Below are 288,358 nucleotides of genomic sequence, written 5' to 3'. Positions count from 1 at the left end.
TCTTGTTTAGAGTTGTTACAGGCTGACTCAAGAGGCAATTGTGAGCTATTTATCCCAAAATGAGTCCTTTTTGACCATGTTTTACTGAGCTAAGGTTTTTCTAGAGTAGCAGCTATGGCAGCCATCCCTAAATTGTTCAAATCACAGTCAGTGGAGGACATGTTTTTCCATCCTGTTTCTCACACTTTGGTCCAAACTTGTCAGGTATAATGGCTCGGTTTTTGCTTGGAACTCAGTATTCCTGAATCCTCAAGTGCCTTCTCCTGTGGCTTTTGGCCCAAAATTCAACGTAGTCTCCTGGTAAATTAGGCTGAGTGGTGTAGAGTTGGAACATTACAGCCAGAAGATACAAGCAGGCCTGACAGCCGCTAGGCCTCTTTCCCTCATCCTCACTTCAGCCTTCTAGATTTTATCACACTGAGGATAAACTCAAGGAAATACTCTCCTAGGAAAAGAAGAGGAGAGAGAGGATTTCTCCTAAAGGCCTAGGGTAGAGCTGATCAAGTCACCCACTGGAGTCTTCCCAGCCCAGGAACATCTCCAGACCCATCTTAGCACCATGCCCAGCCATGCAGAAAGGAGAGAGAAACTATGCTTGAATATCCTGAGGGAGAAGGAACAAAAGAGGTTCTGTCCTGGGAAGCAAGAACAGTTCAGCCTCTTTGTAGCTAGAGGAAAGCTCCGCCTGTGAAGCCAGGACCTAATAAATGTCCTGGGGCCTACCCCCTGGCCCCCAGCTTCCCAATGCTCCTCATGAGTGGCAGAGCAGAGGGGATAGACAGGCGCCTGAGGTCTCTACATGGAGGCCACAAGCCTGAGGAGCCCAGGATCTGCTCTTGGGAACAAGGCTGCTGATTGGCTTCCCCAGGCCTCCCCCTTAAGTTGTTCAGAGGAGCAGTTCTGAAGCCCCTGTTTGGGGTCATTTTCCCAGCACCTTATACAGCAAATAACCTTGAGGCAATAGTTTCCAACACCGGGTTTTCAAGGTAGCCTATGGTTGTCCAAAGTCTCCCAAACTTTTATTTCTATATCTGTCCCCCCCACGGGGCTGCAAATACCTAGAGGAGTAGAGCAGTTTCCTTTTTTCTTTTTTTCTGTATCCCTACTGCCCAGTGTATACGCCCGAACATAAAAAAAAGCTTAATAAATGTGGAACACAGACATAAGTGAATGTATTTGTCTACAGTGCCGCAGGTTCCCAAGTTACCCATATGGCTCACTTCTTGGGTCTCTGAATACCTCGCTCCTTCCAGCCCCTGCCACGTGGCAGCCTAGGACCTACCGTCTCAGCCTCTCACTGGGCACCAGTCAGATCCTGACCTCATGGCATGACCCCCGGATATTAGTGAAGCTATACGGAAATTTGCTCCTGGTCCTAAACATTAAATTGTACAAAATATTGGTCCTTTACTTGTTTTCAAGAGAAATACAAATTTTAAATATATAAATAAAATCATGGCCTTGGTATGTGTAGTTCAGTACTTTGAGCTCTTCAGAGATGGGATCCTATAAAAATTTCACAAGTAGTCTCCTTCAAAGAAGTGAGAGAGACCGTTACATGATGGATGACTCTGAGAGATGCTAAAGTAATTCTCTGAAATTTTTCTGAAGTTTTTCTATGAGCCTCAAAATCAGCAGAATCTCACCTTCTCTTTGCATGAAACAGCAGACTCTAACCATCAAAAGGGTTGCAGTCATTTCAGAAGTGGAAATAAATAACCCTCTCCTATCAGCTGTCTTCTTTTTGTTTCACACACACATCAGTGAACTAGTCTTTACTGAACACCTGTTATGTGCATGTGATATTTCTCTGTACCCACAATTCAGCACTTAGCTCATATTATCTCCCAGACAAAATTAAATTCTTTGAGAAGACCTGAATTTTTCTCCTAGTTCTTTCTAACTCTCCAAAGCTCAAGTCTAGCCCTGAATAGTCATACAATACAAGCTGATGACTTCTGAGTCTTTCCTGAGCCTTAGAATAAGAGAGCACCAATTTCCCGACTGACAATTTACCCACAAAATTACAAAATCAGAGGATATTAATCACACATACTTGCATGTGCTATTAAAACATCTCTGTGATGTCAGGTTTACCACAAGCAGTCAAATTATACAAAACCTTTATAAATTAAGTCAGGAAAAGCAGAACAAGGCCAGCCTCCTATCCAAATGCCAGGGACACAGTTCAAGGTCTAGAGTGGGAGACACAAAAAATAATAATAATCTTAAAACAATGTAGCAAGGGCTATTAAACACGCCAATGTTCATAGCAGCACTATTTACAATAGTCAAGACATGGAAGCAACCTAAATGTCCATCAACCGAGGCATGAATAAAGAAGATGTGGTACATGTATACCATGGAATATTACTCAGCCACAAAAAAGAACAAAATAATGCCATTTGCAGCAACATGGATGGACCTAGAGATTATCATACTAAGTGAAGCAAGTCAGACAGGGAAAGACAAATATCATATGGTATTGCTTATATATGGAATCAAAAAAAAAAAGATACAAATGAACTTATTTTCAAAACAGAGACTCACAGACATAGAAAACAAACTTACGGTTACCAAAGGGGAAAGGAGGTGAGGGATAAATTAGGAATTTGGGAGTAACATATACACACTACTACATATAAAATGGATAACCAACAAGGACCTACTGTATAGCACAGGGAACTCTACTCAATATTCTGTGATAACCTATATGAGAAAAGAATCTGAATATATATATATATATATATATATATATATATATATATAACTGAATCACTTTGCTGTATACCTGAAACTAACACAACATTGTAAATCAACTATACTTCAATAAAAAATTAATTTTAAAAAAAAGGCTATTAAAGAGGTATGCACAAGAGCTATGAGAGGTCAAAAGCGAGAGACTCCTGGATCCTGAACGAGATGAGGGAGGCTTCATGGAGGAGTTGACGCCTGAGCTGGGTGCTGGAATATACGTCAGCACTTAGAGGCAAGATGTGGGGAGAAGGCGACAGATGTCAGGCACAGGAGTGTGGGCGCTCTTCCGGGAATGGAAGATGTTCTGAGCAGCTAGAGCAGGGAGCGTGGTGAGAGGGGAGGGCGTCCAAGTTTTGGAAAGCATCCTATAGCCAATAGGAAGGGGAGCCTGTGGGTGTTTAAGACAAGATGTCGTGTAACCAGATTTGGGGTCTAGAAAACTATGTCTGGAAGACCTGGAGAGAATGAATTGAGGAGGAAAGAAAATGATGAAGGAAAGGGGCAGACACAGCTCTCTCCCTTCCTTCCTCCAGAAGATGTGCAAATCATTCCCACGGGTGTCACACTGTTACCGGGAAGCAGCTCTGGTTCATTCTGGGAGAGTCAGACCCTACTTGTAAAGTCTGCATTTCAACACCCACCCCATGGAACTTGATTTAGGACAACTGACACTGCAGAAATAATTGTCCCATTTCCATCCCAGCCGTTATTTGTGCACCAAACATTCTAAAACAAAATATGATGGCTCCATTGACAAATATCCTGTGTTGAGTTCTCCAGTTTCTCAGCACCCCAAAGTTCCAATATCTCCCTTGATTGTTTTAAAATGACAGTTTCCTTAGCAGCTACTCTCATATTATCTGACAAGAATTTGTTAACTCCTTTCAATGCCAGAAAAGATACCCAAGGGCATTTGTCTCTGATCCTATAAACTGTGGCAACAGAGTTGGGGTTCAATTTTTGTAGCTCTGGGGAGGCATCAAGCCTGTATTGGAGTAGATGAACTACAGTGACCAAACTGTTCTCTTGAAATGAATTTCAGCAGAGCTAGAACTCTGCTCCTTATTCCCTTCTGGAGCCCTGAAATTGCTTCCTTATCTTTTACCTTTCTTCTTTCCCCCAGGAAGAATGATTAAGTTGATCTGCAGTTTCTCCTTACTCCCTAAAGAAAGACCAATTGCTCCAAAGGTGTTTTGAACTCTTTCTTATTTTAAATGCTGTCTCCCTGTGAAGCCAAAATAGACCCACCTGTCTTTCAGTTTAAGCCCTTGGGAGGAAAAAAGTGAGTCAGAATCAAGTCTTTTTGGAAAAAGGACTGCTGAGTTTTCTACTCATTTGGGCTGGAAAACAAGAGAAGATCTCCAGTCCGACAATGAGAATACACACAAGAAAGCAGGGTGTCCCCTTGTCTCAGCATCAGGCGCCCCTGTGCTGGAGGTGGGCTCAGCAGACCCATCAGGCCTGCTGTCATTTCTGGTCTTCTTGTCTGTCTTGCCCTCCACATGTCAAGCAGGGTCTGAGTCTAACTCATCTCTGCGTTGGCGCTGCCTGTCACAGTGGATGGTGTACCATCATAAGGATAACTTCAATTCAACAAGACCCTGCTCCATCCTGGGCACTGGGCCAGCTGCTTCAGGAACATACGGAGGTGCTGAATTTACTCAACATTCCCATTTTACATATGGAAAGGATATGATCCCCATTTCACATATGGAAAACTGAAGCTCACAAGGTTTATTCAACTTACTCAAAGTTACATACCCAGGAAGTGTCAGCAAAGATTTGAGCTCACTCCTTATAACTCCGAACCCACGCCCTTTCCACTCACCATGCTACCTCCAAAGGGATGAACTGGTTGCTATTTGAGGGCTTCCATTTTGAGCTAATTCTCCAAAGCCCGAGTACTGTGTGTGGACTGATTCACTTGACATAATTATGTTTTAAAGCAAATGTCCATAAGCAAATTCAAACTTCCATTTGACTTGCACTATAAAATTTTAAAATATATATATTTTTATTGGAAAAAAGTACCCTGTAAGACCAAGGTGGAAACTTTTTAGCACAGCAACTGTAACAGACTCCTAGCACATGTTACTCAAACGATGAGCCTCAGACCAGCAGTAGCAGCTGGGAGCTTTTTAAAAGTGCAGAATCTCAGGGTCCACAATATTGGATCAGAGTCTACATTTTAATAAAATTAGGTGATTGGTACGTGCATTGCCATTTTAGAGGCACTGACCTAGCCTTCTTAAACCTTCATAGCATGTTCCCCAATTACCCGCTATGTTATTTATCTCACCATCCCCGCTCCTCTCCCAGACTCCAGACAGTCTTTCCATACATAGGATTTCCGTGACTTCACCCTCACCCACTGATATGAGTAGATTACATGGCATCATGCCCATGGTAGGTCTCCCTAAGGATGATTGACGAATGAATACTTACAACCAAACTCAGAACCACAATCTAGCCACGATGTACTTCAGTAAACTGGTTTCCACAAATTGAATCAGTAATTTAATCCAGTGGTTCTGAACCCTGGGCTCACATTAGAACCACATGGGGAACTTTCAGAAAACACTGACACCCAGGTTCCACCTAAGCCCAATTAAATCAGACTCTAACGTGCAATAGAGTCGAGAGCTTGGCCTGGCTTGTCAAATATAGTGTCCTGTGCCTAGTAAACACTCAATAAGTGCCTGTTGAATGAATGAATCCATTAAAGTTGAAATCCCATGATTTACCCATAGTGATATTCAAACTCACTGAGCATCCAGAGTTTTTATTCAAGTCACTTATCCAACTGGAATTTTGCTTTCCCTAACGTAATCACAAAACTAATCCTCTTGTTTCTTACTAGAATATTGTGCATCTAAATTAGCAACTCTGGATTTCCAGGCATTATGCTTACAAGCAATTCATGACAGTGACTACTCCACAATAGCAGTAGGAAGTGAGGACAGACACAAGCCGGGATGGGCGTGCTCAGGTAGGATTCTAGTTAGAGCTGCATTTGGGGTTTGAAAGCCTCTGAGCACCCTGTAAAATAGTGTGGCAGCTTCATGCATTTTCTGCCTGTGGAGTATGGTAGGCTGATTGCATTGATGGCCCAATTAAGGCTTTCTGGGTCTCCATGCTCCCTGCAATGTGATTTATGGCTCCTCCCATCACAATCTGGAGTTTCTTCCCCACTTCCTGCATCTGAGCTTTGACTAATAGAACACAACAGATGTGATGGTGCCCTTGTTCCAAGCCTGGTCTGCAGGAGGCCTTGCACATTCCCACTCTTTTCTTTTGAAACCTTCTATGACCATGTGAACAAACTGGGCTAGCCTGCTGGAGGATGAGACCACATGGAGGAGAACCGGTTATTCCAACAAAGCCTACAAAAGCCCAGCCAAGATCAGCAGAGCTGCATGCCCATCCCACAGCTGGCTGAAGTCACATTTGTCAGCCAGGCTAAGACCAGAAGGATCATCCAGCTGATGGGCAGACCATCGGCAATAAGAAATGCTTTTTTTTTTTTTTTAACATCTTTACTGGAGTATAATTAATTTAAAATGTGTTAGTTTCTGCTGTATAACAAAGTGAATCAGCTATATGTATACATATATCCCCATATCCCCTCCCTCTAGCATCTCCCTCCCACCCTCCCTATCCCACCCTTCTAGGTGGTCACAAAGCACTAAGCTGATCTCCCTGTGCTATGTAGCTGCTTCCCACTAGCTATCTATTTTATATTCAGCAGTGTATATATGTCAGTGCTACTCTCTCACTTCGTCCCAGCTTACCCTTCCCCCTCCCCATGTCCTCAAGTCTATTCTCTAAGTCTGTGTCTTTGTTCCTGTCCTGCCCCTAGGTTCATCAGAACCATTTTTTTTTTTTTTAGATTCCATATATATGTGTTAGCATATGGTATTTGGTTTTTTTTTTTTTTTCTGACTTACTTCACTCCGTATGACAGACTCTAGGTCCATCTACCTCACCACAAATAGCTCAGTTTTGTTTCTTTTTATGGCTAAGTAATATTCCATTGTATACATGTGCCACATCTTCTTTATCCATTCATCTGTCGATGGACACTTAGGTTGCTTCCATGTCCTGGCTATTGTAAATCGTGCTGCAATGAATATTGTGGTACATGACTCTTTTTGAATTATGGTTTTCTCAGGGTATATGTCCAGTAGTGGGATTGCTGAGTCATATGGTAGTTCTATTTTTAGTTTTTTAAGGAACCTCCATACTGTTCTCCATAGTGGCTGTATCAATTTACATTCCCACCAGCAGTGCAGGAGGGTTCCCTTTTCTCCACACCCTCCCCAGCATTTATTGTGTGTAGATTTTTTGATGATGGCCATTCTGACCGGTGTGAGGTGATACCTCATTGTAGTTTTCATTTGTATTTCTATAATGTTAGTGATGCTTATTGTTTTAAGCTAATTTGGGGGTAGTTTGTTATGCAGCAATAGCCAACTGAGGCAAGGCAAGTGAGTGATGGGGCTGTTTCTTTAAGATCAGAATGGTTTAACTTGGTAATGGAGGCTGTTGGGCTGCACCCCACACACCTACAAGGCCTGCACTTGCCCAGCTTCAAGACCGAAGAGACCAGAGTCAGCAATAGAGACATTAATGGTTGAACGGATGGGGGAGCTTACATGTCTGAAGTGAGGTCCTGGAGCGACACGTCACCATGTGCAGCAGATTGCGTGCAGGACGTGGCGGCAGGCTTTGCTCCAGGGAGGGAAGGGGAAACTACCAGTTACAGGGGAACTGACGTCAGGTGGGCTCATTAGTTATCAGGGAAACCAGCAGGGGGCACACCCCTCATCACCCCTTTGATAAGAATAATCACTAGCTGGGGCCTGAGGCAAGTACATAGGAAGGTCAGTCTTGTGCGTGGGGTGTAGGTGAAGCAGGCACTGGTCAGGCAGGGGATGTACAGAGAGCAAGAGAACGGCCATCTTGAGTGGCCTGTCCATACAGAGGCTAAATGTCATCTTCCTGGTTCCACATCAGAATAAAATCTATCTCTATAAAAACTAGCAGTTTCTTATTTCTTCTCCCAAGAAACATTAGTATTATGAATGCATAAATGCTCTGTTTACCAGTTAATATATATACTTTTTTCCTTATTACCCTGCCAGCTGAGCGCAAAGCAATGAACATCAAGTCTGTCCTGTTAATAACCACATGTCATATTAACTACTGAGTTGAATTAACTTTGGTGCTCTGCTCGGTTTTCAGTCAATACAACAGGCCGAGCACAAAGACTGCATCAACACCTTCACGGTGCTTTTCAAAGAAGTCGACTCTGCCCAGCTCATATGCAAGTAATGAGAAGGATTTCACCCTACTAAGCAGAGGCCATAAGCCCACAGTTCTTCCCTCAGGGAAGAACCAGACAGCTATTCCAGTTCTGAGCAGAATCCCAGGGGTTCTTCCCTGGAACACTTTGTAGACTCCCCAGAGCACACAACAGCTCTTTGATCTTCTTTGGTAGAGACTCTTGTTTTATGAGTTAATATTATTTGCCATTTATTGAATTTTAACAATGTGCTGAGCACATTCAGGGAGCAAGGACTGGGGGCAAATCCTGACCAGAATGCTTGTCATATTACCAAGGCGAGCTTTCAAGTAATGTTATCTTCCCAGAATTCAGAAGGAATAGAACAGAAACACCTTTGCAGTTGAGTAATGGCTCCAGTACATGGTCCCTGGTAAACAGAGATATACGAAGATGTGAACTAGAAGTTTTAGTTGAGGCACCAGAACTAAAATTGCCACATTCTAAAGTGGATGTGAGACAGTCGTGTGTAGGATTTACATTCAAGGTGATCAGAGTTCATTCATGTGACTCTGACCTTTGAACCACTCTCATATCTCACACCCAGGCTTCTCTCACATAAAATGATAAGGGTTAGAATTAGGAGAAACATTTATGAGAGACCTATTGGTATGCTGAGCCCAGATACTTCTTCAGGGGTCTCTGGCTTCAAGCCTAAGGAAAGGGGCCACAGCAAGAACACTTGGAGAGTCTGACATCTGGTATGGCTGCTTCGGTGGCACAGCAGAGGATGAGGGTGTGTCAGGCACTACAAGGCCACCTGAGCACATTGTTGAGGACTAGATGCAGGTCACCCTTGTGAGGCCCTCTTAGATGCTCTCTCAGGTGGCTGCCTAAAGGGGCAGCAAGATGCCAGAAGTACCACCCGATGCCTGGGGCTGAGCAAGAAGAAGCAGCAAACCACACTGGGAGCATTGCCCTCTCTAAGAGAAAGTGCAGGTGAGAGATCACCAGCCGTTGGGACGAGCAGAAGCAGGTGGGGATGGCAGGTCTCTGAAGAACCTACGAAAGTGCAAATGAGGAAACGAGTCCACTTTAAACACCTGCTAGACTCGAGGACAAAATGCCAGCTCCTGATGGTGTTAGTCAAGCTCCAACTTTCCTGGCCTCTTCTCTTCTCCCACTTGTGCTGCTACCCTGGAGGGTCAGAAATTGAGGTTAGCAAGATGGACAAGGGCAAAATATAGTGTCAGGGAAAGTAAAAAAGCAGCCCAAAGCAAGGGCAAGGCTTCAGTGCGTCTTGGTAGAGGAAAATAACTGGAATGTATTCTCACAGTCCTGGAGGCCCGAAGTCCAAAATCAGTTTCACTGGGTCGAAATTGAGGTGTCTGCTGGCAAGGCCACGCTCCCTCTGGAGAGTCTATGAGAGGGTCAGTCCCACTTCTCGCAGCTTCTGGTGGCCGCCAGCATTCCTTGTCTCGGGGCTGCATCACTCCAATCTCTGCCTCTGTGGTCACATCACCCTCTCCTCTTCTGTCCGTGTAATAAAACTTCCCTTGGTTTCCCTCTTATAAGGATACGTGTGATGGATTTAGGGCTCACCTTGATTATCCAAGATAATCTCTCACCTCAATATCCTTAATTTAATCACATCTTTTGTCCTATAAGTTATAATTCACCCTTTTACCATATAGGGTAGCATTCGCAGAGTCCAGGGATTAGAATGTCGAGGGAAGTGTTAAGGAAATTAAAGAAGGTGTTTAAGGTGGGGTTAACACCTAATGAATAACCTGAGGCATAGAGAGGTTAAGGAACTTTCCTAAGGTCACATAAGCTAAATACCAGGTAAGTCAGGTCTTGAAGAAGTTAAGCCTCCTGACTTCTAGTCAAAAGCTTTGCCTCCTATCATATGCTCTGACCAATGGCACTGGAATCCTTCGCATGCTATATCTATTTTCAAGTATTCCTCAATCATCCTGTAATAGTTTCCTCAAAAAAAAAAAAATCTCCATTTGGAGGCTTCTAGGAAAACATGAAAGAAAGGAGATTCCTTCAAATTCAGTTCACTGGAGTTCTCATGCATTTCTACTCCAGCATTGTTGAGAGACCCCCAGGCCAAAAAAATAAAATATGGGATTTCTTTTCTGGGAGGAGAAGAGCTGGAGACATAATAAAACACCACCAAACAGAGTCCATGGAGTCTAACTGTGCAGAGAGTATTCAGTGAGCGCCTATTTCCAGCAGAACCTTGTCCAATCATCTACTGCAAAACTGCAGAGGGGACGGGCCAGCAGGCGGCTGTTTCCAGCCTTCCCTGTTATGTAAATGTAGGCAAGGGAGTGCTCATTAGGGGTCCTTGTGCCTTGGATGTGTGACTTGTAGCCCAGACTGAAAGCAGCAGAGAGGACTGGCCCAGTGCTGGTGAAGGGTGAGGACGATCATCAACATTTGGAGATGTCACCAAAGCACCCGCTCGCTGAACCTGTACAGGGCAGAACCTTTCCACCTGTGTGTCTCCACAAGCCCTGTGTTAACATGGAACCACGCTCCAGGGAGGTGTAACACAGCAACCCATCAGAGGTGACACAGGAATCCAAGAGCCCGAGAAAATGGAACATAGGCATCAGCAAGTTCGTGTCGGGAGAGGGGCTGGAGTGGAAAAGGGGGGGGGGGTGCACCAGGGAGCTGTGAGGTGAGGGTTGGCTCCTGGAGGCCACCTCTCTGGAGACTAGGAGACAGTGTGAGAAAATGGATGGACTGAGGTGGAACAAATTCACAGAATGTTGCAGGGATTAGTGCCCCAAAACAAGAGTGGGAAGCTTAATTTCCTTGACAGTTTTACATAGGGTGACAGTAAAGGAAAGCCAAAGACTGTTTAAATAACTTGAAAAGCTCTTGTCTTAGACATCATGAGATCTTTGCAAACTGCGCTCATTTTAAAATCAATGGCTGTCAACATGCTAAATGCTAAAAATATATCCATTCCCCCTTCTTCATCTTATAGACATGAAAATATTGAAGTGATAAGGGTGTTTCCACCTCTGCCACCCACTTAGTGTCAATTCAAAGGTGAAACTGTTATAATTAGTCCTTTTCAAATGATCTTGACTTTCTTCTATCGTCTTCCAAATTCAGGAATACAAAATCTGTTGAAAGGGAACTTGCTACTCTCAAAAAAACTTGTCTTGTCATCTAATTATATCCTTGAGTTGAGCAAATCTTTGTTGCTTTTCTCTTCTTGAAATCAGAAAAATCACTCCTTCCCTTCCTGGGGTGCAGATGGGGGTAGTTACTCTTCCTGGATTTTCCACTCAACCCTGATCTCTGAGGTCTCCAGACTGACTCTCTAACAAAAAAGGGAAATCTTTTCTTTTATTGATTTTGTACAGCTTAACACAACACTGGAAGCAGACACAGGGGACCTGACCCTCACACACAGCCAAAAATGTTTGACAATAGCAGTAGAAAACATCTGAGCTGACTTGGACCAGTGACAGCTCTCACCTCATTCCTAAGCTCACTCTTTTTATAGTAGCTACAAAATTCTGCTCATTGGGCCCACTGGTCCCTTTGCTGATCTGTCCTGTGTTACCCTATTTTCCACGTCAGTTTCCAGCGTAAAGTCAATGATAGCCAACCTTATAGCCTTTGCAGGTCAGAATGATGTTACCTTTCAACAGGCACATTGGGATTTTGCTGCGGACACTTCAGGCAGAAAACAAACCTTGCTTAGCATTTTAGCCCACCTCTGGATCATAAATGGCAAAGAGGATCCTATCTGTTTGTCAACACTGATTGAAATGACTTTAGAGCCATGCTGGGAAGGATTCTGAGGCTATAAACTGGCTCAGTGGGAAAGAATGCTGTGATCACTTAGCAAGGGCCTGGCAGCACCCAGAGCTATTGATTTGCCAATCCTGTTCAAGATGGAGCCATCTTAAAATCAACATCACCTGATGAAGTGTATACTGGTCTCGTACGTGGGCTTCTGGATGCTCGAACCAGACCTGTGGTTGACTTCTGTGATTTCAGACAATATCTTTGCTTCACTTCCTCCTGCAGGAACACATTCTGTTGACAGTAATCCCTCTCAGAGGTGCTTGAAGATGAATGGGCTAATTTAAAAGTACTTAGGGCTCTTTGAAGGAAAAGCACTATATAAATCCCAAGCAATTGTACTGTTATTGTCTGGGTTACCTATATAAAGAAACAAGTCTCTTAGGTCATTGGACTTCTTTGACTGGATTTCAGTCTGTGAGGTACTAAAAAAAAAAATTGCTATTATATGTGGCTAAGACAAATTGACCAACAAGAATACTATATGGGTTGGAAAGCTGTTACATTTCTTTACACTAACAATGAAATATCAGAAAGATAAAGTAAAAAAAAAAAATTCCTGTTTGAAATCATTTCAAAATAAATACATAAATAAAATACCTATGAATAAATTTAACCAAGGAGGTGAAAGACCTAATCACTAAGAACTAAAGAACAATGTTCAGACTTCCCTGGTGGTCCAGTGGGTAAGACTCCATGCTCCCAGTCCAGGGGGCCTGGGTTTAATCCCTGGTTGGGGAACTAGATCCCACATGCATGCTGCAACTAAGAAGTCCACATGCCGCAACTAAGAAGTCTGCATGCCGCAACTAAGAAGCCAGCGTGCTGCAACTAAGAAGCCCACGTGCTGCAACTAAGACCTACTGTGGCCAAAATAAATAAATAATAAATAAATAAATAAATATTTTTTTAAAAGATAGAAAGAACATTGTTAAAGGAAACTGAAGATAATACAAAGAAATGGGAAAATATCCCATGCTCTTGAATTGGAAGACTTAATAATGTTAAAATGATCATACTACCCAAAGCAATCTAAGATTTAATGTAATCCTTATCAAAATACCCAGGACATCTTTCACAGAACTAGAACAAATAATTCTAAAATGTATATGGAACCACAAATGACCCAGAATACCAAAAGAAATCCTGAGGAAAAAGAACAGAGCTGGAGGCATAACCTTTCCAGACTTCAGACTATAAAACAAAACTATAGGAATCAAAATAGTGTGGTATTGGCACAAAAATAGACATATAGATTAATGGAACAGAATAGAGAGCCCAGAAATAAACCCACACACCTATAGTCAATTAATTTTGACAAAGGAGGCAAGAATATACAGTGGATAAAAGACAATCTCTTCAACAAGTGGTATTGGGAAAGCTGGACAGTTACATGTAAATCAGTGAAATTAGAACACTCCCTTACACTATATACAAAAATAAACTCAAAATGATTTAAAGACCTAAATATAAGACATGACACCATAAAACTCCTAGAAGAAAACATAGGCAAAACATTCTCTGACATAAATTGTAGAAATATTTTCTTAGATCAGGCTCCCATGGCAAAAGAAATAAAAGCAAAAATAGACAAATGGGACCTAATTAAACATAAAAGCTTTTGCACAGCAAAGGAAACCATCAACAAAATGAAAAAACAACCTAAGGAATGGGAGAAAATATTTGCAAATGATGCAAATGACACAAATGACAAAAGGTTAATTTCCAAAATATATATACTCATACAACTCAAAATCAAAAAAACAAACAACCCAATCAAACAATGGGCAAAAGACCTGAATAGACATTTTTCCAAAGGGGACACGCAGATTACCAACAGGCACATGAAAAGATGCTCAATATCGTTAATTGTCAAAGAAATGCAAATCAAAGCCACAGTGATTTATCACCTCACACCTGTCAGAATGGCTATCATCAGAAAGAACACAAATAACAAATGTTGGATAGAATGTGGAGAAAAGAATGTGTACACTGTTGTTGGAACTGTAATTTGGTGCAGCCACTACAGAAAACAGTATGGAGGTTCCTTAAAAAACTAAAAATAGAACTACCATATGATCCAGTGATCCCACTCCTGGGAAAAGATGAAAACTCTAATTTGAAAAGATACATGCACCCCAATGTTCATAACAGCACTATTCACAGTAGCCAAGACATGGAAGCAATCTAAACAAACACAGTATAGTAAATCAACTATACTTCAATTAAAAAAAGAATACTATATAGATTAGATCCATAATTGGAGAGTTTGACATGCTCTGTTAACATCATCTGGTCAAACCTCCGGCATTTTGACTAAGAGAACACAGTAATGGTGAATGTGATCCTCTCAAGAACAAGCTGGAGAGGGCCTCTTACTTTCATGCTATGAGGCTAGTGGAGCCTGGAACTCCCCTGCATGCCCCACTGGACCATCATGCTGGTGCTCATCATTATTGTTTCAGCCACCTGATTTAGCCCTGCATTCAAGGAGCAGGGTCAACGGACTCACCAAAAAGTAATCCCATGGCTCAGCAGTAGTCCATAGGTTCAAAGCAGCAGATATGGGGACTTCTGTAGCTGGCACCCTGGATGTGAAGCAAGTATTTGCAATGGCCTAAAACATGTATGTGTCACGGGCATTGGGGAGAGTAAGAAATAAGGACAAATCTGTCTTTAAAATGCTGTTATACACCCAGTGACAACAGTGGAAAGAGAACAGACACACTGCAGAGTTGGCTGGATAATGATGAGAACCCGTAATTAAGGAGATGAAACCCAGGCTCTGGTCCTTGCTCTGCTCTCCACTGGCTGGGCAGCCTGGGATGCGTCACTCTACCTCTTCGTTCCCTCATTGGTATAGGAAGAACTTGGACTAGATGATCTTAAATGTTCTTGCAATTTGAACTTTCTGTGAATCCATGATTCTAGTTTTAGTTACTAGGCAAGGTGAGAAGCCCCATGAGCATGTCCTTCTGGAATCCACATGAAACCTTTCCACCCCCAAGGGATTCAGCCATAGTAGTTGGGCATTTCTAGATGTGAGGGCCACCAGGGGAAGAAAATATCAACGCAGCTTCCTTCAGGAGGCTGGGGACTGTGTTGTCCTCTCTCCCAACACTGGAACCAGTAAAGCAGGAGGGCAAAGCCATCTAGATGCTGTCAAGGATGAGGGTGAACAAGTGGGCCAACCTTTGCACCTTCCGATGGGACCACAACCCAAAGAGACCCAAGATACAAAGAGTTTTTTGAACGTAAAATTAAAAATTGGGTGAGCAAGTCACCAGAGCCACTTGGAGGTGAGACGACCCCTCTGCATACACTTTCTGTTAGTCAAAAGGAATTAAACAGTGGGAGTTCCCCTGACCAGTCCCCCAGTGGACTTCCACTCTCAAGGCCTGAGCTTCAGAAGCGGGAGGGCAGCCTCTCCTCTGTAAGTGAGCAGAGGCACTCTTGCCCTCTGCAGGGGACGGTATGGGCAGGGAAACAGATGTCACGAACCAGAGACCAGGGAAGATTTCTTTCCGAGGCAACGATCCCCTTTGTCCCCTCTTGGGGTCAGACGCTGGCCCTGGAAGTCAGCAGTAGATCTGGCATTGCACAGATTCCGCTCCTGATAAACAATGGTTTAAATAAATTGAAATATGACTTAATTACACTTCTATGTAGCACTTCAGCCTGAGCGACTCCAAAAAGGGAAGCAACTGTCGTGCATAAACCCTACTAAAAGCCCAAGTCAGCTGCCCTACTTTGAACTCTAGAGAGCTGTCGTGGCTCGTCACCATTCTTTCCCATTCTGAAGAGCTCTCCTGAATTTTGTTTTCAGTCAAGAACTGAAGCCCTTTCTAATTGCTTCAGCATATAGATTTTTTTAAAATTCTGTTTCAAATGTTTTCACTTCTGATTTTGAAACAATATTCCCCATGATCTTCCAAAGGGCTTTCACCTAATAACATGACCACACATGGATATGGTGCTTTATGGTTCAAAGTGTGCTTCCCAACGGGCTGTCTCATACGACACTCAGAAGAGTAGACCCTCCTCCACTGTCCCATATTACAATGCAGAACCCGCCTCTCTGAGGGCTGGTGACCCAGCGCAGCCCAGCTTGGTGCTTATTTTGCTCTAAGGTTACCTTTGTAGCACTTTAACCCTCTTCCTGTCCCCTGAGGAAATCCTGGCATGGCTTTGCCAAAAAGTCCCATAACCAGCATGAATTTATACTTATTTCTGGGAGCTACAGGCTGAGAAGGAAAAGCTGTGTTCATGATCAATTTCCCTTTTGAAACTTGAATAAACCTGATACAAACTCATGATAATAACATGGGCTTGACTGGCCAAACACATGACTGTAATTGTTTTCTGAAGGAGGATTTTTAAAAAGCATGAGTCAGCATAAGTTCTTGAAACTTCTGCTCTGTATCTTGGCTGGACCAGCTCAAACCAACCTCCAGGCATCAGTTCCGCTATTCAGTCTTCTGCTCTCTTTCAACTCCCAACACTCCAAGAAGTGGAGGCTCTTCCTGCCCACTGAGCCTCCACAGAGGCTTTCCCATATTTCATCAAAATCTGAAAAAGAGCTGAATTAATCTGCTGTTGGCCTCTTGATGTGAACATGCTGCTTACCTTCATACCTCCCCTGAGTGTTTTTTATAAACTTTTTTCTAATATTGAATAAAAGGAAGAGTTTTTTCTGTTGTTAATAACATTTTAAGCATTGGAAGTAGTTGGAGTATTTGGAGGGGTTAGGAGAAGGGACAAAGAAGTTTCCCAGGCCCCAGGAGGTGTTTCTTGTCTGAGAAAGGCATCTCAGTACACACATTCTGACTCTGACCCAGGGTTGAATGGTGCCCAGTTTTGGATGATACCCAGCAAAAACAACATGAAGTCACCCCAGTTATTAAGATGACTGACTTTACTGTCCCATTTTTCAAATTTTGCCTTTGCCTGAACTGCAGGAATTCTTGATGTGTAAATGTACATGTATGTGTGTGGAGTGTTGCATGTGCGTGTGTGCATATGTGTGTGAGTACACATGGGCATGGAGATGGAAAATTTTGCAATGTAAAAAGCTTAAGCTAAATTGTTGTTGGGAATAATAATTACTTACAGGTGAAGAACCTGAGCGGCAAGGAAGGGGACGGGGCATTTTTGAGCCTTGAGAACAAGTCCCTGTGAAATGAGAGATGGGTCACCCATCCACACCCCCCAAAGCTGTTTGCAGCCCACTGACTCCTGGCCCCCTGCCCTTTAAGCTCAGTGTTTCTCAGAATCTCACCAACATACTTTAGTCTTTTTCATATGGGTCACAACTGGGGTAGAGTGTTATTCTATTTGCAGATTAGAAATTATAATAGATTAGAAAATTATAGGTTTACTGAGTTAGCTTACTCTTCCACGGTCCATAAGGAAGGACCAAGGAATGTGTTCAGACCTTGTGAACACTTGTTCAGGCTTCTTTTCTACCCTACACCTCATTCTAGGCCCTGTGTGATGAGTTTTTTAATGTGCCGACTTGGCCGGGCTATAGTCCCAGTTATTCAATCAAACATTAATCTAGGTGTTGCTGTGAAGGTATTTTGCAAATGCAGTTGAAGTCTCTAATAAATTGACTTTGGTTAGGGAGATGATCCTGAAGAATCTGGGTGGGCCTGAGCAATCAGTTGAAAGGCCTTCAAAGCAGAGCTGAGACTTTCCCTAAAAGAGAAGAGAGCTTCCTTCTGTGAATTCCAGCTTGTGATCTTGGAATCCTGGATCCTGCCCTATGGGTTGCAGACTTGCTTTGCCAGCTCCAATTGCAGAGGCCAATTCCTTGTATTAAATAAGTAGATAGATGGATAGGTAGGTGATAGATAGATAGACAGACAGACATAGATAGATACAGATATAGATATATGGAAAAACATACAGATATATAAATATATAGATATAGATCTCCTACTGGTTCTGCTTCTCTAATAGATATTTGGTACCAGGAATGAAGTATGAACACATGAAGATATGGTTAAACCCTGACTAATATACCCAGGTCTCTCTAACGTCCATGACTGTGAAACTTGAAGCAAAGCAAAGCAAAAACAAAAGTGATAATTAGGAGAAGAAAATAGCCTCATTGTCAACCTTCCCTGGGCTTTAAAGCAAGGTTGGGGGTGATTTATATAAAAGCTAAGTGACATTGTAAAGAGAAAGCAAAACAAATCCTTCAGCTACTTTTTCTAAGCCTCTAAAACCTAAAAATGTAAATTGCCCTTCCCCCAGAAAAAAAGGCCTGCCTTCATTAAAATGCCAGTAAATTCCATAATAAGCTGAATCCTAACCAGTGGAATCATTCCTCAACTGAAGGAAGAGACATAGTCTCCATCTGGAAGTCTCTGCCATCTGGCAGATGAATATCTGATGACGAAGTGCCCTGGCTTCATGCACATGCCTTTCCCACTTTAACTCCATCTCTAAAGCCCTCCTGCCATGAGGTGTCAGCCAAGACTCTGGTGTATGTTTTCCTGGTTCTGCCTCTCCATTCCCACAAAGATGACGAAATCCATGGTCCTGGAAGGTCATTCACCAACAAGTTTTTATTGACACCTACTCTCTCCAGGCTCTTCTCTGGGTGCTGAAGATAAGTTATTGTCCTTGAGAGCTTGCTTTGTGGTTGGAGAAATAATTTTTTTGTTTACTTTTATATATTTTTTACTTTATTCCCTTATTTTACTTGAATATATGAATAGGTTAGTAAGTAATTAACTTGGGGATCTAGTAAGGGTTATGATGAAAATGAAGTTGGGTCATGGGGTGGAAGTGGTGACGGGGCGAGAGAGCACCAGGCAGGCTCCCTAAGGAGCTAAGACCTGGAGGATGAGGTGGAAGGAACCAAGCAGAGCTCTGGAGTGTGGAAGACTGTGAAAGCAGCCACAAAAGCTAATGCGGTGCTAGCAAACAAGATGCAGTGGTTTGGAAAGTACGTGCACATCAGGTTCACTCTCTTGCTGCTCCAGAAACCCTGTGACTGCCAGCATGTGAAGACGCCCAGGCCAGCTAAATAAAGTGGTTGTTGTTTTAAACCATTAAGTTGTGGGGTGTTTGTTACATAGCAAATGCTCACTGATACATGGAGGCCCTCACTTGTTACATTTGAGATGGGGTCGAGGGAATTTTATAAAGTCCGCCTTCTCGCTCAGCATTCAGCTTTATCCACACCTCCATGAGCGCCTCCTCTTAGTCCTGACTCACTCTTGGAGGTAGCTCTCAATGGGTGGCTGATGTTTCTGTGTGTCTCGCAAGCAGAGGCACTGACTGACTTTGTTCCAGAATATCTTTTCAAGGATTTTTGTTTAGTGAACAGCCTTGGGAGACAGAGATAGTGTGACACTTTGGAGCACAGGGTAAGCATGCTTACTCTGTAAAAGATGCGAGTTCCTTAAGCTCCGAGGTCCTTTCCTATATGTGCACATCACCTTGTCCTGTTCGCATCACCTGGTAAGAATTGGGGCTTGGGGAAGGGGGTACAAGAAATCGCCAATATTCTGGCCACTGCTAATGCTGTGAGTAATAAAGTCCTTTGTTTCTCACTCAGGAGTTTCCAGTCTCTGCCGGCATCCATGAAACTGTGGCAGGACAACTCGTTAAATTGCAAGAGGGCAAAATCTTAGACCGTTCATATTTCCTGACACTAATTAATCAAAACTCCCGTAAAACTATCAGCCAAACTCACGTAGGGGGTGCTTCTGAGTGTCTGTAAAGGTACATTTCTCTGCAAATTACCCTGAAAACACATTAAATCATTAAAGAAAAAGGAAATGGTGGGCTAGATACAGATATACTAGAAACACAGAGCTTTAAAGGCAAAAGAAAAATATAGCTTGTCTCTCCACTTCCTGCTTTCTCTTTCCACCCACGCCCCCAGCACACAGCGAAAAGGAAGCTGACCCGAGCTGTATTATGCACGAACTCCATCACAGGGGCACATGGAGTCAGAAACCAGTGAAGCCAGAAAACGTTTTAAGTCTTTATTATAAGAACCTAAGAAAAACAATCATAGTTCTCACTCCACTGGCTACTTACACAGAATTTTCATGCATCCTAGCATCTTAACACAATTCAAATCTCCATTCTCAGAGCAAGAGAGACATATATTTATTCCTAACCCCATTCTCCTCAGTTCAGCGTTTCTACCAGGAATCTGTGTCTATCCATTTAACGCATTCTCAGGTTTGTCAGGTAAGTCATTGCTCTTAGACTAGAATGCTGGTAGGGGAAGGCTGATGGAGGAAAGGTGCTGAGGCTCTCAGGAGAATCCACTTAGGGCATCAGTTAAATGCCTGCTGAGACGTCCTACAGAGGAGCAGTTACTGAATCAGACCAGAGTTGAGCACCTGAGCTGAGCTTCCAGAAAATGTCCTTGTCTCCTATCTTTGGGTAAATGTGTTTGCGAGCCAATAGCTTTTTCCCACAAGGCTCAGCCAGGACATAATCCACCCACAAGCTCCATCAGCCATAAGGTACTAATTCCTCTAAGTATATGCAGAATGGTGGTTTTCAACCTTGATTGCTCAATAGAAACTCCAAGGGAGCTTTTTAAAAAATACTGATTTCCGTAGGCCCACCCTAGGCCAATTAAGTTAGAATCTCAGGGGGAGCCAGGAATGAAAACCTTGTTAGAGCATGACAGTAAAGTATAGCTCTGGGCATATAAATATCAAACCAAATGCCTTTCTTCCCAATCCATCCCCTCTAGAGGGGGAATTAGTCAAGTTTTGAGATATTTATTTCTTTAGCCTGAATTGGAGATCAGAACTGTCATTCACTTGTTCATTCATTCAATAAACATTTGTTGATCACCTGGTAAATGTCATATACACCCTCAAGGAGTCGGAATCACAGGGGAAGACAGACAAGAGAGCCAGCAACTTCAGTGCCTCGGAGGGGAAGGCAGATGTTACAGAGCACAGCGGCGGGGCACCCACAGATCATGTGTCTTTCTTCTCCTGCCCATCTCAGTCCTTGGCCTCCTCGCCCTCACCCCTGAACCCCAATCCTGACGCACTTGTGATCGTGAGGTCCCGACTGTAAGGGGATTTTCATCACTCACAATCATCTACCCAAGCCAGACAGTGCTTTTAATAAATCTTGTGAGCACCTGAATAGCCTTTTCCTCTCTGATTCAAAACAGACATTTCCAGAAAGAACAGGAAAAAACAACTGACATTCCTAAACCCCAAGGTTACATGGAAATTCGGAAGTGACACATTGTCAGTGGGTTTCAAGCTAGAGAAAAGGCTGACGAAATGGGCCCCTGGCATCCTCTGCATGGAGGAAGCCAGTGCCCGTGGCAGAACCTTTTATGGAAAAATATCTGACCAGAGCAGAGCTGCCAGGGAGCACATACAAACCAGAGCTGGAGAAGACGAAGGCGCTCTCAGACCTACAAAATACGGGTGGGAGGGGGTGTTACTTGTTCTCAGCACACAGGGAGTAACTGTCTTACAGCCACATTATCAGAGAGTATAATCTGCCTTTTTTTTTTTTTTTTACATAGACTACCAAGCCTCCTCCACAAAATGAGCCAGACAGCCAGACTTCTTTTTTGGGAATGCTGAATCTTGTAGTGTACTTTTTAAAATTTTCTGGAATAAGTACTGCTATGTGTGCCCTTCATGCTGTGCTGTGATGAAGAGGAAAATTGGACTTGAACATCTGCTCCAGGACTTAATAGTTGAATATCTTAGGAAAGTAATTTCTCCAAATACTTACATCCCTGGTCTGTTAGTTGGGGAAAATGATCAGAGGATTATTGCCGAGACTGAATGAAATAATACATGTAAAGCCCTTACTTCAGTGTCTGGCACACAGTAGGTATTCAGAAAGAGTAGCTCTCAGTGTCTCCACAATCCAAACCCACACTTGGAAGGAGACAAAGTACAGCAACTTTGAATTTCTGGTTTCCTGCAGCAGTGTCCTACATGTTTCTCCTTGCCTAATAAATAAAAAAGAAAAATCCTGCGTTTAATAAACAGTATCTCCCAGATCAGGCCCATGTGATGGGTACTGAGCAGATATGGGACAGTATCTGGAAGATGACACATCAGAATCCTGCTCTCACACACTGTGAGAGAGTAAAATGTCTGTAATATCCTGTTGCTGCTTATCTATGTAGACTCTTCCACATTATCCCTTTTAAGCCAACTTTTCAGAACACTCTGGTAGACAAATGGAGAAAAATATGACTTCCTCTCAAGTTAGAAAATGTTCCTTTATTTTATTTATTTATTTATATAATTTAGGTTTTTAAAAAAATTTTATTGGAGTACAATGTTGCGTTAGTTTCTGCTGTATAGCAAAGTAAATCAGCCATACATATACATATATCCTCTCTTTTTTGGATTTCCTTCCCATTTAGGTCACCACAGAGCACTGAGTAGAGTTCCCTGTGCTATACAGCAGCTTCTCATTAGTTATCTATTTTATACATAGTAGTGTATATATGTCAATCCCAATCTCCCAGTTCATCCCCCCCCCTTTCCCCCTTGGTGTCCATACATTTGTCCCCTATGTCTGTGTCTCTATTTCTGCTTTGCAAATAAGTTCATCTGTACCATTTTTCTAGATTCCACATATAAGCGATATTATACGATATTTGTTTTTCTCTTTCTGACTTACTTTACTCTGTATGACAGTCTCTAGATCCATCCATGTCTCTGCAAATGGCACAATTTTGTTCCTTTTACTGGTGAGTAATATTCCATTGTATACATGTACCACATCTTCTTTATCCATTCCTCTGTTGATGGACGTTTAGTTTGCTTCCATGTCCTGGATATTGTAAATAGTGCTGCAATGAACACTGGGGTGCATGTATCTTTTTGAATTATGGTTTTCTCTGGGTATATGCCCAGGAGTGGGATTGCTGGGTCATATGGTAGTTCTATTTTTAGTTTTTTAAGGAACCTCCATACTGTTCTCCATAGTGGTTGTATCAATTTACATTACCACCTACAGTGTATGAGGGTTCCCTTTTCTCCACACCCTCTCCAGCATTTATTGTTTATAGATTTTTTGATGATCGCCATTCTGACAGGTGTGAGGTGATAAATCATTCTGGCTTTGATTTGCATTTCTCTGATAATTAGTGATGTTGAACATCTTTTCATGTGTTTGTTCCTTTATTTCAATGTTCTTTTATTTAAAAATCCTTTTCCAGAGTCGGCCCGCCAGTGTGAACTGAAGGAAGAGAGCAGGGAGTGAGGTGATGATGAGGCTAAGGATTCTTGAAGAGCATCACACACAAGGAGAAGGGGCAGAGGCAGGCACCCAAATGGGGCACATCTGGGACCCAGGTTCTCTGGGCTCAGGAACAAGCTGAGGGGAGCCAGTGCCCAACTGCGGGAGTTTTAAGTGACACGTGCTCCATCGAGGCCCAGTATCCATTTCTTCAAATCTTCAGCTCCTCTTGGCTCCTCTTTGTGCAGAAGGACCAGCTCCAACCATTCATGTAGAGCCGCTCCCACAGGGACTTCCAACAGTTCACTGTGCGGCCAGAAATCAAGCTCTCATGGCCTCAGTTCCCAAGATAAATGGAGCCACTTGTACCTGTGGAGAGGCGTCGTGTGCAAGCAAAATTGGATTCGGGAAGCAACTTCTTGCCATCTTTCATCCACACCTTTTCTTCGGTACTGACTAAGGAATGGGTACAGTTAGACATTACTCTTTTTCCCGCCTTCTCTTAGTCCGTTGGCCACATCTCAAGCACTGAGCTAACTCTACATTTTCTTTTAAAAACAGGAGGCTACTCAGAAATATACATCACTTCAAAATGGCATGCAGACACTCAAGGAGTCTGCCGTCTTCTTGAGCCCCCGGAAGTGCAAACAAAAGGGAGACACTGAAGAGCAAAGAGACAGAAAGAATAAAAAGTCCTCATCTCTATCATAAGCAGGACCATCATAAGTGGTCAATTAATTTGAAGAAATCAAGGCTATAAGTCATGAAAACAGATACATTCTTATCATAAATGTGTTATTTTAGTTTAAAATATAGAAGTGCAGATCAATTCACCAAGGCCTTCCTACAGGGTGTGGGTCCATTCATTCAAACTTCCCATTGTCCTTCTTGCAAGAAACATTTCTAAGACGCATCACTCTGGTGGAGACTGCTGCCTCTTCACCCAAATCCATTCTCACCCTCTCTCTGATAAAGGATTCTAGCTCAGCATGTTTTTGCCCCAAAACCATACATTTCCCAGCCTCTCCTGTAGTTAGGCATCGTCATGTGACTGAGTTTTTGTCACTGGAGTGTTGGCAGAAGTGAGGGTGCCTCTTGTGACTGATGTCTTGGGATAAGGGTTGCGCCTCTTCAATGCTCTCTGTCCTCTTCTGATTCCAGAACCCATAACACAGTTTCTACCATTTAGGTACCAACAAGGCCTAGGGGGTCGGCAGAACAAAATGATGAAAATCCTGGATCCCTGAATGACTGCGCAGACCAACTCCCCTCCGAACTAGAATGATCAACTTGGATTACTACATAGGACAAAAACAAAAAAACAAGCAAATAAAATTCCATCTTCTTTAAGCCAACAAATTGTTGTGAGGCATATCTGTACAGCAGACTTGGTCCTTCCCTCACAATCTAATGATCTATGATATCCAGATTGAACTTGTTAATACAGACTAAAAAATTTTTTTAATTATATATATACATATACGAAACAATTGGGGGGTAAATCCATCACATTTTTTATGACTTTCACTCTGTTTTTTTATAGATGTCTCACCACATCTTACTTGAAACTTTTAAAGGTACTTGTTTTATCAAGTCTTTACAAAGCATTCAATTTAGTTTTCGTAGAAATAATTTTCTTCATTTTCACCCTCACATTTCATCCTTTTATAGTAATATGTAATTACATTCTTAGTTAGAAAACAACACAGCTGGTATATACACATTGCCGAGCACGCCGACCTCTGGTGTGTCAGTCAGCCGTTGCTTGGTTGCAAACCATCCTGAGGCTCACATTTCCACAGTCAGCAGTGGAGACTGGGCTCTGGGAGCTCCTTGTGTGTCAGCTGCCATCAGCTGGGCCACTCTGCTTCTGGGGGCTGACAGAATGTTGGCTGAGGTGAAGGGGACAGCCGGGCCATCAGCCAGCAGACCACCTGGGCTTGTTCAGTGGGCCACAGCGTACTTGTCACTTCTGCCACATTCTGTGGTTCAAAGCAAGTCCCAAGGCCAGCCACTGTTCAAGGGTAGGGGAAGAGACTCCACCCTCTTAGAGGAATTGCAAAGTCACATTGCAAAGGGGCATGGATACAAGGAGAGAGTGAGCTGTGAACATACTTCATAAATGGTTTCCACACCTGGTAAACATACCCTGGAGGGGTGGGAGTGGAAGCAAATGGACATAACTCAGGAGTGACCCTCCAGCCAAGAGGGTGCCAACGGGTGTCAAGCATGTCAGTCAGTATGATTTGTGGGAGAATGGAGATCCCCTGCTATTCTAGGAAAACTATGAAGTGGACACCCTTAAAGAGAGCTCCTGCTATTCCCAAAACCTGAGGAGCTTTTAGAGCAAGACAACCTACTTTTACCTTCCAAGTTCCAAACATCTGGGGGTAAGACTGACGTGGCAGAGAGAGTTGGATGGTGCTCACCAAACGCCCCCTGTGCATCCTCTTTCCTCACACTCCCTCACCTGCTGCAGTTCTACTGGGGCCATGTGCCTAGTTCTGGCTAATGAACTATGTCACTTCTGGGCTGAAACAGTAAAAGCCAATGTGCCTCCTCAATCCCTCTTTTCCCTTTTAGCAGCCACCTTGAAATCCACATGTACCAAACGGTGTAGCTACAAGATTAGGAAGGGCCACACAACCCAGAATGAACTTTACATGACTGAGTATTCACTGTGCTGTGTTACACCACTGAGATTTCAGGATTTATCTTATACCCTAACATATGCAAGTCTGTCCTGATTTATTCAAATGGTAATGTTAGGCTGAAAATGCACAAGGACTCTGGGGAGACCAAAATGATCTGTGAAGTGCATCCCATGCTCAAGAATCAGAAGTCAATGATTAGCAATGTACACTTCTTAAAATAGATTCCCAGGAACACAGAATTACTATAGTGTCAGGTTACTTATATTCCCAAAAAAGAAGTAGTTTTTTTTTTTTTTTAAAGACAGCTCTTTGATAAGCCCCAAGTACCAGGAAAAGATAACATGAAAGACCATTCTCTGTGTGCCAAATTCACCTCCAACTCTAGAGCTTCAGTGGGGGGTCGGAGGGCTCAGGTCCTATGGTAGGTGGAAGGGGCGCAGTGTGTCCATTTTTACTTTACTCTGAATAAATCCCATTGCTCAGGACCACTGGATACTGACTCAATTTATAGATCACCCCACCACTTCCCCAAAGGGAGGAATACGGAAGGGGCCTGGTCTCAAATCAATAGACTGGGAGTAGGAAAAATTCTAGATAACCACAGACCCTCCAAGTAGGAGCCTAACCTCATTCCAACCCCGTCCCCTGAAAGGCATGTTACTCTCACAACCAGAGCTCCCTGATTGTAAATGGGAAAGACCATGGTCAAACCCTAAACACAAAAGCTCCAGACACAGCGTTCTAAGGAGAGCTTCAGTAAGGCAGACAATTCACTTGAGTGTAAGTGGACTTTACCCCCTAGGACGCCTTTTTGTCTCTCTGTGAGTGGGGAGGATGAGTGTCAACTTCATTACCATGATAATTAGAATTGGAAAAAGCAGCAGATAAATGTGTCTGTCCATATTGTGTCATCATGATACAGCAATTACAAGTATTCTGAGACACTGAAACGAAACATGCATTTAGAAGCATTTGTAAGTTTTCAGGGGTTTGAGCATCTTCCTCAGACATATCACTTCAGATGACACTCCTCTAAATCTGTCATATCCCCGTAGCCTGGTAAATCTGGTGAGAATGGGGGAAGGATCAACTATAATGTATGCAGGTTAACAGAGAGCTGCACTTAAAGAAAAGGAAAGAGTTGAGGAGGCTTGGGGTGGCATGAAGGAGGACTAGGCAGAGAAGATAATAACAACTAAAGAGATGATGTAAATGATCCAATTCTCATACATTTAAAATCAACAATCTGGGTTCTTTTCTGACGCGAGGCACTAGAATTGGCACTAGAGCCCTGGTCACCTAACCTCACAGACTGCACCTGCATTCTCTGTAGATTAGAAGATATCCCAGTGTCCCTTCTCCCAGGGACAATAAGTGAAATATCTAACAACTGGTCCAGCACAGTCAGTAGTGAATAAAACACAAGCAAAAATCAATAAAGCACAGGCATGGACCAGTCTGAAGGCAGGACAGCCTCAACCCCCCAGGGAAGTCCTCAATCAGCTGCCACCCTCCACATACCTGGGCACCACACTGACGGCCCTTGTGCTGCCTCACCCAGCTGAAGCACATTCACTTTCCAAAAAATTTGTTTCACTCCACCAAAAGAGAAAAAATCAAAACCATCTTCTAAATTGAGAAGGAGATATGTCAGGTACATATTTTAACCTTCTGCATGGCCCCTGGCATATTCAGCTCTCTGGGGTACCTATTTTGGTGACTGAAGCAATAAGGATCTGGATGGCATTGAGGATCCTGAGAAGCTGGGGGACACTGTCAGATCCACTGTCCAAATCCTTCCCAGTCCTCACAGCCTGCTCTGGACACCACTTCAGTAAAATCTTCTCAGATACCTTGCCCAGAAGAAACCTCCCAGAGGACCTTCTCTGAAGTATTCTTATGACACTTATCCCATTCTGCCTTTTAAAAATGCCCTTCTCTCTCCTCTCAGACTTCAAACTCTGGGAAGGCAGGGCTCACACATGTTTTGTTTGTTTGTTTGTTTTTTAATTTTTGAATTTTATTTTATTTATTTTTTTATACAGCAGGTTCTTATTAGTCATCAGTGTTATACACATCAGTGTACACATGTCAATCCCAATCTCCCAATTCATCACACCATCACCACCCCCCCGCCGCTTTTCCCCCCTTGGTGTCCATACATTTGTTCTCTACATCTGTGTCTCTATTTCTGCCCTGCAAACTCACACATGTTTAATCGTTGGATCCCTCACAGGCTGAGGATGGCGAATACCTGACCAAACAAGTGAAGGAAGGGAGCACAAGCCCAACCCAGGGGAGAGGGAATGGAGGGGAAGCTGAGGTAGAAGAGATGCTGGGAGTGGGGGTGGGAAGGGCAGGGAGGAGATTCATGTTTAGGGGTCAGGGAGTAGACATGGACAGACTCGGTGATGCCCAAGGCACTAGTGGACAGGGTTGTGACCCTGCATTTGGGGGAGATGCTCCCCATTTTCCCTCCTGGGAAATCTGATAGCATGTGTTCCACTTTTTCGCACCTCCCATCCCCTTTCGCTTTGCTCTTTTCTACTGTAGGGTACCGTGATGTACATAGCATGACTACCATAGGTCAGCATCTTATAGGACACAAAATTAAACCAATAAGTTATTGGATACCTACTATGCAAGGCACTGTTATGGAACTAAAAGTCATGATGCTTATAGATCTTACTAATTGAGTGTGAAATGAAACGGAAATTTCCCAGTCAGGGAAACTATCAAGTTCATTCCACATAACACTCAGCAATGATTTGTCATCACTTCAATGAACTCTTTCCTGGCACAAGCACACCTGTTTGGGAGTAAAAGCTGTTACATACTCAGTGTTGATAGGAGCGTGGTGAAAATGCCATACTCATACACTGCTGGGGGCATTATCACCAGAAAAAAATATCCAGCAATATAACTTTTTGGCTATAAAAATATTCATGCATTTGACCACATAATTCCAATCCTGAGACTATGTCCTTTGGCAATAAATCAACAGAAGAAAAAAGTACATATTATAGCACCATATTCAATACCTTAAAACGGAAACAATTCAAATGTCAATAATAGGGAAATGATTTTATAACTTCATGGTTAGTTTAATCACAATGTATTATGTATCCATTAAAAGTGGGTATTTATGGGAAATTTGTAGATGTATAAAATATTTATAAATCATATTAAATGAGAAGAGCATACTTCAAAGTTTTTTGAGTACTACAGACATAACTGTGCAAAACTCTATGTGCATACGGAAAAGAACAAAAAGATAACACTCAAAAATAATGAAAAAGATAACCACGGGAATTCCTTGGCAGTCCAGTGGTTAGGACTCCGCGCTTTCACTGCTGTGGGCCTGGGTTCAATCCTGGTCAGGAAACTAAGATCCCACAAGCCACAGGGCGAGGCCAAAAAAAAAAAGAAAAAGAAAAAGATAACCAGATGTGTTAAGGCAGTGGATTATTTTTAACTTAATTCTATTAAAAGTAGGGGTGCTACTTGGCAGAGTTCCACAGGAATGGAAAGAGGGGAGAAGTGAGAAGGTCAGTGAAAGACTAAAGGGGGAAGAAAGACTTTAGCCCACCACAAAATTCACCAACAACATACTGACGTTCGCAGAGCTGCAATTTCTGTTTGGCATTGAGTGTTTCCAATAAGAATAATGATTCGATAATTTGTAATAAGAAAGCATGCTAATGAATGAAATCTACTTATTCAAAAAGAGACTTATTCATGAATTCTTTCCCCTTTCCAAATTACATGCATGCTTGACTATATTAGATATGTACGGAGGGGACAAAAGTAATTTGAACTTAATATAACAAAAATGTGGAGTGGGTGTCCTGGCTGTGACGCCACCATAAACCAGCTGTGTGGAGCTGACAACCCCTGGGTCGCCATTTCTCCACGTACAAAATAAAGGGGCCAAACTGCAACTCTGAGGGCCCCTGGGCTGTAACATCTCCTGAAACTGGGAAATCTCCCATCTCTGGGAACTTGATGTACTACACAGATACAGCTTTTCATTCAATTTAGCAATGTCCAGAGACTCCCGAATTAGGCAGGGAACCTGCCTTTAGGGGTTCTGACCACCCTGGGTTAGAGCTTATCACCACTCATAGTTCTTTATTTATCAAATTACACTTACATGGTGCTTATGCCCTGTTAGGCGCTATTGATGAGTACTAACTCATTTAATCTTTCCAGGTACTCTAGGAAATAGAAAATACTCCACACTCATTTTACAGATGAAGCAACTGAGGCATGAGAGGTTAATAATTTCTCAAGGTCACTCAGTCGGCAAGTAGCAGAGTTGGGTGTCAAGTCCAAACAGTCTAGCTCCAAAGTTCATACTCTTAACCATGAAGGGATGGATTTGGGAGGCTGTCTTCTGTTAATGTGACACCCACCACCCCCAACTCTCCAGCCAGGAGTTCGCAATTTCATAAGAGGAAAGGAAGGCTCAAATATAAAATTGCCAAGAGCATCCTGCCTAAGAATGTCTCAGAATACTCCAACCTTTATCCTTCACCTTGGTGTTAGATAAGACCTAATGGATCCTTGTGGACTAATTAGGTTTACCAACGCCTTCTGAAAGTCTGGCATTAAGAATAGACCACGTGGAATTTGGAATAAGAGGAAAGGGCAGATAAACAAGATCAAGTGCACTCCAGGGTGGGCCATCTCAGGACACATGCTTAAAATAATGAAACTGAGCATTCAAAAGCCAGCCCTGGTTCCACCCAGGTCCCTAAGTTTCCCCTACGATTCCCATTCCTTGGTGATCATTCCCTCTTCTGAACCCAGAGGGAGGAATTCAGCAAATACTTGTAATAAGAATGTGAACCATAGAATAATAGATTCAATGAAGATAGAATTTGGTAAAGTATCTGTTTTGCTCAATTTAGGCAATAGAATTGTCTTGAAAAATAATCTTTCCTTTTCTGTTTATAATAGCAAAACATGTTCATTACAGATATTTCAAATGATACAGAAAAATATATAAAGAAGAAAATAAATACCCACAATAGAACCACCCACTGTTAACCTTATGGTGCATATCTCTTGATCTTTTTTCTATGCATCTTTGTGTATTTTTGATATAATATTGGGATATAATTCGATAGCCTGCTTTTTTTCACTTAACAATATAGCATCAGCTGTAATGGCTATATGGAATTATATGTGAGTAGTAGGATTAAAAAATATGCAAAAACAAAACTGACAGTGGGTGCTTTTGCCTTCTAATATGAGAGGTTACATAATTTCTATCAGTGGAGAAAATTATATACTGTGTCATTCCATTTGGAGACTGGTTGGAGACCTAGAAAGTCAAATCTAATCATCCCAATCGTTCTGTGTTTCTAAAGAGCTTAAACCCAGAGTAGACAAATCCTTTGTGAGTGTTTGGATCTACAAGCAGAGGGCTAAAGTCATGGAGGGTGAAAGAGGTAGAGCAATATGATGGGGACCCGGAGTAATGGAACTTTTCAGGAGTCTACGATGATGCTAAATAACAGCAGCACCCACTCCCACCTCTAGTACAGGCTGCTGCACACCCAGATGCCCACCAGAGTGGGCTGAGGATAAACCAAGAAAAGAGGACAGGTGATGGGTCTGGGCTGCCTCGCAGTCTGTGAGACGAAAACTGACGTTGACAGAGCCAGAAGTCAGCACTGCAAATGCCTGTAAGAACTTGGCTCCTGGAAATTCATCAGAGTCCTAGAGAGGATATTGAATTTTCCACAGGCTGTCAGATAGAGAGCCTGAGCCAATTTCATTTCAATCTCAACAGATAGGGAAGCTCAGATGCCATGTAGCTATAGTGATGTCCCATAATTTATTTATTCAGTCTCCAACCATTGTTCATTTATATTGTTTATGTTTTTTCACTCTTACCAATGAAATGATAAACACTATAGCAGAGACTGCTAGCTAGTCACCAAATCCATGTCCTTCTCCTCTTCCTGAGCACAAAACTAGACTATACCTCCTAGCTTCCTGTGTAATTAGATGTGGCCATAAGACAGAGTTAGAGCCAACAGAAAGTAAATGGAGGTGATGTGCTATCTCTTGGCCAAGGCTTTTAAATAGTGGTGGACTTGATGTTTTCCCTTTCTCCTTCTGCCCACTAGATGCTAAAAATGACAAGGCTCTAGGGAATGATGAGGCCACAGATGGAAGGAGGCTGGATCCCTGAATTACTTCATGGAGGAGAGCCTTTTGCCAGCCAGGAATCCCACTTTGAACCGTTTCATGAGTGAGAAAAAGCCATTCTACCTTGTTTTGGCTTATCTGGAACCGCATTATTAGTTTGTCCTAGCTCTACAGACATCTTGAAACATCAGTGCTTGCACACCTATCTATACTAGTTAGGACTGTCACTAATTCGTGTTCAAGTTTGGAACATTTTAAGGCATTTGATAAACTATGGCCAAACCGAACCCAGAATTTTGCCTCTGATAATCATTTGAGGTCACTCCAATTCCTGTAACTGTACATAACAGTGTATAAAATGGTTTTCAACTCATCCCTTTATAGAGAAGTAAAAAATATTGGTTGAGAATGACTGCACCCTCCCTCTGTACCAAGCATACTATACACTTAGTTTACTACACACATTGAACCACAAAGAGCGACTTTCACTATTAACTGAGCCCAGCTCTTCATTAGAAACCTCTCAGCACCCTTAATCTACATGGCACATCTCCACCTCTTGTCTCCACCTCACACTGTTCTAATCCAGCACCATCTTGTCTGACCCAGATTGCCCACTGCTGGCTTCAGAGCCCTTGTTATACAGTCACAATTTTTGCTTGCTTGTTTGTTCAAAGTGAGTTTCCAAGTACTTTTAAGTGTTGTCTCTATATGAACTGCTTTCCAGAAAAGGGCCTTTTAGTGGAGTCTTGAAAGCAAAATCTGTATGTTTCAATACTTAGAAATCTCATTGAATCACCTACAGAACAATATAAGATGTGGCATATCCAACCCTGTACATGTAAAAAATGTATATTACAATGTATGACATATAATAAGGACTATAAAAGTAACATCTAACTTTCCTCAATTTTTGTTATTTTTCTCTTTTTTATGCTTAAAGTATTGACAATTAAGGGTTTATTTTTCAAGACTGATCCTCTGAAGGCTGACCTCCCAGAACTGGAGTTGCTCTTCTGCAAGGTCCCGAGGAAACAGGCTAAAGCTCACTACTTGAAGCAATATATTCTGGTCACGCACAAGATTTAGACTCCAGTTTCCCATCTCACCAGGATGGAGCTGACGTGGCTAATCCTGCCACGAGCGGGCCAAACATTCCAAAAGGCTTGGACATCAGCCCCTCTAGCTACCACATAGAGAAAGAGCCAGTGATTTCCTAGTTACGGAGCTTAAAAGCTCCACAGCCCAAGGGCTCCTCTCTGGAGTCTGGTGCCTGGTTCTGCCCCATCTTCTACCTAGATGGTCAAGAGTGGACAGACACGCCTTCAACTGCCCCATCTCTGTGGATTTCCCAGGAGAACACTGCTCCAAGAGATTTACCATGTGCTGCTGACCATTTGACTTTGTTTGCATGAAAAGCATATACTTGAATTTGCAGAAGTTAAGATATGGCTCTAACGTACTCGATTTCCTCTCTCACCTACTCTCCAATTTTGTCAATGTGGTGAATGACATTAATGGATGTTCTAGGGTTCAACCATCTTTGCGTTTTTAAGATAAACCAAACTAGATCATTAAAGCTCCACCTACATATATAAGTGTATATACATTATACATTGTTGGGTTTTCATTTCTGTCTGACTCTTCTGGATCCCAAGATTATACCAACTTTACAAGGTGAGTTGAGGAACATTTACTCTTTTCTATTCTCTTGAAGAGTCACTTCAAGATTAGAATTATGTTCCATGAATATGTGGTAGAATTTACCTATAACATAGGTGATTTGGGAGGATTGGTGATTTTTTACTTCTGATCCAATTTCTGTAAGGACGTGGTTTTTGCCAGGGCACTCCAGGAAGCCTTGGGTAACAAGTTCTGTGATCATCACTACCTGTTTCTGCATGTTTCCCTGTCAGAATGTAAGCTCCATGGGGAAGCAACTGTGTTGGTTTCATTGATCACGGGGTTTCCACCTCACAGTACCAGCGTGAAATATATGTGTTGAATTAATGCTTTGTTAAATAAAACATCAAGAAAATCTACTGAAAAGCTATTAGAAATACTAAAAATATTTAATAATATTAACAAAGTAGCAAGCTACAAAGTAATTATGTATAGCCCTCAAATATCAGTATTGACTAGTTTGAAAATATACTGGAATCAAAATTTCCACTCACATTAGCAACAGCAAAAGGTCTAGGAACAAAATTAAGATGAAATGTGCAGATATTAACAAAAGAAAACTAAAAACATGTTTGATGGACACAGAATATCTGAATAAATGAGGAGACGTACACATTCTGAAAGTGGAAGACTGTATCTTGTAAAGAGATCAGTGCTCTAAAAAATAAATCCATTAATTTACTTTCAAGCAAAGGAGGGGAAACAGAATACAAAGCCTTATGAGCTAAAACAGTATGATAACAGCATAAGGTTCAGTAAATGGATAAATGGAAAAAAGAGAAAGCTCAGTGTATATATATGATGATGGCAGTGACAGTGACAGCAAATACTTACACGTACTTACTATGCGCCAGCTACTGTTCTACATGTTTTATGTTTTTATCCTTAAAACAATGCTGAAAGGTAAAGTACTATTATTAACTTATCCCCATTTTTACAGATGGAAAAACTGAGGCCAAGAAAGTGGAATGGAGGAAGGGACAGGGTTAGTCTGTAGACTTGCATGTAATCTCTGTTTTATACATTGTGCTCATGTCCTCTACCCAGTCTAACATCCCAAAGTCAGCAGCCTCTTTGAGGTTGAAGCTCCCATCTCCTCAGCAAGGGTGGCCACCTGGGGCGGTGGAGGCCATTGGGAGGCCTGACTTTTTATGCAGACTTCCAAGCAATCCTGCTCTCAGTCCCCACACTCTTCTAGGACACGTGGTACCTCCAATTCCTAAGCCTTTCAGGGTTTCTACAACTTACTGGCCTCCTCCTATGCAGGCAGCCTGGGTTTCAATGCTCTTACCTTTGATCAATCTGTTAACATTTATCTTAATATTTTTCCACCTTTTAAATTCTTTGTGAAAGTCTCATCCACTGCTGTCTCTAGGATTAAGTTTGTAGATGTTGACTTTGTTGATTTCTTCAAATCAAAATTGAGTTTTAAGAGGTAGCCCAAGAAAACATTATTTTCAATGTACCATGTTCAACCAGAAGTCCACATATTAATTCACCCTAAGGAAATTATCAGTGAAGAACACAAAGATTTATGTCAAAGAATATTTATTGCTTCTTAATGTATAATGGCAAAAAATGAGGACGGTCAAAATAGCTAACAATAAAGGATTAATTAAAGAACTTAGGGGGCTCTGTGGTGACCAGGAAGCGGTGCCGTTCAGATCTCCTTCAGCAGACTACTCCACGGGGGAGAGTTGACTAGAAGCCTCCGGCTGCCATCCCTTTGGATCCACATCAGTGTTCATGCTGAGGTCACGCTTCTTCCCTGCTGCCCTCCCCCACCATTGACTAAACATGCGAGGGGCACCGGAGCCAGGCCGCTCTTGTCCAACGTGAGAACTGTGCGATGGGCAACCTCTGCCCAAGGGCTGGCTCCCCATCAGCCTAGGCAAGCCCTTCTCAGGACTGTGATGTTCTTCCTGGCCAACCCTTCCTCTTGGTCTCCTTTCACAGGTGTCACACTTGCACCATCCCCTGCCTATTCCCGCTCCCTCTCCTTTGTCCTTCACAGAGATTTCTCCCGACATGTTCCTTGTACAGTTAATCCTCTCCTGGCATCTGCTTCTTGGAGGACCTGAACTGACAGAATACCCATCCACCAAATATTAAGGCAGTTATCAAATATTATATTTATAAAAAATGTATAAAGATAGAAAAAATAGGATATAATGCTATCAAAAAATGCCAGTATTCTAAATGTATATACAAATGATCCTGGTTTTGTTTTTTTAAAACCACATAGAGTAAAAGTGGTGTGTGTGTGTACACAAAATCCTTCACACATACACATCACAACATTAAGAGTGTTTATTTCTGGGTGAATGGATTATGAGTTGCTGCTTCTTTACCTTTTTCTTTATTTTCCAATGTTTCAATAGTGAACGTTATTACATTGATAATCAGAAGCAAAGATAAAGTGCACACACACACACACACACACACACACTACTCATAAGGACCCTCAATCCCCCTGAGGCAGGATGCTGTCTGAAGGAGCACACTGCTGGCTTCATCTTCGTAGGTCAATGCACAGTAGGCAGGCACAGCTGAGCAGCAAGAAATACAGATTATAATGTCAGCACTCAACAGCTTCAAAAATGTGCTTGGCTGATTCCAGATGTTTTCAAAATCCAAACTGCATTTAGGAATCTTGATGGAGCATCAGAAGGAAATAAAACAGATGGAGAGTCAATCCTACCAAGTCAGTATTTACCCAAACTACTTTATTTTCCATTTTATTACTTAACTGGTAAGCAAGAGTGGTGTCTTCTCCTCCTTGAAGGACAGGCGACTTTCCTCCCAAGCTTGCAAAAGTGAGGTCAGGGGACACCCAGTTGGCACAGGGCACACGCACTGTCCTTCCACTTGGTCACCCTCAAACTTGCTGTTTGTCTCTCCAGCACAGAGCCAGCTCTGGGTTTGCTGTTCTTGAGGAACCCTTGTGAATCAACATGTCAGAACAATGTAACACACCACCACAAGAGTAAGAGCTAACACTCATCAGATGCCTACTTTGTGCCAGGTAATGTTCTGAACACTTTCCACACATTAAATAGCTCATTTAACCTTCACAAGAATCCTACTGGAAAAATACTAACACCACTCCTGTTTAACAGAGGAGGACGCAGAGGTGTAGAGAGGTGAAGCAACTCTGCCAGGACCACAGAGCCAGGGTGAGGTGGAGCTGGAGTTTGAACACAGGACATAACACAGGAGAAATAAGATGGAGAACAAAATGCAACTCAGGGGCACAGCCGCTGTCCTTGACAGAAATGAAAGTTGGACAATGCTAGATAAGCAGCAGGGGAAGTGCGATTCCCCTGGGGAGCAAATCTGGCAAAACAGACCAGAGGATATGGACTTAAAAAAGCAAGGGGGGAAGTCAAGCAAGGGCCACTATATATGCACTGAGAGACACACAGGTAAAGTGATGCAGACATGCATGAAGTGACAGAGCCAGGGGACACAGTGAACAAGTCCAAGAGGCCATTCTGTGGTGGAAAGGGTCATGGAGAGGAAGGGGGCGAGCATGTGAAGATCAGATCTAAGGGGTGTGAAATTAACAGGGAAATCAATGGCGGAGAGATGGGACTGTCAGCCAAGAGGAAGGAATGGAAACGCAGGGGTACAGATATGTCCACTCTGAAAAAGCAAGAGGCCAAGAAGAGGGAAGCACTGATTGAGAGGGAAGTGCGTCGTTTCCTTTTCACTGTTGTTTTAACCCTTACATGATGTCTTCCTCAGCTGCCCTGCCAAACAGTGAGAACAATGAACTCTTCCCCCAGGGCTTCCATGTTATAGGATGAGAAGGGAGCACGCCACTGGAGCCTTGAGTGAGGGTGGATGGTTGGTTTTCTGTACATACTTTGTGCTTTTAGGGATTCTTGCCAAGAATGAGGTGTGATTTCAGGTGAGTAGGTGCCATTTGAGAAGAGAATTCTCCTCCTGCCAAATTATTGTGGCTGTGAAATAAGATCACACATGTAAAGGACACATGCACAGGGCTTGACACTTAGTATGTCCTCAGTGAATAGTGGTCGTGAGCAGGGGGCATCTCTCTCTACTCAGAAACATTCAATGGCTCCCCTCTGTCAACAGGACACAAGTCCAGGTGCCCAACATGGCACTGAAAGCCTGTCGTTGGCGAGGCCCCTGCTTACATTTTTATAACCTTAACCACAGAATTGATTCACTACATTTACATCTTGGCAGCCTTAGTCTTACTCAGCAATGTCAAACAGCCAATGTAAGAGGATTTAAGAATTAAATGGCACGGGTCCCCTTCATCACAGAGCTTAGTCATGGATCACAGGAGCTTATCGGCGAACTCAGGTCCAGGTGGGCGAAGTGAGGGAACATCATGAGCTGCATCCTGAAATACTAGTCAAGTTTGCATGAGGCGTGATGCAATGCTGGGTCCCCACTGGAGAGCAGCTTTCTGTTCTGACAGCGGCAGAACAGGAGAGAGATTGGTGAGTTCAAGATCACAGGGAGAAGAGAGGAGAGCATATGTTGTATACTTCCAATTAGAAAAACAAAGCTGGAATATTGTGTTATAGGGTAGATGGCCACAAGTGGTCAGGCTTAAAAATAAGCGAACAGCAGTGGGGACAGGGCCCACTTGGCAAAGCCCAAGGAAACCTAGAGCAAATAAGAAGAAAACAGCTGCAGGCATTGTTCTCCAGGATAACGAAGACTAAAAGCCATGGGGGTCTATATTCCAGACACACAAATCTCAATTTTACCAATCATTCTTTGGCTCAGTGCAAAGAAGCTACTTTTCTTTTATTTGTCTTTTGCTGTTTTTGCCCTTCTCCTGGGAGTTTCCTCCCCTGTGCTCCGTCCCCATCCTGAAGATTCTATTCCCAGTTCCAAACACAGGCACAGGACGTAGGCTTGCCTGGCCATCAGGGCATCTCGTTCTTTTGGCCCCAGCGATTGGTTCAGAGTTGGGTCTGTGGCCCAACAAGAACTACTCAGATGCAATAAGACCTTTGTTGGGGCAGTAGGGGAAAAAGCACTTTTTCTGCTGGAATTTCCATAAGGAAGATGACATGTACCTGGAACTGCCCAGGAAGCCAACACTATGGAAAACAGAGCCAAAAAATAGCCAGAAACTGGGTCCACACAACGCTGGATCAAACTGCACCTGAAACCAATATATTCCAACAATGTCAACTAAGGGAGCCAATAAATTCCCACGTTTCTTAAGCCAGGTTGAATTGGGTTCCAGCCTCACAACTAATGGAGTCATAACTAATGAAGAAACAGAAGTTGAGGCTGAAATAAACTTATCTCTGCCAGAGAGGTGGGATGGTCCCTGGACACGGAGACACACTCTGCCTCCTGCACCTGCCCAGCATGCAAGAATCTTAACCAAAGGCTGCACCTCACCGGAGGGACAGCAAGTGTGAACTCCCAAAGACCCAACAGCTCTTAGCCCAGACCTGCAAGGAAAATAACCATCCTCCCTTGGATGCAGAGAGACCTCATGCAGGCAGCCAAGAGGGAAAGCCAGCTGTGGGAGACTCTCCAGTTTCTGCCCCATAATCTTCACCACAGCCAGCCCCTCTTGCCCACTGTCCTCAACTCAATCTGTCTTCGCCAGTGGCACTTGTCTCATTGCTGTCCCCTGACCACACCGTGTGTTCTCCTGACTCTACATGCCGGCTCCTCCACCTCCTCCTCTTCACCCACCTACCTTGCCCGTAATCCATGACCTGGCTCAAATCTTTGCAATTTTCTCTGGCCACAGCAACACACATTTGAACTCAGTTTCCTTATCCATAAAATAGGACAATAATCTTTTAGATATTTAGCTATTAAAATATAATAATGATAATTGTAATACTGTAATAGCCAACGTTTATGGAGCGTTTTAATATATGTCAGGCACTGCCCTAAGTGCTTTATTTACCTCATTTAACCTTTATGTACCTTTGTGGGAAAAAGCATTGTTTTTACACACATTTAGGCAACAAAGGCACAGGGAAGTTAAGTAATATGCACAGCGTCTTACAACTAGAAGGTGACAGAGCCATATTTCAAACCAGAGCAGTTTGCTGCCAGAGCCTTCATTCTTAACCACTACATTCACTGCTCTAAATGGTATTAAGATAATGTAAAAGCGTGGGATGCAGAAACATCAGAGTCCTGCCCAGACCACTTCCATCCCAAACTGAAAATCCCCTCAGAGAAGTTTAATTACAAGTGACAATGGCAAGATGCTTTTTTTCCAAATTAATATTTTATTACTTGACACCTAGGTATGAGGCCTAAGAAAGACTCTCTCTTCCCTTAAACCTCTATAGTCCTATCGCCCAAGCCCGAAGCAATGGTAACTGTGCCCCAGGGGCACTCGTGAGAAAAGGTGAACTAGGGCTGGATTAGGATCATTCGTCACTCAAACCAGGAACTAAACTAGGTTAACGAACATCCAGATTTGCCCTGACCAGTCCTGGTCCGTGTCTGTTGCCCTGGTGTAGATACTAATAAGTTCCCAAGCTTGGTGTGAACCATCAGTTAGTTGGTGACCCTAGGCCCACCTATGTGCCAACTAAGAGAGGGAGATCATCATAAACATCCTTTCCTTTCCTCCTATGACTACCTCTCAGATTCACGTTCCCGCTACTATATACCTTCCTGAAACCAGGGAGATGGCATTTCCACGCTCTGGTGGTAACTTCTGGAGCTTACCTTCAGAAGCTCTGAAATGGCTAAGAGCAGACATTAGCTCAGCAAGATAAAATCAAACTATGTTAGTGAGGTTGGGCTGCTATAGCAAAATGCCATAGACTGGGTGGCTTAAATAATAGACATTTATTTCTTATATCCTTGGAGGCTAGGAAGTCCCAGATCAAGGTGCTGGCAGATTGGGTTCCTGGTGAGAGACCTCCTCTGGCTTGTGGATAGCTGGCTTCTCACTGGGTCCTCACAAGACAGAGAGAGAAAGAAAGGGCTCTGGTGTCTCTTCTTTTTATAATGGCACTAATCGCATCATGGGGGCCCCACCTTCAACCTCATCTAAACCTAATCATCTCCTAAAGGACCCACCTCCAAATACCATCATGGGGGAGGAAGAGAGGGGGTTTATGGCTTCAACCCATGGATTTGGAGGGAACACAAGCATTCAGTCCCTAACAAACAAACCAAAAAACCTCACCCCAATTCCATTACCCGTCTCAAATAGTATTTAGCTGTGTCTCACTTCACTCAGGTCTCTGCTTGAATGTCACCGCACGAGGCAGCTTTCCATGACCAGCCTTTCTAAAAAACACTAAGCACTGCCAGCTTCAGTCTTCCCAGTCCTCACACACAGCTTAATCTTTCTTCTTAGCAACACTGCATGTGTGTGTGTATAAAATATCTTTGTCTTGCCTAGTGAAAATGTTCCATAAGAGCAGTCCCAAGGAGAAAGCTGTCTGGAATTTCGTGGCAGAAGCTATGCCAGCTACTCCTTTTCCCCACCACACAGCCCTTCCTCAGTGGGCGGTGAGGATAAACGTTTTCAAGCATGTGTGGTGTGTATAAACTGACATTCTCAAATCATCCATGGACTCACACAAAACTTGTTTTATTTGTGTAACAGTATATTCTTTCCTTAACCAGGGAGGCCCATTCCTACTCAGCATTGGGAAAATGAAATTTGCCCCAAACCAGTAAATTCAAACCACAGTGGCACTTTTTTAGTTACTACTAATTGAAAATGTAGTCCTTCTTGTGTAAATATTCAAATTCAGGTACTTTGTTACGACTGACTGTCCAGTTTAAAGGGCTTCCTCTGGTTAAACTCTAAGTTACCTGCCACCTCCTCTGGTTTAACTCTAAATCACCAGAAGGCCTCGCCCTGGCCCGTCACGGGGCAGCAGTGGCTGCTGGGGGAAGGTGAGGGTCATTTACATGACCAGCGGGCTCAGCTGCTCCGGCCTCACCCCACCTTCAGTGAGAGGCGGATACCAGCCTTGCTGCCAGAGTCACCAGAGCCTCACGGGAGACTTCTCCAAGCTCTGACCTTGGTGGGGGGGGGCGGAAATAGGCCAAGTGCCCCTCCCAGACACTCAACCTCTGCTTTCCAGGAAGCCCCCACTTCTCTTTCCTGCTTGGGGGCCAGTAGGGGCTGCAGCGGGGAGGGGACCAGGCAGCTTCGCTGGTCTGCTGTACGGTTTCCTCCACTCCTGCCCAGGGTGCACCATGCCTCGCCTTGTGCCTCACCTCATGATCTGGGGACCTTTGTTCTCTGCAGTCTGAGGGGGCTGGTGATGAATGAAGAACAGCAAGCGTCACAGCTTCACACTCCATCACAAGTAAGGCCACAAGAAAAAGACTTTCTATGTACAGCTCCACTCCCCACACCCAAGTGCTCTGTAACACGCAAAGCTCTACCCACCCATGAGGGAGTGTTGTGCCTGGTTCCAATCGTTCCTGATTTCCTCCTGCCTTGTTTTGATAACATTTTATCCTGGGGTGTTTGTTCTCTGCAGAGATGACAAGGCAGGAAGCATACGGATCCTGATTTATCCTCCACTGCACAGACGTTGGAGCTGAAAGCCCAGCTTCAAAGTTTTGCTCTGCCACCTGCTTGCTGTGTGACCTTGAGCAAATCACTCAACCGCTTGGACACAATGTCTTCTCTGTGGAGGGGGTAGTATCATGAAAAGTAAATAAGTTAGTAGGTGTAAAGCTTTAGGACCATTCCGGGCATGTAGTAAGTACTGGGCCATAGTTACTCAATGAACAAGGCTAGGCTCTGGAGGTCAGGGCTGCTGCTGTATCTGCAGAGCGTTCAAATGATTCAGCCAAACTGCATTATCTTCATGGCACCTCCTCTGCAGGCTGTCCCTGCATGCTCAAGTGGGATGGCATTAGTGGCCCTTAGCAGGAAGGGGGGCCCGGTGATCTCAGAAGAGATTGTCTGACTTGGGTCCTGGGATGTTGGCAGAATTGCTTTTCAAAAATTTGGCTTTGCAATTTTTAATTGCTCGATCTTGGTTTTTCTGGCCCAAAGAACAGAGCTTCCTACCCTCAGACCTCTCCTGAGAGAAGTCCTTAGCCTTGACAAGGAAGGCTACTTCACACATGCCAACATCTGCTTCCAGCAAACACAGGCAGGTCATTTGCATAAATCACGCAGACCTGGCAACTACGAAGGGGTGATGGGGTTACCCAGACAGGATTCTTTACCCGTTTGAAGTAATCACAGTTCTGATATCGTGCTCTTTTTGCCTTTTGCCTGGACAGCAGTGAAATGCAGAGAATCTTGGTGAGCAGAGACAAGCTGGGCAGCCGGAAGTGGGCAGCCTTCCAGGGCCCGGGTCCCGGCCGGCCACATGTACACTGCACCCCGTGGGCATGTGCACTGGCAAGGATGGCCTTAGAAGCTGCAGGAGGGAGCACCTCTCCCTTCGCCTGGAGGTTTTGGCTTACAGACCCATGAAGCACCAGTGTGGGCTCTGGCAGGTCTTTTTCTTTCAGACAAGCCAAGACCATGCAAATCCTAGAGAGAGAGAGAGACTGTGCCTGTGTGTGGGGATGCGGCACCGGGAGAGGCGGTGTACGCGTGGGAAGGCTGTGTGAAGGCCAGAGCAGGCCGAGTGTGAGAGGCTGCATGGCACAGGGAGGGGAGGAGGGATAGTGCCTGGTGAGTACGGGTGAGGAGGCCGGGGAGGGAGATGGCTGATGGATGGCTCGGGGGCCATGCAATGACGTGGTGAAGAGCATGGCCCGAGGTCAGGTGGCCCAGTTGATATCAGCGACCAGCCGTAGGACCCACGGCCTTTCTCAGCCTATTTTCATAAATGGAAAATGGAGGAAATAATACTCATATTGTGAGAATCATATTAAATAGTACCACCATCAAAATTATCTTTGTCATTGTTGTTTGCTGGATTATAATCATGAGTGCAGAGTGAAGGGAGGTATTCTTTGAGGACTAGGAGCACCTAGTGAGTGACTTTGAACCACTCTGACTCTGACTTTTATGTGATTTTTCAATGAAGGTAGAATCCCATATATTCATCTACAGTGAGAAGTACAACTTGAGAGGAGACCAGACCCTTGTGTTCCACCAGCACACCCTGTTTCTGAAGACGGGCCCCAGGGGGATAATGGCCCAGTTGAGTTACCCCAAGGCTCTCTCTCCCCTGGATTTTATGGCACTGACAACTCCCACCTCTAAGGAGTCTGATCTTCTGGTTTGACATGTTAGAATCACACTGGAAATTACACAGGGGGGGTGATATGTAATTTGATATAATTTAATGGTGTTAGACAATAGTGGTTAGGAACTCTGCATGTGAGAGTAAGACAAGGGAAGGGTAAGCAGAAAGGAAGGAGCAGGGAAGGGAAAGAGAGGCGTAGGAGAAATACCCAAAGGCTGAGTAGCCAGGAGCATGTAACTGCACAAGCTTTAAGCCACAGCCAGCCAGCAGCAGAGAATACAGTTCAATCAAGTGTCCAGTCGGCCCGTGGAGCCTCTGTGGCAAAATATTATATCTCTATTTTACACCACATGGGGTTTGCTTAAATGTCTTTTAGATGGTTTATTGTGGGAGAGGGCAACATTAATGAAAGAATAGGTATCGTATACATACTTCAGGACTCTGAAAGAAGTGTAGAAGGAAGTATGACTTGCTACTTTTTCTAACAAAAATGGAAATTTGTAATTTCTGTTAATAAAAAGGCTGCCACCACATGAAAAGATGCTCAACATCACTAATTATTAGAGAAATGCAAATCAAGACTACAATGAGGTATCACCTCACACCGGTCAGAATGACCATCATCAGAAACTCTGCAAACAATAAATGCTGGAGAAGGTGTGGAGAAAAGGGAACCCTCCTACACTGTTGGTGGGAATGTAAATTGGTAGAACGGTTATGGAGAACAGTGTGGAGGTTCCTTAAAAAACTAAAAATAGAACTACCATATGATCCAGCAATCCCACTCCTGGGCCTATATCTGGAGAAAACCATAATTTGAAGAGAAACATGCACTCCAATGCTCACTGCAGCACTATTTACAATAGCCAAGACACAGAAGCAACCTAAATGTCCATCAACAGAGGAATGGATAAAGAAGATGTGGTACATATATTCAATGGAATATTACTCAGCCATAAAAATGAATGAAGTAATGCCATTTGCAGCAACATGGATGGACCTAGAGATTATCATACTAAGTGAAGTAAGTCAGTCAGAGAAAGACAAATATCAATATGATATCACTTATATGTGGAATCTAAACAAATGATACAAATGAACTTATTTACAAAACAGAAACTGACTCATAGATCTAGAAATCAAACTTATGGTTACCAAAGGGGAAACATGGGGGGAAGCAATAAATTAGGGGATTGTGATTAACATATACACACTGCTATATATAAAATAGATAACTAATAAGGACCTACTGTATAGCACAAGGAACTCTATTCAATACTCTGTAATGGCCTATATGGGAAAGGAATCTAAAAAAGAGTGGATATATGTACATGTATAACTGATTCACTTTGCTGTACACCTGAAACTAACACAACATTGTAAGTCAACCATACTCCAATAGAAATTAAAAAAAAAAAAAAAATGCTGCCGCAGTGTTTTCTGTTCAGTGAGGTAGAGACCCCAGGATGGCCTGCCCAGGCCTGCATTACCAGACCCATAACTGAGAGGCTCTGGGTCAGTGAGCTGGGTCTGGTGGGACCTCAGGAGACTTTCTAGAGCTGGGAAAGCCTGGGAAGACTGTGGGCATCAACAGCCCTTGCAGTGAGCGTGCAGGCTGCCAAGTCCTCACTGGCTACAATGGAGAGTTTCCTCTAGACCCCCCTTGGTTGGGCCTGCGTCCCAGCTCACTCTGCTCTTCATGGTGGAAGCCTGGAGGGTACCGTGCTCGTCCCCCCTGCCCTAAACGGCAGCCCAGAGCATCTGTCTCACGTCCCTGCTGCCTAGTAAAGAAGGCTCCTCAAAGCCATTTGTGGCAACTGTCCAGCAGCTTCATCACTGCCTCCTAACCTGCTGCCTTCCTGCCCAGGTCTGCTCTCAGCCCCTCAGTCTTGATTTTGGCTCTTGCCTATAGCCCTTATCTAGCTGTCTGGACTTGGAGCTCCTGGGTAGGGTAAGAGCCTGAATCTGAGCACTCTCTCCAGACTCTGGATCTTCTGCCCTGGGCGTGCTGAAGAGAAGCCATGCTAGTTTCGGTTCTTGGAATGCAACTCTGTGCTCTGGGTCATGGAAGCGTGGCCGGGCTGCCCTAATTACAACTGCCGAGATTTATCCTATGCTTCTGTCTATGGAGGAAGAGATGCAGGTACTCCCAGAACAGAGAAATCTTTCCAAAAACTCTTGTCTGTCTTCTGATAATTTACTAAGCGGTTAGATCTTTCTTGCTAAAGAGAAAACAGCCAAGGGTTTTTAATGCCAAGCTTCCACATTTGTGGAGTTGTGTAGGAAGTACTGCTTCTAAGTGAAGCGAAGGTGGATGAATCTTATGAAGTCTAATCAAGTATATTTGATAAAGCCAGGACAGGAAACAGAACAGTTAAGAACTAGTGAGAAAGTGTCTCTGCTGTTCTTTGATGTTTATTCCTTTATGTATCTTTTTAAAATGCAGCACTTAGTAACGCTTACATAGCATAGCTGCTTTCCTTAGAGAAAAAAAGGTATTAATTGAAAATTTTACAATTCTGATTTGAATCTCATATATTAAAGTACATCTCTAAGTATTTATTCTAGTGGTTATAACCCTTTATGCATCAGAAATAACTAGGAAGCATATTAAAAATACAGATGTTGAAGCCTCATGCTCATAAATTCTGGACCCAGGCATTTGCTCTGTCAGCATATGTGATGTTTGAGAACCACCAGTGTAGTGCCTCTCAAGTTTTAAAGTGCATATGAATCATCTGGGACCTTGTTAAAAAATATCGATTCTGACTCAGTCGGTCTGGGGTGTGGTCTGAGATTCTAACAAGGTCCCAGTCTGAGTCTGATGCTGCTTGGTTCGTACATCACATTTTGACTAGAAGGCATGGACTATGGAACCAGGTGCAGCCACTCACCTGATGGCAGCTGGGCCCAAATTGGAGGCTAGGTATCTGAGAGAAAATAATCAGACTCCTCAGGATGGACTCTTGACACTAAGTCGTGGAATGATTAACAATGGACTTTACCTACATCATCTCAGTAAATCTGCACATAAACTACACAAGATCAGTATTATTATATATATATTTTTGGATGAGAAACCCAAGACTCAGAAAGTCATACAGCTAGTAAGTACATATATTGGTTCTCTATTGCTATTTTACAAATTACCACACACTTAGTGGCTTATAACACAACTTTATTATCTTTTGGTTCTAGAGTTCAGAAGCCCCAAAATCAAGGCATTGGCAGGGCTAGATTCCTTCTGGGGGCTCAAGGACAGAATCTATTTTCTTTCCTTTGCAGCTTCCGGAGGCCACCTGCATTCCTTGGCTCATGGTCCCTTCCTCCATCTTCAAAGTCAACAACATCTCCGACCTTTTTCCCTTCATCTCTAAGCACTGCTGGGAAAGCATCTCTGCTTTTAAGGACTCAGGTAGTTAGACTGAGCCCCTCTGAATGATACGGGACACTCTCCCACCTCAAGGTCTGTACCTTAATCAAACCTGTAGAGTCCCTTTTGCCATCCCAGTTTCCAGGGATTAGGGTACAGACATCTTTGGGGCCCATTATTCTGCCTACCATGGGGGGGAAAGCAAGATTTGGAGCCTGGAATCAAATTCAGATCTGATTCCAAAGTCCATGCTCCTTCCAGTACACAACTCAAAACAGCAGCTAAATTGAATGCCGTTGTTGTTATGTTTTCTGGAGGCCAAATGGAGAATGGAGCTTAAGTTTAGTGCAGCTGTAGGATGCCTGAATTCTATTATCATTTTTAATTGAACTCAATGGTGCCAAAGTAGATTTTATTTGCTGCAATTCATTTTGCATTCTCCTTAGTCTCATCAAAACAGGCCTGCTGTGCAAGTGCAGATTCACACAAACATCTAAGTGTGGTTCCTGGTTGTTATTTAACCTAACTAAAACATTAAGATGGAAACCAAGGAACATCTTTCAGATTTGGCAACAAATTATTTATACTTTCAAGCAACAATGTGGAAGCAAGATTAGTAAATGAACCTTGAGTATTTGACTGCCTTGCAGGGAGCTTGTGACTACTGAGGGGCTATGTTCACCACATCAAACTCCCCACCACCATAGCAGCAAGGTGCTCCTGTCTGCAGAGATTCAGCCTTAAACGGAGGCAAAACTCCTCCCACTCTTCGTGAGCGCATTCAGAACTAGGTTTTCTTTTTAAGAGCAGCAAGTTCATCCACGGAACTGGGGCTTCTAGTTATCAGAAACATTATCATCAGGACAATGGGAACAGAGAAATATTTAGTATGGGTTCTTTTAAATCCATCTATTAGGGGTTGAATTGTGTCCCCTCAAAAATGAATTGTTGAAGTTCTAACCCCCAGCACCTCAGAATATGGCCTTATTTGGAAATGGGGTCATTGCAGATGTAGTTAGTTGAGATGACTGCTGTCCTTATAAGAGGAAAGAGGCAGGGGGAGAAGGTGCCCATGTGACAAGAGGCAGAGACTGGAGTGATGCATCTATAAGCCAAGGAACGCCAAGGAGTCAGTAGACACCAGAAGAGGCAAGGAGGGATTCTCCCTTACAGGCTTCAGAAGGAACCAGCCCTGCCCACACCTCAGTTTTGGACTTCTAGCCTCCAGAATCATGAAAGAATAAATTTGTTGTTTTCAGCCACCCAGTTTGTGGTACTTTGTTACAGCAGCCCTAGGAAACTGACACACTTATCTTTAAGGATGTTGTTACAATTTATATTTCTCACTTTACAGAATGGATGTATTTCTGAAAAGGTAAATGAAAATACATCAAACAATGATTGGAACATGACTTGAACACTGGAGATGTAATCCCAGAGAATGATTTTGACTACAAGATGTTACTTAAATCACACCACAGAAATCTTGCCAAAACACCATTCATGGGGCTTCCCTGGTTGTGCAGTGGTTAAGAATCTGCCTGCCAATGCAGGGGACACGGGTTCAAGCCCTGGTCCAGGAAGATCCCACATGCTGCGGAGCAACTAAGCCCGTGCACCACAACTACTGAGCCCACGCACCTAGAGCCCATGTTCCGCAACAAGAGAAGCCACCACGATGAGAAGCCTGTGCACGGCAAGGAAGAGTAGCCCCTGCTCACTGCAACTAGAGAAAGCCGCACACAACAATGAAGACCCAACGCAGCCAAAAATAAATAAATTACTTAAAAACAAACAAAACCACCATTCATTATGAAGTTGAACTTAGCAAAACAGGCATTTCCTAGTCTGGTTTCAGGAAGTTCTAAAATGACATTATAGAGCATGGACACAGCTCAGCAGTGGCAGTAACAGTCAAATGAGAACCCACTCACTTGTAAAGCACCTACTATGCGCCAGGCACTGTGCTAGGTGCTTTTCAGACATATTTTTCCAGACTATTACTCCTCCCTTTTGTAAAACAAAAAACAAACAAACCTTTTCCTTTGGGTGTTGACCTCCTGCAAGGGTAGAAGCAGTGGAATGACTAATATAATCGAGTAGAAATCTCTGCCACGGTCCCATACTGACCCTTGTCATCACTGAAACTGCTCCTCCTTCCGAAGCAGTAACCTCAGTATCTCTGTCTCTCATTACCTCTGCCTGCCAGTCCTTCCAAGTTACTTATTAGCCACTCCTGCAACCACTGTTCTAACCCCATCAGGATCTGCAGTCCTTTGAACCTCCCATTTACTCTATCTTTTGCCTTCCCCTGTCTTTACTTCCTTTTCATTCATCTTAGAATTCATTGTCCATCATCTGGCTCCAAATCCTGCATCCTCTTCTAACAGCATCATCCGCTAAAACCCAACGCTGTGGCTACAGCTGAACAGAACAATACTGCTGGAGAAAGTCACACATAGCTGTTTACCACAAACATATGTTGCTTTTATAATGAGGAAAAAAATGTTATTAAAAAGCAATTGACCATGTAATTGGCTTGAAAGGTTTTTGCATTTTATCAGCTTTTCAACTGCTATCTCTAAATTATTTTAGAAACAAAATTGCTAGTCTTTTGAGTTTTCCTTCTCTGAATGCTCATCTATAGGTTATTTATTTATATATATATATATATAACCTATGGAAGGCCATATGGAGAGTACATTGGACTGTTTCGTCTCCAACATATGGCTTGGAAGTTTTCACTCCAGTCCTTACAGGAAAAACCTGGACAAACTGAAAATCAATGACTTTTCTTGGACTCATCAGAGAACTGAGTTTGCAGGGCAAACTGTCTCCCCAAAATGCTGAGAGACAGGCAAATCCAGAGTCACAGCCAAAAGCTACTTACTTGGAGCAGAAGTGCCAGAGCCGTAAACTGGTAGGATAAATTCTGGGGACCACAGTCTTAGGGGAAGCCCTTACTTTGGTGAGTATTACCTCCAGGAGCCCCACCAATTTCTCCTGGTGAAATCAGAGGAAGATTCACTCATGGCTCCGGCAGGTGGAGGGGAAGGATCATGCTTGTGAAATATACCCAGAGCTTTCTCCATAACAAAGGCCTAATCCCCAGGGAAAAGACTTTACCAGACCCTTGTCCTAAAGCATGGGAAAAGGGCATTCCTCTCACTCCAGCCCCTTCTCACCTTCGTGTCTTACCTCAGAAGGACGAGAGGCCTATCCAAGAAGAAACACGTGGGACTTCCCTGGCGGCGCAGTGGTTAAGAATCCGCCTGCCAATGCAGGGGACACGGGTTCGAGCCCTGGTCTGGGAAGATCCCACGTGCCGCGGAGCAACTAAGCCCATGCGCCTCAACTACTGAGCCTGTGCTCTAGAGCCCACGAGTCACAACTACTGAAGCCCACACACCTAGAGCCCGTGCTCCACAACAAGAGAAGCCACCGCAATGAGAAGCCCACTCACCGCAGCGAACAGTAGCCCCCACTCGCCGCAACTAAAGAAAGCCTGCACGCAGCAGCAAAGACCCAACACAGCCAAAATTTAATTAATTAATTATTAATTATTTTAAAAAAAGAAAAAGAAACACATGGTGGTCACAGGCCAGACACTCAAGCCCACTAAGACTTGAGATTTAATCATAAGATCAGAGGACATTCCCCTCCCACACACTTTTCCACCACACCAACAGGGCTCCAGTATAACGGTGGATTGCTGCTAAAAGAGATACCAGACACAGGTCCTCTCTGAGGAGAAGTACTTAGGGAAGCCCACAGTCAAAGAGGGGAAACAAAAACAAGAACCCTAGGACAATTTGAAACCTCTGGCACCAAGAGCTAACATTAAACATTAAACACAGCCTAACTCCTAGCCAGATTAGCACACCTGCTCACACTAGAAGATCATTTATCTCAGTTCCTATTACCCAACACAGCATGTCCAGCTTTCAACCAAAGATTAAAAGGCATGCTAAAAGGCAGATCAAGATCTGTGATCAAGCAAGAAATCAGAGATCTCGGGCAAGCATCAGAATGAGACTCATATATAACATAGATGTTAGAATTCTCAGACAGGGAATTTTAAATAGCTACCATTAGTATGTCATGGGCTGTAATGAAAAAGACAACATGCATGAAGAGATGGGTATTGTAAGCAGAGAGACAGAAATTCTAAGAAAGAATCAAAAGTAAATGCTAGAAGTCAAAAACATTGTAACAGAAATAAACCAAGAACTGACATCTAGGCATATCATATTTAATCTTCAGAAGAGCAAAGACAAGGAGAAAAATCTTGAAAGAAGTCAGAGAAGGGAGGGAAAACCATTTTACCTACAGAGGAACAAGGATAAGAACAACAGTGGGCTTCTTTTCAAAAACTATGCAAGGAAGAAGAAATACTAATCTAGAATCCTACATTCAGCAAAGGTGTCCTTCAAAAGTGAAGGATAAGTAAAGACCTTCTCAAGCAAACAAAAACTGAGAGAATTCATCATCAAAAGACCTACCCTGCAAAGAAACGTTAAAAGGGTTAGGATTAGGAAAATTAGATACATCAGAAATTTAGATCTACATGAAGAAAGGATGCTTATTGGAGAAGAAATAAATGAAGGTAAAATCAAACTTTTGTGGCTTTTTTAAATTCTTAATTGATCTGAAAGGTAACTGTTTAAAGTAACAGTAACACTGTATTGGGTGACTACAGCACATAGATGAGTGAAATGAGCGACAGCAACATGTAAGGAGTGGGATGGGAGAAGTGGGAACACTGCTATAAGGTACCTACACTAGACAGGAATACTGCCATTTGAAGGTGGACTTAGATTAGTAAAAATGTAAATTGTAAACCTAGGCAACCATTAACATTTTTTAAAAAGAGATATAACTGAAAGTACATTGGAAGAGGTGCTAGGGACCCAAGGCTGTAGGCCTCACCTTTCAGGGCCCATTTCCTCACCTGTGAACTGGTAAGGTTAGAATGGATCTTCTCTCTCTGATTCCCTTCCTGCTCTGAAATTCTTTAACTAAAAACATTAAAATAAAACAAAAAAAAATAAAAAAAAGCCTATCTTCTGCCTTTACATATATCTACAAGGAGGAGCCTTTTGAAAGGTATAAAAATAATCAATATCCTAATCTATTACTGCAGTAAGTTTAAGTTTGGGTTTCCATATTTCCATACTGTGAGTTGCCTTTAGCAGGCTTATCTAGTAAGGCTAATAAAATATTGGATTTGCTCACCTGGTTCAGCACTTCTCAATGCATTGTGTGTGAGTAAAGAACACACAAGGCTGAAGGAAAGGCCATTTCACAGTACTGATTTCACTGCCAGAGACAGCACAAGGCATATGCCTTTCAATCCAAAAAAGAAAGAAACCCAGCTGCGTTCCTTGACTAAACAGAACTCATAATTAGTTTGTGATTACCTCCTGAACTGTCAATAGACTTTCCTTTCCTGGCTGGCTGTCAATACGCTTCTGAGCTCAGAGTATACATTTATGAGCTACAACTTCGCTGTCAATCAAAAAGTTTTGCTCTTCGAGATTATTGCTTAAGTTGCAATGTTCATTAAAAAAGAAAGAAAAAAAAGTCACTTTAGGGCCAGCCCAGAGAGCACTGTGGAAATGACCTGCCCCTTCTGAAATGAGATACTGATCTTGCCTCAGGCTAAAGCTATTGAGAAAACAAACAGCTCACTTGCAGGTCTACTCACAGCTCACCTCCAGACTTACCTGCTTTAACCCCTTTCAATAAAAAACCCCAACAAGCAGACTTCTAGTCATAAGGCTAATTTCCAGCTTTAAAACATCATCCTAGTGGCAGACAGATATAAATGCTTTAAGCCTCACTGGACTCATAACCTGTTCTAGCAGTTACTTGCATTCTATTTTTGCCCTACCGGGAAATTAAAGTGGCATGAAAATCAATGCTTCACTTTGAAGGAAAAGAGGGCTGGATGACCAGACATCAATACTTTCCTTCTTGGATTAGACAGTTCTTCAAAGCACACTTGGCTAAATAACTTGCAACAGGCCCAAATGAGTTGGATGCAGGCATTAACTGGAACAAGGAACAAATCTTGCTTGTTAAAGATCTTTGGCTAACTGGAGACGCTATACTTGTTACAGTAAGAAAGGATTCAAGAGAAAATGTAGTCAATGACTCTCAGTTCTGAATTTTATCCAAGTGCTTCAGACCATAAGGAGTCTCCTAGGCCAGGAGTTCAACTGCCCAGAAGCAAAATCAGAGAAATTCAGACCAATAGCTACAGCTCTTTTCCAGGGTATTAGGGTATTCACCACAAGGGCTCAAAAGCTCAACTTCAGACAACTGCACGGGGCTATCATGGGACATGAGGTTCTGCATACTAACCTGGATGTGTTTGGGACAGAATGCAGTTTCTTCTTAAGAGGAAAAAGGTAACTTTGAACTGCCGTTTCAGATGTCACAGTCCTATGGAGGTACAGAGATCAGAGATTCACATTTAAGGAATGATTATTTTCTTTTCTCTCCCCATTTTGCCAGCTGATCCTAAACCACACTAAAAGAAAATGTTCTAAAGTGTGGCATGTTTCTGCCTTTTAAGCTCAGACCAAAAATGATAACGTATTTGTGAAGTGTTTAAAAAAAAACTATTTGTTGCATATTTGCATCTTTGCCAACCGTTTACAAATCCAAAAACAACAAAGAGAAAGGCAGTTGTTTGTCTTCATTTCTTCATTTTTAGGTGGCATGTGAGTTCAGGTTACATAGGTGTTCACAAAGATCTACATACTTTTTAAAAACACAAGGGGGCAGGGGAGATAGAGAGAGGGAAAGAGAAAGAGACGACTCTTGGCTGAGGTGTGCCATAACAATAATGGAGTTTATGAGACTTAGGAGGGTTGATGAAATGCGCACCAGGTTCAATCTACCTTTCCATAGCTTGGTCATTGACTTATCTAGGTTAAAATAAAATTGCAGAACTTGCTGTAAATGAAAAGGCAAGCTAGTAGAGGTTAAGAGTTCTAAGGCCAAAACAAAACAAAACAAACAAAAATACCACTGGAAATTTCTAGTACTGTAAGGTCTTTGAAAAATTATGGAGCGGCCTGGTGAGCACCACCTTATCCACTGTAGCATCATCAACAGAGAGACAACCTGACATTCTGTGCATCCTGATGTGACACCATGCAAGTACATTACCAATGGAGTCTTGTTGCCAAAAATGTTAACCTGAATCCAGTTACAAGAAAACAATTAGAACACTGCAGAGTAATGGAGATTCTACAAGACAGCTACCGTGGAGGGGTCTGGGCAAGATGGCGGAAGAGTAAGATGCGGAGATCACCTTCCTCCCCACAGATACATTAGAAATACATCTACACGTGGAACTGCTCCTACAGAACACCCACTGAACGCTGGCAGAAGACGTCAGACCTCCCAAAAGGCAAGAAACTCCCCACGTACTTGGGTAGGGCAAAAGAAAAAAGAAATAACAGAGACAAAAGAATAGGGACGGGACCTGAACCAGTGGGAGGGAGCTGTGAAGGAGGAAAGGTTTCCACACACTAGGAAGCCCCTTCGCGGGCGGAGACTGTGGGTGGCAGAGGGGGGAAGCTTTGGAGCCACAGAGGAGAGCGCAGCAACAGGGGTGCGGAGGGCAAAGCGGAGAGATTCCCGCATGGAGGAGCGGTGCTAAGCAGCACTCACCAGCCCGAGAGGCTTGTCTGCTCACCCGCCGGGGTGGGCGGGGGCTGGGAGCTGAGGCTCGGGCTTCGGTCGGATCCCAGGGAGAGGACTGGGGTTGGCGGCGTGAACACAGTCTGAAGGGGCTAGTGCACCACAGCTAGCCGGGAGGGAGTCCGGGAAAAAGTCTGCAGCTGCCGAAGAGGCAAGAGACTTTTTCTTGCCTCTTTGTTTCGCAGCGCGCAAAGAGAGGGGATTCAGAGCGCCGCCTAAACGAGCTCCAGAGACGGGCGCGAGCCATGGCTATCAGCGCGGACCCCAGAGACGGGCAGGAGATGCTAAGGCTGCTGCTGCCGCCACCAAGAAGCCTGTGTGCAAGCACAGGTCACTCTCCACACCGCCCCTCCCGGGAGCCGGTGCAGCCCGCCACGGCCAGGCTCCCGTGATCCAGGGAAAACTTCCCCGGGAGAACACACGGAGCGCCTCAGGCTGGTGCAACGTCACGTCGGCCTCTGCCGCCGCAGGCTCGCCCCACATCCGTACCCTTCCCTCCCTACCCCGCCTGAGTGAGCCAGAGCCCCTGAAGCAGCTGCTCCTTTAACCCCGTTCAGTCTAGGCGGGGAACAGACGCCCTCAGGCGACCTACACGCAGAGGCGGGTCGAAATCCAAAGCTGAACCCTGGGAGCTGTGCGAACAAAGAAGAGAAAGAGAAATCTCTCCCCGCAGCCTCAGAAGCAGCGGATTAAAGCTCCACAAACAACTTGATATACCTGCATCTGTTGAATACCTGAATAGACAACGAATCATCCCAAATTCAGGAGGTGGACTTTGGGAGCAGGATATATTAATTTTTCCCCTTTTCCTTTTTTTGTGAGTGTATATGTGTATGCTTCTGGGTGAGATTTTGTCTGTATAGCTTTGCTTTCACCATTTGTCCTAGGGTTCTGTCCGTCCGTTTTCTTTTTTTTTTTACTTAAAAAACATTTTTTTCTTAATAAGTGTTTTCTTAATAATTTTTTCCTTATTTTCTATTTTTAAAAATTCAAAAAAATTTTTTTCTTAATAAGTTTTAAAATATTTTTTATTTTAAAAAATTAAAAAATTTTTTTCTTAATAAATTTTTTTCTTAATAATTTTTTTCTTATTTTTTATTATAAAAATTAATAAATCTATTTAAAAATTTTTTTTTAAATTTTTTACTTAATAAATTTTTTCTTAATAATTTTTTTCTTATTTTTTATTATAATAGCTTTATTTTATTTTATTTTATTTTATTTTATCCTCTTTCTTTCTTTCTATTTTTTCTCCCTTTTATTCTGAGCCGTGTGGGTGAAAGGCGCTTGGTGCTCCAGCCAGGCATCAGGGCTGTGCCTCTGAGGTGGAAGACCCAACTTCAGGGCACTAGTCCACAAGAGACCTCCCAGCTCCACATAATATCAAATGGCAAAAATCCCTCAGAGATCTCCATCTCAACATCAAGACCCAGCTTCACTCAATGACCAGCAAGCTACAGGGCTGGACACCCTATGCCAAACAACTAGCAAGACAGGAACAAAGCCCCATCCATTAGCAGAGAGGCTGCCTAAAATCATAATAAGGCCACAGACACCCCAAAACACACCACCAGACGTGGACGTGCCCACCAGAAAGACAAGATCCAGCCTCATCCACCAGAACACAGGCAATAGTCCCCTCCACCAGGAAGCCTACACAACCCACTGAACCAACCTTAGCCACTGGGGACAGATACCAAAAACAACGGGAACTACGAACCTGCAGCCTGTGAAAAGGAGACCCCAAACACAGTAAGATAAGCAAAATGAGAAGACAGAAAAACACACAGCAGATGAAGAAGCAGGGTCAAAACACACCAGACCTAACAAATGAAGAGGAAATAGGCAGTCTACCTGAAAAAGAATTCAGAATAATGATAGTAAGGATGATCCAAAATCTTGGAAACAGAATAGACAAAATGCAAGAAACATTTAACAAGGATGTAGAAGAACTTAAGAGGAACCAAGCAACGATGAAAAACACAATAAATGAAATTAAAAATACTCTAGACAGGATCAATAGCAGAATAACTGAGGCAGAAGAACGGATAAGTGACCTGGAAGATAAAATGGTGGAAATAACTACTGCAGAGCAGAATAAAGAAAAAAGAATGAAAAGAACTGAGGACAGTCTCAGAGACCTCTGGGACAACATTAAACGCACCAACATTCGAATTATAGGGGTCCCAGAAGAAGAAGAGAAAAAGAAAGGGACTGAGAAAATATTTGAAGAGATTATAGTTGAAAACTTCCCCAATATGGGAAAGGAAATAGTTAATCAAGTCCTGGAAGCACAGAGAGTCCCATACAGGAAAAATCCAAGGAGAAACACGCCAAGACACATATTAATCAAACTATCAAAAATTAAATATAAAGAAAACATATTAAAAGCAGCAAGGGAAAAACAACAAATAACACACAAGGGAATCCCCATAAGGTTAACAGCTGATCCTTCAGCAGAAACTCTGCAAGCCAGAAGGGAGTGGCAGGATATACTTAAAGTGATGAAGGAGAAAAACCTACAACCAAGATTACTCTACCCAGCAAGGATCTCATTCAGATTCAACAGAGAAATTAAAACCTTGACAGACAAGCAAAAGCTGAGAGAGTTCAGCACCACCAAACCAGCTTTACAACAAATGCTAAAGGAACTTCTCTAGGCAAGAAACACAAGAGAAGGAAAACACCTACAATAACAAACTCAAAACATTTAAGAAAATGGGAATAGGAACATACATATCGATAATTACCTTAAATGTAAATGGATTACATGCTCCCACCAAAAGACACAGACTGGCTGAATGGATACAAAAACAAGACCCATGTATATGCTGTCTACAAGAGACCCACTTCAGACCTAGAGACACATACAGACTGAAAGTGAGGGGATGGAAAAAGATATTCCATGCAAATGGAAATCAAAAGAAAGCTGGAGTAGCAATTCTCATATCAGACAAAATAAACTTTAAAATAAAGACTATTACAAGAGACAAAGAAGGACACTATATAATGATCAAGGGATCGATCCAAGAGGAAGGTATAACAATTGTAAATATTTATGCACCCAACATAGGAGCACCTGAATACATAAGGCAAATACTAACAGCCATAAAAGGGGAAATCGACAGTAACACAATCATAGTAGGGGACTTTAACACCCCACTTTCACCAATGGACAGATCATCCAAAATGAAAATAAATAAGGAAACACAAGCTTTAAATGATACATTAAACAAGATGGACTTAATTGATATTTATAGGACATTCCACCCAAAAACAACAGAATACACATTTTTCTCAAGTGCTCATGGAACATTCTCCAGGATAGATCATAGCTTGGGTCACAAATCAAGCCTTGGTAAATTTAAGAAAATTGAAATCGTATCAAGTATCTTTTCCAACCACAATGCTATGAGACTAGATATCAATTACAGGAAAAGATCTGTAAAAAATACAAACACATGGAGGCTACACAATACATTACTTAATAACGAAGTGATCACTGAAGAAATCAAAGGAGAAATCAAAAAATACCTAGAAACAAATGACAATGGAGACACGACGACCCAAAACCTATGGGATGCAGCAAAAGCAGTTCTAAGAGGGAAGTTTATAGCAATACAAGCCTACATCAAGAAACAGGAAACATCTCGAATAAACAACCTAACCTTGCACCTAAAGCAATTAGAGAAAGAAGAACAAAAAAACCCCAAAGCTAGCAGAAGGAAAGAAATCATAAATATCAGATCAGAAATAAATGAAAAAGAAATGAAGGAGACAATAGCAAAGATCAATAAAACTAAAAGCTGGTTATTTGAGAAGATAAACAAAATTGATAAACCATTAGGCAGACTCAGCAAGAGAAAAAGGGCGAAGACTCAAATCAATAGAATTAGAAATAAAAAAGGAGAAGTAACCACTGACACTGCAGAAATACAAATGATCATGAGAGATTACTACAAGCAACTCTATGCCAATAAAATGGACAACCTGGAAGAAATGGACAGATTCTTAGAAATGCACAAACTGCCGAGACTGAACCAGGAAGAAATAGAAAATACGAACAGACCAATCACAAGCACTGAAATTGAAACTGTGATTAAAAATCTTCCAACAAACAAAAGTCCAGGACCAGATGGCTTCACAGGCAAATTCTATCGAATATTTAGAGAAGCGCTGGCACCTATTCTTCTCAAACTCTTCCAAAATATTGCAGAGGGAGGAACACTCCCCGACTCATTCTACGAGGCCACCATCACCCTGATACCAAAACCAGACAAAGATGTCACAAAGAAAGAAAACTACAGGCCAATATCACTGATGAACATAGATGCAAAAATCCTCAACAAAATACTAGCAAACAGAATCCAACAGCACATTAAAAGGATCATACACCATGATCAAGTGGGGTTTATTCCAGGAATGCAAGGATTCTTCAATATACGCAAATCAATCAACATGATACATCATATTAACAAATTGAAGGAGAAAAACCATATGATCATCTCAATAGATGCAGAGAAAGCTTTCGACAAAATTCAACACCCATTTATGATAAAAGCCCTGCAGAAAGTAGGCATAGAGGGAACTTTCCTCAACATAATAAAGGCCATATATGACAAACCCACAGCCAACATTGTCCTCAATGGTCCTCAACCATTTCCACTAAGATCAGGAACAAGACAAGGTTGCCCACTCTCACCACTATTATTCAACATAGTTTTGGAAGTGTTAGCCACAGCAATCAGAGAAGACAAAGAAATAAAAGGAATCCAAATCGGAAAAGAAGAAGTAAAGCTGTCACTGTTTGCAGATGACATGATACCATACATAGAGAATCCTAAAGATGCTACCAGAAAACTACTAGAGCTAATCAATGAATTTGGTAAAGTAGCAGGATACAAAATTAATGCACAGAAATCTCTTGCATTCCTATACACTAATGATGAAAAATCTGAAAGGGAAATTAAGAAAACACTCCCATTTACCATTGCAACAAAAAGAATAAAATATCTAGGAATAAACCTACCTAAGGAGACAAAAGACCTGTATGCAGAAAATTATAAGACACTGATGAAAGAAATTAAAGATGATACAAATAGATGGAGAGATATACCATGTTCTTGGATTGGAAAAATCAACATTGTGAAAATGACCCTACTACCCAAAGCAATCTACAGATTCAATACAATCCCTATCAAACTACCACTGGCATTTTTCACAGAACTAGAACAAAAAATTTCACAATATTTATGGAAACACAAAAGACCCCGAATAGCCAAAGCAATCTTGAGAACGAAAAATGGAGCTAGAGGAATCAGGCTCCCTGACTTCAGACTATATTACAAAGCTACAGTAATCAAGACAGTTTGGTACTGGCACAAAAACAGAAACATAGATCAATGGAACAGGATAGAAAGCCCAGAGATAAACCCACGCACATATGGTCACCTTATCTTTGATAAAGGAGGCAAGCATATACAGTGGAGAAAAGACAGCCTCTTCAATAAGTGGTGCTGGGAAAACTGGACAGGTACATGTAAAAGTATGAAATTAGAACGCTCCCTGACACCATACACAAAAATAAACTCAAAATGGATTAAAGACCTAAGTGTAAGGCCAGACACTATCAAACTCTTAGAGGAAAACATAGGCAGAACACTCTATGACATAAATCACAGCAAGATCCTTTTTGACCCATGTCTTAGAGAAATGGAAATAAAAACAAAAATAAACAAATGGGACCTAATGAAACTTACAAGCTTTTGCACAGCAAAGGAAACCATCAACAAGACCAAAAAACAACCTTCAGAATGGGAGAAAATATTTGCAAATGAAGCAACTGACAAAGGATTAATCGCCAAGATTTATAAGCAGCTCATGCAGCTCAATAACAAAAGAACAAACAACCCAATCGAAAAATGGGCAGAAGACCTAAATAGACATTTCTCCAAAGAAGATATACAGATTGCCAACAGACACGTGAAAGAATGCTCAACATCATTAATCATTAGAGAAATGCAAATCAAAACTACAATGAGATATCATCTCACACTGGTCAGAATGGCCATCATCAAAAAATCTAGAAACAATAAATGCTGGAGAGGGTGTGGAGAAAAGGGAACCCTCTTGCACTGTTGGTGGGAATGTAAATTGATACAGCCATTACGGAGAACAGTATGGAGGTTCCTTAAAAAACTACAAATAGAACTACCATACGACCCAGCAATCCCACTACTGGGCATATACCCTGAGAAAACCATAGGTCAAAAAGAGTCATGTACCAAAATGTTCTTGCAGCTCTATTTACAATAGCCAGGACATGGAAGCAACCTAAGTGTCCATCATCAGATGAATGGATAAAGAAGATGTGGCACATATATACAATGGAATATTACTCAGCCAGAAAAAAAAATGAAATGGAGGTATTTGTAGTGAGGTGGATGGAGTTAGAGTCTGTCATACAGAGTGAAGTAAGTCAGAAAGAGAAAAACAAATACAGTATGCTAACACATATATATGGAATCTAAGGGAAAAAAAAAAAAAGGTCATGAAGAACCTAGTGGCAAGACAGTAATAAAGACACAGACATACTAGAGAATGGACTTGAGGATATGGTGAGGGGGAGGGGTAAGATGTGACAGGGTGAGAGAGTGGCATGGACATATATACACTACCAAATGTAAAATAGATAGCTAGTGGGAAGCAGCTGCATAGCACAGGGAGATCAGCTCGGTGCTTTGTGACCACCTAGAGGGGTGGGATAGGGAGGGTGGGAGGGAGGGAGATGCAAGACGGAAGAGATATGGGAACATATGTATATGTATAACTGATTCACTTTGTTATAAAGCAGAAACTAACACACCATGGTAAAGCAATTATACTCCAATAAAGATGTTTAAAAATATATATATATATATATACAGAGAAATCAAAAGAATTGTACAGAGGGAAAAAAAAAAAAACAAAGACAGCTACCATGGATTCTTCAAAAAAGCATCAATGACATGAGAAAAGGACTATTCTAGAGTTAAAAACTAAACCACTAAATGCAATATATAAATGTTCAGTGGATTCCAGACCATAAAACAAAATGGGCGTGATATAAAATACATCTTTGAGGGCATTTGGGAAAATTGGAATACAAACTATTAGATATTATTGCATTAATTTTCTTCAGTATATAAGGGTATATTAGTGGATATGTAGAGAAATGCCAGTCTTAGAGGCATGGAAAGAGTAGATGTGGCAAAATGGAACAATTTGGTGAATCCAGATGAAGGGTATACTGCTGTTCGTTATACTATTTTTCTTTTCTTTCTGAATTTTTGAATTTTATTTTATTTATTTTTTTATACAGCAGCTACTTATTAGTCATCCATTTTATACACATCAGGGTATACACATCAATCCCAATCTCCCAATTCATCACACCACCCCCCCCGCCACTTTCCCCCCTTGGTGTCCATACGTTTGTTCTCTACACCTGTGTCTCAATTTCTGCCCTGCAAACCGGTTCATCTGTACCATTTTTCTAGGTCCCACATATATGCGTTAATATACGATATTTGTTTTTCTCATTCTGACTAACTTCACTCTGTGTGACATTCTCTAGAAGCATCCACGTCTCTACAAATGACCCAATTTCGTTCCTTTTTATGGCTGAGTAATATTCCATTGTATATATGTACCACAACTTCTTTATCCATTCGTCTGTTGATGGGCATTTAGGTTGTTTCCAAGACCTGCCTATTGTAAATAGTGCTGCAATGAACATTGGGGTGCATGTGTCTTTTTGAATTATGGTTTTCTCTGGGTATATGCCCAGTAGTGGGATTGCTGGGTCATATGGTAATTATATTTTTAGTTTTTTAAGGAATCTCCATACTGTTCTCCATAGTGGCTGTATCAATTTACATTCTCACCAACAGTGCAAGAGGGTTCCCTTTTCTCCACACCCTCTTCAGCATTTGTTGTTTGTAGATTTTCTGATGATGTCCATTCTAACTGGTGTGAGATGATACCGCATTGTAGTTTTGCTTTGCATTTCTCTAATAATTAGTGATGTGGAGCAGCTTTTCATGTGCTTCTTGGCCATCTGTATGTCTTCTTTGGAGAAATGTCTATGTAGGTCTTCTGTCCATTTTTGGATTGGGTTGTTTTTTTAATATTGAGCTGCATGAGCTGTTTATATATTTTGGAGATTAATCCTTTGTCCATTGATTTGTTTGTACATATTTTCTCCATTCTGAGGGTTGTCTTTTCATCTTGTTTATGGTTTCCTTTGTTGTGCAAAAGCTTTTAAGTTTCATTAGGTCCCATTTGTTTACTTTGTTTTTATTTCCATTACTCTAGGAGGTGGATCAAAAAAGATCTTGCTGTGATTTATGTCAAACAGTGTTCTTCCTGTTTTCCTCTAAGAGTTTTATAGTATCCAGTCTTACATTTAGGTCTCTAATGCATTTTGAGTTTATTTTTGTGTATAGTGTTAGGGAGTGTTCTAATTTCATTATTTTACATGTAGCTGTCCAGCTTTCCCAGAACCACTTATTAAAGAGACTGTCTTTTCTCCATTGTATATCCTTGCCTCCTTTGTCATAGATTAGTTGACCATAGGTGCGTGGGTTTATCTCTGGGTTTTCAATCTTGTTCCATTCATCTATATTTCTGTTTCTGTGCCAGTACCATATTGTTTTGATTACTGTAGCTTTGTAGTATAGTCTGAAGTCAGGGCATCTGATTCCTCCAGCTCCATTTTTTTCCCTCAAGATTGCTTTGCCTATTCGGGGTCTTCTGTGTCTCCATAGAAATTTTAAGATTTTTTATTCTAGTTCTGTAAAACATGCCATTGGTAATTTGATAGGGATTGCATTGAATCTGTAGATTGCTTTGGGCAGTATAGTAATTTTCACAATATTGATTCTTCCAATCCAAGAACATGGTATATCTCTCCATCTATTTGTATCATCTTTAATTTCTTTCATCAGTGTCTTATAGTTTTCAGCATACAGGTCTTTTGTCTCCCTAGGTAGGTTTATTCCTATGTATTTTATTCTTTTTGTTGCAGTGGTAAATGGGAGTGTTTCCTTAATTTCTCTTTCAGATATTTCATCATTAGCATATAGGAATGCAAGAGATTTCTGTGCATTAATTTTGTATCCTGCAACCTTACCAAATTCATTGATTAGCTCTAGTAGTTTTCTGGTGGCATCTTTAGGATTCTCTATGTATAGTATCATGTCATCTGCAAACAGTGACAGTTTGACTTCTTCTTTTCCAATTTGGATTCCTTTTATTTCTTTTTCTTCTCTGATTGCCAAGGCTAGGACTTCCAAAACTATGTTGAATAATAGTGGCGAGAGTGGACATCCTTGTCTTATTCCTGATCTTAGAGGAAATGCTTTCAGTTTTTCACCATTGAGAATGATGTTTGCTGTGGGTTTGTCATATATTGCCTTTGTTATGTTGAGGTAGGTTCCCTCTATGCCCACTTTCTGGAGAGTTTTTGTCATAAATGGGTGTTGAATTTTGTCAAAAGCTTTTTCTGCATCTATCGAGATGATCATATGCTTTTTCTTCTTCAGTTTGTTAATATGGTGTATCACACTGATTGATTTGCATATATTGAAGAATCTTTGCATCCCTGGGGTAAATCCCACTTGATCGTGGTGTATGATCCTTTTAATGTGTTGTTGGATTCTGTTTGCTAGTATTTTGTTGAGGATTTTTGCATCTATATTCATGAGTGATATTGGTCTGTAATTTTCTTTTTTTGTAGTATCTTTGTCTGGTTTTGGTATCAGGGTGGTGGTGGCCTCATAGAATGAGTTTGGGAGTGTTCCTTCCTCTGAAATTTTTTGGAAGAGTTTGAGAAGGATGGGTGTTAGCTCTTCTCTAAATGTTTGATAGAATTCACCTGTGAAGCCATCTGGTCCTGGACTTTTGTTTGTTGGGAGTTTTTTACTCACAGTTTCAATTCCAGTACTTGTGATTGGTCTGTTCATATTTTCTATTTCTTCCTGGTTCAGTCTTGGAAGATTATATACCTTTCTAAGAATTTGTCCATTTCTTCCAGTTTGCCCATTTTATTGGCATAGAGTTGCTGGAAGTAGACTCTTAGGATGCTTTGTATTTCTGCGGTGTCTCTTGTAACTTCTCCTTTTTAATTTCTGATTTTATTGATTTAGTCCTCTCTCTCTTTTTCTTGATGAGTCTGGCTAATGGTTTATCAATTTTGTTTATCTTCTCAAAGAACCAGATTTTAGTTTTATTGATCTTTGCTATTGTTTTCTTTGTTTCTATTTCATTTATTTCTGCTCTGATCTTTATGATTTCTTTCCTTCTGCTAACTTTGGGTTTTGTTTGTTCTTCTTTCTCTAGTTCCTTTAGGTGTAAGGTTAGATTGTTTATTTGAGATTTTTCTTGTGTCTTGAGGTAGGCTTGTATAGCTATAAACTTCCCTCTTAGAACTGCTTTTGCTGCATCCCATAGGTTTTGGGTCGTCGTGTTTTCATTGTCATTTTTCTCTAGGTAGTTTTTGATTTCCTCTTTGATGTCATCAGTGATCTCTGGTTACTCAGTAACGTATTGTTTAGCCTCCATGTGTTTGTGTTTTTAGGTTTTTTTCCCCTGTAATTGATTTCTAATCTCATAGCATTGTGGTCAGAAAAGATGCTTGATATGATTTCAATTTTCTTAAATTTACTGAGTCTTGATTTGTGACCCAAGGTGTGATCTATCCTGGAGAATGTTCCATGCACACTTGAGAAGAAAGTGTAATCTGCCGATTTTGGATGGAATGTCCTATAAATATCAATTAAATCTATCTGGTCTATTGTGTCATTTAAATCTCGTGTTTCCTTATTAATTTTCTGTCTGCATGATCTGTCCATTGATGTAAGTGAGGTGTTAAATTGCCCCCACTATTATTGTATTACTGTCGAGTTCCTCTTGTATAGCTGTTAGTATTTGCCTTATTTATTGAGGTGCTCCTATGTTGGGTGCATAGATATTTATAATTATTATATCTTCTTCTTGGATTGATCCCTTGATCATTATGTAGTGTCCTTCCTTGTCTCCTGTAACATTCTTTATTTTAAAGTCTATTTTATCTGATATGAATTTTGCTACTCCAGCTTTCTTTTGATTTCCATTTGCATGTAATATCTTTTTCCATCCCCTCACTTTCAGTCTGTATGTGTCCCTAGGTCTGAAGTGGGTCTCTTGTAGATAGCATATATATAGGTCTTGTTTTTGTATCCATTCAGCAAGCCTGTGTCTTTTGGATGGAGCATTTAATCCATTTACGTTTAAGGTAATTATCGATATGTATGTTCCTATTACAATATTCTTAATTGTTTTGGGTTTGTTTTTGTAGGTCCTTTTCTTCTCTTGTGTTTCCCACTTAGAGAAGTTCCTTTAGCATTTGTTGTAGAGCTGGTTTGGTGGTGCTGAATTCTCTTAGCTTTTGCTTGTCAGTAAAACTTTTGATTTCTCCATCAAATCTAAATGAGATCCTTGCCAGGTAGAGTAATCTTGGTTGTAGGTTCTTCCCTGTCGTCACTTTAAGTATATCATGCCACTCCCTTCTGTCTTGTAGAGTTTCTGCTGAGAAATCAGCTGTTAACCTTATGGGAGTTCCCTTGCATGTTATTTGTCGTTTTTCCCTTGCTGCTTTCAATAATTTTTCTTTAATTTTTGCCACTTTGATTACTATGTGTCTCGGTGTGTTTTTCCTTGGGTTTATCCTGTATGGGACTCTATGTACTTCCGGGACTTGGGTGGCTATTTCCTTTCCCACGTTAGGGAAGTTTTCAACTATAATCTCTTCAAATATTTTCTCTGGTCCTCTCTCTCTCTCTCTTTTCCTTCTGGGACCCCTATAATGCGAATGTTGTTGCGTTTAATGTCGTCCCAGAGTTCTCTTAGGCTGTCTCATTTCCTTTCATTCTTTTTTCTTTATTCTCTCCCACGACAGTGAATTCCACCATTCTGTCTTCCAGGTCACTTATCCGTTCTTCTGCCTCAGTTATTCTGCTATTGATTCCTTCTAGTGTAGTTTTCATTTCAGTTATTGTATTGTTCATCTGTGTTTGTTCTTTAATTCTTCTAGATCTTGGTTAAACATTTCTTGCATCCTCTCGATCTTTGCCTCCATTCTTTTTCTGAGGTCCTGGATCATCTTCACTATCATTATTCTGAATTCTTTTTCTGGAAGGTTGCCTATCGCCACTTCATTTAGTTGTTTTCTGGGGTTTTATTTTGTTCCTTCATCTGGTACATAGCCCTCTGCCTTTTCATCTTGTCTATCTTTCTGTGAATGTGTTTTTTGTTCCCCAGGCTGCAGGACTGTAGTTCTGCTTGCTTCTGCTGTCTGCCCTATGGTGGATGAGGCTATCTAAGAGGCTTGTGCAAGTTTCCTGATGGGAGGGACTGGTGGTGGGTAGAGCTGGCTGTTGCTCTGGTGGGCAGAGCTCAGTAAAACTTTAATCTGCTTGTCTGCTGATGGGTGGGGCTGGGTTCCCTCCCTGTTGGTTGTTTGGCCTGAGGCGACCCAACACTGAAGCCTACCCCGGCTCTTTGGTGGGGATAATGGCGGACTCTGGGAGGGCTCATGCCAAGGAGTACTTCCCAGAACTTCTGCTGCCAGTGTCCTTGTCCCCACGGTGAGCCACAGCCACCCCCTGCCTCTGCAGGAGACCCTCCAACACTATCAGGTAGGTCTGGTTCAGTCTCCTATTGGGTCGCTGCTCCTTCCCCTGGGTCCCAATGCACACACTACCTTGTGTGTGCCCTCCAAGAGAGGAGTCTCTGTTTCCCTCAGTCCTGTCGAAGTCCTATAATCAAATCCCACTAGCCTTCAAAGTCTGATTCTCTAGGAATTCCTCCTCCTGTTGCCGGACCCACAGTTTGGGAAGTCTGACATGGGGCTCAGAAACTTCACTCCAGTGGGTGGACTTCTGTTGTATAATGTTCTCCAGTTTGTGAGTAACCCACGCAGCAGTTATGGGATTTGATTTTACTGTGATTGCGCCCCTCCTACTGTCTCAGTGTGGCTTCTCCTTTGTCTTTGGATGTGGGGTATTTTTTTTGGTGAGTTCCAGTGTCTTCCTGTCGATGACTGTTCAGCAGTTAGTTGTGATCCCGGTGTTCTCGCAAGAGGGAATGACAGCGCGTCCTTATATACTATTCTTTCAATGCCCCTATAGTTTAAACTTTTTTTTTCCTAAAGTTGGAGGGAGGAGATACAATTTTTTGTGACATGCATCTCTTGCCTTCCTTTCATCAGCTCTCCATCAACTTTTAAATTGCTACTCACTTGAGATTTATAAGGAACGTAGAAATAGAACAGAAGACTATTAGTCTCAGTAGGTGAGCCTTATGTTTTAATTCATGGAATTAGGAACTGGTTGAAAGGTACAGAATTCTAACATTTTCAAAATGTCACTGATGATTTTATATGTCAGAGTAATTTCAAATAGCTGTGAGTCTGGTTACTTTTAAATAACCTTACCAAACTATGCCATTTGAGATCAATTTTTAAAGGGATATCAAATTATACAGTGCCAACATCATTCTCTTTTGTGAAAGATCTCCTTCCCCTGCACGACTGCTGCTCCTGAACGCACAATTCCATTAGAACCACTGTTTTCGTATATCATACTGGCAAGTGTGTTCCCACTGAATTGTAAATCTTCACAAGGTAAGTACACTGTTCTAACCCCAGAATTTAGCATATAACTATGGCATAAAACAGGAACTCGACAAACATTAGTTGAATAAAGGAATAGGTAAAATAAAGATCTAAGGTGAAGATTTTTCAAGGGAAACTAAAAACATGAATATCTGAAAATCTAATGATGTGGCTTCTCTAACATGACTGGTAGGAGAGAGGAAGGAGGGACCACATATAATAACAACTTTAAAATGTTAACTGTTCATCACATGGGCCTTTGTCAGAGGGTTAGGAGAAGTCTCTGGAGTATAAAATAAATAGAAAAGGAGCATGTGTAGGGAATGGAAATGATCATAACCTTGTATTAGGAAGCACAGTTCAACCAGAGGCCTGGCTGAGTTGTTTGTCCAAAACTGAATACATGTGCTATAAGGCTGAATTAATGAACAGAATTCTATAAATCAATAATTACATTTTATGTCTTAATTGAGCACTTAAAAATTCAATAATTTCTCTTTTTCTCTGAGCTATTTACAAAGCCTATTTTAAATTCTGAGCTTTAAAAAATGAACCAAACTATTCCCCTGAGATCTTTTTTACTTTTTTTGCAAGGTGGCTATCTGAGTAACATTTGCTATAATACTATAATGAAATCTGTCAGGAATTGGAAAGCTGAGTATTTTACCATAACTGAAAAATGGGAGCATGTATGTACATTTCTGAAAACACTAATGGAAATAGTGCCTCAAATGAAAATAATGAAGTTAACAAAAAGAAATTATTCTTCTTAGGCCAGTCTTGAGGACTGAGTAGTAATGATAAAGAAATAACATTAGGGGAAGGAGGCAAGATGGCGGAATAGAAGGACATAAGCTCATGCCTTCTTACAGAAGCACCAAAAGTACAACTAACTGCTGAACAACCACCAATGAAAAAACGCTGGAACCTACCAAAAAAGATACCCTATGTCTAAAGACAAAGAAGAAGCCACAACAAGGCAGTAGGAGTGGCAGAACTGCAATAAAATCAAATCCCATACACGCCAGGAGGGGAACCCACAAATTGGAAACTAATTATACCACAGAAGTTCTCCCACAGGAGTGAAAGTTCTGAGCCCCATGTGGGGCTCCCAAGCCTGGGGGTGTGGCAATAGAGGGAGGAGACCCCAGAGAGTCTGGCTATGAAGGCCAGTGGTTTGACTGCAGGATTTCTACAGGACTGGGGGAAACAGAAACTCCTCTCTTGGAGGGTGCACACAGGGTCTGGGGTGCACCAGAGCCCAGGGAAAAAAGCGGTGACCTCATAAGTGACTGGGTCAGACTTACCTGTTAGTGTTGGAGGGTCCCCTGCGAAGGCCGGGGAGGGGGGCGGCTCTGGCTCACTGTGGGGACAGGGACACTCGCGGTGGCGGCTCTGGCAACTGCTCATTGTCGAGGTCCCTCAAGGATGCTGCCTTCTTCCCGCCAAGACCTGGCCCCACCCAACGGCCTGTAGGCACCAGTGCTGGGACGCCTCAGGCCAAACAACCAACAGGGCGGGAACACAGCCCCACCCATCAGCAGAGAGGCTGTTGTTCAAAGTCTTCCTGAAAAAACAGCTGCCCCATAATAAACACACCCACAGACACTGCCCTGCTCACCAGTGGGATAAAACCCAGCTCCACCCATCAGTGGGTGGGTACCAGTCCTTCCCACCAGCAAACCTGCACAAGCCTCTTAGCCTCATCCACCAGGGGGCAGACAGCAGAAGACAGAAAAACTACAACCCTGCAGCCTGCAAAACGGAAACCACAATCACAGAAAGTTAGAAAAAATGAGACGGCAGAGAAATATGGTCCATATGAAGGAACAAGACAAAAACCCAGAAGAACTAAGTGAAGTGGAGATAGGCAATCTACCTGAAAAAGAATTCAGAGTAATGATAGTAAAGATGGTCCAAGATCTTGGGAAAAGAATGGAGGCACAGATCGAGAAGATACAAGAAATGTTTAACAAAGACCTAGAAGAACTAAAGAACAAACAGACAGAGATGAACAATACAATAACTGAAATGAAAAATACACTAGAAGAAATCAATAGCAAAATAACAGGCAGAAAAACGGATAAGTGACCTGGAAGACAGAATGGTGGATATCACTGCTATGGAACAGAATAAAGAAAAAAGAATGAAAAAAATGAGGACAGTTTAAGAGACCTCTGGGACAACATGAAACACACAAACATTCGCATTATAGGGGTTCCAGAAGGGAAGGAGAGAGAGAGAAAGGAACCGAGAAAATATTTTAAGAGATAATAGCTGAAAACTTTCCTAACATGGGAAAGGAAACAGTCATCCAAGTCCAGGAAGTGCGGAGTCCCAGACAGGATGAATGCAAGGAGGAATGTGCCAAGCCACATAGTAATCAAATTGACAAAAATTAAAGACAAAGAAAAAATATTGAAAGCAACAAGGGAAGAGCAACAAATAACATACAAGAGAACCGCATGAGGTTATCAGCTGATTTTTCAGCAGAAACTCTGCAGGCCAGAAGCAAGTGGCACAATATATTTAAAGTGATGAAAGGGAAGAAACTACAGCCAAGAATACTTTACCCAGCAAGGCTCTCATTCAGATTCGACCAAGAAATCAAAAGCTTTAAAGACAAGCAAAAGCTAAGAGAATTCAGCACCATCAGACTAGCTTTGCAAAAAATGCTAAAGGAAGTCCTCTAGGTGGAAACGGCCACAACTAGAAACAAGATAATTATGAACGGAAAAGCTCACCAGTAAAGGCAAACATATAGTAAAGGTAAGAAATCATCTGCACACATATATAAAATCAAAACCAGCAATTATGAGGAGAGTAAAAATGTAGGATATTGGAAACTCATTTGAAATTAAAAGACCAGCAACTTAAACCAATCTTGTTTATATACAGACTGCTATTATTGAAACCTCATATTATCTGCAAACCAAAAACCTGCAATAGATACACACACAAAAAAGAAAAAAGAATCCAAACACAACACTAAAGTTAGTCATCAAATCACAAGAGAACAAAACAGGAAGGGAAGAAAAAACACCTACAAAAACAAATCCAAAACAATTAACAAAATGGCAATAAGGACATCCATATCGATAATTACCTTAAATGTAAACAGATTAAATGCTCCAACCAAAAGACACAGACTGGCTAAATGGATACAAAAACAAGACCCATATATATGCTGTCTACAAGAGACCCACTTCAGACCAAGGGACACATACAGACTCAAAGTGAGAGGATGGAAAAAAGGTATTGCATGTAAATGGAAATCAAAGATAGCTGGAGTAGCAATACTCATATGAAATAAAATGGACTTTAAAATAAAGACTGTTACAAGAGACCAACAAGAACACTACATAATGATCAAGGGATCAATCCAAGAGGAAGATATAACAATTGTAACAATTGCACCCAACACAGGAGCACCTCAATATATAAGGCAAATGCTAACAGTCATAACAGGAGAAATCAACAGTAACACAATAGTGGGGGACTTTAAGACCCTACTTACATCAATGCACAGATCATCCAGACAGAAAATCAATAAGGACACACAGGCCTTAAATGACATAGTAGACCAGATGGACTTGATACTTACAGAGCATTCCATCCAAAATCAGCAGAATACACATTCTTCTCAAGTGCACATGAAACATTCTCCAGGACTGATCACATGCTGGGCCACAAAGCAAACCTCAGTAAATTTAAGAAAACTGAAATCATATTAAGCATCTTTTCTGACCACAACACTGTGAGATTAAAAATCAGCTACAAGAAAAAAAACTGTAAAAAACGCCAACACATGGAGGCTAAACAATATGCTACTAAATAACCAATGGATCACTGATGAAATCAAAAAAACACCTAGAGACAAATGAAAACGAAAGCATGACGATCCAAAACCTATGGGACCCAGCAAAAGCAGTTCTAAGAGGGAAGTTTACAGCAATACAATCTTACCTCAGGAAACAAGAAAAATCTCAAGTAAACAACCTAAGCTTACACCTAAAGCAACTAGAGAAAGAAGAATAAACAAAACCCAAAGTTAGTAGAAGGAAAGAAATCATAAATATCAGAGCAAAAATAAATGAAATGGAGACGAAAAAAACAATAGAAAAGATCAACAAAACTAAAAGCTGGTTCTTTGAAAAGATAAACAAAATTGACAAACCTTTAGCCAGACTCATCAAGAGGGAGATGGCTCAAATCAATAAAATTAGAAACGAAAAAGGTGAAGTCACAACGGACACCACAGAATAAGAGACTACTACAAGCAACTATATGCCAATAAAACGGACAACCTAGAAGAAATGGACAAATTCTTAGAAAGCTGCAATATCCCAAGACTGAACCAGGAAGAAAAAGAAAATATGAACAGACCAATCACAAGTACTGAAATTGAAACTGTGAATAAAAAACTCCCAACAAACAAAAGGCGAGGACCAGATGGCTTCACAGGCGCCCTCTATCAAATATTTAAAGAAGAGTTAACACCTATCCTTCAGAAACTGTTCCAGAAAATTGCAGCAGAAGGAACACCCCCAAACTCATTCTATGAGGCCACCATCATGCTGATAACAAAACCAGACAAAGACACCATAAAAAAAGAAAATTACAAGCCAGTATCATTGATGAATATAGATGCAAAAATCCTCAACAAAATACTAGCAATATGAATCCAACAATACATTAAAAGGATCATACACTATGATCAAGTGGGATTTATCCCAGGGATGCAAGGATTTTTCAATATCTGCAAATCAATCAGTGCAATACACCACATCAACAAATTGAAGAATAAAAACCATATGATCATCTCAATAGATGCAGAAAAAGCTTTTGACAAAATTCAGCACCCATTTATGGTAAAAAACTGAAAGCATTTCCTCTAAGATCAGAAACAAGAGAAGGATGTCCACTCTCACCACTATTATTCAACATAGTTTTGGAAGTCCTAGCCATGGCAGAGAAGAAAAAGAAATAAAGGAAATCCAAATTGGAAAAGAAGTAGTAAAACTGTCACTGTTTGCAGATGACATGATACTATACATAGAAAAATCCTAAAGATGCTACCAGAAAACTACTAGAGCTCATCAATGAATTCAGTAAAGTTGCACGACACAAAATTAACACACAGAAATCTGTTGCATTTCTATACAGTAACAAAAAAAGATCAGAAAGAGAAATTAAAGAAACAATCCCATTTACCATCACATCAAAAAGAATAAAATACCTAGGAATAAACTTACCTAAGGAGGCAAAAGATCTGTACTCTGAAAACGTTAAGACCCTGGTGAAAGAAATAAAAAATGACAAAAACTGATGGAAAGATATACCATGTTCTTGGATTGGAAGAATCAATATTGTCAAAATGACTATACTACCCAAGGCAATCTACAGCTTCAATGAAATTCCTATCAAATTACCAATGGCATTTTTCACACAACTAGAACAAAACAATCTTAAAATTTGTATGGAGATACAAAAGACCCCAAATGGCCAAAGCAATCTTAAGAAGAAAAACAGAGCTGGAAGAATCAGGCTCCCTGACTTCAGACTATACTACAAAGCTACAGTCATCAAAACAATATGGTACTGATACAAAAATAGAAATATATATCAATGGAACAGGATAGAAAGCCCAGAAATAAACCCACGCACCTATGGTCAATTAATCTACAACAAAGGAGGCAAGACTATACAATGGAGAAAAGACAGTCTCTTCAATAAATGGTGCTGGGAAAACTGAACAGCTACATGCAAAAAATAAAATTAGAAGAATCTTTAACACCATACACAAAAATAAACTCAAAATGGACTAAAGACCTAAATGTAAGGCTATACACTATGAAACTCTTAGAGGAAAACATAGGCAGAACACTCTCTGACATAAATCACAGCAAGATCCTTTCTGATCCACCTCCTAGAGTAATGAAAATAAAAACAAAAATAAACAAATGAGACCTAATTAAACTTAAAAGCTTTTGCACAGCAAAGGAAACCATAAACAAGACGAAAAGACAATCCTCAGAATGGGAGAAAATATTTGCAAATGAAGAAACTGACAAGGGAGTAATCTCCAAAATATACAAACAGCTCATGCAGGTCAGTATCAAAAAGACAAACAACCCAATCAAAAAGTGGGCACAAGACCTAAACAGACTCTTCTCCAAAGAAGACATACAGGTGGCCAAGAGGCACATGAAAAGATGCTCAACTTCACTAATTATTAAAGAAATGCAAATCAAAACTATGAGGTACTACCTCACACTGGTCAGAATGGTCATCATCAAATAATCTACACACAGTGAATGCTGGAGAGGGTGTGGAGAAAGCTGAACCCTCTTACACTGTTGGTGGGGATGTAAATTGATACAGCCACTATGGAGAACAGTATGGAGGTGTCTTAAAAAACTAAAAATAGAACTACCATATGAACCAGCAATCCCACTCCTGGGCATATACCCTGAGAAAACCATAATTCAAAAACAGTCATGTACCCCAATGTTCACTGCAGCACTATTTACAATAGCCAGGACATGGAAGCAACCTAAATGTCCATCAATAGAGGAATGGATAAAGATGTGGTACATATATACAATGGAATATTACTCACCCATAAAAAGGAACAAAACTGTGCCATTTGCAAAGATGTGGATGGACCTAGAACCTGTCATACAGAGTGAAGTAAGTCAGAAAGAGAAAAACAAATATCATACATTAACATATATATATGGAATTTAGGAAAATGGTACAGATGAACCTATCTGCAAAGCAGAAATAGAGACGCAGACGTAGAGAACAAATGTATGGACACCAAGGGGGGCGGGGCGGTGGGATGGATTGGGAGATTGGTATTGATGTATGTACACTACTATGTATGAAGTAGATGGCTGGGTGAGAGCCTACTGTATAACAAAGGGGAAAAAAAAGGTGTCATCTGTTTGCAGGACATATATTAAGTTAACCTTAAAAATGCATTCCAATATATATTAGGTGCAGACAAATACTGTTTGATTCCACTTATATGAGGTACCTAGAATAGTCACATTCACAGAGTCAGAAAGTACATTGGTAGATGCCAGGGGCCAGGGGGTGGGGTGGGCAGGGTGGGGAGGGAGAATGGGGAGTTCGTTTTTAATGGGGAGAGAGTTTCAGTTTAGGAAGGTGAAAAATTCAGGAGATGGATGATGGTGAGAGTTGCACAACAATGTGGATGTACTTAGTGCCACTGAACTGTACAGTTAAATACAGTTAAAATAGTATGTTTTATATTATGTGTCTTTTACCACAATAAAAAATCATTCAATAAAAAAAACCCAATCAAAAAATGGGCAGAAGACCTAAACAGACATTTCTCCAAAGAAGACATACAGATGGCCAAGAGGCACATGAAAAGATGCTCAACCTTGCTAATTATTAGAGAAATGCAACTCAAAACTACAATGAGGTATCACCTCACACCAGTCAGAATGACCATGATCAAAAACTCTACAAACAATAAATACTGGAGAGGATGTGGAGAAAAGGGAACCCTCCTACACTGTTGGTGGGAATGTAAATTGATACAGCCACTATGGGGAACAGTATGGAGGTGCCTTAACAAACTAAAAATAGAGCTGTCATATGATCCAGCAATCCCACCACTGGGCAAATATCCTGAGAAAAACATGGTTTGAAAGGATACATGCATCCCAATGTTCATTGCAGCACTATTTACATGGAAGCAACCTAAATGTCCATCAACAGATGAATGGATAAAGAAGATGTGGTACATAGATACAATGGAATATTACTCAGCCATTAAAAAGAATGAAATAATGCCATTTGCAGCAACATGGATGGACGTGGAGACTATCAGGTGATAGTCTCCAGTGAAGTAAGTCAGACAAAGACAAATATAATATGGTATTACTTATATGCGGAATCTTAAAAAAAATGATACAAATGAACTCATTTACAAAACAGAAACAGATTCACAGACTTATAGAACCAACTTATGGTTACCAGGGGGTAAGCGTGGAGGGGAAGGGACAGATTGGGAGTTTGGGATTGACATGTACACACTGCTATATTTGAAACAGATAACCAACAAGGACCTACTGTATAGCACAGGGAACTCTGCTCAATACTCTATAATAACCTAAATGGGAAAAGAATATGAAAAAGAATAGATACATGTATATGTATAACTGAATCACTTTGCTATACACCTGAAGCTAACACAACATTGTTAATCAACTCGACTCCAATACAAAATAAAAATTAAAAAAAAAAGAAATATCATATTAAAGAAGCTTCTGGTCTTTAAATGAAAAGAGAGACTGAAAGGGTAACTAGGATTTGCTACTTGAAGCACTGCCACCTGCTAGGACAGAGTTAACACCAGAGCATGAAAGAAAACTTCCCTTTAAAATTCACTGGGCAATTTTTATGAACTCATTTTTTGTGAGGCAGGAAAAATAATCAGGCAAGCAAAGGTGAGGTATCTTTGGAAAATTTAATTTGGACCATATTTTCTTTCTTTTGCTTAAAACATCAAATATTTCCATACGCTTTGGGTTCCACAACTTACAAAGGGCAGTGGGTTTCCTGCAGTTACATACTGTACCCAACTTTCTATAGAAAGATCAGACATTTTCCAACCTTGCTTTTGAGTATTTTCTTTAAAATGTTTTAAACGTTCCTTACAGTCAATGGCAAGTAAAACAAAGTAAGGCTTTATTTTCTCCTTTTTCCCCGTTTTTGGTACTGCATGTTAGAGGAATAAGGAAGGAAGACTTGTCACATCAGTGTCGGTACCCTGGGGATCGCTGCTGAGTCCTCCACGTGTACCCATATCTTCGAGGCCCTGATGTACCCCTGCACTGAGGAACCTGAGATGGGTAAGTGCTGAACAGCCTGTCACAGCCATTTCGCAGCACAGGGGGTCTGTGGCTGCTGGTTCCTGTCAGTGTTCACAGGGCTCCTGGTCTCCAGGGGTAACAAAGGAACTAGGATCAAATCACGACCAGAGGTCTCCCAGCTGGCACTGCAGTACCACAGGTTCACATCTGCGGGCCTTACAATGTGCATTTAAAGACTAAATGTAATTACTGAAAATAACACAAGAAAAAAATCCCATTACTAATTCCCATATCAAATTACTAGAATGAAAATAAAAGCATTTGTCTGATAAAACATGTTTTCTATGTCAGATGAAAGCAACTCCCTTGCAAGATAATCTCAGTTATGTATATTTGTCACTATTCATATTCTTTTGCCTGGTACACAAATTTCTGTAATTTCATCATCTGAACAGTTTTGCCATTTTTCAAACTTGTAGTCTCATTAACTTAAAAAAGGGATAAGGCAGCCAAATTTAACTAATTTTGGTTGCAGAAAAACATCTCAGACATTAGCCTTCTTCTTCTCAAGTGTTAAGAGCACATGATTAAAAGGTAACAGTTTCTTCTCTTAACAGGAAACTAAGCAGCTATTGTTGTCAAATCTATCTTTAGTAAACACAGGGCCCTCATAAATATAAAATTAAATTCTTTTGAGGAATAGTTTTGTGATTTTAGATATGCAGGATTTACATTTATTTGCTGAATTTTGTAGTAAAAAAACGTGTGGTCTTCCCATCTTTCTTTCAATACACAAGGGATTTCTCCATCGTCTCAGCAGGCTCTCACACACAGATGGCAGGCTGGTCATCTCAGCCACATGTCACGTGCTCTCAGAAGCCCTGCAAAAACTCCTGTAGCTGGGTGACGATCTCGGTGTCCACCGTTTCCATGAGGGACTGGAAGCCTTGCTCTCCCAGCAGCTCCTGCTGGGCCTTGAGCTTCTCGTAGATGAACTGCTGCAGTGACACGGTATGCACGGGGTCCTTCAGGGCCAGCTGCAGGACAGAGAGGAGCCACACTGTGTCACAGAGGCAAAACAAGTCCCTCTTACATGGGAGTGACTCAATTCTTTGTAATCTCTTTCACAGCAACAAAATTGTTTCTGCCTCCCTTCTTGCAAGGGATTCTAAAGGGAGCCTCATTGTGGAATAGTTTGTCAAAGAAAATTTCACTCAATTGGTCTAACCTCACTTCCCTAGGGCCTCTAAGCATAGTCATCTGATTAGCCGAATTTCTCAACAGTTCATCCATGTAAAGAATCAAAACCTGGTGGAAAGTATCCTAAAAGGAACATAACATGCCAAAGAGCACTTAAACACAATTGTCCAGGGTTCCTCACAGGAAGATCAGGTACTTTATTGTGGCAGCTTAGTGAGGCCCTCAGGACTGACAGAGGAAACACTGCCCTATCCTGGATTGCTATGCTACTTATATACATGTATATTCTTCTGGTTAAAAAAGAGAAAGAAAAATAATAAATAAAAATAGATTTTAACAACCCAAACACGTGCTCCTCCTCTCCCACTGGGATATTTGAAAAACAAAAGAAATATAATTAAATAAAAATAACCCATCCATCCACTTCCTAAAGATAACAATCACAACAGAGAACATTCTGGCCTTTTCTGTGCCTGTGGCATGCGCATACATACACATACATATATATACAATTAGTTCTGTTCTTTGCACTTATACTATCACACAAAAAATTCTACTCTAACACAGTTTAAGAATTCTAAATCAACTTATGTCATAATTTTTTTGTCATAGGCATGTTAAAGTAATCATGGTCTAGATTAAATACAATTTTAGCTATAATTTTGCTGAATAATCTTTCACAAACACTGTTCCATGTTACAATCTATACAGCCTTTCCTCTACATTTCAAATTATTTCTTGAGGATATCTACCACTATTTCAGAAGGATTACTAGATTAAAGTGCATAGACAATTTTATGACTCCTGATATATATTATCAGGTTGTTTTTCCTACGGTTTGTACCAACTTAAAAGGTATAAGAGTTTTCAGCTTGTGACACTGTTACCACTGGTATTATCAGTATTTAAATTCCTTAGAATCTAAGAATTGAAAAATAACACAACTTTGCTTTCAGCTATATATTGTTCTCATTATCAACAATGCTGAAAATGTGTAAGGCTTTAAGTAAAGTGCATGAGTTTCTGTGTGAGAAATTCTTCTCTTTCCTTTACTGAGACTCAATTCTATTCTACGCAGATGAAGTAGCTGAGTCAGATCTGCAGTTTGAACAATGTAAGTAGATTTTATTTTATTTATTTTATTTTTTAACATCTTTATTGGAGTATAATTGCTTTACAATGGTATGTTAGTTTCTGCTTTATAACAAAGTGAATCAGCTATACATATACATATATCCCCTAGATTTTAAAATAATGACCACAAATAGAAAATGTAACTGAGAGGTAGAGACATAGGAGGCATGAATGTGAAATTAAACCCCTTATGTGAACATTCCAGAGTTACAGGATAAATCCAAGGCAAGGGTAATTTCAATACTCATTCTCCTGGAAGATGGATAGGAGAAAGAACAGCAAGAAAAACTGCAGACACAAAGCCCTAAATTCACAAGTCTGAAGATATCATTCTACAAAATGCATAGAAATTGAAGATGAACATTTAAAAATATCTGCTCCCTTAAGCAACATGCAATAATGTTCAATATCATTTTAATTAGTAAGCAATAGACCTCTTACTAAAGAGGATGTGAACTTTGTTGAAATATAAGTCACTAAAACCACCTGCTACAATATGAGTGAAAAGAAGCTGAGCTTGAAGCTGATGTTCAACAAGTCACTCCCACTACTGAAACAAAGCTTAAGAGTGTGGTTTAAATGCTGTTTCAATTTGCTCTAAGAAACTGTAAACAGTTAACTTATCACATCTCCACTCTTTAATTTCCAACAGACTAATAAAAAGGAAAAGTATCCCCATACTAAATCCCACCAGCTATGGCATAACACAACATTGGTATATTTTTTTTAAAGTGTATTGATCAGTCATTAGAAGATTAAAAGTATTTCTCTGTTTTGTAGGAAGAGTTGTGGAGCGAAGAAGGAATTTTAAAAAACATACAGAATCTCCAATTACATACCTTATAAGATCTTAAAAAAAAAACCAAAACCACAATACTTTTAGTGAAAAAAACTACACGTTCACAAATAAATGTCTGTTTTGACTTCTGGCAGACATTCCTTAATCATGGTTATTAATACCTTCTTTTGAAGAAATATATAAAACAGATTGACCAAATGATTCCCTAGAGAAGAATTATCATTGCACATGCACTAAAAATCCAGATATCATTTCTTTGAATGCAATAATGCCTATAGTCACTAGAATTAGGAGACCCTGAAGTCACTAACAACATTTTCAAAACTATTACTTTTATGCAAATAATGTACCACCTAACATAATGAACTTAATTATCTGATTTAATGTGAAAAAATACAGAATGCCTAGCATGTTTACTAGGTGGTATGTTCTTGAGAAAATAATTAGTTTTCTAACATAATAAGTAAATTATAACCAGGAAGATGTTGGACATTATATATAAACAAACATAAGAAGACTCTAAAAGATGGAGAGAAGAAGGCAGCACAGCACCCAAGGAACAACATGGTGTTGAGTGCCCTTTCTTCTTGCCTCATAAATTCCAGATTTGGGGCTGAAGAAGCCAGCAACCTGGAAACACCAATGAGCACAGACAAAAAAAAGCTAAAACAAATAGCCTACTCTCTAGCCAAAGGACCAGGAAAGGGACCACAAAGCATGACAAAAAACTTTTAGACAATAATTGCTCTACTTCAGCCAAACACCACAGAATAAACTGTGGCCCCAGTCCCACTGAGCTATTAGAAGGATTCAACCCACCTCCCATGTCTGTAGAGGTCCTTGGGGATCTTGAACTCTCCCCTTCCTCACCCAGGGAGGTATCAGTGGAAGCTTAGTGGGGAACATGGCCTCTTCCCCTACCTGGCAGTAACAAAAGTGGTACGTTCACTTCTTCTGCCAGAGCAGTATCAGAAGAAGCCAGCTAAAACAGGTTTAAATAAGATGCAGAGTCTCATAACACAATACCAAAAATGCCCAGGTTTCAACAGAAATCACTCACAATACCAACCAAAAGGACAGGGCATGGGCAAGAGGGAAGTGGATTTAATTATAAAAGGGCAACTGAGAGGTCTTGTGCTGATAGAAATGTTCTATATCTTGGCTCATTAACGTCAATATTCTGGTTTTGAAGCCACAGTTACGCAAGATGTTATCACTGGAGGACATGGACAGCAACAGTTTATAAACCAGAGAGATCATTAATCTGGCAGCCTCAACCACCAAGAATACACCAGGAGGCAAGGAATTAACTTCTGAAGATGAATGACCAAAATAGTTTGACACCTATATGCCCAAATTTAAACAAAGTATTCATAGAAGAATCTTACAAAATCAAATTATTTATTCTTCTTTCCCACACATTTCTAACAGATGTGATTACCTTTGTTTAGGTGCAGATTTGCTTAGATACACAAATCTGAGGCGATAAATACCTGCTACAAGGAAAACAAAGGCAGCAATACTGAGGCTCAATTGACAATACGAAAATATTGGGGATAATGGGAAGAAACAGAAAACTATTAAAAAACAGATCCAGACTAGATGCAATGTGTGGTATTTTGGATTGAATCCTGCAACTAAGAGCATTAGTGGAAAACTGGTGAAATTTAAATAAAGTCTGGAGTTTAGTTAATACTAATATACCAAAGTTGGTTTCTTAACTTTGATAAATGTACAATACTAATGTAAGATGTTGATATTAGGGAAAACTGGGTGAAGGGTGCATGAGAACCCTCTGTACGACCTTTGCTACTTTTCTGTAAACCTAAAACTATTCCAAAATAACAAGGTTATCTATCTTTATGCCAGTACCATACTGTTTTAATTACTGTGGCTTTGTAATATATTTTGAAGTCGGGAAGTGTGATGCCGCCAGCTTTGTTCTTTTTCAAAACTGTTTTGGCTGGCTATTCAAGGTCTTTTATGGTTCCATATGAATTTCAGAAGTGCGTTTTTCATTTCTGTAAGAAATGCCATTGGGATTTTGATAGGAATTGCACTGAATTGGTAAATTGCTTTGGGTAGTATGGACATCTTAACAATATTAAGCCTTCCAATCCATGAACATGGATATCTATTTGTTTGTGTCTTTAATTTCTTTCATGAATGTTTCATAAGTTTTCAGTCTACAAGTCTTTCATTTCCTTAGTTAAGTTTATGCCTAAATGTTTTACTCTTTTTGATGCTATTGTAAATGGGCTTTCTTAATTTCCTTTTCAGCTAATTATTTGCATATAGAAAACACACCCGATTTTTGTACATTAATGTTTTATCCTGCAACTTTGCTGGATTCATTTATTAGTTCCAGCAGTTTTTTTAATGGTGTCGTCAGGGTTTTCTATATATAAGATCATGTCATCTGCAAGAGCGGACAATTTTACTTATACCATTTCAATTTGTATGCCTTTAATTTCTTTTCCTTGCCTAACTGTTGTGGCTAGGATTTCCAGTACTATGTTGAACATACAGAGCAATGGAAATGAATAGAGAGATCAGAAATAAATCCACACATATAGAGTTACCTATATATCTTCAATAATGGTGCCAAGAATGCACAGTGGGAAAAGGATACTCTCGTCAACAAACTGTGTTGGAAAACTGGATATCCATATGCAAAAGAATGAAACCCTCATCTTACACCACACATAAAAATCTACTCAAAATTAATTAAAGACTTAAACATAAGACCTCAAACTGTAAAACTCTAGAAGAAAACATAGGGGAAAAGATTCATGACAGTGGCCTTGGCAATGATTTCATGGATATGATATCATAACCAAAACACACATGCAACAAAAGCAAAAACAAACAAGGGAAACTATGTCAAACAAAACTTTAAAAAGTTATTTTAAAAAAAGGATTCAGACTAAAAAAGTACATACCTCTTGGCCATTTGGTTGGGGGACAAGCTGTCCTAGACACTTCAATTAGCTGACACAAATGTTCATTATATATACAGAATGTCTAAGCAGCAAGACTTGCAAGCTCACTTTCAAAATGAGAAAAACTGACAACCCTAAGCTTTGAATGACATCCAAAGCTGATTTTTCTCATGTTAACGGCATCAATAGATGCCACTAGAATACAGACTGCCAAGTTCTTGGTTTGTTCTCTTTCTGTTGCTTCCATATGCCTAACTCCCATTCTTGCCCTTCAAGAAAGCACATGATTATTTAAGAAATATTTCCTTTAAAATGGTTATGATAACATTAGGAACCTTATAACAGGTTTCAGTTATTAGCAGAAGATAACTAGCTAGAATTCCTGACTCCAGGGTTATACCTAATAAATGAAGTGCTAAATAACCTGACTTACTTCAAAAGTACATACATTGGATTTTAAAAAGCAAGTCCGGTATTCCCTGGTTCTGAAATTATTACTTGAAATTATGACTTGAAGAACAGTTCCGTATGGTTCTGTACAGTTCAGAATGGTTGAACTGTATATGAGGTCCTTCTGTTGGTAACTATATAGCCTTCTGACCTACAACAATTGACCCACAGGTGTTTAATCTTTAAAGCTGGTACAAGATTTTTAGCTCCTGTGGTGCTACTTACCAAGATGTACATTTCTTGTTCTTTGAGATTTTTATTCCTTAAAACTAAAATATATTTCACTGCATTAATCTTCAATTTCACCCAGCAGATATTCGGTAAAGTTGAATCTTTTATTTGTCTTAGGTTATGTGGCATACTGTGTAACTGCTGACTTTTCAAGTCTCCATACAACCTATGATAATTTTCAGAAATTATTTACTGTAACATTTTTTCATATGATGTTTTGCTAAAGAGAACGTTTCCTACCTTAGAAAAATACAGAAGATCTTTTAAAAAATAATATACTTTCTATGAAGCCTGGTAGATTATGTATAAACACATTTGCTACGCAACAGGCCAAAAATCTTAAAGAAAAATTTGCTTATAACAATGTGTAACCATGTGGTCTTCAAAAATTCCGTAGTTTGATGAAAATATCTTTTGCTTAAAATTATCTTCTGTTTTGACCTCTGATTGTTTCACCATAGGTAACTCAATTTCTAAAATATATCTAAAACGTCTAAATTTCTAGAATCTCTTAGGATATAAACTCTTTTAATTTGGTGGCTTAACAAAGAGCTTGAGGCCTGCAGATGCCAACCAGAACCCACCTCATTAATAGGGCTTGGCAATGCAAATTTAGTCACTAATTACACCAAGTGTGAAACACAAATTCCAAGGGAGCCACCTGAGATTTTTACTTTATTTTAAAATGTATTTTTATTTTAATCACTGTTGTGGCTGTTCCCTGAACTACAATTTCTATCTGATGAGCTTGTAAGTAAAGGAACTATTTACACTGCTACGTCTAGAAAGACTGGGACCCAGACTTAATGAGATAAAAATGACAGCACATGCCTATCTCAGTGACAAAAACTTAAATTTCAACTTAGTAATTAGCTTGTAACCTAGGTTTTCTGATACAATTATTATTCTCTCCACCAGTCCTAGACCATTACTACTTGGGTATTTTTACTCTAGTTTCAATTTTTTTTCAATTTTTTTCTAGTTATACCTTTCATTGTAGGGTGCATCAAATCTTTGTAAAGTAAGCTTAAGAGAAATGCAAAATTTAAACAATGAGCCAAAGTATTTATTTCAAGTCCAGCTCTGAGGAACAGAACATCTGCTTATTTCTTCACATTTGTCTCAGTATAGAATGTTCTTCATGAGAGCAATGAAATAGAAATCAAAATATTATATTTATATTTACTAAACTCCAAACACAAGCAAGGCATGTGCTAGGCACAGGCTAGGTCCTTCACCTATAGTATTTCATTTAAAACTCACAGTAAGGAATCCTAAGGAGGCAAGGGAGCCTTCAGCAATTTAACCAAAAATCCTTAAAGAACAGTGGTTCTCACCCTTGGCAGCACACTGGGAATCGTTTGTGAAACTTTTAAAAATGCTGACGTCTAAGTCTTACTTCTACAAATTCTGATTTAACTGGCTTCAGGCACCAGGATTTTTAAAAGCTCTCCAGGTAATTCTGATGCACATCTAAGTGTTACAGAAAAATTTGGAAAAACCAGCTTTAAGGACTAAGATCTCAAGTGAACCTAAAAAAAACTCTATATTTTTACATTCAGTAAAATAAAAGAATACAGGAAATAGACTAAATAAAACATATGAAACTTAATTCCCATTTACCACCATCTATTTCTAGAAACTCATCAGGGCTTCCTTTCTCTCTTAGTTTCAATGAGGCATTTTTAAATTCCTTTTGCTTTACTGTATGCATACTAGGCAATGTCACTGTCTTTCTTTTTTTTCTCATTGTCTGATTCCTCCACCATCCCAAAGTTTAATGCCTTTTGACGTTTAGTTTTTGACTCTAGAATTCACTATCCAGTGGTATGCTTGTGTTTAGTTTTAAAAAGTTATTCTTTTAACATGTTAAAAGCATATTATTATTCTATTCCTATTTCAATAGAAGCTTTGCCAGGGATAAATGGTGAATTTAATGCTAGATTCAATTTGCTAAGGGCAATTTATATTTTTGCATCTATTTTTATAAATCTAAAAATTTACTGTTTTTCTTTTTTCTGTTTCATTCTTCTCCTGACAATTCCCACAGCTTTCTAGGTTTTAGAATAGTTCAACTAGCACAGCATTACCTGTTCCTTAAATTTTGATACTACAAAAGGAAGGAAGAAAGAAAAGAATGAAGGAAAAAAGGGAGAAAGAAGGAGAAAAAAATGGGAGAGGGAGAGACGGAAAGCTGCTGCCAAAAGGATGTCATTAGAAAAATTAAATGCATTAAACTGCTTATTTTAATTGATAGTACATTCCAATGAAACCACTTGTAAAATAAGCATATAAACGTTACTGAGTACTGGGGGAGGGTGTTTTATTGTTCTTTTTTTTGAGGAGTGGGGAGGCAATTTAAAACATTTCTTCCATGGCTATTATACATCTATTTCTACCTGGTTCTAAGTTTTTTGTTTTCTGTGCTTTTTTTTTTTTTTTTTTTATTTACATTTTATTTAAAAATTGTCCATTCTGACAAGATTTTCCATTGATTAGCCAAGAGCTGCATGTATAACTCCTGAAGTTATATGTGTCCTTATCTCTAATATTGATATTTATATTCACTCCCCCACCCCTTGATTGTGGCTCACCAGAGTAGCAGCTCATGGAGGTCAGGTGGGCAATGGAGCTTTTTTTTAAGCTCAGGTCCATCTCACAGTGGGACCAGTAGGTTGCCCATCTTGTGGCTATTTCCCAGTTCCAGATTGTGTAACTGGAACACACATACTTAGCATCTGGAAGAATCCCCATATTGGGTTCTAGGTTTCCTAAGGTTGACTTTTTACTTTTTACTAACAACTTGAAATGAGTTTTGGGTTGATTTATTTTCATTCTTTCTTGTTTGATAATAAAATTACTTAAGGCTATGTATAATTTAGTTGTACCCACATGTTTTTATGCATAATAATCTCACTTGCAAGCTTCCTCTTTAAAATATCATTTTAAAAACATCATATGACCAATATTTTTCTCAACAATCGTTTAATTTCGGGTTTCACTTCATTGCAGTCTGAGAATATGACCTGTACTATTTCTACTCTAAAAAATTGGAGGTATTTTTGTAAGCCTTGAATATGCTCTTTTTTAAATGTTTTATGAACATTTAAAAAAATGTATGTTCTATTTATAGGGTAGAATATTTATTTTACAGCTACTAAATTAACTTTACTGATTATATTATTCAGATTTGTCACTACACAACCACTAGGAGATCCTCTTAGGTTCAACTTAACATACAGGATCACAAGACTACTATAGGCTATCCTTAACATCAGTTTACTCAAAAGGCCATGGGGATGACATGATATCGCAAAATGGAAATGTGTAGAAAGATAAATTTTGCACCAATAAAAATGTTATGATCATAGGTGTATTTTTAGAACCCTGTAAAAATATGCTGCCTTTTCAAATGACTGTTTTCATGTTTTATGAAAGCATTTCTACTATAAACCAATTTAACCAAATTAAAGACTATCTCCATTCAATTTCCAGCAACAGAGTTATCTCTTTACACTAAAAATAAATCAATTCTAATATATAACTAAATTAATAAATAAAAGGAAGATGCCCTCCTTCCAGTCATCTTAACATCAGAGTAAAATGACTATATAACAAAGTGTAATAGAATACTGAATTTAATAACATCAGTGTTATTAAATTAGATAACAACGGCCTGCTAGATATCTAAATATGTTACCACTTAGCAATGCCTCTGATTCTACTTCCTACTCAAAGATATTATTAATACTCATGTTTGTCCAATCTGTGACATAATATACTATAAAACCAAATATGTGCCATAATACATTGATCCAATTATATGTAGTTTCCAGGTGATACAGAGAATGGAAAAGATTTATAAACAGAAACAGTGAAGAAAACTCAGATGAGATTTTCTATTTGCCATCTAAATGCTATCTTTGGATATGCTCAGTTTTCTGAATATCATTTATTTCTGTGTGTAACCTTATTAGAGAGACTGAGAACATCAGAGTGAGCCATCTACAGGCAACACCAGCTCCCTTCTCTCTGCTTATTGCTCCAACTGCCCCTATGGTTCCAGGGAGTGAGATCACTGAGCAAATATTACGAGAATCTCCACTTTCCTGATAAAATGCTCTACAAGGTCAAGCTATCAGGTGAAGGATCGAAGTGTAAGTGCTATAAACAGGAAATTCCAAAAGAGAACTTTTAAAGCCAAGAACGTTTAATAAGGAGCCAGTCAGCGCCCTCAATCTATTTCAAAAACTGGGATTATCATTTATCAAATTGTAAACCATCAATAATTTATAAAAATGACAGAATATGACGGGAATGAAAACTTTCCATTCTGACCATCTGGTGATATAGCAAAATTGTTAGAGAATTTGCAGTATTCTAAGACCTGCATTAATTCACTATTTCTGTGAAGGGAAAAACTGTTCTATGGCTGTTTAACCTACATTTCCTGGAGTACCTGAAATGATCTCATACATGATTTAAATTACATTGTGTGTTTATTGTAGTAGGCATGCTTGGCACTAAACAAAGGAATAACTACACAGCAGTGCCTCCAGAACTGAATTATCTGTGGAAGTCAAGTGGAAAACTCAAAAAACAGCAACACTGTGATTAACAAAGATGTAACACTATGACAAGTCTTTAGAAAACAACACAATTCAAGCATTTCAAAATGTCTGTCCCACTATTACCTTTTAATGTTGGAGTTTATTTAAGTCTCGGAGAACCAAGCCTATCAACATTTGTTTACATAAAAACAGAGTAATCACAATCAGAATATCTACAATACCCATCGGATTTAAGACCATAAATGATCTTGTACCAGTCTCTGAGAATTACGCTTGTTCTTTATTCAAGGAATAAATTCATAGTGAAATGGAACAAGTAGAGTTTTAGGAGCAATTCATCAACACCTAGTTACCAAAGGCCAGATCTTTCCTGAAAAAAGTTCACCCAAATCTCCAGCTCATGTTAACTGCTGACTTACACGTTTAAGAAATGTGCTACCACTAGCATCTAATTCAATGAAAAGTTACTGAGAATCCATCTTGTACCATTCTACATCCACACCCTGTATGTAAAACACGTTTGGGGGGTGGGGTGGAGTTAAGGTAACAGGAAAATTAGTGGTGTGATAAATTTTTATATTAAATAGTAAAAAGCTGCTGCATCAAATGTCCTTTGGAATGAGGCAGCATTGTGTGTATGTGTGATGAAGGGAGGAGGTAAAGAGAGAAGATGGGGGAGGTGAAGAGGGTGCTGGCAGACAACAAAGAGAAGATATTGCTCTCAGGTATCCAGGTCAGAAGAAAGCTAGCTGGTTATGTGGTACATCCAATGGCATCGGTATTCACTGGGTGGAAGCAGTTAATCTGTAGTTAAATGAATGGCGTAGGAAATGAATGGAGTAGGAAAACACTGTCAAGTTCTCTTAGCAAGCATAACATTGCAAGCCTCTCCCCAACTGTATGGTTAAGCACAATCTCAAACCTTTTCTCGCCAAAAGTTTTCTGCTCTATTTTTTCATTTATTGAGAAATTTTTTAAAAAGCCATCAGATAGGGCTTCCCTGGTGGCGCAGTGGTTGAGAATCTGCCTGCCAATGCAGGGGATGCGTGTTCGAGCCCTGGTCTGGGAAGATCTCACATGCCACGGAGCAACTGGGCCCGTGAGCCACAATTACTGAGCCTGCGCGTCTGGAGCCTGTGCTCCGCAACAAAAGAGGCCACGATAGTGAGAGGCCCGCGCACCGCGATGAAGAGTGGCCCCCACTTGCCACAACTAGAGAAAGCCCTCGCACAGAAACAAAGACCCAACACAGCCATAAATAAATAAAAATAAAATAAATTAATTTAAAAAAAAACACAGTATCTATGAAGTGCAATAAAACAAGTCTGCCTGCATTTAAAAAAAAAAAAAAAGCCATCAGATGGTAAATTTCTTTTTAAATACATATACTGGGTTGGCCAAAAAGTTCGTTCGGCTTTTCCCAAACAAACTTCTTGGCCAACCCAATACATCTGGTCTACAATGAAAATAAATGAGAATAGGATTTACATGAGAAACACTGGCTTGATAACCAACTTAGTTAGAACATATAGGTATTCTGCAAAATAGCCAATAAGTGATTTTTTCCCCAAATAATTGAGTTTTACAACAACAACAAAAAAATGACAAAGTGAAAAGATCCCCTTTTATTTAGAGAAACTCTTGACAGGATGTATTACAGTTTTTTTGAGTAGAACACAATTTTGTTTATAAAAGACAAAACCGTTTATAACATGCACTTATAGCTGTTCAGTTAAAAGAAAATCTGTGTGGATTTTTGGTGCAGTGGGCCCCACGGGTGGCAGCCTGTCAGGGATGATGAAAGGTAAGGGTTAATGGAGAGGCTGCATTGTTAATAGTTCTGGAGTTTGTGGAAATGAACAAAGGAAACAAAGAAGAGAGCCTATAGTTTGACAATCAGTCACATTACATAACGGCCATTTTCTTAAAGAAAAAAACGAACATCTATAAAATTCGTATGTAAAGTATGCTAAGGAGTTATGAGACAAAGATCTATACAGATAACTTTAGTTCAAAGGAAAGAGAAGAAACAGTTATTAATAAGCAAGGCCTTCTACCCATGAAATGTGAATGTAACAATGAAAATGTGGACATAGTATTTCTGGAATTTAGGGTTTATACCCTAATTCACAAAATTCAAATGGTATCTGAAGTTTCATGGTCCACTGTCATTTATGCAGTCACAGCAGATGAATAAGCAAATTCATGGTAGAGTATGGTTGTACAACAATCTTCTACAACACAAATCTGACCAGGTCACTCCTTTGATGACAACTTTTTAACGGCTCCCTATTCCTACCAAATAAAATCCAAATTCCTAGCTTTCTATGGCTGCTGTAACAACCACAAATTTATTACCTTCTGGTTCTGTAGATTAGAAGGCCAGAACAGTCTTACTGGGCCAAAATCAAGGTGTGTCAGCAGGGCTGCCTCCCTTTCTGAAGGCTCCAGGGGAGAATCTGTTTTCTTGGCTCTTCCAGATCTAGAAGCTTTCTTCCTCCATCTTCAAAGCAATAGCAGGTCGAGTCTTTCTGACACTGCATCATTCTGACCCTCTCCCTTCTGCCTCCCTCTTCACTTTTTTTTTTTTTTAATTTTTTATTTATTTATTTATTTTTGGCTGTGTTGGGTCTTCGTTTCTGTGCGAGGGCTTTCTCTAGTTGCAGCAAGCGGGGGCCACTCTTCATTGCGGTGCGCGGGCCTCTCACTATCACGGCCTCTCTTGTTGCGGAGCACAGGCTCCAGACGCGCAGGCTCAGTAATTGTGGCTCACGGGCCTAGTTGCTCCGCGGCATGTGGGATCTTCCCAGACCAGGGCTCGAACCCACATCCCCTGCATTGGCAGGCAGATTCTCAACCACTGCGCCACCAGGGAAGCCCCCTCTTCACTTTTAAGGACTCTTGTGATTACATTTGGCCCACCTGGATAATCTCCCTTATGATCAGCTGATTAGCAACCTTAATTCCACTTTGCTGTGTAACAAAACATAGTCATAGATGATACAACATATTCACAGGCTCCAGGGACTAACTACGACATGGATATGCCTGAAGATGAAAGGGATTATTCTGCCTACCACACTTACCATATGGTATACCAGGCCCTCTACAACCCACCTTTTTTTTTGACACAGAGTAGGCAGCTAAATAAATGTCTGACATTCCTGCCACTACCCACAGTTCAGTGAAATAAAACAAAGAATTACTTGTCCTGAGTATTGCAGGATGTTTAGCAGCATCCTTGGCTTCTACCCACTAAATGCCAGTAGCACCTCTCTGGCCTTGTGACAATAAAAAATGTCTTTCAGACAATGCTGTAAGTCCCCTGGGGGGGGGGCAAAATTACACTCAGTTGAGAACCACTATTAAACAAGGATTTACTGTTTGTATGTAAAAGTAAATGTAAACCTACTTAATTCACACAATGACATAAAGCCATTTTGACTAGGGTTAAGAAAGGCATCAGTTTCTTCATTTCTTCCAGCTCAGTAAGAAAGTGTGGGGAAGAAATTAATTCTGGTTTAAGTTAAAAGAAAGTTACAGATAACACCTGGATAGTTTCTATAACAAAATCTTTCCTCTTTTATATCTGTTTTTATTTTAAAGTAATTTATTTCAAGGTGACAGTTCCTGAAAAATCCAATGACTTATTAATATGATCTTCACATAAATAAGTACAAAATTGTGCAAAGCTGTTTTAAATCATTTCACTTTGCTAGGGTTTATGTAAAAATGAATTAGAGTGGCTAGGATATAGTGAAATCCGTATCATTTAATTTGTAAATTCTTTAGTTAACAAATCCTCTTTCATCAGAAGTGATATTTTATTTGTGAACATATCACTTTATGCAGGAGAATTAAATCATTTTAATTGTTTTAAATTAATATAAAGGGACATGTTCTTTCTCATATTTTCTTCATTTGACTCTGAATCATGGTAGCACACCCTAGCTTTTGGTATAAGCTATGTCTTTATTCACATCACACAGTTAGGGTGAGACAACAAAGAAGCAATTGCTTACAATGCACTGCTCAAAAGAACTAGCTGGAGTATGTATATATATGTATGTATGTATGTATGTATTAGACTGATCTAAGGAATATTCTAAAAGGAAAATAAATCTGCAATTCTTAGCATCAAAATAGCCAGTCTTATGCCTCTGACTTTCAAACAATACAGTTTTTGCTGTTTTCCACCATAACTCTTTCCCACTTCAGACCAAGGTAATTAACAATTATTTAGTAAGTGTTCAGTTTACCTTAAAAGTTATATTATGGTGAATTTTCAAGTAAAATATCCTCAGAAACATCATTAATGAGTATTAAAACACATTGTTAGGCTACAGTAATTAAAATAGGCAGGGTTACAGACTACAATTTGGAGTTCTGAAATAAATCCGTGCAAATCTGGCAACGGAGAATCTGATTGATAAAGGTGGCATTTCAAAACAGTAAAGACAAGACAGGCTACTGATTAATTTTGTGACACAAGCCATATGTGTATGTATGTGCGTGTGTGTATTTATATATTTATTTACATATACATGTATATACAAAAAAAGCTGATGCTCTACTTCACTCCTTTATCAAAAAATTTCCAGTTAAAGATTTAAATGAAATAAGCCCATAAAAACACAAGAAATGATTTCTTAAGAGTGGGGTAGCCATTCCAATCACTCCATAAAACCATACACAACAAAATAAGAGTTCAAAAACAAAGTCAAAAACCAAAAAAATGCCGTCAAATTAAAGAGGTGAAAACAACTACCATGGAAAACTCAATATACAGTGATGATCTCTCAAAGAGCAGTGCAGATCTGGATTGATCATGTCCTCAGAAGACAGCACTTCATCTTTCAGAAAGAGGGTCAAATGAAGTGAAAAGCAAAAAAGCCTCACTGATAGCTGTGAGGGGAAATCTGAGAACTGAAGCAGAGACAATTTGCAAACTGTACCAGGACTCACAAAACAGAAAAACTATCCTAAACCATGACATGCAAAACAAGCAATCTAAACCCATACTATTTTACCACAGCTCATTTAGATCCACGTATTCCAAGACGAGAAAACTGACAACTGATCCGATGGTAACTGCATGAACTCGTGTTAAAGGTAAGACCAGTGACTGACCCAGCAAATTGACTAGCTTACAAATTCTGACCAATCCCTGACAAGACCATTCTGTAACTAAACTCCAGCTCCCTAAACCCTATAAAACTCTTCCTTGATTCATTCACTGTGACACATCCTATGGTTCTCCAATGTGTACATTCTCCCTTGTAGTAGCAAGCTAATAAACCTAACTTTGTTCCTAGTTTTAGATAGATATAGATAGATAATAGATAGGTAGATAGATAGATAGATAGAAACAAAGATGAGAATTAAGGGCTGATTTCTTTAATCTATAAACAGCTTGTTCAGGTTACTGACTGTCACCTAACAAACTAGTCCAAACTAGGTGGCATAAAATAACAACTATTTTTTAATGTTAATGGAGTCAGTGAAGCCATCTTGGAGTTGGAACCACCTGAAGAGTCACTCACTCATGTGTCTAGCAGTTAATGCTGGTAGTTCTCTGGGACTTCTGCTGGGGAAAAGAAGACCTATGTTCTCCTTGTGGATGCTTGGGTTTCCTTACAGCATGGCAGCTGGCTTCCAAAAATAAGTGTCCCTAGAGAACAAGGTGGAAGCTATAGCTAATTATCTAGACTCAGAAGTCATAAAGCACCAGCAAGCCTGACCAGTTTCAACAAAAGGAAATACAGGCCTAACATCTTAATGGGGAAGAATGTCAAAGTCACATTTTAAGAATAGCATACGGAATAGGAGATATTATTATGACCATTCTTGGGAAACATAATCTGTCAGAAAACTCTTATTTAAAAGCAAAAAAACAAACAAATAAAATTTCTAATAGAAAAATATAAACAAGTCATTCATCAAACAAAGGGATATAAATGAGCTACAAGCATCTGAAAAAGGCTCAGCCTCACTCATAATTAGAGAAAGTACATTAAACAACAAATTACTGCTTTCTAACTATCATATTGTCCAGGGTACAGAACAACTCATGTACCACCACTGGGCACATAAATTTAAATTGTTAGTTGTTTACCTTGAAGTGACGTGCTTACTTTCGAGAAAATGCATGCCTAATGCTCAAGTCTGAATGATCATGTTTACCTTTCAGCTGCTCTTCCACTTCCACATTCAAGTAGTGTTCATGAAAAAGGTTTAATTCAGTTCACAACTCAATCACAAAAGTACTTTTCCTCAAGACCAACCACTGTCAGAGAATATTCCCATTTTGACACAGAAAATATTTAAAAGATGAGCACTCAAGAGTGGAGATATATGAAAATTAGTAATTTGTACTATGTCATCAAAGACATTCTTAAATGAAACTGGCTTTAAAAACAAAAAACTAAGTGTATGGTAGTGGAGAATATGATGGCTGCTAGTATAGTTTGCTGTCACTGACCTTATTAATGCTGAAGTGCCAGCAGTTATACCCACCACTGGGTACCCAACATTGTTTTAGCACCACCAGTACCAATGTTCACACAATGAAAAGGGAAATAATATCTTAGTATTATTATGAAATCATTATGATGATAATGATGATGATGATGATGATGATGGTGATGAAACAGTAATACTGTTGAAAGGGTTTGGGGAACCCCTAGTTATCTGTGGGCTACACTTTGAGAACTGCTGCACAAGAGATGCATGGGATGGAGATCCATTCAATGGAATGTCATCGTGTGCAGCTATTAGAAGAAATAATGCAAATCTAAATTTATGTACAGGAAATATGCTCATGCATTTACTACATTTAAGAGGAATCAAGCAGCAAAATAGAATGTATAGTGTTTCTAATTTGTGAACTACATACAGATGTTTATATATGTAAACTAAATGTTTGGAAAGATACATATGCTAGTAAAGGTTGCCTTGGGGAAAGGGTATTCCACATCATACAATGATTTTGTGATTTTTTAAATTAGTATAGGCTACTTTTATAATTAAAAAAAAGTCTTCAAAATAGGAACTTCCTTACGTAAAACAATTCTTTGAAAAGGCTTCTTAAATTTCCCTTCCCTCAAAAGATAGGCTCCTTATAAAAACACAATTAGCATACTGATAATTTATTGAGAAAAAGAAAGAAGCAGAAGAGGAAAGCAGGAATAGAGTAGGAAAACCCATCAAGAAGACAGTCTAAAGTTCACTGGAATGTTACCTAAGTTCTCCCAAACCAGGTCATATTCTTCATCTAAAAATATGAAGACTTTATTTACATTGAGTCAATACCACCTTGCCAAAGTTTCCAAGTGAACAGTGGCAAATTACTGAACTCTTCCTGATTAAGGTTTTCAGTAACAATTCAAGTAAATAATGAATAATGAGGCTGCCTATTTTTTTAATACCCAAGAACAATACTGATGTCAGCAGGGAATTAATCTGAGATCTCAACTAAAAGCAAAAACTTAGAAGCCATCACTTTATTTAGTTCCAAGAGCATTTTCAATAGAATTTTCTTTTCTAGTGTCCTCTGATTACTATGATGTAGCCTACTGTGAAAAATCTTAACCTCTTGATCTCAGACTATTTTTTGATTAACATTTTAGCTCCGTCACAGGGAAAAACTGCTATCTCAGGAGGATGCCTGGTTATCAATTTGTGTCTTTATTACATCTCAGTTGGATTATTCAAGTCATTATTTCCTATCCTCTTGGATGGTTTAATGTTACTTGCAATTCCACAGTTTGTAAGAACTGAATTAACCACTGCAATAGCATATTTCAAGATATGGGGTAAGTTTAACATTGATTTTGAAGTCTCACTTGGTACAGAAAGTTTTGTTCAATCCAACTTTGAAATATTTAGTATTTTTTATATAGCTGGTCTTAGGTATATAAAAAATATACCTAGAGTAACCTTTTTTACGTTTTAGCATCACCTAGAAATGAAGATAAGGATATATTAACAGCAGTATAGCAGTCAGTCAAACTTATAGGTCGAATCTAAGCAAAGCATACATAAAAACAAGTAGATCCTCCCATTTTAAGAAACTGGCTTTGTAATAAGCTAATGGCATTGAATATTTTTAAAGAATATGTATGTATTATTTACCAACATACACAAGAAAATAGGTTCTGTAGGTAGATAAACATGCCAGCAGAGAAAATACTGATTATAAAGATCAATGCTTTGTACATGGTGAGCATTCAAAAATGCATATGGAATGAATACAAAAGAAAAATAGTTCATTTTGAAGATGCTACTCTATTGCCACTGTGTGGAGGTCAAGAGAAGCAGTTGTGTAACTGCAGCAGGTAGAATTATTTGGTACCTGACTAAGACTCAACAGAGAACTACTTTTAAGAGAATGGTGGACTGGGAGGATTTACACACAATTTTTATATATTGGGCCTTAAGAGAATCAGATTGGTGAAAATATGTTAAGTGACAAACAAAAATAAGTGACAGCAAGCAAGCAATATAAAAATTTAACCAGTACAACTGTTTTACTTGCAAAATCAGAAGCGATCATTTATAGTCACTATTTTTCAAACTGTTCTTTAATATTAAAGTTTAAGAATTGAGTTTTAAACCTTCCTAGGAGGCAGAGGAACAAAGACAAATTTTACCTATTTATAATGTTTTTTAAAATTAGATATCAATAGAAACATTCATAATGAACAATTTAGATCTGATTTTCTTGTTAACAAACCAGCTTCTGAATGGCTTTTTCCTATTATCTATCTACAGACTTTATAGATCACTATGTATCAAAGACTGAAGAAAAAAATGAAAACATCTCAGCAATTCTGAAGGGAAAAAAAAGAATCAGATGGCAGGCCATAGTAACAAATGTGAGTACTTCTATGTTAATGATTAAAAAGCATTCAAACCTATACTTCTATAGTTTCATTCAAGCAGTAGCATAAAAAATATCCAGTAGTATGATAAATGAGAAAAATCTGACAATTAGTATAATAGATTTTCAGGGGCCATCTATGATACTGTTATAGGTTACGTAAACAGCCTGTAAATATTTCATATTCTCATTGAATAAAGAAAAACCAGAAAATGGGACATCTTCCATTGTTACCAAAATAAAATTTGAAAACTTTACAAATTAAGCAGGGATTAAATAAAACAATTTTTATTTTCAGTAGTAAAAAGTTATATCAAAAGATTATTTTAGTAATGTGAAAATAGGAGAAACGATTTTTTTCTTTCAATACTTTAAAAATGCTGCTCTGCTACTGGCTTGCCTGCACTGTTTCCAATGACAAGTTTGCCACTGTCCTTATCTCTTTCCCTCTCTATATAATGTGTCTTTTTCCATTACGCTAGGAGGTGGATCCAAAAAGATATTGCTGTGTTTTATGTCAAAGAGTGTTCTGCCTATGTTTTCCTCTGGGAGTTTTATAGTATCCAGTCTTACATTTAGGTTTTTGATCCATTTTGAGTTTATTTTTGTGTGTGGTGTTGGAGAATGTTCTAATTTCATTCTTTCTTTTTTTTAAATGTATTAATTTTATTTATTAATTTTTGGCTGCACTGGGTCTTCGTTGCTGCATACAGGCTTTCTCTAGTTGTGGTGAGTGGGGGCTACTCTTCTTTGCAGTGCGGTGGCTTCTCTTGTTGCGGAGCATGGCCTCTAGGCGCATGGGCTTTAGTAGTTGTGGCACATGGGCTCAGTAGTTGTGGCTCGTAGGCTCTAGAGCACAGGCTCAGTAGTTGTGGCGCACGGACTTAGTTGCTCCACAGCATGTGGGATCTTCCCGGACCAGGGCTCAAACCTGTGTCCCCTGCATTGGCAGGTGGATTCTTAACCACTGTGCCACGAGGGGAGCCCCAATTTCATTCTTTTACACGTAGCTGTCCAGTTTTCCCAGGACCACTTATTGAAGAGACTGTCTTTCTCCATTGTATATTCTTGCCTCCTTTGTCATAGATTAATTAACCATAGGTGCGTGGGTTTATCTCTGGGCTTTCTATCCTGTTCCATTGATCTATATTTCTGTTTTTGTGGCAATGACATACTGTTTTTTGGGTTTTTTTTTTGCACTTTTCTTTTTTTTAAGTCTTAAATTTATTTATTTATTTATTTTTGGCTGTGTTGGGTCTTCGTTTCTGTGCGAGGGCTTTCTCTAGTTGCGGCGAGCGGGGGCCACTCTTCACAGCGATGCGCGGGCCTCTCACTATCGCGGCCTCTCCCGTTGCGGAGCACAGGCTCCAGACGCGCAGGCTCAGTAGTTGTGGTACACGGGCCCAGTTGCTCCGCGGCATATGGGATCCTCCCAGACCAGGGCTCAAACCCGTGTCCCCTGCATTGGCAGGCAGATTCTCAACCACTGCGCCACCAGGGAAGCCCAACATACTGTTTTGATTACTGTAGCTTTGTAGTATAGTCTGAAGTCAGGGAGCCTGATTCCCTCAGCTGTGTTTTTCTTTCTCAAGATTGCTTTAGCTATTAAGGGTCTTTTGTGTTTCCATACAAATTTAAAAATTTTTTGTTCTACTCTGTGAAAAATGCAATTGGTAATTTCATAGAAATTGCACTGAATCTGCAGATTGTCTTGGGTAGTATAGTCATTTTGACAATATTGATTCTTCCAATCCAAGAACACCGTAAATCTTTCCATTTGTTTGTGTCATTTTTTATTTCTTTCACCAGGGTCTTATAGTTTTCAGAGTACAGGTCCTTTGTCTCCTTAGGTAGGTCGGATTTTGCTTTTAAGCTTTGTTTGGCAGGATCAGAGCAATGCCTAATCTAGGGCTAATTTTGCTCCACTACTGAGGTAATACAATTCTGAGTCCTCTACCTAATACTCTGTGAATTCTGAGATTTCCACTCTGACATGAGGGACTACTATCTGCTCTGTGTCAGTTCTGAGTATTGTTCTCGTAACAATCCATTCTGGAGGTTCTTTCTCTGGACTTGGGTAACTTCTGCACTTGTATGTGCTAATCAGTACTCAGGTGAAGACTGAGAGGGGACCCAGTGAAGATCCCCAAAATTCTATGTCAGTAGCTTCCTCTTCTCTGGTAGCCTGAGCCACTCTGGTATCCTCAGATTTCCAGCTTCCTCTCCTCAAATCAGAGAGACCACTGGGCTCCCTAGGCCACTCCCTGGAAACTGAAGGCAGTAAGATGTGGCAATCAGCAGGCTCACAGTATTTGTTTTTTGTTTCTCAGGGATCATTATCTTTCGTATTCTGATCTCCAACATCTTTTTTAAAATGCAGGTGGTAAAGGCAGTCAAAACATACAGAAAAGTTGCTACATAAGTCTAGCAGAGGGCAAGATTATTTCTGTAACTGGGTATGGGTAGGAAAGGTGATCAGTGAGAAGAGAGTACCTCATGAGAAAAATGGTGAAAGAGTAAGCTGAGTGGAGAGAAGGAGGATAAAGGGGATACTCCAGATGGAAGGACTAGTATGAACTCCATAACAGAGACAAGAAAACATAGATATGAATGGAGATAAGTTATTTGGTTTAGGAGACAGTGTGGGGAAAAAGGAAGACAAGGCTCAAAAGGTTGGCTGGAATCATACTACAGAGGTCTGTTAAGATAAACAAGGAGTTAAATTCTTACTGCAGTGGTTCTCAACCCTGGTTGTACATCAAAATAATATGTGCCCCTTTAAAGAAATATGTATGCTTGATTCCCAGGCCCAGAAATGTAGTAGGTCTAAAGCAGGGAGGCAAAGGATATGGTTTGTCCAAAGTTAAAAACAGCAGAAAAACAAGGAAATCTAGGTTAAAAGCTGGGAAAGTGATTATGAAAACAAGGACGAATTATGGGGCTCCAGATAAAGGTACAAAACAGATTTACCAGGAGAAAAGGAATAGTTAGTAAGGAAGAAGAAGAGGTTGTGATGAGAGAGAAATGTCAGAGTTCAGGATTTTGGATGAGATCAGTTCCAAATTAGGATAAGTTCACGATTTAGCATGAGAAATAGAGTTGAAAAATGTAACAGAACTGGGCAAGCTGAGGAAAAGCAGAAAGCTCTAAATTCATAACCAGCGTGACATTTCATGCAAGTTGAATACTAAAGAGTATTTTCAACAATTGTATAATTTACCTTGTTATAGGGTAAGGATTCTCAAAAGGCAGTTCAGAAACCACCAATAATAAGATAATAGATAATAGATTAATCTCATATTATTTAAAATAAAAATGTCTTTTTAACATGCACTTCAAAATACTGATATTGAATTAAGAAGAAGACAGTACCTTATTAGTGACAATCAAATACAATTTTGTCTTTCTACTAGTTCTGCTGAGTTTTTTAGAGGTAAATGGGGACAGGCAAAAGAATAATCTTACTGGTTCTCAGTGATCAAAACTGTTCAGGCCTAGGGGCAGGACAGGAATAAAGATGTAGACATAGAGAGTGGACTTGAGGACACGGGGAGAGGGAAGGGTAAGCTGGGACGAAGTGAGAGAATGGCATGGACTTATATATACTACCAAATGTAAAATAGATAGCTAGTGGGAAGCAGCCGCATAGCACAGGGAGATCAGCTCGGTGCTTTGTGACCACCTAGAGGGGTGGAATGGGGAGGGTGGGAGGGAGACACAAGAGGGAGTAGATATGGGGATATATGTTTACGTATAGCTAATTCACTTTGTTATACAGCAGAAACTAACACACCATTGTAAAGCAATTATACTCCAATAAAGATATTTTTAAAATAAATAAATAAATATTATGTAACAACCTAAAAAAAAAAAAAAAAAACCTGTTCAGGGAGAGTTTACAATGTCCCACCCCAAACCACCACTATAGTGCACCCTGCTGACATTATATTTGAACTAAAAATTTATAAAACAACATTGTGGAATATTTGCAACTGATAATAAGGTAACTTTCCCTCCAGCAATGTATTCTATATTCCAAATGTAAGTAAAAGTCTGAGGAAAACTACTGTATTTCATAGTTAGGCAAATAAGTTTTCAGGGAGAGTTGATGAGAAGGAAGGAAGCTGAAGGGAGAGGGAGAAGAGGGAGGGAAACAGAGGCAGAAGTGGAGGAAGAGGCCGTCTATCTGCTCTCAGAAAGAGAAATATCAGGTACCTGTAGGCTATGATTTTCAGACAAGTTCCACTCCCACAATGCAGCACTTGGCCCTCCCTGACCCAGTGCTGTATTTGGCAATAGCAGCACAGGAGACAATACTCACTCGAAAGCAAAATGCAAGGCATGCTCAGGATTTATTATATTTGCCACAAGATTTAGGATCTGGTCATGAATTTATCAAATAAAATGCAACCCAACCTAACATATCATCAATTTGCTTAGCTGTGCTACAGCAAAAGCAGAAGACCATATGAATGATGTTTAGATAGACCTTTATTTGTGCTACTGCTTCTACTAGCACAAGTGAGTGAGAAGCTAGTGTAGTTTTAATAATGTTCAACTTATTTATACCCCATTATCAATTAAAGCATCTATTAAGTATGTATAAAACTAGATTATTATTTACAGAAACAGATTATCAAAATATTTCTAGGGCTTAAACTTTAACAGGAAAGCATGATCAATACAGCTTTACTTATTATATCAAATGTTTCATTAATAATGCTTTCTTAGCAGGTACCAAAGCATTGCCACAAGCATTAATATGCTCAAAAACTTAAATTTGAGAAGTTTCAATGTATAAATGCCTAGTATGTCACATTTCACAAAAAAAGAAATTATAAGGAACTTAGAATGCTAAGGTATTAGCTAAATTCTTTATAGAAGAGGTCATGGAATTACCATTCTACTACTGGAGTATACTGGACAGAGAGGAAACTTAGAAATGAAGTGAAACGCTTAAGCCACATTCAATCTTCTCAGAATTAGTTCCCCCCAAACAGACAGAACAGAGAAGAGCTGGATAAAAAAGCACACAATCAAAAGTCTGGACAGCTTAATAGCTTTCCTGAACAGAAATTTCATCCTTATTTAAGATGAAATATACAGAATTCTCATAAACGTATGGAAAATCATTTGGCACATTTGATATAATACTAATCATCTACCTTTCTGAATTATAATTACTGCTGCTTCACTCTACCAAAGCAGCTACTGAAATGAAGATGCCACGTTTTGGGACTACTTTAAGACAACAATGACAGTCAGTAAATTAGACTTTCAACTATGTAATCTTGGAATCAAGCAGCTACACTTTTGCTTCCGAGTAAATAAAAAATTTCATTTTAAAATGAAAAAACTCTTTGATGCTAGATTGGTTTTTCTTTTGAATAATAATTCATAATCATCTACCAGCAAACACTTCCGTTTGAAACTACAACCAAGACACATTTAGATAATTCTCAAAAAATTTCTAATGTTAAAGACATCACAGTACAAGAATGATGATATAATTACAGAAAGAAAGTACATAATTTATTCTTGTAACCCCAAAGATACAGTGAAACTAATTTTGTTTGTTTTTGAAAAGTTACTGAAAAATTAGCACTGTATTCATAATTATATTTATTAAAGGCTAAGATACATAATCTCAGCATTAATCATAAACACTGTGGTATTTATCAGCATAAGACTAAAAGCCTTATGGCTAAGGCACTGGAAATCTTAATAGAGATGACACTATAAATCTACATCAAATAGCTACTGTGACGACTAATTTCAAATAAAATCAGCCACTTTAAAAAATAAAAGTTGTTCTATAAATCAGTACTACCTAAAATAGAACAATAATGATAAAATAATGAGTTCTCAAATAAAATTTAGGATCACAAAACTGAATCAAAGAACTTTAAGGGTTATTTCGAAAACTATGTTCTTACACTGCTCTCTGAGACAGTACTGCACTTACCTTCAAAATAAAGTTAGAATTAAAATTACTACTCTATGATGTTACTAAGGATTCTATACGTAATGAAGAACAGACCTGGGTAGATCAATTTGCAAAGGGCAGATCTACCAGACTAACCGTGTTACTAAAGTGTACAAAAAGCTGATGTGAAAGAAAGCAGAATACCTATTATTCATTTATAAGTTCAGAACATTATTAAGAAAAACGTTACCGTATTTTTCTATAACACCAATGATATATTCAAGGCTTAAAAAAGTAGATGTGAAAGAGGGGGAAAGACAAATTGTTACATTCTACCAAAAGGTTACCATTATTCTAAGTGAAGAAAATACATTTTCCATGTATTTAGGATACTGCTTAGCAGTCTCATTTCATGGGAGAAATATTTCCAGAGGTACATTCACAATTGAAAACTTCACTAGGACACTAGATAGTGGGGAAAGAAAGGAATGGTATTAAGAGCTTTAAAAAAAAAAAATCAAATACTTATTTAGCTCATAGGCCTTGGAATTTGCTAATCCAATTTCCCCCTCATTTCTCAGATGAGGAAATGATTCTCAAGAGACAAGGTGACTTCCTCAAGGTCATCATTAACAACACAAACAGGACTAGAATTCAGGTTTTATGAACTCTTGGATATTGTCCTTTCCTCTACACTAGTGCTAGGGAAATGGCATCTAGCATAAAAACAAAGTAAAATGGATTAAACTCAAACACAGTTTAAAAGAAGGCTGTCAGAGCCGTGCTTAGCTATACACCTAGGATGAAGCCCTTGAGGATCAATGTGGGATAATTCAAGGAGTGAATATCATGAGTAGACTAATGACAGCCAACACCTACAAAGTAATTATTAGGTGTTCAGCATTATCTATCTCATGACCATTTTATATATTAATTTATTTATTCTATTTTTGAGGTAGAGAGTGCTGTTGTTCTCAACTGCGAATGAGGACAGAAAGTACAATGAAGTTAATAACTGGTGAGGTCAGGAGACTAGAGCAGATTCCAAGAGAAAAAGGAGAAAAAGTTTATTTAAGTAACTATTTTATATTCACGTGTCAAAGTATTTAAAAATTCATGATTATAAATAATTTTAGAGGTAAGATATTTTAGATGTTTCCTATTTTTTGTTCCTTTTTCTTATCAGACTCCTGTAGAGAGAGTTATGGTTTTCAAAACAATTTAGCAGTTAATTTAAAGGCATTCTTATAAAGGCTTGTAATGATTTCAAAATCATTTTAAGATCCATGAAATAGGGAATAAAGAAATTTCAATAAATCTCAAAACAGAAGAATTAGCATTACAATTTAAATAAGGTTTGAAGGTCACATGGTTCCTGTAAGTAAAGGAGTAAACCCTCTGCTAAGACAAGAAACAATTATTTCAGATCAAAAGTTAAACTCAACTTCCTGTACTATGAATGCAATTTATCTGTTTTAGTATTATACCCCAAATTTCAAAACTCAGTTATCTTACATTAATTCTGCAACAGGGTCAGGCGAATGGATGGATGGATGGATGGATGGATGGAAGGAAGGAAGGAAGGAAGAATGGACCACCACATATTTTGAAACCTCCAGAATATAATGACGATATATGGTTTTCCCAGATTTTAGAAGCTACTTTTGTAACTTACCATCTTTTTCCTCTTATCCTGTTCTGTGGGTGGCTCTTCATCTTCTGTTACTTTTGGTTCTTCAAGATGAGACATTAACATACAGCTGCAGTTTTTAAAAAAATGTTTTAAATAAATTAAAAAGTCTATAATATACTAAAAACAAACCTCAAAATACTGAGAACAATAATGCTTCTATGTACCAATATGTGAGGAATAGCTAGATAAATTAGATGTATAATTATAAAGTTTAATTATGAAAAGATATCTCACTTTTAAAAGGGTCACACCAAAGAAAACTTAGAGCATTTTGCTTCAGTATTTAGGTAATAAATTGTAAGAAATTTATTTATAGGCAACTTTTGAACCATAAATCACTTGACAAAGCAAGGTATACCTTTTATACCTTTCTAAAAAATAATACTTACAAACACTTAAAATTAATACTTCTTTTACCACTAATCTTCATATGTCTAATTATTTATGTTTCATAACAGTAACAGAAATTTAAATAGTAACATCATTAAAACACTATTAATTATGTAACAATCTACTTCGTGCTCCAAATTACATTACTATGCTATGAGGAACCTGTCCCTGATAGCACTTGTACCAGCAGGACAGTTATAAATCATTTTATTTTGATTATCTGCACTACTGCTCTTCACCATTAGCAGAAATAATAGAAATATAGCTTCCTATTCAGTCAACATTGGTTCCAGGGAGACAAGATATGAATATTGTCCAGTGAATCAAGCTGATAGAACAAATGTCACTGTTCCTAATTTAGAATAGAATTCAGTAATTTATCAGAGTCATAGGTTCTTAACCAATAAACTGTGGCAAAGAAAGCTTCGCTTCTCTTATGTTTTGTGGCAAGTACAGGAGAAGGACACTTCCTGACTCAGCTGTGTAAATAACTTTTGATTCAGGGTTTAAGACAAGCGCTGACACCAGAAACCTGATCAGGCTCACTCTTGCAGGGGACATGAATGTCCTTTTATCCTTAATCCCCCACCATTAAAAAAATAATTTCTGGAACAACTGTCTCTGATGAGTCAGTACACCTGGTGGGATCAAACAGTAAGAACCTTAAACTGGAAATCAGAAGCCCTGAAAAACAGCAAGAGCTCAATCTCTAACTCACTTCATGGCTTTAACCTCTTGGAACTGCAATGCTTTCGTCCACCATGATATACAGTTGACTCTTCAACAACATGGGTTTGAACTGCAGGGGTCCAGTTATATGCAGATTTTTTTCAATAGTAAATACTACAGTACTACACGATCCCTCATTGGTTGAATCCAAGGACGTGGAACCAGAGGAACTGTGGGTATGATGACCAACTATAAGGTATACTTGGGTTTTCAAATTCAAAGAGGGTGGGTGCCCCAATCCCCGAGTTGTTCAAGGTCAACTATAAAATGATATAGCACAACTAGCTGGCCAAGGAACTCTGGCACAAAGTTGGAAAATTATGACATTATTATCTCAACCCAAAAGGTATTTAATAAACTAAAACGTTTAGAAAAAGTCTAGATCCCAGTTTGTATTTTAGAACTGAATAATAAGATGGAGTTCCTTCACTTAAGCTATTTTAAGTCTGCTGCAGCCTTGAATTTTAACTGCAATAGATCTGGATCTCCATGGAAGTATGCTTTGTACTGCATCAAATCCCTTCACTACATTCCAAAATCTGTCAACTTACTTGTATAGTAAAAAACTCTCTGTTCTCCCTTCCCTAAGTTAAAAGATTTATCACACTAATAATAAAGTATATTCTGGATATAAATATACACACTTTTTCCCCAGAGAGCAGGATATTTTTACTTTGCAATTCTGCAAATTGCATTCATTTGGGTCTCTGAAAGGTAGAAAGTGGAAAAAAAAAAAAAATTGAATTGAAAAGCCCAAAGCTGAAATTCTCTCCTGCAAGAGAATCTCCAATTAAAAGTCAAATCTTGGGGACTTCCCTGGTGGTCCAATGGTTAAGAACCTGCCTTCCAAGGCAGGGGACACGGGTTCGATCCCTGGTCGGGGAACTAAGATCCAACCTGCCACGGGGCAACTAAGCCCTAGTGCCCATGCACCACAACTACTGAGCTGCGTGCTCTGGAGCCCAGGCACCACAACGAGAGAGGAGCCCACGTGCCGCAATGAAGCGCTCGCGTGCCGCAACTAAGACCCGACAAAAGCCATAAATAAATAAATACATACATACATACATACATAAATAGATGTCAAATCTCATTTTGTTGACAAAGATTAAAGATAGGGAATCATGTTTTACATAAAAAGCATGGTGAGAATTAACATAATTCTAGTAAGCTAAAATGTGTGCGCTGTGAATGTAGTAATAGTAATAAAATAATAACAACAACAGTTTAAAATAGGGACAATTAACATGTGACCATAGGCAGCCACCCTCACATCCTACTCTCGTCCACTGAATACATCCAGGCACTCTAGTCTGCTAACTCGGAATCTTTCCCAACAAGAAACTCCAACCAGCCAAACACAACCAACAGTGTTAGCATGCAACATGAAATCTTTTAAATTATTTCTGGTTTAAAGGTACACCTTTCATTTAATCTACACAAACCCACTTCTTAAGGTTTTAATAAAACTAGAACTGACATTATTCCATTGGTCTCTGCAGTGGACACTTAGGGTGCCTACATAATCGCCCTCCTTCCTAACACAGCCCTGAACTTGTCGGTTATCCTCCTCTTGCATGTCACCATATGCTTCAGAAAAAGCTGATCTGAGCCCCAGGTGCCAGTGGCTCAGTAAGCAATCATGGCAATCCTATTCCCTTAGTTAATGACTGCTTTCAACAGGAGCATGTTTAAGAAATTCTAGCCAATTAGACATGAAGGGAAGTCTGATGAAATGACTTCTAGAAAAGTGTCCTATGATGTTAAAAAGACATAAGGAAAAAGAAGATTACTTGCTGGCACTGGCATTGTCATGAACTGTAATGCCTAGAAGTACTTTCTGACGATTAGAGAAAGTAGCCTGCATATGAAGTTAATGTGTTGAGGGGATAGAGTAGAAAGAACCTGGTCTTTAAAGATATTGTGAGGTCACAAGTAGCTAATCCTAGAGCCTCTTACCTGCAGTTGTTTTGTTGTAAGGGATAACAAATTTTTTACTGTTAAAGACAGCTGACTCAGGGTTTCTCTTACTTGCAGCTGAAAAATCCTTTTAGTCCTTTATATAAATATCTTATCAAAAATTCATTTCTGGGCTCAGGCCAAGAAACAGTCTCCCTCTCTTGATACACCTACTTCCCTCTACATGAAAATAGGAACTAGGTAATTCCTAATGTTTCTCTTTGCCCTGGTAGTTAGCAAGATCAGGGCTGTTTTACATCTAGATGCCACATGTTTCGCCATTCAACCTTGTTTAAATTCCTTCAATCCTGTGTTAATAGTTTTCAGTCATAATGAGCATGAGCTTTTCTTATTCACTGCCTCAAATCCTTCTATGACCACTAGACTGAAAACAAGCAACTAACTAAAGGTTGTATATTAGCAGTATAGGCAAAGTGCCACAAAGGAACAGAGAAGGATGCAATGAATTCTTCCTGAGAATATGGAAAGGAATCTTAGAGGTAGGTATTTGCAAAGAAGGGCAAAGCTAAGGGTGTGACATGCCAAGAAGAAGAAATGTTGAGTCAAGCCATGTGTATAAAAGGAAATGGCACATTTGGGGAAGAAGGAAGAATCTAGGGAGGAAGAGACAAGGCTAATAATGTAAACTGAGGATCAGCAAAGAATACCGCCCCATCAACTTTATAAGAAACTGGGCTTTTAATTTTAAGAAATGGAGCAGAATGGATCAGAAGGGTAAAATGGGAGAGAGATGCCAAGGAGGTCACTGAGATCAACATAAGTTAGGATAATATACAGGGGATAATTTAGAGTCAAGGAACCAAGGCTGCTTCTGATATCCTCTATTCCATTCTGAAGAGCTATCTGGTGGGTTAATGTATCAAGTGAAGGGAGAAAAATGCTTATAAAAGCCTAAATTTTATTTTTGTTAAAAAAAAAAAAGCTATATCCTTGATGGCTGGTATGTTTTATACTCTCTAACTATAAAAAACACAATTTATGAGTCTTTTTCAAATAAATTTTAGTGGCTCTAAGCTTCCTGAAATGCTGGCTAAATCCTTTCTTCCTTATTACTTCCCAAATTTTGGCAATAGGTTGTCAATCTCACCTCCCTTTGTGCCTGAAAACAATGTATAATTTAAGGAAAAAAAGGGAAGCCACTCTAACCAAAGACAAGCAGAAGGCAAATTACAGGTGTCATTAATATATTTTCCTGGTCTAATAAAATAAGAACTCTACTAACTAAAATACAAACATATAAAGAAACTCATGCAAAAAGATGAAACTAGACCACACACCATACACAAAAATTAACTCAAAATGAATCAAAGACTTGAACATAAGACCTGAAACAATAAAACTCCTAGGAGAAAACATAAGTGGTTAGCTCCTTGACATTGATCTTGGTGATGATTTTTTGGATCTGCTCCAAAAGCAAAGGCAACAAAAACAAACAAGTGGGACTACATCAAACCAAAAGGAAATCATCAAAAAAATGAAAAGGCAACTTACTGGATGAGAGAAAATATTTGTAAATCATGTATTTGATAAGGGGTTAATATCCAAAATATATAAAAATAATTCAATTCAATACCCAAAAAATCAAACAATCTGATTAAAAAACAGGCAGAGAATCTGCACAGACGTTTTTCCAAATAAGACATACAGACAGCCAACAGACATATGAAAGATCTCAACATCACCAATCATTAGGGAGATGAAAATCAAAAACACAATGAGATATCACCTCACACCTGTTAGAATGGCTAGCCTCAAAAAGACAAGAGATAACAAATGTTGGCAAGGATTGTGGAGAAAAGGGAACCCTTGTGCATTATTGGTAGAAATGTAAATTGCTGCAGCCACTGTGGAAAATAGTACGGAGGCTCCTCCAAAAATCAAAAACAGGACTACTACATAAATCAGCAATTCCACTTTTGGGTATTTATCTGAAGAAAAACACTAATTCAAACAGATATATGCACCTCCCAGATCTGGGAGACCAGATAATGGTCTCCCAGTCAGTCTGTTGTGCTTACATCCAACATTTTCCTTTTACAAACCAAAACTTCCCTCATGGCTGAGTGTGGCATATTGAGTCAAAAGACCTTGGTTCTAGTCCTGACTCTTCCACTAATTTGCTGTGTCACTGCACTTTTCTGAGCTTCTGTAACCTATCTTTTAAATAATGAAACTACACTAGATAATTTCTAAACTTTATTTCTAACAACTTCCTGACTCTCATCGCTTCCAGTTAACACACTATGCCTTTTCTTTCTCTGACACTCTATTAAAGCACAATCTGGAATTCTACTGTTTTGTGTGCTTTGTTCAAAACATATATCGTTGTCTTTACACATTACTAGTGTTTTCATGGTGCTATTGTTAGACACACCCTCCCCCTAACCAAATTATATACTCCAAAGAAGACAGGGAACATTTGAATATAACCTAAATATTTCACAAGTAGTTGTAAACTTTGTCGCATATTATGTATGTAAGCACAATATTTATAGTCATGTGCTATAATCCCTACATTAACTTTTTAAAAATTGCCTACACACATAAAATGGTTTGTTATTTTGGGTTTGTAATCACAAAAGTTTGAGGTTTCCACGTCATCTGAACTCCTATGTTCCCGAAAGCTAAGTTACACACCAGAAACATTTTGTTTATACATGTTAAACATGTTATACATGTTTCAACTACATATATCTACTTTCCATATTTTTCAACAAAGTATGATTCGAATGGCAATCTTTCTCATTTGCTATAGATGGTTTTATAAAAAGCAAGGAAAATAGGCTAAGTACATTACTGAGAAGTCAAGCAGTATGGAATCTCATGAAGCCTTGCTTATCATTATATGAAACATGCCTTAAATTAATAGCAATATTAAGAAAGATATGATAATTCTATTATAAATAACAGGATATAATGATAAAAAATTTTTTCACATTAATAGTTATATAAATGTGAGATTATCAGCATTCCTGATAACATAATTTTAACTAATCTCCCAAAGAATACACAGTTGATGCTTGAACAACACGGATTTGAACATGTGTAGATTTTTTCAATAAATTCGTATTACAGTGCTACACATATTACAGTACTACACAACCTGTGGTTGGTTGAATCCATAAATGTGGAATCGCAGATACAGAGAGGGTCAACTGTAAAGTTATATGTGGAGTTTCAACTGTGCAGAGGGTTGGCGTCCCTAACCCCCACGTTGTTCAATAATCAACTGTAATTTTAACTACTCTCTTTTGGAAGTAGTCAAGTACCATATGACCCTCTAATATCTTAAAGGTGCCAGTGATGCTTCAACCAGTCAAATACAAATATAGGATGCTAATCCATTCCCCTTTCTCCATAACTCGCCTGAAGGGCAGGGGAACATTGTTAGTGGAAAAAAAGAACACACTATTCAAAATATCTTAAAAGAGAAATTTATATGTTAAAATACACTTGGAATTTTTTTAAAAACCTAATGTCAAATCATAAAATGATGATTAGACCAAAGAAGTCCAATTGAGAATTTCACTATAACAAAACTAAGCTTATCTCAAGATCAAACAATATTATAAGCAAAGTAACAAAAATATTTTTCTTTTATAAAGACAAAATTTAAAAGTTGCCATACCATGTTTATATGGTTATAGTAAACAAAAATAATGCAGGATATAATTAATTACTCCCCAAGTCAAAGTGCAATTAATTAAATGATCCACCTACTCTTTATAAGTTCCCGTTTCAGGATCTTCTGTCATAACATCATGTAGGCCCTCCACTGAGATGTTTATAATCCCACAGAATTTATCTTGGATAACACTAGAATAAAAGGAGAGCAAAACAGGTTAAAATGGAGTATTTCAACAGGTAATTCTTTTTTTTTCCTCTTAATTATCCTCTTGAACATGAAGAGAAATTTTAGTCTGAAAGTACAAAAGAAACTTTCAAAATGTATTTCTTAAATCAGAAATTGTATTTTGCATATTACATTAAAATTTTCTTTCACTAGATTACCAGTATGCTTAAATACTTAAGGTGGGTAGATCAGATGGGAAAGAGATGCTTTAATATTCTTTAATTTACTATAATAGTCTTGTGTTAATGTCATAACTAAAAGAATAAAGGTACAAAATTTTGAATATCAAGTCTCTACTCCTGAGGAAAAAGACAAGCAATAGACTGGGAAAAAATATCTGTAAAACATAAATCTGATGAAGAGCTTGGCGCTGAAAACTCAGATGACAACACAATTTAAAAATGGACAAAAATTTGAACAGATACTTCACCAAAGAAGATAATACAGATGGCATATGAGCACTTGAAAAAATGCTCAATATCATTCGTCATCAGAGAAATGCAAATTAAAACTGTAACGAAATTTTTTTTTTTTGGCCGCACCATTCGGCTTGCTCGGGATCTTGGTTCCCCGACCAGGGATTGAACCCAGGCCCTTGCAGTGAAAGTGCCAAGTTCTAACCACTGGACTGCCAGGGAATTCCCTGTAATGAGATTTTAATAAAAAGTAAAATTAAGAAGACTGACAATACCAAGTGCTGGCAAGGGTGAAAAACAACAGGACCTCTCATACATTGCCAGTAAGAATAAAAAATGACACATTCATTTTGGAAAACACATTGGCAGTTTTTATAAAGTTAACACTCCACACAACTAAGCAATCCCATTCCTGGGTATTTACCCAAGACCAAAACAAGTATTCTCAGATCTGTATGTAAATATTTATGGTAGTTTCACTGATAATCCAAAACTGCAAAGATCCTAATGTCTACCAACTAACAAAAGGATAAACTGTGGGACATTTATCCAATGGAATAATCAGCAATAAAAAGGAACAAACTACGGATACATGCAACAACCTGAATAAATCCCAAAAACATTACACTGAGAAAAACAAAAGATTCGAAAGGCTATATATTGTATGACTCCATTTATGTGACTTTCTGGAAAGGCAAAATTACTTAATCAGTGGTTGCCAGGCAAAGGGACACAAGGGAACTTTTGGGGGTGATGGTTATGTTCTGTATCTTGAGTGTGGAAGTGTTATACACTGTGTACATTTGCCAGAACTGTATGCTTAAAAGAGGTTTTACTGTATGTGAACTGTACCTTAATAAGCCTAACTTTTAAAAAGTAGAAGTATATAACCATTTACTGGCACACAAAATTATGCTAAAAATAATTGAATAAATTATAACTCATCTCCAGGGAACTAATAGTATCATTCCTGCAAGGGACATACTGTGTTTCTCATACTGCATTAACATGCATAATTAAGTTTTAAAATGTTCAGTAAAGTAGTTCCCAAAGTCAACACAGTTTGGGTCATGTTCCCACCTTTGTAAAGTCAAAACCTTTTGTCTGTACTTTCAAGTGTGATCAGGTTTTAGAGAACTAAATCACCAGATGGGCAAAATAACCAATAGTTGTTATCATTCTGTTACATTTTAATGTGTATGTAACAACCTATTGCAAGAGTATATATTTTTGATATCGCTATATATCCTTCGCATAAGAATTTTAAAAATCTCTCAAGAAAGAAACACACATACAGTCTGCCTTATTTGGTTTAGCGAGAAACACCTTAGAAAAAGGTACTGGAGCCAACAGGCACATCAAAAGCTGCTCAACATCGTAATTATTAGAGAAATACAAATCAAAGCTACAATAAGGTATCACCTCACATCAGTCAGAATGGCCATCATCAAAAAAGCTACAAACAATAAATGCTGGAGAGGGTGTGGAGAAAAGGGAACCCTCCTACACTGTTGGTGGGAATGTAAGTTGGTGCAACCACTATGGAGAGCAGTATGGAGGTTCCTTAAAAAACTAAAAACAGAGCTACCATATGACCCAGCAATCCCACTCCTGGGCATATAACCAGAAAAGATGAAAACTCTAATCCAAAAAAATATTTGCACCCTAATGTTCACAGCAACACTATTCACAATAGCCAAGACACAGAAACAACCTAAATGTTTCATCTGCAGTTGAATGGATAAAGAAGATGTGGTACATATATATACAATGGAATATTACTTAGCCATAAAAAAGAATGAAATAATGCTATTTGCAGCAACATGGATGGACCTGGAGACTGTCATACTATGTGAAGTAGGGTAAACAGAGAAAGACAAATATTACATGATATCACTTAATATGTGGAATCTAAAAAAATGATACAAAGGAACTTATTTACAAAGCAGAAATAGAGGGAATTCCCTGATGGCGCAGTGGTTAAGAATCCGCCTGCCAATGCAGGAGACACGGGTTCGAGCCCTGGTCTGGGAAGATCCCACATGCCACGGAGCAACCAAGCCTGTGCTCCACAACTACTGAGCCTGCGCTCTAGAGCCCGCGAGCCACAACTACTGAGCCTGTGCTCTAGAGCCCGCGAGCCACAACTACTGAGCCTGTGCTCTAGAGCCCGTGAGCCACAACTACTGAGCCTGCATGCCACAACTACTGAAGCCTGTGTGCCTAGGGCCCGTGCTCTGCAACAAAGAGAAGCCACCACAATGAGAAGCCCACGCACTGCAACGAGGAGTAGCCCCCACTCGCCACAACTAGCGAAAGCCCATGTGCAGCAACAAAGACCCAATGCAGCCAAAAATAAAAAATAAATAAAATTTTTTTAAAAATTAAAAAAAAAACCCCAGAAATAGACTCACAGACATAGAAAACAAACTTATGGGTACCAAAGGGGAAAGGGGGGTAAGGATAAATTAGGGATTTGGGATTAACAGATACACACGACTATATATAAAATAGATAAACAACAAGGACCTACTGTACAGCACAGGGAACTATATTCAATATCCTGTAATAACCTATAACGGAAAAGAATCTGAAAAAGAATATATATATATATATAAAACTGAATCACTTCGCTGTATACCTGAAACACTGTAAATTACCTATATGTCAAATTTTTAAAAGTCATATTAAAGAAAATGATTTTTAAAAAGCATTGGAAACCAAGATTGTGCACTAAAAGTTCAGCCACTCTCTCATTTCTCTAAGTGTTGGTCTTCTTGTCTGTAAAGTGAAGACTGGACTCGGGGATGGCAGATGCATGGCGGGGAATACAGCCGTTTTCCCTTCCCACTGCAGAGTAATTCGCCCCTAATCCATCATAGCAAGCTAAGGCAGGCAGGGCCTGACATTCCTTTTTAACAGAGCAGCATTCTGGATAGCTATCAACAACTGATCTCAATAGTTGAAAAAGACAAAAGCCCTGTATTCTATAGCTTCCAAGGCTCTTTACCAGGCCTTTACGTCAATATTATTTAGGGACAATCCACTCAGGCAGCTGCCTTCTCTGCTCAGATCACCTCCAAGATCAACCCCACACCTTCTAGGGCTAGAAATTTCCCAAGAAATCAATGGAATTTCTGAGTACTGTATATTTTCTCAAAAGAATGAATTTTCCTAACAGGTATCTGACAACCCACGTGTAACCATGTTCTACTATGTGTGTGAATGTTAATTATAAGGGAGTGTAGGGGAGAGAGAGATTTTAAAATGGTATAATTTGACAACCAGCTCATTTGTTTACAGGTTTTACTTCAAATTATCATATTGCTCAATGCTGGGGCTACCAGCATGGTCACACATGTTTCTGAGGAGATGGTAAGAAGTTATATCTTTGCCATAATTAGAAAATGATACAGTTCTACAGCACTGGGCCTCAATTCAGAGATGAACATTTACAGAATGAGCCTTGAAGGCTCAGAACAGATTGTGATAAACTGCAGCATGGATAAGGTAAACTTTTGACTGCACAATTCTTCCCAAAGGCAGTAACTTCACCCCTTTCTCATAAATGATCGGATTATTTAGACGACACTGCCAGAACCAGAACGAAGCTTGAAAAGTTCTGAGAGAAATCTAATAGGTTCAGGAACCTGAGGTTTACAGAAAGCCAAAAGATAGTATTAGTGAATGACTGACAAAAAGAAGTGTTAAAATCAAACTAAAGAAGATATAAGGATACTCACAGAAGCAGACTGGACACAGGCCAGAAGATATAGGTCCAACCTCTGCTCTACCTGCACATGCTAGTCAGGAAGAAAGACTATTGTCCCGGCCCATGCTTATTCAGGCTTGGAGGAGAAGTCAGTCATGTGATCACTGTGATTCACACTCCTTCTTCCCTCCCCTGCCTCCAGCTGAATTTCTAGCTCTACCAAGTGAGAGGCTTAGACAGATGACTGTCTTGTAGGGGTGAAGAAGGGAGGTGAGGCAACCTCAGTCAGTCATATTTTTCACTGAAATGTCACCCATGCTGCACAGAAAAGGACACAAGAGGCAGAGATCTAGCCTGGGGGAAAGCAGGGGGTGGGGGAAGGGGGGATTAATTCCAGTAGATGGGGCGGGGGGTGGGGGGGAACCATGCTTACCCTGGAGTACTTATTAAGTGCCAGAGGGGGTGAGGCTTGGACTGCAAGTTCAGAAAAGGGGAAAATGACTACGGCACAGGGTAGGAAGGTATGTAATCTGGCTTTGAATGAAAAGAGTTGACTCTAGAAAAGGAGACGGACTGAAGAAAAAGAGTGGAAAAGGAGATTCTACGCCACATTTTGGGATCAATAAAAGGAGAAGTTAAGCAAAAATTATCTTCAGAGTATTCAATTTCAAAAAGCACTCAGAAGGATGCAACTCAATTACCACTCATTAAGCAGTTTGGGAAAAGTACCCCAAAATAATACAGGTAACAAAAAGCTAAAAGAGGCTTGTACCTTCCTGGCATACAGAACAGATGTTTAAAGAAAACAAGCATTAGAAGTCATAAATTCTTTTCCTCCTATTTTAAGTATTAAAAAAATGTGTAAATGTTACATTTACGAAGAAGCCTTTAAAATAAAATTTTTATAGACAGTATTCTTTATGATTCTTTTTGAAGATTAAGCATTTGTTTCCCTTTTTATCCACACAATACTCTCAACTCTGTACTTTATAAATTAAGAATAAATCTTTTTTGTAATATACAATCTTTCTGAATTACATGCTTTAAAATGTAATTAGACATCTAAAATGGAAACAAAAGAGAGCTGGAAACCAGGAATGAAATAGCAATAGGTTTGGAGGAACAAAGGGAAGGAGAAAAGTCATTGTACTTTGATAATCTTATATACATTATTTCTTTAAATACACACAAGCCAGGAACTAGGTATTATACTGTTTTTGTTTTTTTATGAAAAAAGCTCAGTTTTTTCTTTTATGTGTATTACATACTGGAGTTACAAGTAATACTTTATTAGAATTCTCAGTGTATCATCTCCTAATAGTAGTCTTCTTGTGTACATCCATTCAAATCTGGTGTCTGGTGTAATGTGGGAGAAGTAAAGGTAGCCAGAGAAAACCATGTAATTTTAGATCTCACTCAACTCTTAATTCTCCAAAATCAGTGCTTACCATGAAGTGGCAGTTCACATTAACTAGGGCACGGCAATCTAGTATCCCTGAAACAGACAGCCAAACTCCATGCTAGTCTATACAACGGTCCCTCGATAACCATGGATGCTCAAGTCCCTTATACTATAAAATGGTGTAGTACGGTAGGCCCTCTGTATCCATGGATATGGAACCCACAGTTTTCTACAGCACGGTAGAAAAAACAACATTCAGGAGCTTAAAGAAAAAAAACAAAACACTGATTACTGATTATTCCAGCCAGAAGTTTATCTTGGTATACCCCCATGAGCAGACGTCAGAAGACTGGCTTACTGAGTATTAATAAGAGGTGGATTTATACCAGGATACCAATTAACTCACGAAGAAAGAAGTGATTAGAGTTAAGTGGTCATATTACCTAGGCCAATTCTTCCTGGTGTATAGGTCACCATGGTCAAGTTCATTCACTTTAGTCGACATTTTATGAGCTCACAAAACATGTTAGACATCCTGATAGGCCCTGGGGATAAAAAAGATGGCCACCTCAGGGAACTTAGAAACTAAAGGACAAAGAAATGAAGCAACAAAAGAGATGTTCCCTTTTTTTTTTTAAATCAGGTTATGATATCCTGAATAACTGACTGTCTCAATTTTACAGGTTTCTGACTTTTTGGGTTGGCCAAAAAGTTCCTTCAAGTTTTAAGTAAAAATAACAGACGCGTTGTTCATTTTCACCAAGAACTTTATGGAACAACGTATTCACTGTTTTGTTCCACTACCTTCTGCCAGTTTTCAGGCAACTTCATAATTCCATCTTCCCAAAACTTTTTATCTTTTTGAGCAAAGAACTGTTCCAGGTGCCTTTTACAGTCTTCCAGGGAATTGAAATTTTTTCCATTAAGAGGATTTTGTAAAGACCGAAATAAATGGAAATCTGGAAGTGCAATGTCTGGTGAATAAGATGGATGAATCAGAACTTTCCAGGCAAGCTGTAACAGTTTTTGCCTGGTCATCAAAGAAACATGCAGTCTTGCGTCATCCTGATGGAAGATTATGCATTTTCTGTTGACTAATTCCGATGCTTTTTGTCGACTGCTGCTTTCAGTTGGTCTAATTAGGAGTACTTGTTGGAATTGTTTTTGGCTTTCCAGAAGGAGCCCAAATTAGAGGACTCCCAATCCCACCATATATACAACATCACCTTCTTTGGATGAAGACTGGCCTTTGGTGTGGTTGGTGGTGGTTCATTTCACTTGCCCCACCATCTCTTCTGTTTCACGTTATTGTACAGTATCTACTTTTCATCACCTGTCACAATTTGTTTTAAAGGCGGAACTTTTTCATTACGTTTAAGTAGAGAATCGCATGTGGAAATACGGTCAAAAAGGTTTTTTTTGCTTGGAACCCAAACGTCAAAGCGATTCATATAACCAAGCTGGTACAAATGATTTTCAGTGCTTGATTTGGATATTTTGAGTATGTCGGCCATCTCCTGTGTGGTATAATGTTGATTGTTCTCAATTAATGTCTTGATTTGATCGCTATAAACTTCAACTGGACCATGGAGCATCATCCAGCGAGAAATCTCCAGCACGAAACTTGAGACTGGATCATTCTACCACCACTTGAGATCTTAGAATTTTCAAGTTAACTTATCCTTTATTTATTGCATTAGGATAGATGCTTCTCCTAAAGGAATCCCAAATTTGATATAAACTTATTTTCATTTCACAATGCTAAATGGGACCCAACTGATTCTATTCATTTCCTTATTATTGAGGGCTTCAAGGAGGCAAATGGGTGCCTTCTATTCTTTCTCCTTAATTTAAGAACTTCCAAGGGCTATCGAGAGCCTCAGCAAGCTCTACGAAAACCACCTTTCCAAAGTGGTATTGAACTATTCTTCCTTCCACCGCTTTCAGGCATTAAGTCATCACCTCCTGAATACAGAAGTTCCTGACTCCAATAACTGCTTACTCCCTTCCTGCTTCTCACAATGTTCTCCCTCCTTTTTTCTACTCAATGTATAATTCACATTTTCTTCACGAAGTCTTCCCTGACCACTCTTTACCTCACTGTAATTGAGCACTCTGCCCCTGGAATTTCCAATAGCATAAAACCTCTGCACTACTCATGTGGCGTGCCACTCATGTGGCACCTTTTTTATTACTTTCTTCTTATGTCCTTTAATTTTTCATGCCTGCATGCCCGCTCTCCCTAAGATGGTAAGTTACATGAAGCAGAGCCCATGTGTTACGTTTATTTCTTTATGTCCCTTAGGGTAACATTATGCATCATGTGAACACACAATAAATAATCATAGGAATTTATGATCCCCAAAGCTCGAAAACTGCCCTCCCTTGTTTTTTTTTTAAACAATATTATTTTTACTTATTTCTTTTTTAAATTACAAGTATAGGTAACTAAGTTGTAGATTACATATTACAATTGATTAGTCTACACCGGACATTAGGCAGAAAATAGAACAGAAGGTGGCTGTGTTGGAATCTACATCTGAAACATTCATCTTAGAAAATGCAAGGAAAGTTTAACATCAAGGATGAAAGGAGAGAATAAAAGTAAAACTGAAGGGCAAGAAGTATTAGTAATCTTCCTTTTTACCTATCACACTTTTCCTTTTCTTATTTTACATACTTGGTTGATACATTAATTTATTTGCATAGATCAGAGTTACAACTACGCTACAGAAAGAAGACCGGCCTCCTTAAACATCTGCTTGTTTTGTTCTTCAAGTATGTTGTAAGTGATGTACTATATATATATAGACACAAACATTAAATAAGTAGGTGAGAGCATTAAAAATTTTACTCAGTGGGTAAAGACTACCTGATCATTTAAAACAATTCCACATACTTTTTAGTAAACTTTTCTTTTTCAGTTAAATGCATGTGAGTAAAACTACAGCTCTTAATCTTGACTTAGTATTTCCTAAAGGTATGACATTTTCTGGGTATGTAGCAGCATCTGTAGAATAAGTGAACTGCAGAAACTTCACGCAGAGTGATTTTTCCTTGCTTTTGAAAACTATGTACTAAAGAAAAAAAAAATCCATCTTTCTTGTGTTTTTCACCCAACTTTAAAAATCATGCTGGCTTAAAATTATTTCTGTCCTTTTGTATCACTATGAACCCAGCCACAGGTGTTCAGAAAACAAAATGCCCCTAGAAAGATAGTGCAAAATTTTTAATCCCAAAGGCACAAATAAAAGAAATATTCTAATATTCATTTGGTTAGCCTAAACAATAAATATTAGGTTAAATGTGGACAGGACTCTAGTTTCTTTCCACTTATCCAATTTTTATTAGTATTTTTCTAGTAAGCATTTTACACTTCCAGTTTTTAGATTAACTGATCCATCACCATAGAGCCTGTGCCTTAAATAACTTCTCTGTAAGTGATGGATTTACACATTTACATCACATCTTCATTCCCTTGGGCCTTGGAGGAAAACAGGAATGCAGAAACATCAAATTTTCAGTTACTTTTTCTGAACAGTTTTATAATCGAAAATTGATGATTTAAGTTTTTCATAGTAGCAAGCCCAAGAAAGAAAGAAATCAGAACTTCAGTCACTTTAAAATTTTCTCTGCTCTAACCAGACAACAATTACACTATTCGTACACTGCACCTAATAATATCTGAACTCACTCACATCATTAAATCCTAAGTCAGAGGGTCAATGAAGTTAAGGTAATTTAAGAAAATAAGTTTTTAAGCACTAAGAGCCACAATCAAATAAAATATTCTGTAAATTATACTTTTCTGCTTATATTAACAATATTAAGCAAAGAACAGCAGTTTACTAAAAGAAAAAGGAAAACGAAAAAAGCCTTGATTTATCAGTCTTATTCCAGAATTCCTTCCACATCGGAAGTTATAGAAGTGGTGACATTTATACTAAAATCAGGTTTTCCCCCTATTTTCCAGGACCTAGGCTGGAAATACTTCTGTCACTTAAATGGAAACATACACCCTTTCTACACAGTTAATTCTCTTCGTGGTCATGGAAAAGTGTATGTATTAATAAATCTAGTTCCCCTGACAAATACTGGGCGAGGAAATAAAAGGATAAAAAGTTCATAATGGAAGTTCACTAAGTTATTTTAAAATTAAAGTTTACACAACAATTATCCTTACATATTATAAACCATTCCCCCAATTAACTTTTTTTTCTTTTTTGACTGCATAGAGGTGGGGGAAAAAAAGCAAGCCATTATCTTTAAGACAATAAGAAATAACTACAGTGATCTATGTATTGTGGGATGAGAAGAAACTGCCATATTATATGATTTTCAAGAGGAAGACTATGCTTTAAGAAACACTGCTCAGTGAAGATATACTAAGGTTCCATTAAAAAGAAGATGATCAATGACTGGCACAGAACTGTTTGGAAAAGACATTAGGCTGAAAAAATCCAATCAATGCTTATTTTCAAAGTTTACAGGAGTCATTTGACAAACTTTTTTTTTTTAAGTGATACAAAAGAATTTAATAGAGATTTAGTAATTATGGGGTTGGAGGCACGACCTCACCATTATAAATGGTGGACACTGTTGAAAACAGAGCTATACAAGTTATCACAAGGCAATCATGAACATATATCTTCTGGATAAATGAGAAAAAGCCAACTTAGTTAACGTTATTAAAGTTATATGAAAAGATACTTGTGGCTTAGAGTTAAATTTCTGGAGAAGTGCTGTATGCCACACTGCTCAGACCAAAATGAAGATAATGTGCTCTGGAAAACAGTGTTACGGGATCAGAAGGGAAGCCTGTGATGATGAGAACACTGATGTCAAAGATTTACATGAAGCATTTGAATAAAACTATCACGAAATAATGGGAAAAAAATCTCTCTATTTACATTATTTTAAAATATGTATGTGTAACTAAACTAACAATATAACAGGCATTTTGACTATTTTGTTACAGCTTTGTAAATACAACATATTCAAGCTGACCAAAAACCTTATGTAGATTTTTCTTACAGGGAAAATGAGTTAACTGCCTGCTATTTAGACCTGCCTCATTCAGGCACATTGCCAAATTCCTCCTAAATACTGCTAGCACTTGCAATGACCTCTCTGAGCTTTGGAACCCTATTACATCTACATCCTCGTCATCCACTCTTGGCAGTCTCACAAGCATCTCTAACTTAAGGTAGCCAACACCAAACTTTTGAGTGCCTTCCCAACAAAAACAAAGGAAAACAAGATAGAAAATCAAAATCAGGCTCTCTTCCAGTTGTCCTTATCTGACTACAGAGCAATTCTAAGCACCCAGTGACTCAGGCCAGAAACCTGGGATTCAGTTTTGACCTTCTCATTTACCCTTCCAAAACCCGATTTATCATCAAATTCTGTCACATTTATCTATGAAATTTTTCGACTTCTCTATATTCCTACTGTAAACAGTGTGCTACAAGTCAATTCTGTCTCAGTTTGAACTACTGCATAACTTCCCACATGGGGACGCTTCCACTCTTTGCTTCCCCTAAATCATTCTCTACACAGTGCTGTTCTGCAAAATCTGATCATGTCTCCCTTGCTTTAAAGTAAGGGTTTACGCATGCTAACACATATATATGGAATCTAAAAAAAAAAAAAAAAAGATGGTTCTGAAGAACCTAGGGGCAGGACAGGAATAAAGACGCAGACGTAGAGAATGGACTTGAGGACACGGGAAGGGGGAAGGGTAAGCTGGGACGAAGTGAGACAGTGGCACTGACATATATACACTACCAAATGTAAAATCGATAGCTACTGGGAAGCAGCTGCGTAGCACAGGAAGATCAGCTCCGTGCTTTGTGACCACCTAGAGGGGTGGGATAGGGAGGGTGGGAGGGAGACGCAAGAGGGAGGGGATATAGGGATATATGTATACATATAGCTGATTCACTTTGTTATACAGCAGAAACTAACACAACATTGTAAAGCAATTATACTCCAATGAAGATGTTAAAAAATTTTTAATAAATAAATAAAGTAAGTAAGAGTTTAACCTTTCAGTAACTTCCCATTACACATAAAAATCCAAACTCCTAATCATGGTTCACTCAACCCCATCTCACCTGGCTGCTGCCTACCTCTCTCTGACCTCACCTCACTTTTCATACTACTCTCCAGCTGTACCAGCCTTCTTTTTGACAAACACTTTCGTAGTTTGAGGACTTTCATGGAGGGATTCCATCTGCTAAGAATGCTACTGCCTGAATTTACCTGGTTAGTTGTAATTATAGTAGGAATAAAACTCCAGGAGGGCATGGTCCTTAATGGGAAAAAAACTCAGATTTTTCCTTCCCAAGTAGGGAGAAACCCTGTTCTTCCCTACTATGTTTCTCTTCTGTGAGTCTTCTTTACTCACAGCACACTTTACTTCTGGTCACCAAATGTGTGGAAGATTTTCCCAACATGCCATTCTGTGACACCCGCTGGATGACCTACAATTTAACTCAATTCTAACACTATCTCCCTGGAGATAGTGTCAGATCCCACAGGTTAAGGTCTCAGACCCACAAGACTGAGCCACCCCCCAAGTCCCTCAGATGCCAAAGGTTCCAATGACTCCTCCCTAGGTTCAACTGATTTGCCAGAGAAATCACAGAATTCAGGGAAACATGTTTACCAGTTTACTAAAATATATGATAAAGAATACAGATGAACAGCCAGATGAAGAGCTACAGAGGGCAAGGTCTGGGAGGGTCCTGAGCACAAGTGCTTTGGTCCCTGTGGAGTTGGGGCATATCACCCTTCCGATGTGGGTGTGTTCCCCCATCTGGAAGCTCCTTGAACACCCTACTATTGGGGTTTTATGGAGAATTCCTTACATACATACTCAATTATTAACTCCATTTCCAGCTCATCTCCCCTCTGTGGAAGATGGGGCTTGGAGCTGAAAATTCCAAGCCTCTAATCATGGCTCAGTCTCTCTGGTGACCTCAACCTAGGAGCCCACCCCAGAGTTGCCTCGTCAGAACAAAAGATGCTCCTAATGTTCTTATCACTTAGGAAATTACAAGGGTTTCAGGAGCTCTGTGCCAAGAATCAGGGGTAGAGACCAATACATATTTTCTTCTTTTATCTCAGAGGTCCCCATTCTAGAAGACAATGCCTTAGGAGGCTTTCATAGGTGAGAAGCAGATGATTTAAGAAAAGGGGTTCTGAAAGCCAAAACATGAGGAAACTGAACTAGAACATAAAAATTGTTGCTCCATGGGACCTCAAACAAAATACAAAGAAAATGTGAACTTATGTATTAAGAATAGAATTAAGGCTAGGAAGAGTATCAGAGAAGGTATCTGGCAAAAAGTGAGCTTTTCCAAAGCCAATATCCAAACTAAGGACAGGCAAGGGTTTACGCTCAGGTACTGGAAACTCAAGACATACGGGAAGACATGGAGATAAAAGGAAAGTATTGTATATTACAATTACACACTACTGACCATCAAAAAACTACTTCCCACTAAAATATAGTGCCCTCTACTATGTCACATGATGCCTCAAGAGTCAGGAACAATGAAACAAGGCACATTTGGACCAGCAGAACACATACTATCCACTCCTTTCATTCATGCTGCTTTCACCATATTTATCTTTTAACCCACAGGGCTTCTCACATTAAAGTATGCAGCCACAAGAGCCTACCAACTTCAGTAGAGTGATGACTAGAGATAGAGGGCACTTTTAAAAAACTATACTTGAGACAGTATAATACTGAAAACCATGGGCTCATCACCTTGTTAATATTGCTCCATAACTGTGAAATCATTAACTAGCTAGATAATAATTTGAGACAACTGATGCATATCCCTCCCCACTCACCTAAGGCCTTATCAGTAAGTCCAATAACAGAAAAGAAAAATAAAAGCTTTAATGAGAAATGAAATGGGCCTTCTCAGGAGAAAAGAAATTAAGTTACTATTCAGTAGGCGATGCATAAAAACAAAGTCTAACCGGCAAAGAGAACAACCTTCTCTTTGGTTTCACGTACCCTGTTCTCTTTCCTCTTAGTCCAGAGCAGCACAACATATTACAAGTCCATGCATACGTTTTCCAGTCTGGCCCAGTAACAGAAGACAAGCAAGGAGTGAGATCCTTCTAACAAGGAAGAACAAGAAGTACAATAGGATGTGGGGAAGTGAATGAGGGACCAACTTGGTAGGAAGACCTAACATCAAAGCTCATTTTCAGAACCTTGTAAAAGGTTTCCAGGCTTTCTTTTCCCATTTTGGCAAAGCTTAAAAACAAATATGGAAAATTTTACTGTTTTTGTTGTGCTGTGGGTAAGATAATGGAGTGAAAATGCCCTTATTACATGTGGGTCCCCCTCCACCTTAAAGCTTAAACACTTGGTTATTTCTATAATTCTTAAGTTCAAGAAATGTCCACATATATGTTATGTTTGAATGTTCTATTTCTTGACCTAAGTAGTGATTAAAACAGGTGTATTTACTTCTGTATGTGGTTTATAAATAAACAAGAGTTTTCTAAAATGTTGCCTGTAGTCTAAGGGCAAATATTTTCCAAAAACCTAACATCTGATTTCTCCCTCACCTGCCATGCCTCTGCCAATCACCAAGGCACCTTCCAAAGTAGCTCTAGAATCCATCCATCCTCTCTGCCACCACCCCAGTCCAGGGCTCCAGCGTCTCTCCCATGAATCAGTGATCACTCCATGGGAGATTCAGATTAATCCTGCTTCTAGTCTTGTTCCTTCCAGAAAGAGTGCACTTTCAGTTGGTATTTGCCAAATGCTAAATGTTTAAAAGAATCCTTGGGACTTCCCTGGTGGCTCAGTGGTTAAGAATCCGCCTGCCAATGCAGGGGACACGGGTTCAAGCCCTGGTCCGGGAAGATCCCACACACCACAGAGCAACTAAGCCCGTGCGCCACAACTACTGAGCCTGCACTCTAGAGCCCGCGAGCCACAACTGCTGAAGCCCACGTGCCTAGAGCCTGTGCTCTGCAACAAGAGAAGCCACTGCAATGAGAAGCCTGCGCACCACAATGAAGAGTAGCCCCTGCTCACCACAACTAGAGAAAGCCCCCATGCAGCAACGAAGACCCAGTGCAGCCAAAAATAAATAAATAAATAAATAAATAAATAAATAAATTTATTTAAAACAAAGAATCCTTGAATGTGTAGTCAAACAGCAGCATTTGGTTCCCTTAACAATGCTTAAAATCTTTCCATGGCTCCCTGCTGCCCTAGGGAAAAACATGAAATTACAACATCCTTCACCGTCTGATTTCTTTCTCTAGCTGCAAATCTCATAATACCACTCACAACTCCAGTTGGACTGAATTTTAGTTCCTGAAAAGCAGTATTCTATTTCTTCAACCCTCTACCTACTATTCAGCTCTCTTTCGCTGGGCTAATTTCTACTTATCCTTTGCAATCCAGTTTCAATGTCACTTTTCTCATAAAGCTATCTCTCACCTCCACATATGTTACTCAAGATAGTACCTTCAAGTGCAGTATTTATCATACTGTACAATAACCATGTGTGTCCTCCTCTACATTTTCAAGCTCTGCTGAGAATAGGAACCATGTCCATGCTATTCACAATTATAACCCTAGCACCCAGGCATCAGTATAGTATAAAATTAAAAGCATGGGCTCTGGAATCAGACAGACTTAAAAAGTGTCACAAGCTGTGAGAATTTGGGACAGTTTCTTAAACTCACTCTGCCTAAGTTTCCTTACCTGTAAAATGTAGATAGTACTACCTTATAAGGCTTTTTAAGGATTAAATGTTATATATGAAGTATTTAGCATAGTGCTTGGTACACAGAAACATTAGTTATTATTAATTACTTAATACAGTGCTTATCAAAGAAAATATTTGCTGAATGAATACAGTATTCACAAATTATTAAAAACATATATTTATTAATGCTAAGCTCATATAATTCATTATATATCCAAATAAAGTCTATAATTCTATAAGGATGCTTCAGTTTTATTCATGTCCATGACACTGAGGTTTTCTTATAGTCAATATTCAGTTGAATTATAAAGCAGAATGTTCAAAGAGAATGACCTGTGCCTCACTTTCAGGAACAATTTGTTTATGAAGTCGAATCTGCTCCAAACCAGGGCATTCTAGAGAATTTGGGGAAGTGTTACAGATTGAAGCTGTTACATTATACCTTGCTGACTGATAAAAGCTGTAGTATTCAAGTCTATTTTCCCCTGAGTTTTCTGGTGCCTTTAGTTTTTGTTTAAACTGAACAACTTTGTAGATCAAAAAAACGATTAAAACACAAGCTAAAATAAAAAAAGCTAGCAAAATGTCAAAAGCCTCATTCAACTTTTCAACTTCTTGTGTACAAATTAGAGATGTTTTCCCTGACACCGAAGCAGCATCAATCGGTAGAGCACTGTTTTTTTCCAAGTTCAAGTTAACAGGAGAAGTAAGCTGTATTTGCACAGGTAACACTGCAGTAGTCTCTAATGGATTACCAAAGGTATTCTCTTGAAAAAATCTACTGGCAGGTGAAGTACGAATTCGTTCCCAGAAAGTAACACTCTCAGTGTTTTCCAAATGTTTCCCATTTGTGGTTATTTTATGCCAGGCCATCATTAATGCAGTGGTCTTGTGATGAATATGAAGAGATTTTATAGCCCAAGCTCTGGATACATTTGTTGAAGATGTAACGCAATTTGTAAAGTCAGTCCATTTAATATAATGCAATGCTCTGCCACGCATGGATGGGGGATTCTGACAATAGATGTTTAGAGTAATGGCTGAAGATGCTAACCAGTCGCGAAGACCCAATAGTTTGCAGTTACATTCCCAAGGATTAGAATTTGCCTGAAGATGAGTCAATGAAGATAATGGCTTAAGGACCCTTGGATGTAAGTCTGTAAGATTATTAAATGACAGGTTAAGAATCTTCAAAGATGCTCCCATGTTTTCAAAGGTATCATTATCAATGCTGATTATTCTGTTTCTATCTAACTTAAGGTAAATTAAATTCTTTAACAAGCTAAATGTGTCAGAATTTAAATTTTCTAAATCATTATGACTTAAGATCAAATGTTTAAGATTACTAATTCCACTAAACCCATCCCTAGTAACATTTTTAATTCTTGATTTTTTCAGAAGGAGATACTCCAAGTTGACAAGTCCTTTAAATGCAAAGGGCTGTATTGCTTCAATATGGTTATGAGACAAAGAAAGTCTTTTAAGACTCTTAAGAACTTCAAAAGCATTTGATGGTACTTTTGTTAAATTATTACCTTCTAGATACAAACAATCCAGGTTTCCAAGGTGTTGAAAGCCTGAGTCTGATATCCTCAAAATTTTATTGTTTGATAAATCAAGTATCCGAAGAGCAATCATACCAACAAACGTACCACTCCCAAGGACAGTGAGGCGATTTCTTTGTAGATTTAAGTACTGAACTGAAACTAGATCATGAAATACTCCTCTTGCAACAAAAGATACTTGATTAGACTGTAAATATAAATTACGAAGGTTGGAAAGTCCCTCAAATATTCCAGGATCCAAGCGTTTTATAAAATTATTATTCAGATATAGAAAATATAGCTGCCTCAAATGAACAAAAGCTTTTGGATATACATACACAATGCTAGAATTATCCAAATACAACGCTACAAGAGAATGAAGTCCAGTTAATTCACTTTCATTTATATGAGATATATTATTTCCAGTCAGATATAGAAAAACTGTACTTTCAGGAAAATTCTTAGGAATGCTTGAAAGGCCTAAGTTACGGCAGTTAATTTGTCTCCCAGTGCAGAGCTGGCAAACAGACGAACATCCAAGTATCTCTTTATGGAATAATAACACAAGATAACAGGTAACAAGTAGAAACAGTCGTAGGCAAGGCAGAGAAAAACGTACTCCACACATAGCCCTGTTCTTGGTTTTTCTGTTCATATCAAAATTGGCTATAAAAAGAAAAGGTAAAACTTTAAATCATCAAAAAGTTCTTTAAATAAAAGTTTTATAATACTAGAAATTCTATACTCTATTTTATTTTATTAGGATCAGCCATAATACTAAATATCATAAATCATACTATGGTGATAGCATAAAACAGTAAGGCTGAAATACGTTCTAGAATTATTAGCACCTCCAGGCCATTAACCCACTGTTTGACAAAATGATAATTCAAATTTAATGAACTGCAAAATAAAATGTTTGCTAACTTAAAATATTACAACTGACTATAACTAAAGTGACAAATGATGATGCAGGGATAAAGATCTTTGGATATAATATGCCCCTTTATCAACTTAAAGTCTAATATCAATTAAACAACATTATAATTTAGGAATTATACACATTCAATACAGAACAATTAAGCTCCCTTTAAACTACAGGTTTTTACAAACCAAATTATTTTTTGTTTCAGCTAAAAGTTCATATTTAAATAAATAATCTTACCAAGAACAGGAAATTCATATTATTAACACTCAGCTGATTCAAGTAAAGGTTTTCTTTCTATATCTGAAGAGCGACATTTCTAAACTCCATTTCTTTTGTGGCACTGTTGACCTCCACCCCTCCACCTCTTTTTTTTTTTAAGTCACAATTTGCTCAGGAAACAGCACTCTTCACATTGGTTCCTCCACACTCAGTGTGTAAAACAGAGGTTGCCATGGATACAGGAAACTGAGAGACAGGAAATAATGTTATCTGTGTTTCAAAAGTATTGTTAAAAGGAAATCTCAGGAACTTATTTTTTCAGAATGCAGTTAACTTGAGTTTTCCTAACGCACAAACCTAAATATTTCATTTTAAAAGTAAGTATTTTTTAAACATGAAAATTTTAAATATTCAGAACGAACAAACTCCGTATACATCAACAACAAATAGCTATCGAATGGAAAAAGCAAGTTGAAATAAGATGTAAATAGAGTAATGTAACTTTTGTGAATTTTTTAAATGCATAGAATATTTATATTGTTTTGAATATACAGTAGAGACTTCAATTTTGCTTTATTCCTTAAAAATAAACAGGTAGCAAAAACAAGTAATTTAGAACAATGAACTTGACAGATGCTGTTCTTCTGTGCTCTTCTTTTTTAATTAAAAAAAATTGGTGCATATAAAGTATTGAATACGACCAATTAGTACCTTAATATATTAAGGTATATGCCTTGAGTTGTAGAATGATATCAGGTTGCATACCAAGTTACTGACAAAGGTTATCTTTGACAAGAAAAGTTGAGGAGAGTGAAAGAAGCCCTTTAATGACTTTTGACCATATATACATCTGAATTAACCTGAATTTTTTACAATAAAAATGTATCTGTGCATAATATAATATTTTAAAGGATTTAAAGAGTTGACTATAAACTGTATATATTATACATTGTTTAGTCATTAATTTTTCAAAAACCTGACTGCTTAGACTTTCTAATTCTGACATTTATTAATATTACTAATACCCTGACAATGCACTTAAAATATCAGTAATAATATATATAATTGTATACTATAACTCCCTTTTGATATTAAAGCAGCTTTATTTCACATCAAGACAACTACTTCAGATAATAATATAAATTATTTCCATATTAATATTTTGTATAACACCCAGCACTTTCTTTCAATTACAATAAAAAATCAGAGGTGCATACTAGATAACAGATCTTTATCAAAATGACTTACAAATCTCACAGCTATCCTTTGTGGCTGGCTATTGTAATTGCTATTTTATAAACACAGAAATTAGAAAACAACCAAAAAACCAAATGACAGAGAAATGACATAAATTAGAGGTAAAGATGAAACAAGAGCTAGGTTTTTCAAGTTCATTTTGTTTCATATTTTCAATAACATACAAAGCATAATGAGGTATGTTTCACAGATTTTTTTCAACTGTGTCATACAACTTAAAGAATTATGAGGGGGTTCAGGACACGGTACCCCAAAATATAGCACCTTGGCATACTGAATACTTTAAGCTGAAGGAGTCTGAGCATACAGCATGAGCAGGAATTTCTCTCTCTGACCTCTCCCACCCCCAGCCACACCCCCATACTCCCTGCCCTTGTCCCCTGAAACAAGTCATTAAACCCTCAAGTGAGAAGTGCCCTCCCTATAATGGGAGGAATCCTTATCTCCAAAGACAAGAGGTGTCAGAAGAATCCAAACAAATGGGACTTGTAAAATTTCCCCTGGTTTATTATACTTACCTCACACCCTTTACCATATCATATCTTTCCATGACTTGCCATTCTACATCAAACCCAGTGTAAAAACACACAAGTTTAACAGTTTCTTTGAGTCTTCATTTCCTTATGAAGACTCCCATGACATGTAAAACGTACATTAAATTTGTATGCTTTAATCCTGTTGTCTTGTCTTTCTCAGTTTAATTTTCAGACCCAGCCAGGGACCCTAAGAGAGTCAAGGAAAACTTTTTACTCTCGTACGGTCTAGAAAAAGTCAGAGAAATTGGTCCATCGAAATCAAAATAAAATTTAAAGAGGGTAAACTACAAGGTAACAAGATCAGAACATTCATTAATTAATTTTGTCCTCTGTTCTAGAAATATCCAAAGCAGACAAAAATATTTATTCTTACTAGATCTTGAAGTAAAGATCTGTTCATCTAGGAGTTGTTGCTCTTAGAGACAAGTGATCACTACTAAAGAAGACCGCAGAAATCAAAACCTGAAGAAAGCTGATGCAGGGAAAGAACCAGAGACCTCTTCATCTTTCTTGCTATGAGCACATCACGAATTAGTGGCAAAATTGCCCACTCAAGGTTTAGATAAGAACTCAAGTTTCCCAGCTTCCCACTGCACTTACCGGAGGGTACATTTCCCTGTGCTTTAAATACTTTCATTTCACAGTAATCTGTATTATTTAGGTAATTTTAAATCCTCTCATGAGCTTTAAGTTCTATAACATGTTTAATAAAATCTTCATATCTCTCCAATGCACAATAATTCTCCCCAATCTGAATTCTGACATTTTGAATTTGCTCTGGAATAATACATCAAAATGGTTCCTCATATCCCTTTTCTCATTCCTACTAATATTCATTAGAACTATTTCTGAACACTAAGCCTCCTAAGTAGGCATCCTCCCTTTTCTTTCCAGGAAACTGGCTCACTAAATTATTTCTCTCTCATTCTTATTGCTAAACCTTCTTTTGTACTACCTCTATCTTTAAATAATCTCATGCCTTAAGTTTCAACACATATCTATTTCCTTTCCATTCAGCAATTCCATCACAAGTACAAAAATACAAAAATAAGAGGAAAACTGTTCTATTACCATCTTTTACATATATGCCATCTGCATTATTTAGACATATAGCGTCTATGTATAAACCAATCAAGATGGGTTTACATCTAAAGAATGGTTTATAATAGCAGTTACTGATCTTACTATGGATCTTAAAAATTACTTATAGATCCTAAAATCAAAAGAATCAAAACTTGAAATGGGGTTTACAATAAAAATTAGTCCAGTAACAATAAAAAATATTATCATTTTGCTCAATGTAGGGGAAAATTTTAATGAGGAGCAGTATCTCAATACAGATTGCTTAACAGTTGCCAGGAAAAACAAAAAAAAAGTATCACACAGCAGCGAAATCGGACAACACCTTGACCAGAATTGACATGATTAATGAGAAGCAGGTAGACACCACATACTGCTAGATGTGATATTTCAAGAAGAACACATCGCTTATGTAATATTCCAAACAGGGATGATTAACCTGGATCTAATCATGAGGAAATATCAGACAAACCCCAAATGAGGAACATTCTGGGAGAGAGTAAGGGAGGAAGAAAGGGAGAGAAGGAGACAGAGTAGAATTGTATTTTTCAAAAATGTTAGTCATAAGTGAGAAAGACTCAGGAAATGACATTACAGTGTAAAAGAGACTACAAAGACACGACGACTAAAAGCTTAAGTATTTAGGAGCAAAAGGCCATGACTGATGCAATTTACGCAAATGGTTCAAAAATAAAGCACCATGTATGGTTGGTGTGTGTGTGTTGGTGCATGTGTGTAATGTCTGTATACACACACATAGAGACAGAGAGAATAAGAGACGGGAAGACAGAGAGAGGACACATGCTAACAAGTCCAGGCTGTCATGCTCATGGAATTTACTGAGAAAGTCATTAAAATGTACTAGAAGGACTTCCCTGGTGGTCCAGTGGTTAAGACTCCGCCTTCCAATGCAGGGGGTGCAGGTTCAATTCCTGGTCGGGGAACTAAGATCCTACATGCCCCACAGTGTGGCCCAAAAAAAAAAAAAAAAAAAGTGCTAGATACCCAAATGTCCTTCAATGGCTGAAGTGGTACATCCATACAATGGAATACTACTCAGCAATAAAATAAGAACATTCTAATAACATACACAATAGCTTGGATGGACTTAAAAGACATTATGTTTCAAAAGGATATATACTGCCTGATTCCATTTATATGACATTCTCAAAAAGACAAAATTATAGTGAAAGAGAACAGATCAGTGGTTGCCAGGAGTTAAGGGTCAAGGGGAGGATGACTTCCCTAAAGCATATAGCAAAAGGGAGTTTCCTCAGGTGATAAAATTGCTCCTTGTATTCTAATTGTGGTGATGTTTTCACAAATCTACATGTGTGAAAATTTATAGTAGTGTATACCCCCCCAAAAAAAGTCAAATTTACTCTGTCAATTAAATAAGTTTTTAAGTCCTTTTATTTTCAAATACAAATATAAATATTTGTGGGTAAAAAACAAAATACATATAAAAAACTGCTAGACAAACACTTGTTTGATTTACAATCATGACCAGTTTTACAAGGGAAAAACAAAGAGTACTTTGAATGGAGAACAGGGAACCCTCCTACACTGTTGGTGGGAATGTATATTGGTGCAGCCACTGTTGAGAACAGTATGGATGTTCCTTAAAAAACTAAAAATAGAGCTACCATATGATCCAGCAATCCCACTCCTGGGAAAAGATGAAAACTCTAATTTGAAAAGATACATGCACTCCAATGTTCATAACAGCACTATTCACAGTAGCCAAGACATGGAAGCAATCTAAGTGTACATCAACAGATGAATGGATAAAGAAGATGTGGGGTATGTGTGTGTAGTGTGTGTGTACACACACTACACACACACACACACACACAGAGAGACACACACACAACGGAATATTACTCAGCCGTAAAAAAGAATGAACTATTACCATTTGCAGCAACATGGATGGACCTAGAGATTATCATACTAAATGAAGTAAGTCAGACAGAGAAAGACAAGTATTATAAAGATATCACTTATATGTGGAATCTAAAAATGATAAAAATGAACTTATTCACAAAACAAACAGTCTCAAAGACACAGAAAACAAACTTATGAATACCAAAGGGGAAAGAGGGGGGCTGAGGGATAAATTAGGAGTATGGGATTAAATAGATACACCACTATATGTAAAATAGATAAATAACAAGGATTTACTGTATAGCACAGGGAACTATATTCAATATCTTGTAATAACCTATAATGGAAAAGAATTTGAAGCTGTACACCTGAAACTAACACAATATTGTAAATTAACTATAGTTCAATAAAAAAAAGAGAGAGTGCTTTGAAGGTACTGAAAAGCATGCCAATTTACAGAATTTGTCAAAATTCTTGTCAAAGAAGCTTAGCATAGTCCAAACACAGAGAGACTAGCCAGCAAGACTGGTGCAGAATGACTGAGTAGGTTGAGATAAGACTCAAGGAGTACGCCAAAATTTTGGCAGACCCTGTAGGACAAGTTACTCCGTGGAAGCCACTGAAGAGTTCTCAAGTAGGAGAGGGAAAAGATCACTTTTCCTTTTAAAAAAATGGTTCTGTCTTCTTCTCTGTGAAATACGACTTGGAGGAGATATGAGATCAGTTTATGAGACTAAAGCAGTAGTCCAGGAAGAAGAGTAAGATAGCTTATATAAAGATAGTGGAAGTGGAAATGGAGGCTATGGATCTGAGATACATTTATAGGTCTAGTCAACAGCTTTGGTGATGGATTAAACGTGGGAAGTTTCTGACAAGAGTAATTGGGTGTTCAGAAGTATCCAAGACCGAGAGGAGCATAGTGCATTGGTTATCTCACCTCCATCAAATATATCCAATTCAATACCATTACTGGGAGCCTACTATGTGTCAGGCATTGTGCTAGACTATAAGGATACTAAAGATAAACAAAATCTTGGTCCCTGATCTCAAGCAGCTCAAGATACCCTGAGAGAGAATAAATGTTCAATTGAGATACTCATTTTAACAGTATCCTTCCTGACCATGTAAGGTATTCTGTAAGCAAGTATCCTATGTTTAGTGTTAAACAGAGGGAAAAAAATGTGTACAACATTATCATCATCACAGGCAAAATTTATTTACTGAGCATATACTACTTCCCAGGCATTGCTCTAAGTATTTTAAACATATTAGCTCACTCAACATACAAAATAATCCAACAGTTTAGTTCCATTTTATAGATAAGGAAAGAGACAGAGACAGGTTAAGTACTTTGCTCAAGGTCACACAGTGAATTTTAAGAGCGAGAATTCACATCTACCCAGTGTGCCTCCAGAGTCTGGACCTTTAAGCCCTTCACTATATCTCAACACATGGGCCTAACTTCTAAAATGCCCAGGAGGTAAAATACAGAAAGTAGAAATAGACAAGTAATCCAAGATAAAAGATGCATGATTCAGTCAAAAAATTTCAAGGAGGCAGAAATCACTTTTAGACATAGAAACTGGAAAGAGTTTTGACAAATGAAAAACTGAGAGATAAATAAAGACATATCAAAGGATAGCAAATGATATCGTGAGCCAATAAAACTGTACCTTTAACTACCTCAAACTTTACCCTCTACCCTCTTTCTCCAGTTTCCCTTCAACCTACAGACTGAATTCCAAACATTTCTCTCTGGTCTATAATAGATAAGGGGGTTTAAGGGCCATCACTGAGGAATGTTAAGAGTAGCAAATACAAACTGAAGGTCAACTCTATACAATCACTTTGTAAAGAGTAGTCAACAAAAGCTTCTTCCTGGGTTGAAATACCTGCCAATTCCTGAAAAGCGAAATGGAGGCAACAACAATAATGAAAAGAATAATGAGTTAAGTGCTCGCATGTGTGCCCAAGGGATGTGCATGAAATAGGTGCAGGGAGATAAGAGTCTTTCCTCAAATGGTGGCATTGGTCACATCTGGACAGACTGAATGGGGGAAGAACTCACAGTAAATGAGGGAAAGCCTCAGGAAAGCCTAAGATGGTACCCTCACACACTTGGTCAAAATGACGCATGTAGTAACATTAATAGTGGTAGCAGCGTTACTTGATAGATAGTAGCAATGATTGATAGAGTAACACTCAATCATTTTGTAAGCAGCTTTTGGCAGGAAAGAGCTCTCTGCAGGAGGCCCCTTTTGTCACTTTAGCAGAGCTATATGGTCACTAACCTTAAACCTGGCACCCCCATGCTTTACTCATCTCCAGCCCTAGCACACCTTTCAAATCTTTTGATCACACAATACCCTGCTTAACCTGTTGGTTCTTTTCATAGATCAAAGAAGTAGAAATGAAGAATAAATAATTAACAGATGACCAGATCTCTTTCCCAGCTTCCCCTTCAGTAATCTTACCAGCAAACTGTGTGAACAAGATAGCATCTAAAGAAAGATCACAAGAAGCCGACAAGCTGGCAAGCAGGGAAAGATGGTGATGACTCTGACCCCGAATCTCAATGATTAACTGAGATTACTTCCCCTTTTTCTCTTTAAAAACTTTCATGGCCAAGCAGAAACTTCAGAGTTGGTTTTGGGACACAAGGCCGCCTTCCCCCCAGATTGCCAGCTTTCTGGTTAAAAGCAATGTTTTCCATTTCTACCAACACTTGCCTCTTGAGTATTGATTTTTGAGTGGTGAGCAGCCAGACCTGTTTGGTAACAATTTATTGAGCAGTCATATGCATTACACTTTAATAGGCATTAAATATACATTCTCCAATTTAACCTAATAATGACCCACAGGTACTAGTTTCAAATGCCTCACTGTTGAAAACTGAGGCCCGGAGAGGAAAAAGTGGTCCAATGTCACACAAATAGTAGGTAGAGCATGCATCTCAAGCTAAATTTAGCTTTCCTCTCCATCACACTGTGTCTTTTTCTCTCTGAGACTCTTAGAGTAAAAGCAGAAGCCCAAGGAAAAGAATCCCAAAAAGTAAGATGCTCCTCAAGCTATGAAAGTATTTACCTACACAGGAAAAATCAGAAAGTACACAGGATTCATGATAGAAAAAGTCGAAGGACTTTTTCTATTCCTTAGTTTTTACCCCCTTGTTGAAACTAGCTACTCTGTAAAAATTATGTTTCTATATTGCTTCAGGGCCTAGACCCAATCAATACCTCATTCTCAATCAGAATCTTCTCTTATTCTCATTAAACAGTTTAAGGTCCTGAAACTTCAAAGCAATCCTATTCACTCACAGTATTGCTTTCTTGGGTTATCTGTTTAAAAGAAGCTTAATGCCATACAATGGTTGGTGATTAGTTAACATTACCCATGGTCTATAAGATGACTGCCACATTATCAAAAGTTTGCCAGAAGCCCTTATCTAATTTGTAGACACAGTGCTGGTCCTAGATGTGAGGAGAGCATTAAGAGTGTAGTCCCAAAGTCACAAGCATTCAGAACTCTCCTAAGCAATTAGGACAGGAGACGGAAGACATAAGTTGTTGTTGTTCTAAGAAGCCAGGCTGCACTGAATAATAATGTGTAAACTGAATGCACAGCATGGTGCCCTGGCACATGATAGAAACTTCAAAAATATTGCTGAGGGGCTTCCCTGGTGGCGCAGTGGTTGAGAATCTGCCTGCCAATGCAGGGGACACGGGTTCGAGCCCTGGTCTGGGAAGATCCCATATGCCGCGGAGCAACTGGGCCCGTGAGCCACAGCTACTGAGCCTGCGCATCTGGAGCCTGTGCTCCGCAACAAGAGAGGCTGCAACAGTGAGAGGCCTGCACACCGCGATGAAGAGTGGCCCCCACTTGCCGCAACTAGAGAAAGCCCTCGCACAGAAACGAAGACCCAACACAGCCATAAATAAATAAATAAATAAATAAATTTAAAAACAGGAAGGATGAAGATTTAAAAAAAAAAAAAATATTGCTGAATGTTTGTTGTATCAGTATCCCAGGCTTGATATTAGAAAGGAAGGTAGGGGCACTTTAGTTCTGCTGTATGTTTCAAGGGTAAAGTGAATTTGTATTGGAAATGAAAACCAAAATGGACTCTTTCCATTCAAATTCTAAGGTGAGAGGATAGAAACACTTCAAAATACTTCCAAAACTACCGAACTTTTGGGCGGAGGGTGACACTGGGTTTACAAAGGATCTGCCAGAAGAACAAGTTGACGTTCGGCTTTAAAAAGAAAGTCTTATAAATGATTATAACCCTTCAATAAAAAAATCACCAAGCCCAGGAATTAATAATTTACCTCTTTCTTTCACAAAACTACTCAGTGAACATGCAATTATGGCACCAACTGTTCATCTTCCTAAACCATCTTGTCTACACCCTCCAGCTTCTGTTACCAAAAGATACATGTGCATAGCCTAATCAAAAAAATAAAAACATTAAAGGCTGCATTATAGAGGGGTTTTTCCCCAGTTAGACTGAAATGATTTGAACCAATAATTACTGCAAATTGCATTAGGTTAGATGCAAAGGAAAACGTTAATAATCCAAAGATTATTCTTTTGGAAATCTAAATGTATCTATCCCATTAGTAAAACATATATTCAAAAGGAGATGAGGAGCAGAACCTCAACAGCTGAGGTCCTGAATCCTCAAAGTACTCTTTTATGTGTTTCTATTTTCCCTACATAACAATGAGAGAAAGAGAAATAGTCATCATTCAATACACCCAAGGAGGATTATTCATTGCGTGGTCAACTCTGGCAAAATAAATATTCTAAACAACCTCCCCCCTTGACACCTCACTGCCCCTTTCCACAAATCAGTATATAATCAGATAATACTAGGATATATACTAGGTTCTAACTAGGTTAGAAATCAGTTCAAGCTAAATCTTCAGGGGAAAAAACAACAATAATAAGAGCAAACACCATAAAACAAAAACCCTAGACTATGCAAGGACTATGTCCGTTTTCCCCACAGTAATCTCACTATTTAGCATTCCACAGACATTCAGTAAGTATTTGATGGAAAAGAGGAGGGAGTGATCATTCACCTAAAGGGCAGAATAATCACTAAGGGTGCCTTCTGTCACTCTGATTCTGTACCTAGAATACTGTATGGCACACTGAAATAGCTCAGCCAAGGCTTGATCATCTTGCCTATCAAGTACACACAAAAAGTAAAGAATAAAATGCTTTCCATCAGTCCTCTCAGATTGGCTTCTCCTATCTCTTCTCCAGAGGGGACACAGGAGTTTGACACACATACACAGCATAGCTTTTCAGTGGCAACTTGACTTCCAATACCATCTCAACCTACTTACAGAAACCCACTTATAAAATCATACCTATACAATGTATAGGAATCTGTAGTTTGAAATTACCCATTGCTCTAATCTACTTTATTGAAAACAAAAGGTAATTCATAACTAATTCACTTTAGAAATAATGTCTCAAAATCTCTCATCTTTTAAAAAAATTATGGCACATAATATATGTAAACAAATGTGTTCACTAATGACTTTTCATTCCAAAATTAACCATCATTATCATGGAAACAACAAATGATGCAAAAGGGCTGTCAGTATTTACTGAATGTTTATTATTAAATGCCTTGGGAATTTCTTTAACTATACTTTGTATAACCTGTGCATGTATTTTTTTAACTGTAGCATTGTAGAACACTATAAATTGTTTATTATTCATTACAGTAAACTGATATTCCAAGAAACCAAGTGACTTCCCAAGTGTATGAACAAAAATTCAATTCCAAATCCCACAATCTCACACTCCCTCCTCTCTAAATTTATAAAACTATATTTAATGCTCAAATGACCAATTTAAATTTAAATGACACATACTTTTCAAAGTAATACATCTAAATTCATTCCACACCTTTTTTTTTTTGCAAAGGGTATTGAACAGTCAGATATAAAATAAATAAATATATATATATATATATATATGTATGTATGTATAAATACACGTGTGTGTGTGTGTGTGTGTGTGTGTGTGTGTGCGTGCGTGTGTAGGGTTGGCCAAAAACTTCGGGTTTTCCGTAGATCTTATAGAAAACCCAAATGAACTTTTTGGCCAACCTGATATATATATATTTATATGTTGACTTTAATAAACAGATTAAAAGTATGCCTAAAGTAGCCCCATTCGAAGAACTCCTAATTTGCAACAATACTACAAATCAGAGTATACATAAAAACACCCCTCTTAAAGGGCTGCTAAATGTGAACACCTTTTTATGGTGTGTTAATATGACAAAATTAAACAATGATCTATTTACCTCAAAAAGTGCACTTTTTAAAAGACTGACCAAAAAGTATGCTTTACTTCCAACTAGGACTGACAAATTGAGAGATCAAATTAGCTTAATTTTTCAGGCATAAACATTTCTGAACATTTAGATGTTCAGAAAAAAATGTTATTTAAGTGGGAGAAAAAATAACACACGATCACAGTGTAAATATTTATTAAATTCATTCAATTAACTTACTGTGCACCTACTATGTGTTAGTCATGGTGCTAAGAACAAGAGACAATTAATACTCAGTGTATTGATTATGCCTTTCTATTTTCTGTATGCTGATGCTTTGACAGATGGGACCTTGCTTAACCTGGAAAGACTGGCCCTCTTAGGGTTAGCCAATTCCGAGAGATAGAAAATGGCTGCATTTGAGCACATATTTCATACACAAACTAACTGATCCAGAGCCCTTACTCCAACTATCAAGCTCTTACACTCCATGCCACTATCTCCCTTCTCCTAACTAACCTAGGGCCAGGTACCAGACAACTCATGACAGTCCCTACACCCTGTAGCCTCCTAAAATTACTCGAACTTGCCAATCCTAAACCGGCTTACCCTTGCTTTCCCATCCCTTCCCACAGAAAGCGCAATAAAGGCTCTTGCCCACATTTCCCCCTCTCTCCCTCTGTCTCTTGACCAACCCTGGTGTTACCCCATGTGGTTCTGTGTGGTGTGGTATGCTCCTTCCTCTTGGGAACTGTGAGTAACAAACAGTTTCAATGGCAATTGTCCCTGATCTGTTGGCCTTGCCGTATCTGAAAAATATTAAAACCTACATTTTAAAGCACCCAGGGTCTACTATGGAGGCATTTGTATTTCGTAATGTTTATTGAAGAAATAAATGAATGAATAAGCCAAGAATGAATGCTGGCAGCAAACATGCAAGCAAACACTAGATCAAAAATTAAAGACCTGAATTCTAACATTTTCAGTATGTGATAAGTTGGGCAGCAGCAAATTTACAATGAGTAAATTATCCGTAACCGTATTGCTAGGTGAAAACTAGTAACTGCCTGATTCATCTCAGAGAATAAAACTGACTCTCCCTTGAAGGCCTTACTTTCCTAGGATTTATGCTCTATTCTCAGCCTAGCTCTCCAGCTTTATTGCTCTTACTCCCTTCGCTCTAATGGCTGCCACACTGGCCTTCTTTCAGTTTCCTGAAGGCGCCCTCACCCCTCCAGCTACAGAGCCTTTGCCCAGGTTGTTCTGCCTGTTTGGAATACTCATTCTCTCTCAACTCAATTAACTGGAGTTAATTTCTCTCAACGAACTAGAGTTAATTTCTCCTCTTCGTATCGCAGCAAACATTTCTTCAGGAAAGTCCTTCTGTACTGCATTAATGCCCTAATCGGGCAGCTGCACAGTATCCGTGTCAACTGTTATCATTTGTATTCTGTAGTTCTATAATTCTTTAACTCTGTCCTCTTCACTTGACTGTTACCCCGCAAATACAAAAACCACACTTATCCTCATACTGTTCCACTACTACTCATTAACATTAGGATATTAGAAAGCAAACAGGTAGCTGGAATGTAATTAAAATAAAGTAGTTTTATGCCTCATTGGTCAAAGTATTTAGAGAACATTCCTGGTAATGAAATAATCTTTCCGACGCTCCACCCCATGCTCTGAGGTCGATTAAGGTCTGCGCCTGCACCAGTGCTGGCTAGCAGGCTCACCAACCTGCAGGCGGGGGTTACCAGGCGTGGAGCCGGGAGCCAGTGGCAATGGGAAACCCAGTTACCAAAACTGACTCTAGATGAGAGAACCTAACAGACCAGTAACAATGGAAGAAATTGAGAAAGTTATCAAAAAGCTACCATCCCCCAAAATACCAGGCCCAGATGGTGTTACAGGTTAAAAAAACAAATCCTTCATGAAGAAAGATCTTAAGCAACATGATGAACTCAGAAGCTCATGAAAAGAGGCCACCAATCCTAATGTTTTAAAAACAAGATATATCACCTCATATTGCGAATGTTAGTGAAATGAAGCATTACTTGTGTGGATTCTGTGCAGCTTTCAACAATGTAGCAATCATTGGGCTTCCCTGGTGGTGCAGTGGTTAAGAATCCACCTGCCAATGCAGGGGACACGGGTTTGAGCCCTGGTCCGGGAGGATCCCACATGCCGCAGAGCAACTAAGCCTGTGCACCACAGCTGCTGAGCCTGTGCTCTAGAGCCCGCGTGCCACAACTACTGAGCCTGTGTGCTACAACTGCTGAAGCCCGCATGCCTAGAGCCTGTGCTCTGCAACAAGGGAGGCCACCGCAATGAGAAGCCCGCGCACCGCAACGAAGAGTGGCCCCCACTTGCCGCAACTAGAGAGGACCTGCGCACAGCAATGAAGACCCAATGCAGCCAATAAATAAACAAATAAATTTTTTAAAAAAACAATGTAGCAATTGCATTTCCCATTGGAAGGTCCTCTTTTGGCAAGAGCTGTATGAAATCAAAACCCAGGATGCAGTACTTCAGTTGAGAAGGGATGGATTTCGAAACTTGCACCATGGAATCCTTCCCCCATTAATGGAGAAGACAACAACACTAGCACTTATGTTTGGTCTGTATGAGGATTTATCTTGCCTTCTCCTTAAGCATATCAGTACTCCAGAGTTTGCAACCGGTAGGTAGCATGGCAGCAGTACTTGCAGGGATAACAGAAAGCAATTTTCATGCCACTGGAACGAGTTCAAACATTGCTTCAAGACCACAAGTATCATGACAAATTTACACCTGTCAGGCTTTCAAGGCACCAAAATGCCATGGAATTATAGAGTGTTATCAAGGCCTGGTGCCTGTTCTTTTCAGTAACAGATTCAGCAACGTCCTTTTTTTGGCCTTCGAGGCCCCATCAAGGAACATCTGCCTATGGCAATGACTCACAGTGCTCATCAGGTCAATGATATTATCTGTGGAGGTCTATAGGGTGCCATGTTGGAATCTTGTTTTTTCCAGTTAATACTGTAAAAACTTAAATGCAGTCTCAGATTGATGGTGAATTTCCATCTTTCCCCAGGGTTTTCCAAAAACTCTGGTTAAAACAGGACAGGAATCTGACAAATCTTTTCAGAGGTGCCCATCTCTTGTGGCATAACTGATGCAACTTATGAATTCCTGTTAAAGATTATATGAAAGAAATCAGTTAAGTGCCACTTATCAACTGAAGAGACCCAAGAGAAATGCAGTTTGGCCTCGTTCCTGATCGGCCAAATACAAGTTGGTGTCATAAATCCAGGGCACAATGAATTATGGGCAAAGCTGCTTTCCTTAAGCACCAACAAATTCAGAATAGACACTTTCAGTAGGAAAAAAGAATGTGGGGGGGAAAGCAAGAGAGAGGCTGGGGACGGGGATGAGTGAATAAGGACTGCTGAAGAGTACATGGTTCCTTCTGGAGGTGACGAAATGTTCTAAAACCGATTGTGATGATGGATGCACAACGCTATGGATATGCTAAAGAGTACTGAATTGTACACTTTAAATGGGTGAATTGTACGGTCTATGAATTACATCCTTATCAAGCTGTTACCACACACATACACACAAAAGATGTTTCTAAGACGTTTTTCTTGTGAAAGACGTAAAAAATTAAGAACTAATTTTTACTGTAGTAAAGCTACTAAAATATTAGGTTAAGAATTTACAGATAAAAGAAAATAATGTAAAATGCTAAATAAGAATACATGACCTAGGAGTAAAAGATGCATCCTAATTTTAAAGGATGAATATAAAATTCTGTCACATTAAATACTCACTTAGGAATGGTCAGTTTAAACCAAACATAATTCTGGTAAAACAACACATCCACAATTCAAAAATTCTAAACTGTCTTTTATTTAACTATATTTAAACTATAACAAAATACTACTCTTTGGAACCTGTTACCTTGATTCTACTAGCCTGTTTTAAAAGCTGTAAAATGACTTAGAAAATTATCTTAGAAAATTTATACAGAATAATAAATTTCCAAATGCTGATCATAATATATACTATTTTTGAGATAGAAGAGAACTGTGGAGAGGTACTAAGTGTCCAACCCAAACCTGTGTAGTATATCTGATACCAAGAGGACTTTATTATAAGGTAATTTCACCTGGAAAGCAAGCCATCATACCTAAAAACCCTGCTGCTTTGTCAACCTCTTTTGAATTATTCAACTAGCTTAAGTAAAATATTCCCCATTAGTGACTTCCTTAAATCTAAAAAAAAAAATCAAAAAATTCAAAATTCTTAAAATGCTTAATCTCAGAGAACTTACTCACATCTGAAATTCTTAGAACTGCATTATAAAAATGTCTTTTAAGTTAGATGATGAATTGCTATTTCAGACAACAGAGTCAAAGGAAAGTTTGATTATTCTCATTCTCATCTATGAAAGTTTTTGTATAATCTATGCCTTTGGAGGAAAACATTAAAAGAGTTATATGTAAATAATGTTATTTTCACATAAAAATTAGCAGAAGAAAATATTACTCCCTTTATGTATAAATAATATGGACCCTAAGAAAGGGAAAAAATTCAAACTTGAAATTATTCCAACTACAAAACAAAAAGGACACAAGACAGTTGTACTGCACAACTACAAAAAAAAAAAAAAAAGTACTGCACTATGTTCAGAAGGTGACCAAGAAGATATACTAAGAACGTCTGGAGAGGACATGGACAAAATCATGTATCCTTAAGTTTAAGTGACAATGCAGAATACTACAAAAGATCATCAAGCTGAAGGTGACATGCCTTTGACATATGTGGTTAACATATTTTTAATGAATTAATGAACAGATAAACAAATACTCAATATACTAAAAATGTCCTGAATTTAAATTAATGCTTGTACACGAGACTTAAGCTTTTAGAACTTTACAGTGCAGTAAAAGGACGGATGGATAAGAGAGAGAGAGGAAGAAAGGGATAAAATAAAAACAGCTAACCTCATCTATCCAGACAGTTTGACCTCAATATGTAAACTCATTTAATCTTTATAATACTCTCACTAGGAAGATACTATTAGTATCCTCATTTCAAAAACAAGGAACTTAGGCACAGGGAAGTTATTTGGCCATGGTCATTAGTGACTAGTGGCACTGGAATTTGAGTGTGGTCCTAAAGCCTACAGTCTTTAACAGATTTCTGAATCAGAAATAGTGGATCATGGTAAAAGATAGCTTAATACAATAGTTTCCCAAATGGTCATTTTTTAGATCAGTGATTCTAAACTGGAGGTGGGAGGTTCTACTGGCATCTAGTGGGTAGAGGCCACAGATGCTGCTAAATATGCTGCTATGACCAGCAGCCCCAATATGAAAAAATCATCTGGCCCCAAACCATCGATAGTACTGTGGTTGAGAAACTGTTTTAGAAAAGCGTTATTTCTGCATGTGAAAATCCATTATAATAAAGAAGAAGAAAATAACATTTCCCAAGGTAGCCTGATTCAAGATATCATTATCAATACATTATTCTCTAGACCTGCTTATTTCAGGCAAAGGAAATGTTACACTGCAAAGTCTAAAAGAAACACAGGAAGAGGAAATTACTATTATGTAGGAGGTTAACCAGGAAATATCACTGGGGATGTGGATGGGGGAAAAAATTTCCCCAAACTCCATCAACTATGTACCTATAAGTAGAAAAAGGTTATAATGGGAAATGATAAAACTGCTGACCCAAACGTCAACGTTACCTTCCACTAGAGCATGTGACTATAAATTTTCCTAAGTTATGTCATGGGTCACTGATAATGTGGCAAACTTTTAAGTTTTTTTGGTTGTTTTTCAGATGGTCACATTTTCTGTATCTATCAATGCTTCTTTAGTCATTAATCCATTAAGGACTATAAAGTTAAATCATTATTCTTTAAAATTCTATTACATTATTCAAGACTTTCTTGGTACTTAAAATGACATGAATTCACTACCGCCCAATAGATTTTTCAATACTTCATTTTAAAAACATAAATAAGATCTGATTTTCCCATTCACAAAGCTTTCTCTTCATAATTTTTACTTTCTTTTTTAAAATTTTTAAATTTATTTTTCTATTGAAGTATAATTTACAATGTTGTGTTAGTTTTTAGTGTATAGCAAAGTGATTATATACATATTTTTTCAGATTCTTTTCCATTATAGATTATTACATGATATTGAATATAATTCCCTGTGCCATAGTGTAAATCCCTGTTGCTTATTTTATATACAGTAGTGTGTATGTTAATCCCCAACTCCTAATTTACCCCCACCATAAGTTTGCTTTCTGTGTCTGTGAGTCTATTTCTGTTTTGTAAATAAGTTCATTTGTATTATTTTTTTAGATTCCACATATAAGTGATATCATGATATTTTTAAATTTGAAAATTTAATGCTTAAGAAAATTTCAAGCCTTAATAAAATTCTGTCCCTCAATTTATGCAGACTGACATGAGCTCCAGTCTAAGTATTCTTTTAGACTTATAGAAGCCTTTTTTATTTTCTTTACAGAACCCAACTATTTCCACAACTTAAGTATCAAAAATGTTTTTGAATCACACACATAAAATTAAATATTGAAGGCAACAGTATTATCATAAAAAGTATAACACAAATATGCTTTAGATACAATTAGGTATCTTTCTCACTTTTTAACCTGTGTCATTTCAAGTTTTCCCTCAATAATCTCAGTACTTTATGTTACAGAAAACTCTAACATGCTCTATTAACCTTAATACTTTTTTTCCATCCATTAATTTACTGAGAAAATGTTTACAGTGTTGACTACTGCCAAAGAACAGGTTCTTTAACGTTTCCATTTTAAAGGCCTGAATAAATCTCTAGTCAGTGTATTTCCACTAAGAGAAAGGGAAAGAGCAGTAAGTTAAAATGTTGGTAACTTCAATTTGGTTTCAAAAAATAAATAAGACGCCACTCAGCTTCACAGTGAGGAAATAATGTTGGTCTTCTGTACATCCACCTGGGAAGCAGCACACCTGGTAGTTCAAAGAGCAAGCTCTGGCATCAAGCTGCCCAAGGTCAAACTCTGCCCTGTGACGTGCCACTTGCCAGATCCTAGGCAAGTCATTTAACATTAAGTTATTTCTTTGCTCTATAAAAAGACAACCATGCCTCTAACTGCGGACCATTTAAAAATTAAATGAGATATAAATGTAAAGTACTTAGCAAAATATAATGCATATGGTAATGTAAGCATATAAGGTAGGGGGTCCCCAGAGAAAGAGAATCAGGTAAGAGAAGCCATTTTTGGCCTAAGTCATTCTGTGATCTAAGCCTGGCCACAATGCTTAACCTTGAGCAGGACTTGGTAATAATGATCTTAAGGGAACAAAAGAACAAACTGTTATCAAGCAAGAGAAGTAGCAAGAGCAAAGATAACAAATTAGTTGTAAAAACTCACAGTTCTGTTTCAATAGTAAAGACTAGCATGAAGCACTTTCTTGAGCAGTTCTGCAGAATTTAAACCTCCTAGGCACTCAACCTCCAGATCAACTGGAACGTAAGGGATGATGATGCTGACCTTCACTGACCCCCATGACTTCAATCAACCAAAACTTGGACTCTGTCAAACACCCAAGCACCTTCACGAATATGCATGTACCCTTAGCTTAAAACTTCCCAAATTTTGCTGTTCATGGAAACACTCCATTGGGAAAGATCCCCAGTGCTCTTCCTACTTGTTGCAAGTAATAAATCCTTCCCTCTCCCAGTCTTTGACTTGGTTCTACCTTTTGGCTCGACACCCACCAAGAGGCAAATCCGGTTTTTGGGTAACAGTAAGTGCTCAAAAATTATTATCTATTGTTATGGTGTTAGGACTAAACCGTTACCTGTGTTCTTAATCCAAATTACCATACCAGAAATAAATAATAAATTTTTTAGAAGAATTTCTAAAGCTAACTGCACTTACTTCACTAATTTATCACTAGGATAAATGTGCTCTAAAAATTCCCTAAGACAAAAAGATCTAATATATCATTCTTCTCACACAGTATCAAGTCTTAGAAGGCCTGCTTTTATGCCTTTAAAATTAAAAGTAGCCCAAAAAAAGCATATGATGCCAAACAAAGGCAGGGATAAAGGCAAAAAAAAAACAAAAACCAAGATACTCTTTGAAAAATGTCCAAAATCAAAGCATTTTGTATTTGCTTTTAGAAATGAGAATTTTAACAAAGTTTTACTGTAAAGTATATTATAATGACTTCATCTAAGTAAGGAGAAAACAATAACTTGTAAGCTTCTTTAGAGATAATCCAAAATAAATAACAACAAAATTATGTAACAAACTTTTAAATTACCAGGAGGATAATATATTTTATGAAGTGCTACTGACATTGAAATATTATATATTTAATATATTCATATAAAAAGAGGAACTAAAATAAGTCTAACAAAATCTGGTTATTTTAAAAAATGGGAATTCAGACAAAAATGAAATTGGTAAAATGAACATAACCAAGTTAAACGGCAGTGCCCACCACTCCACTCACATCTTTTTAGATCTAGACCAACACTTGCCACATCATTACCTACTGACAAAATTAGCATACATATGCATAAAACAGCACTGCCCAGCAACACACAGCAATACCAATGGCCAAAACAGTGCTAACATTTTGATGCTTTAACAAAACAAATTTTAAGAAAACATTTCCTCACCTATTATCAGATGGCAGAAGAGAAAGCAAAGCCAAAGCTGAAAGTTTTCTTCTTTCAGGCTGGGTAATATTGTCCATGCGATCAACCCACATTTCAATCATATTTCCCAAAAGCTGGTCCATCTGAAAAAAGACCACGAGGCATCTCAAATATGTGAAATGCTATTTACTTGTGGATAAGTACTGTTAAAGGCTAAAACCTCATAAGGAATGGCTAAACTTCAATTCCAGCAAACCAGAGAATTGGAATATAAGATTTTGGGGCAAGCCTTGAGCTGGAAAAAAATAATTTGAGCAAAACCAGAAAACGACTCTAATTAATCTTGAGAGCCAATTAACTCTGAGAGCCAAATAGACTTGTTCCACTCATCTAGGCTAAGGGTCCAGTTGTTTGGTCAAATACTAGTCTAGATGTTGCCGTGAAAGTATTTTGCAGATAAGATTACAATGAGTTGACTTTAAGTAAAGGAGATTACCCTAGATAATGTGGGTTAGGCTTCATTCAATCAGTTGAAAGCCTTAAGAGCAAAAACTAAGGTTTCCTAGAAAGAAGAAACCCTGCCTCAAGACTGTAACATAGAAATCCTGCCTGAGTTTTCATTTGCAGCCTGCTCTACAAAATTAGAAATTGCTAGCCCCTGCAATCATATGAGCCAATTCCTTAAAATCCACCCCCCTTCTCGCGTATGTGCGCCTCTACGTGTATATTCTCTCAATCTCTCTCTCTCTCTCCATATACACAGAACTGGTTCTATTTTTCTGAAAAACCCTACCTGATACAGTTAGAATCTATAAAGTAAAACAGGGCCAAGTGTACTCATCCTGTAGACTGAAAGTGGTTCCCAGGGTTTGCTTACAAACACCTGTACACTCCTCGCACCTTTTAAAGAATGCATTTAATATCAGAATCTGTACTTCATGGATTTTAGTAATGTAAGATCAACCTTGAATTCCCATACTTTCTTACTTTTGTGCTTCTACATTTTTTCCAAAAAATGCTTCAACACATTTTTTTTTCCAACACATTTTGAAAAATAATAAACAGTCAAGGAAACACTTATTAGTATAAGACAATTATTTATACCTGAGTTCCCCAAACTGTGTGCTGTGTCCCAAGATGCCACAGTAAACTCACAAAATATTTAAAATTATTCAGAGAAACCTAATGACATCCGTCAGATACTGCAAAAACTACTAGTTCAAGATAGTTCCCAGTTTTAACATTACACTCCTTTTGATGACTTCGTATCTTTCCAAAGTACTACCAAAAAATCAAGGTAGAACAGAAGATGAAAGTGGAGGTATCCAATATGATTCTAAGGTTTAAGAACTTGGGTGTTGCCCAATAGGCATACACATTCCATTAATCAGTAATTGTGGTTATTTAAGAATGAAATAAAGATATTATTCTTTACATTTTTGTGTATAATTTTCAATAGATACTAAGTTATTAGGACGTGAATACAAATTAATTTGTTTGGATCGAACTACTTAATAAAAGGAACAGTTAGCTATTTATATTTCTTTTAGCCTACAGGCATTGTGAAAATATTACTAACATATTAAGGGCACAATGAAGCAATACAGTCCAGTAACTGCTGATTTATACCATGTGTCTTCAATTTGTACTTAATTTGGCAACAAATGGCTCAGATACTTTACAGATTTAATGCAATTAATATCTAGTAAGCAAGATTTAAAAAACAAAGCATAACCATACAAAAGAAAATATCCAGTTATTAAAATTTAATATATACAACTAAAGCTATAGTAGTATATGTGGTTGAAATGAAGATGCAATCAGCAAAGACAGGTATCTCTATGGTCTAATTTTATTTACTTATAACTTACATTTATTTCCTCTATTATAAAAATATTTAACAACAGCACATAACAAAAAATAGAAACAACTGTAACACATGTTGATGACCATTTATAGCGAATCATAAAGCAAAAAAAGAATTCTGTAGTATTTCAGAGAACTAATTTCTAAAATCAAGGTATTTCTTAAGCAGCATGATAAAAAGATGATGAGATTTCTCTACCTTGATAATGTATGCCAAAATCTACCCTGGCGGATCATGCTGAAGATACCACGATTAAATAAATAGCTACGATAGAAAGACAGAATTTTATTTCTGACTGGTTCCATCATTTTTACAACTTCAAAGAATATGAGTTATAAATGTTGTCTATAAGAATTAAGTAATTTTATATAAGTATATTCCCTGTAGGAACAGAATATGTTTATGCAAATGGAGATCTTTTTTTATTTCTCTCTCCAAATGTTATCTTCTTAGTCTAACCTTCATACCAGTTGCTATTCAAGCAATAAAATGTCATTTTTACATAAAATTTCATGAAACATCATTCACTGTGTGGAAACAAAAAAGTACCTTCAATCTCTCTAGTATTAGAGAGATGTGTGCTGTTTCAAGTCAAACACTTAGGACTGATTAAGGAAAAAGTCTTATAATCAAAGTAGCAGGTCTTGAGGAAAGTCAGCTTCTTACCTTGTAGAACTGAAGTTACCAAAATGTTTCACTCCTCCCCCCAAATTTATAAAGTCTAAATTAAGGGATATTGCCAGAAAGAGTAAGACAACAATGTTTCTAGAAAATAAGGAAATACCTAAGGAATAGTTGAGTTCAGTCTTAATTTTGTAGAAAGATAAATAGATAATATTACTCCAATTACGCAGCTGCACACACCTTATTGCATCTTTATAAAAAAGTTATTTACCCTAGAAGCATACTGACATTGTGAAAACAATTTTAGCTTTGAACATACGCATTTGCTGGCTCCCTCTGAAATCCCACTAAAATGAGAGTAAAGAAATATAAAAAGCAAACAAATAACCCCCCAGGGTCTATAAAAGAGGAGAAACTACATGGGTAAAGATGGCTACGAGTTTTTGGAAGATGGCAGATGAATGAAAGAGTGGTAAGTAACTTGGCCAAACAGAAAAGCCTGGAACCAAACTGCCTGCCAGAGAAATAATAATCTAATGCAAACAGACTTGGTTCTCAGAACCTTGCAATCATCCGGCCACAAAGAAGACAGAGGTGAGGCACAGAGCTCAAAACAGGAAAACTAGCTGGGAATCTGTATAAAGGACAATTAGAACCTTCTAGATTGCTTTCCCCACTCCTAAAGGAGTCCAAAGATACAGTATCTGCAAAAATAAAATCCAAGAAGCTCCAACTCAAGGCATCAAGAACGGGGCAGGCAAGGTGAGAAACAAATTAAAATCAGATGACTTAAATGAGAATCAGGACGCTGAATGGCGAAACACCCTCATCCCAAAAGCCTGTTTTCCCATCCTGAATTCCACAGCACTGGTTTACACCAAGAGAGATGCTGTCCCTCAGAAGAAAGAGGAAGCCTAAAGAGAAAAAGGGCCTACAAATGCTGTCATTTTCTAGCAAATTTCCCTACAGCAAAAGTACCATTCTTCAATACCCTAAGGCTCTAAATTCTAAATTACGTTATCAGTCTAAAAAGTTTTCTTCATTCAATATAAAAAATGACTCTGAAAGACTCTGACTAGCAAATGCTTAGAGGTGGAACTGTTCTAATGGTGACTTCTGCAATGAACCCAACTTCTTTCCTAAAGATATTAAATCACTCTTAATTAACTTGGTTTTCTCTACTATCTGACAACTGTTTTCAAGTGTTTAGAAGAGGCAAACCTTTCTGCAAAATCCTTGCTTGCTTCAAAGCTATCTGGATTTACTGGAACTCATTTTCCTAGTCCTATTTAATTCTGATGTTCTTTAAAACTGTGCTCACAGTCAAAAGTAGCCATTTGAACTACAATAATATTTCATTCTCTTTCATTCCCGTAGTCTCTAGACTCAAACATGATGGCTTGACAATTTTTGGTCAAATTCTTTGTGAAAAACATTTTTTCTTCACATCGAAAAGTGAAAAAAGAAGTGTTCCATGAAAAGCCAGTGCTCTAAATACAGTGAGAGAAATAAGTCTGAACCTATAACATCTCTCTTTAATCCTTCATATTGTCAAAGGGTTGACGTAGTACCAGCACCAGCCACAGGTCATTATTTCTGTATATTTTGATGTTTAACCCAATGGAGGTGGTGGTCTACTCTCATGTATTTTTTTAAAAGTAAACCTAAGACATTTGCGATAACAGGGAAACAGGACATTTCAGAAAATTTTCCACATGACTTTTATTTATTTATTTATTTTTAAATTTAATTTTGATTTTATATTGGAGTATAGCTGATCGATCACATGATGACTCTTAAATGAACAGCACCTAAAGAACTGTTAGTCTGCCCTGGATTAGCAAAGCATATTATTTTGGGTAGAAAGATGGTGTTAAGCACAGGACAGCACAGAGGCAAATTTCCTTTAAGGTCTAATAACAAGTAAAGCTATGTTTTCAGATCTTCTCCATTCATGCAAATACATACTATGCTAGGTGACTCATTTCCAGATTCAAATCATGCTGCTACTAACAATCACTTGAGGTAAAATGAAAATTAAAATATTTAAAAATCAAAAAGTAACTATAAATTAAAAATTTTTAATATAATCTTTATTTTTTATACAAATTGGTATTTTAACACTGTCTATCAAGCTATGTAGCACAAATCGTTATCAAACCATTTTAATAATTTCTGCCTTTCCACCACATGAGGACTCAGTGAAAGGTCAGCAGGCTACAATGCAGGAAATGGCAGAATTCAACCACGCTGGCACCCTGATCTTGGACTTCCAAGCCTCCAGAACTTTCATCACCAACTGAGGTACGTACCCCTATATACAGATGAAGCCATGAAAAGAGAAATATGGTACATTTCCCCAACTCTACCATCTCCTAGCTTTGTGACCTTGGAGTTCACAGTCAAATGGAGAAGACAAGCAAGTAAGCAATTCTGTAATTCAATCTGCAAGACCACTCAGCTGACCTGTAGAAGAGGTACTGGAGGAAGCCCAATATTAGAGGTTATGGTAATATTCCAGTCACGAGAAAAGCACTTGGGCTGTGGCAGCAGCAATGGAGGTGAAAAGAAGATGGATTTAACATGGCTTACAAAAATACAGGGGATGAAGGAATAAGTTAAATGATACCAGGACAGGGCTCAAAGTTCTTTGGGATAACTGGCCCAGGCCCTTAAATAAACTAAGGCCACAGGAAAAAAGGATGGAGGTGGGAGAGCTGTTCTACAATAAAAGATGAGAAAACTTTTGAATAAATGAGAGAGAAATATACATTAAGCATAATGGACACACAAAAGAAGAAATGTCAGAGGACATTGAGTGCTCAAAGAAGACAGAAGACCTTGGTGTAAAGATACTGGGACTGGATGGTAAGGAAAAGGTCAGAGTTGGCCTCCCTTAAAGGAGTGACTGTGGCTGGAGATAAGCAGAGTCAGTGATTAAGTCTTAGAAAATGCTTATCGTTTACTAGGAAGTGAAACCCATGAGACCAAGAAGGAAATCAATGGGAAATTAACTTACAGTGTCCTGGAACCTAAAGAAGGGAAGAATTTCAAGGAATGTGTGAATGAGTGTGTCACCTAAAACCAAGAGGAAGTTACTGTGCCCTCCAATGAGGTTTATGTTATACAAATATAAAACACGTATGTAGTTACACACATATATACATAAATAAATACATATGTATACACATATATGTTTGCATGTTATAGGTTAATCTAGCTTGATTCATCTAAAAGACTTGTCTTTTTCTGGACTTCCCCGGTGGTCCAGTGGTAAAGAATCTGCCTTTCAATGCAGGGGACTCGGGTTCGATCCCCGGTCAGGGAACTAAGATCCCACATGCCATGAGGCAACTAAGCCCGCGCACCACAACTACTGAGCTTGCGCGCCTCAACGAGAGCCCGCGCACCTCAACGAGAGCCCGCGTGCCTCAACTACAGAGCCCACGTGCCACAACTAGAGAGAGAAAACCCACACACCACAACTAGAGAGAAGCCCGCACCACGATGAAAGATCCCGCAAGCGGCCTCAAAGAAGACCCCGCGTGCCGCAACTAAGACCCGACGCAGCCAAAAAAATAAATAAATAAAATAAAATAAACAAATAAAAGACTTGTCTTTTTTGCATTAAATTTCCTTGGTACATCTGTCAAAAATAAACCGACCATTAACGTGTGCACCTATTTTCCAACTCAATTCTGTTTCATTGACCTAAATGTTTATTTTCATGCTATCCCCCTTTCTTGGTTAGTATAGGTTTATAATAGGTCTTGAAATAGGATAGTATTATATATTCTTCAACTTTGTTCTTGTTTAAAGTAGGTTTGGCTATTCTAGGTCCATTATATTTCTATATAAATTTTAGAATTAGCCTGCCAATTTCTACCAAAAAAAAATAATAATAATTTTTAGGGAAAATTTTTATCTTAGCAATAATGAATCATCTAATCCATGAGCATACATATACATTTATTGAGATTTTTTTAATGTTCTCAGCAATGTTTAGTAGTTTTTACTGTACCTGTCTTACACACCTTTTGTTAAGTGTATCCTAAATATTTCTAGGTTTGAATGTTATTATAAATCGTGTTTTGAGAATTTCAGTTTCCAGTTGTTCACTGGTAGTGAAGAGAAATAAAATTGTTTTTTATATATTGACCAAGTAACCCATGACCTTAGTAAACTTAGTAGTAGTTTTACTGGAGATTGTAATATACAATCATGTTGTTTACAAAGTGAGTCAGTTTTACTTATTCCTTCCCAATCTGTATGCTTTTATTTGTCTTTTTTTTGCCTTGTTGCACTGGTAGGGCTCCCAGTATCATAATGAATGGAAGTACTGAAATATCAAATCTGTTAGAATTCTGCTCATTCTACTGCAAATATTTTGGATATTAAAGCTGAGAGATTTGTGATAGATACGTTCAATCACTTTTTTGTAATTGACCATACAAAAGAAAAAATTATGAAAGTGAAAGACATGAAAATTAAGAAATGTGAACTATCATTCAACCAAAACAAAGTATTAATTATAAGAAAAATTGTGCAATTATGTGACCGCCCCCCTTTCTGATGACAAATGAAAAATATATTGAATCTTTAGGTTCTTTCATTTACTGTATCCTAAACTTGGCTAATGATGGTTGTAAAGCTTAGCTCATTGAAAATGAAATAAAATTAAACCAATTAATATGACTTTTGGATAAACAAATATGACTTTTGGATGAAGTCTAAATATCTCTAAATATCCCAAACAGCATCTAGAAGGGCTAGAAAAGCTCTGAATAGAACTGCAGTTAGTTTAATAGAAGATGAGAGGTGATTCACGACTAGGAACATTAAGACAAATTACTACTTTTTGAGACTACAGGTTGCCTAGTGACTAATACTTAGGGAGGAAATTGTTGAAAATATTTGATGTCATCTTTTTATGTAAAATCTTGACTCAAACTAGAGCATTATTCAGCTAGTGTCAGCAGCATCAAATAAAGAATCATATTTACAATTTTTAAATATCAGCAAATGATTTAGGAATTACTGTTTCATGTGCATGTGTATAAAATAAATTGGTATCTTTTTCCTATGTTTTCTTCTGGAAGCTTTTATAGTTTTAGCTTTTTTGATCAATGATTCATTCCGAGTTAATTTTTTTGTGTCAAGTACTACTTTGAAGAAATGATCTGGTGATGTGCCCAAAACTATTTGTGGAAATGCTGACACATCTTTAGGATTTGACTACATCAAAGAGTAGTTTTGAACATCTCAGTTTTCATATATTGCAAGAAAACTATCAACATTTGCTTAATAGCATTAGTACATATGAGGGAGAAATGAAAAGAAAAAGTAAAACTGCAGGGTTAATATTCTTCCAATTTCATCATTCAATTCCTGATTTTCAGGTATATTATTTATGTTTCTCTGATGTTTATTCAATACGATAGTAAACATGAAATTTATTAAGAAAAGCTTTCTGATTTGTTTGATTTACATCCCTCATTGCATATGATTAAATTTAGTGACTTAGAACCAAATATGTGGAAAAGTTTTTTTTAGTTTTGACTGACACTATATACACCTTCTCCCTATAGAGACACTGGCAATGAGGTTTTCAGTTAAATATTTCTTACTGAAATATTTTTCTTAAACATCAAGTTTATTATTTCAAATATTCTTTCATCTAGTTATATGAGTTCAATAAACATCATTAAATATCTTCAAAGTCATGAATTTCTCATTTTAAGTAATCTATATAAATATTTCAAAAAGCCGTTTTCTCATTTCAGTAAATACATGTTAGCTAGCAGGTGAAAAACAAATTTAGAATATAATGATAGTCCCATAAATATTAATTTTTTGAAATTTCTATTAAATATTTCATGTCTTAAGATACTGTATTAAAACTGCATAGTTGATAGAATTTTTTAAATGCTGATGGTACTTTTCCAAATGTTTTTTTTCACTTTGACAGTGGAAAAACTTTATTATTTTGATCACTTTATTATCTAACATAAATTCATGATGTTCCCTTAATTTTTTTCCTCACTGACTGCTGCAAAAATTCTTTACTTTGCCAGAAACATTAATAGAACATGACTGACATTCTGATGAAATGTATTTAGAACCTTCAACTTCTAATGATACAATTCTTAAACACCTTTGCATCTAAAGTTTATATCATTAAGCAATAACAAATCACTATATTTTGCTGAAATAATAAAAATATTTTTCATTCCAGAAATAAAGATTACTTTTACTTTGCACCGAGTCCTACAGTTTCAAGAGGTTCCAGATTGTTCTAAATTCTTCAACATATCAGAAGATGTTCTACACTGCAATTTATTATTAACATAATTTCTTCATTGTACTCCTGAACATTCAAAAGATTTATTTACAAAACAGAAATGATAGGGACTTCCCTGGTGGTCCAGTGGTTAAGACTTCGCCTTCCAATGCAGGGGGTGTGGGTTCATCCCTGGTCAGGAAGCTAAGATCCCACATGCCTCGTGGCCAAAAAACCAAAACATAAAACAGAAGCAGTATTTTAACAAATTCAATAAAGACTTTAAAAATGGTCCACATCAAAAAAAAAAAATGATAAACTGCTTCATAGTAAAATTTATACTATTAATTATTTACAGCATTTATCAAGGTTATTATACTATTTTGTAGTTAGCAGGGACTTATTACAATATTTTTAAAATTTCAATTTTAAAAATCAAAGAGGAGGGAACACATCCTAACTCATTCTATGAGGTCAGCATTTCCTGGTAATAAAGCCCAACAAAGATAATACAAAAAAGAAAAGCTACAGATCAGTGTCTCTTACAAACACTAATACCAAAATCTTCAACAAAGTACTAGTAAACAGAATTCAGCAACATATTAAAAAGATTATACACCATAACCAAATGAGATTTATTCCAGGAATGGAAGGATGATTCAACATATGAAAATCAATCAAGATAACACACCACATTAACAGAATAAAGGATAAAAAACCCATGATCATCTCGATAAATATAGAAAAAGCATCTAACAAAATTCAATACCCTTTCATGATAAAAACAGTGAATAAATTAGGAATAGGGAGAAAATATCTCAACATAATAAACGCCATATATGAAAACCCATGATGAACATCAGACTGAATGACAAAAGACTGAGAAGATCTCATCCTTTAATATCAGGAACAAAACAAGGATGCCAAATTTCACCACTTCTATTTAACACAGTACTGGAAGTTCTAGCCAGAACAATTTGGCAAGCAAAAGAAATAAAATGCATCAAAACTGGGAAGGAAGAAACAAAATTATCTGTTTGCAGATCATATGTTCTTATATGTAGAAAGTCCCAAAGATTCCTCAAAAAAAACTGTTAGAATATATGAATTCAGCAAAGCAGCAGAATACAAAGTCAACAAAAATCAGTTGCACTTCTATACATGAGCAATGAACAATCTAAAAAAGAAATTACAAAAACAATTCCATTTTACTACCATCAAAAAGAATAAAATGCTTAGGAATTAATTTAACCAAGGAGGTGAAAGACTTGTATAATGAAAAATATAAAACACTCCTTATTAAGACATAAATAAATGGAAATACATCCCCTGTTCATGGATTGCAAGACTTAATATTAAGATGTCAATACTACTCAAAGCAATCTACAGTTTCAATGCAATCTCTGTCGAAATCCCAATGACACTTTTTGCAGAAATAGAAAAACCCATCCTAAAATTCATACAGAATCTCAAGGGACCCTGAATAGACAAAACCATCTCCAAAAATATGAAAAAAAGCCAGAGCATTCACACTTTTGGATTTCAACATGCCTTACAAAGCTTTAGTAATCAAAATTATGTGATAATCATACAAAGATAGACATATAGACCAATGGAACAGAATACAGAGCCCAGAAATAAACCCTTGCATATATGGTCAAATGACTTTTGACAAGAGTGCCAAGATCATTCAATGGGGAAAGGACACTCTTTTCAACAAATGGCACTGTAAAAATTGAATAACCACATGCAAAAGAATGAAGCTGGACCCGCATCTCATACCATATACAAAATTCAACTTAAAATGGGTCAAAGAGATAAATAACAAGGACATACTGTACAGCACAGGGCATTATAACCATTATCTTAATAATAACATTTAATGGAGTATAATCTGTAAAAAACAATGAATCAATATGCTGTACACCTGAAACTAATATAATATTGTAAACCAACTATATACTTCAATTGGAAAAAAAAAAGGGGGGGTCAAAGAACTAAAGGTAAGACCTAAAACTATAAAACTCTTAAACAAAAAAATAGTACAAAAGCTTCACTGCACTGAATTTGGCAGTGTTTTCTTGGATATGGCACCAAAGGCATAAGCAATAAAAGGAAAAAAGTAAGACATATTCAACTTCTTGAAAATTAAAAAATTTTGTGCATCAAAAGATACTATCAACATAGTAAAATGGCAACCCACAAAACTGGTGAAAATATTTATAAATCATATATCTGATAAGAGATTAACATACAGAATACATAATTAACCCTAAAACTCAACAACAGAAAAACGGATTCAAAAATGGGCAAAAGACTTAGACATTTCTCCAAATAAGATACACAAATGGGTAACGAACACATGAAAACACGCTCAACACCACTAATCATTAGGGAAATGCAAATCAAAATTACAATATGACCTCACACCCATTAAAGTGGACACTATCAAAAACAAAAACAAGGAAAGGATATGGAGAAACTGGAACCCTGTGCACTGTGGATGGGAATTTAAAGTGGTGGAGCTATGTGGAAAATAGTATGGTGGTTCCTCAAAAACTTAAAAATAGAATTACAACATGATCCAGCAATTCCCTTCTCGATATATACCCAAAAGAATTGAAAGCGGGTCACAAATAGATATCTGAGTACCCATGTTCATAGCAGCTTTATTCACTGTAGCTAAAATGTGGAAGCAACTCAAGTGTACACTGACTGATGAATGGATAAGTAGAGTGTGATAAATATATACCATGGAATATTATTCAGCCTTAAAAAGGAAGGAAATTCTGACATATCCTACAACACGATGAACTTTCAGGATATTATGCTAAGTGATATGTTAGTCACAAAAAGACAAATACAGTATGATTCCACTTATATGAGGTACTTAGAGTAAAATCACAGACATAGAAAGTAAAATGGTGTTTCCAGCGGCTACAGGGAGAGGGTAATGGGGAGTTATTCTTTAATGGATATAGAGGTTCAAGTTTTACAAGTCTGAAAGAGTTATGGAGAAGCATGGTGGTGATGATTGTACACTGTGAATATGTTTAGTACCACTGACCTGCACACTTAAAAATAGGTAAGATAGTAAATTTTATGCTATGTGTATTTTATCACAAGAAAAAAAATTGGACAAAAAAATTTAACAGAGTAGACAGCTTTTCTTTCTCTTCCCACAGCACGATGGACAAAACTCTAACATAGTATTTATAATACTATTACAAAATTGCCTGTTTAAGTACTCTCTCCCTTAAAAGAATACTATCGGCTTGTCAAACCAGGTGTCTCCAGTGTCTAGCGGAGAAGTGCCTACTGCAGGATGTATAGGAGGCAGCAGAATGTGGTAGCTGAGATATCAGCTCTGAAGTGAGGTTGCTGGGGTCTGCAAATCATTCCATCACTTACTAGCTTTGCAAAGTTGACCAAGTCACTAAATCTCTCCAAGCCTCAGATTTCTCAGATGTGAGATGGAAATAAAAATATTATTATCCATTGGGTTGTTGTGAGGAATTAAAATAATACATAAAATTTATATTGTTAAATATATTGTTACTATTAAAACCACTCAACAGATTTTGCTGAACTCAAGTGAATAAACTCTTTAAACTTTTAACATTATTCCATCACAGTTAAATTTAATGAAGCTAATGAAAAATCTGTCCTGCCTATTCATCAAAATAAAGTCTAGATTCTCTAATTAGGTTAGTCTAATTCTGGAAAAACTATATACATTCTATAGTTTGCACTTCCTTACTCTGGATTTTCGTTAAAAGTGGAAATGGTAATACTTATTTCAGCCACAAACCAAAAGATATCACAAACTGCCCCTCCATTCTAGAGATCAGTCAAGTACATTCCACCTTCTACATTTTATAAATCTTAACAGGTTAATGACTTAAGACATAAAAACCATATTTTAATATAATGTATGTAGTCTCAAGTAACCAACTCACTTAATAACCTATTCCATACTTACTCAGGTGGTTGGTTTCAGTTACAGTATATTTTTAATAAGCTTCTGCAGAAAAAGTCATTTCCCACAATAATGATGACAGAAACTCATTGCATGGCATTAAGAACAAGTTCATTAAGGAAATGAAACAAAGGTAGTACATGATTATATGTAAAGTATTCCTGTTTCATTTTATGTATGAGTTAACAAAAACTGCAACCATAACAAATCAAAATTCTATCCTATGGCTAAGCAGAATAAAATTGCCTATTTTGAGAGAGAACAAAATTTAAGTTTCAACTGCCATTCACAGGTTTCTTTCTCCTTCTCCCAAATTATAGTATCAATACAACTTATTAAAGATTTAAAATAACAAAAATATTTATTTCAAAATCATCTGTTTGTTGAAAGTAATTCCATGAATGACTCAACTATGTACTATTTCATTTCGTATTCTTGAACATAATAAAATTTAATTCAGGGAAATAAATAAATAAAGTTTAAATACTACAAGACTTTTATAGACTCATTATTTCACGAAATTATTTCCAATCTTTATTTGGATAAAGACCTCCTTCAATTTAAGTAAATTGATTCTTACCTCCTGATTAAATTTATGTGCCATCTCATTAAGTAGTGAGGAAAAGAAACTAGTGTTTTGTAGCAGGACTCGACCCATAACGCCGAGATACGTTGACATCACTACAGGATACCTCTGTACAATTAAAATACAGCATATGTAAAACTGTGTTATGGTACAAGTATAAACAATTATAAACAATCATTGACAAAGTAACAATCAACAGGGATATGAAATAACAATATTCTTCTTTGCACTGCTTCTTTAGAATGAACACCAATATTGCCTGAGTTCTAACTAAATATATACGTCATACAAAGTAATATATATGTATTATGTACATATTTATATGGATTATATATGTGAAGAAGAAATAATTTTCCAATGAATAAGGAAAATAATTAAAATAGAACCCTAGAATCCAATACTAACTTTAGAAGCTTAAGAAAAATCTTACCTCCCCTTCTATAATACCTCTGAAAACACAGGGTAGAATTGGTTGAAACATTTGCGGGCTTAATACTGGGTTCACTTTAAGGGCATTTTCCACAACCTAAAAACCAAAATGACACATTGGTAATGCTTAATAATGCAAGTCACTGCTTTATGCAAAACACAGGTAAAGAAAACAATGTATTGAATATCACATATATACAAGTACATGAAGTATTCAATATTCTAGACACACTTTTATAAGATAATCCATTAAAAATTACAATTCGATTTTAAGTATGTAATACTTAGACACAGTTATACATCTTACATAGAATTATAATTAATCCCATTTTGATAACAGATATGTTGTTAATGTACTTCTTATCTTTGCATTTTAAATAAACAACCCTTATAAAATGTTAATGTCTGTTTAATGTTTTATAATGTTTAATGTTTATTGTCTTACTGAGGCAATAAAAGGCACTTCAAAAGTATTTTAATAGTGAAAAGGGAAATCAGTAACAACTATACTCACTATCCAAAAATAAGTCTACATTTAAATTTATCCATAAATTGGATGGAAAAGGGCATGTTGCATATATACTACATATTTACTAAACGAGAAATAATCTTATTTTATTTATAATACAATCATACAGATTATTAACCATGCACATTGATTGTTACAGATGAAAATTTGAAACATAAATTACTTTTATCTGAGTGAGATGGGCTCCCTCTGTAACAAAGACAGGTAGCATGAAATTCAAACTGGGGTGGGATTTGTTTGTTTGTTCGTTCCAGGGTTTGGGGCGGGGGGCGGAGTGAGGAAGGCAGTGGTCAGAAAGCAGCAGTGAGGACCAACAAGAAATGTCCATACTTCTAGCCCCACTGCTTGCGGGGTAAGAATGAAAGCAGACACCATTTGAGAGGGTTGTGGGCAAGTACCAGTCTCAAGGCAGAGCCAGGTTTCCCTTAAAACATCCAGCAATGTTTCTCAAGACTGACTGTTGGCATTCTGAGTGGGACAAGTGTTTACTGTGCAGGACTATTCCACTTATCAAGGGGTTTTTAGCATCTCTGATCTCTGTTCATTATGTGCCAATGGCATGCTCCCAACACAGCAACAATCAAATACACCTCGTGCATTGCAAAACATTCTCAAGGTAAGCAAACAGTACAATGAATGACAACATCCTCTAATTTTGTGCAAGAAGTAAAAGGAATGTGCAAAGAAAAGTCTAAAAATACAAAAACTTTTACTGTGGGCCGAACACTATGCTATCTAATAAGAAATACAGGATAAAAGATATCACAGTTCCTGATTAAAAGCAACAGGAGATGATGAGATTCAGAACATGATTAAATCTGACCTCAATAAGGTTTACTTTGTCAAAAAATTAGATTTGGAATAAAGAGGGGGAAGGTGTAGATAAGCTACCCAGAGGCAGATGTCACCAGACATTTTATCTACGAATAGAAAGTAAGGCCATCTGCTGATTGTTAGACACACTATAACTTCATTCCCTCCTAAAACCCCACTAAACTTATATAAAAAGATTTTAAAGGGAGGGGGAATAATTTTAAAAGGAATGAGAGATGAATATTGGAAGGTCCAAAGAAGAAATTCAAGAGGTAACTGACTTATCAGATGAGAGAAACCTGAAATCTAAGGTTGCAATAGAGAAAGCTGAGAGCAACTCGCTGCACATCAGATGTATCTTCTCCCTACCTCTCCCCACCAAAAACCACAAGAATTAGCAGAGCCATACATCTTTGGAAAGCAGGGTAAAGGTAAAGCTAAAAATAAGACAGGTTGGAAGTCTACTTAAGAAACAGATTGCCAGATATTCCCTAATCTGCATATTTGGGCAACTGACCTTCCCCCACCCCAGGAGAAGACAGTGTATTTTCTTTAAAGGGTCTAAAAGAGAGACTTTCCAGACTAAAAGGGCCCAGGAGTGCCTGGTACTATTAATTTAAAAATCCCTAAATCAAGGTACGTCACTGTAAAATTTCAGAACACTAGGAAAAAGAAAAAGAAGCTACAAGCTTGGGGAGGGGGAGCAAGGTGGGGGAGTCAGCATGGCTCTGAAAGAGACTTCTTCAAGAAAATTAAAGTAATAAAATCCTTATGGGTCAATGTGTCTGAACATATTGAACAGAGACAAGTGGCAGAGAACTCAGTGCACTTAAAAAATAACACTAAAAAAATTATTAACTCCAAAGATTACAGAAGTTTGTGCAGAAAAGGAAAAGTAATCACATACTTAAGATTCTGACTTTTAAAATGTAAATTCACTGAAACGTACCATTCAATACAATCCAGCTGTCATTATGCATTTTCTCTCTATATAAAGGTACAGTGTGTAAAGGGTTCACTTATTTCAGAACTAAAATGGAGTCTTTGTATTCAAAAAGGTTAGGAACCATAGAAACGATGAGATCCGTTCTGAAAAATTATGCAGGAAAATGCCACTATCAGACTTGGAGGCAAGGACTGTGGATCAGAATCAAGAGAAAATCAGAAAGCAGAGCTGATCAGATATAAAAAACCAATTGAACAGCTGACCAAAGGTGAAGAAGTCTGGGATTACTCCTAGTTTTCACGTTTGGTCAATGGGTACAATCGTGATGCCATTAATAATAGTGAGGCTTCACTTTAGACATGGTGAACTTGAGAAACCTGTGGGAAAATCTGTATGGAATGGTCTTATTTCCACACACATAACACTCTATACAGTCCACTTTCTAGGGAAGGTATTGCAGTTGGGACCTAAAAGTCAGAGTTCAAATTATGACTATTTCCATAATGAAGAAGGTTCCTTCATAATGATCAGAATCCTACCAAACATTTTGATCAGCAGCACTGCTTTCACTTCTAAACAAGATTTTGAAAAATGCATCTAATGATTTCAGTGGTAGTAAACAATTTTGTATATTTTAAGTGAAATGCACGTATAGCCAGATGGCCAAACATGTCTAAGAAGGAAATAACACTAAAGACAACTAAAGCAATAACAGGTAGTTTATTAAAAGGTAATTTACAGATATTGAGAGAATTTATATCATAACTTACTCTTCTTGGGGGGAATCATTATGTTCTCAGGGATTTTAACATGTTTGATATGTTTTAATCCACTTAGTTTAGTTTTGTTTTGATGCTCAAACTGTCCCATTATTAGGCAGTGGGAGCTCCTTCAAGTTGACTCTTGCATCCTTTTGACAAAATCCCACCTTCTCTTCCTTCCGGCACAAGGAGAGGTCCCCAGTTTATGTTGTGTCTCTCTTGCCCGAGCTCTGGAGTCAACCAGCAGGACACAGTATTTACAGACCATAATCTAGGTTCTGAGGTGCTCATTGCCACTGGATTGACACTGCTTCTAGGTCTTTGCTTACACAGATTTAGGAAATTTATTTTTCTCTTCCTGAGAAGTACATACCAATAATTCACCAAATTCAATTTAAGACTATAGCATTTTATATAACTTCTTTAATAGTTCCATCCTTCTTCCCTTATATTGAAAAATCCCAGATTCTAATAACCTTAACTTATTTGCTTCTAACTGCTATGTACAAAAATGTCCACATATGTACATATGGGTTTCAAAATAATAATACCGATATTACTGATAACAATAACAATACTGAAAGCAATTTATAATTTCCTTATGTTTCTTTTTGTTCTAATGTTATATCTCACCAGGGAGGTACATGTAAAATACTATGTTACTTGAAATATTCTCAGATGACTTATGCCACCAACATAATAATAGTTAGATTCAAATGTTTCCTTTCTTTTATGTTTAGAACTGCTTTTACTTTATTATTTTAAATCATGTGAAACATCTCTATGGCTTCAAACCCTAAAGTACAAAACATACATCCTGAAAGATCTAGCTTGCATTCTCTGTCCCTCTTTCCCCTACATAACTACTTTTCTTAATTTGGTTTATTTTTCCATTGTTATCTATGCTGCACTCTTTAAATACAAGAAAACTCTAGACACTGTTCCTTGCTTAACTCTAAAACTGTATACAGAGGTCATCTTCATTCCTTTCTAAGGCTGCACAGTACTCCTCTGTGTGGCTGAATAAGTTGCAGTACCGCCTATCATCCAATCACCTATTACTAATTATTTTTATCAGCATTTTGCTATTACAAATAGAACTTCTTAACTTTACTTTCATTCCACCCCCTTTCTGAATATACCTGAAATAGTTTAGAAACAGACTATGTTTTTATAATATAATCCCTGTGAAAAATGTAGGCTTTTAGTTTGTGCCTTACACTCAAACAATTTTTTTGATTTAGGCTTACATTGCATACAAAGTGGTTAAGACCACGGATGCTTAAGTCAGAATGCCTATGTTTATAACATGGCTCCAATACTTACTAGTTGTGTGACCTTGGACAAGGTATTTATCGCTTTGTGATTTAATTTCTCATCTGTAAAAATGGGGAAAAGAACAGTACCACTGTCACAGGTTTATGTGAGGATTAAATGAACTCTATGCTATGTGCTTAGAAATGTGTATCATATAGTAAATGCTAGTATTAGCTATAATTATTACAGAATAAATTATACCTTAAAAATATGCGTGCCATCTTAAATAAGGCTTATCACAGTGAATAAAACCAACATGGCTCACTACTGCTTAATAAGACCATGATAAAAAAGATGATTTGTAAACTCAAATTGGTATGTATACGTATGGATAAATTTCAAATTAAAAAAAAATGTTAAATTTGAGTATTTTTAGAATATAATTGTATTCATCTAGATAACTTGTTCCGAGTCACAGAGCACAATAAAGCCTATTTTTGCTCTGAAGGCAGGCATACTTATCTCTCTATCCAATTTTCATAACATTGTAATTTTCTGCTTCAAAGAACAAAGAAGTTGCTTCCAGATACTGTCAGAAATTAGTATAACAGTGACACTTAGTCAAAAATATATTAAAAATGTTATACTGCATACTATATTAAGAAACAGTATCTGAGAGGTATTAAAAAATGGAAAAAAAATGAGCCAATATTAAAAACTATTATAACTTTATTGGAACTCTGAGAATAGGAAAATGCCAAAAATGTTGAGAGTTCTCTCAGCTTTCAAGTACAAGCATAAAAGTACCATTATCCTAAAATATTCTTTTATATAAAAAAAACACAAATAATTTATTCATGATAATTAGTATATTTCTAGTATTTAACATCCATTTAATAAACAATAAAATTCAGTTTCTGGGATTTCAAATCAAATACAGAGGTTTAGCTACAGCAATGTTATATAAAAATACAGTCTTAAACACATGTTATATAATTCAAGTATTTATATCCTATTTATGACCCCCTGGCTAGCATACTTAGAGAGAAACTGGTTTAATGTGTAACGCATGTTAAATGTTACAAATATTTCAATGTATATTTGGATGGTAACTGATTTGTGCTGAATCATTCAATCAAAAAATATTAGGCACAACTGGGGGACAAATAATGACATTACCTTCTCTCAGTTCAAGGAAAAAGGAGAAGCAAATAGACTTCTTTCTAGTAAAATTGTAAGGGTAGTGTTGTACATTATATACATTTGGAATTTTCCATAATAAAATTTTTAGAAGAGCATGTTATTTTGAAAAGAAAGAAAGAATTTAAAACAATTATTTTTAAAAAGCCAGCTGAGATAACATGATTCTGGAAAAAGAGTAAAACTCTATCGCTGTGCAAATCATCTACTTAAGTTATAAAAAATTTAACTAATGTATTATTTGAAATAAACATTTATTTACAAGAGATGGTCAAAGGAAGAGTTCCCTGGTGGCCTGTTTTCCCCCAAAGGGAGATTAAATAATTAGACAACTATATAATTAGATTAAAATAGCCAACACTTGTATTAGCTGATTACATGTTAGGCAATGTTACAAGTGCTTTATACATATAAGGCCATGTAATCCTCACCACAACCTGAGGAAGTACGTAACATTTTTATCCCCATTTTACAGATGGAAAGCGAGGAACAGAGATTAACTGGTTCACCTCACACAGCTGTGAAGTAGCAGGGTTAATATTCTAACCCTAGCAGTTTTGCTTAAGTCACCTGCTAAGTTACACTAGGTCTAATTATTTTGTAAGAATATAATTTAAAACAAATAGTAAAAGAAAATAAATATTCTCCTTAGGACATATCCTAAAAACTTGCCTCATTTTTCAAATAAATTTCACAATCCCATTCCATATGACTCAGAAAAAGTTGTCTTTCAATAATTACTTTACTAATAATATTGCAGAAAAGCAGGAGGAAATAAGCACTTTCAATTCAAATTTTTTCTGGTAGGTGTTTATAAACATAAGAAACAACCTTTTTTCATCACTTAGAATTTATAGATTATAATTTGTCACAGGGATTTCAGATAATATATAGTTACAGATTATTAAAAATCATAATAGTACAACACCTTATATAATAAATAAGAGAATTTAAGTCCAAAATGTACTCAAGAATGTATAAGTAACAGAGCTGGGTGTACAAAACCAAGGCACAGGTCAAGGAGAGAATAACATTCCAAATGCAGTTATTATTTACTAAACTTAGGATCATGGAAAAGCTTACAGTCTAGTAAAGGAGAAAAAGATAAAACACACACACATTGAAAAATCTACAAAGGCAACATCAAAATGACATGACAATTTTCTCTCAAATTTCTATCACTCCCACATTGCCAATCAGTTATTCCTCAAACAGAATTAAGTCCAAAGTATCAATTCCTTATATCCCTACTTTCAGAGAAGAAATTATCACCAAGGCAAAAGATGAAGCTGAGATTCTGTAAGACAGATGGAAGTTCCTCAACATAATTATATATTGCCACTATATCAGTTTGGTAAGGGCATAAATGCAATAAAAATTCACAAAAACAGTTTAGCAAACAACATGTCTAACGTTACTTGCTTGTAAGCTTTGGAGCTAGAATACTTTGAAATCAGTACAGGTGAGGATTGATAGACACATGGCGGTAGACTAGGCCTCCAGTATCTGGGGTCTTGACAAGCCACACACACAGATTCCTGTTATTACTCCTTCAGAGCCCACAAGCTTCTCAGTAACAAGGGCATACATTCCCATCCTTTACCCCCTACTCTAAAAAAGAAACTGAAGAACCTATGAAATTAAAACCAGAGAGCTCTGCTGTATTTTCACTCTATATTTACCTACTTCTTAGTTTATAACAATATTTTGGATTTAAGTTTCCATTGTGATTTCAAATATAAAACAGCAAATCAGAGAGTGTGAAAAATGTAATATGTTTGATAAATAATCTTTCTGGGAAAAATCAGAATTTACCAAAGAACTTTTTATTTCAACTCTTGTTAAAAGCCTTTACAAGGGCTTCCCTGGTGGTGCAGTGGTTGAGAGTCTGCCTGCCAATGCAGGGGACACGGGTTCGAGCCCTGGTCTGGGAGGATCCCGCATGCCGCGGAGCGGCTGGGCCCGTGAGCCACAATTACTGAGCCTGCGCGTCTGGAGCCTGTGCTCCGCAACAAGAGAGGCCGCGATGGTGAGAGGCCCGCGCACCGCGATGAGGAGTGGCCCCCGCTTGCCGCAACTGGAGAGAGCCCTCGCACAGAAACGAAGACCCAACATAGCAATCAATCAATCAATAAATAAATCTTTAAAAAAAAAAAAAAAAAAAAAAAAAAAGCCTTTACAAGATTTCCCTTCCAAAGTCTAACACATCCTAATATAACTGAATCATTCTTAAATATCAACCTAACCTAAACATCTGTAAGATAGAGTTCATTTAAAAATGAATACTGAGGGGCTTCCCTGGTGGCGCAGTGGTTGAGAATCTGCCTGCTAATGCAGGGGACACGGGTTCGAGCCCTGGTCTGGGAAGATCCCACATGCCACGGAGTGGCTGGGCCCGTGAGCCACAACTACTGAGCCTGCGCGTCTGGAGCCTGTGCCCCGCAACGGGAGGGGCCGCGATAGTGAAAGGCCCGCGCACCGCGATGAAGAGCGGTCCCCGCACCGCGATGAAGAGTGGCCCCCGCTTGCCGCAACTGGAGAAAGCCCTCGCACGAACCAAAGACCCAACACAGCCAAAAATAAATAAAATAAATAAATAAAGTAGCTATAGAATGGTAAAAAAAAAAAAAAAAAAAAAAAAATACTTGAAAAAATATATACATTTAAAAAAAAAAAAAAAAATGAATACTGAGATGAATACTACTCAGTCCCCTCTCCCTCCTCAATAAGTGCAGATGTACTAATCATCCTGTAATGTTCCTCTGCCTCATACTGACAGGCATCAGGCAGCTCTGACAATCTTGTCTTTTTATCTGGAAACACCAAGGTCATATGCCAGTTTCTTACTCTCTTCACCTAACATTTTATCTACAGCTTCAATCACTACCAGTCTTGCCAGCTCTCTTAAAAAACAAACTCTTGCCCCTTCTACATACGCTCTAGACTCAAAATCCCAATCTCCTGTATCATTCTGGCGCCATCTTCCTTTCTATTGGGTCACTTTCACCTACAAAATCTACTCAGATCAGATTTTCCTCACTGCCTCTCCACACACAAAAGCTATCTTTTTATTTTTTAACAGTAAATTCTTGTTATGGATTGACTTGTGCCCTGCCCCCTGCAAAAGATATGCTGAAGTCCTAATCCCAAGTACCTGTGAATGTGACCTTATGTGGAAATAGAATCTTTGTAGATACAATTAAGTTAAGATGAAGTTATTATGGTAGGCCCTTAATCCATTATGACTGGTGCCCTTATAAGAAGAGAAGACAAAGATACAAGGAGAACGTCATGTGACAATCGAGGCAGAGACTGGAGTGACGCATGTATAAGCCAAGGAAGCCAGAAATTGCTGGCCACCACCAGAAGCTAAGAGAAAGGCATGGAACAGATTCTCCCCTAGAGTCTTCAGAGAGAGTATGGCCCTGCCAACATCTTGATTTCAGACTTGTAGTTTCCAGAACTCTGTGAGAGAGATAATCACTATAAATATTATAAATTAGTTCCTGTTGTTTAAGCCACCCAGGTTGTGATACTTTGTTATGGTAGCCCTAGGAAACAAATATAGTTCTTAATAATATAATCATTTTCTCATCACTTTATAATTTAACACTTCACTAATCTGTTATATGAACCCCTCCAATTTATAGACACTAAAGGTTTTAAATAACACCATTATCCCCACCCTCAACAGACAATTCTCACAGTATTCTCTGTGTTATTTTTGTTCACTTCTCTGCAGTATTTAACACTGTATTAATCTAATTCACCCTACTAGGATTGCCAGAATTAGCAAATAAAAGTACTGTTTTATCTGGTAACCCTAACCCTACCAAACATTTAAGACCCAGGTCCCATCTCAATTCTTTCTCCCTGAAAAATGTTCTCTGCAAAATGCTGGGTTAGATGACCACATCTATACTCCCAAAGTAACATAAAGCCAATGGACAGCAATGGCTCACACTAGAAAGTGCTCATGAAAATCACCTAGGGAACTTTTTAAAAAGAAATACTAACATCTTATGTCCTACCCAAATTTTCAAAAAGTTCACCAGGTAATCTGAGATACCTCTAATCCAAAACAACATAACACACTAAATATGGGCTGACTGTTTACCTGCCTCCTTCCCCCAGAAGAATGAATTACTCAAGAGCAGAAACTGTGGTTTTTCTATCACGTATGCCTACCAGAACGCACTGAATACCAGTAACAGGGGTTGGCAAACAATGCCCTTGGGCCAAATCCGAACAACTATATGATTCTGTAAATAAAGCATTTTTGGATACAGCCACAGTCATTAATTTACATACCATCTATGCCTGCTTTCAATCCACAACAAAACATATAAATAGTTGAGACAAAGACTGTATGGCCCACAAAACCTAAAACATTTACTAGCTGGTCCTTTACAGAAAAAGTTTGCTGACCCCTGACCTATATGGTGAATGACTGAATAATCAGTAATGATAGTAAATGCAACCAATTTGAAAATCAAATTAACATGCATATTAACACAGATATCTGGAGCTTTATATGTGCATACATGTGTATAATGTCCGAAGAACAGCACATAAAATAGTGTAATGCTTGAATAAGTGCCAACTGATGATTACTCTTACTGGTAATTATGAAAGACTTTACCACCTGCACAAACTTATACCCACTTAGTCCCCCAAAATGTACTATGGGTTGTTGCTATGATTATTGTGGTTAACACATTTCTTACAATGAACCTCTTTGGGCAAACACTTTTTCATTTCACTGGGAGGAAATCAAATTGTTTTTAGGATCTAAAGCAATGCCATAGTTTTCACACAAAAAAATGCTACTTGGTTAAGTTATAGTAACACTTCACCTAACCAGCTCTCATATCTGACTTAAAACATAGCTAAGAAATTAGAAACAAAAAAGAGATGCTTTAAAAAAAAAAAAAAAAAAAAAGAGATGCTTTTAACAAGTACACCTTCTCACAAAATCCATACAAAATATGTGTGTGTGACACATACATGTAAAGATATATTTATATATACATTTATATTTAAATATATACATTTGATACTCCTTTATCTTTAATATATAGATATATAAACATACAACTCAGAGACTGTTGGTTCCTACTTATACACAATTATATACAATATATAAAGATAATATATAGTGATTCTATAAAGATATAATACATAAAGATTAACTCAGAGCCCATGGGTTCTTTTTTTGTTTGTAAGTTTTTTTTTTAATTGAGGTATAATTGACATATAATACTATATTAGTTTCAGGTATACAATATAATGATTCAACATTGGTTGTTAGTTATACACAGTCCATACAAACTTGGTACTCTAACTTCGAGAGCCGATCCAAATTAAAAGTACCAAATTATAGTGGGAATATTGTGTCCCAAAAGCAGGCTAACAAACTGGAGAGGTGAGAAGTATCAGATGTTACCAGGCTTTGGATAATTTATAAAAGTTTTTAAAGCCTTGCTACAGAAAGTGAAATCTCAGGATGAGGGGGAACTTTGAGTGGGGTCCCATCAGCAGAAAGTTAGTTAGAAATGTGGAATCTGCATTTTAATAACATCCTCAGGTGATCTATATGCACAATCAAATTTGACACCCCTGGTCCAGAGGTATTAGACCAATTTAATACAGCTAAAAGAAAATATTCTGTCTAGAATTACTCTTCCCCTTCTTGCCCATCATCTAAACCCAAATGAAGGTCCAATTTCACAAAATACAAATGGAAAATTTACAACAATATTCATTAGAAAGATGACAGTACCTTTAACACTTGAACTTGACCTTCTGTAGTAATTTCGTTTAGCAGTTCACAAAAGGACTGACATAGACCTACTGCATATGTCTGAAATTCAATGAAAAGTCAAAATATACACATGAACATATCTGCAATATCAAAAAAGGTATAAAATTAAATTGGGGACTCATTATAATCTATTTGAGAATTAGATACTAAAGCTCTAAGCATATAAAATTTCAATTAGAACTCTTCAGGAAATGTTTAAGAAATAAAAATACAGTTTATTGCTATTCTAATTTTTGTAGAAATATAAGGATATATTTACATGTAGAGCATATTTTCTATGTTAAATAATTCATGAAACTACATCACATCTGCCCCACAGTAGGCAATGCTTATGACGTTTTTCCCGCCTTAAAGTAATAAATCAATCTATTAAATTTTGAAAAGGTTTCAAAATAAGATTCCTGATTTCAAATAAGAAACAATCAAAATAATAACTATATAAATTTTTACAATGCAAAACCTACAACATACCTGTAAAAATTCTGTTGATGATAAAAAGATATAACCATTGATGATCTTAAAGCAGGTTCTGAGACTTTCTGAACTTAGTTCTGGCAAAATAATAATTTTTTTAAAAAGAACAAATTAATTCATTGTTCAAAATCAGTTTAAATGAAGTGACTTATTTAAAGCTAAGTTACATGCCCTTCTTTACAAATCTTTTCTGAATGCTATTCAGATGGCTAGTATATAAATATCTATCTAAAAACTGGCATTAACCTGTAACTTAATGCTTTCCCATATACCTCCCAGTAGTTAAAACAACTTAGAAAATACTAAGTTCCCTTTTCTTTCCTTTCAGAAAATAACTACGTGATCCAACCTTGCATTTCAAACTAAATTTCTAGTACCAGCATGGCAAACGACATGCAACTGAATCATTTTACCATCATATTTTGATCTCTGCTTAAATGGGTTCACTCAGTAAGCATTTACTGAGTGTCTATTGTGCTGGCACTGAACATGCTACCCTACGTACGAAAAGAGTCCCTGTTATACTCCGAAAATTATATTGTGTTTAGATATTCTCAATTCTTGGGCTTTGTTCTTCAAATCCACTCCTCTATGAAAAACCTACACATAAAAAATCTTCTTTAAAATGTTATTACCAGAATAGTATAGGAAAAGGATATTGTTTTTAATTATTCTTTTTCAAGTGCAAAGCAGAAAACTTGTTAAAATTGAAAATGATCAAATGTTTATGCAGTGTTATTTTACATGTCTTATCACATACAATAATGATAAAATAGAACACAGATTACAGATGTATATAATTATACAGATCAAAACATGACCCCAAAATATCATGTATATCTAAAATCTTTCATTCTGTATTGCTACTGTTTTAGAAATCGTATTCACTTGCAACAGGACAGATTAAAAAATGTTTCCTGGCAAAAGCGTAGGCCCTGGGTTCTTACCTAACTCACATCCTAGCAAAGTGAGAAGATATTCTATTCAGGTGAGAATTACCCATACACTTTCACAAGAAAATGACAATCCCACTCAAAGCTCAAAATGTGTTTTAAAGGCATTATTTTCTATACTTTAGGGATTTAACATATTAGTTTAAAATGAGAATGTAGAGGGGACAGAAACTAACCAACTTGTTACCATGCTAACGGAAGGCATAAAAAGAAATAATAAAGGCTGTCACCTAAATATTTTTCACAACAGAAGTAAGACAAAATCTCAGGATAAAGGGGCAGGCCATTACATTGGATAAAGTTATTCTTATGAACAATTCACATGTCCTTTTCTCCTCAAGGAGCAAGTCCAGTCAAGTCTAAACTTGTGCACACTGTTTAACAAACCAACAAGGAATAGCAGACTGTTTGGCAACCACCGTTTTGGCAACCACCGTTTTGGCAACCACCGTGATAAATAAGGCAGAGGGTCTACATTTAAGTGAGAACTTAGAATGGCTACATTCCAGGTATGTCAGTGAATATAATTTCTAAATCACTGCCATCTAAAATTTTATCAAGATCTATGATGAAGGAGACAATATTTAAGAAAGATTGATTTTAAAAACCATAGTACCAGGACTTCCCTGGTGGCGCAGTGGTTAAGAATCTGCCTGCCAATGCAGGGGACACAGGTTCGAGGCCTGGTTCGGGAAGATCCCACGTGCCGCAGAGCAACTAAGCCTGTGCGCCACAACTACTGAGCCTGCACTTTAGAGCCCAGAAGCCACAACTACTGAGCCCGCGTGCCACAACTACTGAAGCCCGCGTGCCTAGAGCCCGTGCTCTGCAACAAGAGAAACCACCGCAATGAGAAGCCCACGCACCGCAATGAAGAGTAGCCCCCGCTCGCCGCAACTAGAGAAAGCCTGCATGCAGCAACGAAGACCCAACACAGCCAAAAATAAATAAATTTATTTTAAAAAATTTAAAAAAAACCTAAAAATAAAAACCATAGTACCCATCTCTTCTTATATTTTAAAAGCTATTTCTAGATTAACTGATATAAGCAAATAAGCAATTAGGTCACTTCATACTGTTTTCCATGCCTCCATCATGCCAAGGACAACTTTTACTAAATTTCCTAAGGCATGCTATCATCAGCAAATATTAAATACTGATAGTAAAAAAGAAGTCCTAAAATTAATAAATTTATCTATTTTAAAGTATATTGAACATTGTTCATTATATCCATGAGTTCCTAGTAAGACTGCGATAAAAAATTATTGTCTGGTCCTACTATCAGGAAGAGCTGACCATACAACAGATCTGTATTTATTTTCAGCCCTGTGAATAATTTAATTCAAATGTTCTCAACCATGGGCAATTCTGCCCCCTAGGGGACATCTGGCAATGTCTGGAAACTCTGGTTGTTAAAACTAGCATCTAGTGGGTTGAGGCTAAAGATGCTATTAAGCTTCCTACAATGCTCTAAACAGTCCCTCACAAGAAAGAATTACATGGCCCAAAATGTCAACAATTTTGAAAATCCCTAACTTAAGTGATCAAGTTTTTCTTTCATAGACAGAGAGCTCTGATTCAACGCTGTAACCCATCCAAGTATCTAGTTATGCTGTGTGCACATATGATTTATATTTATTAGTCTAATTATAATTTATATTCCATTCCTCTCTGTTTTTCTCTATTCTTTGGCTCTTATTTTTAATTTCTACTTTCATGTTACATTTTACCTATTCTTTTTAATCATACTATTTGATGTTTATGTTTGGAAATGAAACTATAGTAGTTTCTTCTTTTATTTCAAATTCTGATAAAATATGAAGGCTAAAATGTGTAAAATAGCCTACACATCATCAAGATGTCAGGTGGGGAAAAGTTCCTTCCGAATTAGAAAAATTTCGTTGGTCAAGGAACATTAGCTTGGCACTTACAACAACATGGACAAGAGTCAGTCAGGTGTTTATCTTTTAAGTAATGAGAATACTGAGAAAATTAATACCATAAAAAAGATTTAAAGGATTTAAAAAATAAGCCTTTAGAACTAAATTATTAGAATTAGTTATAGCCTATGGTTCTACTTAAAGTATCTCCAGTTCTACTTACATTTGGGGAGAAGGATATGAAATGAATTTTAGCCTTGGATTTATTCACACCTAATTAACATATCCTAAAAATCATTAACTTAAACACCAATATTGTTGGTTTTATGTGTTTTAAATGAAAATGAGAAACTTCCAGCCAGCAGCTTTATTTCTACTTGGAAAAAAATAATAGCTATCATACTCATTAAATAAATGTTTAAAAATCACTGATCTAATAGGAAAAAATGTTTTCACCTTTAAGAAAAGTGAGTATTCATTTCGATCTATATTCTTAAAAGATTAAAATAAATATTCTGGTTATACTTCAAAATAAATTTTAAAGCTCAACTGAAAGAATGTATATGCAAAAAGCTACACATCAAACAATATTAATTAGTTGCACAATACTCAAACAAAAATAAAGGTAATACTGATGTCAAGGTATACTAAACGTTCACAGATATAATTTGTATACAGAATTTCTTCATATTATTAACTAACAAATCCTACAGAGCCAGTGGTTCAGTATTTTTTCTTTTAAAATAGTAATAATGTTGACAGTAATAGTAGTAATAAATATAATTACAAAACACTTAAATGGTGCTTACTATGTGCCAGACATTGTTCTAAACACGTAAAAGTCCTTATTGATTTATAAGGACTATGCATCAACTACAAAGCTTTCTGTGGTAAAACTGTACTTTAGTACCTACCTAAAACTACACTCAAAATAGTGTCATATGGTTATAGGAGGGTTAGTTATGTGCTTTTTTTTTTTCAGTCTCTTCTTCCTGGCTACCAATCTTCTCTCCCACCACGTTGTAAAGGCCAGGCAGGCTGAATTCGCGGTGGAATACAAAGGTGAAGTGAAATCACCTTGTGAAGTTACCCATATGTGAAAATGGCTGAATCCTGTTCATGACTAAGTTGATAATGGGCCTGGCTGAGGTTTCCGTTCTCAGGGCAAGTATATAAAGAAGCACTGTGGATTACCCAGAATGGTACTGTATATTGTCTCCAAGTTAGGTAGACTAGAACTAAATGGTCTTCACCAAGAGTAAAAGAAAGTAAAAGGACTTTTCCTATTCTCTTTCTCTATGATATCTTAGCTACAAAACTTTCCCTAGGAGACTAGCAATAAGCGACTGGTCTATTGCCACTGTCTTCATGTTTGAAAATTTCTTCCATAATTTTATGGGGATGCTAGATGATAAAACATCAAATGGCTTTTTATTAGAAAACAGATGGCATCTTGGTATTATCTGAGGTCTAATTTATTCTGAAGAATGGGGCAGAAGAACAACAACAAAAAATCAGAAAACACGAAGGACTAATCACATTATCTATAGCCCCCATGATCATCCAGCAAATGAAGACAGATGTTTTTTATTTTTATTTTTTTAATAAGCTTATTTATTTTATTTATTTATTTATTTTTAATTTTTGGCTGTGTTGAGTCTTCGTTGCTGCACACGGGCTTTCTCTAGTTGTGGCGAGCAGGGACTACTCTTCGTTGCTGTGCGCAGGCTTCTCATTGTGGTGGCTCCTCTTGTTGCGGAGCACAGGCTCTAGGCGTGCGGGCTTCAGTAGTTGTGGCACATGGGCTCAGTAGTTGTGGCTCGCAGGCTCTAGAGCGCAGGCTCAGTACTTGCGGCGCACAGGCTTAGTTGCTCTACGGCATGTGGTATCTTCCCAGACCAGGGCTCAAACCCGTGTCCCCTACATTGGCAGGCGGATTCTTAACCACTGCACCACCAGGGAAGCCCAACAGATGTTTTTAAATCAGCTATAATTATGTTTTAGTCCACACTTGTTGATTTTATCAAAGAATGTGTCTACCTTTCTGGCGCATCATTATACCTCAGTAATACTTTCCCTCTAATAAAACTGCTCACTACAAGTAAGTTCTCAGAAAAAATAATTTTGAGATATTGCCATAATAAGTATGCCTTTTTTCCTAGTTTTTTCCTACATGAATGCCCTCTCCTGATAATATTAAACTATTCAGTCAGTATACCCAAAGTTCTAATGAAGGAATTAAAGATGCTTCATGGGTGAGTCTTAGAGAGTGGGAACTCTGAATGGAATAAATGTAAATAATTTTTACATTTTGTAAATAAACGATTTTTTTAAATGGCAGTAATTTGCAGACTGAAAAAGAAGCAAAGGGCCAGTAAATAGCACTGTATACAATTCTTAAATACTCTATGAGGTTTAAATGTGAATCTGCACTGGTAAAATCGCTCACAAAATAACCCTGTGAACAAAATATTTTTTGTAAATTTAAGATATTACACACTTGTGAATGGAAGCTGATATGTAGCAGACAAGTATTGGCTTTCTATGACTAAGTATCATCAGAATACATGTTCAGAAAAGAATCTAACCAGGTATCATCCATGGTGGCTACCAGAGACTAACAGCCTACTCCTAGCACAGTGGCCAGTTCTCTGGTGTCACATGCCAAAAGTGTTGTCTTAAAACATTAAGCTTCCTGATTTCAAGCTTCTACATAAGTAATACCTCAACAAACAACAAATGATTTTTATTATTTAATAATCTTTATTTTGGTGGTTCCTTAGCTAAATCAGAAATATGTACAGAGCTCATTTGTTAACAACTGACAGCACAAAATCAATTTTCAATTAAGTATAAGTTAAGTAAATTTAGTGTTTGCTCTTTAATACGCAGAAATAACTCTAAAAGGTTATACTGTAGGAAAAAATCTAGAAATTATTAAAACACTACACAACTTGTTTCTCAAAATCAAGGGCTTTAGTAAAAATGGAAGGTATGATTTATAGTCACCTATAATGCCCCAAATTATGGTTGCATTCAAAAACAGTGGTAATTTTATGCTTAATACATACCTAGAAGTGGTGACATATTCTGAAATATACGAAGTAACTCTGGTGTAATACATGGGCTGTTTTCCAAAGTCACTAACCTAGGGGAAAAAAACAGACGATTAAATCACTTTCCATAACCATTAAAGCTATGACTATAAAAAGTACCAAAGATATCCAACTTGACTAGTAATCAAGAAAATATAAATTATAACCAAAACAAGGTACAATTTTACTCCCACCAGATCAGCAGAATTTTAAGTGTGACATACCATGTATTGTCAAAGCTATAAAAGTGGGAACTCTTGCATACTGCTAACAGCAGTGCAAGTTGATATGATCACTTTGGGAAATAATTATTATCTGGTAATACTGAATATGTATATGTGTATATACCTATGACCTGGCACTATTTCTAGGCAGAAATGTGCACAGGGCATAAGGTCTTATACATTTGCTCTAGGAGTCATGCACAAGAATGTTCAGAGTCGCATTATTTGAACAACAAACAAAATGGCAAATGAGTAAATGAATTGTTACAGTCACACCATTAAGCTCATCACTATGGATGAATCTCCAAACAGGAAGCAAAAAAAGTAAGTTAGAACACATATGATACAATTTATATAAAGTTAAAATATACTGTTTAGAGATACACACGCATATGTGATTCTAAAAGCATTAAAACACAAGAAAGAAAACCAATAAATGAAAACGAAAAAATCAGTATAGTGGGTTATCTCTGGCATGGATGCAGGAAGATTCAACAAACATGCCACACCAGGGGCTTCAAAGACATTCTTATTGTTGTATTTCTTACCCAGAGTATGGAAAATTGATTTTCATTTTATGTAAGTTATAAATAATTATAAACAATATGACCTCATATTATTTTGTGTCTATGAAATACTTCACAAATTTTAAATGACAAAATCAGGTAATCTGGGCAGGATATTACACAGGGAAAACCAGCTACCCCCAAAATGAAGTACTTCCAACATGCACAAGCAATGATGTCTTTGACACCTTAACTTGATCAACAGTAACAGGATTTTAAAGATAAAGACGAATACCATATGATATCACTTATATGTGAAATCTAAAATATGGCACAAATGAACCTATATGCGAACAGAAACAGACTCAGAGACACAGAGAACAGGCTTGTGGTTGCCAAGGGGGAGGGGCCTGGGGGAGGGATGGACTGGGAGTCTGGGGTTAGTAGATGCAAACTGTTACATACAGAATGGATAAACAACAAGGTGCTGCCATACAGCACACGGAACTATATTCAATATCCTGGGATAAACCATAATGGCAAAGAATATAAAAAAGAATGTATATGTGTGTATAACTGAGTCACTTTGGTGTACAGAAGAAATTAACACAACATTGTAAATCAACTATACTTCAATAAAAAATAAATTTAAAAAACAGCAACAGGATTTTATTTCATTTTTAAAGAATAAAACTTCAGGAAAGGTAAAAAAAAAACCACCATTATCCTATTCGCCTTTAAAATAACCATGAAGCCAAAAGAAAAACTACACTCCAGTCCTGGGGTTTCACCGAGAAAAAAATTGGAGGTCATATTCTAAATGCCAAAAGATGTTTAAAAAAACTCTCTTACTCAATAGGTCCAGACTAAGATTCTACCTGAAGCTTGTTCCTTCCCTTCTACTGTCATTACCTTAGTAAAAAGGCCACTCAGGTCATTGTCACTCTCACTTCCTATGCTAGTTCCCACAGTATAAACTATGCTATTCAAAAGAGGAAAAATCTTGAAGAACTTAAACTACTTAAAAATAAAATGACATGGTTTGTAATTCCAGATTAAACAAATAAAGACTTGGAAAGGAGAGGGAGTGAGGCAAAGTCAAAGCACTAGTTCTTTACCATCAGGGAAAGGGAAAAGTTAACTATTTTGACGAATAATTAGACAAAGCTATATGTACCTACATCTTTGACTAGAGAAATATAAAATTTAATGTTATCCTTCCACAAAAAATGTAGAAAAGAGAGAGCATAAAGTAAAAAGACAGACATATCAGTTCAACAAATAAATATAAGATCATTAAAATTCTTTTGAAGTAAAGCCTCTTTGGTTAGGTTAAAATATAAAATTAAAAAATTTGCTCTGTATAGAACATAAATAAATTTCAAATAAAAAAGCTAAAATGTAAAAGATGAACATAGATAGTTAAATCAAATCTAAACAAAATAAACCATATAATATTAATATAAAATTTAAATGCGAAAGAATTAAAAGGTGGAAAATTAATCACTGCATATATACATTATATCACATGATGCTTCATAAAAAATTTTAAATATATTTTATTTATTAAATCTTATAACACTATACAAAAGTACCAAAATTTTGTGCAGTTATATTTTTTTAACTTACAAATCAAAAACGCTAGAAATAAAAAGGGGCACTCACATGAAGAAAAGTGAATGGGATATTTTAATACATCAGGGTCAAGATGAAAAAGCAAAATAATGTGAACTAACAATCTACAAGTTAAAAAGAACAGATATACATGAAAGTCTGCATCTTTGATACTATCATTACTATTTATGTGAATATATTACAAAAATAGATACTATAAGAAGTCACTAAAACTCACATTAAGTTTAAAAAAATTGTACAAGTGGTATGTTATATTTACAATGCAATAAATCCAGGCCTGAATCATATATTTTAATATCAGGAAAAAAATAAAGAATGTTAGGTCAAAGAAGTCATGAAAAAAAAAAATCACATAATCAGTCTGAAAAATTTTTCTTTGTAAACAAGACCACAAACATCAGCTGGTACTGGTAAGCCCTATCAGTTCAAATTTCCATTCCCCAAGATAACTATTTTATACCTTTGTCCCCACAAACCTCTCTCATCTTATAAATACTCCCATTCCAGCCCATGACACTCAATTGATGACTATACTTCATATTTTGTTGAGAAAACAGAAGCTATTAGATGGAACACCTTCCCATCTCATTCTACTACAATACAGAAACCTATCTTCCTGCCTTGAGTTAAAATGGATGAAATACCCCTGCTGCTATTTAAAGAAAAAAAAAAAAATCAACTCCTTCCACTTATGCTGAATCCCATCCCTTCTTGCCTCCTTCAATTATCTCACTCTCTTGAGCCTCATCATACCTCTAGATCTTCATTCCCACACTAGCCAACTGTTACGCAATTTCAACATCCTCTCCATAGTAAAAGCTTTCAAACAAGCTGTCAATGCTCACAGTCTGTACTTACTTAACTCCAATTCATTCTTCAATCTACTCCAATTCTTCCTTCTGTTCTCACTACTCCACTGAAACCCCTCCTATCATCTCCATTCACTTTTCTGTACACTCTTACAAGGACAATCAGCAACATTTGACATAGTTAACCATTCCCTCTTTTAGGAAATATTCTCTCTTGGCTTGGTTTTCCTCCTATATCATCTCTGATGGCTTCTCGTGTGACCTCAAAATGTTTTTTCTTCAGGATTCTGCCCTGAGCACAAGGCCCTCTATCTGCCCTTTCCTTCCTAGGCAATCTCACCAATTCTCAGACTTTATAAATCATACACAACATGCTAACCACTTTACAAACAGTATCTCATGCTCACAACAACCACATCAGGTAGAAATTATTTTTCCTCATTTTACAGAAGGAAAGGCTCACAGAAAATGATTACAAACCTAATGCAGTGGTATACATGGGATTGGCCACCTCTATCTGCTTCCAAATATGAGTTCTAACCCGTTAAGAAAATTATGTTAAGAAGTGTGTACCCTGATTCTTTAAATAATCTTAGCTTTAATAAATTTGATAAATTTTTTAATGTATCCTAATGATTTAATTTTGTTTACATAGAACGAAAGCTAGGAAAAAAGAAATTACCGTTAGTAGAGCAATGCACTTCTATTATTACCTGTTCATATAATCCCTAAAAAATGTATATACCTCTCATTAACACATTAATATACTAAATCTGTAATTATATTGATAAGTATATGAGTCTGCCTCTTTATTATAACTAATATTTTTAATTTTTATGATAGATACAATATACATATGGTTACAGAAAAGTATCTATGTGCCAGAGATTAGTGTTTTAATTTGTAATCTAGAGTAGAAGTTGGCAAACTATAGCTCATGGGCCAAACCAATACCCTTTTTCTGTAAGTGATGTTTTATTGGAGCATAGCCATGTCCATTTGTTTATATATTGTCTATGACTGTTTTGGTGCTGAAACAGCAGAGTTGAAGAGCTGGGACAGAAAGTACATAGCCTGTGAAGCCTAAAATAATTACCATCTGCTCCTTTAGGGAAAAAGTTTGCCAACCTCTGATCTAGAGTAATCCATCCTGTACGAATAAAAATATATGAATATAAGAGGCTCCAACACATGCTAATTTCCAATCATTTAAGTCACGTAAGTTCAAACAACATAACCTAGAAAAGAATATGAGAAACACAAATTGCAAATTAATAAGTATCCACCTAGTTATGTTTTTAAATTGTTCATCCAGTATTGATACAGATCGTTAATTTTACCATTTGCATCAAAGACAATTTCTTAGAATCAAAAAACTGTTCATTCCTAGACATCCAAGCAAAACTGAAGGAAGGGAGGGAGGAAGGGAAGAAGGGAGGGAAGGAGTGAGGGAGGGAGATACCACAAATGTTTATTTTTTCTGTGGTTACTTTCTATGATTTGCTTTTTTAATTCCAATACCAGGTTTTTACATTAGAATTTTAAAACCTTTCCTGTATTACTAATTACATCTTATATAAAGATTGGCCCTGAAGAAAACTGCTGCCATCAGTAAGATAAAGAAAAAAGATTTCTAGTCAATGCTCAGTCTGTACTTACTTAACTCCAATTCATTCATTTCACAGTTTGTAGCTCTGAGATGCCACAGAAACAGGGTTTGTTTGTTTTTTTACCTCTTAACACTATGTACTACTTACTCAGTAAAATAATAAGCCAAGACTAAGTAGCATTAACATTTAGGGCTGAGGTATTCTATCTCAGTACTTACTGGGTAAAGTAGTAAGAGGTTGAAAATAACTCAATATCCCCCAAAACATCTCATTTAACATGCTGGAAGTTTTATGTCAATTTTTAGTTTTGATCAAGATTCCCCATTTTACATTCCAAATTCCAAAAGATGAAATTCAGGTGAGTTCTTACTGAAACTTCCTCTCTAACTTTGACTATTATAAGCCTACACTGAGTGACAGCTGCCAAGAAAAGTTGGAGCTATGTATTATGTTACCCAGTTCAGGGAAACTGATTTTATGTGTTTGTTTTTAAATGCTGAGTTTTTAAGCCCTAGTACATGACCTTTGCTTTACTGCCATGAGTAGGGAAGGCCAAGAAAATAAATAAATAAGATCCACGGTATCAAGTTTTTCCTCTTACCATAATTCTAAACCATCTTCCAGAAGATAAACATGTGGAGGCTGGGAAACATCTGTACTCAGTTGAATAACTGGGAGCAGGAAAGGGTACAGGTTCTTGCTGTCTGCTCCTAATCCCTATGGGAAGTATAAATAAAACTTAACATAAGATACTCTAAGGTCCCACTTCCCACCAAAAAATCACCTATCATATTAAAAAGCCCTAAAACCAACTTATAAAAAATCAATCAGTCAGATTTTAAAAGAATGGTTCTAATTATAAGCACTAGAAAAACAAAATTAGTTCTATTTACAATTGGAAAAAAATATTATTCAATTGCCTAATGGTAGTAAAACCATATACACCAAGGCTACACACATCTGTTCATTTTAAGAGATTTCTCATATAAATATTTATTTTCCCTTCTCTGATGACTGAAGAGGTGTTAACAGTGATGTATTAAATTCTACAAATTATCTCACCTAAATAACTAAGCTAAAATGAACCCAATCTAAATGTTCATCAGTAAGATAATTAAATTATAATACCTTCATATTCTAGAATACTGAGTAGCCATGAAAAAGGATTAGGCATGGAATGAAAACAATCTCAAAAATAATGACAAATTGGGATTAAGAAGAAATGTGTATAACAATTCCACATGCCAAACAATTTTTTTAAATAGCTATGTATCTGATATGAAGATACATGCATAAAAATGTTTCTTGGGAGCAAACAGAAAAAACTGTTAACACTAGTTAAACATGGATATTGGAAAAGGATGTTGGAAAAAGGTAAAAGGAGTCTTTTTTTAATGTGTGCATATTTTTTAATGAAGAATTTCTGCTAATATTTTTAATGAATTAAGAATATAAAGATGGAAGAAGAAGGGATTTTACTTTAAAATTCTACTTTGACTAATTACTGTCTTATGGAGGCTGACTCAGTGTATCACACTAAATCTAAGCACTTTGAAAGAAACAAAAAGGATAGAAAGTCAATTTTTAATTCATAATAATCTCTATAATCTGATAAACACAGAAAGGAAACCAAACTATCAAACACCTCCTCACTTAGAAAATAATTCAGATGTCAATATAGTTGACATATAATTACAATGCAACAAAATATGTATGTATTCCCCTTTTGATGACATATGTATGTGTATATATATATATACGAATTTTTATCAGTGAGGTATAGATACTTCAGTGGAAATACATAAAGTTTATCCTTAAATATGTTAAGTTTGGCCCTTTCTATAACTAAGCATCAGTTGAAAGACTTTATTAAAGATTTTTCCAAAGGAAGAGATTTATAAAAATGTCACATTTCATAAAGTAGTAAATTGGGCCTTAAAATTCAGTTAAATTTCACTCTCCATAGCTCAATTCTTAACAGAACAAAAAAAAGAAAAAACATGAAGAAAAACTAGTAAAGTTCAGTTTTAATATCAAGCAGACTTAATATTTCCTAGGAATGTCAGAATCTACTTACTTAGTGCACATTCCAATGAGCACAGTATGCTAGCATTAGCAAAACTAAAGTAAGCAACTGCTAAATACATAAGATTCTCTCAGTTAAAGCCTGAAGAAATTTACCTTTGTAATCTAGTGGCTTGAAGAATGTGTCCAATCCCAAATATGCAGCTTTAAGTAAATTTATTTGAAAATTCTTTCAACCCACAACTGTAACTGAAAGACACTGTCTACAGTACTATGAAATAATTACAGTTAGAGCTATAATATGTTGTCTACAATACTATGAAAGCTCAAAAATAAAGTCATCAGTTATTAATAAAATTATCATAAATGCTTGAAGGGAGGAAATCATATTGTACTATAATTACATAAAACATAAAAGGAAATTAAAATTAGGTGAAAGGTATAAGGAAATCTCTCTATATGATCTTTGCAACTGCCTATGAATCTATAATTTAAGAGGGGAGAAAAGAACAACACTCTAAAAACTGCTGTTTCTCAGGTTATTGTCTTTGGTTCTCTTCTCATGTCCCATGTACATGCTGATAACGTCCAAATATATTATCTCCAACCAAAACCTCTGAACTCCAGATACTCCAAATGACACAGGACATCATCACCCAGAAGGCATCTCAAACTCTCAAGTATACCAGTGAACCAACTCATTGTCTTCCTAAAAAATGGTTCCTCTTCCTGCATTTCCTAACTCAAGTGACATGAACCACTGTCTAGCTAGAGATAAATTATATCACAACTACCTTCTGGTTCTTCCTCCTCCTCACCCCAAATCTAAACAATCCTTAATTCTATCTCTCTAATATTTTTCAAATTTTCCCCCTTCTTTCCATGGCTTTACTTCAGGTCATCATCTCTTTCATGGTTAACAGAAGAGCCTCCCAACTGTTTCCTTGAGCTTGGTTTAACTCCATTCCAAACCAGTGTCCCCACTGGTACACTGATTACCTTTCTAAAACACAAATGATAACATTCCTTCCTCTGAACTTCAAGAGATGCTTTTTATGCCTTCCTAACCAGACCCCCACACGCAAGCTCAGTACTCTATGTCGCAGCTATACCAAACAACTCCGTACTAGAAATCACTGTTAACTTCTGCAGAAAGCTGACAGACTTAACACATGCATTTACTACTGTGCTCTCCCAAGATCCACCAAAAGGATATATGAGGATGTGTTTTTAAAGACCTAAAACCATAAGTACAAAGACAGCATAAGAAGAGATAAAAGCAACTCATTTTTGGAAGCCAGAAAGAAAGACTGATTTAGCAGACTCAGAAAACGAAAGCTCAAAGCCAGCAGTGAAAAAGGGCAAGAAACCACCTGATTTATATCACAGAAACTCCAAAAGACTCAGGAACTGATAGTTCAAGGTATTTTGGGAAGGGGAGGTTGAAGAGGAGGTATTAAAAATAATAGGACCTCTGGAAGGTATTTTAAAAGACATCTGATGACGAGATCTCATCCAAGTACAACAATCAACAATTGGCCCTCTCCTGAACCCAGTATAGAACTGGCCATTTATTTTCTGGTTAAGTAAAACAAATCGTCTAAAGACAGGGAGATATCAGGTAATCAAGACTAGGGATACTATATAAAACAGGGAGATATAACGTAACAGACGGGAGACTGACGGATCTTTCACTAAGGAAAGATCTGAAAAACACGGAACCAAAACATTTGTCCCATACAAAAAAAAACCTCCAGCTAGATAATCCTAAAGGAAAAATCCACAATCAGCAAGCTTCGCATACATACTTAACCCTTCCAATTAGCTTTTTAGTGCCCACTCTTAAATTTATACAAAATGTTGATATAGCTCTTTTAGTTGGGTGATGGTTACCTAAGGACTCATTATACTGTTCCTTCTTTTGTACATGCTTCAAATTTTCACAAGGGAAAAAAAAAAAGTAGGCAACCAAGGATCAACATATATGATTAAAATATCTAATATGAAAAACAGAGAACAAAACAATAAAATAGAAAACAGCAACTTGAAGGAAACAGAGACCACACAAAGAGATGAAAGCTTAGAAGAATACATCATTAATATCCTTGTCAGAATAAAAGAAAACATTGTATTCATGAAAAAAAAAATGAAATGCTGTAAAATGATTATTCAACAATACAAAAAAGAACTCATCGAAGGGGGAGGGGAAAAATAGGATATGGAATGAAGAGACACAAACATGTATAAAATAATCAACAAGGATATATTACACAGCACAGAGAAATACAGCCATTACTTTGTAATAACTTTAAATGGAGTATAATCTATAAAAATATTGAACTGTCTATGTTGTACACCTGAAATTAATATAATATTGTAAATCAACTATACTTCAATAAAAATAAACAAATAAAAATTTTTAACTTAAAAAAAAAAGAACTCATAGACATTAAAAATATTATAGCAGGAAAGAAAAACTCGATAGAAAGGGTAAATGATAAAGTTGAAGAAATACCCCAGAAAGTAGAGCAAAAGGACAAAGAGAAGAAAAAGCAGAAATGAAGAAAAATACAGGGCTGGTTCATTCATCTATCATCTAAGTAATAAGAAGTTCAGAAAGAGACAGAAGAAAAACATGAAGGTGCAGAAATAATCAACAAAATACAATAGACTTATCTAGAACCCAAGAACACGAGTTTCCAGTTTACAATATCCACCACATGTCCAGAACAGTGGAATAAAAATACACCCACATCATCATGAAACTGAAAACAGGAACACAGAGAAGATCATACAAGTTGCCAAAGGGAAAGGAGAGATGTAACATTCAAGAAACGAGAATTAAAATGGCTCAGGATTCCTAAAAGCAACTCTAGAAGCTAGAAGACAAAGGAAAAATGCCTCTAAAATTTTGAGGGATAATCTAGAATTTTACACTCAGCCAAACTATTAGTCAATGTGAAAGCTGTAAGACATTTTCACACATGCAAAATCTGGAGAAAATTTACCTCCCACGTACCTTTTGCAGAATGCCACTGGCATTTATGGGCTCCATCAGAAAGAGGAAGTAAAACAAGGAAGAAGACAGGTACAGAAAACAGGTATCCTATAGAAAGGATAGGCAAGAAGAACCCTTTAGATGACACTGAAAGGGGATCCAGTTATAACAGCTGTGAACAAGCATAGAGTAAAGCCAGGCCACACTAAAGCACATAAGAATCTTCCAGATTCCAAGATGATGAAAGTAATAAAACACCTGATGTGTGTAAACACACTGAGGGAATATTTAGATAACAGGTGGAGAGAATGGATTCAGTTACATAGAAAACTAAATGTAGCAGGCAGAATTCTAAGATGACCACCTATGATTCTTAACCCCAGTGTACACACACCATTTGCCAGTTATTCAATCAAATGCTAATTTAGATATTACTTTACAGATGTGATTAAGGTCCCAAATTCAATGACCTTATGATAGGAAAATTATACAGGTAAGCCTGACCTAAACACATGAACCCTTTAAAAGAGCGTTTTCTTTGGCTACTTGCATAAAAGAAAGTTAGAGATTCAAAGCCTGAGGGGATTTGACAGCCAAGAATTTCCCCACTGCTGACACTGAAGATGGAAGGGGCCGTGTATCAAGGAATGTGGCTGGACTCTAGGAACTGAGAGGTGCCCCAGCTGACAGACAGCAAGTAAACCGGGACCTCAGTCCTACAGATCAAGGAATTGAATTCTGCCAACAAGCTGACTGAGTGTAAAGACAAATCTTCCTCAAAGCCTGCAGGGGAGAACTTAGCCTGGCAGACACCTCAATTTCAGCCTGTCAGACCCTGATCAAAGAGTACAGACAAGGTGTGCTGGACCTCTGATCTACAGAACTATGAGTTATTCTGGATGTTGTTTTTAAGCCATTACTTTTGTGGTAATTTGTTACACAGTAATAGAAAACTTATAAACTAAGCAAACAAAAGTATTATATAGGAGTGAAGATTAGGAGGATGGTTGTACAAGAAAGAAAATTAACCGTAACATAATGATATATGCCTTCAATAGCCTTTATATAGTCACACAAATAAAAACACTAAATAGTGACCTAATTTAAATTACAATCTAACTATATTGGGAGGATGGGAGGAATAGTAGTCATACAGAGGGATATATTGGGAGGATGGGAGGAATAGGAGTCATACAGAGGGAAATGAAAGAATTAAAATTTCATCTTTTAAACAGGGAGGTCAAGAGATAATGCCTAAAATGCTTAAATCAAGAATGAACAATATAAGTATGTTACTTAGAGCTAGAGAGATAAAAAGCCAAAGAGACAGGGCTATAAGTGTTGAAAGTGGATTCCTCCACCAAATAGAAAATGGAGATACTGCTACTTTTCATAAAAAGTCTTCAAGAACTCACTCCTTAACCTATCTACATACAAAACCGATCAATATATAAACTCAAAAAAAAAAGTATCCCATTCTCACATGTCCAGGGGGCTTTGCATATGCTGGTCAATTTGTTTAAAATATCTTTACCACTCTCATCCCTGAACCACCGTATCTCATTAACACCTCTTGTTCAACACCATTTAACACCAACACTATCTGGGTATCACCTATGAAGGAAGCCTTCCCTGAGGTCCCACCTCACCCTCAAGTCTAAGATGGGTAACCTACCAAGTGCCCCACAGTACCATGTTCTTATTGCTAACAGAGCACTTAGCTATTCAGTCTTCCCCTAGACAGTCACATTCACAAAGAGCTTGCCCAATTCATTTCTGTATCCCAGTGTCTAGTACCATGTACTGCATATTGCAACTGTTCAAAAAATCTTTATTAGATGAATGAATGAATGCCTACTTCCACTGAAGCCAACTACTGCAGACGAGTAAGTTTATTTTCATCCATTATTACACTCCTCAGTCAGAGACTATCAGTCTGGGTTCCCAGAATTTAAAAAATGAAAACAAAAACAAAAACATACAAATACCTACACTAATATCTGCCTATTAAATTTTAAAATTCAAAGGGTGGCTTGTACACCAACTATATTTCAAAAAATAAATAAATAAAAATAAAAGTCAAAAGATGCATTGTTTTCCATGAAAGGAAACTTACCTATAATCCTACTATAATCTTCTCAAAGGACTGAAAAACTTATTTTAAGCTAGTCTCAATTTTAATATTAAATGTTATATGCTTTCTCCAGGAAGGGCAGATGATTACTTAGATGGAGGCTTGTATCCCTGGCCTATACAAATACACAGGGTACTTAAATGTCAGGATTAAAGGAAAAGGTCTTATATACTCCAAACATTCCATGCAAGTTACTATGGCTTCCTAAGATTTCCTGAGGTAACACTGCCTGAAGAGACACACCTCCCTCATAAAAATCTCAAATTGAGTCTAAAAACAAATTTGGCAGGGATATAGGGCAAAAGATATGGGGATCACTCTTTGTTCTGACACTTACATGAGCAATCTCAGGCTACTCGTTAACCTTCTCTTAGCCTTTCTATCCCCAACTATAAAAGGGATATAATTTTTCAGGATAATCACAAGAATTAAAGGGTAGACAAGAAGAGATGCTAGGCCAGACATTTATTAAAAAGAAAGTACTTTAAAAAAAATTTTGTATCACTAATCAAGTATCTAAAACTGCTTCAGGAATTTGTAACTGCAAAACTCATCCATAAATATTTAGTGAAAGAATGAATTTATGTTTCAAAAAAGTACCAAGGTGACAGAGAAAGGTTTTTTTAAAACTAATATTAGACAGGTTTTTTTTTTAACTTATTAGAACATTTCAGAGTAGTAATTCTTAATTTCGAAAGAGACCTCCCCATTGGAAAAAATCTATCAAACTTTGGGGCAAGGCAGTAAAAATCACTTGTGCATCCCTGTAGCCAGATATTCTAAATCTTGGCATTAAGTGCTTTCCTCGCCATACTCTCACCATCAGACTATAATTCACTGTAACAGTTCAAATGAGGACTACAGTCCCATCTCTCTCTCTCTCTCTCTCTCTGGAATTTAAGGGTCCTCTCTTCCTGCTGCACATCCCCGTACCTCAAAGGCAAGATATTGAAAATCAAATTCATTCCTTCCCTCAAAAGCAATTCACCTGTTTTTCTGCCTTCCCAATATGTGAAAGGGAACATTTTTATATTAAATCAAGGAAAGAGAGTGAAAATGGAGAGTAACTTTATGCATAAGAGTTCTGAATACCAAGGAAGCTGCATACAAAGAACAAGTGACTGCACAAATCACGAGTCTACCATCACTGGGGAAAACTACATCTAATGAAAGAAATCGTCTTTTAAAAGTAGAGAATATTTTTAAGTGTCAAAAAATGCCCATAGTAAACATATAAAAGGTATTTTTAAACTGTTTAGATCACACATGAGACAAATGTAAGACCTTTTACTATCACTGACAAAGACCACATGAAAACAGTAAAAAATTTTAAAGAAGAAAAAATACTAAACTAAGAAACTGTGGAGAAGTAACTTACCTGAACAAGATGAATAAGTGTTGTCAGAATAGCACACCTCAACATATTGTGTTCTTCACTCTGCTTCCAAAGAAGAGGCAAATACTGTACCAAACACCCTACGTACGGTCGTATCTATCACAACAGGAGTAGAGGAAGCAAAAGAATTATATTAGTAAAGAAGGCGACTTACTTCAAAAAACGCTGACAGACCTAATAGGTCCCAGGCAGCAAATATTTAATATTTACTAGATGTAATATATTAGGCACATATCCTTTTAAAGATAAATTAGACATTACATAGAGACACAAAGCTCCATGGTAAATATTAACAATTTTAAACAAGTACCAAATTTATTGCATGAAATAAAATTTAGGAATAGAAAACAACATACTGAGGCCAGTTATTTCTTTAGAATTTAATAGAAAATGCTGTTACATCCTGGTTCTTCTTAATAAAACAGCTTATCTAATTGGAAATTATAGTGTCTTAAAAAGAGTTAGCACTTACTCATTCATTCAACAATTACCTAATGGCATCTTCCAAGTATCAGGCCCTGAAGACTAGGCACCAAAAAGAAGAGGATATAAAGGTAGACATACAAATCCTTATAATGAAAAACAACAAATGCAAGGTGAAGGTGTTCACAAGGTATGGTAGAAACACAGGAGAAGAAACTCCTTTTCAAAGGATAAAACTGTTAACTCCACTATGGATTAAGCTCACCAGTTTTAAAAATATGCCCTTAAGCACAGCACAGCTTGACATTGAGCTTTTTGGAAAATAAAATGGATCCACACAGAAAATGGACACAGTGCTCCAGATTCAGGCTTACGGTCACACAGTATTTGGAATTGATCTGACAAGAGTACCCTTGGTGATAAAACAGAAGTACTAGACTTTCACAGCTTGAGTACTATCTATCAATCCCACGGACTAAAATTTAAAAATTGCTCCCAAAAAGAGTAAGAGTTTCTTTATTCTGCTTATAAAACATCATACACTAAAAGGGTAGCCAGAAAAAACTGTAGGATTTCTTTCCCCCAGGTTTGGGGGAGGAGGCACAGAAAGATAAGAAGTTAAATATTTGCCCAAATATTTCAGTGAGATAAAACTGAATAAATATTAAGAGACTATTTACATATAAATTCTCAATCATACTACTAAAATAGATATTTATTGAGCACTTAATTTTGCTGAGCACTTAATTTTACTAAGTGCTCTATCTCAAAGATTCCTCCAATTAATTTCTAAAGGCAAACCAATTAATACATAAAAACACTGGTTTCAGAGTGCCTAATGCATTCATATTCAACTAAAAACAGCATATAACAGCATGTTCTACTGATAAGAAAAATAAACCAGCTTTTGTTTTGAACAAATTAGACAGAATACCTTCTAAGGCATGGAAGAAAGGAAGTATACGCTATGAATTGGTAAGTAATAAAACCAAAGTACCCAAATACATTTGAAAGTCATGAAATATTTATATCCCAGTCCTAGTTATTCATTAGAATATATGATGTTCTAAATTACAATTAATGCTTCAAAGACACTATTTCAAAAATCACTCATAGATTCAGTGTTGCAAAAGACAAAAAAAGGGTTGGCGAATCATCAAAAAATCTGCAAACAATAAATGCTGGAGAGGGTGTGGAGAAAAGGGAACCCTCTTGCACTGTTGGTGGGAATGTAAATTGATACAGCCACTATGGAGAACAGTATGGAGGTTCCTTAAAAAACTAAAAATAGAACTACCATACAACCCAGCAATCCCACTACTGGGCATATACCCTGAGAAAACCATAATTCAAAAAGAGTCATGTACCACAATGTTTATTGCAGCTCTATTTACAATAGCCAGGACATGGAAGCAACCTAAGTGTCCATCGACAGATGAATGGATAAAGAAGATGTGGGACATATATATACAATGGAATATTACCCGGCCATAAAAAGAAACAAAATTGAGTTATTTGTAGTGAGGTGGATGGACCTAGAGTCTGTCATACAGAGTGAAGTAAGTCAGAAAGAGAAAAACAAATACTGTATGCTAAAACATATATATGGAATATAAAAAAAAAAAAAGGTTCTGAAGAACCTAGGGGCAGGACAGGAATAAAGATGCAGACGTAGAGAATGGACTTGAGGACACGGGGAGGGGGAAGGGTAAGCTGGGACGAAGTGAGAGAGTGGCATGGACATATATACACTACCAAGTGTAAAACAGATAGCTAGTGAGAAGCAGTCGCATAGCACAGGGAGATCAGCTCGGTGCTCTGCGACCACCTGGAGGGGTGGCATAGGGAGGGTGGGAGGGAGACGCAAGAGGGAGGAGATATGGGGATATATGTATATGTATAGCTGATTCACTCTGTTATACAGTAGAAACTAGCACACCATTGTAAAGCAATTATACTCCAATAAAGATGTTTAAAAAAAAAAAAAGGCTGGCAATTAGAAAACAAAGTGATGACATGAAAGCCAAACATTCCCTTAGGGCAGGAGGAAGGAGGTTAAAAAATACATTATTAGGGCAACTGAGGAAATCTGAATATGGACTTGATATTAGAAAATAGTATTACATCAATGTTAAGTCCTCTGAATCTAATCATGGTTATGATTAAGAAGGAGAGGTCTAATATACTGGGTGAAGTGTCATGATGAAATTAGGTGAAGAATATACGGGTAGTGATTTACTGCAACTTATCTGTACATTTAAAATTTTTCAATGAAATGATGCGAAATAAAAAATACTATGCATATACATTCTGAAAATGATCATAACATGAGATTTTTGGTGGACCAATTATCAGTTATTTACATAATATTTAAAAAACACGTGGAATTAAGAATGTTTTATAGACATTGGGCTAAATAACCCTATAATAGAAACTGAACCACAAGCATTAAACAATTGTGACAAAACAGCACTCATCTTTTGGCACTTCTCCAAAGAAAACAGAATGGGGGGTTGGGGGGGTGCCTACTATGAGCATTATAATTATACTCTTATGAGTTAGTTCATTCTATATAGGGAGATACCCACTTTGATTCATAACACGTTAAGAAAAATGTGATATATACACTACTGTGTATAAAACCAGTAACTAATGAGAACCTACTGTACAGCACAGGGAACTCTACTCAGTGCTCTGGGGTGACCTAAATGGGAAAGAAATCTAAAAAAGAGGGGATACATGTATACGTATGACTGATTCACTTTGCTGTATAGCAAGAAACTAACACAACATTGTAAAGCAATCATACTCCAATAAAAATTAATTTTAAAAAAGGGAGAAAAATACTTTGAGACAATTCAAAAAAAAAGAAAAAGAAAAACATGTGAAAATCAAATATGTGACAGCCTAAAAAATGTTTTAACAAAGGTTCCATTCACAGGGGAATTAAAAAAGTAAGTCTCTAATGACACCTCATTTTAGGTAACATTTTCACCGAACATTTAATATTTCACGCTGGCCCTTTAATTTTGTTCTTTTCCTTTAGAAATGCTTAAGTCCAAAGACTATCTACCTGACATCATACCTGATGATTAACACATTTTTCCTGACTGTGTATTTATGGGGTCCCTGCACCGGAATAATTTAATTATAGGTTTTCAACTATGTTTTTTAAAAGTAGAGGAAATAATAATCTTCAAATAATTGCAAGCTATGGTATAAAAATGGTGAGTTCCCTAAAACTTCAAAAACTATTATATGTCAGAAAGCACTGTTATAAGATGGCTCAAAATGTTTGCAACCTAGTAAACAAAAATCAAATTGATATATAAATGATAGCTGAAGGATATATAAATGATGGTGTTGTTCAAAGGTTAACACGGGAAAATGTTAAAGAATCTACTAAAAACATTTTTCGTAACCCTTTCCTACCCGCATTCTGAAAACAAGAAGTACTACTGGATAACTATATCTTATTGTTATTTACTAATGATATAGACACCTGAGCTGCTTAGGCTATATGTGTTATGAAAGATGAGTATGGATAGAAACAAAAGCATTTTTAAATTTACTAAGCAAGAGTAATGGGGGAAAAAGGTTTAAAGGTTAGGGGAGATGGTGGTAAGAAAATACATTTCTAAAAGAAGAAAAAAAAAATCTTCTTTAAGAAATTCCCATTAGCATTAGCCAGATGATATCTAAATAAAATTATAAAAATTTGCCAAATCTTGCTTATATAATCAATTTTTTAAACAACTTATTGCAATTGTATGGTGATCTAAAGCATACTGAACATCTGTAATAATTTCGTACTCATGAAATCTTTTTTTGTGTTTGTGAGTTATCTTTAACTTTACCATTTTATACATGAGGACACAAGGTTAAAGACCTTGCTCAAGCTAAAGAGCAGAGACAGGGACTTGAAATAAGTTTAAAACAGTTTCAATGATCAAACTCTCTCAATGTTGTTTATAAACCAATATCAAAATGAAATAATGTAATTAATGTAATAAGAATCCCAAGTGTTAAGAAAACTGTAAGATATTACTACTTTCAGACACCAGGACTCAGATCTGCTCAAAATGATCAACAGTCACTCAAAACTGCAACTGCTGTTAACATACTATAACGCTGAGTTTGAATACTGTCAATGCCACTCAGATGTCTGAACTTTGGTAAGTTTCTTAAAGCCTCAAATTGTTTGAGGTAATACATTCTAATTCCCACCCAAAGATTTAAGTGAGAAATAAATGCAAACAATCTGGCACAGAAGTTGGAAACTTGTCATTACTCAATAACTGATAGCAATTTTCATCAACTGCTTTAGAATTAGTAAACAGGTTCAAGTGTCAGAATTCACTAATGGATTCAGGAGCAGACTTCAGGACTGTGGACTCGAGGTATTATCTTTCCCTAATACCTCACAGATTTACTCAGAGTTTTTCAAGTAAAAATATGCACTGGTAAACTTGGATATAAGAAATTACAGGATAATTATACTGTGATTCCTGGATTATCAATTTTTCAAAAAGATTAGGAGTGATAAGGGAAGCTGAATACAGTTAAATAATAATCTACTGTTAAGAACTTTACATATCATTTTTATATTAAACCAATCATGAATATAATGTGGACTAGACTGCAAAACACACTCAATTTTTAAGGTACAAATAATAGAATTCTGAGAATATTTGCATTTGCTGACAGACACTTGTGACTATGCACTCAAACACACTAAATTTTAAGAAATATTATTAAATATAAACTGAATTTTCTAAGAGATATATAATTTTGCTTTCTAATAAACACCTCTACATTGCTGATCCAAGTTTTTATTTATTTATTTTTTTTAATTTTTATTTATTTATTTATTTTTGGCTGTGTTGGGTCTTCGTTTCTGTGTGAGGGCTTTCTCTAGTTGCGGCAAGTGGGGGCCACTCTTCATTGCGGTGTGCAGGCCTCTCATTATCGCGGCCTCTCTTGTTGCGGAGCACAGGCTCCAGACGCGCAGGTTCAATAATTGTGGCTCACGGGCCTAGTTGCTCCGCGGCATGTGGGATCTTCCCAGACCAGGGCTCGAACCCGTGTGCCCTGCATTGGCAGGCGGATTCTCAACCGCTGCGCCACCAGGGAAGCCCAAGTTTTTATTTTTTAATTTTAATTTTCTTAGGTCATTTTATAAAAACTCGAGCATAAATGTCAATTTTGATACATAACTGAAATATTTTAATGATGTTTTAACACTTAAACAACATACATAAAGCAAAGATATTAATGAATTCTACATATACTCTACTTACTCCTCTAACATCTATTTTCATGCTTTACAACAAAATTACCTGCATGTTGACTCTTTCAATCACACAAGAAAGGACATGTAAAACATGCATCTTTGTGTCACATTCTGTAACTTGCTGCAGTAACTGAAAGAGTAGTGTGAACACGGTTTCCAAATACTGTAGGTAAAAAGAAAAAATAAAAGTTTGGAATAGAAATGTAAAACCTTTTACATACAGACAGAAATAAGAAATAAAATTAAATCATAATATCAAAGCAATACAAGACAAATAGACAAAACCTTAGCATTACCTATACAACTTCAAAATGATCAAGGTGCCAATATTTAGGGCAGTGATTTTTTTCTTTATTGCTGTTAAATGTGTCCATTTTAGAATTTAGTTCATCTAGACACTGAGTAATGTTTTCAGAGGAAAATTGTATCTAAACGTTTTGTGTATAAATTTTATACTGCTAAACCTCAACTTTTAACAGTGCTTTGTCATTGGTTTTCCACATATGCCTATTGTTCTGCAAAGTCTACTTATTAAAGCAAAAGGAATGCCATTATTGCAATCACATACCAGCTGTCTAATGTGGGCCTTAACGTATGCTGCGCAGAGATATAAATTTTTGTAGATAAATACTTGTAATTCTAAGAACAACAGAATATTTCTGATTGGGAAATAGAAAACAAAAATCCTATGTCTGGTTTTTAACTCCTACATCTTGAAAATTATAGTAGGAGTTAACCAATCACAGGATGCCAGATACATAAACATTTGTTCTTTCACATATCTGGTTCATTTTTATATAGATTGGTAAAACCTATTTCTTTCATCCAGAAATACCTAGTGATTCTTTTATTAAAGAAAGTTTTCTGCTCTACAAGTTTCCCCATCTATGACCCCATAAGAAATATAGGTAACATTTTATCATAAAGTTTTCTTCTTGTTTAGTCCTCTCAAGAAACACAAACACTAATGCCCCAATCTTACTGACATATTTAACAAGTGCTCACTGAGTACCAATTATGTGAAAACACCACACTAGGTGCTGAGAGTTGAGTGAAGGAAAAAAAAAATGAGTAAGACTTGGTATTCTGCTTTTCAAGTAATTTGCAATCTAGTGTAGGATAGACATACAGACAACAGAGGGGAATAACCTAAGGATGAAAAGTAACAGACAAACATGAAATGAAATTACTATGTTTTATAACTGTGAGAAAAAAAGTTCAGCAGTCTACTCCAAAATAGATGACAAGATAACTAAACAAAAAACAAGCAGAATAAAAGTAAACTATTTCAAATTAAAGTTACCAATAAAAGCAATCACTTCCAAAAAATCTAATATACTTTTCAATGCAACTTTAATAAATAACTGATACTCCATATATAATTTCAGCTATAAAATAACACAACAGTCTAAAAGACATAACCAGAAATTGTTATAAAACCTAGAAATAAATATTCTTACCGGCAGAAACTGATCTGTTCTAAACTCAAAATCATCAACAGGTGAAGAGCAGTTAAGGAATACTGAGAATATATGAAATTCAGAATATATGAAATTTATCAGGATAAAAATTATGTAAAAACCAAATACAACAAACCAATCAAAAATTACATTTTAAACTATCTCATAAATTAATTTTAAAAATAAGTAACAATTTTAAAGTGTTGTTAAAATTCTTTTCAATGAAGTGTTTTAAAAGTTTTTAAAGGATATTTAACTTCAGAGTGGTAGCTGTTTCAATACGGACCTAAAAGAAAGTATACTGTGAATTACGAATCATTCTAGAATTACTAAACATCATTAATAATGAATGACAAAAAATTTATTGCAAATCACTTTCTCTACTTAAAGTCACAGAGTACATTAACATCTAGAAATAAAAGGACATTCTCCTTATTTAGCAAGGACTAAAAAGAAAAAAATAAAAGGACATTCTCCTTATTTAGCAAGGACTAAAAGGAAAAAGTAAAATAGTGTCGATTCCCACCCTTCTCAGTTTCCCATAATTTGCTTAAAGGAGTCTTTAATCCACTGAGTGTTTCCAGGAAGAAAACTAATTTGCCGTAACACTGTGGCACTGTGAGAAGAGTGTGAAGATGGTGTCAGAGGGAAAGGGAAGGTTGAGAAGCAGAGAAGAGAAGCAGGAAAACAGGGTGGGCTTGGAGAAGCTGGTGGATGTATAAGTGAAGAGTGAGGGAGGAGAAGAGAAGGAAGAAGAGGGAGGAGGAAAAAGCACACAAATTCCCATTTGTAACCTCAGTTACAGCAAGTTCCTGAAATAACCAAAAGATAAAGTCTGATATTTTCTAAATCCCAAAGTTCACAAATACAGAAAGATTTGTACAAGCTCTTGACCTTGCCAAATCACACTTTCTTTGTGTATCAGCATGTTACCTGGGAAAATCATATCATGACAGCATAATCTTCCTATTTCTTTTCGAGTTTTACCTGTGACTTGACCAGCTAAATGGGCATGGGCTACCACACTCAGTTTCCACACCAAGTCACGTGAACTCAAGCCATGATTAAATGCTATACGCTACTCTGTAAAATAATGTATCTAAAACTTTTATTTCCTGGCTAAGAGCCATTACTTTCTTAGATGCTGCTATGCTTCCCACACCTGTAAGAGCAACTGGTTTTTCCTTTGCAGCCATTTTTCACAAAGAAACAGTTTTGATCATTTTATAGGAGCTTCTGAGGTCCTGAGGTGCTGATTAGGCATATTCATCAAATGTTAAGTACTCTAGTTCCAAATCCACAGATTCTAAGAGCCTAGAGTGCAGATGTTTTCTCACCTGCCTTTTCTTTTTATTCACTGTTTCTAAAGGTAATATGAACATTTCTAGATTTTTAAATGATTTAACAAATGTGCTGATTATCCAATACATGCAAAGCACTATGCCAAGTGTTCTACTATGAAATGACCTAAGGAAAAGATGACATACTCATGCAATTAAAAATATTCAACAAGGAACTGTAACTCCCAGGCATTGTGTTGGGTGCTGTGGGAAAAAAAGCTGATTAAGGCACACCTAGTCCTTGTCCTCAAAAAGCTTACAATCTAGCAGGGGGGAAAAAACACCCAGATATTAAATAATTATAAATAAAAATGGCTAATGTGAAGAGCTTAAGAACAGGATAATCCCCCTGAGGACATGAACTATTTCTAGTCATCTTCAAATTGTCAGCATTTAGTACAGTGTAATGCATATAACTGGCACTGTGGCAATAAGTTAATTCACAAACACCAGGACTTGAAAGCGCCCCCCAAAAGGAAATCAAACTGTCAGCACACTCACCCTTAAATCTCTCTTGATCTTCCTCCACAAAAGGACCAGAGATGCATTTAACCCATAACGATGACATGTACACAAATAAGTATAGGAAAGAGACATCTGAATGAAAACTAGCTGTGTTTTCCCTCCTAACAAAGGGAAGAAGTCAGTGCAGTACTGCATGCAGAGAAAAAGATGAAATTAATCATGATGCACTCCAGTTTAACTGCAAGACTAGGAAGCCAGATCATAAGGGAAAACAAAAAGCACACAGTTTAAGAAAAGAGAGGAGCATTTAAAATATGACAAACACAAATAAGAACAAAATTAGCTATTCCTGAGCTACAAAAGAAAGAGGAAGTACTTACTGCATAGAGACAATGAACTTTGCAGCAATTCACAAGTAACGGGGAAAAAAAATCAGAACCTGAATTTACAGAATGAAGAGGTGGGGACTGTGACAGAAGACTGGCAGAAGAGCGTCTGACACAACTTCTAAGACATGATTCAATAAATACTTGATAAATAAATGCAAGAATACGAAACAAAACAAAACAAATCTTCCCTTAACCAGACTCTAAACATAACTTTTCATAGAATAAACCTAGATTTTTGAAGAAGAAAGAAACCCCAAGTATCCAGAACCAGATCCAGACTGTAACTCATCCTGAGTCTACCTTACACCTTCAGCTGAGACATCAGAAAACTTCTAAGAAGATAATAAACTAATTCCATACGGGGGCAAACAAGTGCCATCAAGCCATGAGAATCATTGGAAGAATCCCAGAGAAGCATACAGCAACAGAGAAATGAACAAGAAGAAATCACAGGTCAACACTACTTCCAAAGAAGACTGCTGCATAAAGGCAAGAGTAACCGGACACTTCGGTGTCCAGCATGAGAATGAGCCTTGGCATAACTGTCAGGGTGGTTGATTTGAGTTCTAGACTTGGAGCAGCCTAATGCTTGACCACTACTACAGCCTGCCCATAGCAGTGAAGGGAATTCCACACACTAGAGCAGTGAGCATGGAGCTGGGACCTGAAATAAATGGCGATGTCTCAGGGACTTAAGACCACCAGGAAAATGTAAGTAAGGCAAACATGAGTGAATAATTATGAAATAGATTCTATTTCTCTGCTGAAAAGAAACAGAATAATAATTTTATAATATTTTATCCTTATCTCTTAACTCTTTCAATAAACATTTTCTAATTTTCTGATTCCATGCTAGGCATAATAAGAGATACTAATATGAATAATATTATCCTACTCATTGGCTCTTTTACTACTTGGTACTATTATGGTACTATTTTTACTCTATTATGCAGTCAAGATCACTGAATTACATATTTTCTTCTGAAATACACATGTAAATAACTTTCCTAAAAGGATAAAAAGCACCTTCCATTTTTTCATCTCCTTTTAAGAAAAACATTCTAAAGCTCATTTTCATATAATATGGGTATCAGACACATCATTACAAAACCAAAATGGACTATAAGAAACTTACTAAAGTTTCCTTTCTTCCTGGTTTTAGAGTGGCCTAATATCTTGATGTCTCAAACACATATTTTTGATATTTCCTTTGGAAATTATTGGGTTGGCCCAAAAGTTCGTTCGGGTTTTTCCCACAACATCTTACTCAATATATTTGCTGAATATAAGTGAATTCAGAATTCATTTTGTGAAAACACAGACTACCACAGAGTTTAAAACCTGTAACAGTGTTTTTGAGACACAAAGGATTTGATCAAGCAGGGAAACTCAAAACTGTAAGAAAGTGTGACAGAACTGGGAGACCCATAAAAGGCAGAAGAGTGGAAAGACAGGAGAATTTCAATGCACCTTGTTAAAAATACCTCTGCCCAGATCCCAGCTGCACCTCCCACAGTGAATTCAGGGTTTGCCACAGTCATGTACATGTCACTCGAAGTCCCTTCTTAAACTCCATCAACTGGCTTTCCATCTGAAAAACTCCCCATTTCTATGCTGGTAGTCAACCTGCCCATGAAGATGGCCTTTCCTCTGCTTGACAGACAGTAACCCCCACACACCCCACCCCCAAACTATAAATCTTCTGGCTGTACCACAGTCTACATTATACACTGCCTCTTACAAGGCTGAAAGAGTACACTGATGCTAATTTTTAAGTAGCTTCCTGCTTGTTTTATTGAAGGTTGCATAAATAACCTAAGTAAAAAAAAAATTTTTTTTAATTACTTATAATTTCCAAAATTGAAAGGTTATTATTGGATCAGAAACCTTACCACTAAAGAAACCAAGTATGTAAATCAAATATTATGGTTAGAGAATCATCTGGGGGTCCTAGGGAAAGAAAGTTCCTTTCACTTAAAATTTAGTCATTCCGTTTACACTGTGGTAACAACATTCTCAAATCTGAAACTTGCCATAAGCACTGCATCTACTAAGTAACATGTTCTAAGAGGGATGGAAGAAAGCATGCAAAAGATATTTTTTAATAGATTTTTCAATAGAGCATTATAGCACTGTTGCCCTCATAAAAAAATAATAAAAATGGAACCTTACTTGATATCATGTCGAAAAATAAATCCCAGATGGAATAAAGAACCACGTGTGAAGAAAATGGATTTATTAAACAAGAAACAAAAAGAACAAAATCAAAAGAAGGAAATCAATAAATCCAATTATACTAAAATTAAAAACTTCTGCTCAACAAAAAGACAACAGAATGAGCAAAGAAAGATATAGGGAAAAAAAAAAGAAAGATATAGAGATTCCACTGCATTTGTAATGTTTTATTTCCTAAATATTTGAAATATATGGAAAATTATTACAATGGAAATATGGAAAATTATTACAATGGAAATATGGAAAACCAGGTACCTGTTATGTTAGCCATTGAATTTTTCTCTTTCCTTGATATAATTCTTAACTTTTAAAAAGTAAAAAATTTAAAGCATCCCCTTTTTAAAGATGAGTCAGAAATAAGCTTAGAGGGACTTCTCTGGTGGCACAGTGGTTAAGAATCCGCCTGCCAATGCAGGGGACATGGGTTCAATCCCTGGTCCAGGAAGATCCCACATGCTGTGGAGCAACTAAGCCTGTGCGCCACAGCTACTGAGCCTGCACTCTAGAGCCCGCACAGCACAACTACTGAGCCCACATGCCACAACTACTGAAGACCGAGCTCCTAGAGCCCATGCTCTGCAACAAGAGAAGCCACCGCAATGAGAAGCCTGTGCACCACAGCGAAGAGTAGCCCCCATTCGCCACAACTAGAAAAAGCCCGCAGGAAGCAATGAAGACCCAACGCAGCCAAAAATAAATTAAGTAATTAATTAAAAAAATAAAAAAGAAAGAAGCTTAGAAGTTAAAATTTTCAAAGTAGCATTATCTTAAACCTAATCAAAATTCCCAACATTTATTACAAAAAAAGTTTCCAAATACTGCAATATTATAAATGCTTGCCCATTATGCCTAGATCAAGTTTTAATTGCTAAATACTGATGAAAAGTTATAACACTATTTCAAATAAACCAAAAAAATTTCACTCAATTTGCATTATATTCCTCCAGATCAAACAACACTATCATGCAACTATCAGAGATATTTACTCTACACAGTAGCATCTGATATTATAAAATTTTATAGAGTCCTGAGTTAGGGGTTTTTGAGCACAAGTCACCCGTTCTCCTTGTTTGGCCCTGCAATAAACCTTCCTCGGCTCAAAAAAAAAAAAAAAACAAAAATTATGGAGTCCTATACCAACTGGAGAAATTGCTTTCTCCAGTTGCTGCACTATTTCTATTCTGCCACAGCAAGCCTTGTAATAACATGGCTATAAGACTAGGAAGCCACATAGACAACTAGTTAAATGTATCCCAACTCCATAACAGCAGCAATCAAGCAAGAGAACACAGACTCTGAAAGCCAAAGCAGATTTAGATTCATCAGAATCTATATACTTGCACTCATGTATGTTTGTACATATATGTCTGAATGTTTGTACATTGTTGTGTATGTCTGTATGTATAAGGTATCTTCCCACATTTCATTAGCCAGCGTTTCTCACAGGTTGAAATTAGAAGAGTATATCTTATATACTATTGATCTTAAATGTACTTAAAAAAAGCAGGGGGCGGGGGGAGACAATGTATGCACCATGAACTTAGTGCCTTACAAAACACTTTCTTCTTAAGAAGTTATAAGAAAATAATTGTGGCAGGACAAAACTGTAAAAGCGTAAAAATGAGATGCAGCCACCGGAAGACGTACAGGAAAAGGGCAAAAGCTGTATCTACAGCAGCATTTCCTCAAAGTATATTCCTTGGATATTAATGTTTTTGTCATCTTGGATAGTCACTACACAGATGTACATTTTAAAGGTTCTTATCAGTCCTACAGTAAAGAGGAGTATTTGAATATTTAGTCCAGTGTTTTCCAAACTTAACTGGCCATGAAACCCTTTTTCCCCAATAATGCTTATTGATGTGATAGATTTAATGTTCTGCTTTTAAAGTGCTGACCTAAATGACTCATTTTTCTCTTCACTTCTCTAATAGACTCATTAAAAAAAGAATATAAGATCCAAGAAATTTCTCTCTTTCCCACAGAAAACTGACCTGAAATTTAAATCTTTTGTAACACTTTCATAAAGCATTTAATGTCTTCTCTCTGATACCACTAATAGAACAGCAAATAATATTTCCAACTAGGAAAACAAAACTTAAATCTTACAAATGCTTTATTCTAAAGCTATTATAAAAGTAAATTAATTCCAGCAAATAGTATTCTTAGAAACAGCTAAGTTTTATTATATTAACAAACTTCTAAGAATTTAAACATGGTAAAATAAAACTGGATTCCCTTGTTTAAGCACAGGATGCTTAAACTATTTAATAACTACAGAATGATAGAGTAAATTCTCAATTATTTACACAAAGTAGGTAACATTTAAGTAGAAAATCCAAAAATCAGTTCTATTTGCTTTTAGAATGTACCATTGCTTCTGCAATTATAATGTTTTCTTAATTTCGTAATTTCTCTAATTATGTTTTCCTTCGTTGAACATGAAAAGTAGTTTATATTATCATGGCACACATGTGAAAACAAGAAAAGTATGACCCAAGCCTTTGCTGAAAAACAGGATAATCAGGTAGGTTTGAAATTTTTTTAAAAGGTGGTATATTGAGAAATGATTAAACAAGATCTTAGCATAATTTGGGGCGGGGGGGCTGGGGAATCACTTAATTTTATCTAAAAATAATTAGAAGCTCAGAAAAAAAATCAAGCAGATTCACTTTTTAAAGACTATGCTGGAGTCAAACCTAAGCACAAGACAAAGAAAATGTACAGTAAGTCATGAATATACTTACTCAGGCATAAAATAAAGTACCAACAGTGGGGGTGGGGTGGGGGGAGGATACTGTTCCACACTATGTTGAACTTCTTTTAAAAAACCTCTTTGGGGACTTCCCTGGTGGCGCAGTGGATAAGGCTCTGCGCTCCCAATGCAGGGGGCCTGGGTTCGATCCCTGGTCAGGGAACTAGATTCCACATGCATGCCGTAACTAGGAGTTCGAATGCCACAACTAAGGAGCCTGCCTGCCGCAACTAAGACCTGGCGCAACCAAATAAATAAAATATTAAAAAAAAAAAAAAGCCCTCTGAGTAACTGACATATAATAAAGCAGCACACCTACTTGCCTTGAAGGGGAACAAAAGAAGCAAAGAAGACGTCATTATCAAGTTTTCAGTAACACAAAATCAAGAATATTATGTGAACACTATACATAAAGTCCTAAAAGAAACAATTCCAAAGTTAAACAAAACAAAACAAAAAAACCCTCAAAACTGAGAGACAAAGAAAAAATCAATAGTAAGGGTGAAACAGATTATGGTGTTATCTTAAATGTAAAAATGACAAATTCTATCCTGAATAAGAAAAAGGACACGTAAAGCTATAAAAGGATTTTTTTTAAATGCCTTCTTTTATTCTTATTAAAAAATTATAAATAATTTTAGATTAGTAGAGTTTGGTTAAATTTTTTTTCATTTACTAGTGATGAGAAGGGTAAAAAATAATCAAAGGACTTTCTTCCCTCACATCAAACTACTCACCAAGGAATAACTACAGCACTGAAAGGCCACCAACATTCTAAAGAAAGATATAAACCATTTCTGAATTTGAACTTTAACATATGTTAAACTTATAAAAATAACTCTTTTAAAACCTTTAAGCAACATACCACTAAGTCTTGATCCTGAAGCAAGTTACAAATTGCCTCATATAACATGGGTCTTAAGTCAGACTTGAATTTCACAGAAATCCACTGACCAATGAGCCAAATCACCCTGCGTCGCAATGGCTTATACCTAGATAGGGAAAATCATGAAATTAAAATGTTAAATATTTTAAGAAGCCTATTTCACTTAGTATATTTCATCGTTTAAATCTAAAATGTAGTAAGAAAGCAATATGCATTTTTATATAAAAGTTTAAAAGCACTTTAAATGTACCACAGTATAAATACTAACAAAGTTCTGATTTAAAAAACTGAAAATTCTTATACTGTAAATCTGATTATTTTGTATTAAAGAATTACAACATAGTTATGTACATAAAAACCACGTCCACTTCTATTCCTTAAAGTAACCAAAAAAAGTTAATCTCAATAGGTATAACTAGCTAATGTTCCAAACCCTAAGGCTGGAGAGGCCCCAAAAAGTAATAATAAAGGAATTTTCCAATTCCAATTCTGTTAATCTCATAAAGGTTATTTTCAGAACACTGTGAGAAATTTCTAGACTTATACAAAATATTCATATAAATTTATATTGATTTCAGCTAAAGTTTCTAATTTTGTAAAAGGTGCCCAATTACAAATTGTGACTCAGATTACCAAAATAATGATTTGTATTTTTAAAGTTATAGAACATTTACAGCAACATGTACATATATTTGTTTCTCTATGGCCATCTTTGCTAAAGAAAAGGAAGGTTCTTTAGGCAAAGAGAAAAATCACTTGTGTCCAAGAATTCCACCCACAAAGTCTCTTCTTGATATTATATTTATTTTAGTGGCAAGATGATATTCATTTCTGGGTGAAAATGTAGTAAACTAATGAATATACCACATTTTTAAGAAAATTATAACCTTATATGATTAAACACGTAAAAAGAATTACTCATTAAAGTTCCAAAAGAAGTGTATTCCCTGCTTTCAAAATGTTTAACGTACCTAAAAGAATTAAAGACCACAAAACTATATACTAAGATTGCAGAAACGAAAGAGAGAAGAGCAGGCAGAGGGAGATGGGATTTGAACAGTCTTTAAGATAAATAGCATTTCGGGCAAAACACTGAAAAGATGCCACTTCAGGGGACAGGGACAATTTGAACAAAGTCCCAGAGGTGGAAGTAAACAAGACTTGTGTAGAGTAAATGAAGGAACCACAGAGCCTTTAATTTTGGACTGAGATCTCTGGGACTACCACATTCAACACTCTGTTCTCGACAAAGAGAATGAAGCTCAGAAAGGTTCAAATTCCAAGATGACAGTCACTTCTGGGCAAAGTTAAGAATAGGAGTCAGTTTGTTCCTCAAAGTGTGGTTCCTGGACCGCAGTATCATTATCTGGAAGTGTGACAGAATCACACAATCTGACCCAGACCGATAACCTAAACCAGAACCTGCATTTTAACAAGATCACCAGGTGATTCATATGCACATTAAAGTTTGAGAAATACTGGTCTAGTTCAGTTCTGTCCAAAAGAAATATAATGCAAGCCAAATATGCAATTTTAAATTTGTTAGTACCCACATTAAAGTAAGTAAAAAGATACATGTGAAAATTTAATATTTTTATTTATTGCAATATATCCAAAATATTATCATTTCAACATGTAATTATTACATGGTTGACTGGTCTAGACTAAACAGCCTATAAGGGTTTAAGGACAATCAAAGTGCACAACATGTGTCTCCCTACTAAAGGCTTTCTCTCCATCAAAGGCTCACTAGCTCTCTGAGGGCAGAATTGAAGCCCATCTTATTCACCACTGCCTCTACAGGACACAGCAAATTCCAGGGCTGAAAACATTTGATTGAATAAATGATTGAATAACTGAATGGATAGCTACTTAATGGTCAAAATTACTTTTAAAGCGTCTCCAGCTCTACAATTCTATGGCTCTAAATATTTATAAAATGATCCATATATGGATAGTTTTCTATTCATTTATTAAAGTAGTCAAGATATGTTAACTGATCTATGACTACATGCTAGGCATCCTGACAAGTACCACATCTACAGAAATAAATCACTAGAACTGCACGATTCAAAACAAGAAAAAAGTATCTTGGAATTTTTTTTAGGTGTCTAATTTTAAATGAAGAAAAATTTGTAAAAATTATGAAAGACTCTTTCCCTTCCATTTTACTCATTCAGTACCTAAAATTAAAATAATTAGGCAAGTATTTAAATGTATATTCAACAGAAGAATTGGGCAAAAATCCTACTAAACGTCAGATAGATCTGTACTATTGAATTAGGCACCTCAATACAAGCCTAAAGTGTGTCCAAATACTTTTTGCCATGGTGTCTCTGCAACTCCTCCTCCCCAAAGACTTGCAGTATGCTCTCTCCGTGTGATCCCAAGGCAGTTACCTTTGATGGATGTTACTTTGGTTAGGCTACTTCTGGCATCAGGCCTAGCCTCTGCTAAGTCTCCAACTGGCTTCCTTTTGTACACAATTTCTTTCTAGAATTCAGAGATCTCCCTCTTCTGTTACCTTTGCATAAAATTTCCTCCTGCAAATCCCACTACTGGGCATATAGCCAGAGAAAACCATAATTCAAAAAGACACATGCACCCCAGTGTTCACTGCAGCACTATTTACAATAGCCAGGTCATGGAAGCAACCTAAATGCCCATCAACGGACAAATGGATAAAGAAGATGTGGTACATATATACAATGGAATATTACTCAGCCATAAAAAGGAACGAAACTGGGTCATTTGTAGAGATGTGGATGGACCCAGAGACTGTCATACAGAGTGAAGTCAGTCAGAAAGAGAAAAACAAATATCGTATATTAATGCATATGTGTGGAATCTATAAAAATGGTACAGATGAACTGGTTCCCAAGGCAGAAATACAAACACAGATGTAGAGAACAAACATATGGACACCAAGGGGGGGAAGCAGGGGTGGGGGACGAGGGGGTGGTGATGGGATGAATTGGTAGATTGGGACTGACATGTATACACTAACATGTATAAAACAGATAACTAATAAGAACCTGCTGTATAAAAAATAAATAAAATTCAAAAAAAAACAAAAAAACAAAACAAAAATTTCCTCCTGAAAACTAGCTTATCTAACATCAAACACTTCATACATGTCACAATTCACATTTGAAGTAAAATAACAAGAAACGATTTTGCTTATTTTTCAGTTATAAGATTCACAAGTCTTATTCCTTTCTACACTAGACACTATCAGCTAAGTCATACTATGACTTTTTTAAAATTTTAAGCAATTTTAATGCCTTCTTGTTTTCATTAGAAAATCAATAAGATAAAATAAGTATATAACAAACACAGGGTTTTATACTTGCCTATTGTGAATGACTTGTAATTCTGGAAGAAGCTGGTTTTTAAACCACTGATCAAAATCAACACTGTCAAACAGCTCATAAGCCGCTAATCCAACAGCATTATACACTAAGAAGAAGATTTAAAAAAAAAATTTAATTTCAGATACTGGGCAAAATGCTAATTGTCCTTATGCAAGAAAATAAGCCTTAAGGACTACTTTGAAATATGTAATATGTTAATAGAGGGAAATCTACAATATGTTAATCTGGGAAATTATTTAAACAGACATTTTAGAAACATTATTTAAGTTACTTTTTGTTTTTCTTAAATACTCCTTAGTGCTTTCAAACAGAAAATTACACTCATTTAAAAATATTCAAGTCAAATTATAAAAATTGTAAAAACAACATCTGCTTCCAAATAGATGCAATATTTTATGCTATGGGGTCCCTAATTACCCTCTTTCCAGCCTCTTCTCTCACCACAACCCATTAAACTCCATGTTCCAATTACACCAAAATACACCCAATTCAAAACTTAACTGGGCTTGTTCCTCTTCCCTTCAAACTTCTGTCCCTACTGCTCCTTCTGTCTGGAACCGCCCCCTCCCCCTTATTAACTCTCACTTATCCTGTGCCTTCACAGAAGACTTCTTTAGGAGCCTTCCCCTGGGTACACCAAAACTACCTTGTAGCTTTCCACAGTACTACATAATTACCACCTATTGTAGCATTAATCAACTGATACTATGTTATAATCAACTGTCTGTTTACTTGACTATCCCCACCACCAGATAGCTCCTAAATTTTAGGTATCTTTGTATCCCACCTCTCCCAGCATTAACACCTGCTACAAAAGAGACACACCATCTTCTGAAGAAATGTTTCTAAATCGTTTTCGTTTAACATACCAGCATCTTTGATTAACAGTGCATTCATATCTTCCACGTTAGTGGGCCCTGAAAAAATAAGTATCAGTAAAGGTAAATAAAACTAGTTTTTAAAAGATATTTAAACTCAATTTGTTAGTTTCTCAATTCATTAAGTACAATATATTTTGTGACATTAAACATACATGTAGGTGTAAAGAGAACGTTTAAGTTTTGTTACCACCACCGTTAGAGAACACAGATACAACATGTAAAGCCATATTACAATTTTAAAAAATCATTATAACATATATGGAAAATGTTATGTCAAGCAGCGTTCTAGAAAAATATATACCAAATTGCTAACTATTGTATTATACCCTGATTATAAGAGAAAATTCTTAGAAAGAATAAAAAGATGAATCCCACAATAGGGAAAAAAAAAAAAAGAACAAGTATAGGCAATTCACACAAGAAGTTCTAAACATAAAAAATAAACCAGGTTATGACAATACATTAAAGGGTTAACAACAAAATGTAAAGTACAAACAGAAAAATGAGAGCCATTACATAATGTGAAAACTTAGAATAAAAAGCTGGCAGTCTCTGCACTACTCTCCAGAAAGGAGACTACCATGGTTAAGACAGGAAAAAATACAGTTTACTTAGTAAGTATATTTCTTTAGAATAGAAAGTTTTCTAGCAAGTTTATCAAAGCACCTTTCTGCTGTTAAATATGATTTCTTAAGCTCACTAGTCCAATTACTAGAGTTAAGTACAGCCCTAAATAAGCAAATCGCTCCAGAACTAGAAAGAAAATAACTGAAATCACTGAAAACCTTACCACCATAGAGCAACTTACTGCAGTGTAACCTAATTAGCTTACCCACTTTCCTACAGTGGTTCAAGAAAAATTGAAAATACAATTAATATTCAAATTATCTTTAAAAACGAACACAAAAAACTTGACGGATAGCTCATTTCTTCCCTTGGTTTATAACTTAAGCAGGAATACTCTATTAAATTTTTGAGAAAACAAAAGCCTAAAAAGTGAGCTACCCTTTATAATACTACAAACAAGATCAGGAATCTCCTTCTCTACAGGAGGTTCTCTTGCTGTTATTTCCTTACATTACCACCTACTCAATACTTGAACCCTTATAATGTGACTCCTGCCCAAACCAATCAAATAATCTGTTTAAGACACTATAAAGTTCAGGATAGTCTTTGATAGCTTTCCCTTGCCCAGCACAGTCAGTTAATTGCCAAAAGTCAATCAACAGTTACTGGGTGTGCTAGGCACTGGGAGCAAGGTGTGAACAACACAGATGTGTTCACGGCCTCCTCTCTGAAATTTACAGTACAGCAGACTAGTCAGTGATAAATCACTTTTTACAAATGAACCTATTTACAAAACAGAAATAGAGTCACAGATGTAGAAAACAAACTTATGGTTACCAAGGGGGAAAGGGGGGTGGGGTAGGGATAAATTGGGAGATTGGGACTGACATACACACACTACTATACATAAAATAGATAACTAATAAGAACCTACTGTGTAGCACAGGGAACTCTACTCAATACTCTAATGACCTATATGGGAATAGAATCTAAAAAAGAGTGGACATATGTATATGTATAACTGATTCACTTTGCTGTACAGCAGAAACTAACATAACATTGTAAATCAGCTACACTCTGATAATAAAAATAACTAAAAAAATGATAAATCACTTGTGATAGTTAAAAAATTTAATTACTTGTGTACAAAGTACAATAATCAAGTGCTAAAAATTTCACTTCATCATTTTCTCTTAAATCCATTACCTTCTTTCCATTCCCAATGCCACCATTCTAAGGCTAACATTTATAATTTTAACTTTTTCTCCCACTACTTCCTACAGCATGCTCCAAATAGACTATTTCTCCAACCAATATACTTGACTGCTATTTTGTTTATGCTGCTAGTATGCTTATCACAGCAAAATCTAATTACCACATTCAAGGCCTATCTCATTTGTGAATTGCCCATCCTTGTTTTCTATCTTGAAGGCCACTATTTCAGAAAAGCACACATTCTGTCTTTCTCAAATTCATGTCTAGTATATGATCTAGGAAATAGTGCACTGCACATAGTAGGCACTCAAAATATTTTACTGAACACTAATTAAAAGATAAATCAAAGTATCACAAAATATACCTCACCTTGAAGTGTTTGCATCATTTCTAAAAGTACAGGAGTAAGAGTCTGATTATATTCATGGAATATATCTATAAATAATACTTCAGTGCATGGCTGTTGGGGAAAAAAATAAATTTCTAATGAAAACAATGGTATATTGCATTGATTAATTCTACATTAAAGCAAAGAATACTCATTCTTAAAACTCTATGTTTCCAATTCTTGATGTTTTTTGAAAAAAAGTTTATTGCTGTTTTTTGTAAACACAGTCGGAAATAAAATCAAATTTAATAATTTAATTCTTAACATGGAACGTTTATTTCACTATTTCAATCATTTGGCATTACGCATTCCAAAACACCAAACTGTGGAGAGGAGAAATTTACATTTTTAATTAATAATTCTTTAAATCTAAAATGCAATCTGGAGCCACATTCATTTACAGAATTATAAATAACTGTCCAGGAATTAATACGTTAAAAACTGTATATTTTCTTGGCAATGACCTAAGTAACAACAGCAATTCATGAATTCAATTCACCAGAGTTGTTCTTCCTTTAACAGACACAAAAAGAAATCACAAATAAAAAGAATGATTCATTTTCATTCTTAAAAGTACTGAATCACTAGATGTTTCATAATATAAAGTACAATTAAATTTTGAAGGTATTGTGCTTTATGTTTAAAAAGGAATCTTACAGATTTACAGACTGAAATATGTACAGATGAAATGACATGTCATCTCAGATATTTACTTCAAAATAATCTAAGTGGTTTGTAAAAGAGTGCTTCTATGAAACAAGACTAGTCATGAGTTGATAACTGATAAACTAGGTTTTGAATACAGAAGAGTTCATGATATTATTCTATTTTTTAATATGTTTAACATTTTCCATAAGAGAAAGTTTTAAAAACTTAAAGCAGTAAAATTTTTTTTAAAAACTTTTAAGTACTAATATTTTCTATGGAAGCTTATGAAACTAAAAACAGTAACACACGTTTAGGAAAACAATGGCAAATTACGTAAATTATGTAAACACAACAAAAAGAATAGTCCAAAGACCACATCTGATAAATCTTCCTCAAATGTTGGCCTTATCAATAAATGTATATTTAAAAAGCATTCTATAACTAAAAGCAATGGGCTGGTTTCTGAGAATCATACTAGGTAGTAAGAGAAATAATGTATCAAAAGAAGCTTTATAATTACTGAAATACTTAGGAGGAAAAAAATCATTCTAGCCAAAAAAAGGTAGCTTTCACTGCAAAAACATTTCCTACTTCTGCAACAACAGTTATTTCCCAATCAATCTGTAAAATGAAGAAAAATTCAGTTTGCAAAGCTCCAACTTAAAAAAAATTTTCAGATCTAAGTTCATAATTTAATTAAGTACTTTCCTCTCAAATATGGACTCTTGCAATTATGAATATATGTTCCCTATCTGTCTGACTTAATGCTTGAAATCTTCAATAGAGTATCATTCTCTACTAAGAGTTACAGAAGCATTAAACTTTTCCCTATCAATTTTTCTTTCAATCGATACTCACCCTCAAACTGTATTTCCAAGAATCTCCTCCTGTTTCTTCCACTGCTGCAATTAAAAATATAACAAATGATGCTCTCCACAAATGCAATAATGATGTTTCCAAAACCTCAGTTTGGAAAACAAAGACTTTAAATAATATCAATATAATATAGCTGTGAACTGCTTTAAAATAACACTGAGAGCGCATGCTTGGGAACACAAGGCCTTACAAAGATTTCTTTACTATAACCTACAGATCTTATCTGTGTACATCACAGTCATCTATCAAGTGCTCATATCCATAAGCATTCTCACTTTCATTAAAAACTCTGTATGGAGGAAAGCTCAAAGTACTTGTCACTCCCAGAGTATGCGACATCACCTGATACACTATCATTACAATTCTGAGAATCATTTTATACAATAATGATGTTTTACAAGTTCAAATGATTAGTCACATTTTCCATAATTTCCTATATTTAAAGTAAAATACTTCAGGGACTTTTAAAACTCTAGGGATTTAGTGTTTCATGTTATAATATTCTATTACTGCATAAAAAAAGCAATAAGAAGCATAAGACTTTAAGAGAAAAAGCAAAAACAAAATATGCATTATACAGTATAGTGCTGTATTTTCTAAATGGATTAAAATATTTTTAAATGAAAAAGAGAAAAAAGATAAGTCTTACAAAAATGTTTAAGGTGTTCTAAAAATATTGGAAACGTGTATAACTACACAAAGGCACCCAGCCAAAGGGATAAGTAGAGGTTAAAATCTAGCCTATGTCTGACCATGGCTGAAGCAATTCACACACGAACACTTTATTCACACACAGGTACTTTATCAGGCACACAATTCCTTGATTTTCTGTAGCAAAGGACCTGATAGTCTATCTAGTACTAAAATTCATATAGATAAAAAGAACTCCTATAAAAACATTTTAATCATCAAAAAATTAATTTTAAATTAAAACTTAAATAGGTAATCCATTCGGCAATTCAGAAATTTTCATCTCCAAACTTCTTTCTGAAGTAAAAATTTCTACAAATAAAAAATAATACAGAATGAACCACAAAGATAATAGAGAAAGACAGTTAATTTTATATTTTTGTTTTAAACTACAGAATATATTCATAACATCTAAAAAATTTTATCTTTTTGGAAAAAATTCTATATACTTGAACAAGCATTCATTTTCTCCTTCTCAATTTGTACTAGTGGCTAATAAAGAGAGAATGATAAGCTAACTTTTAAAAACCAAGATTCTCAGAACAAAAGTACTACATTCAAATAGTGTTATTATACCTATCTTTCAAATAAATGATATCTATTGATGGAAGGGGGGAAAAGAATCATGCGAAAACTGAAAAACGGATACTTACTAAAGCCTTCTGGGTCTTCTTCCCACATTGTCAGTTCTTCTTCAGTTAACAGAAAATAATGAGAGACTAATCTTCTACATATCTCTGTCAAAGTGGGATATGTGAAGAATGTCATCTTAATCTTATGAGCTTCAAGAGTTTCAGGGCTGCTATCTAGAAAAATAAAATTTCCAACTTAATTGTACAGACATTCTACCCAAGTTGGATTATGTAACTTAAATTTAAAAATACCTCCTATATAGTGGTGTATAAATTTTCATTTCTATTATGGACAAATCTCAAGGATGCTCTTGCCTTTATTCATATCACACACACATCAGTCTTGCTTCTGTCTTACCACTATAGCTTGTACATTTCCATGCTATATTATCACACCATATTGAAGTGACTTACTTACGTATCTCTCTGTCCTACAAGACTTTCTCATTTATCTCGATATACATGTACATGAATGAATTCCAAATACAGTTTACCCTTGAACTTTGCGAGGCCATTTACACTCAGATATTTCAACAGTAAATACTACAGTACTACACGGTCCAGTCCGTGGTTGGTTGAATCCTCAGATGCATAGGAACCGCAAATACAGATGGCCAACTATAAATTATACTCAGATTAACCTCCACATTGTTGGAGGGTCAACTGTAATATAACAAACAATTTAACCTGTCTAGAAGCAACATCACTTTATACAAGGTCAGAGAAAAGTTTTAATTGTACAAATAAATACAGCCTACAAATGAGCTGCAGTGGTTACTGGAGGGCTTCAACTGATCTTCTACTGTGTTGCAAAAGACAGTTTACTAAATGCAGTGCATGGTTTTTAAAAGCTGGCATTCACATATTAAAGGCTCAAATCCTTATCTCTATTTCATGTCCCAGCAATATTTTATTTTTCAGACTTAAATAAATGAATTTCAGAACACTTACATAAAAATAGCAATTGCTTCACGCTTAGATTAAAATAAGGAAGTGAACAAAATAAAACTACCAGTAAAGCATTACCTTCAAAGTTTTTGGATGGCTTATAAGCATAATTTTTGACAATCATCTTAATAAGATTCATGCACTGGACGATGAATCGTTCAAATGTAACGCCTTCACCAACTTCTGTAAACACATAGCTTACAGAAAATTCCAGTGATCTCTGAATTAGAGGAGTAAATGAAAAGGGATGCTGATCCAAGAAGTCCAAAAGCTATAAAGAAAAAAAAATTAAAATGTATCAAATTCACATAGGAAATATAATCATTCATAGGTACATCTCATAACTTTGGTTATAAACACTTAGCAAGTTTTGAACCTTGGTGGGAAGTCCATGTATATATGTATATGCAGTTTCACATGTAATAGACATGTAATATACTTCCTGGGATACATCATACAACAGTGGATTAAATCAGATTATATCTCATTACCTGAACTCTCTATTATTTCTAGTACAAGGTTTGAAATAAACTTACTTCATACTTAATTTGATATCAATGGGCAAATGTGATACAAAAAGTACAAGTATACAAAAGATAGGCTTTTAAAAAGTAATAGATAAAGGCAAAGAATCAAAAAAGTATCCTGCATCAACTGTATTTCAATGTATCAAACATTCGATGAGAGAGATTTCTTCCTTATAGAAGAATTCCAGCTAATAAATGCAAAAGGAATAACAGAATTATATTGCCATCATTTTGTAACCCCTAATCAAACAACAGATCTAAGCTATGATCATCAATCGCTGCTAAATGAGGGAAAGGCTACTGAAGAACTTTATGATAGCTCACTCATCAATTTTAGACAACCAGACACTGTGCATTTCCTGATGTGATGCAATAGGAAATACACAGCATCACCTGTAAAGTATTCTTGTCATTGCCACCCTCCTCCCAAAAAAAAAAAAAAAAAAAAAGGTCTGAATGTGATCAAGCCTCTATATCTAACTAGAAATTTGTAACAAATATGGGAGTAGGAGGGGTATATAGAGAGACAAAGAAATATGTTAAATAACACATCAGGATGTAGGCAGCCAAATCCACAACACAGGAAACTCTACAGGAAATGATCTGTTACCTCAACAAATAAGTAACAAGAAAAAAAAAAAAAGATAGAGAGAACCAACACTATTGAATCCTTATTGGAAAAAAAACTATAAAAAATTTATGAGAGGGGCTTCCCTGATGGCGCAGTGGTTGAGAATCTGCCTGCCAATGCAGGGAACACGGGTTCGAGCCCTGGTCTGGGAAGATCCCACATGCCACGGAGCAACTAGGCCCGTGAGCCACAACTACTGAGCCTGCGCGTCTGGAGCCTGTGCTCCGCAACAAGAGAGGCCGTGATAGTGAGAGGCCCGTGCACCGCGAAGAAGAGTGGCCCCCGCTTGCCGCAACTGGAGAAAGCCCTCGCACAGAAACGAAGACCCAACACAGCCAAAAAATAAATAAATAAATTTTTAAAAAAACAAAAATTATGAGAGAAATCTGAAAACTGACTAAATATTTAGTTGATATTAAGAAGTCATTCCTACTTTTTAAATGTGATAATATTGTTAGATTATATTTTTTTTTTAAATCCTTCACTTAAAGACACATATTCAAATATTTATAGATAATCCTATATGATATCTGGGCTTTGCTTTAAAACAAACAGAAAGGAGAGAGAAGCAGCATACAGGTAAAAACAGAATTGACCATGACCTTACTTTGATAATTGCTGAAGCTGAGTGATAACCTCATGTGTATTCAAAGTTACTCAGTTCTATTTGGAGGTATATTTTAAATGTTCCAATTTTAAAAGCTTTAATAAAGTCATAAGACCATAAATATGAATTTCATAAATTATATTATATACTCACACTGTGTAGCCCCACTGCCTAACCACATCATTTTGTTTTACTTTGCTATGTGTTTTTTGTTTTTAACTTAAAGGATCTAAGTCAATTTTATCTGGATCTTGGATGAGGTGGGCTTTGCTGTTGAGGCTCTTTGGAACATGAGAGTTGGAAATGACGACAACTGAAACTGAAAGTAACTGCTACCCAACCACAAAAAATAAGAACAGCTCATTTCTACTCCTTTGCTCCACCGGCCCCACCAGGGAACAGACAACCTCAACCCTATTAATGATCCTTCAATGAAAAGAGGGAAATATGCTACAGATTTAGATATTGCCACCTATCTTCAAACACCTGTTTTAGGGCTATGCAGTCCTCCAACCAGGTCTTCCTCACTGCTATACCCAATTCTTTGTACTTTTCCCAACCTCCAAGACCAAAACTTCGTAAAAATTACTCTTTTTTATAAAACTTAATTTTATCAGAAATATATACACACTGCCTAGTACAATGCACCCATATAATTATATTCAAAAGATATCTGATATTAATGATGATAATCTGTCATTATGAATATAATGACTTCCTAGTATTATCTACTGCGACATCTTAGCTGCTTTCTGCTGAGCTGCATTGCTGTCTTCTTTATCTCTGCTTTTTCCAGTGGGTTTGAGAATAATGAGCCTTACGGGAATCAACTTCTCTAATATTTATTAGGATTGATTTTTTTTTACATCCAGGTGACTTATATACTATGGTATATGGTATATAAATTTAATTTTTATATGCATTCTAAAGACTTCAAGATAAAGGGATTTTTTTTTTTTAGCTTTCTTATACACAGTAAGAAAATAAGTTACCTTAACACTAAAGTGAAAGTGTATGCTTATTAAAAAATCACTTTCCTTACTAAATTTGAGTATGTACATTTCATCTGAGAAAACATACTTAAGATCAAAAAAAAAAAAAACTTACCACTTTAGTAAAAAGAATGATGGTCTTTTCCAGTCTATCTCTACATACATTATCTGTACCTATACTTCTACCTGTTAGAAATACATTTCAAAAATTAGTAAAAAATTTATAATATTCTATAAATTCACAACCAAGACAATGAAAAAACGTTTTACAAAAATACTGTCAGATTTATTTTTGCACATTTTGCATTACGAATTAATTAGTGTGTACTCCCAACTCTAAACAAATAAACAATAAAAAATAAGTTTTTAAAAAGCAATACCAAGACTTGTACTTGACACAGTAATCCTCAGTGCCATATTTCATAAAATTAATCCTAAAATACAAACTGAGCCCATTTCACAGTAAAAGGATAGCAATTTTATCCATAAAATCATGAATCACAGTTTCAAAATCTAAACTAGTCATATTTGAAATACCTATCAAGCAACATAAGTAAAAACAAAGAATTCAAAGATTAACATAATCATTATTTTTCCTATATCTTTTAACAATTTTTTTCTGATAATTTCCCTGGTATAATTAATTTTTGTACATTCAGAATAATGTCCATCAGCTCATTAACTATCTTGCTCCCTAATCGTACTAATCATATTCTGTCTCATCAGTTATGTCATTCTCTTCTCCTGGAAAGACTTCTATTCTTCCTTCTGTTTCCCCCATGGGGATGACCAGAGGAAAATGATCATTTTTAGGAAAAAAAAAACTGTATTATATGAGCTGTCTTATTCATCTTTACATGCACAGTACCCAGAACAATACCTGGCAACACACTCAATAATGATTCTACTAAACCGAAAATGACTGACATAAAACAATCAGCAACTCCCTAAAAGTGAGTACACTAAGGTATCTTCTCAGGAGAGTAAGTCTCCCAATACACTCACACATAAAAAACATACACGTATACAGGTTATACATACATGTGTATGCACGCATTCGTGAGTATCCTGTGTATGTTATGTGTGTGTGCATCCTGAGCAAAGGTGCTTATAATCATAGGGAAGAGAAGAGGATAACAAACAGACCACCAGTATAATACAACACAAATGCAAATGCTAAATTCTTTCGTGTGGGAGAGTGGATCAGAAAGGGTCCTACAGGTAAGTCAGTAAAGGTTAATAAACAAGGGGTTTACAAAATGAATGTAACCATTTAAGAACATTTATATCAAACAGATACATAAAATGTACTAAAAGAAACAATCAATAAAAAGTCTAAACAGCATTTGACATAGGGTCTACACTTATTATCTGCTAAACATACTACCGTTGTGGATGTCTGCACGAAACAGAGTAGTAGCAGTAGAAATACAGAGGAAGGAATGGATACAAAATAATTTTATTTTTTAAAAAAGGTTTCCTCAATACTTAGGACAAGACAGGTATATGAAGACAAAGCTGAGCTTCCAATTTAATTTCAGATAATTAATTACCGAGATACAAGATTTTAGCCACTCCAGATTTGCAAGTGCCAAGCGGCAAGCTATTAATGAATAAGGATTCTACAGTAAAAACTATCATGGAAGTACTTACTGCACTCCAGAAATTGTTTTAGACGTTCAAATATTCCATGTAAAAAACCCTAGAAAAGAAAAACATTTTTGAAGAGTCTCAATTTATTGTTATAATTTTACCTTACACTTTTTCAGGGAAACTAAAACATACTTATCACATCATATTAAAAAGTTAAAATTAGATAAAGTAAAAATCATTCCATTATTATAATAATGTCTTCAGTCTTCCACAACAAAATAACTATAGTATTTCATCTCCTCAGTGTCTCATTTAAATAACCTAAATCACTTTGCAATAAATAAAAAATTATTTATTAAGCATTCTATTTCACTAAATATTCTCTATTCTCCTTACTGTTTTATTTTTTTTCATAGCCTTATAACCCCCTGACATACTGTTTATCATCTGTCTCCTCTCACTAAAATGTAAGATCCTTAAGAGCCAAGAACTTTTCCTTGTTATTTTGCTCTATCCCAGAATCCAGGAATGGTATTTAGCAATAATAAGTACTCGTAATATGAATAAATGGTAGCAATTATTTATAGCAGAGTTCTCAATCTCAAGTATTAAATATATTAGCCTTCAGATACCAGGGAAGGCAAGACTCACCATATATCATATGGGATCAGTACACCTTTACCTTTTAATATATATTTTAAAATGTTATGAAAACTTCACAGAAATAGGGCTTTCCTGGTGGCACAGTGGTTGAGAATCTGCCTGTCAATGCAGGGGAGACATGGGTTCGAGCCCTGGTCTGGGAGGATCCCACATGCTGCAGAGCAACTAAGGCCGTGTGCCACAACTACTGAGCCTGCGCTCTAGAGCCCGCGAGCCACAACTACTGAAGCCCACGCACCTAGAGCCTGTGCTCTGCTACAAGAGAAGCCACAACAATGAGAAGCCTGCGCGCCGCAACGAAGAAGTAGCCCTTGCTGCCATGACTAGAGAAAAGCCCACGCACAGCAACAAAGACCCAACACAGCCAAAAATAAAATAAATAAAATAAATTAATTTTAAAAAAACTTTACAGAAATAAATATAAAGGGATAGTGAAAAACAACTTTATTAAAAATTTTTAAGAATTTAATTACCACAGACTTCTTTGTAACAATAAATTTTGGTGTATAAACATCATAAAAGATGTCACATGTCCTGTTAGCAAAAGAGATGGTCCAGGTTTTTGTCACAAAATACTACACAATGAAGGCCTTCCTGACGAATGACTAACTAGAACAGAATGTTCTATTTCTTCTTTGAAATATAGAAATATATTGTTCACTCATCAATTCCTGAGTCTGAGACAATTCAACTAGGATATCATCACCTGAAGACACAAAGGCTGGGATTTCACTTAGACAATTTCACTATCATCGTTAGGGTCTAGAATGCTGCTACCAGTCTCTTTGAGAGCATCCATCTTCAGATTCATGTAAAAATTATAAAACATTTTCCTGTTAATTTTCTTTTCTCAGCCATTTCAAGCAGGAAATGAAAAATTCTGAATTCTCGACTGTGTTAAATGAAAGCTAATAGTAAAGAGATAGTGTTTGTGGTCTTCTTTTATACCTTCCTAAAAGATGATGCAATACAGTAGACAACACAGTAAGAAAACTGCAGGACAACAACTAATTTCACTATTGCCTTATCCTCTGGCAATCTCATCATTCTTTCATTTTCATACTATTTCAATCTTTTTAAGCATAGTTGAGAATGATAAGTAATAATAATTAACAATAAAATAATTCCTAGGATGATGAAACGGCAGAATGTTTCAATATAGGAAAAATAAAATCACCGAGATCCCATATGTATGTTAAATTTATACAGGGGTTCAATGGTCCCATACAGTAGCTACAAGATAGAAGGAATTTTATTCTATTTTCTTTTAAATAAAATCTGTGTATCAGTCAGGGTTCTCTAAAGAGAGTAGAAAATTATAAAGGCCATCAATTTTAGTAAGCGCACCAAGAGGATCGGGAATTTATAGAACTAGACCACCAACTAATCTGCAATCCAAATCAACTAATTAACTTGACTATTGTTATGTAATAATAAACTAAGAACCCCTTAAAATTATCATTAAATGGTAATTTACAGAGCACTTTAATTAGTTGCTGAACTCATTACAAAAATCATTATCTCCGGGCTTCCCTGGTGGCACAGTGGCTGAGAATCTGCCTACCGATGCAGGGGACACGGGTTCGAGCCCTGGTCTGGGAAGATCCCACATGCCGCGGAGCAACTGGGCCCGTGAGCCACAACTACTGAGCCTGCGCGTCTGGAGCCTGTGCTCCGCAACAAGAGAGGCCGCGATAGTGAGAGGCCCGCGCACCGCGAAGAAGAGTGGGCCCCGCTTGCCGCAGTTGGAGAAAGCCCTTGCACAGAAACGAAGACCCAACACAGCCAAAAATAAATAAATTAATTTAAAAAAAAATCATTATCTCCCTTAATCCTCACAACATCCAATGGGATATGTACTATTATTTCATCTCGTATTACAAAAAAGGAAACTCAGTATCAAGGAAGATAAGTAAATAGTCTGAGGCCATGTTATCAGGAAAAGGCCAAGCCAAGATTCAAATCCAAACTTATCTGCCTCCAGAAACCCAAATCTCACGACTATCATATAGTGTTTCTTAAACATCTTTTAAATTCCATGTTATTTTAAAGATCTTTATGTTATTTGAAAAGTTGTCCATAATTTGTTAAAATTCTATTCTCTTTGCAACTAGTCAATATACATTAAATGCCACAACACAGCATTTATAACTGAGTAAAGGTTGACGTACAATTTCTGAGACAGAAGAAAGACTCTCAATGAAAAGCCAAAGGCTCACAAAACATGGATAGTATCCACTGAAAACTATTATTCTAGTTTACAGAAATATGATTCAAATCAATTCGTTTTCACTAAAAACTGACATATTCAGTATTTTAGTTAATTTTATGATACTCAGAATATTACAAATAAAGATAATCACTGAGCCTTCTGACATGTTTCTACCATATCATACAGTCATTCATTTAACAAATAACTACTGAACATTTTTATATTGCAGAGATTGTTCCAAGCTCTGGAGTGAACAGTGAATGAAACAAAGTCTCTGCAGTCACAAAACTTACACTCTAGTGAGGGCAATGAGGGGGAGTTGTCAAACTGGTTTCTGGAAAATGTTTTTTGACAGCATGGCAATAAATATAGATATTTAAATGTATCAGTATTTAAAACTGGGATTGGTTTTGATATATCTTCGGGCAATTTGGTAATATATATCAATATCGTCAGTGTGCATACACTTTAGCCCAACATTTCCATTTCTAAGAATTCATCCTAGAAGATCACTTAGAAAAGTACACAATGACATATGCACCCAAATGTTCATTACAATACCGTTCATCAACAATTAAAAACTGGAAACAACCTACATGTCATCAACAGATAACTGGGCAAGTAAATTGTAGAAAACCTATGATTAATTTTATCATTTTTTTAAAAATTTGTACACCGACAGTAATCATATGGATTTACTATACAATCATTAAAAACATGACATATAACAATATTACTGACATGAGAAAAATATCCCAAATACACTGAGTTTAAGAAAAAGCCAAGTGGACTTCCCTGGTGGCACAGTGGTTAAGAATCCACCTGCCTATGCAGGGGACACGGGTTCAAGCCCTGGTCCGGGAAGATCCCACATGCCACGGAGTAACTAAGCCTGTGTGCCACAACTACTGAGCCTGTGCTCTAGAGCCCGCGAGCCACAACTACTGAGCCCAGGTGTCACAACTACTGAAGCCCACGTGCCTAGAGCCCGCACTCTGCAACAAGAGAAGCCACCGCAGTGAGAAGCCCACATACCGCAACTAAGAGTAGCCCCCACTCACCACAACTAGAGAGAGACCGCGCGCAGCAACGAAGACCCAACACAGCCAAAAATAAATAAATAGATGAAAGAAGGAAGGGAGGGAGGGAGGGAGGAAGGAAGGGAGGGAGGAAGGGAGGGAGGGAGGGAGGGAGAGAGGGAGGGAGGGAGGGAGGGAGGGAGAGAGGGAGGGAGGGAGGAAAGAAGGAAGGAAGGGAGACGGACCCAAGTAAGGAAACAGCTTGTAGGTCTCATTCATACAAAATTGAGGAAGAAAGAAAGTATATATGAAAGAATATGCATAAGATGTCTTAAAGGATAATTAACAAATGTTAGCAATATCTCTGATAGTAAGTTTTTAAATGATTTCTTACTTCCTGTTTCCTTTTCTGAGTTTTTTAACCTTTAAAAAAATAAGCATATAATGCTTTTATAGAAAAAAATTGTCTTTACATTATAATGATGTATATTAAAAGTTTTTGAATTCTTTTAACAATAGAACCATTATTTCAATCATAATCTTATGGAAATACAAAATATACTAAAGATTAAAAAAAAAAGTGTGACTCTGGTCAAATCTAGTAGGACAGACCCAAAGACCCAATTACATATACTCTTTCCACAATTCCTATGCAGCCCCCAAGACAATCCACAGAGAGTAACATCTTAGCTAACCTAAACTCACTGTGAAAACTAATATAGATCTGAGCAAGTATGATACAATTCCATTTTGTTTAGGAATAAAATTTATGCAGCTATATATTTTTGCATATAGAAAAAGCAGATGACGTGATACCAAAAATGAATATATTTCACAACTTGTTGGGCTTATCAATGGAGTTTTCCCCTCTTATACACATAACTTTTAATTGATTGCAAAAGAGCATAAATGTTATGATTCAAGGGGAAAAAAACACATTTTAAGTACATAAAAACAGACAAAGGAAAATATCAAGGATATAAATCAATCTACACTGACCCTGGTAATGTTATCATAGCATTCAAATTCACAAGAGTTCACTTGAATTCAAATTCAAAGTAACACTCTCAATGCACCACAGCATCTTGAGAACCATCCTAGTTCTACTTCCTCTCCTTCACATAATATTGCTGCTTTAACATATTTTCTGTATGTCTGAAAACAGACCACAAGTCTAAAACTGTAGTATAATATATACAAAATAGTAAAACACTAGGTGGTCATTTAATAAAAAACTTTTAAATGAATGCCAAGTAAAAAGAATAAACTTTATAACATTCAGGAAAATACCAAGCACTTTTCCGAAGTTACAAAAATTAAACGACTTCTTTCACTTACCATCACCTCCATATTCTTATGAGGTTCCACGAATCCATTAACAGTTAACTTACGCAGCACTGAAAAGTAAAATCAAGCTTTACTTACATCTTTTTTTTTTCGTATTTTTTCCTATTAAAATCATAATCATAATAGACTCAGAATCACAAAGCCTCATCAAGCCTGGAGGTTAATCTAGCTTAATCCTTTCATTTAATAGATAAAGAAAGGTAACTCCTGGTCACTCGTTGGTTATGAAGTGGGAAAGATGGAACTAAACCCCAGTTATTGTGACTAAGAAGCAATGTTCTTCTCACTTATCGTAACTACTCATGTTTTTTAAAACCATACTGCAAAATTTAGTTCAATTTACATAACTGTTAGTACTTCTCACTTGCAATAACACCTACAGGCTAAGTTGAGAAGGTTACCTCTATTCCATAAACTTTAAACTATGACTAAACAGTGACCGAAAAGCTTTATTCAGTTTTAGGCTACATTAATGAAAATATAGTACCTCCAAAAAGGGATAAAAAGATTAAACTCAATTTCCAAATCTGGAATAAACTACAGTGCTCAGTTACAAGCATCACACATTTTATGAGTAAACTGATGTACACAGGGAGACAAGCAGGATTAACAGATTTGAAGTCAGATCTAGACTTAAAGCGTAGCTCCAACGTCTAAAACTGTATTATTCTGGACAACTTTTCTGATCTCACATTCCTCATCTATAAAATATGGTTATAAGTCCTACTGCATAGGGTTATTAAAGAATTCAATAGTACAATATATGTAAAACACTTAGCAGAATTCAGTAACAACAAGCATGATAGCAGCATAAGACTACCACCTTGTATTATCAAATTTAAAGTCACTTCACTGTAAGAAAACAACTTTATAGACAGCATTGCTTTCTATATAACTAAAGACTTAGTGTTCATAAGGTGAAGTCTAAGGGCAGTGTAACCCACACACCTACAGTCAATTAACCTTCAATAAAGGAGGCAAGAATATACAATGGAGAAAAGACAGTCTCTTTAGCAAGTGGTGTCGGGAAAAGCTGGACAGCCGCATGTAAATCAATGAAGTTAGAATACTTCCTCACGCCATACAGAGAAATAAACTCAAAATGGCTTAAAGAGTTAAATATAAGACATGACACCATAAAACTCCTAGAAGAGAACATAGGCAAAACATTCTCTGACATAAATCGTACCAATGTTTTCTTAGGTCAGTCTCCCAAGGCAAAAGAAATAAAAGCAAAAATAAACAAATGGGACCTAATCAAACTTATAGTTTTTGCACAGCAAAGGAAACCATAAACAAAATGAAAAGACAACCTACAGACTGGGAGAAAATGTTTGCAAACGATGCAACCAACCAGGGCTTAATTTCCAAAATAACAGCTCATACAACTCAATAACAAAAAAACAAACAATCCAATCAAAAAATGGGCAGAAGACCTAAATAGACAGTTATCCAAAGAAGACGTACAGATGGCCAATAGGCACACGAGAGGATGCTCGACATCGCTAATTATTAGAGAAATGCAAATCAAAACTACAGTGAGGTACACCACCTCACACCGGTCAAAATGGCCATCATTAAAAAGTCTACAGGGACTCCTTGGTGGCACAGTGGTTAAGAATCTGCCTGTCAATGCAGGGGAAACAGGTTCGATCGCTGGTCCGGAAAGATCCCATATGCCACGTAGTAACTAAGCCCATGTGCCACAACTACTTAGACTGCACTCTAGAGCCTGTGAGCCACAACTACTGAGCCTGGGTGCCACAACTACTGAAGCCCATGCACCACAACGAAAAGCCACTGCAATGAGAAGCCCGCACACAGCAACGAAGAGTAGCCCTCACTCGCTGCAACTAGAGAAAGCCCGTGTGTAGCAACAAAGACCCAACACAGCCATAAATAAATAAATAAATAATTTTTTTTTTTTAAAGTCTACAAATAATAAATGCTGGAGTGGGTGTGGAGAAGAGGGAACCCTCCTACACTTTTGGTGAGAACGTAAATTAGTACAGCCACTAAGGAGAACCATATGGAGGTTCCTTAAAAAACTAGAGTTGCCATATGATCCAGCAATCCCCTTCCTGGGCATCTATCTGGAGAAAACCATAATTCAAAAAGATACATACACCCCAACGTTCATAGCAGCACTATTACAATAGCCAAGACATGGAAACAACCTAAATGTCCATCGACAGATGAATGGATAAAGAAGATGTGGTATATACACACAACAGAATACTACTCAACCATAAAAAAGAATGAAATAACGTCATTTGCAGCAACACGGATGGACCTAGAGATTATCATACTAAGTGAAGTCAGAAAGAGAAAGACAAATACCATATGATATCACTTACATGTGGAATCTAAAATATGACACAAATGAACTTATTTACAAAACAGAAACAGACCTACAGACATAGAAAACAAACTTATACTTACCAAAAGGGAAGGGGGTCGGGGAGGGATGAATTAGGAATTGAGATTAGCAGAAACGTACTATCAGTACTATATACAAAATAGATGAATAACAAAGTCCTACTGTATAGCACAGGGAACTATATTCAACATCCTGTAATAAACCATAATGGCAAAGAATATGAAAAAAAATGTGTATATGTATGTGTGTGTGTGTGTGTGTGTGTGTGTAAGTGAATCACTTTTCTGAATCACCAGAAATTAATACAACATTGTAAATCAATAAAATTTCAATAAAAAAATAAGTCAGTGTATTAAAATTAGGCTTAGAATGCAAATGTCTAAAGACCTTCAGTTTCATACCATCAATTATATACAACTCAAGTTACTGTACCCTAATAGGAGAAAATAGGGCTCAAGCTGAATCCCTTACCCTGGACAAGATCTTTCCCACCACAGGACCTTGGTCTACACTTTCTGGGACAGTGCTTTCTTTCTCCCTTTATCACCTAGTTAACTTCCATTTAACCTTTATGATTTTGGTTCAAACATCATTTTCTCAGGGAAGTCTTTTCTGACCTTATTATCAATCATCATAACATTGTAAGGCCCCCCTGTCACAGATGTCATTTTACATGTACTTGTATGATCATTGTATTATATCTGTCTCCCCAGAACCAAGCACCTACCTATAAATACGTTGAATGAAGTAATGAACATACGCCTGTCTAAAAGATACTAAATGCACACAGGTATAAATGCAAAGATTACATGTGACAAAAGCTCTAGTCCTAAGTATTTAAGTCATAAAAGGAAAGAAATTTATAGCTTGACAGAACAAGTATTTTAAAGAAAAATGCTATGAGATTTTTCCAGATCAGGATGCCTTAGAAATGCTAATGTGTATCTAAGACCTCAAGATGCTGCAGTGTTGAAAAGCCTAAAGCAGGCTAATGTACAGTAGAACGGCATCATTTGTGTCAGGAGTTAGGCTTTGAAGTCAGTGAGACAAAAAAACTCTACAATCAAAAGGATTCATGAAAATTCCTTAATCATTAAATACAGTACTTACACACCGCTTTATGTATCTAATCTTGTATCAGTTTCTCTAATTCTTTCTGTGTAAACATTTCTAAGGCCTTTTAATGTCTTCCTCAAGAATGTTGGCAAAACCATCTCCATTCACTTGTAAAACCACCTGTACAATGGATTGGATTTTACATGTCAACAGTCCTTTAAAATAATCTGTCCACAAGGTTCACCAAAATGTGTTGACAGTTTGGGGTTTGTGCATCCACCTTCTTATTAAGGTAAGTGATGCACTGGAGTAGAGCCATTGCAAGGTACTAAGGTGAGTATGATAAAAGGGTTTACAAATAAAACAGAGAATGCAAAATGAGCTGCAGTAAGAAAGAAATAAAGGTTGCTTGAGCTCAAACTAAGAAACACAAGATAAAAGAGCCTCAGCAACCAGAACAGAAGGAAGACAAAGAGAATAAAATGATGGTGAACGTTTTAGAAAGGAAAGGAACCTCGGAATACATGCATCAAGATAAGCTCAGCTCAGGGAAGGTGAAAGAGATTTATGCTAAGGGCATGCCTATAAACAAAGCATAGGAAAACACAGGCCAAGATAGCACCCCAACAAGCACCTTCTAAAATCCAAGTGAGCCTAAGGTACAAACAAGAAAGATGAGTTCTCAGGGAAAAGAGAGCTGGGAGATAGAGCTCAACTAATAAGCCTGGGGGACAGAAGTTTAGGAAAGTCGGCATGACAATAATAATGGTAGCAGCCCAGAATGAGAAATGAAGCAAAAAAGAAGTGCAAGTATCTGAAAGGTATGCATTCAGAGCCATGAAACTCCAGTAATGTGAATATAACTTAAAGCTATCCATCTGAACTACGTGTGCTCTCATCAATTAGGGTAGAGGAAGAGCTATTCTTACAAAAGAAAAGCAAATTACAAGAGCCCTTGTCTCTGAGGGAACTATTAACCCCTTATTCTTCCACCAGTGCAACTGGAAACAGAAAGTCCATACAGAGAAACTATTTGGCCATTGTTCTGAGGTATGTTGTTTCAAAAATAAGCATGTCAAGTTTAATAGTACCTTTCAATGACAGTAGAGTTCGTTCTAGTGAACTTAGAACTGCAGCTTCATTGCCAGAAGAAACTTGTTGAAGGAATGTGTCTGTGTGGTGATTCCACAGAGAGCAGGCAAAACTATAAATTCCAGAAGCTAACTGCAAAGATATCAACAAATTTGTTCACAATATTATTACAGATTTCAGTAATCAATTAGACCTACGTAGTAATACATTTTGGTTTTAAAACTGAGCACACATTTTCAATGAGATTTAAAATAGTCAAGAATCACTTACAGCAACATTTTAAACTTTTTTTAGTCACAATGCACAGCAGTAAGTATGGTTTACACTGGCTACTGCTACTTACGCACACACACATGTCCCCCCCAAAATATTAGTTTCTTGAAACATTTCTTAGCCTAATGCCTGCATTGCAGTCTGATATTTCCTATTTTTACTTTTTTCTCTTCCACTAATAGTTGTAACACTCAGCTTTAAAAACAGGAGTGTCACTGAGTTTATCAGATAAATCAATATACTAAGAATACAAAGGAGTTAAATTTCTGGGCTCTGCCAATTCTACCCATATGTTTTTGGGTATTTAAAGCAAGAAGATACAAACAACATCACTTGTCAGGCTGCTTGCCTAATATGTACCAGTATTTAAAAACCTGACTCACACTGAGAACCACCTTCCAGTGGTATCTTCGTTTTTTTCCAGAAGGTCTAAGAGCAATCCACCTGAGCCTACATGGCAATTTTCTTTAAATAAAATTATACGAAAGTGCATATGACTAGTTATCATTAGCACACTTCAGAATGATTTTTTCTTATTTGAGATATGTCATATGAACTAATTAAACACTATATTTACTAATATGGTCAGGCATCAGAAACCAGTCAGAAATGCAATCCTGTAAATATAATATTTCTATGAAAAAATCAAGTTCCACTTCTGTTATTTTAATTCAGTAATCTTAATGGTCTGTGCTTCCAGGTATAGAGAAATAGCTTCACCATACCCCTTGGAAACTCTGCACACATCTACACAGGCAAAGGCTTAAACCTCTGCTAATCCGAGTATTGGCAGAACATCTTGTGATCCTCCTGGAACACAAGAGGATGAAAGGCTTGTAAGCAACTGCTAGAACACCAATCTCCTGCTCACCTCCCTATCTCCTCTGTTAGATGGCTTCTCATGGCCTCCTGGGATCTGATAAGGTATAAAGTATCCTATCCCACCCCTAACTCTCTCCCCCAGAAGAGAGCTGCAGAATATAATACCACTTAGTTACAGTCTAGAAGTGGCTTCCCAGCAATGGGGCATTCCACAACTTGGACTGGAGTCATCCAGCCCCTATTGCTTTGGTCATTGTTTTTAGTGTGTAGACATATAGCATTTGTGACAGAAATCAAGAAACAGTAGTGTGAAAAAACTTTAATTAATATTCTTCTTTGTTTCACACTCCAGTTCTGGAGCTAAGCACCTAGCTTAGACATTAGGCATCTATTATGCCACAATTCATAATTCTTTTTAGCTAGCCTACAAAAGGGCTCTGCACAAACAGGGATGGTTGGAATGAAGCAGCAATAGCACTACACTTTCAGCCCAAGGGTAAAAGGAAGGAGACAGACAAAGAAGGAAGAAACCACAAGAATTTGGGACAGAATACCGCTAACTATCCTGTAAACACAAGCCCTCCACAAGCTTCTATCTGCTCCAGAAAATACCAACTGATACATGCTCACAAAAGGCTCATCTGGAAAAGAGAAAGTAATAATAAAGCACAAATAGGAGGGATAAGAATATTTATTCTACATTTTATTCTCAAAAATGTAGAGGGGGTAGGGAATATTCAGTTAGACAATATAAAAATAAATTATTTAATGAAACATTTTAGGTAGTAGTTCATGAAAATCCCAAATACTTGCATTTTTCTTTTTCTAAACCAAAAGAAACAGTGCCACCCACTGACTGCTTAGCAACTTTGTAGAAGCACACAGACTTGACTCCTTGAATATCAAAAGCAAAACATTACAGGAAGTTTCATTTCTTTTAGCATTTTAAATATTCTTAAACTTTTTTAGCCTCAGGACCACTGTCCTCACAATTTTCCCCTAAGAAAAGTGAGCACCAAAAATGTTTAAATCAAAGTCTTGTCATTCATCACTAATAGTGGGGCAACGAATATTATCCACAAAGTGGAGCTTTCAAAACCTGCTTAACCTAACTCTAATCAACAAGATAGGGACTTCCCTGGTGGTCTAGTGGTTAAGAATCCGTCTTGCAATGCAGGGGACACCAGTTCAATCCCTGGTCAGGGTACTAAGATCCCACATGCCGCAGGGCAACTAAGCCTGTGCACCACAACTACTGAGCCTGGGCGCTCTGGAGCCCACATGCCACAACTAGAGAGAAGCCCGTGCGCCGCAACAAAGAGCCTGTGTGCCACAACTAGGACCCTACACAGCCAAATAAATAAATATTTAAAAAAAAAAAAGATAACCAAAAAATGTTTCAACATGTCAATGGTGCACCAATAAAAAAAAGAGAGAGAATACTATTCTAACTTAAAAAGACTCTTAAGAGGGAATTAATTCCCTGGTGGTCCAGTGGTTAGGACTCCGCACTTTCACTGCCAAGGGCGCAGGTTCAATCCCTGGTCGGGGAACTAAAATCCCACAAGCCGCATGGTGTGGCCAAAAAAAAAGACACTTAAGAAACATGATCAAATGCTATGTACCTGCCATATTCATTTTTCTGGCTCAAACACACCACTTGTAAACATATTTAAGAACAACGTAGAAAATTGGCTAGAAGTATTACATCATATTAAATCACTACTTTTATGTGTGTTAAATATGATAAAAGTTAAATGATTATATATGCTAAGTAACCAGATTAGGCTCAAGATGGAATCGCCCATGCTAAGCCCCACAGCAGCAAACCAAAACTTAGAACTAAGGTTCTGTGCTGGGCTCTCCCAGAAAAGGCAGGTCTAGGTCAACCAATCAGTGCCTGCCTGCTCTACACAAGTTACCTGACCCAGCTCTAAGACTTCTTTCTGCTCCATATAAGGAAAATAACCCTGATTTAGCTATTCAGCTAATTCCCAGTCTAGCTTCCTTGTTCCTGCTCACTTTCGTACAAAAAACTCTTTCAGCTTGTACAGCTCTTTGGAGCTCCTATCTGCTAGACTGGATGCTGCCTGAGCCATGAATAGTTGAATAAAATCTACTAGATCAGTAAACTGTCTGTGGAAAATTTTCTTTTAACCTTTAAAAAAATAAATCTATCTTTTTACAAATGAATGCTAAAGTATTTAGTAATAAAATATTGTGAAATCTTTAAATTACTTTAAAATATCTTAGAAAAAGCAATAAAGCAAAAACAGCGAAATGTTAACTGCTAAATCTAGGTGATGGGTATACGGCAGTAAATATTTTTTCATTATTTTTCTATATGTTTAAAAAATTCACAAGTAACTCTTAAAATATCCACACATTTGTAACAAAAAAAGGTAGTTACTTTAGTAGCAGTCAGCTTTTTCCTTAATATTTAAAAATAAATTTGTTTCCACTTAACCATGACATACATATATATCAAACTACCCAAATGTGCCAGGCCAGAAGCTTTGGTGGATTATAAGGTCTCAAGAACAATTTCCAAAGTGCCAATGTATGTCTCTCAATTGATATTTATTAACTTTCAATGAAGGACATTCCTAAAGACCTGTAACACGTGTTACCTACATATTTTTTAAGTAAAATCTAATTTTTATTTTGTTCTCAAACTTGCCACTGGTACACCTCAGGCCCAGGAAGGTCACTGTGGCCCATCTTCCAGATCCCTCAAGTCCTCTAATCCTAGCAACAGCCATAAGGCTGTCCTTAGCTACTGATGTCTAGACAATGCTCTCAGGTATACAGAGTATGATCTCAATAGGAGGAAGGAGGAAGTGAAACTACCCTCCTCTCCATTTGGGATCCTACCTTTGTTCACAGCTGCATTTCAGGCATCCAATACAGTGACTGGCAGAGTAGGAACTCAAATATTTGTCAGACAGATAGAGATGGGCAAAAAACAAAGCTTCCCACCAAAAGTTTCCTCATATTTATATAAGCCTAGACTCACACACACTCACACACACACACGCATGCACGCACGCACACACACACACACACACACACACACACACTCTTAAGTCCCCACACAGGCTCATAGCAGAAATGACCCTTTGTGTATTATAGGAGTCACCCTTTAAACAACGTGTTTAAAAGCCAATTTGAATTTGGCAGAGCAAGAGACAAGATCTAGAATCAGCACTTAATCAGTACTTGGCATTTAAAACCACCCAAATGAAACTGAAAACAAAATGAATTTAACCTACTTGATGATTTGCTTATAAACACATTTATCTTTTAAATAAATTTCACTATTTTGTAAATTTCCTGAAGGTTCAAGCTATACCATGTAAGTGGCACCTTGGCAGTCTCAAATTTAACATTCATAACTTCAACTATTTGGGAATTTTCCCTAAGGACCACATCATTAAATTATAAATTTATAAGAAGTATGAAAATCTCTTTTACGAGGCTGAGTGAGCTTATACTAACCAACCCATCTCAAAGTAGCTATGTGGTTCTGTTTTGTTAGTTTAGTCAGAAAACAGTAACTCATCAGGAAGACTCTTTGGTAGTATTGTAACCTGACTTCACCTTGCCACACAGTTTTCTCTTATCTTCACCATACAAATAATACATATGCTGTTAGTGGGAACATTATTCATCATAATCCCTTCAGTTTTTAAAATTTTGCTAAATGTTAGCTTTGACTATAATAACAATGTAATACAGTATTTAGTTTTCTTATGTGGCAGATTTTAATAAGTTACTAAATGAACTTTGAGGGTTTGTTTGTGTCTTACGCCTTTCCCTATGAATGTCAAGAGATGACTATTTGTCTCTTTCATCTCCTTCAGTACCGTAGATATCTCTCGTACACAACAGGCAATCAATATCTGCTGACCTACTCTCAGGGAGAAGAATTTAAGATTAATTCCTAACATCCAAACTTAAAAAATTCATAATAAAAACTGGTTATGGAAAATGTCTTTTTTAGAGATTCACACTCTAAATATTATTGGATGAACTGACACATTAAGATTTGCTCCAGCAAAGAGGAAAAGTAAACGTGGCAACACCTTAAGAACTGTTAAATATGAGTGAAGAATATATGGGGGTTGTTGTATTGTTCTCTCAACTAGAATATATTTGAAATTTTCTTAATTAAGAAAACTATATAACTGGTTGTATGCCAAAATTCCACAGCAAAGTATCCAATAAAGTCAGTAGGTCAAAAACTTAACTGTATGCCAAGAAAATACAAAAAAAAGAAAAAAGAAAACTAACTGTACAAAGGTCTTGGCTTCTAGAAAAAACAGTGATTAAAAATGCAAAATTGATATTTAAATTTACATAACTAAGATTTCCATATCAAAACTTTAATGGTGTTTGTATAGATTAACTTGGAATAATAAAGATTATAAATTCACAGAATCACACAACTTTAGAATTGAAAGAAAATTTTAAAGAATCATAAAGTTTAAATGTCTTACTCAAAATTCCAAAGCTGCTCAGTACAAAGAAACATTCTTCACTGGAAACCAGGTCTTCTCATACTTGTTAACCCATATTTCTAAACACAAGTGAAATATACTTGCTTTCAAAAAATCTTTTCTTCTTTTTTGAGTTTTAGATTACTTCATTTACCATAGCATAAACCTTTGTGGGTTACACATCATGTCTACAAGGTATTATTTGGTTAATACATTTACAAGTACATTAGAATTACTATCTGTACCTTAAATCCCTTGCTTTCATAGACTTTAGATTTTAACTGTACTTAATGTCAACTTTTTTATATTCAGGTTTGTATGAAAAGCTTATGATTTTCTAGAAAATGAATCCTCTTTGTGTCAAATCAAGCTCAATTTTGTAACTGCAAAGCAATTTTCTCTCCACTGCTGATTCTGTAGTTTGTCACCCCTGAAAAAAACTTATTTTAACATGGAGGGAAAACAAGATATAAACATTGTTGGGGCACGCAGAGCAGTAGGGAGGGGTTTTAAGTGCACACTGCACTACTTTGCCACACCAACTAGCTCAACTATGACCTTACACTTAATTTTAGGCGGGAAACTAACTTAGTACATGAAGACCATCTTAGCGATAAAGTAAACACATTATTAAAAGGAAGATTTTCCCACACTTCAGATTACCAAAATAATAGGAGTTGCTTTATTAACTAGCAAACTTGCTCTTTATAATAATATCTTCCCACACATGCTACCTTCAGTTAAAGTACACATCTTGTTCCCCAACCCCATGAGACAAGATTCCCCTCCTAGTCCCTACTGTGCTCCATGTTTCCAGGTTCAGATACCCCATTCCAGAATGAAAGGTGCTAAGCTGAATTATTTTTTCCCAGTATCTTGAGTTTTGTATATGCTCCTCAAACTCCTGCTTTTTGAAGTTTTGCACTATACCACTTTGAAATCTAGAAGGTATCTAAGAACAAATCTCTTCTTTTACCATTTATTCATTTAACAGTTACTGAGCACCATCCACTGATGTGCATTCTTCTGGGCTGGATAGTACGACTATAACAATAAGAGCTACAGTCCTCCCTCATAAAATTCAGTGTGGTGGACCTCAAAAAGGTAAGTCAACAATTATAATGTAATTACAATGCAATGTACAGTGTAATAAATGCGCTGCTGGAAGTAAGTACAAGATGCTAAGGAGACCTATATTTCACTTTATATGGAGAGGAAACAGCCTCACACTACAGGAAAACCAAGCAAGAAAGCTGAAGTGGACAGGAAGCTAACCCAAACAAGCTATACAGAATAAGGCTAGTTTAGATACAACTGGTAGAGCCTGACCAGGCTAAATATAAATTACATCTGAAAACCAAGGCAACACATTAAGAGAGTACAACTTCAGAAAGCCAAACCAAGAAGTAAGACTTCTATAGAAGGGGACCCTTCACTATAGAGTAACCGTAACCCAGAATCTTCTACACATTTGATTTTGGAAAACATCTATATAAAAGAAATTGAACGGGCCTAAGATGGGGATAAAGGTGAGAAAAATCAACAAGAAATTCATAGAGAGACTTGAGTAGATAAAATGTCCATTTCTTTAGTCCTTGTTAGATATCAAGCAAAAGGGACAAGGATTTTAAAAGCAACCTTTAACAAAAAGAATTTCTTACACTCAATATCCTCAGATAAACAGAAAATTGGCTATTTAAACCTACTGGGTTAAAAATAAAGAGAACATAATGTGGTTCTGGTTTAAACTTTGGTGTATTAAGAATCACCTGGGGAACCTATCAAAAATGCAAATTCCCAAGCCATATCCTCAAAGTGAGAATTCCAAAGGTAAGCAAGAACACTTAAAAACACTTGGAGACTCCCATTGTTACCTGGTACAGTTCAAAATGTTAGGTTGAACAATATGAAAATCACTGTTCTGGTAGTTCAAAACAGTGAAATACAAACAAAAGCACCAAAGCAACTGAATGGAGAAAGTAAAGTTTTTTCAACAAATGGTGCTAAAACACCTATAGACACCCTCAGTCGTGTCAGACTCCTTCCTACATCCACCAATTACCCAGGCGCGTCAATTGTAACTTCCTAAATTTCAACTCTACATGCTCCTAAATGTTCTCTTTACCACTGCTTCATTTAAGAGCTTTATCATCGAATCTGAACTACTTCAAATAGCCTCAATTGCCTTTGCCTTCAGACTGTCTCTTTGCCTTCAGACTGTTCTCCACCAATTTTTCCCCCTCATTGGCAACTAAGTGACCTTACCAGTCATATCACTAACCAGCTTAAAACCTTTCGGGTGTTATCTATTACTATGAACCTTTTGAGGTCAATTAGAAAGAATTAATAATCCTTCAGTAAGATATTTAGAGGTAAAATTACACACATTTTAATACAAGTAGCACAGTTTTCATTATCAAATTCTATGTTAAATCACTTACATCATAAAACAGTTTTCTATCAGCAGCCAGTCGTTTAGACGCCAGGGTCTTGGTAACATGATAAAAGGTAAGCAACGCTCTGTGCTGTCGAAGATCATCTTGTACTTTCACAGATTCTATAAGAGTGGGAATCAGTTCAGGCCACTGTCTAGGACAGTCCAATCGAGCAACTTTTGCAATCAGCACGGCAATCTGAGTTGCGATCTAAAGGGAAAAAAATCAATCTTCAGAAATAAACATACGAAATTAAAGCAATAGATAAGGAATGCATTCATAGTTGAAAATTACCTTTTTGGTTAATTATACATTTAACAAAAATGAGTAAGATTTCACTGAGCAACTGCTTAAGATAGTAGTTCTCAAAGTGTGGTCTATGGATCCCTAGGGCGCCTAGGTTCCTTTCTGTGAGGTCCTCCCTTTCCCAATAACGTACCGGTGTGAAGCTAGATTCTCATTACATACCTTCTGCCAAAATAATATCACAACATTGTAAATAGCAGATATATTTGAAAATCTAGATGTCTTCTTTTAAATAGCCAGACACTAAAGAGATAGGCAAAAATGCCGAACAATGTTACTCTTCTCATTAAATATTTATTGTTTGGGAAAATAGCTATTGTTCACTTTTTTAAATTCTACTTATGTTAACAAATAATATTTTTTTAGATTTCTCAGTTTTAATTTCTAATACAATAAATATCAACATATATAACCATTTCGTGTTTTATTTTAGCAGTATAAGGAAGTTCTAAGAATGCAAACTTTGAGAACCACTGACCTCAGAGTAGAAATGAACATCAATATTAGGTATTTACATAATATTTGTTCAGATCAGTTCACAAATTCTGGTTGACAGAACACCTAAGCAATGGTTTACCCCTCAATCACCCAAGACCCTGACCCCCCAACCACCTCCTGCCCCACGGAAAGTAACTCTGTTCCTCTCCACCTCCCCTCATCTCCCTCAGTTGAAGAAATGTACAGCAAAAAACTCAGATCATTTAAATAGGTTTAGATAAAACTGCATTGGATACACCACCTAATACAGTGTGCTTTAATATTCAAATTAAAGAATCAAATGTAAGAAATAGTAGTAACTTGGAAAAATAATTTTTGTATCATAAGCAAACTTATTTTATTCTTAAAAGAAAAATCTCACTACAAGGGAAAGAAAAATTCAGTTCCCACAGAGTAATGAGAACTGCAAATGTGATGAAGGAAACAGACAAAAACAAGAAGCCATCCTGTAGTTTGGGGGCGGGGGGGAATGGGAGTGCTAAATTAACTTCTATAATTAATATATAGAGATGTGCTTTCAATATTGGCTCAAACACTGAAGAAGTTAAAAAATATACAAGTATATCTATCTTCAAATGACTTCTGAGTTTTAAATCATTAACAGCCAAATCTAATAAAAATTCTTAACAGGTAGGCTTGGATCTCAAAATTAAAAAACCATCAGAGAAATGTGTATAAACATCACAAATGAACATTATAAGATTTTATTTTTAATGCCAAGAAACAAAGTTAGTTCGGAAAAGAAGCAAAAACTAAGGGAAAAGAAAGAATAGTTGGCACTCATTTTCTCACTAACCTGGTTTATTGGTTCATTGAAGTTGGTGATTAGCCCTGCACGCAATGTAGATTTCTCCTCCTCTGAGAGAGCACTGTAAAAAGATATATTTGTTATGCAAGAGAGTGCTGCCTAATAATGAATGCAGGTAAGCATGACTGAGAATTTTAGCAATAAAGTCTTTCAAACAATGTGTCCTTGATTGTCTTGGTAATTAAACAGAATTATTTCCATTACTTGTATATTGACACATCAGGTAATTCAAAAGCACAAAATTCCTTCACAACTGAATAAACAGGAAGCACAAAATAGTAAGCAATAGGAAATAAGACAAATCCAGAGTAAAGAACGTGATATTTTGATGTTTCCTTCTATTGATATAAAAACAGTTGCCTACCAAAAAATTAATGATGGTCTTTAAAAAATCTATGAGTAAATATTAGTCTTACACTGACTTCTTTTACAAAATCTGTATGAGTAAATATTAGTCTTACACTGACTTCTTTTACAAAATTCTATGTGGAAAGGGATCAGGAATCAGAGAATATTTGGGATGGAAGACTTATTAGAAATCAACTAGTTTAAAATCTTTCATTTTACATGTCTGAAAAGGATAAACACGATACTAGTAAGTTTGACTGCAAATGAGGAAGGAAACTAGATAGCAAAAGGAAAGAGACGGAGACTATCCATCTGTATAAGATTGTATACATTTTGAATTTTGAACTATATGAATGGTTTTATTTATTTTAAAGACCACATTTTAAGGTTTTCCATTCTGGCTATGATAGAGTAGCTGGCACTGGATGAATCATCCCCAAAAAAATCTGCTATAAAAGTTGCATACAATTTTTTTAAAAAATGTTTTAAAGCATCTGTTGAGTTGAATTGTGTCCCCCTCCCCAAACCCTCCAAAAGGTATGTTCAAGTCCTAACCCAATATACCTGTGAATGTGACCTTATTTGGAATTAAGGGCTTTGCAGATGCAATCAAGTTAAAACGAGGTCATACTGGATTAGGGTGGGCCCTAATCCAATGACTGATGCCATTTATAGGAATAGAAGAATTTGGACAGAGACACAGAGAAGATACTTGAAAATAACACTATGTAACAATGAAGGCAGAGATTGGAGTGATATTTGGATATTAACATACCTCTCTCAGTAATTGATGGAAAAGGTAGCTCAAAATCAGTAACAACACAGAAGACTTCAATAGCATAATTAACAAATTTGACCTGATATATAAAACATTATAATCCACAACAGTAAAACATACGTTCCTTTCAAGTGCATATAAAACATTTACCAAAACACCATATGATGGGGTCATAAAACAAGACAGCACATTTCAAAGAATGAAATCAGTAACAACAACAACAAAAAGTCCCACATGTTTGGAAATAAGGTGATATACTTCTAATTAGCCTATGGGTCTAAAAAGAAATCACAGGGGAATTATTAAAATATTTTTAAATGAATGGTAATGAAAATACTACATATCAAGGCTTGTGAATCTGAACTAAAGCCATGATTACAAAAAAGCCTTAATGTTTTAAATGCATATAAAGAAAAACTGAATATCAATTATCTAAGCTTCCATTTCAAAAAACTAAAAAAAGAACAGCAAATTAAATTCAAAACAGTAATCAAAAGTACATCAAGCCTTATGAAGTACAATACCTAAAGCAAAGATAGAAAAATAGGCCAATAGGACGAAATAGAGAATCCAAAAACAGATCCATATGTATAAACTGCCTGATTTATAATAAGGGAACCACTGAAATGCTATAGGGGAAAAAATATATGGTGCTGCCCCTACTTCACATCTATAACTTACACAGAAATCACTTCCAGACATACACCAAAATGTGAAAAGTAAAAAACCAAGCTTCTAGCAGAAAAAAGAATATTTTCATGGCTTTGTGTTGAGCAAAAATTTTGTAAACAGATTCCAAAAGAATTAATTATAAAAAGAAAGGTAGCTAAATTGAACTTCATTAAAAAAGATACCAGTAAGAAAGTGAAAAGGCAAGTCACAAAATAGAAGATATTTTCAATATGTATATTCAACAAAGGACTTATATCCAAATATATATATAAAGTCCCATAAATCAATAGGATAATCCAATTTTTTTAGATGTGCAAATGGCAAGCCCTTTACAAAAGAGGATCTCCAAATGACTAATAAGTATACGAAAAAGGTACTCATTGTTTATCAGGAAAATGCAAAAATTACCAAGCACACCAGCATGACTAAAATGAAATAGATCAGACCAAGTATGGTGAGAATGCGTAGCAAATGCCAACACCCATGCTACTAGTGGAAGGGCAAATAGTTTGGAAAACTAATTGACAGTATCTACTAAAGCTGAACATACACCTGACCATAAATGACAATAAAATGCAAACTTATACGCAACAAGACATGCAAAAGATTTTTCAAAGAAGCCTTATTTTTAACAGTCAAAAACTAGAAACAACCTTCATACTCATCAACAGCAGAATGGACAGATAATGGTGGTATGTTCCTAAAATGGGATGTTATACTCAAACATAGAAGAGCAAACTACTGTCCCACGCAACTACATGGATAAATCTCACAAATATAACACTGAATAAAAGTCAGACACAAAAGAGAACATACTATAAGGTTTCCATTTGTATGAAGTTCAGAAACATGTAAAACTAACCTATGGTGAGCAATGTCAGATCTTTGAGAAGGACATACAGGTGACTGTGAGACGGCAGAAAGGAAGCTTCTGGGGTGCTAGTTCTAGATTAGTTCTGAGTGGTAGTTACATGGATGTGGTCACATTACAAACATTCAAACTGTACCCTTCATTTGTGCACTTTTTAAGTATGTTATATATTATACTTCAATAAAAGTTTTTTTTAATCTTAACAGTGACTTGCTCAAGATTAGTAAACAAATGAGAAGACAAGATTAAGATAAACATAGGGGGGGCATGTGGAACAGGTGAAGGGAGTATAAAAGTACAGATTTCCAGTTATAAAGTAAAGAAGTCATGGGAATGTAATGTACAGCATGGCAACTACACTTAGTAATATTGTACTGTGTATTTGAAAGTTGCTAAAAGAGTAAATCTTGTAACTCATCACAAGAAAAAAAAATTCTCAAACTATGTATGGTGACAGATGTTAACTAGACTTACGGTGGTGATCATTTCATACAAATTTTGAATCATTATATTATATATCTGAAACTCATATAATGTTATATGTCAATTAAACTTCAATTTAAAAAATAAACATTTAGGCAAAAGGAGTCAAAGCCCAATACAAGTCTATGCTTTCCCATTAAAAATGATCTCTCACCTGCTATATAAAAAAATAAATAAAATAAAATTCAAAAATTAAAAAAAAAACAAAAAAACAACTAAACTTTCTTTGGGTTATTTGTATGGAAATATGTTAATATAAATGTTTCAGACATTACATGAAATTCCTAAAAATCTTATATGTTCTGGTATAATGTTATAAGTCATAATTCTAGTTATTATTTTAAAATGTATATCTCAGAAATAACTAAATTTCCTTGTCAATTGCATTATTATGAACTTTCATCAAATCTTTAACCGTGGTCATTTTTAAGTCTTCTGTCATTTACAGACAGTTCTGGGTATACTCTGATGCTTTTGCAAAAATGTTCCTATAAAAGGGTTTCATCTTCAAGGAATTCATGGAAAAGACTCTGACAAGCACAGGTTTCTGGTAACTTACTATACTGCTGAACTGAATGAATAAGCATTTTCAGAACTCTAATGGAAAACTGATGAATTCATAAAAGTGCTAACAAAAGATCAAGATGAAAAAAACATTAATTACATGGGACTGAGTGAACTGATGAGGATGATTATAATTTTTGTGACTTTCTGTTTGAATAAAAAAAAAATTATGAGAAAAAAGATAAACCAATATTGATACATTAAAAAAAAAATAGTTCTTGATATGATGCTTCAACTCAATTCTTCAAATAATCTATTTACATTTAAAAAGAATGTTTTCATATTTTGCTTAATTATTTGAATCAAATATATGCATTTCTAATTTCATGGAAACAATCACTCTCTTCATAAAATTAGTAATTCATATTTTATCGTCATGTGGATTTAAATTATCTCTTAGAAAATATGATTCAAATACCATTGTTAAATCTTTTGGGTTGCTTGGTTTTATGTCATACATGACACAGAAACGTACAAATTTATAGCATTTCTTGCAACAATGACTTGCAGTATTATAAATACGATGTTGGATCCCTATCAGTTATAAAATTCTTCTGTAACTTAATAGCAGATATTCTAAATTGCATAGCAGATAATGTCATACAAAATATGAAGAGAATGTACAATATGAAAAATTAAATTAACTACATTCTTTAGATGTTTTGTTTCTTAACTAAAAATTTTGTATACTTTCTGCCTCCTTATTCTCAGATAGTTTTCCTCACAACTTTCTATTGCTTTTATTATTTTTATTAAGTAAGAAACACATGCTCACTTTATAATCATTAGAAAAGAAATAGTGCAGATAGAAAGAAAAACCCTAGAATCCTATCATCCTGAGACAACCCTTTTTTATCCATGCAATTTCTTTCTCTGCCTTTCTTTTACTCTTTAATTCTCTCCTTCTGAGATGTATGTCACACACACTTTTTAATACTAAAATGACCTCTTAAAGCTCTGTCATAAATTTATTTCTCATATTTATATGCGAAATTTTAGATGACATATTAGCTCATGTTTTAATGACATAATTTAACACTTAGTTACTTGATTTTTTAAATTGTTTCTAGATTTGTGGTTTGTTTTTCCTGTTATCAACAACAAACATTGCATACACATTATACAGTTGTTTGATTATTTCCGTAGGGTAAATTTTTGATGGGGAATTTTTTCGGTGAGGAGTATGTACATTTCCAGTCTTTTTAATGTATATTCCCAATGTGCTCTCCCTAACGGTGGTGGCCATATATAATCTCTCGGGCAAAGGTTCAGTGTGCACTCTTCAGTACTGTACATTACATTCCTTTTTTAAAAATATTTATTTATTTATTTATTTTTGGCTGCGTTGGGTCTTCGTTGCTGCGCGCAGGCTTTCTCTGGTTGGGGCAAGCAGGGGCTACTCTTCGTTGTGGTGCGCGGGCTTCTCTTGCTGCAGTGGCTTCTCTTGTTGCGGAGCACGGGCTCTAGGCGCGGGGGCTCGGTGGCTGTGGAGCACGGGCTTGGTTGCTCCGCGACACGTGGGATCTTCCTGGACCAGGGATCGAACCTGTGTCCCCTGCATTGGCAGGCGGATTCTTGACCACTGTGCCACCAGGGAAGTCTCTACAATCTTTTTAATATATGCCATTTCAATAGGTGTGATCTTCTTTCTCATTGCCTAAATTGGAAAAACTTTGACTACTAATGATTTAAACACTTTAAAATATATTTATTAGCCAAATGAATTCCATCTTTGAGATTTATCTACTTTTTCTAATCTACTGTCCCTTTATTCTATTTATGGGAATATAGGTCTCCTTTATGGTTTCTTTCTTTGACTTCAAGCTTAGCTTCTGCGACACCAAATTATATACATATTAACCTATATTTTCTTTAGATACCTTTATGTTTTGAGTTTTTTACAATTAAACTTTTACTTCACTGTTGTGAAGTAGAGATAAGGCTCTAAATAGCAGTATTGAAGAGTGCATCTTTCCATTCTAATTTGAAATGTGTACTTTATTATGTACAAAATACTCACATGTACATGCATCTTCTGGACTTTTTCTTCAGTTTTGTTGATCTGTTTATTTTTGAAAAGTGCTACATTGTTATGATTTATTGTTTATTTCTGATATGTTTATAATGTCAAGTAATACAAGTCCTGTGTATTACAAAAAAATAAAATAAAATAAAAATAAAAATGATCTCTCTAATCTTTTTATAACTATGCTGCACTTTTCAATTTTAATAGCTTCCTTCTATCAGTCAAATCCCTGAAACAATGTTTTCTCCTATAATGTTTTGATTCAAGCTTGAAATTCAAGTTTTCTTCTATGCCAAGAAGCCAGGTTCAACAGTTTTCATGTAGTTATATGAAACTATATTAAACTATATAACTATTAAAGAAAACAAGCCATTAACCTGAGAAATCTCATGTTTTTAGCAATTCTACAATAAGAGCTAGCATTTCACCTTCAACTTTATGCACTTGCTATCATTAGATGAATTCAGACTATATCCCAAGCAGAAACTGGATAGTATCTAATTAATTACGACCCAGTAAAAATTGCATTTTACATAGTAATGATATATAAGCTTAATCATTCTGTGACAACAGTGGTAAGAACAGAAACTATAAGATGGAACTTAGATAGGAACACAGTTTTTTTTTTTAAGTGTCTTAAATTTAATAAAATGTCTTAATATGAGTTCGATAACTAATCTTTGCTCCCTGCTTTACATTCTTAGCATCCTTGCTGCCTAAGTACGTTCATCTCCTTTCTAGCTTGTATCTCAATATATCACTAAAAGAGACAGCTTGGGGTTTAACTACTTATTATAAGATATCTCCCTTAACTTTTAAAATTTAAACTAAATTCCAGTTTCTAATTCTTTACATGAAAGTACAATCTGAAATATTTAATCATAATTTACTCTCTCATCCAAGACAGTCACTTATAACCATATTCTTCATATAACTAGTAAAACAAAATGAATTTTAGGGGACATATAAAATTTAACTGGCCATAGCAGTAGAAACATATCTTGTTGCGTTGTTTCCTACAACTCAACAATATACAATTTCTCATCACTAAACACTCCATTTCTCTCAAAATCATGAATTAATTCTAAAATAAGAGAAGTGTTTGATTTATACTATAGTATCCTAAATGTAGCCTTAAAATACTCTAGTTACTTCCAATATTATTCAAGAGCATATTTTACAGGCACTATGAGGTACTCAATTTTTTTAAAAAAGAGGCTTATAAATATAAAAACTACAGAGTTGTAGTGCCATCTACTGGAGGACAAAGACTATGTTACTCCTTTGGCAAAGTTCACTATTTTCTATCCAACAAATTCCTGGGTCCAGTCTACACTGTCTTTCCATCAGTTATATAACATGTAATTAACTATTAAGAAAAATTTGTTCACTTAACCACCTACAGAGAAGTTACAACTGAATCTGATAAGATTACAAATATATACTACCCAATTTCCACCACAGAGGCAATTATGCAGAAGACTAGGGAATTAACATCAGTTGGCTCAGAAATGACCTGGGAGCTCCTTCTCAATGACATTTTCCAGAATTCAAGCCTTGTACTTCCTTTAAAAAAAAAAAAAAGGACATTTCTGAACATGATTCATTAATTCAGCTTTGTTTTGTGCCCATAAAATCAGAGATCCTCTAAGACAGAACGCCAACGAGAAATCCACATACCCTATGCCCATGGGGCAAAAAAAAACTCACAGAAAAAGGCAGTAATATAGATGTTGATTTGTAATTAACTATGTAGAACACTTTTCTTCTTCAGTAGTTAACACACCTTTTTTATTCTTTTAAATATAAAACACATCACAAATCTGCATATCATCCTAGAGCAGGGAGCATGTTAATCTCTGTACTGTTCCAATTATAGTATATGTGCTGCTGAAGTAAGCACAAATGAATTCTTTTACATAAAGAATGAAGATTAACAGATAACAGTCTTATACCTCCTTGAATTTGAAAAGGATGACACTGAGGGGGGGGAAGAGGTGGAACTTACTGAGGTGCTACACGTCTCCAGTAGCGATCAATTCCATTTTTAAAATACAGCACAGCAAGCCACCTTACATTTATATCCAGGGTATGGTTTGTGAAAATATTCTATAAATAAAAAACAAAGCATCAGAATGAACATGTAATTAGTTAAAAGTATAATTAATATAACACAATAAAGTATGGATAGATTTTTAAATGCTTCACTTAAATTTTATCACTACACATATCATATTGTTACTTTCTAAATATCTATAGCTCTACAATTCATGTAAGAAAGCATATCTGCTCGGGAGCATGTTAATTATGTAAGCTGAGTAATGGATATGTGGAGATTCATTACACTATTCCACTTTTAGGTAGGTTTTAAATTTTTCATAATAAAAAATTAAATTCGGAAACAAATCTAATTATACAGCATAATCTACACGCACACACACGAAACTAAAATAAACACTCCTAAATTAAAAAAGAAAAAGCAGACCCACCACAGCACAGATTCAAAGAGCCAAAGCCCCTGGGTTATTAATTCATTCTATGAAATAAACAATTTCAAAGCATCCTCCTTATCAAAGCAATTATGCTTATGAATAAGTTCGATAGCAAAGTATTTTCAAGTAATATAAAGGCAGAAGTGATATGAATAATTTCAACTCAAAGTTAACCATTACTCAAAAAATTTATTCACTGTGTTAATCCAAATACAGGTAGTCCTTGCCTTGCACCATAGTGGGACAGTGTAAAAATGACTGTGCAAGCTAAACCACGCAACATGACCTTGAAATCAAAATTACAACTGTTCTATAACCTTTAAAATTGATTGTAAAATTTATTAAAATTGTTATCAAAAGCTTATAAGTGACAGTTATAAATGTATATGAAATAAAAAGAATAGTAAACCTAATACTAACAATGTAATTTAAAACATTACGAACAGTGAGAATTAAAATGTTTTACTGGTTTCTAAAAAATGTTTCTAGAAGAGCGGGTACATAGGACAAATAGGATTGTAGGAATATGTTAACTAACTAAAACTGTACTACACCTCACACCAAAAACAACTCAAATCCCTGGAGTTGACCTCATAAACACAACCTTGTGTGGGAAAACCTCAAAGCCAAAAACAATGATGTGGAATTATGTCCTTTACTATAAAAAAAATTGATGTTAAGTATTAAAAGTAGGTATGTATACTATAAACCTATTTTTAAAAAATCATGTGCAACAAAAAAAAAAGTTACGAAGATAGTTGTGTAATGCCCACTTACTCCTTAAGACCCCTGACAACTGAGTCAGAGTCCCTCTTTCGGGTCTCCTCTGCAAAAGAAAGAATAGATTCCCTCACCACATTAATTGCATAACTAATTAATTAATTGCATTCGACTTTAACACTTTACATGCCTACCTTCCACACTAGATTAAGTTGTGTCTTATGAGTGGAGTCTAGCACACAGCCCAGCAAAGCAGAAACTTCATAAATATCAACTGAGCAAATGAGTGAATGAATGAAAGTAACATGGGAATACTGCGGAAGTTGGCGGATCTCAGCCGAACTAAGCTACACTTAGGAACCAAGAAAAGTCAAGCTGCAGGTTGTCAATCCAAGTAAATATATATTATATACTGAATAAACATATTGAATAACAGGATTGGAACACACGCCTGAGATCAGGTAAACAAATGTAGGAATCTCCAGACTAAACTGGACGGCTAAGGCTCAAATAGAGCAAATGTGGCAAGACAGTGAGTACAGGGAAAAAAGAAGAAATAAACTCAGCAGTTTTTAAATCTATTATCATCTATCTAAAAGAAATTTTACTATCCCTCTAAGAAGAAAAGTATACCTAGTAAAAATAAAAACAAAAAGGTCTAGGCACTTAATATTAATAATTCATACATTAATAATTCATACATTACACAAAAGGTATCAAGCAAGCCTATTGGTTTTTCCAAAGTCAAGCAGTAACCAAAATAAGAAAAAGTGTTTTATATTTTGGCCTGAAAAAACACAAGGCTAAATACAGTGCACATTCATTTAAATAAGCATATACTCAGAGATTTTCTAAAGATTTATACTATGCCCCAAATTTACAAACATAATGCTGGGATTATCTACAAGAATAAGATACTTTCTTTAGTATCTTTAGAAATTAATGTTTTTTCTGTGATTAAAAATCTTCCAACAAACAAAAGCCCAGGACCAGATGGCTTCACAGGCGAACTCTATCAAACGTTTAGAGAAGAGCTAACACCTATCCTTCTCAAACTCTTCCAAAATATTGCAGAGGGAGGAACACTCCCCAACTCATTCTACGAGGCCACCATCACCCTGATACCAAAACCAGACAAAGATGTCACAAAGAAAGAAAATTACAGGCCAATATCACTGATGAACATAGATGCAAAAATCCTCAACAAAATACTAGCAAACAGAATCCAACAGCACATTAAAAGGATTATACAACATGATCAAGTGGGGTTTATTCCAGGAATGCAAGGATTCTTCAATATACGCTAATCAATCAACGTGATACATCATATTAACAAATTGAAGGAGAAAAAACCATATGATCATCTCAATAGATGCAGAGAAAGCTTTCGACAAAATTTAACACCCATTTATGATAAAAGCCCTGCAGAAAGTAGGCATAGAGGGAACTTTCCTCAACATAATAAAGGCCATATATGACAAACCCACAGCCAACATTGTCCTCAATGGTGAAAAACTGAAACCATTTCCACTAAGATCAGGAACAAGACAAGGTTGCCCACTCTCACCACTATTATTCAACATAGTTTTGGAAGTGTTAGCCACAGCAATCAGAGAAGAAAAAGAAATAAAAGAAATCCAAATCGGAAAAGAAGAAGTAAAGCTGTCACTGTTTGCAGACGACATAATACTATACATAGAGAATCCTAAAGATGCTACCAGAAAACTACTAGAGCTAATCAATGAATTTGGTAAAGTAGCAGGATACAAAATTAATGCACAGAAATCTCTTGCATTCCTATATACTAATGATGAAAAATCTGAAAGTGAAATTAAGAAAACACTCCCGTTTACCATTGCAACAAAAAGAATAAAATATCTAGGAATAAACCTACCTAAGGAGACAAAAAACCTGTATGCAGAAAATTATAGGACACTGATGAAAGAAATTAAAGATGATACAAATAGATGGAGAGATATACCATGTTCTTGGATTGGAAGACTCAACATTGTGAAAATGACTATACTACCCAAAGCAATCTACAGATTCAATGCAATCCTTATCAAACTACCACTGGCATTTTTCACAGAACTAGAACAAAAAATTTCACAATTTGTATGGAAACACAAAAGACCCCAAATAGCCAAAGCAATCTTGAGAACGAAAAATGGAGCTGGAGGAATCAGGCTCCCTGACTTCAGACTATATTACAAAGCTACAGTAATCAAGACAGTTTGGTATTGGCACAAAAACAGAAATATAGATCAATGGAACAGGATAGAAAGCCAAGAGATAAACCCACGCACATATGGTCACCTTATCTTTGATAAAGGAGGCAAGAATATACAGTGGAGAAAAGACAGCCTCTTCAATAAGTGGTGCTGGGAAAATTGGACAGGTACATGTAAAAGTATGAAATTAGAACACTCCCTGACACCATACACAAAAATAAACTCAAAATGGATTAAAGACCTAAATGTAAGGCCAGACACTATCAAACTCTTAGAGGAAAACATAGGCAGAACACTCTATGACATAAATCACAGCAAGATCCTTTTTGACCCACCTCCTAGAGAAATGGAAATAAAAACACAAATAAACAAATGGGACCTAATGAAACTTAAAAGCTTTTGCACAGCAAAGGAAACCATAAACAAGACCAAAAGACAACCCTCAGAATGGGAGAAAATATTTGCAAATGAAGCAACTGACAAAGGATTAATCTCCAAGATTTACAAGCAGCTCATGCAGCTCAATAACAAAAAAACAAACAACCCAATCCAAAAATGGGCAGAAGACCTAAATAGACATTTCTCCAAAGAAGATATACAGATTGCCAACAGACACATGAAAGAATGCTCAACATCATTAATCATTAGAGAAATGCAAATCAAAACTACAATGAGGTATCATCTCACACCGGTCAGAATGGCCATCATCAAAAAATCTAGAAACGATAAATGCTGGAGAGGGTGTGGAGAAAAGGGAACACCCTTGCACTGTTGGTGGGAATGTAAATTGATACAGCCCCTATGGAGAACAGTATGGAGGTTCCTTAAAAAACTACAAATAGAACTACCATACGACCCAGCAATCCCACTACTGGGCATATACCCTGAGAAAACCATAATTCAAAAAGAGTCATGTACCAAAATGTTCATTGCAGCTCTATTTACAATAGCCAGGACATGGAAGCAACCTAAGTGTCCATCATCGGATGAATGGATAAAGATGTGGCACATATATACAATGGAATATTACTCAGCCATAAAAAGAAATGAAATGGAGGTATTTGTAATGAGGTGGATGGAGTTAGAGTCTGTCATACAGAGTGAAGTAAGTCAGAAAGAGAAAAACAAATACAGTATGCTAACACATATATATGAAATCTAAGGAAAAAAAAAAAAAAAGGTCATGAAGAACCTAGTGGCAAGACAGGAATAAAGACACAGACCTACTAGAAAATGGACTTGAGGATATGGGGAGGGGGAGGGGTGAGATGTGACAGGGTGAGAGAGTGTCATGGACATATATACACTACCAAATGTAAAATAGATAGCTAGTGGGAAGCAGCCGCATAGCAGGGAGATCAGCTCGGTGCTTTGTGACCACCTAGAGGGGTGGGATAGGGAGCGGGGGAGGGAGGGAGATGCAAGAGGGAAGAGATATGGGAACATATGTAGAACTGATTCACTTTGTTATAAAGCAGAAACTAACACACCATTGTAAAGCAATTATACTTCAATAAAGATGTTTAGAAAAAAAAAAAAAGAAATTAATGTTTTTTATCTTTGTGTTATTATGTCAAAGAGCCAACTTTCATGTTATATATTCAGAATGTCAAGTATGACTCCAGATATTTAATTTTCCTTCCAGGCATGACTAGTAACTTCTTAAATGTAACAACTCAAAACTTTTTAGTCATGAAGTCAAAATATGTATGTAATGTCATAATTTTCTATTTTACAAGATATAGTAAACAGTTCTGCTCTGAATTTTTGACCCAGTCACACATACTGAATTGGTTTTTGATCCAATTGGTATCCTCCCTGCCATGGCCAGAAACTAAATCTCACACACTAATCAGAGTTCTCAAATTTTCCGAAGAAGAAAAGAATAAGAAAGGCCTTCAATACAAAAAGACGTCTTTTCATTCTGGCATTGAGAAAACGATTTTCATTAATTAACCAAAAGCTTTTAACTCCCAGAAAGACTTAGTTAAAGCACATATTGTTAATTATCATACTATTTCCCATAACACCCAGGAAAAGATCAGATATGTTAAGAAAATAAAATTTTTAGACGGGGGAAAAGAAAATGGCGTTTTTAAGTGAAACACACTGAGCAAGGTAGACCTGACGGATACAGCGGTGGGGAGACCTGAAGAACTCTGACAACGTAGATTAACTGGGGCAAGGATAAGGATGAAGACAAAACATCAAAGTGTACTACCTGAAGTCTTCAGGCCAGCATTAACACACTAAAATAGATTATCAGCACAGTGTTGTCTACTGAGCAGATTCTACCAGTATCCTGCTGGGTTATTTATTCAATCATCAATAAACATTTTTTAAACATTCTCAAAGAGCCATGCTCTGAATTAATATGTGGCAGGAGCAATGGCAGGCAAACATTTGGATCAGTTTCACTAAAGTAAACCACCAATACAAGCAAGTTTTTAGAACAATTAAAAATAATAGTGTTTCATTTTATTAAAATTTATAGTAAACTGTTTTAGAACAACTTACCAGCAACACTGAATAGAAACCTGGCTGCGTCTCCCACTGTTTCAACTGCTCCTCAGCTGGTTTTAACACAGCAGTATCCTGACTGGTGGCCTGTGTTAAGACCTGAAGAACGACAGTACTGGCACTATTGAGATCCATGGAAACCTGGCAATGATAAGTTAACATACTTGAATGTACATAATACTTAAAAAATTAACACTAATAAAAGGGAGAAAAGGGGCTTCAATGTTCTGAATTACTCCTGTACTTCATATCTGCTCTTTCATGTATTTGCTGGATTTCTATCTCTTTTATGTACCACCCATACTCTAACTTAGTGTACCACCCATACCCTAACTTAAAACTCCCATAATTCAAATCGCCTTTGCTTAAATCAATTTATTTCTAAAGGAAACTGCCTTTTATTGGCCCATATACAGAAGGTAGTAAATTGGGGGGAAAAAAATGACAAACAAAAACCAAAGTTACTAAATTCTGGTTAAATACCACTGCCTGCCCAAGACTCTAATCATAATGCCTTCTTTGTTTGTTTGCTTTTTTTAAAGATAAGCATTATAAAAGCTATAAAAGTATTAACCACTTTATTCCTAACAAGACCAGGAGGAAGAGAACTGAAAAAGGAATGCTTTGACAGAGTGCTAAGTACCTCACATTATCATCTTAGGTGCCACCAATAAAACGTGTCTGAAAATTCTTTTTTTTAATATAAAAGACAAATGCATACCCAAGAAATATTGTGGAGGGGAAAAAAAGAACTGAACCAACAAACAAAATAAAACCCTAAGTTAGAAAGGATCTTAAGGGTTAGATCATCTAGTCCTATACCAAGAATCTGAAGCCATTCTAAAAATACATAAGCAATTTATTGAATTCTCCAGGATTCTGTTTCTAATCATCCCCAAAATTGTGTACAATTGTTTACTCAGAAAAGTATGTATAGTTCACAATACACATATACAAAGTATGCAAGATTAAAACTGAAAACTAAGAGTTGATAAAAAATAGTTCCCAGTACAGAGGTGACTGGGAATTAGCTTTATGACAGTAGTTACCTAAAACTGAAGAATGTTCCAAACAGTAAAAGTCTAAAAGTCATTAACCCATAAGGAATATAGCCAAAGCAAATTACTTCCTTTGTTAAGAGTTGTAATTAAATTGCAATGACTCATGAAAAGGGAAGATTCCAAATGTTGATTCAACAAGAAATTTTACCCAAATATTACAACTTTTAAGGAAATTAATCATTTTGAAGTCTATGTGAGTAAAGCAGCGCTAGGGCATAATAACTGGAATCAGACAAAATATTACCAATTAGCAATGGAGCTGAACTAAGATTTTAAATTAGTAGTCTGTTGTCTGTATTTTAGAACTGACTAGGGTGGTACCTTGTAAATATATATTGTCTCCCTCACTAATTAGGAGTTTTGGGGGTGTTTTGTTTTGTTTACTTTCTTGGTAAATTTTTTTTTATTGAAGTATAGTTAATTTACAATGTTGCGTTAGTTTTAAGTACCCAGCAAAGTGATTCAGTTATTAGATAGATACATAGATACTTCTTCAAATTCTTTTCCATTATAGGAGTTTCTTGAACAATGTAAGTTTCCATGTTTCATCATCACTTGGTAATAAGTGAATGGATTTTTACTCAATTTAGAGGGTTTGTTGGTAATGTATGATTTCAAAAACAGGCTATATAAGAGAGATTCACTTCATGGAGGCCCTAAGAAGATGCTTTAAAGAGATAAGCAGTATGTCTTTCTGCCTAGTTGAAATATAATGCAAGCCGCAAAAGCAAGCCATGTATATAATTTTTACCTTTTCAAGTAGCCACATTAAGAAATAGAAACATGTGAAATTAGATTTATTATATTATATTTAACTCAATATTTCCAAAATGTTATCCTTTCAACATGCAATATTTTGAAAATACTGATTAACAATGAGATATTTTACATTTTTTATACTAAATCTTCAAACTCCTGTGTATATTTTATACTAAGGCACATCTTATTTCAAACTAACCACATTTCAAGTACTCAACAGCCACATGTGGCTAGTGGCTACCATATTTGCACAACCCCACTGAAAGTGTGGCCCAAGGACTGGCAACACCAGCATCACCTCACAGAAATGCAGATTCTCAACCCTCTCTCCAAACCTAGCAAATGAAAACAGGGGCTGAAGGCAGCAGGCAGTGGGGCAAAAAGCTGTGCTTTAGTAAGTTCTCTAGGTAAACCTTAATAATTGCCAGAGTTTGAGAAGCACAACATTAGAACATCTAAAACTAAGGTACATCTGAAAGTCCAGCTCCACTGCTAATGCAGTGGATGACAAGATGTACAGCAGTTTCAATTATACATTCTTACTAAAAAAAGGTAGACCCAAGACTTCCCTGGTAGCACAGTGGTTAAGAATCCACCTGCCAATGCAGGGGACATGGGTTCGATCCCTGGTCCGGGAAGATCCCACATGCCTCGGAGCAACTAAGCCCGTGCGCCACAACTACTGAGCCCACGAGCCACACCTACTGAAGCCTGCGCACCTAGAACCCGTGCTCTGCAACGAGAAGCCACTGCAATGAGAAGCCCACGCACTGCAATGAAGAGTAGCCCCCAGTCGCCACAACTAGAGAAAGCCCGAGCACAGCAACGAAGACCCAACATAGCCAAAAATAAATATTAATTAATTAATTAATTTTAAAAAAAGAAAAAGCTAGGGCTTCCCTGGTGGCACAGTGGTTAGGAATCTGCCTGCCAATGCAGGGGACATGGGTTCAAGCCCTGGTCCGGGAAGATCCCACATGCTGCAGAGCAACTAAGCCTGTGCACCCCAACTACTGAGACTACGCTCTAGAGCCCGTGAGCCACAACTACTGAGCCTGTGTGCCACAACTACTGGAGCCCGTGCACCTAGAACCTGTGCTCCGCAACAAGAGAAGCCACCGCAATGATAAGCCCGCGCACCGCAACGAAGAGTGGCCCCCGCTCACCACAACTAGAGAAAGCCTGTGCATAGCAACAAAGAACCAATGCAGCCAAAAGTAAATAAATTAAATAAATAAATTTATTTTTAAAAAGTATATATATATATATTAAAAAAAAAGGTTGACCCAGCACTGATTTGCAGTTCTCACAAGAAAACTGTCTAAGGTATAAAGAGCAGGAGTTCACTGATTCTCTCCCAAGCAATTTAAGAGCAACCAGCTTTAAAAAAAAAAAAAATTTTTTTTAAAGTCAATATCTGAGCATATATTACATGCCAAGCATTGTACTAAGCGCTTTATTCATTTATTTATTCCTAATAATTATTCTATGTGGTAGATACTCTTATCCCCATTTTTTAGGTAGAAAACTAAAGGATCAGAGACCTTACCTTGCTAAGGTCACAATCTACTAAGTAGCAGTCCCTGGACTTGAACACTAAAGACACTATTCTTTTTTTTTTTTTTTTTTTTTTTTTTTAAATGCTGGCCTTAGACGAAAGGCCAGGATGGGGACTCAATTGTTTGTTGGTTTATTTGGCTGCGCCAGGTCTTAGTTGCAGCACGTGGGATCTTCATTGTGGCATGCGGGATCTTTTAGTTGCAGCGTGCAGGCTCTTAATTGTGGCATGCGGGATCTAGTTCCCTGACCAGGGATCAAACCCAGGCCCCCTGCACTGGGAGCATAGAGTCTTAACTGCTGGACCACCAGGGAAATCCCCAAAGCCACTATTCTTAATCAATACCTAATACTGCCTTCCTTGAGCGACAGAATAGACATTTAAGGCATCTCTGTAGTCCCAGGGCCCAACAAGATACATGACATATGCTTAATAAATATTTGCTGAATTAACAAAAGTGATCAATTTTCGAATAAAGGACTTCACACTGAGCCACACAGGAGCTAATTCACTGATTTATTCAATAAAACTGCTGAAAGCCTGCTAGAACCAGGCACTGTTCTAGGTGCTGAGAACATAGCAGTGAACAAAATGGTGTCCTAACTTCATGCAGTTTACATTCTAGTGGAAGAAAACAGATCTGTTTTTAAAAAAAAGAAAGAAAAGAGGTAGTGATATGAAGAAAATAATGTTAAAAATTGACTCTAACTGAATGTGTTACTTCAGATTGGGTGTTCAGAGGTTTCTCTAGTGACACTTACAAGAGACATGAGAGTGACAAGAGAGACCCACAAGCAAAGATCTGAAAGCAGAGTTCTGGATTGGGAAAACAACTGAAAACAAGGCTTTAATATTATAAACAAACTTAAGAAAGCCAGTATATGAGCACTTAATGAGAAAAGGGGAAAGTAGTACAAGATGAGGTTGGAGATGTAGGCAGGAACAGATCATGTGACGGACGACCTTGTAGGGGAAACTAAAGTGTCTGGACTTTGATACATGCACAAAAAAAGCCACTGGAAGATAGGAAGAATATACGAATATAATAATAGAGAAAGGCTATACCAGAATTCATCCCTACCCCAAACTCAACCTGCAAAAAGAAAGAAAAAAGCCATGTCTCTGTTTTGGGCTACTACTTGAAAAATAAAATCACTGACTACTGCCAACCCCCAGAGCAATTTTTACCTAGAACAAAGATTGTGCAGAGCACTCACATACACACACACCTTCACACTTCTCTGGACCTTTGCAACAAAGCAATCCTTAAGTCTATCTACTCTTATCTCTGGGACTTCCCTGGTGGTCCACTGGGTAAGACTCCGTGCTCCCAATGCAGGGGGCCCAAGTTCGATCCCTGGTCGGGGAACTAGATCCCACATGCAACTAAGAAGCCTACATGCTGCAACTAAACATGCCACAAGGAAGATCCTGCATGCCACAACTAAGACCCAGCGCAGCCTAAATAAATTAATATTTTAAAAAATTTTAAGTCTATGTACTCTTAACTTTATGCCCCACTTACTCTCGCCATTCACCCGTTCTAATGGAAATGCTAGAGTTCCTCATCCCTACCTCCCTCCAGCACCCTGCTCCATCCAGGTCTTCCCCAGCAGTATATGCCCTGTCCTCTCCTCCTCTTGCTTTGATCCTTGCTCCCAAAAAGCTCATCCAGTCTGGGAAGGAAAGCTCAGCTTATATATTTTTGGAGAACCAATTCTATGCCAAGCACTGCAGTAGTTGTTGAGATAAGAATTAGAAAGGGTCATTTTCTCTCCCCAAAATATGGGGAATAATGAGGTGGGAGGCAGAGAATTATTCTTATTAAAACAAACTACAGGACCTCCCTGGCGGTCCAGTGGTTAAGACTCCGAGCTCCCAGTGCAGGGGGCACAGGTTCGATGCCTGGTTGGGGAACTAAGATCCTGCATGCCACACGGCATGGCCAAATAAATAAATAAATAAATACCGATGCTGCTAAGTATTTAAAAAAAAAAAAACTATGAAAAATAAGTTTCTAGAATACCAGTTGGAATCAGAGTATATTTCCCCCACAGAAACAATATTATGAGTGGTTTATCTAATGGGTAAAAAGGCTTTTTGGTCTGAGAAACAAATCATCATTCATAACTTATATTGGAAATATTTCCAAGTACTAATCAACTTCCTGAAGGGAAGCTTCAGGCAGCAATCAGTTCCTAAATTGCCGATTAAGTGCATCATCAAAAATAACAATCCAGGGCTTCCCTGGTGGCGCAGTGGTTGAGAATCTGCCTGCCAATGCAGGAGACACGGGTTCGGGCCCTGGTCTGGGAAGATCCCACATGCCACGGAGCAACTAAGCCCGTGAGCCACTATTACTGATAAATTAAAAAAAAAAAAAAAAAAAAAACAATCCAAACCCATAATGGATTATTAAACATACCACATTATTAAAGCCTATTAAATTTTTTAAAGATCCCATAACAAACCTATAAAAAGCAAATCTGGCACGTGTACTAATATCACTGTTTTATAGAGGAAGAACTTACAGCTATCAAGAGAATTGTCCAGGATCATTGCAGAAAACTAGTACATGGCAGAGTGAGCCCTAATAACAAGGTGTTTAGAATCCCAGCTCTTCCTACTAAAACATGAAATGGTCTCACCACACCACCCTACTCCCTAATACTTAGAAACACACCATGCTCTCCCATAATAGGTTCCTGGAGAAAAAGATTCCTGAATCCATCAGAAATCTGAAAGGACTACATTTTCTATGTATTAAATATTCATACAGTACTCAATTGTGGAGTTTTCTTGAGAGGACAACAATGGCAACAAAGAACAGGGGGAGAAATGTACTGAGTCATTCAAATGTAACAGTGTGGAAATAAACTTCATTTGGGATAAAAGATAGATGATTACTGACTAGCAGTAGTCAGTTTGGAGGGTAGTACACCTGGAAACTAACCTTCAATATCTTTCTCTTGGAATTAGCATGCAGAAATATAACAGGGCTGCTACTGTTATTTGCACATAGTAGTGAAGCAGACAAACAACTAGTCTCCAAAAAAGCCAGAGACCTGAGACTGACAGAGAAAGAGAGGGAAGAAGAAAAGGAGAAGGGGGTAAGGAATGAGAAAAGAAGGGACAGGGTAGAAGGTAGGAGGAGAGGGAGAGACAGACACAGACTAACTGGTGGGAATGGCCAGAGGTATTTCTCAAAGAACTTGACAGGATCTTCATGGCGATCATCACCATGTAGGCCTGAAGGCCATGGAAGCTAGTCTCTCACAGTGGAAGTGCCGTTACATCTCCTCTGTTGAGGTCTATGTGTAGTGAGAGAAATCCCATACCTATGTTAAAACAATGTATCCTTTCCCTTTCTGTGCTCCTATAAATTATCAAGAGACAACCAAGCAAACAGCAAGATTAAATTTGCCTAGGTCTTCTAATTAATAGTGTATACACTGAGATTGCTTTGATTTTCATTAATTTGTATAGTTTCAAAATCATAAGCAAGAGGAAACACTGCTTGTGAGCATTATTAGCTCTCAACTATACTACAGAAGAGCATTATTCAAAATCTAAATGCATACTCTTTTTTTCCTCTAAGAACAATAATACGAAAGAAGAAGGTGAAAATTAAAAGGGCAGGCATTTCACCCTTCTCACTATTTCACAAGTCAGTCAGTTCAATTTATTAATTACTGAACTTTATTGTAGTCTTTGATTCTATTAAAGTCTAAATAATCTAGGAATATATGACCAAGAGCCTAAAAATACTCATACCTTGTAACTGGACTTTCTAGGCTTGATTCTATAAGATACTTTGCCAACTGTGGAAAAATCCAAAGTCCAAAGATAATACAGATGCGCCTGTAGTTGGAAACTTACCAATTTTCATTAAAAGAAACAAATAGGGAAAACTCAGTAACCCTGCCTGCCACCAATAAACAGACTTCTCAGGCCTGCATCGACTTTAACTTCAGTCATGACAATTTTCTTTAGACTACTACATTATCTGTGTTTGTCCTTAGTTTTAGGACATTCCACACAAACAATAACCACACCCCACTTTTAAAAGTTAAAGCAGTAAGTAAACTGAAGAAAAGAAGGTGTAAGATTACAAGAAAAATTGAAGAAAAAAGAATTTCAAAATCAAAATAGTCCCCTCAGTGAAATAATTTATTCAGGCATAGATCAATATGGATGCTAAAACCATTAAGTGAAAGAAGAGGTGTTGGGGAACAGAATATTCCCAGTGTATTGCCCCACAGATTACTTGCTAAATGCAATGAAGAAATAAACAAACCTTTAAAATGAAGGGATCTGTCAGTCTCTGGCTCAACCAAGAAAGCAACTTCAGTATCACCAACAGCTGCACAACTTGAGCTAAAGTGCCTCCTGATGTGATGATGCAAAAAGAAGTACACAACCTCATCTCTGAACTACCAAAACTGATCAGCCACAATCTAATCAAGACTCTAGATCCAATTTCGAGTTTAAAAGAAAGGAGAGAGAATACTTCTGGGATGGTGGCATGAAGAGCTCCACAGATCCTCTCCTCAGTTAAACAACTGTAACTGATAAAAGTTATAAAAAGCAACCATTTACAGCCTCTGGAAAGCATATTTAAGGACATACAGCAAATGGAGAAACATTTATGCAAGAAATACTACTAAATCTTGGTAAAAATAGCAACAATCTGTGGCATTTGAGCCACAAGCTTACTCCTGCCCCAGTGTGACAGAAGCTATACTCCAGGCAGAATGAACCAAGAACATGGGGCTCCCTTTCACTCCGGCTCTTAATCTAGGGCTACAGTTTCTCCCCAAGAAAAGCAGACAGCTAGCATTTCTCAGCTAACTGAGCTACATACTGAAGCTCTATTCCAGACAAGCACAGCCAAAAGGTCTGGGGTACTCTTCTTCCACCCAGGCACCAGTCATGGGGCAGAAGCTCTAGGCATATCAGACCAAGAACAGTGGACCTCAATCATGCCCACCCCAGCTTGCTCAGCCAGGAACAATAACAGTTGGAGATTTCAATACTCCACTTTCAAAAATGCAGAGAACATCTAGAAAGAAGATCAATGAGGAAATATGTCTTGGGAATTCACTTGCAGTCCAGTGGTTAGGACTCCACACTTTCACTGCTGAGGGCCCCGGTTCAATCGCTGGTCAGGGAACTAAGATCCCACAAGACACACGGCATGGCCAAAAAAAAAGAAAAAAGGAAATATGTCTTGAACAACATTATACACAAACTTGACTTAACAGACGTTCCACTCAACAGTAGAATGAAAGCAACCATTCATCTCAAGTGCACATGAAACATTCTCCAGGACAGACCATATGCTAGGCCACAAAACAAGTCTTGACAAATTTAAAAGGGTTGAAATCATACAAATATGTCCTCAGATTGCAATCAGTAACAGAAATGTGGGAAATTCACTCACACTTCCAGATTTCAAAGCTTACTACAAAGTTACAGTAATCAAGACAGTGTTGGTACTGGCAAAAGGACAGATATACACATCAATAAAACAGATTTTGAAGTCCAGAAACAGACCCTTACATCTAAAGTCAAGTGATTTTCGACAACGGTACCAAGACAATTCAATGGAGAAAGAACAGTCTTTTCAACAAATAGTGCTGGAACCACTGGATATCCACATGCAAAAGAACAGCTGGACCTCTTCCTTACACCATAGACAGAAATTAATTCCAAATGGATCATAAAGCTAAGCATAAAGAGGTAACTCTATAAAACTCTTAGAAGAAGATCTAGGAGTATACCTTCATGACCTTGGGCTAGGTAAAGCATTCTCAAATATGATAACAAAGCACATGCAACTAAAGTAAGATCAGTTAAATTCATCAAAATTTAAAACTTTACCAAACAATACCATCGAGAAAATAAAGACAATTCACAGGATAGGAGAAAATATTTGCAAATCATATACCTGATAAGGGGTTTATAAGCAAAATATACAAAGAATGTTTACAATCCAACAATAAAAAGATAAACAATCGATTAAAAGGCAAAAGATGAGGAGAGGTTTCTCAACCTGATAAAGACAATCTACAGAAAACCTACACATAACACCATACTTAATGGTGAGAAACTCAAAGCCTTCCCACTAAGACCAGGTACAAAGCAAGGATGTCCCCTCTCAACACTCCTTTTCCACATGGAACTAGAAGTCCTTGGTCATGCAATAAGGTAGGAAAAGAAAATAAACGGTATACATATCAGGAAGGAAGACATAACTCTGTCTCTGTTCAGAAGTGACATGATCATCTATGTAGAAATGTGAAAGAATCAACCAAAAACTTCCTGGAACTAATAGGTGATTTATAGCAAAGTTGTGGGATACAAGGTTAATAGACAAAAGTCAAATGCTTTCCTATATACCATCAATGAACAAGTGGAAATGAAAATTAAAAACACAGTATCATTTACATTACCACCCCTAAAAATGAAATACTTATGTATAAATCTAACAAAATATGTACAAGATCTATATGAGGAAAACCACAAAATACCAATGAACAAAATAAAGGAACTAAATAAATATTGAATAGATATTCCATGCTCATAGATAGAAAGACTCAACATTGTCAAGATGTCACTTCTTCTCAACCTGATCTGTGGATTCAATGCAATTCCAATCAAAATCCCAACAAGTTATCTTACAGATATGAACAATCTGATTCTAATGTTTACATGCAGAAACAAAAGACATGGATTAGCCAATACAATATTGAAGAACAAACTGGGAGGGCCGACACTACCCACTTCAAGACTTACTATAAAGCTACATGAATCAGGAGAGTGATACTGGTGAAAGGGTAGACAAATAGATCAACGGAACAGATTTGAAAGCCCAAAAATAGACGCCCATAAATATAGCCAACTGATCTTTGACAAAGGAGCAAAGGCAGTACAATAGAGGAAAGATAGGCTCTTCAACAAATGGTGCAGGAACAAATGAACATCCATGCAAAACAAAATGAATCTAAACACAGACTTTATACCCTTCACAAAAATTAACTCAAAATGGATCATAAACCAAAATTTAAAACATAAAACTAAAAGACTCTTAGAAAATAACATAGGAGAACACCTAAATGACCTTGGGTATAGTGATTTCTTTTTAGATTCAACACCAAGGACACAATCCATGAAAGAAATAATTGATAAGCTGGACTTCACTAAAATTTAAAACTTCTGCTCTGCAAAAGACAATGTCAAGAGAATGAGAAGACAAGCCACAGACTGAGAGAAAATATGTACAAAAGACACATCTGATAATGAACTGTTATCCAAAATATAAAAAGAACTCTTAAAACTCAACAAGAAAACAACCCGATTAAAATATCGGTCAGAGACCTTAACAGACACCTTACCAAAGAAGATATACAGATGTCAAAATAAGCATATGAGAGGATGCTCCCCATTATATGCCATCAGGGAAATACAAATTAAAATGACAATGAGATACCACTACACACTTTTTTAAATTTATTTATTTATTTATTTATGGCTGAGTTGGGTCTTTGTTGCTGGGCGCAGGCTTTCTCTAGTTACGGCGAGTGGGGGCTACTCTTTGTTGCAGTGCTAGGGCTTCTCGTTACGGTGGCTTCTCTTGTTGCGGAGCACAGGCTCTAGGCATGTGGGCTTCAGTAGCTGTGGCTCGCAGGCCCTAGAGCGCAGGCTCAGTAGCTGTGGCGCACGGGCTTAGTTGCTCCGCGGCATGTGGCATCTTCCTGGATCAGGGCTCGAACCCATGTCCCCTGCATTAGCGGTGGATTCTTAACCACTGTGCCACCAGGGAAGCCCCACACACCTTTTAGAATGGCCAAATGCTAGCAAGAATGTGCAGCAACAGGAACTCTCAGACATTGCTGGTGGAAGTACAAAATGGTACAGCCACTTTTGGAAGACTGTTTGGTGGTTTCTTACAAAACTAAACACACTCTTACTATAAAATCCAGCCATCACATTCGATGGTATTTACTCAAAGGAGTTGAAAACTTTATGTCCACACAAAAACCTGCACATACATATTTATAGCAGCTTTATTCATAACTGCCAAAACTTGGAAGTAACCAAGATGTCCTCCAGTAGGCGAATGGATAAACAAACTGTGGTATATCCAGACAATAGACTATTATTCAATGCTACAAAGAAATGATCTATCAAGCCATAAAAAGGGATTGGGGAACAATGTGGAATGACTTCAGTTTGAGGTGATGAAATGTTCTAAAATCGACTGTAGTGATGATCACACAACTCTGTGAATATACTAAAACTCACTGAATTGTATGTTTGCAGTGGGTGAATTGTATGGTCTGTGAATTATATCTTAATAAAGCTGTTATTTTCTTTTAAGTGCTCTATGTAAATGCCAAAGTTAGCAAGAGACCAGGAAAAGCTGAAGAAATGAAAAATGTGGCTAGAGTAACAACAACAAGTGATGTTAATTCAGAGCAAGGAAGAGCACTTGTTTAAGAAACTAAAGCAAGATGAAAGGACGTAAGACTTCTGACATAAGCCAGAAGGTTCCAAAGATGCTAGTCCTATTCAAATTCACACTGTACCATTTGGATTCATTTCAGTTTCTCAACAGAGACTGTTTGGCAGGAAAATTCTTCTCTGTGCATGCATTATAGGTTGTTTAGCATCCCTGCATAGTATATGTAAATAACACTTCCTAGGGATTGTTTTGACTCAAGATGTTTCCATATATCTCCAAATACCTTCAAGTTAAAGAACCACCAGGGCTATGGAAGCATTCCCTATGAGACATCATGCAGACTGTCAAAGACTGATATATTCTGGAATAAAAGATAATAAAAGATACACACTAAAACATACAGAACAAGGAGGAGAGGAGATATTCCCTTGCTTTCTCTTCTCTACTCTTAAAATATTCTACCTACTCAAGAGTTTCAAAGGAGCTACAAACTCCTGCTTGGTGGTAGAAACTCAAGGTTAACTCCTAAACCAATCAGGATTTTAAAAATACTCTTAGTCTATTTTGTAACTAGAGGAATATCTATAATGTCAAATAAAAAATACCACATAAAATATACGTAATAAAGCTATACAAATATAAAAATGCCTAAGAATAAAAGACAAGCAGGAAACATAAGATTATAAGGTGTTGTGCTAAGGTAGTCCTAGGAGTTATGGGGATTCTAATAGTCTACACATTTTACCTTTACGATGAAAAAACATTTTTTTTAAAAGGCCAAGAATTTTCACTTTACACCTACTCTAAATTTCCATGGGAATATTTGCTTGATTTCTCTTCTGTAATCCTAAAACTTATTCAAACTCCTCAAGAGTTTCAAATCATCATGTACTTCTCTTGTCAAGCACATACCAAGAAATCATGGCAATATATTATATATACACATTTAAGTAGATAATGTAGTCAATAACTGCACTCTCATCATAAACATTCAGGACTTGGTTTTCAGTAGCAAGAGTTGATAAGCAACAGTTCTGCCATATTACCTGGATTTGTGATGGCAATGTTTACCAAAAGACATCTTCCTCATGCAGGGGACTCTGAGTCTTATATTCCAACAGCAGTTTTACCTACAAATACTCATCTCTAAAAATTCTTACTATGTGATGTACATAAAAACAAAAGTTTAAAACATTTAACAGTCTGAGAAAAATGAAACTAAGAAAAAAAATTCTGATTTATTATTTACTTTCCTTTAAGCTTCACATACATATATACCGTACACTTCCATCATATAAAAGGAAAATAAATTTGTATTTGTTAGCAATATCGTGTTTATCTTTAATTTCACTTCGAAGTATTTTCCATGAACGTTTCCACATCAAGTTGTTCCTTTACAAGATAACATCCTACTAGATCTACTATTTCTAAAGATGTAGGAATAAACTGATTAATCTGCAGTGCCACCTGATGGTAAGAAGTAAGTAGCACATCCCAAAGAGTATGTTCTAAGCATCCTCTTCCCATCAACAACAGGGGAAGAGAAGGACACTGGAATTCTCAGTGACCACTTGGTCAGGACAACCATCTGCAAAGTGGCAGGACAACCTTACAGCAAGTGTTTTCAGGGTTCAGGAAGTTAGGACAAAGAATGCTGAGAAAAGCACTCCTGAGGGAAAGAAATGAATGGGAGCCTAAAGAATAATGTAAATACAAGATGGTATTGAAAACATGAAAATGAAAACTTCACACTGAGGCAAAACATGACAACAACCTTACAGCACTTTCTCTACTTCTGTACTTAAATACTGCATCATTAAAAATACTCTCTTCTCGGGAATTCCCTGGCAGTCCAGTGGTTAGAACTCTGTGCTTTCACTGCCAAGGGCCCAGGTTCAATTCCTGGTCGGGGAACTAAGATCCCACAAGCTGTGCAGTGCAGCCAAAACAAAACAAAACAAAAGGAAGATTAAAAATACTCTCTTCGGGACTTCCCTGGTGGTGCAGTGGTTAAGAATCTGCCTGTCAATGCAGGGGACACAGGTTCGAGCCCTGGTCCAGGAAGATCCCATATGCCGCGAAGCAACTAAGCCCATGCACCACAACTACTGAGTCTGTGCTCTAGGGCCCGCAAGCCACAACTACTGAGCCCGCGTGCCACAACTACTGAATCCCGCAAGCCTAGAGCCCGTGCTCCGCAACAAGAGAAGCCACTGCAATGAGAAGCCCGTGCACCACAACGAAGAGTAGCCACCACTCACCACAACTAGAGAAAGGCCGTGCGCAGCAACGAAGACCCAATGCAGCCAAAAATAAATAAATAAATTCATTTAAAAAAAAAAAAACCTCTCTTCTCTAGCAAAAGAAAATGTGAGATGAAGACATAAACGTGTTTGAGCTTAACACAAAATAAATATGACAGAACTTAAGAAAATTTAATATTCATAAGCAATACTGTAGCATAAAGGAGACTGAGAAATTGTAGAACAGGAACAGGCAGAGTGATATGAGGAGCGGGATGAAATCACCTAAGGAGAAAAACATGCAGTAGTCCACATTTGACAGAAGGACAAATATTCGGAAAGAAGAAGAAAAGCCAGATACAAGCCATTGAGACAGTGGCGTAAGAACTTGAAAGCTCCAAATTTCCTCCTGGAAGAACAGGTACTGGGCAAATAAAAACCTGAATGGCGAGGAGCCCTTTTGGTGAAATGTATAAGCAATATAGTATTTACCAGGAATCACTGGAACATATCCTACAGAGAGATGTGAGGAAGATGTCATTTTTTCAAAGATAGTTAAATTCCTGCAAGTCAAATCATGATCTATAGCCCAAGTCTACGAAAAGAATAAGAGGCAGAAAACATTCTTGAGGAATTATGGATATGAAATACTACAAAACTGTTCAACTGCCTGGAGTCAAAAGCAAACTAGAGAAAGACAATGTGTCAAAGACAAGAAAGAAATGAATTTCTGTGAAGACCAGGGGAAGAGTTCAAACTTTGAGAAACAGAAATCTTAAAGCAGTTTGCCAAAAAAAAAGTTAAACCTGAAAATGACCAAGCTTCTAGACAGCACGACCAATGTAGTTAGAGTGGAAGTAGGTGGAGGTAAGATGAAATAAAACTGACCATGAGCTGATAGCTGTTAAACCTGGGTGGTGAGTAGATAAGGGTTCATGATACAATTCCGTCTATTTTTGTGTATGTTTTTTAAAGTGGCAGCTAATGGACCATGATACAGAGAATACTAAAGCTGCTGACATCAGCCGCTCTGGAAATCTTTAAATGCACTAGACAGTAAAGCGCTCCTTCCTCCACACCACTCTTCTACATAGAACATACTTCTGTTATTACATCTATTTCCTTTTGAGTCCCATCAACAAAATCACGAGCTGCTTAAAGGCAAATACTGTGTCTTATTCATCTATATGTGCGAGCACCTAATACAGTGTCAGGGCTATAGCAAATGCTCAGTAAATGTTTGATGAACAACAAAGCAATAATGTGATTGTAATTTCTAAAAGCGGAAGGCAGGCTTTTAGAAATGATGAAAAAGAGGTCAAAGAAACAACAATATTTCTGGAAGTACAGAAATTATATCACAGTAAAGAGAGAAATATCTATAAAAGATACTATGAAAGTAAACAGTACGCTGAAGAGCTAAAAAAAAATGAAGGAAGGAATAAATGAATGAACAATTCGCTCAGTATCTTCGCCTACTGAAATGAGGCACATTGAGCCAATAAAATTTAACAATGCTTTTCACTGGGAATATCTAACATCCTCTGTTCTAATCCTGTTCTCTCAATCAGGTTTCTGATACTTCTTGGCCTGTCATTAGACTTTTCCACATTCATTCATTCATTCAAATATTTACTGAACACCTACAATGCCAGACATTATTCTAGGCACTTAAGATACATCAATGAACTAAAAAGACAAAAAATCCCTGCTCTCATGGAGAGTATATTCTAGTGGATGGAGACAGAGAAGTAAATTATACAGTATGTAAGAAGACAGTATACAGTGCCAGAAGACAGCTGTGAAAGAAGTCCTGTCCAATAAACCCAAGTATTCATGTCGTACTGGGAGTTTTTAGTAAAATGGCATTGATAAACTTCCATAAGTCTCTTGCCAGTTTGGTATACATGAGAGTCCCCCATGACTGAACACCTCCTCATTGTTAAGGAGCTAATCCTAAACAATAGTGACACCCACCAAGGTAGTGCCAGCAGTGAGGCCCCAACTAGTGTCACCACCACCTTCTTTGACATCTCTTTAGGTGAAAGAAAAAAATATACAACTGTATAAAAACTATTAAAGAACAGCAATTATGCTCATTGGTTTTAAAGTTCCTTCTCTGATGTCAAAGAAATAGTAAGGAAAAGTTGTAAGCTTGATTTTGGGAAGATACTGCTCTTTGAATGGCAGTAATAGCACAGCCTAAATTTAATAGACCATAACTGACCAAATTTTAGTCAAAACTTTTTGCTAACTGTTAAGGGATCATCAGTCCTCTCCAAATATACATATCTTCGATTGGTAGTTTCCAATTACTGATCCAGGATATCATACAACTCGTCTTAGAAGAATCTCATTCTTGTTGTGAGAGTTCAGCCTAAGGACTCACTTGAATTTATAAAAATTCACTCATTAAAACATGTTATAGGCTGTATGCCCAGTAACACCCTCAAAATTAGAAACTGTTCTACATTTTATCATTAAAACTATGTTCTGAGTCATTAAAATAATTTTCTAGCACCTTAGAGCCATCCATATCAGTTCTCTAAACAGTAAGTATATCTAATTTAAGCATTTTGTTTTACTGACCAAGAAACTGTGTCCTAAAAAAGTTAAAGAGAAAAATTGTGACTCCTGTACAGTCACAGGCAAATTGGTGACATTTCTGGAAACCTAGAATTCAAGTCACCTATCCCAACCCAACACTCTCTATTGACTACCACATTTTTCCTTTTGATCACAGTGTTGTCAAATACCAATGAAATTAACTGTTTTTAAAAAATCTTTAGACCTGAGAACCAAAATACAATATCAAGACTAGAGCTTATCTTCCTGATAAATTTTGTTACAGCAAAACTGAAAACCAAAATTTAAAAAATCTTTAGACCTGACAACCAAAATACAGTATCAAAAGACTAGAGCTTATATTCCTGATAAATTTTACTATAGCAAAATTGAAAACCAAAATTAAAAGTCAATGAAAATACCATACACAAAGTTAACAAGCTTTATCAGGAATTTTTTTTTTAAAGAGGTATTACTTTATAATCATCAGATTGGCAAGAATTACAAATTCTGAAAATATTCAGTGCTGGCAAGAATGTATGTAAATAGAAACCTTTATGCACTGCTGCTAGGAGTATACATTAGTAAAACCACTTTGGAGAGCAATCTTGTCATCATGAATGAAATGTGTTCGTATGTGTAGGTACATCCTATGATCAGGTAATATCCTATGACCCAGCAGTTCCACACTTGGTACTATAACTAAAGAAACTCCTGCAGAGGCATACAAGGAAGAGACAAGGATAAGGGTGTTTGTCTTGGAGTTGTCTACAATAAGAGAGAGCTACAGACAATATGCTGTCCATAGTTAGTGGAACAGATACATAAAATATATCTTATGCTCCCCTTGCAGAATGTGTTCCCTCTGGCTGCAAATCTCTTGCCTCTAGATATCTGCATGTCTGGCTCTTTAGCTTCAATCCAGTTTCTGCTCAAACTGTCAACTAATCAAATAAGTCTTCCCTGACTGCCCACTCTAAAATAGCTTACCTTTCAATCCAGAATCTCTCTAGTCCGGATATCCTTCCTTCTATTTTCTAATCTTCCATTTTTCTGCATAACATTTTTAACTGTCTGACATGTGTTTATTGTTCAGAATCCCAATTAGAATGTAAAATCCAGACACCAGGAAATTTGTTCAAAGGAATATCACCAGAATCTAGAATTAGTACCTGGCATATGAAAAAATATTTGTTAAATAAATGAATTCAATGACTACATCCCAATCTCCGCTTATAGCTGTGTAAAGTCACAAAAATGAACCCAAGTCTCTGACTTTTCAAGCCCACTCACAGTATATAACCTGAGTGGTTATATAACCTCCAGAGTATGTAACATTCCACATTTTTTTCAACTCCCTGGCAATTCAATTTGCATTCACAGTATTCAGCAATGAAGCAGCTTCTCATGGCCAGGCACTACTCTGAGAAATAAATAAGGGAGTCTTTGCATTCAAGTCTAGAGAGGAAAAAAGACAATTACAATATAGTACAAGCGCTATGATAAGCGCTTATGGAAGAAGGTCAGAAGATGACCTAACTCACCCTAGGAAGGCTGGGAAAGACTTCCCAGAGGGGAGGAAGGCAGCATTTGTGCTGAGCAGAAGTTATCCTGATGAGCACATTATGGGTATTTGTCAAACAGGTGATGGGTACATTCTAGGCAGAAGACACACAACATAAAAGTGTCTCAATTTTAAAAAATATCCTAACACTTCTCTCAATTTTAAAAAATATCCTAACACTTCTGAAGAACTGTAAACAATTCAGCATGACAAAACAATGTGAGGCAGGAAATAAGAGAAGGTGAAAGCAAAAACAAGCAAGGCCAAATCATTAACATCCCTATTTCCAAGGCTTGGTAGTTTGGATTTTTATCTGAAAGTCTGCAGAGAAAGATTGTAGAATAACAGCACCATCTGCCTACAGAAAAAGGAAAGGTACAGAGGGATGGCATGCATTCTCAGAAGTATGGAAATTATTTAGAAGGTTTACATAGAAGTCCAGATAATAATGATAATCTGAACCAAGGTAGTAGCCACAGAGAAAAAGTAGATGAAAGAGGTAAAACAAGATTTGGTAAATAGTAATATAGTTAAGTGCGGGAAGGTTAGCACATAAGGGTAATAACAGGGAAGAGTTAAGATTCTGGTGTCTCTGAGTGAGTGATGAGCTGCATGCAAGAATCACAGGAAGAAGAGAAGCAACTTCAGAAAGGGTGAGATACGTAATTTTTTTTTTTTTTTTAAAGTTTGCAGGAAAGTAGTCATCCTGAAACACTTTTTTAAGTACATATTTTTATTTATTTATTTATTTATTTTTGGCTGTGTTGGGTCTTCGCTTCTGTGCGAGGGCTTTCTCTCGTTGTGGCAAGTGGGGGCCACTCTTCATCGCGGTGCGCGGGCCTCTCACTATCGCGGCCTCTCTTGTTGCGGAGCAGAGGCTCCAGACGCGCAGGCTCAGTAGTTGTGGCTCACGGGCTTAGTTGCTCCGCAGCATGTGGGATCTTCCCAGACCAGGGCTCAAACCCGTGTCCCCTGCATTGGCAGGCAGATTCTCAACCACTGTGCCACCAGGGAAGCCCGATACGTAATTTTTTTGACATGAGTTTAAGGTATCTTAATACAACCACAATGTGTCAGAGTTGATCTGTGCTAAACAGATCTGGGAGTCATCAAAATAGATATAGAAGTTGAACTCATAAAGGATGAAACCCTTCAAGGAGAGTAGGCAGAGGCAGAAGAGAGGAGAAGATAGTATGCCAGAGTGAAATGAATATTTAAAGTGGCCAGAGAAGAGAGAAAAATATACCAAGGAAAGACTGACCAAGACATGGAAGGAACATAAGGAGACTACAGTGTCACAGAAACAGAAGAGAATTTCAAGGAAGACTAATCAAAATGTCAAATCATTTAAAAGATGCCATTAGATTTCAGAATAAGGAGATCAATAGTGACCATCACCCCATCAAATTCAGTGACTGCAGTCGATTGGCAGACTTCAACACACTGAAAAATAAATAAATAAATAAGAAGAAGGTGGAGAAAATGAACATAGACAACTTTTTCAAGAACCTTAAGGGAAATAATTACAGATAAAATTGAAGAGGAATCTAGAGTGAAAAGAGTGTATTTAAGACAAGTGCATTTAAATCCTGATAAATTAGTACCAGTTGAAAGTAAAAGGAATAACCAAGTGTTATGGACTCAACTGTATTCCCCAAAACTCATATGTTGGAAGCCCTAACCCTCAGTATCCCCAGTACTGAAGATAAGAATTTTGAAGATGTGATTAAGTTAAAATGAGGCCATCAGAGTGGACTCTCATCCAATATGACTGGTGTTTTAATGAGAAAAAGAGACACTAGAGGTTCTAGTGCACAAAGGTACAACCATGTAAAGAGGCAGAAAGAGGGCATCTGTAACTCAAGGAGAGAGGCCTCAGAAGAAACTATTTCTGCCCTAACCTTAATTGTGGACTTCCAGCCTTCAAAACTGTGAGAAAATAAATTTCTCTTGTTTAAGCCACCCAGTCTCTGCTTTTTGTTATGTCAGCCCCAGCAAACTAATACACCAAGGAAACATTGTCCCTGAGGAGAAAAAACTCGGAACACAACTAGAGATGAACAGATAGAGGTAGACAAGTATGCAGGTGAAAGAGGGAAAAAAGCAATGAAGTTCCCACCAATGTACTGCATTTCCTCTGTGAAGCAGAAGGCAACATTATCCAGGAAAGAGTAAGGAAGGAAGGAGGTGGTGGGCTAATAACCACCATGGGAAACAAGAGTAGTTACTAAAGACACAGAGGACTATTAGGCTGCCTTTCCATTAGTCAGTAAATGTTTGTTACTGAATGAACACCCAGTGTCATTCATGAATGCTTTAGTTCAGTTTCAATACGGTGAACTCTAGCAGTAACTAGCAAAAGAAATGCATTGCAATGAATCAGAACCTGGTTTAAAAATCTAGATAACATGTGACCTTGTGCAAGTCACTTACCATTCTGGGCCTTAAGTTTCTTCAACCAGACAAACCAGACTTGATAATCAGCATAAGATCACCTCAGAGTCAAAGTAAGAAGTGCTACAATGTTTATGAAGGTTTGTGCATGACCTTGGTCTTCAACTTTTACCAACCAAAGTAGTGTGTCTCAAGCTGTAATGTACATTCATATCATCTGGAGAGCTTGTTAAAATGCAGATTCTGATTCAGTAGATCTGGGGTTAAGCCTGAGATTGTGCATTTCTAACAAACTTTCAGGTGATGCCTACACCATATTTTGAGCTGCAAGGGTGTAGAACACTGATCCAGCTCAAGTTGTACAAAGCTTATAATTATCGGCTTATCTGTAATCAGCCTGATATTTAGAAAACCAAGGAAAAACACTCTAGACTCACACCTGCACGAAATGTCTTGCCATTCCGTGAAACACTCTGAAATTAACTGATAGTCCCCATTTGGTGCAGACAGGAAAAGAAAGGAATCACAGGAAAAGAAAGGAATTGCCATCAATAACACTAAATTAGGAGAAGCCCAAGATTAAATACAAACACACACACGTACACATATATACAACACAAAGGTTAAAACCTTCTAATCAAATACATTTTCTTTCTCAAAATATGAACATTTCTGGAAAAACACATGTATTTATCTCTAGAAAAATCTTCAGTATACTTTAACTGCCACATGTCTACAAAGATTCTTTTGCATTCTGGTTTGATCCTGAATGCAAACACATTCCACAGTGTCACAAAACCTAAAGTTGTTTTTTTTTTTAAACCTAAAGATTTTTATGTTAATTCCCAAATAATCTTCACCTATTTGTTTAGAACCTCCAATTGTATTATCACAACTAAATCTGTGTTGAGAATTCTTTTCTGCTTTAGGAAGTGTAACTAGGGCAGAGACAGCCCAGCTGCCCTAGGGCTATAATATATCACCACAAATCACTGCTATAATTAAACTGCTTTTTACTATTCCCTGTGCTAGGGGTTACAGGAGGTAAATTTCACAATCCTATCACAACCAACAGGGAGAGATTTTCAATCTAATTTCACAGAAATCTTCTTCAGTGACAAAAGACCTAAGAAAAAATGTCATGAAATGGATGTCTCATATTGTAGAGTCACTCTGCCTTTAACCTGAAACCTCCGTACTGAATAGAGAAGTTTGAAATAACGTGAAAACGAAGTAATGAACTCCCTATCCAAGAAAAAATAAAAAATATTTTGGCTGTAAACTACTCTTCCTTATTCCCTTCTGAAGAATAACCAAATCGCAAGGGCACTAGCGCACTACAACCGAGCCCGTTCAAATGGGGTGCGGAGGGGAGATCAACTGCAACCCTGGTACCAGGAGGCAATTTAGCAGTCCTATCTATCTAGCGAAGCCACTCTGAAAAAATAAGACTTCCCTCATTCACCACCATGTCACAAAAGGATTAAAAAAAAAAAAAAAAAGACAAATGCAATGGGCCTCAAAATAGTTTTGCTGAATCACAAATACCCTCAAGTTATAAAGCTGCAGAAGTCGCTGGGCTCGAGCACTGTCGGCCATACCTCAGCAAGTAAGTCCTCTATGAACATGTACAACTTCCTTCACTTGTTCGTTAAAGGCAAGCAAGAGTCTAATGGTCAATTAAAGCTTTCACAGTATTACTATTAGTAGCAGTATTGTGGGTGCAATAACAACATACAGTGGTTTTATACTAAAGATGACCACGTTCTCTGAAAAGTGGCACCACCTATCCCCCAAGGGCAAATGAACCACCCTAACCCGCAACACAGCCACAATGAGCACCCTACGTCCCCATTTTGGCACCCAGCCCCTGCCTCCCTGCGCCCTGATTCCTCCGCGACCATGCTTCCCGCTCCCGGGCGAGCTCCCAGGGGTCCTTGGGGTAACGGAGAGCCAAGCCTGCAGGCCGCCCTCCTCTCGCTACTGCTATGCCTGGCCTCCCACTAGCCACACGTTCTTCCCTCACCTCTCGGGTCTCCGCTGCCCAGCCCACTCCTCCCGCTCGCGCGCGCTCTGTAGCTCTCAGGCCGGGGCCTCACCGTTTGGTTCGGTCCGGAATGGCCCGGCTCTCCCGCTTCCACGGTCCAACACGAAGCGGCGTCAGCTCGTCCTGCGCCCCACGCTTCCAGTCCACACGCCGCCGCCTACTGATGCCGAAAGCCGCTTCTAGGAACGCGCCATGTTCAGCGTCGCGGCTCCAAACGACGCAGGCGCTCGAATACTGCGTCACGGACACCCGGAGCGCGTGGACTAGGCAAAGGCAGAAGACGATAGGAGAACGGCGAAAGGAGAGGGAGGAGCTTTCCCTTCGAAACTGAAGGCGCCGGGCGTCTAAGGCAGCTCTGTGCGCTTGCGCAGTATAGAGAGCTGGTCCCACCACCCCCCCACCGGACGCTGAGCGACCTGTAACCATGGAAACCATAGGTCGGCTCTGCCCCACTCCTGGGAAAATCAACTGTCTCCTGGGTTGATTGAAGCTTAAATCAGAATCATTTTCCCTTTCTTATTCCAGATATCAGTTGCCAAACTGCATTGTTTTACGGATCTGTCTCGGTAAAGAATTATTTAAAATAATCCTACTCTCAGCAGTCAGCCCTCCCACGAATATTTATTTTTTTAAGGTCCTAAACTTGCTCGGCGCTCTAGTCCAGAACGATAGCAAGAGTGGAAAGATTAAAAGGGAGTAAATCCAGTTCTCTCTGCCTCTGCTGCTAACTAGCTTAGTGACCTAAGTTTTACATTTAGAAAAAAATAGTTGTACGGAAATAGTTTAGTGTTCATAAAGATTAATAAAAATAATAGATAACATTCATTAATCATTTAGAATGTGCCAGATACAGTTCTAAGATCTTCAGATGAATCATGTATTTAAATCCTTAAAACAACCCTATGAGGTTGAAGAAGCTGAAGCATTAGAAAGATCAAGTAACCTGCCTAAGTTCACACAGCTAGTAAGTAGTAACTAGCAGTGTTAGGTTTGAACCAGGCAACCATAAGCCTTGCATTACAAGATGCTCATCACACAAGGGCTATTTTTGAAAGTAAAAATATAAAAATTACCTAAATGACCACCAAAAGGAATGATTAAATCATGACACATGCATATATAATATAAATTGGCCATTAAAAATAATGTTGAAAAAGAATCTGAAAAAGAATAGATATGTGTGTATGTATAATTGAATCACTTTGCTGTACACCTGAAACTAACAAAACATTGTAAATCAACTATACTCCAATATAAAATAAAAATCAAATTTAAAAAAATTTTTAAATTATGTTGATATGTTAACATGTTCACAATGCATTAGGGAAAGAGTGGGTTACAAAACAATATGCTCAGTATGGTTCCATTTTTGGAAATAAGTATATGCGAAAATGTTAACAGGGTTTGTCACTAGTTGGATGGTATTATGGGCATGTTTTATTTTTTAATTTATTTTGCTTGATTGTATCTTCTGATTTTACTGAAAGGTAATACTTCTCAAATTTTAAATGTGCATAGAATCACATGGGGGTCTTGTTAAAATACAGATCCTGATTCAGTTGGTCTGAGGTGGGGCCTGAGAGTCTTCATTTCGAATGAGTTTCCAGTTAATGCTGCTCTCCATAGATCACACGTTGTGTAACAAGGCTGTAAGGAATATGCAATAAAGCAGGAAAAAATTACCTAATTTTAATAAAAATGAAAAAATTTGTTTAGAAGGATCTTTTCTGTTTGGAATAATGGGTTCTTCAGATATTGAAGAAAAGCTGTAACTTAGAAAAATGCACATACACAAATTTTGCCTACAACTTCAGGGCACCAAATTAAGATGCACTTGGAGGTCCTAGCTTCAGCTACTATGAATGTAAAATCTAGTAATATAGTATGTACGAAACAAATATGTACAGCTGGATAAATCTCATATGACTGCATTTTGCTGCTATATTCTCATATTCTCACATTCTTTGAAGAAAAAGACAAATATTAAATTAATTTAAATTAAATGATCATTGGGCTGTTCAGAACATATTTAAAATATAAATATATATTCAGTGCTTTCCCCCCAAAATGGTTGAAAACTGAAAAGAGAAAGCAGAAAATTGATGGAGCAAATGATAAGTTAAAGAAACATTAGCTTCCCTCACCCCTCAGTCTCAAGTAGGTTCCAAAAAACAGATAAACATAATAACAATGCAAATTATTTGCCTCAGTAATATTATGATTGCTAACTTCTAAATATTCCCTATGTGCCAGTAACTGTTCTAAGTGTTTTTTAAGTGCCTGACATTGAACTGTAGACATTTCATGTAATTTATTATCCTCATCACCACCCTATATGGAGATTATTCTTTCCCTCATTTTACAGATTAGAAGATGATGCTCATATGAATTAAGTAATTTCAAATTCTTAACTGGAGAAGCACAGACTCAAATTTAGATATATGCTTTGTGGTAGATAGAATAAAAGATAGCCAAATCCTAGTCCCTGAAACCTGTGAATATATTACTTTTCATGGCAAAAGGGACTTTGCTAATATGATTAAGTTAAGAATCTTGAGCTGGAAATATTATCTTGTGGGCCCAATGTACTCACAAGGGTCTTTATAAGAGGGAGACAGGGGCTTCCCTGGTGGCGCAGTGGTTGAGAATCTGCCTGCTAATGCAGGGGCCCGCGTGTGGGTTCGAGCCCTGGTCTTGGAAGATCCCACGTGCCGCGGAGCAACTAAGCCCGTGAGCCACAACTACTGAGCCTGCGCGTCTGAAGCCTGTGCTCTGCAACAAGAGAGGCCGCGATAGTAAGAGGCCCGCGCACCGCGATGAAGAGTGGCTCCCAGTTGCTGCAACTAGAGAAAGCCCTTGCACAGAAACGAAGATCCAACACAGCCATAAATAAATAAGTAAATAAATAAATTTAAAAAAAAAATTAAGAGGGAGACAGGAGTATCCGAGAGAGAGATGTGACCATGGAAGCAGAGGTCACAGCGATATGGGGCCATGACTCAATGAATACAGGCAGCATAGAGAAGCTGGGAAAGTCAAGGAAATGGATTCTCCCCTACAGTCTCTGTAAGAAACTCAGTCCTGCAGATGACTTTACACTTCTGACCTTCAGAACTCTCAGACAATAAATTTGTGTTGCTTTAAGCTACTGTTTGTGGCAATTTTTTATAGCAGCAATAGAAAACCAATATGTGCTCCGAAATCATAACGTTTCGAAATTGCTACACTTCATTTAATATTGTAACTTGGGTAAAATTGGGTCTTGGGCAACTCTATAATATAGTTCATTAGCTGCTTATAAATTAACTCATTAGAAGCTTACCAGCTTAGGAAAATAAGTCTTTGAGAAACTAACTGATCTGCCCTTGGTAATATAATTTTGTAGCAGCTTCAGTTTTGTTTATATATTTTTTAATTTATTGATTTTTGGCTGCATTGGGTCTTCGTTGCTGCGCGCGGGCTTTCTCTAGTTGCGGCGAGCAGGGGATACTCTTCGTTGTGGTGTGCGGTCTTCTCACTGCAGTGGCTTCTTTTGTTGTGGAGCACCGGCTCTAGGAGCACGGGCTTCAGTAGTTGTGGCTCATGGGCTCTAGAGCGCAGGCTCAGTAATTGTGGCGCACAGGCTTAGCTGCTTCGTGGCATGTGGGATCTTCCCGGACCAGAGCTCGAACCCGTGTCCCCTGCATTGGCAGGCAGATTCTTAACCACTCCGCCACCAGCGAAGTCCCTGATTATAATTTTTTAAAAATTTGAAACAATATAAGTGTCTTTCACTAAGGATTGATTACATAAATTATGGTGTGTTCATACAATGAAATACTCTCTACCTGTTAAAAATGCTGATATAGATTTATATTCATTAACATTAAAAGATGTCCATCATATTTAGTTAGGTAAGAACAGTAGGTTAAAAGAATTTTTTATATCCAAAAAGTCTTGGAAAATATCAATTCCTTAGTGGAGGTGAACTCTGAGTGATAGGTTTCACTTTCTAAAATCTTTTTGTACTATCTAAAATTTTTTGCAATGTTTAAGTATTACTTTAATAATCAAAGAAATATAATAAATATTTCTACTTTGGAAAAGTAAATATAAGAATACCATGTAGCTTTGTATCTCTTAAGGTGAAACAGCATTTTTTCATATTCTCCTGGTAAGAATGAAAATTGATTCAACTGTTTTAGAATATAATCTATTACTATATATTCAGAGACTAAAATGTTCATATATTTTGACTAAATAACTCCATTCTTATAAGTCTCTACTAGGGAAATAATCCAAAGTATAGAAAATATTTTTCATAAATGCAGTAAAATGTGTATGGCTCTATTTTTTACAACAGTGGTATAGGAATGATTTAGTGAACTCTTACACAGTCACAAGATGAAATCTTCTGCAGCAGCTTTCAATACTGACTATCAAGATTGTATAAAAACTGGGAAAAGTGCTTTTTATGTTACTGTATTTTATGGAAAAAAAACAGTAAGTTATATGATCTCAACTATGTAAAAATATGTATTGCTAAAACAATAGGAGAAAACAGTGTGTGTCAAAACCTTCACAGAGGTTACACCAGAATAGTGAGATTAGATGTAAATTTTTCATCTTCTTTCTACCTTCTGTATTTTCCAGGATTTTTGCAAGTTAAGTTTTTGGTTTTGTTATTTCGTTTACAATGTAGTTGCCCTATCTTTGGGGCCCAGGAAACGCATAAAAGGGGAAAATAAAACCACTTTTACTTACTACATCTCTGTCATTGTTACTTTGTACACAATTTATTCTTAAATTCATGGTAACCAAAGATTTAATTTTTTAACTCCATACTTTAGAATTCACTTGACTCTTACATTAGCTTGTTATTAAAGAGTGAAATTAATTTAAATTGTATCTAGAATGACTCAGCTAGTATCTTTTGCTTTCCTGCCATTCCACCAGTGATGAGAGTACAGTCATCCCTTGGTATCCACGGGGAATGATTTCAGGACCCTTCCTGGATACGAAAATCCACGAACCCCCAAGTCCCTTGCATAAGATGGCCTAGTACACTGGGTCCTCTGTATCCGCGGATGCATAACCTGCGAATTGACTATGATGGCAACATTCAGATGTAAGTAGAGACCAAAGGAGCCCACATAAGGCAGGCTGGTGTCCTGCTGTGGCAAGAGCACAGGCTTCCACCCCTACTTCTGCTGCCAACTACCTGAAAGACCTTGAGCAAGTACCTTTAATTTCTGTGAGACTCAGTTTCTTCACAGGTAAAACAGCATAAGCATGCTTGCCCTAACAACTTCCCAGGGTTTCACTGAAAATCTAATTGTGTGGAAAGTACTTTGAAACCCATAAAATGCAATATGAAAATATAATATATAAATACAAATATAAAACATATAATATGAAATAGGCTCTATTATAATCCACAAATAGAATTCTTAGTACAATAATTTTCCTGTTGTATTTGGAAAGCTTCAAAGTGCTTCATTTTGCAACAGAATATATATTATTTTATGGTAATGGTATGAAAACATTTATCTGACAGATGCTTTTGGTAGGTATCAATGATTCAATATTAGATTTTCACTAACAATTATTAGATATTCACTGACAATGCTTAGACTCATCATGCTGGTATTAAACAGAGACCAAAGTCTTCTTTCTTAATTAATTGTATCAATTTAAAATAGCATTTTAATAATCTGAAAAAAATTAGAATATTTTTTATAGAAGACTTGCTCATAGTATTCAAGGTATATTACTTCTTTCAGCCAAATTTCATCACATTTTTCTGTTAAGATTTAGACAGCATAGTAGAAATTGTCTCTAGGTACTCTTTGAAATTATTCTACTTTGTAAGGCAGCACTTCATTTTAGTATTGGATATTGGCACAATATTTTTTTTGTTCTAATCAAATTAAACAGCTTGATATTAAGTACATTTCAATTTGATTTTGTTTTATCTTGTCCAGGTGAATTATTTTTTCATAGAAATATAGTATTTCAGTTAATAAATCCATGTTAAAAGTGTGAAATTCAAACATTCTTAATGTTTTTATGACTTCTAAATACATTAAAAGTCTGCAAGGGACTATAATTTATACAAGAAAATGTTCACAATATTTTATTTTTATTCTTTATTATATTCCCTGGCACGTTAAGAATGTTATCATTTCAAGCATGCTGTGAATTTAAATAATCCTCTTCTACCAAAGCAAATGTTACTGTAATTATTTTTCAAGTTATGATACACTTTAACAAAAAAACACTATAAGAATGGCAGTAATCAATTGTGCACACCCAAACTGAAAAAATATACATTTTTTAAAAATTTTTATTTATTTTATTTATTTTTGGCTGCGATGGGTCTTCGTTGCTGCACGCAGGCTTTCTCTAGTGGCGGTGAGCAGGGGCTACTCTTCGTTGCGGTGCGAGGGCTTCTCATTGCGGTGGCTTCTCTTGTTGCGGAGCACGGGCTCTAGGCGCGCGGGCTTCAGTAGTTGTGGCACACAGGCTCAGTAGTTGTGGCTCACGGGCTCTAGAGCGCAGGCTCAGTAGTTGTGGCGCACGGGCTTAGTTGCTCCACGGCATGTGGGATCTTCCCAGACCAGGGCTCGAACCCGCGTCCCCTGCATTGGCAGGCGGATTCTTAACCACTGCGCCACCAGGGAAGCCCGAAAATAATTATTTTTAGTTAACAAAGGATATAAATATGAAGCAGAGAAGCATAAAATTATTTTTTATAATTACAAAGCCATTCATAGCTGCAAAGATAACTCAAATACATTCCAGCATAAATTGCATACACATTTCTTTAATGCAGCTCATATCCCAGCATCACACATTCCCTAGGGCTCATGGATACATGCTGCACCCAATACAGTCTCACTTCTGAATGTTACCTTGGTACTAAAAAAAAAAAAATCCCAACAATTGGATGGAATTTGGCCAGAATAATAAGCAATACCAATTATTAGAACAATTTTCCTGTACTGATGAGGGTGCCCTTCCCATCCTTTTTCAGTTCTGTAGAAATTCCTCAACCAAATAGGTTATTTTAGTGCAGAAAGTAGTGAATCCCTACCTGCAGTGTGCATCAGAATCTCCTAGAGGGTCTGTTAAAAATGCATTTGCCAGGGCCAAATCCTATTCTGATCCAGAATGTTTACGGTGGGCCTTGGGAATGTGAATTTTCATTACATGTGGTATTCGTTTGTGAGGGCTGCCATAATAAAATACCCCAGACTGGATGGTCTAAATAACAGAAGTTTATTTTCTCACTGTTCTGGAGGCTAGAAACTCAAGATCAAGGTGTCAGCAGGGTTTGTTTTCCCTGAGGCCTCTCTTCTTAGCTTGCAGATGGCTGCCTTCTGGCTGTGTCCTCATCTGGTCTTTCTTCTGTGTATACACATCCTTGGTGTGTCTATGAGTGTCCAAATTTCCTCCTTTCATAAGGATACCAGTCAGATTTGATTAGGTCACAATCTAAAGGCCTCATTTTAACTTAGTCACCTCTTTTAAGGCCCTGTGTCCAAATACAGTCACATTCTGAGTACCAGAGGTTAGGGCTTCAACATATGAATTTTGGGGGAACACAGTCCACTATGTAACATGTGCCCTAGTGTTTCGGGTATAGGTGACTCAAGGTTCATACCTAAACAAACACCAATTCAGTCTGTAGGTAAGCTAAATGTGCACACTCACCTCAGTCATTTAGTTTTATGTGGCTTATTTTGTGACAACTTCCAGGAGGGTCTTGCTATTTCACTCCTAAAGAAAATTATCATTTGGTTTCCATCCTTATTGTCTATCATGCTACATAAAATAGTCTCTCCCACCCACCCTGTTGATCTCTTTCTCCTCTACTTTACTTTTTTCTTCATACTTATCATCACCTGACATAATGTCTGTTTTTCTTCACTAGAATGTAAGCTCCACTTTGTTTTGCTCACCACTCACTGTACACCCCCCGTGTGTAGAACAGTGACCCAGGCAGATGAGAGTGTCCTGGAGGTGATCCTGCATTCCTTCTGTCAAGAAAAAGCAAGGTTGGGACTTCCCTGGTG

At 37.1% G+C, this 288,358-nt stretch overlaps 2 protein-coding genes, 1 non-coding gene and 1 pseudogene across 5 annotated transcripts; 1 reads left to right on the top strand and 3 right to left on the bottom strand.

The window, feature by feature from the left end:
- Positions 1-77,020: 77,020 nt before the first annotated feature.
- IPO11 (importin 11) lies at positions 77,021-280,537 on the bottom strand. Of its 3 annotated transcripts, XR_005019404.1 has the most exons (31): positions 280,354-280,511; positions 257,641-257,784; positions 251,689-251,789; positions 243,927-243,999; positions 242,333-242,536; positions 234,297-234,429; positions 229,761-229,819; positions 224,589-224,637; positions 223,051-223,121; positions 220,257-220,449; positions 219,252-219,404; positions 217,891-217,934; positions 216,366-216,456; positions 214,203-214,250; positions 213,313-213,418; positions 209,939-210,065; positions 202,142-202,175; positions 201,890-201,930; positions 200,476-200,592; positions 194,696-194,809; positions 186,762-186,877; positions 181,353-181,429; positions 175,446-175,525; positions 174,933-175,013; positions 163,646-163,741; positions 163,210-163,323; positions 149,901-150,022; positions 130,159-130,386; positions 112,032-112,127; positions 105,195-105,279; positions 77,021-78,422 (listed from the first exon to the last, which is right to left on the bottom strand). XR_005019404.1 is itself a non-coding variant. In XM_036848210.1 (30 exons), the coding sequence occupies exons 2-30, from the start codon at positions 257,776-257,778 to the stop codon at positions 78,258-78,260; spliced, it is 2,928 nt and encodes a 975-aa protein (XP_036704105.1). In that variant the 5' UTR covers positions 257,779-257,784; positions 280,354-280,537; the 3' UTR covers positions 77,026-78,257. The 3 variants fall into 3 exon arrangements, 2 of the variants coding, with proteins under 2 accessions (XP_036704105.1, XP_036704106.1); XM_036848210.1 differs by lacking the exon at positions 130,159-130,386 and having other exon boundaries at positions 77,026-78,422; positions 280,354-280,537; XM_036848211.1 differs by lacking the exons at positions 130,159-130,386; positions 229,761-229,819; positions 234,297-234,429 and having other exon boundaries at positions 77,033-78,422.
- LRRC70 (leucine rich repeat containing 70) lies at positions 127,705-130,246 on the bottom strand. The gene is made up of 2 exons (XM_036848212.1): positions 130,159-130,246; positions 127,705-129,659 (listed from the first exon to the last, which is right to left on the bottom strand). The coding sequence occupies exon 2, from the start codon at positions 129,646-129,648 to the stop codon at positions 127,753-127,755; it is 1,896 nt and encodes a 631-aa protein (XP_036704107.1). The 5' UTR covers positions 129,649-129,659; positions 130,159-130,246; the 3' UTR covers positions 127,705-127,752.
- LOC118893062 lies at positions 143,151-144,387 on the top strand (annotated as a pseudogene).
- Positions 251,480-251,583, bottom strand: LOC118893693. Its single transcript, XR_005019547.1, has one exon. It is a non-coding gene; the product is annotated as a U6 spliceosomal RNA (small nuclear RNA).
- Positions 280,538-288,358: the final 7,821 nt, after the last annotated feature.

Source organism: Balaenoptera musculus, chromosome 3, assembly GCF_009873245.2.
Source record: "Balaenoptera musculus isolate JJ_BM4_2016_0621 chromosome 3, mBalMus1.pri.v3, whole genome shotgun sequence".
NCBI lineage: Eukaryota > Metazoa > Chordata > Mammalia > Artiodactyla > Balaenopteridae > Balaenoptera > Balaenoptera musculus.
This window is presented reverse-complemented; position numbering and strand designations above follow the sequence as displayed.

What these genes read in the sequence shown, in the direction of transcription:
- LRRC70 (XM_036848212.1), bottom strand. Translation starts at nt 129,648, where the DNA reads ATGAACAGAAAAACCAAGAACAGGGCTATGTGTGGAGTACGTTTTTCT.
- IPO11 (XM_036848210.1), bottom strand. Translation starts at nt 257,778, where the DNA reads ATGGATCTCAATAGTGCCAGTACTGTCGTTCTTCAGGTCTTAACACAG. An exon ending in AGCTACCACTCTGAAGTTAA is followed by an intron (nt 201,931 to 202,141) that starts ATATCCTTTAAA and finishes ACTGCTCTTCAC; the next exon opens with CTGTTGATGATTTTGAGTTT. An exon ending in GTCAAGTTCAAGTGTTAAAG is followed by an intron (nt 163,742 to 174,932) that starts GTACTGTCATCT and finishes TTTGGTTTTTAG; the next exon opens with GTTGTGGAAAATGCCCTTAA.